Source organism: Erinaceus europaeus, chromosome 5 (assembly GCF_950295315.1).
Source record: "Erinaceus europaeus chromosome 5, mEriEur2.1, whole genome shotgun sequence".
NCBI classification, from domain to species: Eukaryota; Metazoa; Chordata; class Mammalia; order Eulipotyphla; family Erinaceidae; genus Erinaceus; species Erinaceus europaeus.
Genome location: NC_080166.1, coordinates 117,125,881 through 117,379,263, shown reverse-complemented (window position 1 = coordinate 117,379,263; position 253,383 = coordinate 117,125,881). Strand labels below are relative to the sequence as shown.

General features: G+C 42.0%; 1 protein-coding gene across 1 annotated transcript; it reads left to right on the top strand.

Annotated features, from left to right (window-relative positions):
• The first annotated feature begins 9,978 nt into the window (after positions 1-9,978).
• Positions 9,979-145,707, top strand: B3GLCT (beta 3-glucosyltransferase). Its single transcript, XM_060191657.1, has 16 exons — positions 9,979-10,143; positions 30,776-30,825; positions 41,882-41,921; positions 52,615-52,724; positions 75,332-75,408; positions 82,370-82,481; positions 88,876-89,012; positions 95,626-95,689; positions 100,104-100,223; positions 103,190-103,259; positions 113,533-113,646; positions 115,871-115,970; positions 124,258-124,346; positions 124,435-124,510; positions 133,266-133,410; positions 143,698-145,707. Exons 1-16 carry the CDS (start codon positions 10,071-10,073, stop codon positions 143,863-143,865), a joined length of 1,545 nt encoding a protein of 514 aa, XP_060047640.1. The 5' UTR covers positions 9,979-10,070; the 3' UTR covers positions 143,866-145,707.
• The last annotated feature ends 107,676 nt before the right edge of the window (positions 145,708-253,383 follow it).

Sequence of the window (253,383 nt, the reverse complement as noted above, 5' to 3'; positions counted from 1 at the left end):
CTTGAAGTCAAGTGGATGTGTTTGTACTATCTTACCTTAGTTAAATCATCACACCCTCTGGCTTTTAAGATTCTGCTTTTGAGGGCCAGGAGGTGGCGCACCTGGCTAAGTGCACATATTACAGTGCACCAGAACCAGCTCCAAGCCCCTGGTCCCCACCTGCAAGGGGAAAGCTTCACGAGTGGTGAAGCAGGGCTTTAGGTGTCTCTCTTCCTATCTCCCCTTCCTTCTCAATTTTTCTCTGTCCTATCAAACAATAAATTAAAAAAAATTTTTTTTGTGGGGCCCTAGTCAGGGAGTCCTGAGATTCCCAAACAGACATGATGGGCCTAGATCTCAAATAGATCCCTCTTTCCATTGTTACTGGTCATCTCTATCAGGAACAACACAATAGATCCCTTTGTGGGCACCCATAGGACCTTGCCATCAAAGTGGATCAACAACGATAGAGAATGTTCCATCCTCTGAAGGGAAGCTGGACAAAGTATTCTATGTTCCAGCTGAGGAAGACGGGTCCTGAAATTGGGGCAGCTTGGAACATTCCTACTCATGACCACAGAATATGAGCTCAGATCCACAGGGATGCAGAGGTCACATAGGCTCCTAAACTGAATATGAGCCCCAGATTAAATCAAATCCATGGGGTTTACAGTCAACAGTATTTATACACCTTTCCCATATTTGGGAGCTACTCTCTTCTCAGATCCAGATTTCTGGTCCTTTTTCCAGCCATGACATCATCTCCCCATACAATAACTTGGATCTTCCTGCATATCAGATGTTGTCAGGCTCAGGAAAAAAAAAAAAGAAAACTAGTATAATCATGGGCTCTTTGGACTATAACTAAAATAGGACAACTAACTATATATAAAACTGAGATCCCCCAACTCTTCATCTGCACTATTCCAGCCTTTAGGTTACTGATTAGTCAACAATTTGTTTGGCTCTATATGTTAACTCTTTTTTCAGCCACCAAGTTCCAGATGCTAGCATGATGCCCACTGGACTTCCCTGGGCAGATCCCACCAATGTGTGTGGGAGCCCCACTTCCCCAGAACCCCACCCCACTAGGGAAAGAGAGAGACAGGCTGGGAGTATGGATCGACCTGCCAATGCCCATGTTCATCGGAGAGGCAATTACAGAAGCCAGACCTTCCACCTTCTGCACCCCATAATGACTCGGGTCCATACTCCCAGAGGGATAAAGAACAGGAAAGCTATCAAGGGAGGAGATGGGATACGGAGTTCTGGTGGTGGGAATAGTATGGAGTTGTATCCCTCTTATCCTGTGTTTTTTGCCTCCAAGGTTATTGCCGGGTCTTGTGCCTGCACCAAGAAATCCGCTGCTCCTGGAGACCATTTTTTCGCCTTTTGTTGCCCTTATTGTTTTTGTCTTTTTTTTTTTTAATCATTGTTGTGGCTATTATTATTGTTGTTGTTGTTACTGTCGTTGGATAGGACAGAGAGAAGTCGAGAGAGGAGGAAAAGACAGAGAGGGGGAGAGAAAGATAGATACCTGCAGACCTGCTTCACTGCCTGTGAAGCGACTCCCCTGCAGGTGGGGAACTGGGGTCTTGAACCGGGATCCTTAGGCAGGTCCTTGTGCTTTGCGCCACGTGCGCTTAACCCGCTGCGCTACAGCCCGACTCCCAGTGTTTCCTTTTTATAAACAAAAGTTAAAAAATAAATAAATAGAATTTTTAAAGTTTTTTTTTTTTTTAATTCTACTGTTATGTTTCTGTTTTGTACTTGCCATCTACTTTTGGAGGGAGCAGAAAGAAGGGACGCCAAATCTTGAGTGAAGGTGAAAAATAAGATCAGAAGAGATAACACACTGCAGAACTTGGACTGGAGTTGGTGTCCTGCACCAAAGTAAAAGACTCTGGGGTGAGGGGTGGGGGGGACGGAGGGTTCAGGTCCCGGAACATGATGGCAGAGGAGGACCTAGTGGGGATTGTATTGTTATGTGGAAAACTGGGAAATGTTATACTTGTACAAACTATTGTATTTACTGTTGACTGTAAAACATTAATTCCCCAATAAAGAAATTAGAAAAAAAAAAAAAGAATATCAGCTTTTTCTACAGGTGACAGTGGGGGAGGACTGAGACAGTCAGGGAGGAATCAACGGCCTCCTGAATATTCTCATACTTCTTCCAAGAAGAAAGCCTACAGCCAGTCTTAACTCTCCATTTTCTTCAAGAGAGAAAACAAGCAGCGAGGGGCTGGGAGTGTGAGTCCCCCATGTTGTCCTTTTGTTTCAGGTTTTAGGATATTAACTGTTCCTTTGCAAAAGACTTCCCATTAGCATCTCAAGTCACCCAGTGCCTCTTTGGGGAGCCAGATTCAGAAGCAGTGCCAGAACTCACCCGTACCTACTTCTTTCCTCTATTCCTGGTTATAGTTACAAATGACTGCAGCTCACCCCACCCAGCAGTGAAGCCACAGTGAGCACTGTATCCCTGTTGCTGGAAGCCCTTGACCGCTGAGCTAGCCTCTGCAGCGTCTCCTCCCTGGCAATGGTTCTTGTGGAGGCGAACTGAGATGGCAGGCAGCCTGGAGCTCCCTGACAATGGAGAGCAGCAGCCCGGGAGGGGCTGGCCCAGCAGTGAGTGGACTTGGCACAGCTGAGAACGCCTTTGTAGTTGTAAGCCACCACCGATTTCAGCTTGTTTGTTACCATAGTGTAATTTTGCCCGTGTAACCAATACTTACTATTTTAAATCCCTGATGATTAGTGGTCTAACTAGGTGACCGAGAGTCAGAGTGGGGGTTTCGCGCGTGCGCGTGTGCGTGTGTGTAAATCTGGGACCTCAAACACAACAAACCTAGCACAGGAGGATAAGAGAGGATTTTTGAGTCCTATTGACTGGCACTGTACCGGTTCCTGCAGTTTCTAAGTTTTGTGAAGTGCCAGGCAGTGGTGCATCTGGTAGATTGAACATATTATGATGCTCAAAGACACTAGTTCAAGCCTCTGGACCCCACTTGTATGGGGAAGCTTCACTGCAAAGGCAGAGCAATACTCTTTCATTTTCCCTTTACCTTTCAATCTTTCTCTGTTCAAACTAAATAAAATGAAATACATTCTTAAAAGTTTTATGTCCCAAGTGGGCAATTTTTAAATGTTTTGGTTTCAGGATCCCTTTACATATTTTTATTGTGGTTGGTGTCACCTAGACTTCACTGCTGTGAGTTGACTTTTTCAAAGAGAAAAAGGGAGACAGAGACAGAAAGAGAGACATAAAAAGACACCACAGCATTGAAGATTCCCCAGTGTGGTGGGGTCTGGATTCAAACCTGGCCATACATATGACAAAGATGGTCTAAGTGAGCTATCTTGTGAGTTCTTCTTTACATACTTTTTTTTCCCTCTTAAATATAGAGACAGAGAGGTGGAAAGAAGGGGAATAAGACGGTATCATTGAAGCTTTCTTCATGGAGATTGGGGCTGGGCTCAAACCTGAATTGGGAACATGGCAAAGCAGCATACTCTTTCGCCCAGAGGATGTGAAGTCTTAAAGGGTTTGAGATTCTCAGTCTCCCACTAAGTGCTTGTTTTCTTGGTGGGGTCCTTCTGACTGAATTGTGTCTCTACTGCTATGACATAAAGGGGGTGGTGTCACATGGCAGAACAGCACACTATCCTAGTGAGCTATTGCACCAGCCCTCCCCTTTCACCCTTCAAAAGTATTGCAGATCCCAGAGAAACTCTGTGTATGTGGATTATATCTTTGAATATTTGCACTAAACAAAACCGAAAACATTTAATATATCTATCTGCTTAAAATAATAAGTTCATTTCATGTGTAAAGACTGAGCTGAGCAGTGTACTAGTAATATTAAGTAAGTCACTGGGGGCTGTTACTAATAACTGGTCGTTTCTTTTTAAAAAAAATATTTATTTATTCTCTTTTGTTGCCCTTGTTTTATTGTTGTAGTTATTATTGTTGTCGTTGTTGGATAGGACAGAGAGAAATGGAGAGAGGAGGGGAAGACAGAGAGGGGGAGAGAAAGACAGACACCTGCAGACCTGCTTCACCACTTGTGAAGCGACTCCCCTGCAGGTGGGGAGCTGGGGGCTTGAACCGGGATCCTTAGCTGGTCCTTGAGCTTTGCGCCACGTGCGCTTAACCTGCTGTGACTGACTTCCAACTGGTTGTTTCTTTTACAGAAGTTGCTTTCAGGTATAGGACCATGACTAACAAGCTCAATAAAATGAGTAAAGATCTTCAATGTATATATGTGTACACACACACACACACACACACACACACACACACACCCCAGAGCACTGCCCAACTGTGGCTTATGTTGGTACTAGGGATTGAATCTGGGATTGGGGGCCAGGTGGTGGCGCAACTAGTTGAGCGCACATGTTACAGTGTACAAGGACCCAGGTTCAAGCCCTTGGCCCCCACCTGCAAGGGGAAAGCTTCACAAGTGGTGAAGCAGTGCTGCAGGTGTCCCTCTGTCTCTCTCCCTCTCTATCACCCCCTTCCCTCTCAATTTCTGACTGTCTCTATCAGGCAAATAAAGATTTAAAAAAAATTAAAAAAAAAAGAACCTGGGATTTCAGAGCCTCAGACATAAGAGTGTTTTGCATAACCATTATGCTATCTTCCCGGCACTATATACTGCATTTTATGAGTAATAGCTACATTTCCCCGAAGGAAAACCATAATGAAAATTTACATCTTATAAGTTTACATTTGTGTGTGTGTGTGTGTGTGTGTGTGTGTGTGTGTTTGTATAGGGCTTAAGGAAAGAGGGGGATAGTTCTTATATTTGCTTACTTGTTTAATCTATCGGACATTGTTTTGGATGAAGTAAGTGAAGTATGTCCAGCCTTACACAGACACCTAGTTGAAAAATAGACAGGGTGTTTTAATAACCTTTCCATATAGGAGTGGATATTCTTTGGAGCTACACTAAAACTCAAGACAATTATGGGTTTTCCAAAGGTTATTTGCAATGAAAAAAAAAATTATCTAAAGGTTAGTTGCAATGTGAGATCTGAAGACTTAACAATGAACTTTTGTAGTGTAACATAAAATCCACTGGTCTTTTTTTTAATATTTATTTTATTTATTTATTCCCTTTTGTTGCCCTTGTTTTATTGTTGTAGTTATTATTGTTGTTGTTGGACAGAGAGAAATGGAGAGAGGAGGGGAAGACAGAGAGGAAGAGAGAAAGATAAGACACCTGCAGACCTGCTTCACCGCCTGTGAAGCGACTCCCCTGCAGGTGGGGATCCGGGGTTCGAACCGGGATCCTTATGCCGGTCCTTGTGCTTTGCGCCACCTGCGCTTAACCCGCTGCGCTACAGCCCAACTCCCTCCACTGGTCTTCTATATATATCAAACGGATTTTCTTTTTCCTTTTGGTCGTTGCTTCGGCTTCCTTGTTCCGAGAGTGATGGAGGCAGCACTGAAGCTTTCCATAGGGAGGTGTATCAGGGGCTTGAACCTGGGTAATATGCGTGGACACTTTCTTAGGTGAAATATCATGCTGACGTGACTATTGGTTTGTTCTTCTCTGCGTTTTTTGTTTTTGTTTTTTTAATCGTAGCACAGTTCATCTCTGGTTTATGGTGGTGCTGGGAATTGAACCCAAGAACTAAGAGCCTCAGGTATGAAAGTCCTCTCCATAACCATTATGCTGTCTCCCCAGCCCCCATTGGTTTCTTTTTACAATTTTTTTACTTATTGGATAGACAAATCAAGAGAAGTGGAGGGACAGAGGGGGGAGGGAAGGAGAGCTACCTGTAGAACTTGTGAAGCTTCCCCTCAACAGGTGGGGACCTAGGGTTAAACCTGAGTCCTTGTGCTAAATTATAACATGTCCGCCCTATCAGGCATATCATTCCCAACCCCACCCCCCACTGTTGATTGCTAATTGAAAAGACACTGTGTTCAACATTGTCCTGGAATGGCCTCGGATTTAGTTTCCACATCTTACATACTGGCCAAACTGAGCTTTTCACCTGTCTGCACACTCCAGTGTCCCTGCTAGCCTGTCACTGCTTGCCCGGCACTGGGATGCCCTTCTCCATCTGCTGACAGTGTGTGGGTTCCTACATGGGGCCCCAGCTCAACTGCTCCATGTGTGAGGCCTTCTCTGCTCCATCAGGTGGGGTTTCCATCTCCCTGCACTAATGCCACATTGTGCTCTGCTGCTTTGCAGGGTACTTGCCATTGGCTCCAGGATCAGTGGTATTGACCTCTGTCTTCTAAAAGGGCCTGTGATCTCCCTAGGAAAATGCATTTCTCTTTCCAACTTCCGCGGGCTACAGGAGGGGCCATGCCTAAAGCTACTCTGTGACATGTTCATGGTTAGATAAATGAGAAAGGGCTTTAGGCATTTTGCTGAGCATCTTGGTCAGGGCCCTACACCTGAAGGCAGCTGTTGTAAAAGGAAGTTATGAATAACAGCCCCTCCCCACCATGGCTCATTTATTATGATTATTTTTACCAGAGCACTGATCAGTTCAGTCCTTTTTGCATAAGCATTATACTATCTGTCCTTCTGAACAAATGATTCTTAAGGTCCTGCCAGATGTTTTGTGTGTGTGCAAGGTGTCCCCATAGACATGGGTTAGTGTTGTCTCCAAGGTCGTACAATTACTTACAGATATTTGTCTCTCTAACTTGACTGTGAGTCCCTGGGCCCAGTGCCATGTTTTCTGCTTCTGTGTATCTGTTCCTGAGCCTACAGCACATTAGCTAGAAGGTTTCCACTAGCAGTTAAGTCCAGCCTTTTGGTTCAAAGTATAGTTATTAAAAGATCAGAAACCATCTGTTTAGAACTTGTTTACTAGATTATTTAGCTATCCATGGTTGAACGCATGTCATGTTCACTTTTAATATTGAGAAACTGAAACATTTACCAGTCTGTTATAATCATGTTGGAATAGTTCTTCCCTGCTGTCTCCCATTACCAACCCCCCCCCAAAAAAAAAAAAAAAGAAAAGGTGACTCTTTGTTTCCCCTATTCCCAAAGCAAGTGCCATACTTCTTGAGATTAGATGGGGGTGGCAGCTGAATTAACTTAAGCAACCCCCAAGAAGACAGCTAAGTCCTTTTCTTTATTCACAGCACAAACACAATATTTATGAGACTGTTTTGCTATGAAGAGTCATTGGTGTTCCAGGTGGCACGAGACACTGAGACAAATAACCCTTTACCCTGTATCTATTAATGTCCTCACGTGCGTATTTTGTTCCAGGAAACTCTTGACTGGTGAGAGAGAGAGAGAGAGAGAGAGAGAGAGAGAGGAAACTCCCAGCAAGTCCATTTATCATTTGACTAGAGTAAGTGAAAGGTAATCCTTTTTAAAATGTGAGTTATAGAGTTTTGTAACGTGCCATTCATCTAAGTCGACAGGGAAGAGAGAAAGCCAGGGCAAGTTCATTACTTCACCCGCGTGCGCTCTCTTGTCTTCCCCCACCTAGTCTCAGCACACAGTAATATTCTTACAAGATGAAAAAAATTGATTAAGCACCTAGAGTTGTTTGTCACCAGATGTGGAATTGGTATTTGAGAGCACGCACATGTAAACCAGTGGCTTAATCATCAGATTGCTGTGCCCATTTGAACACACCCTTTTTTAGTGCTTAATATCAAGTATAAGTGAGGGATGTTTCCTTGCAAGAGAGCTCCAGAAATCTGAAACCCTTTAAGAACTCTCAACTAGGCAGATAAGTTGCAGAAGGATAAAAGAGATCAATGCAGTCAACCATCATTTTGAATAACCTCACTAAAAAAAAAAAAAATTCTTATCTTTCCCTTCTCCCCTAACAGCCAAGTCAAATGACTCTATACTAACTCAAGATGGATAACACAACATATTCAGCTTCCAGTTTAATATATATATTAAATATATATAATATATATTATATATATATATAATACACTAGGGCACTAAGCTTTGGTGAGGGGGGGACCTGGGGTTTTGGAGCCTCAGGCATGAAAGTCTTTTGTATAACCATTATGCTTTCTTCCAATTTAAAAACAGATAAACAGAGAAAACCCTTTTGAAAATATTTACAGCAGCTGTTGCACAGACAATGACAATACTGTTCTAGCACATCCATGGCAAAAGCCACTATGGCACTCAGTTCAAGCCAACACGTATTTTAGCACCTGCTTCTCTAGTCTCCCCCTCAGATGGATTCCCAGGACCCGGCACTGGTCTTCATTTAACATCTAGCAAGCAGCTGAACGGAAGAGAGAAGTATAAGCATATTCTTAGGCAGAAAACAAGCATCCAAAAATATGATGAGATGTGGATAGAAATATGTACAATAGGGGATCGGGCTGTAGCGCATCGGGTTAAGCACACATGGCACAAAGCACAAGGACTGGAGTAAGGATCCCGGTTCGAGCCCTGGTTCCCCACCTGTAGGGGGGTCGTTTCACAAGTGGTGAAGCAGGTCCGCAGGTGTCTTTCTCTCCCCCTCTGTCTTCCCTTCCTATCTTGATTTCTCTCTGTCCTATCCAGTAACAACGACAACAAAATGGAAAAAATAGCCTCCAGGAGCAGTGGATTCGTCCTTGCAATAACCCTGGAGACAAAATAAATAAATAAATAAATAAATAAATAAATAAATAAATAAATAAAAGAAATAAGTTCAAGACTCATAGTCTGATGTCAGGGCAGTGATGAGTACTGGGCCCCACTTACTCTGTTCGTAGAAGACAGAAATAAGTCAAGGCTTGGGGGCTACACGGAAAGTATAGACCCACTGTGGGGGTTTCTAACAGAAGTTTTTTTTTGCCCCCAGGGTTATTGCTGGGGCTCGGTGCCTGCACCACGAATCCACTGGTCCTAGAGGCCATTTTCCCCCCTTTTGTTGCCCTTGTTGTTCCATCATTGTTGTTGTCGTTGTTGGATAGGACAGAGAGAAATGGAGAGAGGTGGGGAAGACAGAAAGGGGGAGAGAAAGATAGACATCTGCAGACCTGCTTCACTGCCTGTGAAGCGACTCCCCTGCAGGTGGGGAGCCGGGGGCTCCAACTAGGATCCTTGCTGGTCCTTGAGCTTTGTGCCACGTGCGCTTAACCCGCTGAGCTACCACCCGACTCACAGTAGCTCTTATAATTATGTTTTTCTCTTCATTTTATACAGGTCCTAAGAAGTCCAGCCCTCTGCCGGGGCTGCCACTCTCCCTGCTAAGGATGACATTCCCATAGTGAGCAATGATGATCCTCCAGCACCCCGAAGTCATGCCACTCCCCTATTCCAATTTAATTAATTTTTATCAGCTATTTTGAAGGAAAGGACACCCTCCCCTTTCCATTATGGCCAACACTTAAACTTACATTGATAGAAAATTACATCTACACAAACTTCTGTTAAAAGCCAAATGCCAGGCGAAGCTATTAGCCAAATTCCATTATGAAAGAGGAACTTAAGTAAATTAGTTGAACTGATTAAAAACACCTTCATCACAGCAGAACCTAGGTGCCAGCAACGTTAGGAGCTGAATTATGGATTTCCCCCCCCCTCTCTGTACAGCAGATGGTTCATTAGCAGAAGAGAAGTGATTCCCCTTCTTTTTCTCTGCCCAGCCTCCCTCCTCCTCCAGTTCACCGGTTCCGTTTTGTTTTGGGGGCACAGAAGAGATTTACTGCTGGGAACACAGGAAAATGGGAGGTGACTGAATCGGGAGGGAGGGCAAGAAGGGAGACTAATGAGACTAGACGGTAGTTTAAGAGGAAGGGAAAAAGGAGTGAAGACTAGCGACCGGAGGGAGGGCAGGTCAGACGCCTGAAAAAGGGGCGCAGTCCTAGCCCAGGAGCCAGGCTCAGCGAACCCCAACCCTGACCACGGTCCCAGCCGGCACTGGAAGCGGTTGCAGGGGCGCTCCCGCCGTTGGCCGCCAGAGGGCGCGTCGGGCGCGGCGGGGGGAGGAGAGGAGCCGGCGGACAGAGTCGGCCGCGGCGGCTCGGGCGGCAGCAGCAGCAGTAGCAGTAGCAGCAGCAGCAGCAGCAGCAGCGCAGCTCCGCTCCGCTCCGCGCTCGTCTCCCGTCCCAGCGCCCAGGCAGGGCGCGCAGTCCCGCCGCCGCGATGCAGCCGTTCCCCCGCCGCGGCCGCCGCCTCGCGCTGCCCGCCCTGCTCCCGCTCCTCACCGGATCCCTGGGTAAGTGAGCGGCCGGCCGGGGCGCGCCCGGGGGAGGCGCCCGTTCTCGAGTCCGCGCCGGGCGGCCCAGCCCTGCCCCGCGGGCCCCGCGTCCCACCGGCCAGTCCCCGCCGCGCCCGTCCCCGCACCCCGGCCGCAGTGCCCTCTCGCGGCGCCCGAGCGGGACCCCGGCTCCCCGGGACCTCGGGACGGCCCGCGCCCGGCGCTCCTGGGGCTGCCTGGGTTCCCGCCGCCCGGCCGGCCGGCCGGGGTCGCGACTTCCCGCCTCCTCCGGCCGGGCGACGCGCCCGCCCCCACAGGAAGCGCCGCGGATCGTGCAACTGCGAGAAACTTTGCGAGCGGCGAAGCCGCGGCGGGTCCGCCCCCTGCCCGCCCTCGGCCGCCGCCTGCCGCAGGCGGAGCCCGGCTAGGGGACCCGGGGGGGGCTCGGCGACCCGCAGACACGCCCGGCCCCGGCTGCTTAACCTGGGGGACCCGCGGCCCGGCCCGCCCCGGCCCCGTGGGCGCCCGCATAGCCTGGGGGAGCCCCTCGCCCTCGCCCCCGGGGAGCAGTGGTGGCGCTGGGAAGCTTTCTCCAATCTTGAGTTTTACAAGGGATAGTTTGGGAGTATTTCTGGAAACAAAGCTTTTGGGGTCTGCTGCTGCCATAATGCAACATCCTCCCCCCCTCCAATGTCTTCTCTCTCTTATCAAAAAAGTGATGTACCAAAAGTTTCCTTTTTAATTTTTTTTTCATGCCCTAATTGACTTTCATGAGGTTTGTGAAAGTTTGAGAGCTTAAGTGAATTCCCCCCCCCCCTTCCAACGTTCTTTATTGTCTTCTAATCCAGACTTTGGTCTGCAGCTTGTTAAGAGGCTGTGATCTTCAGAAATGGCACAGTGGAGCAATTTAGGAGCAAGACAGCATTTTTGCACACTGCGACATTGCTCTTTAGGGCCTGGCCTGTTAGAACCTTTACAGGTTTTTTTTTTTCTCTCTCTCTTTTAAAATTTGAATTTTACCTTACTTGCATAGCCTGGCATTTTCATAGGTGCTCCGTTGTGCGCAAATCGAGTGAGATTAATTGGTAATTAATTATTCACACACATGATTAAGTAAGCAACAATGTAATGAAAAACGTTCAGGTACCTTGGACAGAGAAGGCTATAATTAATGGTGGAGATATACTGGACTTGGCAGAGTTGTGGTTTAGTGGAAGAGTGCATTCCTGGGGGGGACCTTACTGTGGGGTGTGCTGGAAGGAGGGGAGTTTGATTAGGTGACTTCTGGCTACATCCACTGGTTTGCTGCCTAGAAGATTTGCAACCAACAAAATGGGGTGGGTGGTAACAGAAATTGGCATTCTATATATAGCACCGCTATGTTATAATGCTATACAGGGGCTATAATATAGCATATAATATATTCTGTCTAGGGGCTGACATGTGCATTTGTATTGCTCTGTGTATCTATTTTTTATTGCACTTAAGGGAGTATCTGCGGTGTCCAAACTTGATGATACATTAGAGGACGTTCGGAATGAACTAAAATGTCAACACATTTTTAGAGATGTCTATTAGATGGCAAAGCTGTCAGATAAGCACAATAAATAAGACAGAAAACCTATTAAGAGGTCCCTGTGAGACATTTGGCTTTCATGGGTTGGTACTGATAGAAAGCTATATTCTCCCGGGTTGAAAGTCAATCAGAGTTCATTTTATTGAGCTCAGCTTTGATGCTGGGGGGGAGAGGGAAAGGGGCACTAAGATATAAAAGGACATGGCGCAGGGTCTGTGCGCCTTGGAGTCAGGGTTCTTGGACTCTTGCTGGGACAGAATATGGTGACAGCTCTGAGACACATGAGCAATCCTGATATCTCAACAAGACCATAACTACCTCTTTCTTTCTGTCTTCCTTCCTCCATTCCTTCCTTCCTTTCTTTTTTTTTAAATATTTATTTTATTTATTTATTTTCTTTTGTTGCCCTTGTTGTTTTATTGTTGTAGTTATTATTGTTGTTGTCGTTGTTGGATAGGACAGAGAGAAATGGAGAGAGGAGGGGAAGACAGAGAGGAGGAGAGAAAGATAGACACCTGCAGACCTGCTTCACTGCCTGTGAAGTGACTCCCCTGCAGGTGGGGAGCCGGGGTTCGAACCGGGATCCTTATGCCGGTCCTTGTGCTTTGCGCCACCTGCGCTTAACCCGCTGCGCTACAGCCCAACTCCCTCTTTCTTTCTTTCTTTCTTTCTTTCTTTCTTTCTTTCTTTCTTTCTTTCTTAGATTTTATTTATTTGTTAATGAGAAAGATAGGGGCAGAGAAAGAACCAGACATCACTCTGGTACATGTGCTGCTGGGGACTGAACTCAGGACCTTGTGCTTGGGAGTCCAATGCTTTAGCCACCTCCCGGACCACTCATAACTATTTCTATATAAAGATTGGCTTGACTGTATATAACAGTTTCCTCATGATGAAAGCATGCTCATTTGAGATTTTATTGAAAACTCAATACAGTTGATTTCTTTTAAGCCTGTATGATGATATGGACAAAATTCATGGCACCTTTTATTCCATAGTCCACTGCAAGTTCTTTAGCTGAGAGGTTTTCAAGCCTATAAGAGGGTCAGCCACTATGTGATTTCTAGTGGTTTTGAATCTCAGTTTTCTTATATGAAAGGAAAGGCATAGATCAGATAGAAATATTAGAAACCAGAGGCCAGGTAGTGGCACAGCTGGTAAAGCACACAAGCTACTATGCGCAAGGACTCAGGTTCAGGCCTCCTTGAACTGCAGAAGGATGCTTCGTGAGCGATGGAGTCACTCATAATTTATTTATTAACAAGAGGGATAGGAGGAGGAGAGAGAGAAAAACCAGGCGTCAATCACTGGTACATGTGCTGCTGGGGATTGAACTCAGCACCTCATGCTTGAAAGTCCAATGCTTTATCCATTATGCCACCTCCAAGACCACCTCTATCATAATTAATAATAATAATCAAAATATCTGCTAGACTGTAAGCTTTTGCTTCCAGTTTTCACATCTTGGTTTTGTTCTACCAGATACTTCTGCCTTTTAAAGAACTCTTGGTCCCTTTGTTCCCCAACTAGCACAATTTTTAGATAATTCAGAGTGTTATGGACTAGATTAAAAAATACTATTAGTATTTTAGATACAGAATGGTAAAGAGTGGGAGAGTGTGGGGCTAGGGAGACAGCATAATGGTTATGCAATAAGACTTCCGTGCATGGGGGGAGGACAAGTCGTGGTACACCTGTACACACCACCTGCAGGGGAAAAGCTTCACAAGTGGCGAAGCAGGGCTGCACGTGTCTCTCTGTTTCTCTCCTCTACCCCCCCTCCTCTCAATTTCTTTCTGTCTCTATCTAAAACTAAATAAAGGATTAAACAATAAGAAAAAAAAAAGGCTTTCATACATGAAGCTCTGAGGTCCCAGGTTCAAACCCCAGTACCACCATAAGCCAGAGCTAAGCAGTGCTCTGGTCTCTATCTCTCTTCCATTAAAATAAATAATAAATTAAAATTAAAAAGAGCATGTGCATTCGAGAGAGGAGAGAGAATGTGTATGAAAGAGACCACAGCACCAAAGCTTCCTTCAGTGTGTTGGAAACTGAGCTTGGAGGGCAGGTGGTGGTGCACCTGGTGGAGTGCACATGTTACAATGCACAAGGATCTAGGTTTGAGCCCCCGGTCCCTACATGCAAGGGGAAAGCTTTGCGAGTGGTAAAGCAGTGCTGCATATGTCTCTCTGTCTCTCCTTCTCTATCATCCCCTTCTCTCTCGATATCTGGCTGCTTCTATCCAATAAGCAAAATAAAGATAATAAAAAAAATTAAAAAGAAACTGGGCGCAAGGCTTGGTGGCACACATGGCAAAATAATGCACTATCCAAGTGAGCTGTTTTGTCAGTCCTGCGGACTGGATCACGCCCTCTCCCTTCCCATTTCCCCTCCCATTTATGTGTTGAAACCGTAACCCATTGAAGTCACTGTGTTTGCAGAGAGGGCCTTAGGAAGTAGTTAGGTGAAATGAGGGGAGAAGAGTGGAGCCTTGGTCCAGTGCAAGAACAGGAGACAGCAAGGACACACATGATGAGAGGGAAGGTCAGGTGACCACATGGGGAGAAGACAGCCTCTCAGGCCAAGGGCAGAAAGAGGCCACAGCAGACACCCATCTTGCTGCTGCACTGATCTTGGACTTCCAGGCTGCAGCACTGTGGGGATTGAATGGTGAAACATGTTTGATGAGCCTAGTTTAAGGCTTCTGGTGAGGCAGGCCCAGCTGACTAGTAATACAGGTGGGCTGGGGAATGTCACCGTGTTCCAGGAGAGAACATTTTTTGCTGCTCTCACACGTGGAGGTCTTCAGTGAGGTATGCAGTAAAGCTATTTATTTATTTGTTTATTTATTTTATCATTCTGTGACTTCATTTTATTCAAGGAAATTATCAATTATAAATATTTTTCCCATATGTATATTATTGGGGGAGTTAATGGTTTACAGTCAACAATAAAATACCGTAATAAAAACCAAAATACAGTAGTTTGTACATGTATAAGGTTTCTCAGTTTTACAGTGCTATAAAGCTTTTTAAAGGTGGAACACTCTTCTCCTCCACTGCATTGTGAGCCCCAACGCCACCAGTAGCGTGAATTGAGCAGTGCTTTTGCTCAGAAATTGAAAAGAAAGAAGAGTGATGAATATGGGATGATCTTACTCTCAGGCAGAAGTTGAAAAATAAGATCAGAAGAGAAAACACAAGTAGAACCTGAACTGGAATTGACGTATTGCACCAAAGTAAAAGACTCTGGGATGGGTGGGGGGAGAATACAGGTCCAAAAAGGATGACAGAGGACCTCGTGGGGGTTATATTATTATATGGAAAACTGGGAAATGGTATGCATGTACAAACTATTGGATTTACTGTCGAATGTAAAACATTAATTTCCCAATAAAGAAATTAAAAAAAAAAAAGAAAAGAAAAGAAAGAAGAGTATCATTGAAAACCCCATAACTTCTCGGAACAAAGGGATCACTTCTGGGCCATCTGTAACCATTCTGTATCTTGTGTCTTCGCTGCATTATGTGTAGTCCTCTTCGACTTGCATAGATTCTTCCTTATAATCAGTCAGTCCATTGGAGTCTGAATTCCATCTTTCCCAGTTTAAAGGGAATGTTATAATGAGTGTCAAGGATTCGTCAGACCTAGTAGTGATTGAAAGTGTCTGTTTTCATGCCTTTGTCATCACTGGGGCTTCATGCTCTGTGTTGGTTTTTTTTTTTTTTTTTGGTAGAGGGTAAGAGATAAAGAGAGACCATAGCACTGAAGCTTCCCTTAGTGTGATGGGCTGGGCTCAAACCTGGGTGCATGCATGACAAAGTGGGTATACAAGTCAAGGGAACTAGCTTACCTGTCCAAGGATCTCTCTTGATACTATATTTCAAAACCCTGTTCTCTTAAGCAACACCCAAGGGAATCTGACAGTGTAGGTGCCAGTTTGAATCCCTAGGACATTTACAAATGGGACGTAAAGGCAAAACTATACTCAAAACTTCATTCACTTATTAAAAAAAAAATGGTGACTGAGGATCTACTGTGTTGAGCATAGGGGCTATGCATAGGGCCTCCAGCTACCTTTGTAGAGCTTGTCATCACAGAGCCTGGGTGACATTCAATGCTAACCACACCAGGCAGGAATCACAGCTGTCTTTGTTTAGTGCTGTGGGGAAAGGAGAAAGCCTGCTGAGAGATAATGTAAACTCAGCCTGGCCCAGGGCTGTGGTTCTCAACAAGGCCACCTTGTGCCCTCCCTCCAACCCTCCAAGTTGTTGATGCCCAGAGCACTTTTGGTTGTCTGGATGACCCAGCAGGGCCTGCTGGGTGTGCTACGGGATCTCCAGTCAGATGCTTCTGAACATCCTACAGATGGACAGGACAGCCCACCCCTGGAAAGACACTGAAGCCCCAGACTGAGAGGCCTCAGTGCAGGGGCTCCAGGAAGGCTGCCCAGTGGCAGGGCCATGGTAGCTCAGAACCAAGGGGGAGGCTGACAGCACAGGATGGAGGAAAGAGCTTGGCGCGGGAGGAATCTGGTGGAGAAGGGCCAATGCTGGGCCTTGCAGCCCTTGGTTAATCATTTAGACTTTGTCCTCAGAGGCTTAGGGAACTGTCTTAGGAGAGTGATGTGATTTGACTTCTGGTGTTTTATTTTTTTAAAAACTTTCTTCTTTAACATTTTATTTTAAAAAATTTTGTATTTATTTATTGGATGGACAGAAATGGACAAGGGGGAGATAGAGAGGGAGAGAGGCAGAGAGACACCTGCAGCCCTACTTCATCATTTGCAAAGCTTCTCCCTTGCAGGTGGGGACCGGGGGCTTGAACCTAGATCCTTGCGCATTGTAGCATATGCACTCAACCAGGTATGCCCTCACTCAGCCCCTCAAATTTTATTTGTTTACTATTAGATAGAGACAGATAGAAATTGAGAGGGGAGGAGGAAGTAAAGAGGGAAAGAGACAGAGACAGCGACAACCCTGCTTCACTTCTTGTGAGCTTTCCCCCTTCTTCTTCTAGCGTTTGCCCTTCTTCCGTAGCCAGTCAACAGTGTCAGGTTGAGCCTGATGTAAAGTTTCGAGACCTCCTTTGAATCTGGAGAGGTGGCAGTCGTTGACTATGTGGGTCATAGTCTGTCTGTAGCCGCAGGGGCAGTTCGGGTTGTCTCTGGCTCCCCAGCGATGGAACATAGCGGCGCACCGTCCATGGCCTGTTCAATAGCGATTGAGGAGGGCCCAATCATAACGTGCTAGGTCAAAGCCGGGTTGACGCTTGCAGGGGTCTGTGATGAGGCGTTTGTTCCTTCCCGTGGTGCATCTCGTGAGTACCCATTCATTGGGGAAACTGACGATCCTTCCTAGCCGACTGAATCCATATGGATCCCAGTCACTTTCAAAGCCAGCTTTCCCCCTGAAGGTGGGGATCAGGGACTTGAACCCAGATCCTTGCACACTATAACGTGTGCTTAACCAGGTACGCCACTGCTGCCCTCCCTTTAAATATCTGTACTTTTACGAGAGAGGGAGAGAGTGTGAGACAATAGAACACCTCTGGGCTCTGTCACATGACTGCCAGGGACAGAACCTGGACCTTCAAGTAGGCAAGTCCTGTGTTTTGCCATGCTGAGCGGTTTCCTGGGGCCTGACTGGTTTTAAGAAGCTCACACTAGTTGTCCCGTGGAACAGAGACTGGAGGGGACAGTTGTGGCTGTGAGGGGCCTGAGAAGAGGCTGCTGGAGTGAACTAGAGATTATCAGTCAAGGGGCTCTGAGACAGTGATTGATTGGGTCACTGGGCCGAGGGACAGCATGAACTCGAGTGACTTCTTTCTGTCCTGAGCAGTGGGCAGAGTGGGCTGTTTGCTTATGTTGCCTTGATGAAAAAGGAACCAGGGAGTCGGGCTGTAGCACAGCGGGTTAAGCGCAGGTGGCGCAAAGCACAAGGACTGGCATAAGGATCCCGGTTCGAGCCCCGGCTCCCCACCTGCAGGGGAATCGCTTCACAGGCGGTGAAGCAAGTCTGCAGGTGTCTGTCTTTCTCTCCTCCTCTCTGTCTTCCCCTCCTCTCTCCATTTCTCTCTGTCCGATCCAACAATGACAACAATAATAACTACAACAATAAAAACAACAAGGGCAACAAAGGGAATAAATAAATAAAATAAATATTAAAAAATAAATAAATAAATAAATAAAAAGAAAAAGGAACTAGACTAAAAGAATGTTTTTATACTAGTTAAACACATACGCTGTAAATTGATCTATCATTTTTACTACTTTAAGTGTATACTTGTATACTTGTTTGGCATTAAGTACTCAGACATATTTTAAAATCTGTGTATAGGGGCCGGGCGGTGATGCATTGGGTTAAGTGCACATAGTACAAAGGGCAAGGACCGGCGCAAGGATCTGGTTTGAGCCCCTGACACTCCACCTGCGGGGAGGGGTTGCATCACAGGTGTGAAGCAGGTCTGTAGGTATCTTTCTCCCTCTCTGTCTCCCCCTCCTTTCTCAGTTTCTCTCTGTCTTATATAATAATAATAATCTGGGGGCTGGGTGGTGGCACACCCTTTAAGTGCACACACTATATTGCGCAAAGACCTGAGTTCAAGACCCTGGTCCCCACCTGTAGGGGGAAGGCTTCACGAGTGGTGAAGCAGAGCTGCAGGCGTCTCTCTGTGTCTCTCCCTCTCTGCCTCCCCCTTACTCTTCATTTCTGGCTGTCTCTATCCCATAAATAAAGATAATTTTAAAAATAAAAATATTATTAAAAAATCTGGGTGTAGTTTTAGGAGAGGCAAAGCTGTGTAGTTTTGAGTTAGGTGCATGTAAGATACTGAAGTGCCCTGCAATTGAACATTTAGACCTTTGGTTTGAAGCAGGGAGAACAGGTCAACTAGAACAAGATCTGGGGGCCAATTTGAGCAGTTTGTTTTTTAAGGAGAGTGCCAGGAGCTCGCTCACCTGGTCGAGTGCACACTTAGCATGTGTGAAGACTCAGGTTTGAGCCCATGGCCACCATATGGGAGCATCCACCCAGGGAAAGCTTCATAAGCAGTAGAGCTATGCTGTGGTCCCTCTCCTCTGAAACTGCCTTATCTGTCCAAGAAGAAAAAGGAGGAGGAAGAAGGGGAGAAACAGGAGAACGAGGCAGCTTTGACTGATAAAAGAACTTCATATAAGTTTTTACTTAAAATGTATCAAAACCGTGGTGAACATTGGAAAGAAATAGCTTTTATCTGTAATGTCAAACTGAAGGTTTAGGAAAAAAAAAAGTGAACGAAAAGTGATATATCAAGTAGGATCTGAATATATCTTAAGTATGGTAGCCCCATTTTCTCCTAGGAATATGACTTTTTTCACTGCGATGTCACATCTTCTCTTCCTCTTCCTCCCTCTCTTCTTCTTTCTCCTCCTATTCTTTCTCTTCCTTCTTCTTCTTACCACTGATCACTTATGGTTTATAGTGGTTCTGGGGACTGAACTTCTGGGACCTTGGCATGAAGCTCTTTTGTATAACCACCATTCCATCTCCCCGGCCCTTATTTTCATCTCTAAGAGGCTCTTTTCCCAAAAATATGTATCACTCTGGTCCATGTGCTGCTGGAGATCAAACTCAGGACCTCATGCTAGAGGGTCCAGCACTCGCCTACCACAGAGGTGCTTTCTTCTTTGATCTGCAGGAGTGATACATTTTAGTTTCTATCTTTCGCTCCGCTCCAGTAAGATTCTCCGGCTCTTTGCACCCACTCTGGGTTTATCTCCCCCAGTCCGGAGGGTGGGGGTGCGGGAGTCTGCTCTATAGTCTGAGGCGTGAATGCAGGAAGGTAGCTGGTCAGCCTGAGCCTGCTGCAGAGCTGGTTCCCTGCACTTCCCTAGACTGCTAACCCAGCTGCACACCTCTGTTACGATTTTTCCCTTTCTATTTTACTTGATAGGACAGAAAGAAATTGAGAAGGGAGGGGGAGATAGGGAGAGAAAGAAAGACACGTGCAGACCTGCTTCACCTGCAGGTAGGGGAGTGGGGACTCAAAGCCAGGTCCTTGCATATGGTAATATGTGTGCTTAACCAGGTGTGCCACCACCTGGCCCCCAGGTATCCTCCTTTAGCTCTAGCTTGTGAGATATTCTCTCTGTCCTGGACCCTAAGAGCTGGCTGTGGCCATGGGAACGGAACTGTCACTCCTCTACTTGACTGACATGAGGTTCTCATCTTCCTCACCTATTAGCACATTGCATGGGCCACAACGCACACAGTTGCTCTTTGGCTTTCTGTTGAACAAATGAAAATACAAGTGAATAATGAGCAGAGAGATAGCTCATTACACTAGAGAACAGGACTTGCATACTGCTGGGCCCAGGTTCCACCCCTGAGTACCACTATATGCCGGAGCTTGGCAGTGGCCTGATTTCTCTCATAAAAAAGAAAAGATTTATTTATTTATTGCCACTAGGATTATTGCTGGGGCTTGGTGCTGGCACTATGAATCCACTGCTCCCGGTGGCCATTTTTTTCCTTTTTTTATTTTTCTTTCTGTTTTCATTTGATAGCACAAATAGAAATTGAAAGGGAAGGAGGAGGTAGAGAAGGAGAAAGAAAGAAAGACACCTGCAGCACAGCTTCACTTCTTGTGAAGTGTCCCCTCCCTGAATGTGGGGAGTGGGGCTTGAACCTTGGTCCTTGTACATGGTAACATGTGCCCTCAACTGGGTGGACCACTGCCTGGCTCTGAGAAACTTTTAAAAACAAAACCTAAGTGACAGTAACTGCTCATACACCCTGCACCCAGCCCCCTGCTCTGGCTGCCATCCAGCTGGTCAGCCTCAGCGCTGCCTGGCTGGACTCCCGTGTCTGTGTTGGCCATGAGGGTTGGTGCCCCGTGGTGGACAGAGCTGCTCTCCAGCATGTCCCCAGCTGCAGGGACAGTGGCTTTTTCAGAGGAGGACAGAGAAAGGCAGCCCCCTTCTCTGGACCCTGGGCATGTCTCTCTGTTCCTTCTTTGGTCCATGGCTTATCTTCAAAGTAGGTTATTGGCATCAAGTAAGCTGGCTATGGGTTCTGCTTCCTGGAGCTTCAGGCTCCCCTCCAAAGCATCTGGATTTAAACCTGGACAGCTCCTGGGAGCTGAAAAAGTGGGGTGAGCTGGGCTGGCTGAAACTAACTAACTTTCTTTTCTTTTCTTGTAAGTAGGTCACTGACAAGAAGCCTTGGCACAGTTCTTGTGTGAGACCCCAAACTGCCAGCTTCCAGAGTGTGTGCTGTGAGCTCTGTCTAGGGGTAGATGTCTGAATCCCGCCCCACTCCTGGCCTGTGGGGGGATTACCCAGCCACTTGGACACTGCCCTGACAGCAATGACAAAATGTGCCCAGCAGGGTTCGTGCACTTGGTCCTCTAGCTGTCAGTGCTGAGCTCTGAGAATGCTGTGCGCTGTCTCAGTTAATCCTGGCAGCTCCCAGACCTGGCCATACTGAGTCTCCTCATAGCTTTTTGAAATTTATTTTTATTACTTTTTAAGATGTCTTATTTCTTTTCCTTTCCTACTTTGCTTTCTTTTCCTCCCTCCCTCCTTTCTCTGTCCCTCTCTCTCTTTTAAATTATCTTTGTTTATTGGATAGAGACAGCCAGAAATCAAGAGGGTGATAGAGAGGGAGAGAGACAGAGAGACACCTGCAGCACTACTTCACCACTCGCAAAGCTTTCCTCCTGCAGGTGGGGACTGGGGGCTTGAACCTGGGTCCTTGAGCGTTGTAATACGCGCTCAGCCAGGTGCGCCACCACCTGCCCCTTCTCCCTCTCTTTCTTTCCTATATATATTTAAATATCTATCTATCTATCTATCTATCTATTTATTTATTTATTTATTCCCTTTTGTTGCCCTTGTTGTTTTATTGTTGTTATTGATGTCGTCGTTGTTGGGTAGAACAGAGAGAAATGGAGAGAGGAGTGGAAGACAGAGAGGGGGAGAGAAAGACAGACACCTGCAGACCTGCTTCACCGCCTGTGAAGCGACTCCCCTGCAGGTGGGGAGCTGGAGGCTTGAACCGATCCTTATACCAGTCCTTGCACTTTGCTCCATGTGTGCTTAACCTGCTGAGCTACCTACTACCTGACTCCCTATCTTTCTTTTTTCTTCCTTTCTTTCTTTCATTCTTTCTTTCTTTCTTTCTTTCTTTCTTTCTTTCTTTCTTTCTTTCTCTCTTTCTTCTTGACAGGACAGAGATTAATTAAGGGGCGAGCTAGAGAAAGATAGATAGCTGTACACCTGTTTCACTACTGTGAAGCTTCCCCCCTGCAGATGGGGAGTTGGAGGCTTGAATCTGGGTCCTTGTGCATGGTAACTTGTGTTCAGCTGGCTGTGCCAATATCCAGCCCCCTTTTGCTTTATTTTTCTTATATTTGATCCCCCCCCCCCCCATTACCAGAACACTACATAGCTCTGGCTTATGGTGGTGCAGGGAATTGATTGAGCCTGGGACCTTGGAGCCTCAGGCATGAGTCAGTTTGCATAACCATGATGCTATCTTCCCACCCTTTTCTTATATTTGATAGGGCAGAGAGAAATTGAGAGGGGAGGAGAGAGGGAAATAGAGGTAGAGAGGGAGATACTTATGGCCCTGCTTAACTGCTCGTGAAGCTTCCCCCACAGCAAGTGGGGGCTGGATGCTTAATGTGTGTGCTCAACTAAGTGCACCACCAGCTGGCTCCCTCCCTCATAGCTTTTGGCTTTAGATACTTAGGGTACATAATTTGATTTCTTTATTTTGATCTCTCTATCTTTCTTTCTTAAACTAAGGCAGCATCCTTTAAAATATACTTATTTTATTTGATGGGACAGAGAGAAATTGAGAGGGGAGGAGGATTAGAGAGGAAGAAAGAGAGGCACCTGCAGACCTGCCTCACAGCTCCTGAAGCACAGCCGGTTCCTTGTGCATGGGCACATGTGCGCTCAACCTGATGTACCACCACTGCGCCGTGAGATTTGGTTTCTGTGACAGCCGTCACTGGGAGAGTTTAGGAGGCCAAACTAGGGGACAGAAACAAACAGGAGAGTTAGGAGGCAGCACCAACTTTCCTTGGGGGGTGGGGGGAAGCATTGCACTTTCCAAGGAATGAGAGGTGTTGATTAGTGTTGCTTAAATGTTTGGCTATTAATTCTCCAGTTTTCTTGCTCTCCAGGGGCTTACACTGGCCTATAAATCTCGGTCCCCAAATCACCGTAAAATCAGGATCTATCTCTCAGGTTAGGCGTGCTAACGTTGACTTGAATTATTTCAAGTTATCAGGAGAAAGGGAGAAGGTCTTATTTCTATCGCCTGCCCTGATTTGCACTTTAAATATAGTTCCCTGTAGCATTCACAGGAATTCATGGTGAAAATAGAAAATGGGGGGAAATTACATTTAAACAGCAGTTTGGCATAGCAGAGTGGGATTTACCTAGGCGTCTTTCTCCAGCTGCACATTTAGGCCAAGCTTTCAAGAGTATTTTTTTTTCCCCTACTGAGTCTGGAAATTAGTCTGAAACCCAGTAGAAAACACTAAGCCTCAGGTGGCCTCTCCCTCTGATCCGAGAGGCCTCTGCTTTTCCTCTGGGAGCAGCTCAGGCAGCGTTATACTCCCACTGTGTGCTCTTGTTTAAAGTGTTGAAAATGACAGGCAATTTTTTTTAACGTCACTGGCTTACCCCCCCCCCCCCATGCATCATTTAACTTCTGTAAACTGTAAGAGCTGGGATTTTGTTGGTGGGAATTTCATAAATGGCTCTTTAATTGGATTTATTGACAGCAGAACATATTCTTTTGCATTCAGATGCATGTGGTTGTTTGATGATTTCTTTGGATGAAGGAAATGGAAAGCTGAAGCCAAATGACTTGTCTATTTATATTCACCTAATGGGGATTATGCTGCCATGTGATTTGCTCTTAGGACTGAAATGTAACTCTGATGCATTTCTTTTGTTATTGCTGTAAATATGACATAACTTTTTTTTTCTGCTATGAAAAAGGGTTTCTTAGTTTCAGAGCAGAGTGAAAAGAAGAAATGACATTTAATGAAAGATATTTTAACTATTGGTCTCTGTGTTCTTAGAAGTAAAATCTAGTTTACTCTTTGTGGGCTAATCTCTGTCCCGAATGAAGGCATGGTGTCTTGATTATGGCAGCAGGACTTACGGAGTTTACTTATTTCATTCTGTATAATTCCTACTTTATATGGTGCCAGAGACTGAACCCAGGGCCCAGTGCATGGGCTCTGCCATTAATTTGCCTTCTCCTGCCCATTTTCTGCTTCACAGTTGAGAGAGAGGGAGGGAGGGAGAGAGAGAGAGAGAGAGAGAGGGAGGAAGGAGGGAGAGAAAGTACACAGAGCACTGCTCTATCATTCCCAGTGTCCCACCTGTCTTTTGTCTTTGTTGCTATTGCTTGGTGCTGGGGATCAAACCCAGGTCCTCACCTACCTTACATAATGACAGAGAATATGCTCTCCACTTACTGACCCACCTCTTTGGCTATGTAATTCTCCTTCAGACAGTAATGTCAAATAATAGGTGCTTATTTATGAAAAGATGTGAATTTGTAATTTTCAGAACAACTACTGAATGCACACACCTGTTCATGTCAAGTACTGTTGGGCCTTAAAGTCAGGCTCCCCCTGCCCCATGCTCCATTGCTGACACTATGGTCTATTTACATAATCATTATTTTGCCTGAAAGATCCCCACCCCACCACTTATCCCCTCAGGGTATTGCTATTTCCCGCCAGTTAAAAACCGCTGCAACAGTTGCTAAGGACGCTTCCACCTTCCCAGCATGCCTTTTGCCTCTCTCCAACCCCCTTTCTTAGCCATTTCCATTTCCGACTTGCCACTCTGGGTTTTTATCTCATAAAACCCACTTCTGTTCCTGGTTTTGCCCGCTTTTCTCTCCCGTGTCCTGACCTGGAGAAGAGCTGGTGTGCAGAGTGGGAGGCGGCCATTGTGGTTTGGTGCCACGTGGCTTAACCTGCTGTGCTCACACCCGACTCTGGGGCTCCTGCATCAACATGCCACCATGAGTTCCTGGATCCTCCTGCCCACAGTGCTAGCCTGGCAAAATATATTCTGTTGGGTTGGTGGAAGTCATGACACATTTTTGCATAGAACAACATAAAAATATATGTCATGACTTTTCTGATAACCCAGTATTTATTTATTTGATAGAGATAAATTGAGAGGGATGGGGAAGATAGAAAGGAGAAGCAGACAGAGAGAGAGAGTTATAGCACTGCTTCACTGCTCATGAAACTTCTGCCCTGCAGATGGAGATGGGGGCTTGAACCCAGATCCATATTCACTGTAACATGTGTGCTCTACCAAGTGTGGCACTGCCTGGTCCCTAAGTACATTCTAGATAACCAGGATCCTCTTGTAGTGTTAGACCTTGCAATGTCATACTCTCCTCCCTGCCCCCCCCCCCCCATAGCCAGCTGACTTTGTTAAAAAAAAACAACACTATTCATAAGGTGATGATCACTGAATGTGTTAAACTGAGGCTTTTATTTTTTTTTTTTGATAGAGGAACAATTTTAATCCAGAGAGCTCTGAGTGTTCACATTTGAGACTGGGAACTGACAGGGTCAGGAAGATGAAGTTTTGAATCAAAGGCCTTCTATTAGAGGGACCAGTTTGTTTATCCTGCAGTTTACCAGAAGGCTCTGGATTCCAGATTCTTAGCTGGATGATTCTCCCTGTATGCTGCTTACTGATTGTTCTATTTTTCACATCTCAAGGGCTTTAAATGCACATTTATTTACCAGCCTGCTGGTAAATCAAAGGAAAGCAAAATACTAAGTACACAGTGGCACAATCTACATGCTGTTTTGGGTTAAGCCTCTCCTTTCTCCTTAGAGTTGAATGAATGATTTGAGTTTTGTGTTGACCTTGCTTTATGTGTGTGCCTGTATGCAAAAGTGAGAAATGAGACCAAACTCTAATGGAAGTAAATTAGTGTGTGTGTATGTGGGGGCGAGAGGGCCTAAATTTCTTTATCTTCCTGGGTTGGCACTGCCTGATTTAAGGAGCAAATAGCATTTACATGCTGTGATCTTTGGGGCATCCTGAAGACTCATTTATGAGTTGATTGATTCATTCATTCATTGGAGAAGTATTTACTGAGCTTGTGTGCTGACTATGTTCTAGGTGCCAGGGCAAATGGTAAATGCACATTCCTGTTCTCACGTAGCTTATAATAAACTCATAAAATAAGAGAGGCAACAAACAAATGAATATATGTTGTACCAGTGGTGGAAGTGCTCTGGAGAGAAATAGAACCTAGTGAAGGGAGTTCAGAGGGGCACGAGTGGAAAATTTACAGTTTTCTATAAGACGGCCTCAGAGAGGCCTTATATAATAGCCGCCATTATCTAAATTCCACATGTAGAGGTGCGTTTGGCTTATATTTCAATTTCACCTTGCCTCTTCAAATGTCATCCTGGAGATGGGAATGATTAAGCCGTGTTAGTCATTTGCTTCTTGGTGTGCCTGAGCTTTAGATGTTCTCCTTTGAGCAAATGTTAATGGAGAGGGGATTTGAGGCAATAGCTGTCTGGGGGCGGGGCTGGGGGTAGGACTGGGGTGGCATAACAGTTCACAGGCTTAAGGAAAGTTCAGATTCACTTACTAGGTTAGGGAGGGGTCCCCCCTGCTGCCTAGGGAGCTCTTCCATTGACATACCTTCACCGCCCCACAGAGCCCTTGTCCAACCTTGTAGTTGCTAACTGCTCCGTGCCATTGCCCATTTGCTCCTGGGAATGCTAATCGGAGAAAGTGGGCCACCCCAACTCTTCATCTGCACTACTCCAGCCTTTAGGTTTATGACTAGTCAACAACTTGTTTGGCTTTATATGTTAACTCTCTTTTCAGCCACTAGGTTCCATGACACCAACCAGACTTCCCTGGACAGACAACCCCACCAATGTGTCCTGGAGCTCCGATTCCCCAGAACCCTGCCCCACTAGGGAAAGAGAGAGGCAGGCTGGGAGTATGGATCGACCTGTCAATGCCCATGTTCAGTGGGGAAGCAATTACAGAAGCCAGACCTTCCACCTTCTGCATCACCATGATGACCCAGGGTCTGTACTCCCAAAGGGTTAAAGAATAGGAAAGCTATCAGGGGAGGGGATGGGATGCAGAATTCTGGTGTTGGGAATTGTGTGGAGTTGTACCCCTCTTTCCTATGTTTTTTTCAGTGTTTTTATTTATTTATTTATTTATTTATTTATATTTATTTAAAAAAGGAGACACTGACAGAACCATAGGATAAGTGAAAAGCAGGCAAGAGAGCAAGGGGGCGGAAGAATAAGGGCTTTATAGGGCAAAAACCGGGAGTGACGAGCCGGGACAGGATTGGTTGGGAAAGGCACTCTGAGAATGTCCCAACTCTCACGGGAACTGGCAATAGCCTGAGGGGACAACATGGCTGAACAGGCGCTCAGAGAATGTCCCAACTCTCACAGGAACTGGCAATAGCCTGAGGGGACAACATGGCAGATGTGACTGCATCTGCACAATTTCCCAGTGTATATATAATTTTTAATTACCCTTATTTATTGGATAGAGACAGCCAGAAATCAAGGGGGGGAGATAGAGAGGGAGAAACACAGAGAGACACCTGAAGACCTGTCTTACCACTCCCAAAGCTTTCTCTCTGCAGGGGGGACCTGGGTTGGAACCCTGGGTCTCTGTGTGTTGTAACACGTGCACTCAACCAGGTGTGTCACCACCTGGCCCCAATGTATATTTGTTTAATGTGGCACTGGAGAATGAACCCATGGCCTTGCACTTGTGCATTTCATTTGAGTGGCCTCCCCTAGCCCAGTTTTTTGTAATCAAAGGAATTATTTATTTTTTATAAAAGAGATATTGAGAATGAGAGAGGAGAGAAACACCATATTACTGCTCAGTTCTGGCATAATTTGGTACTGGGGGATTAGACCCTTTGGGAAATTTAGGCTTGCAAAGCCTGTGCATGATTGGCTGAGTTATCACCCCAACTTCTGGCCCAGTTTTTATTCTTTATTTCTTAGAGGGGGAGGAGAGACACCATAGCACCATTCCATCATCCATGGAGCTCCCCACACTGCTTCTATGTTGTACAGGGCTTGAACTCAGGTCCCCCCACAGCAGGGTGTGCACTCTACTGTTCCTATTGTTACTATTATTTAAAGATTTTATTTATTTATTCATGAAGAATGATAGGCAGAGAGAGAGAGAGAGAGAGAGAGGGAAAGAGAGAGAGAGGGAAATAAAGAACCAGATAGCACTTTGAGACATATGCTGCTGGGGATTGAACTCCAGACCCCATGCTTGAGAGTCCAGTACTTTATCCACTGTGCCACCTCCTGAACCATGGTTCCTATTATTATCATGACATACTTTTATAATTTTTTTGCATTTAAAAAAATTTATTTATTCCCATTTGTTGCCCTTGTTACTTTATTAAATGATTGTTGTAGTTATTATTGTTATTGATGTCATTGTTGTTGGATAGGACAGGGAGAAATGGAGAGAGGAGGGGAAGACAGAAAGGCAGAGAGAAAGATAGACACCTGCAGACCTGCTTCATCCTCTGTGAAGCGACTCCCCTGCAGGTGGGGAGCCGGGGGCTCCAACTGGGATCCTTACGCCAGTCCTTGCACTTTGCGCCACCTGCACTTAACCCGCTGCGCTACCGCCCGTCTCCCTTCATGACATATTTTAAAAGCTTTGTTAATGAGAGAGAGAGAGAAAGGAATCAGATCATCACTGACACACATGACACTGTATATCATATTCAGGACTTTTGAGCCCAATGCTTTGTACTCTGTGCCACCTCCTGAGCTGTGCCTATTATTATTATTTAATTTCTTTATTGGGGGATTAATGGTTTATAGTCAACAGTAAACTACAATAATTTGTACAGTCTTAACATTTCTCAGTTTTCCATATAACAATTCAACTCTCACTGGATTCTCTTCTGCCATCATGTTTCAGGATCTGAACCCAACCCCCCCACCCCCAGCCTAGAGTCTTTGACTTTGGTGCAAAACACCAACTCCAGTCCATGTTCTGCTTAGTGTTTCCCCTTCTGATCTTGTTTTTCAGCTTCTGTCTGTGAGTGAGGTCATCCCATATTCATTCTTCTCTTTCTGACTTATCTCATTAACATGATTCCTTTAAGCTCCATCCAAGATGAGGTGAAGAAGGTGAATTCATCATTTTTAATAGTTGGGTAGTATTCCATTGTGTATATATTCTACAGCTTTCTCAGCCACTCATCTGTTGTTGGACCCCTGGGTTGCTTCCAGGTTTTGGCTATTACAAATTGTGCTGCTATGAACATAGGTATACACATATATTTTTTGGATAGGTATGATTGGTTCCTTAGGATATATCCCCAGGAGAGGAATTTCAGGGTCATAGGGTGGGTCCACTTCTGGCCTTCTGAGAGTTCTTCAGACTGCTTTCCATAGCGGTTGGACTAATTTACATTCCCACCAGCATTGCAGGAGGGTTCATTTGTCCCCACAACTTCTCCATTGTTTGTTGCTGCTACCTTTTCTGATGTATGACATTCTCACCGGAGTGAAGTGGTATCTCATTATTGTCTTTATTCTCTGACAATCAATGATTGGAGCATTTTTTCATGTTTGTTGGCCTTTTGGATCTCTTCTTAATTTTAAATTATATTTATTTTTTATTTACTGGATAGAGACAGCCAGAAATCAAGAGGGAAGGGGGTGACAGAGGAGAGACAGAGAGACACCTGCAACACTTCGTCAACTCTTGCAAAGCATTCCCCCTGCAGGTGGGGACTGGGGGCTTGAACCTGGGTCCTTGTGCACTGTAACGTGTGCTCAACCAGGTGCGCCACCACCCGGCCCAGGATCTCTTCTATGGTGAATATTCTGTTCATATCTTCTTCTCATTTCTAAACAGTTTTTTAATCTTTTATTTATTTATTATTGGATAAAGACAGAGAGAAATTGAGAGCAGAGGGGGAGATAGAGAGGGAAAGAGATAGAGAGACACCTACAGCCCTGCTTTACCACTTGTGAAGCTTTCCCCCTGCAGGTGGGGACCAGGGGCTTGAACTAGGGTCCTTGTGCACTGTAATGTGTGCGCTTAACCAGGTGCCCCACCACCTGGCCGCTCTCCCCATTTTTGGATGGGGTAATTTGTTTTCTTATTGCTAAGTTTGGTGAGCTCTTTATATATTTTGATTTTTAGCCACTTGTCTGATGTATGGCATGTAAAGATCTTCTCCCATTCTGTGAGGGGTCTCTTTCTTTGGGTGGTGGTTTCTTTTGCTGTGCAGAAGCCTTTTAATTTGATGTAGTTCCATTTGTCTGTTTTTCTTTTAGTCTTCTTTGTAATTGGATTCATATCACTGAAGATGCCTTTAAAACTGTGCCTACTGTTTTTTAAAGGTGTCACCTAGATACGTCCATATGGGCTGTGACTCAAAAGCATGGACACCTTCTACACTGGGGATGGCTTCACTTCCCCAAGCTCTCTTGACCTTGTTGCTTTAGTAAGTTTCAGTAAGTCTCTCTGCCCGCAGCTCCTAGTGTCTGCAGGATGCTGCTAACCCTCAACCCCGGAGGCTGCAGGCCTGCTCCAGATTTAGCTCTTGCTCACCAGGCTCTGGCAGGGGTTGTGCCAGCTGGAGTGTGTACCTTTGCTCTTTGCATCTGCAGGAATTTCCCTTTGCTTAAGAAAGCAGCCTGGCTGGGGTTTCTAAGTAGTTGTGTTCTGAATGCATCAGTCTTGTGCTTTATTTCAACAGACACCAATTGGGTGCACAGATTTGCTTTCTTTGATGCTTTTTTTTTTCTTTCTCTAGTTAGGTAAAGTAAGCATGTTGGCTTCACATTGCTGGGTAATTTTAGGTCTGGAGGGGAAGTCAGCTTGCAGTACTAGTTTGCAGCAATGCAGTGCAGCTGCTGAAAACCCAGCAAAATCAGTCTAAAGTGTCTTCTTTCATTTTTAAAGCAAAACTGTTGTTATGTGAGAATGAACCTTAATTGCTAGTCTTAATGTAAAAATGTTTCCTTTTTTCTTTTACAGCTTTTGCTCTTGTTTCGGAAGATATAAAGAAAGAGGTCAAGCAATCTAAGGTACTAATTTTAATTTTAATGATCAAACCTACTGATATATTTTTTTTAACGGGTACAGTAATGATTTCATCTTTGAGTAGTTATCAGATGTATATCAACCTGCAGATAAGTTGACTTTATAGGAAAATTTTCTTAATAGTTAAAGCAGATCCATAAGGCTTTACATTTTCATTTTAAGAAAGCAGATGTTTGCATGAGGAAGCAGGTGCTATAAAAGTCTTGCCGGAGCTACCATAGTTTCCCCCAGTCTTATCAGACCTTAACCTTGGGCTTCTTTCCCCAGCCTGTTGGAACAGGATTATGCTGTCTCTGAGGACACAGCAGCCTTGTACCGCTCAACCCTGAAGGCGGTGCCACATGAGAAGGCATTCTGGCCACAAGTCAGGAGATCCTGGGGTCAGGAGAACTAGAACCTGAGTGCTCAGGACTCAGAAAGAGGGGTTAGAAATTATCTAGCTCTCAGACACGCTTTTCTCATCATTTGGTTTAGCAGCTGAGAAAGAGAAACAATGTTGAAAAAATATGAGCTGCTTTTGTCATGTTAATTAGGGCTCAGTGGGCATTTTTTTTTACCCTGAAATAGGTATATGTAGACTTGAAAATAGAATATTTCCTTCAGCAGTAGAGTATGATCTGTTCTGATTATATTTTTTGATTGTAACATAAGGGGAATGATAATACTTCCTTGTGCATTTAAGATCCTTTATGGTTCACAAAGCATTTAAAGACATTTATTTGAATTTGATCTTCCCAGCGACCCTGCAATTGCTAGGCAATACAGATATTCCCATGTGCAGCAGGAAACCACCAGCCCAGAGTGCTCATACTGTGACTTTACATTACAAGCCCATGCGTTACACTGTATCACTGTGTGTCAATAACAAGGTGTATTTAAATGAAGTTTAAGTGCTGCCTCAGGGTTATTAGAAGGAATTAAACTCTTGTATAATGAATTTAGAAATTAGAGCATGTAGTTCCAAATATAGATTTTTATGTGTTGTTGTTGTTACTGGGGCTTCACCACTCCAGGCCAGCTTGTTCAGGTAGAGAGAAAGAGACAGAGAAACAGGAGGTGGGGGGAGACACTATAGCACTGAGGTTTCCTCTAGTGCAGTTGAGGCTGGACCATACTTAGGACAAAGTTTTTTCTCTCTGGCTGAGCTATCTTGCTGCCCTCCTCCCATATAGATTTTAACTAATCTGTTCAAGTGAAAGGCTGTATATATTGTTTGCCTTAAAAACATCCATAAATGTACATATAAACAGAGATAAGTGATTACTTTATCTTAGTGCCTTTTTTTCTGCAGGGGTATGAAAGTCCTCAAAAATGTCAACAATTTGGGCTGGGTGGTAGTGCAGAGCATTAAGCGCACATAGCACAAAGTGCAAGGACCAGGCATAAGGATCTTGGTTCGAGCCCTTGGCTCCCCACCTTCAGGGGGAGGTTGATTCACAAGTGGTGAAGCAGGTCTGCAGGTGTCTATGTTTCTCTCTGCCTCTCTGTCTTCCCCTCCTCTCTCCATTTCTCTCTGTCTTATCCAACAACAATGACAGTAATAACAACAATAATAATAACAACAACAATGATAACAAGGGCAACAGAAAGGAAGAAACAGCCTCCAGGAGCAGTGGATTCATAGTGCAGGCACCGAGCCCCAGCGATAACCCTGGAGGCAAAAAAAAAAAAAAAAAGAAAAGTCATCAATCAGAGCTGGGCAGTGACCTACCTGGTAGAGCAAGCACTTTATTTACCATGCACGAGATCCTGAGTTCAAGCTCTAGTACCACATGGGAGCTCTGCGAATGATGGGACAGTGCTGTGGTGCGTCTCTCTCTCTCTCTCTCTCTCTCTCTCTCTCTCTCTCTCTCTCCTTTCTCTGAAGTACAATATATGAAAAAAGTTGGCTCAGAAGCAATAGAATCATACGTGGATGAGGCCCCAGCGTCCCAACAGAAGAAATTTCTTTCTTTCTTTCTTTCTTTCTTTCTTTCTTTCTTTCTTTCTTTCTTTCTTTCTTTCTTTCTGTATTTATTTCCTTTTGTTGCCCTTGTTTTATTGTTGGAGTTATTGTTGTTGTTATTGATGGAGTTATTGTTGTTGTTATTGATGTCATCGTTGTTGGATAGGACAGAGAGAAATGGAGAGAGGAGGGGAAAACAAAGAGGGGGAGAGAAAGATAGACACCTGCAGACCTGCTTCACCACCTGTGAAGCGACTCCCCTGCAGGTGGGGAGCCGGGGCCTTGAACCGGGACCCTTACACGGGTCCTTGTGATTTGCACCATGTGTGCTGAACTCCCTGTACTACCGCCTGACTCCCTCTTTTTTTTTTTTTTAAACTATCACAGTGTTTATTGGTAGACACAAGTATATAAAATCAGGGCATAAACATGACTTGATAAATTAAGTAGACTTAATTTCAATACTATACTAAGAAGGATCAATTCAAATTCTCACCATTTGTTTCACAACCACAAAAACTACATCAAGGGTATTAACGATCTCTCAAAAGTGATCATTTCTGTGCAAGTAAACTATGTTTCTTTTAAAAAGACTTGTGCACTTGCCTAGGCTATAGGATATTAAAATCTAACACACAAAGCCCATTATTAGAGGTAGAAATACAGACAATACACTGTTATGGCAACAACCATCAGTTGCAGATTGATTGATTCTATGTGTGCTTAGGTAGCCAACAAAACCTCCGATCCCATAAGGAGAGGAAGGGATCAAATGTCCACTGTGTACCACACCAGAGAACTGGGAAGTGGAAAAGCATCAATTTGGGGGACAGTTGGTGGTGCACCTAGGTGAGCGCATATATTACAGAGCACAAAGACTCTGGTTCAAGTCCCCAACCCCCACTTGCAAGGGGGCAACTTCATGAGTGATGAAGCAGGGCTGCAGGTGTCTCTCTGTCTCTTTCCCTCTTCATCTCCCCTTTCCTCTCAGTTAGTCTATCTCTCTCCAAAATAAATAAATAATAATAAATAACATCCATTTGTACAAGGTCACCCAAAATCTATAGATGAATCTAGAGGTAGGTGCTAAGGCTCTCGGGGGAAGCCATGTTAATAACCCGCCGCACTACAGCCCGACTCCCTGGGATTTTGCCATCAGTTGCTCACCCTTTGTACAGCTGATAAAAACCTGCCAGGAAATCTCTCTGTAGAACGTGGGCCAGCCCCAGACAGCACTGAGGTTCTTCCCCAATGTCCAGACTTGCTTTTTTGGTATGGAATGGCCTCACACCCAATCCTCATTGTTACCCACATTTCAGTGTGCTGCCTGTGGCCTGACCTCTGACTCTGGGCTCCTCCCTCAGGTTCCTGGCCCCAGGACTGGCCTGGATTGTGCTGGACCCAATCACTCTGAGGAGCCTGTCCACACGACTCATGCTCCCATGTATCTGTTTTCAGCTGCACTTTTATTAGGCCTCCCATGCTGTGGTGGTGTATGACACTGTGTCCTGTGTGATGTGGGGTCAGTTTGGACACTGGGGCCAACCCTCCAAGGTTTACTTCCCTTTTCTGATCCTCACTAGCTGTGGGATTTACTGAACTTTGAACTTCCTCATCGCCATGAGGTGAGATTCCAGCCCCTTAGGAGAATGCCAAGCTTTATTTAAGTGTTCCTCCTATATGATAGCTAGAATTGTCTCGTTTAGCTTTCCAGGAGAAACTTGTGCCAATCAGAGTCAAAAGAGGAGCCACAGACCTTTCTGCTTTTACTAGTTAAATGTCATGTGACTGACTGTATATGCAGTAGGTAATGATGACAATCCAGTATAGAAGCTAGCAGGTTACTTTCAGAGTAGGGCCAGAGGGGAAATTCCCCCCTACCTTTCTGGGTTCATCCTGGGCTGGTTGCACAGTCAAATTAACACCAGATAGTTTGGCAGGAGAAAGCCAAATAGAATTGCTTGCCTGTGGAGAATTCACATAGCTGTGGACGCTAATGTCAGTGATGTGGAAGGAGGGCCTGCACATACACATTGAGAGAAAGAATTCAGTAGGGGTCCGGGGCTCAAGGAGGGGTCAAGGGAAGGTGACACCCCCCCCCAGGATGAAGACCAGATGCTCTGTGACAAGATGCTTGTCCTGCCATATAGACAGCTTTCTCCACAGAACGACAGACACAGGCATGCTTACTCTTTTCTTTTTGTTGATTTAACACTGGTATCTAACAGAACAGATTTTAGGAGTATGGCACATGCATGTACAACTCACTGTATCCACAGACAAAGTTCCTGTGCCATCACACCTGTTGAAATTCTCTCCCTTTCTCCCTCTCCCTATCCAGTTTCCTCAGATAATAACCATAGTATTCATGGAGTCTCAGAATAAATTAGGCTATTTTTTGTTTTAATATTTTATTATTTCTCAGTGAAAGAGAGAGAGAGAGAGAGAACAGAGCACTGCTCTGGCTTATGGTGGTGCTGGGGGTTGAACCTGGGACCTTAGAGCCTCAGGTATAAAAGTCTTTTTGGTCTGCGGCCAAACCACCCTGAACACGCCCAATCTCGTATGAAAGTCTTTCTGTGTAACCATTATACTATCTCGCCACCTCTGGCTATTCTTTTTTACAAGTTTGTTCTTAGTTATCTGTATACTACATATGAGTGAAACCATTCAGTAGTTATCTTAATCTTTTCCCTGCTTGGGCAAATTTTTTCAGACAGAGGCAGAAACAGAAATAAGGAACTAATCTATGTATGTATGCGTGTATGTATGTATGTATGTATCTATCTATCTATCTGGAAGTAAGGGAGGGAAGGAGGGAGGGTGACACAAGAGCACTGGAGTTCCCAGCAGTGCTATGCTGTGGAGGCTATAACTTGAACTGTGGTCATTCACATGACAAAGCAGGCACTCTCCCAGGTGAGCTATCTTGCTAACCCCCCATAGATGTTTTCCATTTCTTTACTTCAGAAATGTTATTTCTGATAAAATCTCTAATTTGGGTCACACCCCCAGATTTTATTCATCTAAGTAGTTAAAGGAGTGTTAAAAATTTCACTTGACCCTGCCAGGGCTAGGGAGATAGCATATTGGTTATGCAAAAAGCCTTTTGTTCCTGAGACACGAAAGGTTTCAGGTTCAACTCCTAGCACCATAAGCCAGAGCTGAGCAGTACTCTGGTAAAAATAAATAAATAAATAAATAAATACTTTAATTCCTATGCTACAATGACATAACTTAAGAAGGCCTGCTTTGGACGTTGGGATGGGACATGGTGTGTATTGAAGGTAGGAGACTTGCCTTCATCAGTATTATATTATTTAACTATATTCTTAGAGAAACTGTGTGGGTAGATATTTGATTTAAAATCTCTTTCCAAGAGAGAGGCAGGCTGGGAGTATGGATCGACCTGTCAACGCCCATGTTCAGCAGGGAAGCAATTACAGAAGCCAGACCTTCCACCTTCTGCATCCCACAATGACCTTGGGTCCATACTCCCAGAAGGTTAAAGAATAGGAAAGCTCACAGGGGAGGGGATGGGATACGGAGATCTGGTGGTGGGAATTGTGTGGAGTTGCACCCCTATTATCCTATGGTTTTGTCAATGATTCCTTTTTATAACTAAAAAAAAAAAAAAAACTCTTTCCAAAGCCTTTATATCAAATTATTTTGAGGATATGTTCCTTTAATAAGGAATTAAAAAAAACTATACATTAAATATATTTAAATCTGTTATGCATTTAAAAAGTAGAGCTTGTACCAAAGGGGATTTGGACTTGTCTTTTTCTGGCTTGGAGAGTAGTGGTCTGTGAGGAAGATGTGTCAGGAATAAGTTCATTTCTTATCTGGAGAGAAATTCAGTTGACTTAATAAAACCTTGACAGTGAGCACATTTGATTGATATTGATAGCCAGCATCAGAAGCATGCAGCCGCAGAGATAATAAAACAAACCACATGTTTCTTTCTTCTCAGGAAGAACTAAACCTTTTCACGAGGGAAGCTGGAGTCAGAATTTAAACTGTTCTGTCAATTTGTTCATGTATCTAATTTGCTTTTTCAAAGGGAAATCACTCCAGGCCTTTTTGGTTCTGTTTTAATTTCACCCAATTCAACCATTCCTTGGATATTTTATTTTTAAAGCTTACAAATCAAGCATTTGAAAGGGCTAATCACGTTGTGTCAGGCGGTTTAGCCAGAGTGCAGTACCTACTAACAAATAGAAAGATGTGCAATTTTGGCTGTTTTTCTTTGGTGTCACAGATCCTTGGTGGGAAGTCCAGCGTTATTCCAACTTGTTATAATTACTCATTCTGAGGCCAGAGAGAAAGCTCACTGTCCTGCCATGTATGTGGCCCAGCTCCGAGCCCTGGTGCCCCATGTTTAATGCTGCTGCACTGGCGAAGGTGCTAGTGTAGTGGTGTCCCTCTTCTTTCTCTCTTTAAATTTTTTTTTCTTTCTTTAAATTTTTAAAATTATCTTTATTTATTTGATAGAGACAGCTGGAAACAGAGAGGAAGGGGGATTTGCAGAGGAAGAGAGACAGAGACACCTCCAACACTGCTTTACCATACATGAAGTTTTCCTCCTGCAGGTGGGGGCTGGGCGCTTGAACCTGGTTCCTTTCCCATTGTAACATGTGCGGTTAACTAGATGTGCCACCACCTGGCCACTCTCCTCTTTCTGTCTCTGTCTCTCCTCCAATCTCTCTGTCAATGAAAAAGCAGTTCAGAACAGTCCTAGCTCTGTCAACACACACACATACACAATAATAAAATAAAGGGAGCCAGGTGGTGGTGCACCTGGTTGTACCTGTTCAATGTGCAAGGACCCAATTCAAGCCCCTAGTCCCCGTCTGCAGGGAGACAGCCTCACAGGCAGTGTAGCAGTGCTGCAGGTGTCATCTTCTCTCCCTTTCTGTTTCTCACTTGCTTCTCAATTTCTCTCATCTATATTCAATAAATAAAGTACTTTAAAAAATAAAATGAAATAGCTATGAAAGCACAGTCCAAGATGTTTATTGTTTTTGCCTTGTGGAGGATGATTATTACTTTTACCTTTTATTTCATTTATTTATTGGATGGAGACGGTAATTGAGATGGAAGAGGGAGATAGGGGTGGAGGGAGAGAGGGAGTGAGAGAGAGAGAGGGTGAAAGGGAGATATACAGTAACCTATGGCGCTGCTTCACTGCATGTGAATCCACACAGCTGCAGGTGGAGACCAGGGGTTTGAGCCCATGTGCTTACACTTTGTAACGTGCACTCTACTGGGCACATCACCTCCTAGCCTATAGCTTGCTTTTAAGTATGTTCACCTACTGGCGCATGATTTTTTTTTTTTTTTTGCTTCCAGGGTTATTGCTGCAGCTTGGTGCCTGCACTATGAATCCACTGCTGCTGGAGGCCATTTTTTTCCAGTTTTGTTTCTCTTGTTATTATTGTTATTGTTGTCACTGCTGCCATTGTTGCTGGATAAGACAGAGAGAAATGGAGGGAAATGGAGAGAGGAGGGGAAGACAGAGGAGGAGAGAAAAGTAGGACTGCTTTACCGCTTGTAAAGCAACCGCCCTGCAGGTGGGGAGCCAGGGGCTCAGACTGGGGTCCTTATACTGGTCCTTGCACTCGTGCCATGTGCGCTTAACCTGCTGTGCTACTACCTGGCCCCCAAGACCTGACTTTTAGTCCTGTTTCTGTGACTAGGGGGACCGTTAGGCACTGAGCAACTCCTGTATCTTTTATCTGCCTCCTGCAAAAGGGAAATATTGGATTGGATCATTTCTAATACTGTGCATTTTCCCCTGTCTTTCAATTGTGGTAAAACACATAGAACATGAAATTTCCCACTTTAACAATAATTAAGCGCACATTTTACAGCCTGAAATTCATCTGGATTGTTGTGCAGCGTATCACTGAAACGCTCTTCATCTTGAAAAAATGAGCCTGGCCCCTAAACAAGTTCCATTTCCCCTTCTGGAGGCCCCTGTTGCAGTCATCACCCTACTCCCTGTCTCTGTGAATCTGAATTCTAGCTACCTCACTCTCATGTCATATAGTCTGTGTCTTTTGTCTTTTTTTTTTTTTTTCCCCTTCCTAAAGCACTGCTCAAGTCTGGCTTATGGTGGTGCTGGGGACTGAACTTGGGATCTTTGGTGCCTTAGGCATGAAAGTCTTTTTGCATAACCATTATGCTATCCCTCCAGCCCTAGTCTGTCTTTTTTTGTGACTGGTTTAGTTCACACAGCATAATGTCCTCAAGGTTCACCCATGTTATAGCATGTATTAGAATTCCCTTCTTTTAAAGACTGATAGACATTTTAAGAAGCTTTTTAATTTAATCAGAGTTTCTTTTGTCATCAGGATTATCACTGGGCCTCAGTGTCTGCATAAATCCACTGCTCCTGGTGGCTTTTCTTTTCTCTTTTAAGAGGGTGAGAGAGACAGTGAGAGCAGGAAACAAGAGAGACAACTGCAGCACTACTCTACTGCTTGTGAAGTCCCTCTTCTCCAGAAGTGGGGGCCAGTAGCTTGAGCCTGGGTCCCTACACAGTCGTGTGTGTGCTCTACTGGGTGCACACCCACCAGGCCGCTGAATGACATTTCGTCGTGCAGACGAACTACATTTTCCCTGTGCGTCCCAATGCTCTTTCTGGGCCTGAAGCTTCTCATTTCTTCTGCTCCCGACCTGAGACACAAAGCCGTGGCTGCCTCTGGGTCTGAGGTCAGTGCTTTCCCCTGGGAGCAGACTGTTCTGCAACCAAGAGTGGCATTTCTTGATCTCTCCTTCTCTAAATTAATTAATTAAATCTCTATATATATTTGGCCTCCAGGGTTATTGCTGGGGCTCAGTGCCTGCATCACAAATCCACTGCTCCTGGAGGCCTTTTTTTTTTTTTTTTTTTTCCCCCATCGTTGTTGTTATTGTTGTTGCCGCCACTGTTGTCACTGTTGGACAGGACAGAGAGAAATGGAGAGAGAAGGGGAAGACAGAGAGGGCGAGATACTTGCAGACCTACTTCACTGCTTTTGAATCAACTACCCTGCAGGTGGGGAGCTGGGGGCTTGAACCAGGATCCTTGAGCCAGTGCTTGTGCTTCACACTAAGTGCATTTAACTGGGTGTGCTACTGCCCAGCCCCCAAATTATTATTTTTTTATTGCCACTAATGTTATCACTGGGGCTTGGTTCTGGCACTATGAATCCACTGCTCCTGGTGACCATTCCTTCCCCCACTTTTTTTTTTATTTCTTTTTTTGATAGGACAGAGAGATATTCAGAGGGGGTGGAGAGAGAGAGAGAGAGAGAGAGCGCCACCTACGATACTTCATTCACTGATTGTTAAGCTTCTCCCCTGCAGATGGGGAATGGGAGCTTGAACCTGGGTCTTAGAGCATGGTAACGTGTGTTTAACTAGATGCCACCAGCTGTCTCACTTGATTTATTTTCTCAAAGATGTATTTATTCGTGTGTGTGTGTGTGTGTGTGTGTGTGTGTGTGTGTGTGTGTGTGTGTGTGTGAAAGAGGGAGAGGGAGAGGGAGAGGGAGAGGGAGAGGGAGAGAGAGAAAGACTGACTCCAAAGCACCTTTCAGCCTTGGCATACAGTGGTGTCAGGGATTGAATTTGGGGCCTCAGGCATGCAAGTCCTGTGCTCTTACACTGAACTTTTTCCCTAGCTCAGGGGTGGCATGTGGAGCAAGGAAGATGCAGCTGACATGCAGTGACAATGGCTTTCATTCAGCACATTTGAAATGGGTTGAGCGTTCTCATCTTTTTTTTTTTTTTTTTTTTTTTTAGTGGGTTCTTTCCCAAAGTGTATGTTTTACCAGGATTAAAAGAAGTGCCACTTGGCTTTGAAGTACAACAGATCAGCACATAACTGTGGGGTTCTTCTCAGCACAGTGGTATTTCTGCTCTAGAGAGGAGGAGGATTTCAAGAATTGTATTTGAATTAGAGTCTGTCCTTTCTTAGGCCCTCCCTCCTGTCTATCTAAGCATCCATTCCTCTGCTCCTCTTCTAGGCACATCTCTCTGTGCCTGGCCTTTTAAGCTCTCCCTGATTTTGTGAAAGGCTCAGAACCGCATTTGCTGCTGTCCAGTTGTCTAAATTCCAGCCCATGGACTGTTAGAAGCTGAAGAGGGTAATTAGAGAGAAAAACTCCTTCCTTATCTGCCAGAGAAGACAATGCAAATGGCAGGTTTGGATGCTGACACTTTGCACTTGTGAGAGCTCCTCCGAGGGTTCACCCCAGGCTCAGGAGCAGGCATCTCAGTGCCCAGGTTTCTGTGGCGGCAGCTCGGCAGTGCTGCCTCTTCCACACATTAGAATCCTCCTGGGCCAAAGGCGACCGACTGCTGGGCCCATTAGACCCTCAGCAGGAGAGGTCATGAGGTGACATTCTTAATGGCAGATCGTCTGGACCCAGGATGACAACACAGTAATTAGTGAACTCATCTACCAGTATTGATATCTTTGATGTCGGCCATGCTTCACAAAGTGTGTATGGTTCACAAATGACCCCCCAACCAAGAACACCATGAACCAATTAAATATTAGCTCCATGTTGTGCAGAAGGGAGGAACCGTAATCCATCTAAGTGATGTGCCCAGGATCACTTGGAAGGGGACAGTTTCTAAGGAAGCTTCTTTTATGGTCTCTGATACAAAGAGATATCTTTGCTGCCTTCTTCCCCCCCCCCCCCCCACATACACATTTTGGTCTATTTCAGTAGGGAAGCATCTTTCTTTCTCTCTCTCTAAGACCTCTTTTCTTATTTACTTATATGAAAGAGAGACAGAGAGAAAGATAGATAGGTAGATAGATAGATAGACAGACAGACAGACAGTCAGGCCAGAGCACTGATCAACTCTGGCTTATAGTGGTGCTGAGAATTGATCCTGGGCCTCAGAACCAGGCATGAAAGTCTTCTGTAGAACCACTATGCTGTCTCCTCAGCCCAGGGAAGCATTTCTAAGCTCTCCTTTCTAGCATCTCCTCACGCCACCCCCCCAATGTTAATGTGTTCTATACATATTTATATGGTATTTTGTTGACTTTATAATGTGATAAGACTTATTTTTTCCTTTTGTTTAAAATGCAGAATTTGGAGAAAAGTGAAATATCAAGGAAAAATGACATAGGTAAGTCACAATTAAAAATTTTTTTTTTTAGGCCTAGGAATATATCTCTTGGTATATTTCTTGTCAGTTAAATGCCAGTGTAGTGAATCATTCTTTCAGATTTCAGTGATGGAATAAATATTGTCATGCAAATATTCTATCTTTGGTCCAGCCCAGTAATTATCCTCATAATCATGAAAGGAAAATGCTTTTCAGAATGACATATTAGCATGAGATAGGTACTGAAGTAACAGCTAGTACTTGGACTTGGTAATTTCCTCAGCCATTACTTACCGAGTTTCCAGTAAGAGCAGATATTGTGTAAGAGGGACACTGCAGGGGCCACAGAGGCAAATGAGACATGTTTTCTGTTACTAAAGGGGTGAATTTAGTGGGAACACAAGATGAGCTTTGGCCTTTGCATACGACCTCTTCTCCCTGGAGCCAGGCTTTTGATCTGTTGATACCCTGGACACCATGTGCTCTTTAGGGAAGCTGTCTGTCCTCATCTGTCAAACTCATCCTGAAATCTTGGGTGTGGAAGTGACTACTTGCAGACGTGCTGCACTATTATCATACTCACATGCATTCTGATTCTCACTTTTTACAAAAATTAAGTTAAACATTAGGTAGAGACAGAGAGCAATTGAGAGGGAAGGGCAGATAGAAAGGGAGAAAGAGAGACACTTGGAGCACTGCTTAACCACTCATGAAGCCTTTCCCTTGAAGGTGGGGACCAGGGGCTTGAACCCAGGTCTTTGCAGTTGGTAGCATGTTTGTTCTTCTAGGTGCGACACTGCCTGGCACCCACACTCACTTTAAATTTTTAAAATTTTATTTATACTTTGGATAGAAACAGAGAAGGGAGAGATAGAGAGGGAGAAAGAAAGATATCTGTAGCACTGCTTCACTGTTAGTGAAACTTTCCTCCTATGTATGGGGACTGGGGGCTTGAACATAGGGTCTCTACATTATATGCGCTCAACCAGCTGTGCCATAGCCTAGCCCCATGTTACTCTTTTTATACTCTGTGGAAAACACATCCTAGCTTGTCAGTGGAAGGGTAGTGTGGTCCCTCTGAGAAGGCTGTGAACTTTAGCCCTATCAGTCATTCTTGGGTAGACCATGAAGGTCTTAAACTGAAGGTCTTGAACTGGACAGGGAAAGGCTACTTTCCTTTTAGACCTTCCCTTTCTGGATTCTGAGGCACTTAGTCCAGCTAAGGTCCCTTTGGGTGAGATGAAGAGGTGGGTCAGTACTGAGGTGGGCGGCTATAACACTCAGGGGAACATAGCATCATGGGTTGGGGTCTGCAAGCTTAGAGGACAGCTGTATTTAAGAAGTTACACAAACTCAGTGCTTTCCCCTCATTATACTAAAACATGCTTTATGGTTCAGCCCCTCCTTGCCACATGAAGACGTTTCTCTCTGCTGTCTATCCTAGTGGGTTTGAGCATTGGTGCTGCAATGTTAATGCAAGTTGGAGAGTTTCTTTGTAGTAAATCACTACTACATGAATCTTAGTTGGGAATGTGAGCTTGAAAGCACCGAGGAAAAAATTTACCTTGGGTAGGGAAAAATCTACATCCTTGCAATTGCAATTGGTACATCTAGTGATGATTAACTTGGTGTCAGTTCATCTGGAAAAGACTCAAGGGACTTAGTTCCCAGAGTCTTAATATGAATCTGTAGGACTGGGGGCTACTAAACAGCTGCCCAGCAAAATAAGCACATAGATCATGATCGCACCATACTCAGGGCTGGGTCCCATGACAGGCTAGCCCTGATCACAAGATTTCACTAGAGACAACTTTCTCACCACCTAAAGCAGGGCGTATATTTATATGTGCATATTTACCCCTTAGCCTTAACTCATAAAGCTGCTTGTTAATCTGATTTCATCAGAAACACAGCACAAAAGACCATTAGCACAGTGAAATCCACATTTCTAGCTAGTTTCTAATCAGGAAAGCTTACTAGAGTGCTTGGCTGCCACGTGGTAAGTGTTCAGCAGTGGAAGAAATAGAGAGCTTTTGATTTTTTTTTTTCCTCCTCCTTCAAAGAAGCATTTTCTTTCTTTCTTTTTTTTCTCTAAAGGGACTCAGTCACCTTCTTTCAACATTCTCTGCAGCTTACTGTCAACATTAGAGCTGCCTTGGTCCTTTCTGTATATCCTTGTCTAATTTCTTTTTCTTCCCTTCCTAGTCTGTCAGACTCATCATTATTGTCAGCCACTTAGTAGTTCACATTTCTTGAACATTCTTGGAGGAGAGACATTTACCAGTCTGTCTTGAGTCACTGTGCGGTGTTTGCTGAAGGCAAATGGCAGTGTTAGGAAGTGTGAACACAAAGCTAAAGACATAGTGGAATTGTCTTATTTAACTTCATTCATTAACTGAGAAGTGGGAGCTTAAGAGTTGAATCGTTAGGTGGCATAAACAGAGAAGACAGTTTCCAAGATAAGCCCTGGGATCTGAATCCAGCCAGAAGAGGATTCAGTCAGTGAGGGCTGAGGATGGATGTCTGAAAATATTTCTTTGTGCTGCAATAAAGAACTGCAGGAAGAACTGTTGTATGACGGCACTAACCTGGTTCTTCTCTTGAACAGGGTAGGGCTGTAGGGGGTGTACTGATTTTCTGTCATTCATTATTATCAGGGATATAGGAGATGGTAGACCTTTTCTCTTTCACCTCATTACTGGTAACACCCTCCATGCATCGTGTTCTTTAGCCAGACCTGTTCATATTTTTTAGGGTCCTCAGTTCCATTCAGTGCCCCAGATCTTCACTGTTCTCCCTGTTGGGAAAATGTTTCCACCCTTTCTCTAAGAGTCTCCAGTATACTCATTTCTTTCTCTGAATAGGAACCACTCTTGGGGTGTTCTGATGACCTGTGAGCTCCTTCCTCAGTTTGAAAGCTATTGATTTCAAGTCTAGCCTCTTAGTATGGCCTCTGAATCCTTGACAATCTGATCTGGTTGACTCAACCTCCCTCTCTTAACATCAACACTGACTGTTAACTTTCATCCATTTCTCAGAAGTGCCTGACAGCTCTCTGGCTGCCCTGTCTGGGAAGCGGGCAAGATAAGGCAGGCTATGGGCTCTGTGATATCCCTGCTGCTTTCTCTGTCACTGATCTTCTCCCTTCCAGCCCCAGCCTACAGAAAATGGCTGCTTCTTTTTTTTTTTAAATTTATTTCTTTATTGGGGAATTAATGCTTTACATTCAACAGTAAATACAATAGTTTGTACATGCATAACATTCCCCAGATTCCCATTTAACAATACAACCCCCACTATGTCATTCATCATTTTTCATGGACCTGTATTCTCCCCACCCACCCACCCACCCCAGAGTCTTTTACTTTGGTGTAATACTCCAATTCCATTTCAGGTTCTACTTCTGTTTTCTTTTCTAATCTTGTTTTTCAACTTCGGCCTGAGAGTGAGATCATCCCATATTCATCCTTCAGTTTCTGACTTATTTCACTCAACATGATTTTTTCAAGGTCCATCCAAGATCGGCTGAAAACGGTGAAGTCACCATTTTTTACAGCTGAGTAGTATTCCATTGTGTATATATACCACAACTTGCTCAGCCACTCATCTGTTGTTGGACACCTGGGTTGCTTCCAAGTTTTGGCTATTACAAATTGTGCTGCCAAGAACATAAGTGTACACAGATCTTTTTGGATGGATGTGTTGGGTTCCTTAGGATATATCCCCAGGAGGGGAATTGCAGGGTCATAGGGTAGGTCCATTTCTAGCCTTCTGAGAGTTCTCCAGACTGTTCTCCACAGAGGTTGGACCAATTGACATTCCCACCAGCAGTGCAGGAGGGTTCCTTTGACCCCACACCCTCTCCAGCATTTGCTGCTGTTACCTTTTCTGATGTGTGACATTCTCACAGGAGTGAAGTGATATCTCATTGTTGTCTTGATTTGCATTTCTCTGACAATCAGAGACTTGGAGCATTTTTTCATGTGTTTCTCGGCCTTTTGGATCTCTTCTGTGGTGAATATTCTGTCCAAGTCCTCCCCCCATTTTTGGATGGGGTTATTTGTTGTCTTGTTGTTGAGTCTGACAAGCTCTTTATATATGTTGGTTATTAAACTCTTACCTGATGTATGGCATGTAAAGATCTTCTCCCATTCTGTGAGGGGTGTCTTGGTTTGGGTAGTGGTTTCTTTTGCTGTGAAGAAGCTTTTTAATTTGATGTAGTCCCATAGGTTTATACTTGCCTTAGTCTTCCTTGTAATTGGATTCGTTTCATTGAAGATGTCTTTAAAATTTATGCGGAAAAAAGTTCTGCCAATATTTTCCTCTAAGTATCTGATAGTTTCTGGTCTAACATCCAAGTCCTTGATCCACTTGGAATTGACTTTTGTATTTGGTGAAATACAGTGATTCAGTTTCATTCTTCTGCATGTTTCAACCCATTGTTTCCAACACCATTTGTTGAAGAGACTCTGCTTTCCCCATGTAATAGTCTGGGCCCCTTTGTCAAAGATTAGATGTCCATACGTGTGGGGCCTCATTTCTGGGCTCTCAATTCTATTCCACTGGTCAGTGTGTCTGTTCATGTTCCAGTACCAAGCAGTTTTGATGACAATGGCCCTATAATACAGTTTGAGATCTGGGAGTGTGATGCCTCCGGTTCTGTTCTTTTTCCTCAAGATTGTTTTGGCAATTCTAGGTCTTTTCTGGTTCCAGATAAACATTTGTAGCATTTGTTCTATTCTCCTAAAAAATGTGCTTGAGATCTTGATGGGGATAGAAATGACTGCTTCTTTAAGGAAATGCAGGAAATCTCTTTCCAGAGGCTACCCTTACATGTGTCCCACTCTTGGGTGCTTCCTAGCTCCCTGTGCTCAGCTCTGGCTTGGTTTACAGTGGCTTGTCAGTCATCGGAACTTAGTTAGGTACTGGGTCTGCACTCATTCATCTTTGTATTCTAGATCCTAGCACACAAGAGATGCTGATATTTGCTGAAATGAAAGAATGCCTAGCATGTGTGAGGAAGCATACAGAAGAGAGAAAGAGGTGGTGATTTCTTGGAAGCTGTGCTCAAAAACAAACAAGCAAATAAAAACCACCAAATACAGTTCACAACATACAACTCAATTTCATGAAAAGGGAAAAGATTTACTATCCCTCCCGCCCCCCTTACAAAACCTCTTCCCTGCATGGGAGAACGATTATGTTTACTAGAACATACTAGAACAGTGGGAGCTTTGCTGACCTGGTAGAAGAAGTGGCAGGAATTGGTTACTGAAATGAGTGCATGATTAACCCTTTGATAGATGGATATAGTCTTTAAACATTTTTTATGAGCTATTTTGATCATACAAAAGCTACCAAGAGTAGTATACTGAACATCTATCTATATGTCTACCATCTATTTTAAGAAATAAAGCATCATTAACTGAAGCTTTTAAACTGCTATCTTGATTTGGTATTTATCATTGTTAGGTAATGTATATTTTCACATAATATATGTATACACACACACATTTGTGATTACATTTTTGCAAACTGATTATTTAAATAGTTGTTTCTTTGCAGCTTACTTTCTCCCAGCGCTCTATCTACAGGATTCATTTAGAACAGCCTTTTGGATTTGTGCATGTAATATCAGCAAATTTATGTTGCTATGTACAATTCCAATTTGTATACCTTATTAGTGGGTATTTGGGTTGCTTCCAAGTTTTTCCTTTCACACAATTTTTCGGTGAACACTCTTATTATATATTCTTATACACACATGTGAGAGTCTCTCTAGGATGACTAATAGTGGGATTCTAGGGCCATTGGGAATGGGCATTTTCAACTTTATTAAATTTTGCAAAAATTATTCCCTCAAGTTTATTTATCCTGTTCTAAATAAGACAAGTCTTTATAATTCCTCTTTTGCTGTGTCAGGTATGTTAATGTTTCAGAGGCAGTGAGTTGATGATTATATTTCACTTGTGTTATAAGATGCCCATTTAAGTCTTATCCATGTAGCTCACCTGGTAGTGTGCATTCCTTGGCCCAGGGATGCCCCAGCACCACATTAGGGGGCCACATGGAGGTATATCCCCTGGTGCTCCTTCCTGTTTCTATGTTTTCCTCTATCTGAAACAAAATGAATGAAAACAGAAAGTCAGTCCAAGAGCAGCAAAGTCATGCCCTGGTGCCACCAATAAAGGACCAGGTATGTGAAATGTTCATGTTAGTATAAACTGTTAGAGAAAAGGAATCAGATCATACTCAGAATTTGCTTTTAGAATTTTTATTGAGTTTTAACTAAAGAGCTATTGAGTTATTTTTAGGATCTAGATGGCTCTCTGTAGAGCTATTTGTTATATGAATATTTGAGTGCATGGACAAATAAATGGAATCAAGAACCAAATGTGAGCACTACATAATAGGGTAGAATTAAAACCAAATTAGTGACTTCTGGAGGTGTGGCCATGGAATAGTGGCTGCCACATGTAATTCTTCTTGATCAACTAGTTAATGAAAAATTACCAGAAAAACCCATCAACATCCCACCAGGATTTCTATAGAAACTTCATTAAGCTCTAGGTGGATATAAGCATGTGTGGTCAGTGGATAGAAAAGGGGTAAAGGGGACATTCTAAGTTCTTAAGAAGCCATTAACAGGTGTAGCTGGTGCCATCTTAGTAGCTATACAGTGAAGCACATAGTTGGAGGCAAGAAGGTGGGACATTTTGGGTACTTAATCTGTGAATTCAGAGGCAAAAGGATATTGAACTAGAACTCACCAGTGTTTAAGGAAAAAAACCTGACCAAAAACTAAAGCCCTGTGGCCAATTCAGGTCCCCACAGCTGCTTAGGAAAATAATTTCCATCCAGTTTTTGGAGGTGTGGCCAGGGATTAGCAGCTCTGGCACTTCTTTCCCCTGATCAGCTAGAGCAAAGCAACAAGGAAAAAAACAGTCACCTGAAAACTTGCCAATTTACAACTCTGAGTGTTTAAAGAAACTTACTTAGCCACAAGTGGCATAGGCAAGTGTGGTCAGTGTATGGAAATGTGGTGAGAGAGATTCTCAGGACTTAAGAAGCTGTGCTTAGTGGCAGCTGGTACCATTTTGGTAGTTATACTACAGAGCATATTGTTGGAGGAAGAAAGGTAGGGACTTCTGGGGTCTTAAACTTTGAACTCAGAAGCATCAGGGTATGGACTCCCATAAGATTCACCAGGATTTAAGGGGAAAAACTGGCTAGAACTTAATCTGTGTAGGCTACTCAGACCCTGGCACCCAACCAGGTAGATAAATTTTTTCTTGTTCTTTGAGCAATCAGGAGAAAGCAATTCTTCCATGCTGTTACCCCCTCTCCTTCCCCCAGAGACCAGAAACACAGCAGTGAGACCCTGTATTGGCATCACAGTAATTGAAATGGCCTGGCAACATGTGTTAGAATCTCCCCTCCCTCACCACAATATTGAAAAGGGGTAAATCCTACACTGTAACCACAACACTACCTGCTGGTACAATAATAGAAGCTACATTCAATGGGGAAGCATAAAAATATTATTACAACACAAATAGCAGTGTCAGAAACTATAAATGACCGGACAGACACAAACTTGGAAAACAAGAGATAAGAGTTCGGTATGGAAGCAATTCAAAAGATTAAACATACAGATACAAATTCAAGAACTCAGATCATTTCCCCAAGAGTTCAAAATAACAGAAAGAAAAAATTCTAAACAGAGTTACAGTGTGTGAAGGACACTTTGAATACAGTCAGGATTAGATAGCAGACCTAGAAGTAGACTAAGTCAGGTTGCTAGAAGATACAGCCACCACAATTGGTGAATTTAAAGCTGTTGGAGAGGAAAAGTTTAGGGAAAATGAAGCACTTCTTGGTGAAATAGCAGATTCATCAGAAAGTCAAATGTGAGAGTTACTGGGGTCCCTGAGGAAGAAGAGAAGAACAGATTATATATTCAAAGAAATCAAAGTAGAAAATTTTCACACCTGAGAAATGCTCAAAACATAGAAATTCAGGAAGCTGAATGAAAGTTCAGGTTCCCAAGTCCAAAATGGCAAATACCAAGACACACCATAGGAAAACTATCTTAAAGCAAGGACAAGGAGAAAATATTGCTGTTGCTAGGGAAAGGAAGAAACTGACATACAGAATAGAACCATCAAGCTCTTATCAGATTTTTCATAATAGATCCTAGAGGCAAGGAGGGAGTGCAATGACATTAAAAGCACTAAAAGATAAGAATTGTCAGCCACAAATACTCTGTCCTACTAAGTTATCCATCAATTATGCGAGAATGGCTTACATCAATGATGGCTTACATCAAAATAGGTAATGACAGCTGTTGGCGAGGTTGTGGAAAGAAAGGGACTCTGCTACACTACTGATGGGAATGCAAACTGGTGCATACCCTTTGGAAGACTGTATGGAGAGTCCTTAAACAAATAAAAATGGAATTACTTTTTAAATTTTTATTTATTTTATTTATTTTTTAAAATTTTATTTATTTTCCCTTTTGTTGCCCTTGTTGTTTTTATTGTTGTTGTAGTTATTATTGTTGTTGTCATTGTTAGACAGGACAGAGAGAAATGGGGAGAGGAGGGGGAGACAGAGAAAGATGTGAAGCGACTCCCCTGCAGGTGGGGAGCTGGGGGCTCGAACCAGGATCCTTACGCCGGTCCTTGTGCTTTGTGCCACGTGCGCTTAACCCAGTGTACTACCACCCAACTCCCGGAATTACCTTTTGATCTTGCAATACTATTCTTAGGCAAAGGACATGCAAACGTTAAGTAGAAAGGACACATGCACTGCTATGTTCATAACCGTATTATTCACAATAGGTAGAGTGGAAGCAACCAGAATGCCCATTGGCAGATAACTGGCTAAAGAAATTATGAGATATATACTCCCTTGAGACAAAATGGATGGAATTGGAGGTGATTATACTTAACGAAATAAGAGATGAAAGACAACTACTAGATGGTTTCACTCATGTTCTAGAGAACTGACATACATGAACTTGAAAAAGGAACAGATACAAATAAACTGTAAGACTGTGAGAACTATGGTGCTTATCTTTGGGATGGTGGGGACACGGAACTTTGGTGGTGGGTGTGGTATAACACTATACACTGTGATCTCACAATCTTGTAACCCACTAATAATCACAAAAAATGGAAAATAACCGAATTAGTGTCCCTAGTAGAGGTTTTAGTGGAAAAGTCTCACTGTGGAGACATTCCCCGCATGTACTTGCTATATGCTTGGCTAGAGGTAGTTCATGTCACATCTGCTCTTCTGACGATACCCTATCTGGTGGAGGAGTGCTGGTAATGACTGTTTCTATTTACACACACACATGCACACGCACACGCACACAACCTGGGGATGCCTAATGTGTTTCTTCAGCATGGGGGTCTGGCCATCCAGCTTTGTTTGCAAGACCTTTGATTGTCTTCTTTGGTCAGGTGGGCCTGATCCACTAGTCAGGTTTCCTACCTGCTAGCCTTGTACAAACTGGTTACCTGGGTGCCCACTCCAATAGCCAGGCAAATGCCATCTATGTTGTTGTTGGGCTTTTATGCAATACTTCTTGCAAAATCCCTGCTTCTCTGTCAATAAGACTTCATTCTGGTTTACTGGCTTGTGAGGCAGGCTAGGGGTTACCGAGCTACTTATATACAGGATCTGTGAACTCATAAGACATATGCAATCCTGTTGACAATCACTATAAAGGACCATCCAGTATGTTCTCCTTCTCCTCCTTCTATTCTGCTCCTCCCCCTCCCCATCCCCACTCTTCTTTTCCTTTTTTTACCAGAGCTTTGCTCAGTCCTGGCTTATAGAGTTGCTGGGGATTGAACCTGGGACTTCAGAGCCTCAGGCATGAAAGTCTGTTGTGTAAATCACTCTGCTATTTCCCAGATGCTATTCAGAACATTTTTGAGGTGGTGCATTTATTGTCTAGGGCTGCTAAAACAAAGTAACACAAATTATATGAATCAAATAATAGATATTTGCCTTATATTTCTGAAAGTTGAAGTCTAACTAAGATTGTGGCATGTGTAGGGCTGACTTCTGGGACCCCTCTTTGGCTTGAAGGTGACCATCTTCTCCCTGTGTCTGTATATCATCTTTCTTCTGGGTTCATATCACCTCTTTCTCTCAGGACATCAGTCATTAAATTAGGTCCCATATTAATGACCTCAGTTTAATTCTGTGACCTCTATAAAGATCCAGTTCTAAATATGGCCCCACTCTGAACTACTCTGGGTTAGGATATCTGCATAGGGACTTGGGGAAACACAGGCCATTCTACTCATGTGAGAATTTGTTTTAAGTTACTTGCACACTTTGGATTTTCAGCCTCAAGGGGGAGATCAGCATTCTCAACACTTTCATATTTGTGCACCTTGGCAGTCAGCTCCTTATGACAGATGCTGGAGCAGAAGCATATTTTGTAACCATGCTCAGACTAGCACAGCGAACTTACTGACTTGCTAACTTCTAGGAAGACTGTTAAGGAGATCCATTAGGAAAGAGAGATGTTATCACTGGAATTGTACATACATTGGTTGTTGTTGTTGTTTTTTTTCCCCCTAAGAGTTTATTGCGTAAAGGCTTGCCTTGTAGTTTTGTTTTTAAGTTAATTTCACTTGCTGTTAAAATTAAATACCTGAATGCTTTTTTATAATTTATTTTTCTGTTCTAGATCTAAAAGGAATTGTATTTGTCATCCAGAGTCAAAGTAATTCTTTTCATGCAAAGAGAGCAGAACAATTAAAAAAGAGCATCTTAGAGCAATCTGCACAGCTCACACAGGTATGTTGCAGTGAAGTCAGATACCTGCTCATCTGGCTCTTGATGGACTTATGTTTTCCAAAGCATCTGTACTGTAGAGAACACCTTAAGAGAGAATAGCTCTTCCTGCTCATTTTCTTTTTTTTAGGTTTTTATTAGTGACTTAATAATGATTACCAAGATTGTAAAATAACAGAGGTATAATTTCGTACAGTTCCTACCACCAGAGTTTTGTGTGCCATCCCTTATTGGAAGCTTCCCTATTCTTTTTATTTTATTTTATTTTATTTATAAAAAGGAAACACTGACAAAACCATAGGATAAGAGCGGTACAACTCCACACAGTTTCCACCACCAGACCTCCATATCCCATCCCCTCCCCTGATAGCCCTCCCATTTTTGAACCCTCTGGGAGTATGGACCCAAGGTCACTGTGAGATGCAGAAGGTGGAAGATCTGGCCCCTGCAGTTGCTTCCCTGCTGAACATGGGCATTGTCAGGTCGATCCATACTCCCAGCCTGCCTCTCTCTTTCCCTAGTGGGGCAGGGCTCTGGGGAATTGGAGCTCCAGGACACAATGGTGGTGTTGTCTGTCCAGGGAAGTCTGGTTGGCATTATGCTAGCATCTGGAATCTGGTGGCTGAAAAGAGAGCCAACATATAAAGCCAAACAAGTTGTTGACTAATTATGAACCCAAACGCTGGAGTAGTGCAGATGAAGAATTGGGGGGGGGGGTGTGTCTCCGTTTTGTAGATAGCTAGTAGGCATATTTTAGTTATTTTCCAAAGGGCCTGTGGCTATACTAGTTTTCTTTTCTTTTTTTCCCATGCCTGACATCTGATATTCAGGTGGATCCAAGCTATTGTCTGGGGAGATGATGTCATGGCTGGAAAAAGGACCAGGAAACTCGATCAGGGAAGAGAGTAGCTCCTAAATATGGGAAAGGTATATAAAATTATTGACTATAAACCCCATCGGTTTGATGTGATCTGGGGCCCATATTCAGCTTAGGAGCCTATGTGACCTCTGCATCCCTGTAGATCTGAGCTCACATTCTGTGGTCATGAGTAAGAATGTTCTAAGCTGCCCCAGTATTGGGACCCATCTTCTTCAGGTATAGCACGGAGTATGTTGTCCAGCCTCCCTTCGGAGGGTGGAACAGTCTCTACTATTGTTGATCCAAGTTGAGGGCAATGGCTTCCCTATTCTTTATCCCTCTGGGAGTATGGACCTAGGGTCATTATGGGGTGCAGAAGGTGGAAGGTCTGGCTTCTGTAATTGCTTCTCCACTGAACATGGGCATTGGCAGGTCAATCCCTACTCCCAGCCTGTCTCTCTCTTTCCCTCGTGGGGTGGGGTTCTGGGGAAACGGGGCTCCAGGACACATTAGTGAGGGCATCTGCCCAGGGAAGTCAGAGTGGTATCATAGTAACATCTGTAACTTGGTAGATGAACCTGTTCATTTTCTTATTAATTATTTAAAATGCTCTAATTGATTATTCATTTATTTATTAAATAGAGACAGGGAGGCTGATAAAGAATAAAACAGACCACAACCTTGAAGCTTCCTTCAGTGCGGTTGGGCTGGTCTCAAACCTGGGTTAAGCACATAGCAAAGCATCACAATATCCAAGTGAGCTATTTTGTCTGCCCCTTGTTAATTCCTTCCTTCCTTCCTTCCTTCCTTCCTTCCTTCCTGAGAAAGATAGGAGGAGAGAGAAAGAATCAGACATCACTCTGGTACATGTGCTGCCAGGGATTGAACTCATAACCTCCTGCTTGAGAGTCCAATGCTTTATCCACCGTGCCACTTCCTGGACCACCCCTTTGTTAATTCTTGATGCTCAAAGCATCATATTTCCTTTCTTTCTCTTTTAAAAAAGATTTTTAAATTTTATTTTAATGAGGTAGAGAGGGAGAGAGAGAGATGCCAGAACACTGCTCAGCTCTGGCTTATGGTGTGGTTGGGGATTGAACCAGGGATCTTGGAATCACAGGCATGACAGTCTGTTGCATAACTACTATGCTATCCCCAGCCTTGTGTAAAGCATACTATTTTAAATTATTGTAATTTTTAATTTATGAGAACTGTATAATTGTATAGGATTCTCTCTCTTTTTCCATAAAGTATGACAAAAGAAAGTGGAAGCAATCACTTTCTAAAGTCTGGGTTTGAAATAGAAGGTATAATTAATGCTGAAATATTTGGCCATATCTTCTAAGGCATTTTTACATGTTGAAATTAACATTTTCATTTACCTTAGTGGGGTGCTTCCTCTCTGCCTCCCTTAATCTGTTTTTGAAATGTGTTTCATTAATTGAACATGTGACTTGATTTGTAATGTGATAGCCTACAGAGATCATGGAAAGACCCATACATACAGGTACATTTTAATGTTTAAAATAGTTGTGGATAGAATCTAATGTTGTCTTGAATAATGCTAGAGATTTGGGTCAAGGAAAAAGATCTACCTTCATAGGCTTAGGCCTGTAGCCAAAACCTTCCCCTCCCCTCCAATTTCCCTGTGCTCTCTTGTGCTACATTGCTGTGGCCTTCAGGACAGAAGTGCTGGCCTGTAGATAAATGCCATCTTTTGATCTTTGCAGTGAAAGCTCTTTGGCAGAAGGCAAAGAGCCTTGATGGACTGCTTTCCTATTGTTGGTGCATTCTGCTAAAGAAAGCATTGAAAAAATAAGTAGCCTTAACACTATTTAGGGCTGAGACCCTGCTGAGAATAAGGCTTATTGTGTTTAATCTTCACATACTTACATATAATATTCACCTGACCACCCCAGACTCTTGCCAGGGCAGATTCCTTGGTAGCCCCATGTAGAGTACCTGAGTTCTCTAAAGGAAAGGGAAAAATTGCATTCAGTAGCCAGATTGTATCTTTTAAATACCATTTTTAAATTATTTTTTGTTGTTTGGTGATTGGAGATAAGAGCAGCTTGATGTCTTAATTTTTTTTTCTTTGTATGGAAACTCAACTTACTTACTTACTTATTTACTTATATATTTTGAATAAAGACAGAGAGAAAGAGAGAGCATGAGAGAGGCCCATAGCACTGAAGCTGGGTTCACACCTGGCTGCACATGGCAAAGCAGCACACTATCCAAGTGAGCTATTTCACTGGCCCAGGAACTCCACTTTTAGAGATTTTCTTCTACTAGACCTTTCCTGAGTTCCTCAGAGAGGCAGACAGGCAGCAACCTTGCTTGGAGGGGCTTGTGCCATTTGCTGGGTAGGGTAGGGAATTTAGCTCAACTGGGCCTTGATGATTACCCCAAGTGGTATAATCAGTGATGATGCCACAGCAGGTATATGTGACTTAAACACACGTGGATTAGGATGTGCTTCCCTCTGTGGGCACCTGTGACTTTGCTCACAGAAAGACTTTCTGGGGGCCCAGTCGTGACACGTCTGCTTGAGTGCGTATGTTACAATGCATAAGGATCCGGGTTCAAGCGCCCCATCCCCACCTGCAGAAGGAAAGCTTTGCAAGTGGCGAAGCAGGGCTGCAGGTGTCTCTCTGTCTCGCTCTCTCTCCCTCCCCCTTCCCTCTTGATTTCTGACTGTCTGTATCCAATAAATAAATAATAAAAAAGTAAAAAAAAAAGACATTGTCATGTAGAGGTTCACTAACATGCTTTTGATGTGTATCTTGCCCATTTAATTCACACCAGTGTTCTTTGCCATTAATGTGAAGAATTCATTTTTTGCCAACCAAAGCCAGTTGATAGTGCATACCTCCAAATTTCTTTTACTTGTCCACTGATTTTGTGTGTATGTACAGATGTGTAGCTGTCACTGTTTTGTTTGTAATCTGTTGGACAGAGACAGAGACATTGAGAAGGAAGTGGGAGGTAGAGGTGGAGAGAGAGGGAGATAATACGTGCAGCACTTATTCACAACTCGTGAAGCTTTACCCTGCAGACGGGGAAGCCGGCTGCGCCCAACCAGCTTTGTCGTCACTCTGTCCTGTTATCACTGCTTCTTTACTTGCATTTCCTCTTTTACTTTTCTTCTCCTGGGGCAGGAGGATGCTGCCGGTTCTCGGTGTATAGTGGGGATAAGGCATGTGGTTACCACTTGGTAGGAAGCCATATAAGTGATAGATTATTCCTCTCTTTAGGGAAAATGAGACTTGGGAGGGTGCCTAGGGCTGGGACCACCTGCTTCTTAGGAAGAGCCAGACTCTGAAGCGGGTAGGAACTAGGGCAAGCTCACTGAGTGCTTAGCCCTGGCTTTAGGCTCTGAGGGAGGGTGGTTATAGATTCCACTTTACTGAGTTGGGCAGTAAGAGCTCAGAATGGAGACAGTGTGCTGGTGGGGGAGAGGGACTCTTCACTGTGCCTTTAGGATGGGAGGCAAGATGGCAGGTAGAGAAGTGCAGATCAAGCAGAGCAGTGGAGACCACCAGTGCTCGTGGCTTTTTGCTAAGACAGTTGTTGAAAGCTTGTTAACTGAAGTTCCTGGCCCTGGGCCCCAGCTCCATTCCCCACCACTCATTGCCTTGCACTTCTTTGCTGGTCACATCAAGCTCCTTAGGGTTCTGAGGCTTGCCTTGCTATGATAGTCATGCCTCTGTGGTCAGGCACCCACTGTCCCTATCTTCTTCTTTTTTCTGGATATTTTGAAAATATCCAATTATTCATTTATTTTAACTGGGGGGAGGAGAGAAAGACAGAACCAAGCACTAGTCTGGCATATGCAGTGTGGGGGATCAAACTCAGGATCCTGTACATGCAAGTCCTGTACTCCGCCATGAGCCACCTCCCCAGCCGTGGACCACCACCACCACCACCATCATTCATCACCATCATCTTCTTTATGGTTATTTTTTCATTTTTAAAATTAACCAACTTTAATATTGCCTTATTATGAGCTATCAGGGCTATAGCTGTACACTGTCTTCACTACCAGAGTACTGAGTCCCCTCCCTGCTTTGGAAACTGTAGCAGTCCCCCAGTGTCACAGATAGGGGCTGACTATCATTGCTGTAACTGTCCACCGGGCTATATATTCTTACCCATGTTTCTCTATGGACCCTTATCTGACCTGCTGCATGCAGCCTTCCCGTGTGATTTCTTGACCCAGGATGGTTAGTCACTTACTCTGGTTCTACTTCTGGGTCTTGTGCAACCTTGTATCACAGACTTTTTTTTTTTTTTTTGTATTGTTACATGTTGCATGTCTGTTATGAATTCTGAGAACAGAATATATCTTGGAAATTTCAGATTTTTTTTTTTAAACTAAGCATTTGTGCTGAACCTGAATTCTTGGTGATTGTTAACAGCACTATTCATGGACTTTGTTATCTTATTTCCCTTGCTCTCTTCTATTGTACCAGACATTTCTTTGTATTCATCTTATAGTATGGCCACCTTTGATGTCTTACTAACACACACACACACCCATATTTGAAGACTAATACTTTTCTTCTCTTTTTGTTTTTCCTCTGTCGCCCCTCCAGCATATTGGGTATGCAATGATAGCATTGAATTGCTTCTGAGAGACATTGAACACATTAAAATTTTCTTTAAATAAACTATTGTGCCTGTTTTAAAATTGGTTATTAATTCTTAAGTTGATGCTATCAGTCTCTCTCATGTTAAACAGAACGGTTATTTTATTTCTCTCATTGGAGCCACAGAATTTTGGAGGAAGAGTAGAAGAACCATCTGGGTACGATTTGCTGTTAGAAAACTATACTTTTACAGTTAATTGAGTCTTTGAGAGAGAATGTGGAAAATAATCAGGAAGTACATTTAAGTGCTCTCGTGCAGACAGTCTAAGGGTGAGTTAAGGGAGCGGAAGCTTATGTTGCCATCACAAATGGTTCAGGAGTGTGTGGACTGGGCTATAGTGCTCTGTCTCTGTGTCAGTATTTTGCCTCAGACTATTGTGTCCTCTTCTGCATGGTTGAATCATAGTGTTTTTTGTTTTGTTTGTTTGTTTGTTTGTATCTAACCTAACTCACTTAGCTTAATGTCTTCAAGGATAACCCATGTCATCATATGTGAGGCATGTCCTCCTGATATAAGACTGAATGTTACTATTTTAATTTTGACCAACTCTCTCCCATGTCTGTGTTGGTACCTTCAGTCCATTATGGATGATCTTTTTTCCCCACAGGCACTATATTTTGGGGGTACTCCTTTATATTCCACTGTGACTCTCTTGTAGTGCCCTTTGCTCTGTATGGCCTCTGTCCTGCCTTTGAGATCTTCTCTGTCTCCCATGTCACTGCATGTTATGTCAAGCACACACTCAGAATGAGAAACTGTCTTTCATTGATGCATTGTTCTCAGCTTTTATAACTTTGAGAGGAAATTCATTTATTTAAATTTCCCAGTCCCATGGAAGTCTCTGCTTATGTTGACTATGTTTTCACTTAGTGAACCCATCTAGTAATTGGCTTAGCTTGCCACTAGGTGGCAATATTGCTTTTACATATAAAGACAGGTAATTAGGCATTATCATTAAACAAAACCCTCTCCCCAGGCATTTAATTTTTGTAATGATAAGTGGAACTAGAACCAGAACAATAAGGAAACCTCCCTCTCATTATCAGATAGTCTATTTTTCTTATTTTGAAATTCTCAATGAGAATAGAAGAAGCCAGTTTAGAGTATTAAAGTGGTTACAACATTTTAGCGTTTGCATTTAATTTTCTTACAAAGTTGAGAAAGTACTCTTATGACTTAGATGATCTCATTTTTGGATTAACAAGTCTTGTAGTTGAAATGGTCAGAAAGATTCCTAGAGTTTGCAACTATACTTGATTTTTTTTTTGCCTCCAGGGTTATTGCTGGGTCTCAGTGCCTGCACTACGAATCCACTGCTCCTGGAGGCTATTTTTTTCCCTTTTGTTGCCCTTGTTGTTTATTGTTGCTGTTGTTATTATTTATTGTTAGCATTATTGTTGTTATTTCTGTCATCGTTATTGGACAGGACAGAAAGAAATTGAGAAAGGACAGGAAGACTGGGAGGGGGAGAGAAAGTAGACACCTGTAGACCTGCTTCACCGCTGGTGAAGCAACCCCCCTGCAGGTGGGGAGCCGGGGGCTCAAACCGGGATCCTTACACCGGTCCTCTCACTTCACACCATGTGCGCTTAACCTGCTGCGCCACCGCCCGGTGCCCTATTTTTTTTTCTTTATAGATTTTTTATGTCACCTCTGTGATTAAAGGTAGAGATAGTTTCAAGAGTAGTATTTTAGAGAGTCGGAGATTGTTGGTAGCTAACATCAGGAAAGTATATAAAAAGTGGAACAATGATGAGCTAGCCTGGCTGGGAACTACATGGAAATAGGTAAGTGGGATGGCTGGGGAGATAACATAATGGTATGCAATGTAACTTTCATGCTTGAGGCTCTGTGCCGGGCTAGCTTCACAGGCGGGAGACAGACGACCAGAGACTCATGGCTGAGCTGTACGCAATATCTCTTTATTCATGCAGAATGCAGCACAATCTAAGCCATCTCAATTAACTGTAATCACAATCCTGTCCATATATATATATACTCGCCAAGTAGGATGTAAACAGGATGTGACATAGAGAGGGTGGAGTGAAAAGAGATTGGTGAAAATCAGGGTGTGACAAGGAGAGGGGGCGGAGCAAAAAGACATCGTGGACCAGTGGGGATTAAACCAATGCCCTGCAGGCAGGGCGGTGCTTAGTGGTTCACTTCTAGAAGCAAGTATGACTCCATAGTCTAGACTAAGTTCAAACTTGCGTTAAAATATAACTAAAGCAAATGAACTGACAAACCCCGAAACTAACTCATTGGCCCCATGTAAACTGTGGTGGTGGCTGGAGGGAAAAGAGAAGAGAGTTGGAGACATGGGTAGAAAGGACACTGGGGCCGCAGTGGTAAGGCCAGTGAGTCTTGGAGGTGGAAGGCCACAACCCTGTAGTTATGTAGGATTGCAAACCAGTGATAAACCAATAAAAGAAAGCAATTGACTTGTTTCTGAGAAAGAACAACTGAATTGAGGCCGGGAAAGGGAAAATCCCAGGCAGAAGCTGTCGGGGTATCTGTCCTCTGTACTGTGGCAGAGGGTATGGTCAGTTCTGAAACTGGAATCTGATTATGTCTTGCCAATGGTGTGCTCAGTCCGTACAAGGGAGAGGATGTCTGGGGCTTCCTGGGTGCCACCTGAAGCTCTCAGGTTATGGTTTGTATTTTTACTGTTGGTTTGTCCATTGTGAGCATTCAGGAAAGTTGCTTGGTGGAGGAGGAATAAACAGTAAGCTTCCTCATTTGAATATTTATCTGATAGCCCCAAAATATCTATTCCTCCCACACGACCAGATGTCTAGAACTGCTGCTTATTTATTCATTACTCCTGTCAGGTTGCACTTAACTGCAAAAATCTGCCAGAAATTAAGGTACAAAAATTTAATGGTCTCTGTGATGAAGCATCTTCTTTGAACTCTTTTCTGGGCTTCTGCAAGTCATTGCCTGAGCCTGTTTTGCCTCAAGGTGCTAAAATGCACTCTTAGTAAAAACGCAAACATTTTTCATCCTTGTAATGTGCATATAAAAACAGGAACTTGCACTAGCTTTCTGTCGGAACTTTAGTACTGTTCTCAGAATAGTTATTTGAACAGAAAGCTATTTTTCTTATTTTGAGAGTAATTTGGGCCATTGTAAGTTGCCGTTCTGGATATCCAGTGTTGAAGTTGTTTCTTTCTAAATCATTGTATTGGGACTTGCAGTACAGTTGGTGACACATGGGCACTATTGGTATTTCTTATCTCACCACTCGCACCCTGTCATTATGCACCAGCTCCCCAGCAACTTCTCTGTTCTGTCCTCCCCCCAAATCCTTTCCTTTGGTGCAATATACCACTCCTAGTCCAAGTTTCACCTTGTGTTTTCCCTTTCTGTCCTTGTTTCTTAAGTTTCACTTTTTTTTTTTTTGCCTCCAGGGGTTATTGCTGGGGTGAATCCACTGCTCCTGGAGGTTATTTTCCCCATTTTGTTGCCCTTATTATAGTTGTCATGGTTATTGTTGTTGGCTAGGACAGAGAAATCAAGACAGGAGGGGAAGACAGAGAGAGGGAAAGATAGACACCTGCAGACCTGCTTCACCGTTTGTGAAGTGATTCCCCTACAGGTGGGGCACTAGGGGTTCGAACCGGGATCCTTATGCCAGCCGTTGCACTCTGCGCCATATGCGCTTAACCCGCTGTGCCCAGCCCCCTTAAGTTTCACTTATAAGTGAGATCATCTGTTATTTTCTTGTTTCCGTTTGGTTTACCTCACTTAACACAGTTCCTTGGAGATCCATCCAAGATGAAGCAAAGGAGATGACTTCATCATTTTTAACAGCTAAGTAGTATCCCACTATGTTCATCTACTGCAACTTTCTTAGCCACTCACCTGTTGCTGGATTACTTCCAAGTGTTTTTCGAGTCTTATACAGTTTATAGTAACTTTGAAGGTCATAACTGTTTCTTCTACTTAACAGAGCCATCCAATCTCACCATTCTGGAATGTGATGGAGCAAAGGGCTAGAAAGAAATCAGAAAAGATAATTCTAGTCTTTTGAGTAATGATAAGGAAATTAGTAACTTTTTCATCATATAAGTGACTACACATCATGTCGCAAATTAAAAATCCAGGGGCTGGTGGTGGCGCACCTGGTTGAGTGTACATGTTACAATGTACAAGGACCCAGGTTCGAGTCCCTGGTCCCCACCTGCAGGGGGAATGCTTTGCAAGTGGTGGAGTGGTGCTACAGGTGTATCCCTCTTTATCATTCCCTTCCCTTTTGATTTCTGGTTGTCTCCATCCAATAAATAAATAAAGATAATTAAAAAATTTAAAAAACAAATTAAAAATCCAAGATAAATATAATACATAGCCAAAAATATTAGTGGGGTATGTATATTACATTAATTGTTTTTGCATATAAATGAACAATTCAAGACAATCATGGGCCCATTGAGAGAGATGATGTGTATTTGGACTGATAAAATATCTTTAAATTAAAATAGAATTCTTAAAATTTTTATTACCAGAGTACTGCTCAGCTCTGACTTATGGTGGTGCTTGGGATTGAACCTGGGACTTCAGAGCCTCGGGCATGAAAGTCATATTGCATGACCATTATGCTATCTTCCTGGTTATGTGTATTTTTTTAATAGTTAAGTCTATTTAAATATTTTATATATTTTTTATTTTATTTTATTTATTATTGAATAGAGACAGAGAGAAATGGAGAGGGCAGTGGTAGGTAGAGAGGGAGAGAGACACGTGCAGCCCTGCTTCACCACTCATGAAGCTTCCCCCTACAGGTGGGGGCCAGGGGCTTGAACCTGGGTCTTTGCACACTGTAATGTGTGCATTTAACCAGTTGCACCACTGTCTGGTTGGTTATGTGTATTTGAAGATGTTGAGGAAGTAGAAGAAAATATATAAAAAGCATGAGTTAACATAGTACTAATTGCGTTTGTGAAGCCTGAGAGAATAAAAAAATGAAGACTTTAGTCTCATAGGGTGGGAAACACAGAAAACCAGCTGGAGGAAAAGGCGGAAAATCAGTTTAGAACCTGTTTCTGGAAGGTGAACTTAGGACTTGTCAAGGAGAGCTAGGTTTCTCTCAGTCTGAGGTAAGTGCATACTCCACTAATGCTGTATGTATCTTCTTAACTGAACAGATATCTACTTTTAGTAAAAAGAAGATTTACTGTCGGGGTGGCAGGTAGAAACTGGAGTTTGTGAAGGCACAGTTTTGGGGATGAGTTAACCATGTCTTGGCAATAGAACAATCATTTAAATTTTTTAAAATTAGTATTTAATAATGATCAACAAGACCATAGAAGAAGAGAGATATAATTCCCACCACCAGAGTTCCATATCCCATCCCTTCCATTGTAAGCTTTTCTGTTTATTTTGCCTCCAGGAGTATGAACCCAGTGTCATTATGGGGTGCAGAAGGTGGAAGGTCTGGCTTCTGTAATTGCTTCTCCGCTAGTCATGGGTGTTGGCAGGTCGAGAATGTTTGAATGGTGACATGAGGAGATGGGGTTGGCACCTGGAGAGATGTGGAGTTTTTATTTTAATTTTTTCCCCTTGTTTTATTGTTGTTGTTGTTGGGTAGGACAGAGAGAAATGGAGAGAGGAGGGGAAGACAGAGACAGGGAGAGAAAGATAGACACCTGCAGACCTGCTTCAGCACCTGTGAAGCAAACCCCCTGCAGGTGGGGAGCCGGGGCTCGAACCGGGATCCTTATGCCAGCCCTTAAGATGTAGAGTTTTTAAAGGTAAATCTTTTAAGATACAAAGATACAGATTTTGAAAAAGTGCTGTTTTCCCTCTTGCACTGCACATGTTAATGTGAAGTTATAAAGACTGAGAGTTAAAAGAGGGGCACAACCCAACAGCCCTGTGAAGGTGAGGCTGAGAGAAGCCCCTAAGGAACATTTGTGTGGTGATGATTTCCTAGAAATTCAGACCCTCCAGCCTATTTTGCTTTAAATGCTGCTATGTACGTAGCATCTGTGTGTCAAGTATGACTTAGCTTTTGTTTCTTGAACCGAAAAATTTCCGTTTTTGGTGAGTGTGTGCATGAAAATTATTTCATTTTGTTTGTTACCTGACAGGAGAGCACCCAGTCTTTGGTGAACACTGTGTATCTCGTATGTATGTTGTGATGGAGAGGCCATCTTCTGAGAGTACTTTTCCCTCCTGGGATTTGGGGTTCAGTTACCAAAGGACCCCAGACTGAGATCATAGGGACTGTCGCTTCAGAAGTGCAGTAAGTATTCACACCTGCCTGGAATTATAGAAGCCATTGCTTTTCTCCAAAGGAATTTCAGAGTACGATTAGGCTGGAAACAATAAAGGATCTGAGATTAAAAAAAAAAAAAAAATCAGTGCTGCAGCAGGTTAAGTGCACATGGCTCAAAGTACAATGACCGGCGGAAGGATCCCGGTTCGAGCCCCTGGCTCCCCACCTGCAGGGGGTCACTTCACGGGCAGTGAAGCAGGTCAGCAAGTGTCTATCTCTGTCACCTCTCTCTGTCTTCCCCTCCTGTCTCGATCTCTCTCTTTCCTATGTGGCAGCAATAACAATAATAGTAACAACAACACGGGCAACAAGGGCAACAAAAATGGGAAAAAATGGCCTCCAGGAGCAGTGGATTCATAGTGTAGGCACCGACCCCCAGTGATAACCCTGGAGGCAAAAAAAAAAAAAAATCAATGCTTGTGCTTGAGTTGGTGACAGTGAAAGAGGGATTTGGGTACTATTTTGAAAGCTTTGAAGTGAGAATGTGAGCCTGAACACAGGGAAAGTGCTGTGTTTGGTTGTGGAGTTGCCTTGAATGGGTATCAGGAGAGTAAAAACTGTAGGAGTGAGTCCTGGGAGGAAGGGAAGACAGAGTTTACAGTGAAGGTAGGATCTGAAATATGGAGAGAAATAGGAATACATGAAGAGCCTTTTAAAAAAGTTTTTACTTTATTTTATTTATTTTTCTATTTTCTATGAACTTTATTTATTGGATAGAGACAGCCAGAAACTGAGAGGATACAGGGAGATAGAGAGGGAGAGATAAAGAGAGATACCTGCAGACCTGCTCCACCACTCGCAAAGCTTCCCCCTGTGACTGGGGGCTTGAACCTGGGTCCTTGCACACTATAACATGTGTGCTCCACCAGGTGTGCCACCACCTGGCCCCGAGAACCCAGTTTTAAGACAAACTGCACACAAAGAAAAACAAATTCAGAAGTGGGATATGCTTATAAGGATGATGATGATGATTTGGCGGTGGTAGGGAAGATGGTGCAATTTTAAGTTATTATGCTGGATTACATATTCTGCTTTAGAACAAATGATACCAGACTAGCTCTTAAGTATTCCCCACCTACTCTTCTTATTCCCCAAACCAGGCAGCTGTGAAGAGAACAGACAATTCTCAGTTTATTGCCTTTTTATTTTTTTTTCTGGTAAGAACTTTATTAAAAAACCTGGCAGAATCTCAAGCTTACAAATGACTGATTCTTTTTGCTTGTTCTCAAAAAATTTTGGAAACTTAAGAAGCATTAGTCAGACCTTGGCTGTTAGTTACAAAACTCCTCCTGTCCATCAGATAAGCCAGGGAAGCAGAGAAAAGCCTCTCACAGAAGTTGAAGAGAGACGCCTTGATTTCCTGTGTTTAGCAGTTTTCCTTGGCGAGGAGGCTGCATGAAGTGTTTTTTTTCAAAGGTCATTTTTTGAGAGTCCTGTCACTGTCACTAAACTTCTGTTTAGGAGAGAGCAATTAGATTCTTAATTCTTTCTAAAAAGTTCTTTTTTTTTCTTCTAGTAACTGATGGGTAGTTGTTAAATCATCACATAAAATCATCTTTTCGACTGGAGACTTGATTATGCTGGTGTTAAATAAGAGCCTATTATCTTATTCATTTAGTAAATCTTTTTTTTTTTCACTTATTAAGCAATTTCTTATTTATTTATTTATTTATTTATTTATTTTTATTTAAGAAAGGATTAATTAACAAAACCATAAGGTAGGAAGGGTACAACTCCACACAATTCCCACCACCCAATCTCCATAACCCACCCCCTCCCATGATAGCTTTCCCATTCTCTAGCCCTCTGGGAGCATGGACCCAGGGTCGTTGAGGGTTGCAGAAGGTAGAAGGTCTGGCTTCTGTAATTGCTTCCCCACTGAACATGGGCGTTGACTGGTCGGTCCACACTCCCAGTCTGCCTCTCTCTTTCCCTAGTAGGGTGGGTCTCTGGGGAAGCTAAGCTCCAGGACACATTGGTGGGGTCTTCAATCCAGAGAAGCCTGGCCAGCATCCTGGTGGCATCTGGAACCTGGTGACTGAAAAGAGAGTTAACATACGAGGCCAAACAAATTGTTGAGCAATCATGGATCCAAAGCTTGGAATAGTGGAGAGGAAGTGTTAGGGAGGTACTCACTGCAAACTCTAGTGTACTTCTGCTTCCAGGCATATATTTTGCAGTAATTTATAGATATGTGTGAACATAAGCTCTCTCTCACAGAAAGTGGTGTATATCTAGGTTATGGGACTTTGTTAGAAAGTGAACCACCTGAGATGAAATTAGAGTGTACTATAAAAGGAAAGGTGTCACCCGAGTAATGAAGCTGAAGGGTTGTCATTCCACACGTGAAGTCTCTGGACACAGTCTGAAGTGAAGCATGCTGAGGTGGCAATCGTTGTGTTGGTTACGTTGTGATCGGCGGCTGCAATATTATTTGGTATGGATTGGGAGAGGCATACGGGAAAGTGGGCCCTATCCAAGGGTTCCAGGACTGGGGGAAGTAGGGGCTCTATAGTGGAGATGTGAGGTTCCTGCTGTCTTAGGGTTCAAAAAGACAATCGATAGTTAATGTTATCATCACATTATTTGTTAATTGGGTTAACTTTGAAAAGTCCCTTTGTTAGGGTTTGCTGTACAGTACCCAATATCTTGTATATCTGTATAGCTGTATATCTTGTATATCTTGTATATTGTATAGCTGTGCTATTGGATGCTTCTGATCTACTTGGTCTAGGCTTTTGAGAGAGTCTGCATATCAAATACACAGCCTATATATTAAAAAGATTCAGTTTGTCTTTTGAAAAACTTTGAGACATACAATTGATTTTCCCCCTCTCATATTAATTAACTAGTGATTTATATGTCTACATTTTGCTAGGAGTGTACATAAACACCATTCCCACCACCCAAAGACTGTGACCCATCCCTCCCACCCACTCCCACCCCCCACTGTCCCAGGAAGCTGCATGTCTACCCCTCACCACAGGGTTTTTACTTTGGTGCCCTACTTACAATTTGATCAGGTCCTGCTTTTAGTTTCCCTTTCAGATCTTCTTACTCAATTTCTGTTGATGAGTGGGATCATTCCATATTCATCTTCATCTTTCTGACTTAGCTCACTTAACATAATTCCTTCTAGCCCTGTCCAAGATGGGTCAGAGAAGGTGGGTTCATTGTTCTTGATAGCTGCATAGTATTCCATTGTGTATATATACCACAACTTCCTCAGCCACTCATCTGTTGTTGGGCACCTGGGTTGCTTCCAGGTTTTAGCTATTATGAATTGTGCTGCTATGAACATAGGAGTACACACCTCTTTTTGGTTGGGTGTTATGGAGTCCTTGGGGTATAACCCCAGGAGAGGAATTACTGGATCATATGGAAGGTCCATGTCTAGCCTTGTGAGAGTTTTCCAGACTGCTCTCCACAGAGGCTGTACCAATTTACATTCCCACCAGCAATGTAAAAGGGTTCCTCTGTCCCCACATCCTCTCCAGCATTTGTTGCTGCTGTCCTTTTTGATATATGCCATTCTTACAGGAGTGAGGTGGTATCTTAGTGTTGTCTTAATTTGCATTTCTCTGACTATCAGTGACATAGAGCAGTTTTTCATATATTTGTTTGCCTTTTGGATCTCCACTAAGGTGAATGTTTTGTTCATATCCTCTGCCCATTTTTGGATTGGGTCATTTGCTTTTTTGGTGCTAAGTTTGCTGAGCTCTTTATATATTTTGGTGATTAGTTTCTTGTCTGATGTCTGGCATGTGAAGATCTTCTCCCATTCTGTGAGGGGTCTCTCTGTTTGTTTAATAGTTTCTTTGGATGTGCAGAAGCTTTTCAATTTGATGTAGTCCCATTGGTTTGTTTCTGCTTTAGTCTTCCTTGCAATTGGGTTTGATTCATCAAAGATGTCCTTGAGGTGTAGGTGGGAAAGTGTTTTACCAATGTTTTCCTCTAAGTATTTGATTGTTTCTTGTCTGACATCTAGGTCTTTGATCCATTTGGAGTTGATTTTTGTTTCTGGTCAGATAAAGTGGTTCAATTTCATTCTTCTGCATGTTTCAACCCAGTTTTCCCAGCACCATTTATTGAAGAGATCCTCCTTTTTCCATTTAATCCTTTGGGCCCCCTTATCAAAGATTAGATGCCCATAGGTGTTGGGATTCATTTAGTAAATCTTTATCTTATGGTTAATTTATCGTGCAAGAGGCTGGATAAGATATCCCAGGGCAGGGGGATAGAACATTGAGACCAAGCCCACCTCCTCAGAGCCTTCCTCAGGAATGAATGTAGAAAACTTTGCCATGAGCATTTGGCTCTTTGCATTTGAAAACTCTCCTGACCCATTAGATTAGAAGAGATGGGGTCAGGTGGTGGCATACCTGGTTAAGCATTCACATGACCATACAGTGCACAAGGACCCATGTCATGTCCCTGGTCCCCACCTGCAGGGGGAAAGCTTCATAGGTGGTGAAGCAGGGCTGCAGGTGTCTCTGTCTCTCTCCTTCACCCCTCTCAACTTCTCTCTGTTTCTATTCAATAATAATAATGATGATGAAGGAATGGAAGAGACCAGATTATGAAACCTCAGAGCTCAGGGGTCAGCAGCCTGGGAGGGCTAGTGGTCAATTGACTGTTGCCACTCAGGGTTCTGACTCCAGAGCAAGAGACTCAAGGAAGCCATCACTGTATCACTCCTGGTGGTCAGAATGAAAGCAGGAGAGTGAGGGGAGATAGTTTAATGTTTATGCAAAGAGACTGTCATACCTGAGGCTCCAAAGTCCCAGGTTCAATCCCCCACACCACCATAAGCCAGAGCTGAGCAGTGCTCCAATTTAAAAAAAAGTCAGAGTGACAGTAGGCACCAGCTTAAGTGCCATCCTGTGCAAATGTGCAGAGGAGGTGAGGGTTATATGCGGCAGCACCCACACGACCCATAATACCCAGGAGGTGCTGTTGTGGATGGTGTCCACTCTTCAGAAGACTCACTGAAGTGGGGAGAAACCTACTCCACATGGTGCTGTGAGACCATAGACAAGGAGGCAGCCAACCCTGCTGGCAACATCTCTTTTTAATATGGGTTTTATTTGATTTATTGAATAGAGACAGAGTAATCGGGAGGGGGTGGGGTGGAGAGGTAGGGAGAGAGAAAAGGAGATACCTGTAGCACTTCTTCCCCATCCATGAAGCTTCCTTCTGCACTAGGGCCTGGCAGCTTGAACCAGGGTCCTCATACATTGTAACATAAACACTTTATGAGGTGTGGCACCTCCCTCTACTGTCTCTTTGTGAAAACTGGTGGTTATCAGAGGAGGTGGGGAGGCAAAGGATTTTGGTGGTGACAGTGGAACTGTACCCTTGAAATCTTATAATCTTGTGAGCCACTGTTAATTCACCAGTTACAAAAGAAGAATGTAGCAGAGTCACATAGAGGTGAAGCAGCATGCTCAGGTCGCATAGCTCAGAAGAAATGGAGCAAGGATTTGGCTCCAGAAAGCAAATCTTTAAATGCTAAACTTTACTGCCTTTTGTGAATTAATGGACAATTAGTTACAAGAGATTTATACCAGCTATTAAAATGTACTTAAAAATATACTTAGTAATGCCTTTTCAAAGTAGTTTCAGTATATACACATTTTTAAAAATAAATAATAGTGTTTTTCTTTTGTTAGTAAAGGACAGTTAATGATTAAGACAAATATTTGGTAAAATATTTCTTTTTAAAATATACTCAGATTTTTTGGGAAGATATGTTATTATAACATCACATTTAATCTATGGGTCCATAAATGAATACTGGACTTTTAAAGTCTAATACATCTGTCTGATATGTGTTCCAAATAGCATATTATGTGTCTCTGTTATTACCTCATAAGATATACCTACTTCTTATGGAAGAAATGATAACAATAAGCAGATGGTAATGTTCATCCTGATTTATTTGACTCAGTTCAGTGTCTCAATACTATATCATAGTTGGAGATTGGAAGTACAGTTGAACTGGAGTCAGTCTTAAATGAGAGTTTAGACCCTTTTCCTAGGGGCTGTTCAGTGGCACACCTGTTCAGTGCACACATTACTATGTGTGAGGACTGGGTTTGACTTTAGGAATAGTAAAGTAAGTTTGCAGGTGTCTTTCTCTCTTCCTCTCTAACCCCCTCTCAATTTCTTTCTGTCCTATCAAATAAAAATAAATAATTCTCTGTTTCTCTCCCGCACTATTTCCCCTTCCCCTCACAATTTCTCTGTCTCTATTCAAAATAAATAAAGATTAAATAAATAAATAAAGGAAAAATGGCTGCTGGGAGCAGTGGATTCATCACACAGGCACCAAGCCCCAGCGATAACAGTGGTGGCAATTAATATACGTACTGAACAAAAATACCTTATCTCTTGTTTCCTAATTGACAGGTTGGTCTGAGTAATGAGAGTGAACTAGACCATAAATTCATATGTCACTAAACTTATATTTTAAATTAAGGTATGGACAAGTTACAAATATTAGGAAACAGTCTCTTGATACCGGAAAAAGCCAATAGCATGAAGTGTAATTGGTTGAACTCTTTCCAGAGAGGCAGGAAAGTTAAAGTGGTTCAGAACCAAATTTGCCTAATAATTGTTTATATGATACTTAAAATATTAATCTGTTTTAATCTATGTTCAAGTGTGTGCTCCTTCATCCATACTATTAACATTTCTAGCTATGAAATTTTTATAGCTTTCCTCCTATATCAAAAGCAATGTGCTTGCCTCGTTCATAGAGCATTTTTAGAATGTTCAGCTGGGGAATAAAATCCCTTTCCCAAAGGAAGATGACGAATATATAAGAAGCAGGTAATGGGAGCCTCACTTCCCCAGAGTCCCACCCCACTAGGGAAAGAGAGAGGCAGGCTGGGAGTATGGATTGACCTCTTGACGCCCATGTTCCATGGGGAAGCAGTTACAGAAGCCAGACCTTCCACCTTCTGCATCCCACAATGACCTTGGGTCCATACTCCCAGAGGGTTAAAGAATAGGAAAGCTGTCAGGGGAGGGGATGGGATGCGGAGTTCTGTTGGTGGGAATTGTGTGGAGCTGTACCCCTCTTATCCTATGGCTTAGTCAATGTTTCCTTTTTATAAATAAACAGTAATAAAAAAAAGAAGCAGGTAATACATTAGAGTGGTGGTTTTGAATATTTTTATTCACAGTAATTATCAGTGATTTTTGTTTTCCTTAGTTTTTAAAGATTTATTTAATTTTGTATGAGGTAGAGAGTGTTTTATATGAAAGTGAGAGAAAGCCAGTGTACCACTCCAGTATGTGTGGTACTGAGGACAGAACTGGAAGCCTCATACAGGCAAGTCCTGCTCTCTACCAGTTGAGATGTTTTCCTGGCTGCTGTTAGGGATTTTAAATGTGAATACAGGGCAGGATAGATAGCATAATGGCTATGTAAAAAACTTATGTTTGAGACTTTGAGGCTCCAAGTTCATTCCCCCACACTACCATTAACCAGAGCTGAGCAGTGCACTGGCTAAAAAAAACAAAACAAAACATATATATATATATATATATATATATATATATATATATCTTGACCTTGTTAAAAATCTGTGTTCTAGGGTTGAAGAGATAGTATAACGGTTATACAGAGACTTTCATGCCTGAAGCTCTGAGGTCCCAGGTTCAGTCCCCAGCACTACCATGAGTCAGAGCTGAGAAGTGTCCTGGTTTTGATTGCCCCACCTCTAATTAAAAAATAAAATGAACTATTAAAAAATAAGAATCTATGTTCTAGGGAAGTGCTGGCTTAAAGTACAATAGGCTTTCTGACCTTAAAGTGCTTATTAGAACACTGTTAGATGCTATGAAGAAAATAACTTTAGTCTTTGGTTTAATGAGAGAAATATAGTTGACGTAAGAAATTTAAATTACTGTGACATTTGGACTACATGAAACTGAAAAGCTTCTACATATTAAAAGCAAGCTACACAAGATAACCAGGCAACCCAGCACGTGGGAGAAGATATCTGCCCATCACATATCTGATAAGTAACTGATAACAAATATCTATACAGAATTGGTACAGATCTACAAAAGAAGTAAACTAACCCAATAAAGAAGTGGATCAAGGAATTAAAGAAGAGATACACATGGCCCACAGACACATGAAGAAATGCTCCACTTCACTTATCATTAAATTATATTAAATGCAATGAAAACCACATGTGTGAGAATGGCCTACACCAACAAAACAGGAAATGGCAGGTGTTAGAGAAGTTGTGGAGAAAAAGGGACTCTGTTACACTGCTGGTGGGAATGCAAACTGGTGCAGCCTCTTTGGAAACTGTATGAAGAGTCCTTAAATAAAAATGGAAGGACTGTACGATCCAGCAATACCATTCTTAGGCATTTATCCAAAGGACACACAAACACTAGTTCAAAGGAACATATGCACCTGTATGTTCATAACTGCATTATTCACAGTGGCCAAAGGATGGAAGCAGCCTAAATGCCCATCCACAGGTAACTGGCTAATGAAGTGATGGGATATATATTTCATGGGATACTACTCAGGAAAGATGGTAATGTATCCTTTGAGACAAAATGGATGGAACTGGATTTGACTATACTTTGTGAAATAAGATGAAAGAGAACTACCAGATAGTTTCACTCATGTGGAATCTAGAGAACTGATACACATCTACTTGCAAATAACAGCAATAAATACATACACACTCTGCAAGCAAACTGTTTCTTTCTTTTTTTTTTTTAATTATTTATTTTTGAGAGAGAAGCAGAGAGAGAGACACACACACGCACAGAGAAACACCAGAGCACTGCTCAGCTCTGGTTTATGTGGTGTGAGGGATTAAACCTGGGATTTAGAAGCCTCAGGCATGAGAGTCTGTTTGCATAACCATTATGCTGTCTCCCCCACCCAAGCAAACTGTTTCTAAGATTTGTGAAAATCATGGTGTTTCTTTTTAGGACATGGGAAGGTTTGGACATGGGATTTTGGTGGTGGATGTTGTATGTAACTATACATTGTAAATTTAAAATACTGTAACCCACTATTAATCACAAATAAAAATAAAAGAATACTGTGATTAAACACACACAAAGACTATACTTCTTTGAAAGCAAAATCCTTGAATTGCATCCATTTCCCCTCAAAAATAAATAAATAAAATTAAACTACATTTTAGCTGCATCAGATGGCTTCAAAAATGGATAGTAAAAATTTTGTCATCTTGACAAAGTATTTTCATTTTTTCTGGTTCCTGTCTGGTCTCTGTTCACATATCAGTTTGTTTTACAGTTGGAGCTATGTACATTTTTCCATCGAACATAAAAATAATTCTACTGTTATAAAATTTTCATTCTGATTTCTGTGGCTTTATAATACTTCATTTACTACCTTTTTATAGAACATATGTGAGTCTTTGCTATCTTAGCAGTCTCCTATAATTTAACATTTTATATAAATATTCATTTCACAATTTCTTCACTCATGATATCGGTTCTCATATAATCTTATGAATATAAGTACCTATATTCATATGTAAATTTTAAAAAGGCAATGAAAATTACTGTATACATGAGAAGCAACAATAGAAAATCTGTGAATTTTACTAGGTAACTGCTAGTTAAGTTTTTAAATTTGCTTTTTCTGATGCTGGTCCTTGCACTTTGCACTACGTGTGCTTAACCCACTGTGCTACCGCCCGACCCCCAAGTTTGCTTTTTCTGATATGCTACATTGTTAGTCTGAGTTAGCCTTTGAGTGCTGTTTTTACATTTAATGGGGGGTAAAATAAATACTACATGAAAAAATAAATGAAACTTATTAGGTGTTAAATTACATTCTTTTCTTTTTTATTTTTTTAATATTTTATTTTCTTTTGTTGCCTTTGCTTTTTTTATTGTAGTTATTATTATTGTTATTGATGTCATCATTGTTGGATAGGACAGAGAGAAATGGAGAGAGGAGGGGAAGACAGAGAAGGGGAGAGAAAGACACCTGCAGACTTGCTTCACCACCTGTGAAGCGACTCCCCTGTAGGTGGGCTGCGGGGGGTGGGGGGGCTCGAACCGGGATCCTTATGCCAGCCTTTGTGCTTAGCGCCACGTGCACTTAATCCGCTGCACTACCACCTGACTCCCTAGTTTGGAATTATTAAATTATTTTGTTTAGGGTAGTTGCTAAGAGATAGTTCATATAAAGCACAAAACACACTGAAGTTTGTTATGGGGTGGGAGTGCTGAAACCTATTAGATACTTGACTTTTGGCTTTTAATACCTTACAATATACTGAGTAGATATTCCCTTTTATGTCTATGAATTTTAAAATGATATCATTATTCTGTTGCCATTGTTGTTTGAACACCTATGGATTATGTTTCTAGTAATTAGTCCCTTATTCTTCATTATCATGGTATTTAAGTGTTTTTCAGGCACTTAAAAATAGTTTTTACTCTTCCCACATGAAGTAAAGCGGATATTGTATGCTCTTGTTTACTATCCCAGGTGTTTTATTTCTTGTGTGCTCCCTACAAAAACTGGTTTTATGCCTCTGAGTTATCTCTGATTTCATCACAAACTTCAGCTCAGGCACTATTTGGTGCCAGAGTGGTGGAGAGCTTGTGCAGATTTAACTAAAATCCTTATTTCCAGCAGCATCTGAAAAGAGGGAATTAAGTGGCATGAGAAATAAAATGTAGAGTCTTTAAAAAAATCTGAATTTTAAAATTGAGTCTTTTAAAATGCAGTGATCATATTTTATTTTTACTTATTTCTGTTGTATGATAACTTTTTTTTTTTTTTTTTTTTTTTAGGAACTCCCCAGTGTCCTTCTTCTTCATCAGCTGGCAAAGCAGGAGGGTGCCTGGACCATCCTTCCAATATTACCACAGTACGTGCAACTTTACATGTGTAAATGACAGTATCTGACCATTTGTAGACTCCATTTGTTTGTTTGTTCTTTGTTTTAAGAGAGCGTGATTTTCCTTGAAGTCAGTAAGTGAAATAAATCTGAACTCTACATTCTATGATTGCTTAGTAAAATTTCCTCAGGGTTCTTAATTAGGAACAGCCTTTCATGAATGGAAAACATAAAATATATTTCATTCATTCAGTCACTCATTATTATTATTATTATTTTTTTTTTTCGTGAAACTGAGACCTCACACATTTGTGATCTTACCACTCCTGGAGCTCCCCCCCGTGCTCCCCTGTGGTGCTACAGCTCAAACCTGGGTGAGTTGTCTCTCCAGCCCTTTGCTCTTAAGGATAAAATGTTGGGGTCAGGAATTGAGTCAGTGAACTAGAGCACAGACATGCCTTTTCCATGCCTCTGGTCCTGGGTCCTACCCCCAGCACCACAAGGAAACACCATAGCTAGCACCAAGGAGAGCAGTACTCTGATGTCTCACTTTCTCCTTTCCTCCCCCTCCCTACCAAATACAGAGTAAAAATTGGGCTGGGAGGTTGCTCACTAGTATCAGGTGTACGAAAGCCCCTGGGTTCTTTCTCTGGCACTACATAAAGATAACACGCTGATATACTTTATATTTGTAATTAGAAGTTTTGTCTTCTGAACTGATTTCATTACAGAAAGAAGTAACTTTGAGAACTTTTAACTGTTGTGGGCTGGGAATTGGCACAGTGGATCAGCACTGGGTGCTGAAGCATGAGGTTTTGGGTTCAGTCCACAGCGTCACATGTGCTGGAGTGATGCTCTGGTTCTCAGTCTTTCTCTCTCATAAACAAATTCCAGGGGTTTTTGTATCTGGTTCTCAGAGGAATTTGTTTTTCTCTTTTTTTTTTTTAAATAATTTATTTCTTTATTGGGGAATTAATGTTTTACATTCAACAGTAAATACAATAGTTTATACATGCATAACATTCCCCAGATTCCCATTCAACAATACAACCCCCACTATGTCATTCATCATCTTTCATGGACCTGTATTCTCCCCACCCACCCACCCACCCTAGAGTCTTTTACTTTGGTGCAATACTCCAATTCCATTTCAGGTTCAACTTGTGTTTTCTTTTCTAATCTTGTTTTTCAACTTCGGCCTGAGAGTGAGATCATCCCATATTCATCCTAACCCATATTCATCCTTCTGTTTCTGACTTATTTCACTCAATATGATTTTTTCAAGGTCCATCCAAGATCGGCTGAAAATGGTGAAGTCACCATTTTTTACAGCTGAGTAGTATTCCATTGTGTATATATACTTGCTCAGCCACTCACCTCTTGTTGGACACCTGGCTTGCTTCCAGGTTTTGGCTATTACAAATTGTGCTGCCAAGAACATATGTGTACACAGATCTTTTTGGATGGATGTGTTGGGTTCCTTAGGATATATCCCCAGGAGGGGAATTGCAGGGTCATAGTGTAGGTCCGTTTCTAGCCTTCGGAGAGTTCTCCAGACTGTTCTCCACAGAGGTTGGACCAATTTACATTCCCACCAGCAGTGCAGGAGGGTTCCTTTGACCCCACACCCTCTCCAGCATTTGCTGCTGTTACCTTTTCTGATGTATGACATTCTCACAGGAGTGAAGTGATATCTCATTGTTGTCTTGATTTGCATTTCTCTGACAATCAGAGACTTGGAGCATTTTTTCATGTGTTTCTTGGCCTTTTGGATCTTTTCTGTGGTGAATATTCTGTCCAAGTCCTCCCCCCATTTTTGGATGGGGTTATTTGTTGTCTTGTTGAGTCTGGCAAGCTCTTTATATATATTGGTTATTAAACTCTTACCTGATGTATGGCATGTAAAGATCTTCTCCCATTCTGTGAGGGGTGTCTTGGTTTGGGTAGTGGTTTCTTTTGCTGTGAAGAAGCTTTTTAATTTGATGTAGTCCCATAGGTTTATACTTGCCTTAGTCTTCCTTGTAATTGGATTCGTTTCATTGAAGATGTCTTTAAAATTTATGCGGAAAAAAGTTCTGCCAATATTTTCCTCTAAGTATCTGATAGTTTCTGGTCTAACATCCAAGTCCTTGATCCACTTGGAATTGACTTTTGTATTTGGTGAAATACAGTGATTCAGTTTCATTCTTCTGCATGTTTCAACCCATTGTTTCCAACACCATTTGTTGAAGAGACTCTGCTTTCCCCATGTAATAGTCTGGGCCCCTTTGTCAAAGATTAGATGTCCATACGTGTGGGGCCTCATTTCTGGGCTCTCAATTCTATTCCACTGGTCAGTGTGTCTGTTCATGTTCCAGTACCAAGCAGTTTTGATGACAATGGCCCTATAATACAGTTTGAGATCTGGGAGTGTGATGCCTCCGGTTCTGTTCTTTTTTCTCAAGATTGTTTTGGCAATTCTAGGTCTTTTCTGGTTCCAGATAAACATTTGTAGCATTTGTTCTATTCTCCTAAAAAATGTGCTTGTGATCTTGATGGGGATAGCATTAAATTTGTAGATGGCTCTGGGTAATATATTCAGTTTGATGATGTTAATTCTTCCAGCCCATGAACATGGAATATCTTTCTACTTCTTTGTGTCTTTTTCAATTTCTTTGAGTAGTGACTCATAATTTTCAGTATACAAGTCTTTCACTTCTTTGGTTAGGTTTACTCCTAGATATTTTATTGTTTTTGTTGCTATAGAAAAAGGAACTGATTTCTGGATTTCAGTTTCTTCTAACTTAGTGTTTGCATAGAGGAATGCCACTGACTTTTGAATGTTAATTTTATAGCCTGACACATTACTGTATTGCCTGATGATTTCCAAAAGCTTCTTGCTGGATTCCTTAGGTTTTTCCATGTATACTATCATGTCATCTGCAAATAAGGAGAGTTTGACTTCTTCTCTTCCAATCTGTATGCCTTTAATTCCTTGCTCCTGCCTGATTGCTATGGCAAGAACTTCCAACACTATGTTGAATAGTAATGGTGATAGTGGGCAGCCCTGTCTAGTACCTGATCTGAGTGGAAATGCTTCCAGTTTTTCACCATAGAGTATGATGTTGGCTGTAGGTTTGCTATATATAGACTCCACTATCTTCATGAATTTTCCATCTATTCCCATTTTTTGTAGTGTTTTGATCATAAAGGGATGTTGTATTTTGTCAAAGGCTTTCTCTGCATCTATTGATATGACCATGTGGTTTTTGGTCTTGCTTTTTGTTGATGTGGTGGATCACATTGATTGATTTACGTATATTAAACCAACCTTGCATGCCTGGGATAAACCCCACTTGGTCATGATGAACAATCTTTTTGATATACTGCTGTATCAGGTTGGCTAGAATTTTGTTCAGTATTTTAGCATTTATGTTAATCAGAGATATTGGTCTGTAGTTTTCTTTTTTGGTTGTGTCCCTGTCTGCTTTTGGTATCAGGGTGATGTTGGCTTCATAGAAGCTGGCAGGGAGTATTTCAGTGTCTTCAGTCTTCTGGAAGACTTTTAAAAGTAGAGGTATTAGTTCTTCTTTGAAAGTTTTGTAGAATTCATTTTTAAAATGAATTTAAAAATGAAAAACCATCTGGTCCAGGACTTTTATTTTTGGGAAGAATTTTGATAACTGTTTCAATTTCATTAGCTGTGATGGACCTGTTCATGTTATCTACTTCCTCTTTACTTAGTTTTGGAAGTTGGTAGGTATCTAGGAAATCATTCATTTCTTCCAGGTTCTCTAGCTTGGTGGCATATAGTTGTTCATAGAAGCCTCGCATGATATGTTGAATTTCTGCAGTGTCTGTTGTGATATCTCCTCTTTCATTTACTATCCGATTTATTTGGGTCTTCTCCCTTTTTTGTTTTGTGAGTCTGGCTAAAGGTTTGTTGATTTTGTTTACTCTTTCGAAGAACCAACATTTACTTTCATTGATCTTTTGTATGGTTTTCCTATTCTCAATGTTATTTATTTCTGCCCTAACTTTAGTGATTTATGTCCTTCTGGTTGCTTTAGGATTCCTTTGTTGTTCTTCTTCTAGGTCTTTATGATGTGCAATCAGGCTGTTTATTTGTGCCTTTTCTTGTTTCCTAATGTGTGCTTGTATAGCTATGAACTTCCCTCTTAGGACTGCTTTAGCTGTGTCCCAAATATTTTGATAGCTTGTGTCTTCATTTTCATTGAACTCTCGAAACATTTTGATTTCTTCCTTGATTTCCTCTTTGACCCAGAAGTTGTTAAGAAGTGTACTGTTGAGCTTCCACATTTTGGGACTATTACTAATCTTTTGTTGATAAGTGTTAGTTTAATTCCACTGTGATCTGAGAAGATGCTTGGGATGATTTCAGTGCTCTTGAATTGGCTGATGCTGTCTTTGTGGCCTAACATATGGTCTATCCTTGAGAATGATCCATGTGGATTTGAGTAAAATGTGTATCCCAGTTTCTTGGGATGAATGACTCTGAAAATGTCCAATAGTTCTAGTTTATCTATCTCTTCATTTATCTCCCTTATGGCTTTACTGATTTTCTTCCTGGATAATCTGTCAAGTTGAGATAGTGGGGTGTTGAAGTCCCTACTATGATTGTGTTACTGTTAATATATTGCTGTAGCTCTTTCAGTAGAAGTTTGATGTATTTAGATGGCTTCTCATTGGGTGCATAGATATTAATAATTGTTAAGTCCTCTTGATTGACTGATCCTCTGAGCATTAAGTAATGTCCATTCCTATCTTTTTTAATCTTACCTATTTTAAAGTCTATCATGTCAGATATGAGAATAGCTGTTCCTGCCGTTTTTTGTGGGCCATTGGCTTGAATGATAGTTTTCCATCCTTTCACTTAAAGTCTGTGTTTGTCTTGTTGTGTTAGGTGAGTTTCCTGTAGACAACATATTGTTGGGTTGTGTTTTCTGATCCATCTTCCTACTCTGTGTCTTTTAATAGGTGAATTCAGGCCATTGACATTTATTGATATCAAAGATTGAAGATATTTTAACGCCATTCTTGTAGAGTTTTAGAGTGTTTTGATATATGTCCTATTTGTGGTGGTCTGGTTGTTTATAGGAGACCTTTCAGAACTTCTTTCAGGGCAGGCTTGGTGATGGTTGCTTCCTTAAACTGTTGCTTGTCTGAGAAGGTTTTGATGCTTCCATCTAGTCTGAATGACAGTCTAGCAGGATATAGTATTCTTGGCTGAAAGCCTTTCTCATTGAGCACTCGATAGATATCTTGCCATTCTCTTCTGGCCTGTAGTGTTTGTATGGAGAAGTCTGCTGCTAATCTTATGGGTTTTCCTTTGTAGGTGACTCTTTGTTTTTCTCTTGCAGCCTTGAGGATCCTTTCTTTATCCTTATTCCTTTCCATTCTAAGTATGACATGTCTTGGTGTCTTTAGGTCTGGGTTAATTCTGTTTGGGACCCTCTGGGCTTCTTGAATCTTTATGTCTTTGGTGTTGTCTAGACTAGAGAAATTTTCAGCTATTATGGCCTGGAGAATGCTTTCTTCCTCTCCTTCTCTTTCTTCCTCTGGTAAGCCAATAATGCGTATATTGTTTCTTTTGAAGTCATCCCATAGGACTCTGTTGTTGTTTTCAGCATCTCTTAATCTCTTTTGAGATCTCTTACTTCTTTTTTAGTTGTCTCTAATTCATCCTCAAGCTTGCTAATTCTGTCTTCAGCCTCATAGATTCTATTCTCTCTGTCCTCTACTGCTTTCTGGAGTTCATCTATTTTGTTGCCCTGCTCTGATACTGTTTTAGCTTGTTCAGCTAGTTGCCTTCTTAGCTCAGTGATTTCAGCTTTCAGCTCTCTAATAACCATGAGATAATTAGAATTTTCTTCCATATTCTCATTTGTTGTTCCTGCATTTCTGATTACAATTTTTTCAAATTCTTTACTCACTCCTGTTATTATTTCCTTAGCTAATGTTTGGATGTTGAACTCGTTGTTTTGTGCTTCACCCTCTGGAGGACTTTTAGCTGGACTCTTGTCCTGGTTCGAGTCTCCAATATTTTTTCTTGTTGTTTTAACCATTTTATATATTATGTTATGAGTTCCCTTTATCAGTACTTTTCAAATTATTGATCACTATTGCCTGGATTGACTTGTGTCTAAGTAATTTAATTAAAGGGTTTACTGTGGTGGAAGTTAACAGTTTTTTCAATCCCTGAGTTGGAGCTCAGTAGTGTAAAAGCCTCTTTTTTTTTCTTCCCTGTAGGCTATGGGAGCCTGAGGGCTTTTAAACTATCAATAGGCTTCTTAGCTTAATCACTGACTCCTGACCAAGAGATAAAGCAGGGTGTGGCAGAGATAATCCAGTGGTTATGCAAAGAGACTTTCACAGCCCCTCAGCTATGCCACCAAGTTATAGGTCTTCTCCTGAGTTTCCCGGTTAGATCTCTGTCCCCTGGTGTCCCTCCCTGTTGCTGCTCCAGATTCTGAGGGTAGTAGCAATGGAGACTCAGAGTTGCACTTGGTGACTCTGGGGAGTCCTTTCCTCCCTTCAGCTGTCCCCTTGTTGTGGAGCAGACTGGAGGTGGTGTCTCCACTGATAAACTGTTGAACTGTTAGCAGTCACTTAATCTCTCCTTAGGCCCCTCTCTCCTCTCTGTCACCAGCCACGCGTGTTTGTACTCACGGGTGATTTACTGGGTTCCTGTGGTCATTCTAGTCCTGTCTTGTTGCGGTCCGGGTGGTCTCCTTTGGTATTCCTAGTTGATCCGGGAGAGGAGAGGAGAGGAGAGGAGAGAAAGCGATCTGCTGCTCATAGCTCCGCCTCCGGAAGTCGAATCCAGCAATGTTTTTCATAGGAGGTGAAACTAAACATTGAAAAAAAATTGTAGTGGAAAAATCTAGATTTTCATATTATGTGCCATTTATTTATGACTTAACAGTTTTATTTAGACCTTAATATAAACTTTACGGAAGTGATTACTATAACCTATTTTCCTTTTTGTTAGTTTTTCTGCAACCTATAGCAGAAATTCATCATGGATTTTCTTCTGTGAAGAAGAAACAAGAATACAAATTCCAGAACTCTTAGAAACACTCAGAAGATACTCTCCATCGAAGGTGAATACATTTGAATGTGAGCATTTCTCTTTAAGGCTAAATGCTTTAAGCATTTTGTTTTAATTTTCGTTAAGAGGTTGTTCAGTCTAGCAAACAATAATTGTTCAGTTTAAAAAAATTTAAAATTAAAAAGACCGAAATACTAACTATTTAGGAGTAATGTTAAATCACCTTGAAGTATGTAACTTTTTTAAGGGATAGAACTTATAGTAAGCCTTTATTACTTGTTTTTTTTTTTTTTTTATTGCCACCAGGGTTATTGCTGGGGCTTGGTTTCTACATTATGAGTCCACTGCTCTAAAAACTATTTTCCTTTTTTGTTTCTTTTCTTATTAGGACAGAAAGAAAATGAGAAGGGAGGAGACGATACAGAGAGAAAGAGATAGCTGTAGGCCTACTTTACCACTCCGAAGTGTTCCTCTGACAAGGGCTTGACCCTGGGTCCTTCCTTGTGCATACTAACATGTGAGCTCTACTGGGTGTGTGTACCATCCCCGGAGCCCCAGTAGGCCTTTTTTTTTTTTTTTTTTTTTTTTAGAAAAGTAAATTGATTTAGTATATCTTGGCAGTTTCAAAAGAGTTGAGAAACTGTATCTCAGAGTTAAGAAATACGTTTCAAGGGGCCAGGTGGCGGCGCACCTGGTTAAACACATGCGCTACAGTGTATGGCGACCTAGGTTCAAGCCCTTGGTCCCCACCTGCAGGGGCAGAGCGTCACGAGCAGGTATCTCTCTGTCTCTCCCCTCAATCTTCCCTCTCAATTTCTCTTGGTCTCTATCTAATAATAAATATGTATATAAAAATATGTATTTTAAAAAATGTTTCAATTACTTATTAGGTGAGAATGATTTGAGTAGAGGGGACAAGTTTGAGGAAATTTGGAGTGAAAAAGGAGTCTTCTTGCATTAGAAGTTCATTGCTCTTTTCACATTTTCAAATGTTATTTTATGTAAATAAGATGTAGTAATTCCATCCTTCTTAATTTTGGTTTTTGAAGTCCTTGTCCTTGTCCTGCTTGGCTTGCAATTGCAACTCTTTGTCCTGCTGTGTTTGCAGCCATAGCTGTAACAGTCTTTTACTCTGTAAATACTCAGGTCTCTTAGCCACTTACCTTCAAAAATTCAAATTTGTGTGTTAATAAAGTCTTTTGTGGTGACAAGCCAATATAATTTGTATGAAAAGTATAGTTTGGGAGAAGTTTCACAAGTGGTAAAGCAGGTCTGCAGGTATCTTTCTTTTTCCCTCTCTGTCCCTCCCTCCTCTCAGTTTCTCTGTGTCCTATCAAATAAAATAGAAATAAAGAAATAATTTAGTTTGTTTCTGGTTGTGCCTTGAAAAGATAGCTTCCTTATTTTAGTTATCTTTTATTTTATAGGACAGAGAGAAATTGAGAGGGAAGGGGAGGTAGAAAGACTGAGAGACAGAGAGACACTTTTAGACCTGCTTCTCATTGAAACTTTCCCTACCCCCCACAGGTGGGGTCTGGGGGTTTGAACTTGGGTCTTTATACTTAGTAATATGTTCACCAAAGCCCATCCCCAAAGAGATAGCTTCCTGTAGCTATTTATTCTACAATGTTGAATAAATAAACAAAACCTCACCCTTTGGTTTAAATGGGATTGTTATCTGTGGCCACTGGGCTCCTTGTTCACTGTTTCTGAAACCAACTCCAGGGCTATATCAGGTTTAATAGGGACATGAGGAAGGAAGAGGAGCTTCTTACCACATACTCAGTCTGGTGATGAAGTTGCAAAAACTTGTACAACAGTGCATTAGATTGGCTTTTCAAACACTGAAGCCAATTGTTCCTGTAATAAATTTGTTTTTGTCGATACTCTCTAAATGCTAGAGGGCCTTATTATGTTTTCTCATCATGCTTTTGCTTTCTGGGAAGGCACAGATTTAATTGAATAAGATTGTCAGGGTAAAAATAAAATTTCTTCAAAAGAGAGAAGCACATAAATATGTCTCATCCTGTCTTTTCAGATGATGCTAACCAGCTCCTATGTACTTTTTTGGGGCCATGTTTTATGTAAAACATTTGTTAGACTTTTATAGTTCCTTTTGACTTAAGAGAAACTCCCAAATCTTTTTTTTTTAATTTAAAAAAATTTTTTTTAGGATGTAGGAGTTCTAATATTTTCCTAATGGTCATTTTACTTGGGAATTATTTTCCCTATTATTCATGGTTTCAGTGCCATACAGAGGATAGTGACTCACTGTGCTTTTTTTTTTTAATGAAAACTAGAATGATAGGTTGAAACGCTCAAAGCAAGCTCACGAGAAGCAACAAAGAACAAAGCTGAAATGATGTTTCCTACCTTCTTTTCCAGACTCTCCCATGTGAAGCAAACTCTCAGATGCCTTATTTCTTTTGAAATTAGCACTAGGCAATGAGATTACATAATATCGAAGTTAGCTAAAACCAGCCCTATGCTTAGCCCCTTCTTTCATTTAAAATTAAAAAAAATATATATATAAAGTAAACCTGGCCTTGATGTTGACACAGACTATGTTAAGATAATAAATGTGTAACTAATGTGTTAATGTATCTGTTATTTTCTTTGATTCTGACATTTTTTTCTCCTTGAGTATCTTTATGTTATTCATACTAATGCTAATTTTATGCTGTTGTACAGTATTTTATTTTGAGTCCAATGCCCAACACTGCATACGCCAGAGTGATGCTCTGGGGCTCTCTCTCTGTCTCTGTCTGTCTTCCACCAATAAAAAAAAAAAAATCTCAAAACCAAAACAAACAAACAATTAAAAACCCAGCACACTGGGACCTTATTTGGGTCCTGAGATTCCCAAACAGACATGATGGGCCTAGACCTTGACTAAATCCCTCTCTCCATTGTTACCGGTCATCTCTATCAGGAACACGCAATAGACCCCTTTGTGGGCCTCCATAGGACTTTGCTCTCAACTTGGATCAACAACAGTAGAGAATGTTCTATTCTCTGAAGGGAGGCTGGACAACATACTCCATGATACACCTGAGGAAGATGGGTACTGATACTGGGGCAGCTTGGAACATTCCTACTCATGACCACAGAATGTGAGCTCAGTTCTGCAGGGATGCAGAGGTCACATAGGCTCCTAAGCTGAATATGGGCCCCAGATCACATCAAATCAGTGGGGTTTACTGTCAACAATATTTATATACCTTTCTCATATTTGGGAGCTACTGTCTTCCCTGATCCAGCTTCCTGGTCCTTTTTCCAGCCATGACATCATCTCCCTAGATAATAGCTTGGATTTACCTACATATTAGATGTCAGGCTAAGGAAAAAAAAGAAACTAGTATAGTCATGGGCTCTTTGGATTTTAACTAAAATAGGACTACTAACTATCTACAAAACAGAGATTCCCCTAACTCTTCATCTGCACTATTCCAACCTTTAAGTTCATGATTAGTCAACAGTTTGTTTGGCTTTATATGTTAACTCTCTTTTCAGCCACCAGGTTCCAGATGCTAGCATGATGCCAACCAGACTTCCCTGGACAGACAAACCCACCAATGTGTCCTGGAGCTTGGATTCCTCAGAACCCCACCCCACTAGGGAAAGAGAGAGGCAGGCTGGTGGGAGTATGGATCGACCTCTCAACGCTCATGTTCCGCGGGAAGCAATTACAGAAGGCAGGCCTTCTACCTTCTGCACCCAATAATGACCCTGGGTCCATACTCCCAGAGGGTTAAAGAATAGGAAAGTTATCAAGGGAGGGATTGGGATAAGGAGTTCTGGTGTTGGGAATTGTGTGGAGTTGTACCGCTCTTTTTTTTTTAATTTTATTTTTTTATTTAAGAAAGGATTAATTAACAAAACCATAGGGTAGGAGGGGTACAATTCCACACAATTCCCACCACCCAATCTCCATTTTCCATCCCCTCCCCTGATAGCTTTCCCATTCTCTATCCCTCTGGGAGCATGGACCCAGGGTCATTGTGGGTTGCAGAAGGTAGAAGGTCTGGCTTCTGTAATTGCTTCCCCGCTGAACATGGGTGTTGACTGGTCGGTCCATACTCTCAGTCTGCCTCTCTCTTTCCCTAGTAGGGTGGGTCTTTGGGGAAGCAGAGCTCCAGGACACATTGGTGGGGTCCTCAGTCCAGGGAAGCCTGGCCGGCATCCCGATGACATCTGGAACCAGGTGACTGAAAAGAGAGTTAACATACGAAGCCAAACAAATTGTTGAGCAATCATGGATCCAAAGCTTGGAATAGTGGAGAGGAAGTGTTAGGGGAGCACTCACTGCAAACTCTAGTGCACTTCTGCTTTCAGGCATATATTTTGCAGTAGTTTACGGATACGTGTGAAGATATGCTCTCTCTCACAGAAACTGGTGTATATCTAGGTTTTGGGACTTTGTTAGAAAGTTAACCACCTGAGATGAAATTAGAGTATACTATGAAAGGAAAGGTCTCACCCGAGTAATGAAGTTGAAGGGTTGTCATTCCACACGTGAAGTCTCTGGACACAGTCTGAGGTAAAGCATGTTGAGGTGGCAATCGTTGCGTTGGTTAGGTTGTGATCGGCAGATGCAATATTATTTTATATGGATTGGGAGACGCATACGGGAAAGTGGGCCCTATCCAATGGTTCCAGGACTGGGGGAAGTAGAGGCTCCATAGTGGAGATGTGAGGTTCCTGCTGTCTTAGGGTTCCAAAAGACAATTGATAGTTAATGTTATCATCACATTATTTGGTAATTGGGTTAACCTTGAAAAGTCCCTTTGTTAGGGTTTGCTGTACAGTACCCAGTATCTTATATATAGCTGTGCTATTGGATGCTTCTGATCTACTTGGTCTAGGCTTTTGAGAGAGTCTGCATATCAAATACACAGCTTATATATTGAAAAGATTCAGTTTGTGTTTTGAAAAACTTCGAGACATACAATTAATTTTCCCCCTCTCGTATTAATTAACTAGTGATTTATATGACTACATTTTACTAGGAGTGTACATAAACACCATTCCCACCACCCAAAGACTGTGACCCATCCCTCCCACCCACTCCCACCCCCCACTGTCCCAGGAAGCTGCATGTCTACTCCTCACCACAGGGTATTTACTTTGGTGTCCTACTTACAATTTGGTCAGGTCCTGCTTTTAGTTTCCCTTTCAGATCTTCTTCCTCAACTTCTGTTGATGAGTGGGATCATCCCATACTCATCTTTATCTTTCTGACTTAGCTCACTTAACATAATTCCTTCTAGCCCTGTCCAAGATGGGTCAGCGAAGGTGGGTTCATTGTTCTTGATAGCTGCATAGTATGGAGTTGTACCGCTCTTATCCTATGGTTTTGTCAGTGTTTCCTTTTTATAAATAAAATAAAAAATAATTTAGAAAACCCCAGCACAGTGGACAAATAGGAATCTTAACTTCAACATGTTGAACATAAAATTCTTTATGCCCCTTCTTAAGCTCTTCCATCTTTAATTTCCTGTATCTCAGAGATGGCATCATTGCCTATCTAATTGCTTGGTATAGGAAGCCTAGAACTTATGACGGCTTTTTCTCCCCCTGGCCTTTGATTCTGTGTCAGCATATCTGGTGGAATCTACCTCGAAATTATCTTTCTCATCCATCTTTTTTCCAATTTTAATACAATCACTCTGGCCCAGTGTGCTTTCTCCTCTTGTCTTGATCATTATTAGAGCCCGCTAGCTTCACTCCTGGTTTCTTCTCTTGCCATCCTAAATAACCAGTCTCTCTGTAATACAAATCATCGCTCACACCAGTGCCAAACTCTCAGTGGATACCGTCTCCATCTCTGGTGTTCTGACTAGGCTTGTGCCCAGCTGACTTTCAGCTATTTACTCTCAGTTCAGATTCCATTTCTTGCAAGGGCACTGCGCCAGCTACTCTGCTTTATTTTCACCACAGCACACTACATTCAGTGCGTGACCTGCCTGCATGCTCAGCTTTCCTCTCTGCTTGATCATACGATCAGTGCTCCTACAAAGGGTAGAGTGAACGTTAAATGCTAGCAATAATCACTGTTAATTGAATGGATAAATAAGGGATTAAAACAGGTGCTAATTTGGGAAGGAATTTATTAACAATTCTTTTTCTAGCTACCTCAGTGGGACACAACAGAACAGCTTTCTTTGCTTTAAGAGTATCTTGATGTGGAATACCCTATAAAATAACTGCTTTTATCTACTTGTGGATAATGCCCAACATTTTCTTCATTATGATCTTGAATTACAATATCAATATAAAGACTTGTGCTGATTATTAATTACACTTGTTAATTTTTTTTTGAGAGTGTGCAATCTATGTTAATTCTCTACCATCCTGAACATTTAATTAACTAAAACAAATAATAGGACTTGATGTTACATGAAATATTTTTTACTTCAGTGACATTTTATATCTTTATTTTACAGGAATGGTTTCTAGGGAAAGCGTTACATGACAAAGAATCTACGATCATTCACCATTATGCCTTCTCTGAAGACCCAACAGCTTTTAAATATCCAGACTTTGCTGCCGGCTGGGCTCTTAGTATCCCACTTGTAAACAAGTAAGTCCTTATTAGAATCTGCACATGTGTGCCCTGTACTGTGACTGATGGATCTCAAATGAGTTTTCCAGCCAGAGGCTGTGTGTGATATAGTAGAAAATTCCAGAGAAGGAGCCATGTGTCTGGGGGCATCTTGCTTCTGTTTGGTCATTTATCAGTTTTCTCATACTAAAGGCTCAAGACTTTTGTACTTTGTCTTAACTTGCAAGATACAGTGCATAATAAGTTGTGAGACTAAGGGGAGAATGCATAAGGGCTGTGAGAGTGGGATGACCAGAAAGTGTCACTGTTGTTACTAAGCTTAAGTTAACTATAGATATGACTTTGGGTGTCTGTGATCAGATGAATCAGTAACATCCCTGAGGTTGGGAGTTGATATCTAAGTATGTGCTTGGATCTCCTAGGCCAGACAGGAGGGACAGTTGTTGCAAATAATCACATCTAGCTATTTTGTATGTAAAAACAATAATGCTGTGGCCCAAGAGATGGCACAGCTATAGAGCTCTGGACTTACAAGCATGAGGTCCTGAAGTTGACCCCCTTACACCACATATACCAGAGTGCTGCTCTGGCCTCTTTCTCTCTCTTCCTTTCCCAATCTACCCATCTTTTAGGAAATAAAGTAAAATAAATATTTAAAAAATAATGTTTTATTTAGATATATGAAGTGAAGGTAACTAAGTTGCAGTTCAGGAGAAATATGCTAAGTTGATAAAGCCTTTATGTCTTCCAAGATAAAAGCATTTCTAGTCTTACATAAAGTATTCTGCTTGTAGAGTTTGGAATCTTGAAAAATATTATGGCCCATTATAGATAGATACATAAGCAGACACCTTGTCATTTTCGGCTCATTAAGACTTCTTACTATTCACATTTGAAAGTCCTTTATGATGTAAAACTCTTATTCCCAATGCAGAATCCAAAAATTACAATAGCAAAAGCTCCATTGCTGTCTGCTAGCCTCCCTTGCTCTAGGAAAAAGCGATGGGAGGTAGGGACCATTAGGTAGATGCACTAAGGAAAATTCTTTTTGGTAACTCAAGTTATGTAGGGAAGGAGAAACTGTGTGTGTGTGGGGGGAGGGGGGTCCTTTTGGCCTGAGAGGTCCTGACAGAGGAGGGTCATCTGGGGACTGGCGGTGAGTTGGTGGCTTCCTGTTGTGGCAGCTTTCTTGTGGTGGCAGTCGCGGCACCTTGGCCACCCATTGCTTTGTTACTTTTTTTTTTTTCCATTTTGTTTCCCTTGTTGTTGTCATTATTATTATTATTGCCACTGTTGTTGTTGTATAGAACAGAGAGAAATCAAAAGAGGAGGGGAGACAGAGTGGGGGAGAGAAAGACACCTGCAGTCCTGTTTCGCTTGTGAAGCGACCCCCCTGCAGGTGGGGAGCCGGGGACTCGAACTGGGATTCTTTTTTTAATTTTTATTTATAAAAAGGACACACTGACAAAAAACCATAGGATAAGAGGGGTACAACTCCACACAATTCCCACCACCAGAACTCCGCATCGAACCAGGATTCTTAAGCCGGTCCTTGAGCTTTGCGCCATGTGAGCTTAACCTGCTGCACTACCACCCAACCCCCTCTTTGTTAATTTTTAAAAGCACTTTATCTTTTTCTCTTTTGCCATTATTAATTTTTTTAAAAACTGAGATAATGTTGGCTTAGAGAGCAGCTTTCTTCGATTGGTGTGTAACCCCAGCATACCCACCACCAAGGTGTTAGTACCTTACCCCTCCCCCCCCACCACCACCTGTTTGACCTGCTACCCCTCTGGTGACATCAGTTCTGCATCAGAATCTCTGAGTTGGGCTTGGATTGTCTTTGATCATCCATTTCTGTGCTTCAAATATAGAGACTTGTTGGAATCATAGCCTCTCTTTCTTCAGACTTTCATTAATTATGCCATTGTATGTCTATAAGTGTATGCCATGTCTTCATTGGCATGAGTGGATTCGCCTATCTTCAGCTGAGAATCCTAAGCTGGTGCTGGGATTGCTGGATCAGGATGCACCAAGCATGTGTCTCAGGCAACTGTGTGCCCTCTGCATTATCCATGGAAGAGCTGGAGAGGTGAAGAGTCACCAGCCATTTCCTTCTCACGCTAGACTTCTTTTTCTGGCTCTGCCCACCATAGGGCAGAGGGAATATGTTCTATCCCAGTTGCCCAGGGTCATGTTTATTCTTCCATTCACTTGGGTTCACTGCAATTTAAAACCTGGGAGCTCCCAGAATGCTCTATTCCAACAGTGTCCAACAACCTTGTATTTGAGGCCATCTACCTTTATTTTAGCTCAGACTCATCAGAAGCTGTGTGTGGCCCTTCTGTAATTCCTCATTTTCTTTTTCCTTGTCATCATAGCATGGGATTATCTGGGGTGACTTCTTTGTGACAGAAACCCTGTGTGACTGTGGTGTCTCTGACTTGGCACTTAGAAGCACTCCTAAGTCTGTTTCTCTCCCTTTTCCCAGAGAAACAACCAAGTCCCATGAGGAACAATATAGTTACAACCTCTTCTCTGATATATACTGATACAGACGGACAACACTTTCTCCTCCTCCTCCTCCTCCTCTCCCTCCTCCTTGCTACTACAGTTATTTCTGGAAATCTGATCCTGCATGATCTATCCTCTTCCAGTGGAATTTTTTTTTTCTGAGATGGAGGATAAGAGGCAGAGAGGGGAAGAGAGAGAAAGAGACACTACAGCACCACCCCTCTGTTGAAGCTTCCCCCTTTGCTCCCATGTGTGATCAGAGGCGTGAACCCCGGTTTTGGCACATGGTAAAGTGTATGTTCTACCTGGTAAGTTACCTAGAAACTCCCACGGCTAAGGGGGAATCCAGAGGACTCTGGAAGTTCCAAGACAGTGGGCCAAGGAAAACAGCCATTTCTCTGCAGCCAGGGTAACCTGCTTTTGCAGCTTCCTCCAGCTCCTCTAATCCAGTAGACATCTATAACTCCTGGGAGGGAGGACGGAGAGTTTCACCTCCCTTTTTCCTATCATAGTGTTCCCATCTAGCAAATACCTTCTTGGAAACCTCTCGATGCTAAATTCAATTTAGCCTTCCTTTATTGGTTTAGGTACAAGAAGTAACTGTTCTTGCTTCCTTTTTTCACTTTCTCTTCCAACCAGGTGTTTGGAAGTGATCTGTCTTAAACACATCTGTGACTCACCATGTCTTACAAAACAGTCTCTCACAGCTCTGGTGTTCTTCCATTAATGGTGTTGTTTGGTGTTCTTCCATTACTTGCTTCCATTCATGGTGTTCTTCCATTAATGAATATACACAGTTTTGATAATGTTGCGGCAGACAGCACTACCCAGGTTACTTAGGACAAACAGTGAGATTGAGAGACATTTGGGAGAATGCACTCATGGTAGTGGGTTCAGGATAGGTTCACACCTAGCAATGCCTGAACCCTGGTTGGGGCTAGAAGCAGGCTTTTATCTGTGGTTAGCAGGCAAGGGGGCTGCACATGGGGCATCATGCAAGCAGTTTCACAGAAGCTGTACTTTGATGGTGGGTTGGAAACTTTTACCTTTCTGAGTTACTTTCGTTTTTCCCTGCCTGATCTTGTATTGAGACAGCAGCTAAGCTCGATAGAATTGTTTGGGGCTATGGATTCTGTTTTCTTCCTCGTTGTTCCTAGGTGCAGAGCAGCTTCTTTGGGCTCTGCCTGATGCTCATAATTTAAGACTTCATGCTCTACATGTGCCTAACTGCCAGGGCTTTGTGGACTGTGCTTAGGTCTTGATTAGCCAAGCTAGTATCTTGTTAGTGGGAGACTGTAATATAAATTATCTAGCAGCCTGTCGAGGTTATCCCATATGCCTGTGAGTCTCCTGAATGTTTATAAGGTTGTTGAAAACTGCTATTGACAAGTATTCATTACTCCCCTTCTGGTCAAGCTTAGTAACTTTTCTACAGAGAAATCGGTCTTGTGTCACTCTAATTGGGTGTAGGGCACTCTGCACTGGCTAAGGGGACTGGAGTCAAGACACTGAGATTTTATAAAAGCTGAGAAAAGTTCCCGGCACTTCTACCATAACTTCAGCATGACTGAGGAATGAAGCACCAGTTAGCTTTTGTGTTCAGTGGCTTGTTTCCAGAGCAGTGACTAGTGATTAACACACTGTAGAAGATTTGACATTAGGAGGCTGGGCAGTGGTGCACTGGTTGAGCACACACATTGCCATTAGCAAGGACCTGGGTTTGAGTCCCTGCTTCCTACCTGCGGGGGGGGGGGGGGGATGCTTCACGAGCAGAGAAACAGATCTATAGGGGGTCTATTTTTCTCTCTCCCTCTCTATATCTCCCTCCCCTCTCAATTTCTCTCTGTCCTATCCAATAAAAAATAGAAAGGAAAAAAAGTGGCCACCAGGAGTGGTGGATTCATAGGGCCTGGAACGGGCCCCAGTGATAACCCTGGTGGTCAAAAAAAAAAAAGGCTTAACATTAGTTGATATCTGTAGTCATCTTCCTGCATTTTCTTCTTTTCTCAGAGAAGTAGAGCATTTGTTTAGAGTAACATTTCAGAGATATGCCTGTGAAGAAAGGACATGTGAAGCATGACCATCTAACAGCAGATGTCGTATGCCCATTGGAGTCTCAGCACAACTGTGGGCCCCTCAGCTCTGGCAGTGTACCCAGACATGACTTCTTCTGTTTTTGGAGTCTGAATGTGACTGATTCATGTTTTTATGGCATTTGGCATGTGATGACCTTCCAAAATTGCCTTGATCAAGCTAGTTTATAAAACCGACTCTGAGAAGAACTCAAACTGGACAAGATTCCAGTATCAGGGCAGGTATTTTTTCTTCTTTAATATTTGTCAGGAATGCATTTGAGGGCATAGTCTCTTGGTGGATCCTCACAGATAAGAGGGCAGATACTGAGCAGGAAGGTGATAAGGCTTCTTTTGGAGCTGCCTGTCACCAAGCTATGCTACTAGCAGCCAGGAGACAAGTGCTTTGTAACTAAACATAAATGACAGCCTCTGTCCTCCTTCTTTATCTTGCCTCTAATTAGAAGTAATTTAAAAAAACAACTGTGACTCAATTAAGCTAAGAACTGAATTTTTTGAAACTATTATTACTTTCCTTTTTTTTTTTATTTTTGCCTCCAGGGTTACTGCTGGGGCTTGGTGTCTGCACCACGAATCCACTGCTCCTGGAGACCATTTTTTCCCCTTTTGTTGCCCTTGTTGTTTTATCTTTGTTGTGGTTATTATTATTGTTGTTGCTGTTGCTGTCATTGGATAGAACAGAGAGAAATGGAGAGAGGAGGGGAAGACAGAGAAGGGGAGAGAAAGATAGACACCTGCAGACTTGCTTCACCGCCTGTGAAGCGACTCCCCTGCTTGTGGGGAACCGGGGGCTTGAACCAGAATCCTTACACTGGTCCTTGAGCTTTGCGCCATGTGTGCTTAACCCGCTGCACTACTGCCTAACCCACTACTTTCCCTTTAAAAAAAATGCTTTTTTTCTAGTTAAAATATATAGCAGTAGTTTTGTAACTGAAGATTCATGTACTTGAGAGATGGAGAGAACAAGAACCAGAGCATCTCTGGCTCTTGATTCTGGGGATCATACTCAGGATCCCATGCTTGAGAGTCCAGTGCTTTATCCACTGTGCCATTTCCCAGGGTGTAGTAGTTTTATAATTGAAACTGATGTCTTTAGGTTTGTAACAAATATAGAACTGTCTGGCGTGTTGGTAGTCTCGGTAAATATATAATTCTTCTTCCCTCAACTTGGAATCAAGGACTGCAATGTCCTAATCCATTCAGGCTGCTCACTGAGAGCTTATTTTCTTCAAACAAGATAGGTGGTACCAGTAACACAAAGGCCACACAGAGGGCTGACATGATTAAATGTAATGTGTGATTAAACTGAAGGGGCCATGCTTCCACTCTTAGAGCAAAGAAAGTCCCTTTTTATCCTGGTGATTATCATTTATTCTAGAAAAGCATCATATGGGAGGTGCCCTTGAATTTTGTTTTGGGGACAAGCGTGTCAAGTAAAGTAGGGTAGGAACATTCTAGAACAGTGATCAGAAGTGTGCTCTGGAGGTAGAAACGAGAGAGCTTGGGACCTCAAAGCTGGGCTGGGCTGGGCTATGTGGTATTCAGCATTGAAGGGAGCCACTGAAGAAAATGACTTAAAATCAAACTCTTATTCTTCTCTAAAGCACATACTTAATTCCTCTACAGATTCTACTTCATTAGGCTATTAAACAAAGGTAGTTTCTTTTTTCCCCCCAATGGCTTGTTTTCTTTCTGCTGTTATTTACCGTAAAGACAGCGAGGAGTCAACAAAACTCCAGGACTTTTTTTTTTTAAAGAAATGTTATTATGTTGTATTTTATATTCTTTGTCAGTTATTGAAATCATGTATGCTACATTTACAGCAAACTTTTTTTTTAATTCATTTTATTCATTTCCTGGTCAGAAAGTAATTACAATTTTATAGTTATATTAAACTCTTATTTTTGTTTTGGAATTTTATCTGTTTAAAACATTAAGACTTCTTAAATATTTATTACTGCTATCTGGTTATAAAGAAAAAAAATTACCTTCAAATTCTCTCTCTCTCTCTCTCTCTTTTCTAGGCTTACCAAGAGGCTAAAGAGTGAATCCTTGAAATCTGACTTTACAATAGATTTAAAACATGAGGTATGCCACATGATCAAGAATTCATGTTTTCTGATGTAAAAGAGGTTCTTTAATTTTCTTGTATTGTTTTATTGACTTGGTATGGAAATAAAATTTTATGAATTGCTAGGGGGATTGCTTCACACGACACCTACCACCAATAAAAAAATTTCTTCCTTTATTTCATAAGCGAGAGACCAGAGCACTGCTTTGGCACAGGCGGTGCTGGGACTGAACCCTGGGCGCCTCTCATCCATGTCCCATGCTTTGTGTTGAGCCACTCACTTTCTGCTGTGTTTCGTCCCCCCAGGGCTAGCCCTTGCCCTCCATCTAAAATCCATCGTCTCCTTACTAGAGTACTTCCCCAACACCTCAGTGTATTAGTTCCTTATCTCTTTTCCTTCCCTTCCTACCTTCCTTCCTTCCCTCCTCCCCTCCCCCTCCTTCCTTTTTTAAAAAATATTTATTTCCTTTTGTTGCCCTTGTTGTTTTATTGTTGTTGTTGGATAGGACAGAGAGAAATGGAGAGAGGAGGGGAAGACAGAGAGGGGGAGAGAAAGATAGACACCTGCAGACCTGCTTTACCACCTGTGAAGGGACTCCTCTGCAGGTGGGGAGGTGGGGGCTCAAACCGGGATCCTTATGCTGGTCCTTGCACTTTGCTTTACGTGCACTTAATCCGCTACACTACCACCTGACTCCCTACTTCCTTCTTTTTAAAAAATGTTTCTTATTTATTTTATTTTAATGAAAGAGCTAGAGAGAGGCCAGAGTACTGCTCAGCTCTGGCTTATGGTGGTGTTAGGGATTGAACCTGGGACCTCAGAGCCTCAGGCATGAAAGTCTTTTGCAGAACCATTATCCCATCTCCCTTGCTCAAGTATTTTTCTCTTAAGTTTAATTTTAGCCTTGTAGGTGGAGAAAGAACAGTGGAGATGATATCTTGTGAGTCTTTGTTTTTAAGTTATACAAAAAAGTCATGAAAAGCACTTCTAGTCTTACTTGGTGCATTGGTTGTACGTGTGTCTTCGTCATGTCTCTTGCCTTCTGGAGCAGGACTGAGTCCAGACACCAGCACTCTGCACAGAGTGGACATCTGTGACCAATTACTCTGTGTGGAAGGTGGCGGGTGCCCCATTGTGAGCCATTCTGGAGGCTCAGGAAGGTCTCTGCATTATACTGATGGCCACACCAGATTGCCTCCAGCACCCCAGCCCTTCCCTCTGCAGAAACCTGTCTGCATGCTGGCTCTGTGGGGTCAGTTCTGACACGTAACTCCGCCTAGCAGTACTGGCAACCTGCCAAACAACACTTGGGGACATGCAAGTCTTGAACTTCTGAGTTACTTAAAAATGCTGAGGTAGGGTGGGAGTATGTAGCATAATGATTATGCAAACAGACTCTTACACCTGAGGCTCCAAAGTCCCAGGTTCAGTCCCCTGCACCATCATAAGCCAGAGCTGATCAGTGCTCTGGGAAATAAATAAATAAATAAATAAATAAATAAATAAATAAATAAATAAATAAATAAATAAGTAAATAAATAAAATGGTGAGGTAGCTTCTTTGAGCAGAAACATGCTTACATAAAATCATTTTCCTCCCACACACAATCAACCTCTCTCTCTCTCTTCCCCCCTCACTCTACTGGAAAACTAGGACCACATATTTTCAATGAACAATTATCTCTGATGTAGATACTCAGGTTGGGAATCTATTAAACGTTGCATCTACACAATAGTATGCTTCTAATATATGGGAAAGAAATGAAAATTGATCATGAAGCTGTCTATGTGCAGAGAGAGAAAACATTACCAGCTGCCCTGAAGCTACTTGGATGTGGCCCCCATGTCCTTTTCCTCCAAGGAATGCCATTTCCTTCAGTTCTCTTACTTTTGTTCATATTTTACAGCATGTGCCTGTATCTCTGAATAAAATAGTTTAGTTTTGCATCCTTTGGATTTAATATAAAGCAAATTGCACTGTGATTATTGTTCTGATCTGAAACTCATCCATACTGCTGTGTACTGCTCTAGTGAACTTGTTTTCACTTTCTCTCTTGATGTCTGTTCCACTGGGTCCATTTTCCTGGTGTAGGCATTTAGGTTGCTTCGGGAGTTTTCCCTTGCTTTGTTGCGGCTTGTCATACTGATCATCTGTATAACTTTCTCTGGGGCAGACATTTTTTCCCAAAAAATATTTTAATTTTTTTATTTAAGATAAAGACAGAGAAATTGAGATAGAGAAAGAGAGTTACCTGCAGCACTGCTTCACCACGTGTCCCCCTGAATCTGGGCCTTGGCACATGGGAAATAAGTGCCGGTGATTTAAAACTTCTTTGTGGTCCACTTCAGAAAAGTATGTTTTTCTTTATGACTCAGGATATCTGTGTGTTCTGTTACTGTGTTAGTTATTGATTTCCAGCAGTATTCAGTGGTCTTTATAGGAGTGATTTAAAGTATTTTTAGGCTTACTTTGTCATCTTCATATCATAAATAGAAATTACAATGTATATTCTCATTCAAAGCATATAATAGTCTTTTTGTAGCTTAGATTAAAGAAGAAACACATTTACCCAAACAGATATTTTGCTTGGATGGATGAATGGAATGTATTCTATCAGAACACTGCTCAGCTTTTACTTACGGTGTTGATGGGGATTGAACCTTTGAGCTTCAGGTGGCAAAGACTTCTGCATAAAAATTATGCTATCTCCTAGTTCTATCCTGAGTAGATTTTATGCTTTTTAGATACTGTATTCCATCTGTCCCTTCTTCCTACCATTTTTGTCTTGCCTGCTTGATCTGACATTTACTAATATTTCATATTAGTTAAATATTAATGAACAAATTATACTAGATTTGCCAGTGTCTCCCTGTGGAACTGCCAGCTTTGGGGTTTTGAACTCTGAGGCTATGTTAACTGAATGCTTAGGAGTTTAGAACACTTACACCTTCTAAGTGAATTTATCTTTATCTCTAATAATGTTCTCTGCTTTTATGTTTATTTTATTGATATGAATTCTTCTATGCTAGCTTTCTTCTGGTGTTGCTTCATCATTCTTCATCTTTTTCTCTCAACCCATTTTTGCCTTCACCTTTAGATGTGTCGCCACTTGTGAAGCAGTGCTGCAGGTGTCTTTCTGTCTCTCTGTCTCTCTCCCTCTGTCTCCCTCTCCCCACTTAATTTTTCTCTGTCCTGTTAAATTTAAAAAAATAGAAATTTTTTATTATCTTTATTTATTGGATAGAGTCAGACAGAAATTGAAAGGGAAGGGGAAGGTAGGGAGGAAGACAAAGAGACACTTGCAGCACTGCTTCACCACTTGCAAAGCTTTCCCCTTGCAGGTATGCACCAGGGGCTCAAATCTGGGCCCTTGCACTTTGTAACATGTGCGTCCAATAAGGTGCACCACCACCCAGCCCCTCAGATTACTTCTTATTGTTCTGTATTCTACAGTTTGACTAGGAGCCGTCTGCTGAAGATTTGTTGGGCCTTACTAAAAAGTATCACTTTGTACAATATTTTTGGAAATTCTCAAAAGAAATTCTATTTCTTTTTCTTTTCTTTCTTTCTTTTTTTTTTTTTAATTGTTGCTGGGGCTTCACCATCCTGATCCAACTTTTTTTCAGATAGAGATACAGAGACAGAAGGAGAAAGGGAAAGACATATGGAAGCTTCCCCATATGTGATAGGGCCTAGGCTCAAACCTGGTTTATGCATTTAGCAAAGCAGACACGCTATCCATGAAATAGATTGACCTAGGGGTCAGGTGGTGATGCATCTGGCTGAGTGCACATTACCAAGTGCAAGGACCCAAGTTCTATTCCCTGATCCCCACCTGTGTTATGAGCAGTGAAGAATGCTGTAGATGTGTTTGTCTTCTCCTCTCTATCTCCTTTCAAATAAAGAGAAAGAAAGAGAATGGAAGGAAGGAATGAGAGAAGGAAAGGAGAAGAGGTAAAATGGTCACCCGGAGGGGTGGAAATGTTATACAGGTAAAGCAATTGTTTTTGCTGACAATAAAAGAAAAAATAGAGAAAAAATGGAAGAAAGAGAGAAAAAGATTAATCTGAAAATTTGAAATGTTTTCAGCAAGTCAGTTACTCTGAGTGTGTAATTGCTATACTACAGGACGCCAGAATCATGGTTTATTTTACCATCTCTTTCTATGATAATTTAGCATCCTTGAAACAGCTTATAACAAAGTTAGTATTTTTGATGGTCAGAATACAGATTTTTGGTTTGAAAAAATTAGCTTGATCCACACAGAAACTACTGTTTGTTAAGTAAAACAGTCTCATTGACTGTTGCCACCGTGATATGCCAGAGTGTGAACTCTCTGGAAGTGTGATACGCTTTCCCTTAAGACCCTTTGTGTGTCTGCGTGACCGAGTGGTTCCTTCCTTCACTGCCAGTCTCCTGTCCTGTGACAGATTGCCCTCTACATTTGGGACAAAGGTGATGGCCCTCCCCTTACTCCGGTGCCTGAACTTTGTACAGATGGTGTGGACTCCGGCTGTGCTACCACGTTCCGCTCTTCCTTGCCTCTCTGTGTAAGTAGTAGAAGAAATGTGCCTTGGACATCAAAGGGAAATATGTATGTGTACTTTATGCACAAAAACTAAAGGAAGAAAGAAAGAAAAAGCGGGGCAGGGAGTCAGTCAGAGCCACAGCTTCTCCCAGTAACAACCCTGTCAGGTAAGTTCTGAGGCTGTCCTGAAAAGAGGTCCTGGGCAGGCCCTGTCCCAGGTAATTCACTCAGCAGGGAAGAGGTGAGAATTGCCGCTGGCGCACTCTCCCCCAGAGCCCTCATGCAGTGCAGGCAAACCTCCCCCTCCGCACACTTCACTTCGCAGATTCTGCTTGCTTGCTTCTACACATCGAAGGCAAGCTGTTTTGCTATGTACTTGACTCAGATTTGATCCTGGCCCTTGCTACTGTCACACTGAAGGGAGCTTTGGTGCTGTGGTCTCTTCTCTCTCTCTGTATATAGCTAAACAAACAGTTGGAGGTTGGTGGCATCAAGTGGTCTCTGTACTTCTGTGTCACAATTAAGGAATATGATTTTTTTTTTAATATCAAGTAATTGTATCCTTGACAGACCACTATGTATACTACATATATAATCATAATTTATATATAATATAGTCTTAATTTAATATAATATAATCATATAATCATAATTTTCTTTTCTTCTCCTCCTCTTCCTTCTTTTTTTAAACAAGAACTCTGCTTATCTCTGGTTTATGGTAATGCGGGGGATTGGACCTGGGATTTTGGAGCCTCAAACAGGAGAGTCTCTTTGCATAACGACTATGCTATCTACCCTCACCCTAATCATAATTTTTTACCTTTGCACTGGGAAGCCAAAACTAGTTGTGTGACTTGCTTTATCGTGACATTCTCTTTATTGCAGTGGTTTGCGACCAGTGCACCATTTGTTTGAGGCCTTTCCGTGCTGCCTGCCATAGCTTTTGAGGGTCAGCTTGTCTGCAGTTGTTTCCTGATGATCTACCTTGTGGCTTACTGAAAGTTTTACTCTACTTTCTGGAAAGTCAATCTCAGACATTCCTCACTATACTTGAGGCTTCTTCCTTAAGCCCTTTCCTGCTCAGCTTGACCCGTGCTTTGCTCTCACCTGTAACTGTCCATCACTCTTGGTGTCAATGTACTTGATATAGCAAATCCTTGGCTAGTTCCCAGGATGAGCCAGAAGACCCCTGAAATTTGCCAGGTTGTTAGCAGTTCTTCCATGAAAGAAAAATGCATTTACCAGCATACATACCATTACCAGCATACATACATACATTAGTCACATAGAAGTCTGTGTGCTGCATTTTGAGAGGTGAATACACACACACACACACACCCCTCAACGGGAGAGAAATGGTAATGTTTATACATTTTTTTGAAGGGGAAAATCCACCTTTCTAGAAATCATTGCTCATTCTCTTTCTCTCTCTAAAACTACTTTAGTGGGGGAAATGTTGATTTATAAGGCTTTACTTGTCACGTGTATAATTTCTTATCTCATGATAGGTGTTAGCACACCATAGCCTCCACCAGCTTGTTATCTTCCTCCATCACAGCTCAGTGAGTCAGCAACTCCTCTCAGTCCCCTTCTCCGTTCCCCTTTTAGAGTCTTTGCATCTGATGCAAAAGACCAGAGGTAGTCTGAGCTTTACCTGTATTTTTCTCTTTGTTTCTTAAATTCTACCGATGAGTGAGATCATCTGGTGTTTGTCCTTATTCTGGCTTGTTTCACTTAACAGGATTCCTTCAAGTTTCATCCAAGTTATCCTTGCTTTTTCTTTAATGTTCTTTTTTAAAAAAAATTAATTAATTTTAAAAAGGAGACATTAACAAAACCATAGGATAGGAGGGGTACAACTCCACACAGTTCCAGTCACCAGATCTCTATATCCCATCCCCTCCCCTGATAGCTTTCCCATTCTCTATCCCTCTGGGAGTATGGAACCAGGGTCATTGTGGGTTGCAGAAGGTGGAAGGTCTGGCTTCTGTAATTGCTTCCCCACTGAACATGGACGTTGACAGGTCGATTCATACTCCCAGTCTGCCTCTCTCTTTCCCTAGTAGGGTGGGGCTCTGGGGAAGCAGAGCTCCAGGACACATTGGTGGGGTTGTCTGTCCAGGGAAGTCTGGTCAGCATCATCTTTAATGTTCTTTTAAGGAATCTGAGAGTCAACTGCCTAGTAACTTTAGTGACACAACAAAGCTGTGGCTAGACATCTCTGAAAACTATCCCTATATGACATAGGAATCACAGCTGGATATTACTACTACTAGTCTAAGACAAGTGATAATAAGCTCTGGATTCCCAACCCCAATTCATCCCCTTAGGGGCATGTGCCCACTCAAAGTGGGTGATCAGAATGGGTGGTCTGAATGGTGAAATCTGAGTGAGCAGATTGAACTGGAGCCAGCTCAGAGCAGCTGGACACCCAGGTATTTGATGTAATCCTGCCTTTGGCAGAAGACAGAACACTGCAGCAGCTCAGTCTTGGGTGGACAAGAAGGGGGCCATAAAAATATTTTAAAGTCCAAATTAAGTCCAGATCCACAAAGCAGTCACCTCTTATTTTGCACTAAAGCATTCCCTTTTCCTTTTGACAAAATCTTCACTGGCTAAAAAAGGAAAGGTAAATCACATTTATTTGGTATCTATGATGTGCTTAATAAATAGTAGTAATAAAAACAGCTTGACTGGCGGTGGGTGTTCCTGTATTCGCAGTGAGCACACTGCAGTCCAGAGAACTGATGAGTCGGTCTGGGTGACACGTAGTGTAGAAAGTACAGAGTTGGGGTTCAGGCCCAGGTCTGGCTGACGTCAGAAGCTGAACTACAAGTCCCTTTCCCCCTTTACAACTTAATCCTGGAAATAGGCTTGTTATCCTGACACTTGTGCATCTGAACTCTAGGACATGTGAAAGCTAATGTGGGTATGACGTTAAGACAGCACTGACTCAGATACACATATTTTTTTTTTCATGTCTTTTAGGGAAATCCAGTGAAGAAGGAAGATATTTTTGTTGCAGTAAAAACCTGCAAGAGATTTCATGGTGAAAGAAGTATGTTTTGGGTTATTTATTTTTTATTGAACTCTTATTGCAGACTACCTTTTATAAATATGCAAACTAGACATCAACACAAGAAAGGGGACAATGCCACATCTGTTGAAGGGAAGCTACTGCATACTCAGTATTCCTCACCCTGCCACTTCAGTCCCAGAGATCAATTAGAAAAGACAATTTTGTGTTGAAACATGAATGGTCAGAGCCCTTCTGAATGGTGTTTCAAACAGTCTTTTAAATTGGAACTAGAAAAGCTCAGCTGTGGCCATTTTAGAGACATTATATGACTAAGAATCTACTTTGCAGAACAATGTGCTATTGTGCCCATGCACAGCCTCTGAATGGTCTGATTAACACTGGGGTGGGAGGACTGCAAGTCCCTGAAGACTGTGCCTTCCTCCAACACTGATTTCACATGTACACTTTGGCACTTCCAAATAAAGATGTGTACTTGCTCAAGAGTTAATGCACTGGAGAAAAGGAAGAAAGGTGCCTGAAAGCAGTGGTCCCTGAAGGGAATCCAAAGCACACAAATATGTGTTTCTAGTCATGTTTTTTTGGCACCACTGCAGGCTTCTGCTAACTTATGGTAATAATAATGTAAACACAGGGCAAAGCCTAAATGTAAATAGGCATAGTTTCTATCTTTTTACCTTATTTCAAACAGCACTGTTCTGAAATGGAAAATCCTTTGCACTTTTTAATTTTAACACATCTTCTTCTTCTTATTATTTTTTCCTCTGAAAGTCTGTTACGTTCACCTAAGATATGAAAGATAAAGCAGAGATTTCTAAACCAGCTGTCATTTCATGGGACTGGAGCTGGGGGACAGTGTCTTAGAAATGATGTGATAATATGATACCTATAAATAATATTTTAAAGGGAAATAAGTCTCATGAATGAAAGAATATTAGCAGTTTGTAGTCATAGGATATCTAAAACATTAGCATCAATTAAAATCTTACTATAGAAAAAGTATACTTTCAATATGCTAATGTTAACTATAAGCTTTCATAGTTACTTAACTAGTCATATTAAGTTCTGCTTTTTTAAGTTACCTTAAATACATACATTTACTATCAAGTTGTTCAAAAATATTAATCAGTAAAAATAAAATTTTCCCTTTTCACAAATTTAATATCCTTTCACTTTTTTCATGAGTTGGTGGGAATCTTTGACAAATATCTCTTATAAAAAAAGAGTAAAAAGAAATGAACTATGCTGCTTTGCTTTTATTTATTTTATATAAATAAAAAGGCTGATTGACTTGATCTTGAAGCTATACTCAGTAGTAACTGTTTTAAGAAGGCGGTGAGGTTGGTGTTGGCATTTTCTCTTCTGAAATCTCTCTTTATCTTCCTTTAAAAAAAAATAATCTCTGGGACCTCACTGCCACAGACTGACTTTTTTTTTTAGAGAGAGAGAGATGGAGAATGAGACAGACACTGAGACCACAGCACTGGAGCTTCCTTTGGTGCGGTGGGGCTGAGCTCAAGCCTGGGTCACATATAAGGCAAAGCAGCACAATGTCCAGGTGAGCTATTTTGTCCATCCTTCTTCCTTCCCTCTTCTCCCTTCCTTCCTTGTTTTCTTGAGGTTTATTTTACAAAAGAGAGAGGAAGACTGGAGCATTGCTCTTGCAAATGTAGAATCAGGGATTGAACCCTGGGCCTCAGGCATGCAAATCCTGTGCTCTACCACTGAGCCATGTCTCTAGCCACTTGAAATTCATTTTTCAGGTGACAGTATAATTAAGGCCCATTCCTGTTGCATTTTTTTACATTCTACTGAAGTGGAGAAGTTTGCTAGTTTTAATTTATTGCATGTGAATGATACAGTTTATTGCTTGCTTACTTTGCATGAGGTAGAGATACTTACTTCAGATACCTATCAAATGCTTTTACATTTGAATATTTAGTCAAAAGTCTTATAAATGGCAACTTCTTAAAAACTTACTAGGAGCATTAAAAGCAAACCTGAAGTCAGGTACATTGATTTGTTTCTGTTCATTTGGACCTTGGGTCACTGAAACTTGAAACTCCATAACTACTATGAGGCTTTCTTAGTTGGGTTTCTGTGGCAGCCATCTTTAAATGTGGGCATGTTTGTTTGAAAAGATAGTGTAAGGCAGCAGGATATTAGGGGCTTTGACATCCCTTCTGCTTGATGGAAATGAAGGGGCACTGCATTTCCTTTTGGAAGTCTAGTGTAGCCACCAGTTATCCTCCCAAATTACCCAGTAATAATATTCCAGTGACTTCACCACAGTTATTGCTTCTAACCAACCTTTTTTTCTCCCCATTTTTGGTGTGTATTTCACATTCAGTCATAAAATTTCTAGCTGATAATTCCTCATGGTATAATAATTATTATAATTCACTGATATGCTAGAGTAATCTGGGTATCAGTTGAAACAGAACTGCCCCCCCCAAATTGTCAAGTAGGGGAGCAGTTTGTGAAATTTCTAGCTCCAACCCCCCCCTCCCCAGTTCTACCTTTTCACAGCATAGCTATCCGTTACTTTGCTTGTATTTTTGCTTTTCTTTTCCTTGGCTCTAGTATAGACCCAACACTTGATAAATAGCATTTGATATTCATGTTACTGCCCTGCTTTGCTCAAGGCCAGTTTCAGCTTGACTAGAAGCTTTGAACGTTGGCTTCCTTTATTTCTGTAGCAATGGGAATAGCAAGGTATTGCAGTCCACAGATGATCTAAAACACACATTGAGTTGGGAATTTAGCTGCCAGTCCTGTCTAAACAAATTACTACTACAGTCAAGCAGAAAACACAGACTGAATTTTTTTTCCCCCTTCTTTTCTTTTTCCTCTGCACTCGATGGTAGAAATACTTGAAGTTGCAAAGGTGAAATGAAAACAACAGGGAAAATAAAAACATAAACAAGGCTGTATTTATTTCTCTTTGGAAAGTTGAGTCAGTTCGATTGCATGACTTCTCTGCTATTGGGTTATCCCTTGTGGGGGTGCTGTTCCCAGCACTGAGCAGAAGAGGTCACAGTTGTGGCCCCCACTCCTGGCACTTAGGATGTTGGCCACTTACAGGGTGAGGGCAATAGAAGGAACATTCTACTGTAAGATTCTTGTCAAGACCAGGGAAAATATACATTGAATTCAGTTTTTTTCCTCTCAGGAAAGAATAATTCAGCCAAGTTTCAACATTTTAAGAAATTCTTTAACATATTATACTTTATTTTTACCTAACAAACCAACATTAACCAACATTTATATAACTGTTCATGTCTAGATTCTGATTTAAGTGAAATACAGCATTCTGAGGACACAACAAAAATACATTCTATCTTTTGTCGTAAGAAAGTAATATGTGGGAGTTAGGTGGGAGTGCAACAGGTTAAGCGCACGTGGTGCAAAGCACGATCTGTGTAAGGATCCCAGTTCGAGCCTCCGGCTTCCCACCTGCAGGGGGGTCACTTCAAAACGGTGAAGCAGGTCTGCAGGTGTCTGTCTTTCTCTCCCCCCTCTCTGTCTTCCCCTCCTCTCTACATTTCTGTCCTTTCCAACAACGATGACATCAATAACAACAACAATAATAACTACAACAGTAAAACAACAGGGCAACAAAAGGGAATAAATAAATACATATTTAAAAAAAGATAGTAATATGTGTCCTTCAGCCCTGCTTTTCCAGATCTCTGCCCCACTAGGGAAAGAGGGAGACAGGCTGGAAATATGGATAGATCTATCAACACCCATGTTCAGCAGGGAAGCAATTACAGAAACCTGATCTTCCACCCTCTATACCCCACAATGATCCTGGGTCCATGCTCCCAGAGGGATAAAGAATAGGAAAGCTGCCAATGGAGGAGATGCGATGCAGAACTCTGGTGGTGGGAATTGTATGGAATTGTACCCCCTCCTAACCAAGGGACTTGTCAATTAGTATTAAATAAATAAACAAATAAATAAATAAATAAATAATATCTGTTGATAGCATCCAACAGCATGAGTCCCGAGGTACAAGTGTTTAATAGGGTTCCAAAGAAACTTGGGGGAAATACGATATAGTGCAATTAACTGGATGTAGCATGTAAAGTTACATTTAAGGGAAGAAAAGACCTCCAGACTTTTACTGTCTAGCTCCCTCACTTCCTCTCATTGTGCGACATGAACTATCAGGAAATGCTAAGCATTTTCCCTGCCTCACTTTGCCATGTGTCAAGCTCCCCATGCAGCTGCAGGCTTTGTGTGTTAAGTGGTAGGTTGTGCTGTGCTCTTCCTGGCAGCCTCCTTCGAGTTACAGAGGCTAATTGCCTATTTGCTCAGCCTTTAGTGCCTTGGCACAGCTTTGCTAGCTTCCCTCAATAAATGTCTCATCCATTTCAGATTAAAACCAAAACAAGGGGCCTGGTGATGACACACCCAGTAAAACTCACATATTGCCCCGTTCTTGAGAGTTTGTTTGGAGGTTCTAGCAGGGGAGCACAACTACTCATATACTCTTTACCAGCTCTATTTGGGGAAGGTCGTCCTCTTCGACTGAGCGTACAGCTTTGGGAGCCATGCATGTGGAGCTGTGAGGAAGGGGGCAGCCACCTAACCAGCCAGATCAGCCGAATCAACCCTGGCAGTCAGTGGGGTGACAGATGTCGCACAGCCAGATCACCCTTAAATTGGCAAGCACCTAGGTTCAAGCCCACTCTCCACCTGCAGGGCGGGTGCTTCACAAGCAGTGAAGCAGTGCTGCAGGTATTTTTTCTTTTCCTCTCTCCCCTCCATCTCTCCTTTCCTCTCAATTTCTCTATCTACAAAAGAGAGACTGAGAGAGAGAGACAGACAGACGGGGTGGGGGGGCGGGGGGGCGGGGCACAGAGGCCACCAGGATTGGTGAATTCATTATGCAGGCACTGAGCTCTAATGATAATAACCCTGGTGGCAATTAAACAAAAAAGGACAAAAAGCCCCATCTGATACCTTACTACGGCGATCTTGTCCAGAAGAGAAAAATCTGGATAGATGTGTCAAGAAGAGTGTGTGTTAGGAATGTGTCCTTTTTTGTTGGTATGCATGAGACCCCTTCTGTTTCATTTGGTTTAAATCCCCCCTGCTTAACACTATTCTATTTACATAACCACTTCATTCTATTTACATAACCACTGTTAACAAGTTCCACCCTCCCTCCAGGGCATTTGTGGTTCAGTGATAGGATTCTCGCCTAATCTGCCCCCTCCTTGTCACACTCTGATTTTCGCCAGTCACTTTTCTCTCCACCCTCTCTATGTCACATCCTGTTTCCACCCTACTTGGCAAGTATATATAAAGACAGCATTGTGAGTTTTATGGTACTGTACTTTGAGTTTAGCTTAGCTCCGCTTAGATTGTGCTGCGTCCTGCATGAATAAAGAGATACTGCGTACAACCCAGCCATGAGTCCCTGGTCATCTGTTACCCATCCGTGAAGCCAGCCCGGCGAAAACAACATAACCCATCGAAAACAACACTTTTTTTTTTTTTGCGCCTCCAGGGTTATTACTGGGGCTTGGTGCTTGCACTACGAATCCACTGCTCCTGGAGGCCACCTTTCTTCTTTTGTTGCCCTTGTTGTTCATCGTTGTTGTGGTTATTATTGTTGTTGCCGTTATTGTTGTAGTTGTTGGATAGGACAGAGAGAAATGGAGAGAAGGGGGGAGAGAAAGATAGACACCTGCAGACCTGCTTCACCACCTGTGAAGCAACTCCCCTGCAGGTGCGGAACCGGGGGCTTGAACTGGGATCCCCACGGCGGTCCTTGCACTTTGCGCCATGTGCGCTTAACCTGCTGTGCTACCGCCCGGCCCTCAGGAGTGTGCCCTTTCATTAGCGAGGCTTCCCAGTATTGCAGAACCATCTGCTTATTTAAAGCCCAAGGCTTAGATGAAAACATATGGGACTCGGGAGTCAGGCGGTGGCGCTGTAGGTTAAGTGCACAGCGCAAGGCACCGGCATAAGGATCCCAGTTTGAGCCCCCAGCTCCCCACCTGCAGGGAAGTTGCTTCACAAGTGGTGAAGCAGGTCTGCAGGTGTCTTTCTCTCTCCCCTCTGTCTTCCCCTCCTCTCTCCATTTCTCTCTGTCATATCCAACAACAACGATGTCAATAACCACAACAATGTTAAACAACAAGGGCAACAAAAGGGAAAATAAATAAATTAAAAATAAAACAAAACATGTGGGACTCAAGACCACATACTGTGTCAAATCAACTGATCAGCTTAATTGCTAAAGAGAAGGGTGTCACCATGTTCCCTTTCCCTAGATAGGGCACAGCTGGAGAGGTTCTGGTTTCACTTAGGGTCAGTTGGACCAGCCAGGAGGGATGATTCCCAGTCTTAGACTCACTACAGCCTGGACATAAGGAATAGGTCAACACAGTCCTAGTATATGTGTGTGTGTTTCCATTTCCTGAGCAGAGAGGAGCATATAGGATATTGTTTAGGGTGGTTGACTTATAGGCTGAGCCAAAGGACCAGTGGCCCATCAGAAATAGCAAGGTTCCTTGAAACCAGAATATTCACATTTGATTGCCAGGTAGATTTTGAACAATGTCCAGGTGTCAAGTTCATTTTCATTTGTAATTGGAGTTTTGCAAGTAAGTTCAGCAGTGGTAGAAATATGTGTTCTGTGCCTCGGGGAGTCTGTAAAGTCACGTGGAATAATTATGCCATCTGTGCAGGGCTTTTTTTTTTTAATAGTACAATTTTACTTTACCCCATTTCTTTTTTTAAAAATATTTATTTATTTCCCCTTTTGTTGCCCTTGTTGTTTTATTGTTGTAGTTATTATTGTTATTGATGTCATTGTTGTTGGATAGGACAGACAGAAATGGAGAGGGGAAGACAGAGAGGGGGAGAGAAAGAGAGACACCTGCAGACCTGCTTCACCGCCTGTGAAGCGACTCCCTTGCAAGTGGGGAGCCTTAAACCGGTCCTTGCACTTTGCGCCACGTGCGCTTAACCCACTGCGCTACCGCCCGACTCTCTTTTGCCCCATTTCTTAAGTTACCTTGTGGCAAACTCTCTTGAAAGAAGGCATTCACTACTGTTTTAATATGAGGTGGAAAATATGCTTTTCTTTCATTTGTCACTCAGGTTCCATGGCTGCAAGATTTCATCTTTTGCAGTGGGTTTTGTTTCATTCAGTTAGTTAGAGGGTGAGACACACACACACACACACACACACACACACACACACACACACACACACACAGAGATAGACAGGAAGGAGGAGAGACACTACAGCACTGATCTACCACTCAAGATGCTTGCCTGTGTGGTGGCCTGGAGCTTGACTGTAGGTCCTCATGCATGGTAAAGCAATCATTCTACTTAGTGACCTGTTTCCTGGCCCTCAATTTTCTCCTTTTAATTAATTTTTAAAAGGATTTATTTATTTTCATGAGAAATACACAGAAAGAAAGAGATTGAGGCCTGAGCACTGCTCAGCTCTGGCTGTGGTGATGGTGCTGGGGCCTTTGAGACTTCAGGCCTGCAAATTCTGTGCTCTTAACACACTGCACTAGCTCCTGATCTGAAAATGAATTTTTCTTTATTGGATATGAGTTATCAGGATATATAACTATACTGAAATATTTCTCTGAGTTTACTACTTTTAGGAATACAGTGCCTTAATACAATATTAACTAGTTTAACAAATGACAAGATGAATTCCACTTAGATTTCAAAAGAAATTAGAATGCTAATGAAAGACAGAGATCAATATTTTTAATGTTTAATTCTGAATCAATCTTGGTTGAAAATGATGCCTTACTCTGTAGCTACAGAGGACACCCTAGGGTGGGGGAGATAGGCAAAAGGCCTTCATGCCTCAGGCTCTGAAGTCCCAGGTTCAATCCTTAGCACCATCATAAGCCAGAGCGGAGCAGTGCTCTGATAGAAAATAAATAAATGGGGGCCAGGCGGTGCACATTACACATTACAATGCACAAGGACCTGGGTTTGAACCCCTGGTCCCCCCCTGCAGGAGGAAAGCTTTTCAAGTGGTGAAGTAGTGCTGCAGGTGTCTTTCTGTCTCTCCCCCTCTCTATCACCCTCTTGATTTTTGGCTGTCTCTATCCAATAAATAATGATAATTAAAAAATAAATAAATACAAATTAAAACGTTCTTTCTTTTCCTTTTTTTTTTTTTTTTTAAGAAGGAGACAGACTTTAAATTCTTTAAACCTGGTAGATGTAATAAGTGCACAGGAGTAGTACTAATGAACGGACAGATGAGGTAAACTCTTGAGTGCTTTTAACATCATAGAATCATGACCTAAGTGTAAATATGGGGAAGTGCTTTTCCATCTCAAAATAATTAGTAATGGTGATACCAGTCTTCTGCCAAAGGATGAACTAATTACTGCTGGGAATAAATAAAACAGTACTTTAAACTACTTCCCAAAAAATAGCCCTAGATTCTGTGTTGGAGCTCCTTAAAGTCCAGTGCTCATTCAATGACTTACTGAGCACCTCCAGTATTCCAGACACTGGGCTAGGTTTTGAAGAACAAACTGAAACTGATAGCAAGTAGGAAAAGCAAGAGCTAGCTCATACTCAATTTAAATCTCACTTAAATCAGCAATTTGAGAGGAAGCACCCATGTTGTTTGATCAAGCTGTTGGAGCAGACAGGAGCTGTGGAAGGCTAGAGGCTGTGTGCACAGTCTACAGGACCAGGTACTGCGAACTGAGGACAATTCTCGACCTTTCTTCCCAGCTTTTCCCTGCTTTATGCAGTGGAGGACATTTTACCCCAAAGTGTGATCAGTTCACAGCTGCAGGGAGCCCTTTCTGGGATAAGTTTTCCTGCTTATTATGTGCAAAGCAAAACAGCCACTGCAATGCCCAGATAAGATGGTGCTGGAATTCAGCAGAATAGTTGAGTAATTCTCCCCACCCCTCAGGCAACATTATCTGCTACTTAATGCATGTTTGCCCATTTTTGTCATGGAGAACGGTTATAGAAACTTATATTTTAGATTGCAAAATAGCATTTAGTGGGCTAAAATAGGTAATTTAGAGACTCATAGAGCAGATGTCTAGAATTTAAGTTTTTTTTTTCTTTCATTTAAAACTGGTGAATAATGAGCTAGAGAAAGTTGAATTTCTGTGTTTTTTGTTCAAGAAATACATCTGAGATAACTTGCATAAGCTAGACATTTTAAGTTGGCACTGCATTGGCGAGTTTTATAATTATATATTATTATAAATATATTTTTATTTGGGTTGGGGAAAACAGAAAAGATAAATTATCTAATAAAATATCTGTATGCTGACCCACAAATTTGATACATCAGTTAGACTATTTAAATTAACATAAGATCTTGGTATGTTAATTTTTTCAAAATCAAAACATCAGTAGAAACACATTCTCCTCCTCAAAGTGTAGGAAGTAACTAAAAAAGAAGAGAATGCAGGTTGCAACCAAAAAGAGAAGAAAATAATTACTCAACCAGTTGGCAAAGTGAATTAATGCTGAGTAAGTGATTAGGCAGGATTCTCTAAAGTGTAGAGAAAGATCTACTTTTGAGCTCCTCATCTTAAAATACAGACAACCAGGAAAGCTTCCTGCTGTTTGCTTCACCTTACTAAAACAATTTATCTCTTACTGATAAAGAATTTTGAAATCTGCAGTGGTTCTCAATTTGATTTTTTCCACATTTGTCAAAAGTGGAACAAAACACTATCTGCCATTTTATGCAGTGACTTGCAGTGATAGGTTACACCCTCAGTAGGTTAAGTGCTGTTGTTAGACTCATTAGGAAGGGTCCTGTGTAGTCTGGAAAGCCCCCCCTGCCAACCTCTCCACTGTAAGGGTGTCTTGCATCTGAGTCAGAACTACAAAGAACATTCTAGTTTTTAGAAATAATCCTATTCCCTACTTCCCTTAAAAAAAAAAAAAAAAGAATTCTAGAAACCCAGTTGGGAATTCAAAGTGAAACAGCTTTTTGGGGAAAGAGAATAATGCATTAAAATTAAACAGAACAAGGTAATCAGAACAGAAAACGTACCATTATATGGAAGTGAAGTGTGCTTATCACCAGCACTGAGAGCATATTAGCAATTCCTGAAGAAGAGGGTTGTGTTCACAGACATCCACAAACCACCAGGTATTTCTCAGGCAAGGGAAGCAAGCTCAGAGTCCCAAGACACTTGAAGAATAACAAGCTTCTCTCCATCTACAGGGTTTATGCTGCCTTTTTGAAATTCTAAGCCTCTCTCATAACTGCCAGTAATTGTCACCTTTCTCATTTTTTTTCCAGTACCCATTGTGAAGCGGACTTGGGAGGGCCAGGCCAGTCTCATTGAATACTATAGTGATTATGCAGACAGTTCCATTCCTACCATAGATTTGGAAATTCCTAATACAGACAGAGGTGAGTCCTGCATTGTTATCGCTTCTCTTATTAAACATTTCCAGTCTGGGGCTGGCAAAATAGCTCACTTGGGTAGTGTGCTGCTTTGCCATGTGTGTGACCTGAATTTGAGCCTGGCCTCCCTGTCATTAAAGGAAGCGTCTGTTCTGTGGTTTCTTTCACTCTCTATCTTAAAAAGCAAACCAACAAACAAAAAAGACCAAGATTCCATTCTATAGAAGTCTAGACAAGTAGGATTAAAAGTGATTTTTGCCTCATGGAAATTGTAGTTTTCCTCTGTCCCAAAAGCTATACCTGAAATACAGTAGTAGGGAAGTCCACTGACTAGTGCCCAGGGCAGTCACAGAACTCTCTACTTCTCTCTTTTGTACAAAGGGAAAAGCTTGGGGGGACAGGCGGTGGTACACTTGGTTGAACACACATGTTACAATGCTCAAGGACCCAATTTCACGTTCCTGGTCCCCCACTGGCAAGGGGAAAGCTTCAGGAGTGAGTGATGAAGCAGGGCTGCAGGTGTCTCAATGTCTCTCTCCCTCTTTCTCACCCCTTCTCTCTCAATTTCTGGCTGTCTCTATCCAATAAATAAATAAAGATAATAAAAAAATAAAAAAGAGGGAGAGACACCTGCAGCACTGCTTACCACTTGTGAAGCCTCCTCCTGCAGGTGGGGACTGTAGGCTTGAACCAGGATCCTGTACATGATAACATTTGTCTCCAACCAGGTGTGTCACAGCCTGGCCCCTCTTTTCTTTTTATTTTAAGGGAACACGATTTGCCATTGACTGTTATGCTTTAGCTTTGCCTTTGAAAGTCTGATTTCTCAAATTACTATTTATTTAACAGTAATATAAAAATATATTAATTCTGAGAGGATTAAAATATTAATTATGAAAGAGGAGGAAGTATTGTTCAGCTTTGGCATAAGATGGTGCTGGGGATTAAACTCTGGGTCTCTGGGGTCTTAGGCATACAAGTTGATGTGCTAGAAAGTTGATCTCTGTGTCTCATCTTGGTTTATTTTTATGTGAATTTATTATCGTACATATATATTGCTTTTTTCCCCAAAAGAAATATGAGACAGTTTGACAGTTGCATTCTACGATAGTTAAAAACACATAACGATAATGTATTTAAAGAAAATGAAGGCCTCCACCTTCTGCATTCCACAATGACCCTGGGTCCACACTCCCAAAGGGTGAAAGAATAGGAAAGCTATCAGGGGAGGGGGGAGGACACAGAGATCTGGTGGTGGGAATTGTGTGGATTTGTACCCTTCTTATCCTATGGTTTTGTCAATGTTTCCTTTTTATAAAAAAAATAAATAAAATTTTTTTAAAAAGAAAATGAAGGCCAAATTTAGTGGCTTACTATTGATTAATGGCCATAGATATTATTGTATCACTAAATGGTTTGCTGAAATGAGGGGCTCATGTTTCTGTTTATCCACTTGGATTCTTTTCCCAAGCATTTATTTGTAAACCTTAAACTGTCATTTTCCACTAAAGCACAGTCATTTGTCTGTTGGCATCTGAAATGCTGTGACCTGCCTTATTCAACAGTGTGTCTTCAGTGAACTTCCCAGAATCCCTCAAGGCATTTTGTGTATGAGAAATGTAGTGGCAGGGGTTCTCATGCATGATGGTGGGAAAGGACATGTTGGGAGTGAGAGTATTTTGCAAACACCTATTACAGGGAGATGAGAAATTGTACCTGTGTGTCAACAACTGTATGTAATCCATTAACCTTGCAGTAAAGTAAACAAATAAAAGTAGTGGCGAATATTTACTAATGACACATAAAGGAATGAAGGTCTAATCTGCCACTTGTCAAGCTTTGCTTCTCTGTGCCTATTACACTTGGAATTTGAATATTTCTTTCAGAAATAAAAAAAGATGCCATATCTTCTCTAGTTTCTACAAGACTTGCAACTCTTCCTCTCCATCTCTGCTTCAAATTAGCTATCTGCCCTGTATTATTCTTCTGACTTCTAGGCCTCCACTTCCTCATATATGAAATGAATGGCTTATTATTCACGATCTCTAAAATTCTGACTGTTTCACTATGCCTGTGAAGCTACAAATGTCTAAAACATTCTCAAATTATTAAGATGCATGCCAGCATTTAGGAATTTCTTTTCAGCACATTAAACTAAAGAAATTATTTTCAAGTGAATTATGTAAAATAAAGGAAAAATGCATTGTGTGTTTTTTGTTGCCTTTCTTAGGTCACTGTGGAAAGACATTTGCCATCTTGGAAAGATTTTTGAATCGCAGTCATGACAAAATAGCCTGGTTAGTCATTGTGGATGATGATACCTTAATAAGGTAAGTGTTCTCCTTATCTTGGGTGCTTTTAAATTCTACACATGTGCACATATTCAAAAGCTATGGTGAGCACCTGGGGAGGTGGCACAATGGGTAGAACATAGGACTTGCGTGAGAGGTATGAGTTTGGTCCCTGATGCTAAACATTGCCAGAGGGGTGCTCTGATCTCTCTCTCTCTGAAAGCATATATATATATATATATATGGAAAACAAACAACAACAAAACAAACCACCACAGCTATGGTGAATACTTCTAGTTAAGATGGGAATGATTTATCGTATCTTCTGAAACCATCACAGAAAAAGCAGAATAAGAACTGTTAAGATATTAAAGATATTGGGCAGCAAAGAGCAATGAATTATGAGACACAGGAAGCAGATGAGCCCAGTGACTGCCCCAGTTAATTGAGCTGAGAGTTTCAAAGTCATTGTGGGTGGGTAGAGGGCGGAGATCCAGGGGAGCCCGGCTGACTTTGGAGCTGAAGAGATGAAGGTGAGAATCTGGGGTGACCAGAGCCATTAGAGATCACAGAGCCCTGGAGGGGAGGGAGCTGCATAGACTGCAGAGGAACTCGGAAGAATTTCCCCTCAGGTGTTCATTAGAGCACTGATAATGCTTATGTATGTGGCAATTACTGGAGACTGATAGGAAAAGCCAACTAAGATGTTAGAGACACTCTCCTAGGGCTGAGTATAGAGCCTGTTCCACCAGCCAGACTAGATAGCCTCAGTTAGTATTTGGCAGAGTACTGTCTATCAAATATATAGAAGGGCCTTACTGTAATAGATGAAAATAGCTAAATCTAGACAGACTAATCATGGCTCCAATCTTAAAAGGAAGACCCCCAAAGGTCCAACTGTTTCCAAGTAACAAGGTGATATCTGAAAACAAAGCAGTTTAAGATGCATAGAAATACCAAAATATCCAGCACACAGCAAGGCAAAATTCGCAAACCCCGGCATGGAAAGTGGAGGATGATGAGAAAAATCAGTTGACTAGAGTTATTCCAAACTGATACAGTGTTAGAATCAGCAAGCTTATTAATTTTATTCAGTTGTCACTAGTAGTTATTTTAACTCTATTCTGAATATTCAAAAAAGAGACATGGAGTAAGACTGAAATAGGACTTCTAGCATTGCAAACCAAATTCTAGATGGAATTGGCAGCATGGAAGTACTGCAGAGAAGAGTATCTGAACTTGAAGATACTGCAGTAGTAACTGTCCAGATAAAACTGAAATATCTGAGGATTTTTTAAAAAAATATTTATTCCCTCTTGTTGCCCTTGTTGTTTTTTTCATTTTTGTTGTTATTTTTCCCCCCTTTTGTTGCCCTTGTTGTTGTAGCTCGTTGTAGTTATTATTATTGCCATTGTTGATGTTGTTCATTGTTGGATAGGACAGAGAGAAATGGAGAGAGGAGGGGAAGACAGAGAGGGGGGAGAGAAAGATAGACACCTGCAGACCAGCTTCACCACCTGTTAAGCGACTCCCCTGCAGGTGGGGAGCCGGGGGCTCAAACTGGGATCCTTACGCCAGTCCTTGCTTTGCGCCATGTGCGCTTAACCCGCTGCACTACCATCCGGCTCCCTCACTATAATTTTTATAAATTAAAAAAGAACTCTTCTGTGGGGAAAGAAGGAGAAGAAGGAGAGGGAGGAGGAGAAGGAGGAAGGGGAGAAGGAAGAGAAGAAGTAGAAGGAGGAAGAGGAGAAGAAGAGGAAGAAGGATTTTGGATATACACCAATAAGAACTCAAAAATGGGGAGTCGGGCTGTAGCGCAGCGGGTTAAGCGCAGGTGGCGCAAAGCACAAGGACCGGCATAAGGATCCCGGTTCGAACCCCAGCTCCCCACCTGCAGGGGAGTCGCTTCACAGGCGGTGAAGCAGGTCTGCAGGTGTCTATCTTTCTCTCCTCCTCTCTGTCTTCCCCTCCTCTCTCCATTTCTCTCTGTCCTATCCAACAACAACAACAATAAAACAACAAGGGCAACAAAAGGGAATAAATAAATAAAATAAATATTAAAAAAAAAGAACTCAAAAATGGATATTTGATGCTAGAACTACAGACTTGAAAGAATCCCTAGCCATTAAATATTTATTTATTCCCTCTTGTTTCCCTTGTTTTTTCATTTTTGTTGTTATTTCCCCCCCTTTTGTTGCCCTTGTTGTTGTAGCTCGTTGTAGTTGTTATTATTGCCATTGTTGATGTTGTTCATTGTTGGATAGGACAGAGCGAAATGGAGAGAGGAGGGGAAGACAGAGAGGGGGAGAGAAAGATAGACACCTGCAGACCTGCTTCACCGCCTGTGAAGCGACTCCCCTGCAGATAGGGAGCTGGGGGCTCGAACCGGGATCCTTAAGCCGGTCCTTGCCACGTGCGCAGATAGTATAATGATTTTGTAAAAGACTTCCTTGCCAGAGATACCAGAGTTCCCAAGTTCAGTCCCCCAGACCACCATAAGCCAGAGCTGAGTAGTGCTCTGGTAAAAAGAAGGGGGAAGGGAGTCAGGCGGTAGTGCAGCGGGTTAAGCGCATGTGGCACAAAGCGCAAGGCCCGGCATAAGGATCCCGGTTTGAGGCCCTGGCTCCCCACCTGCAGTGGAGTCGCTTCACAAGCGGCGAAGCAGGTCTGCAGGTGTTTATCTTCCTCTTCCCCTCTCTGTCTTCTCTCTCCATTTCTCTCTGTCCTATCCAACAATGACAGCAACAATAAAACAAGGGCAACAAAAGGGAATAAATAAATAAATATTAAAAAAGGGGGAAGGAAATGAAAGGAATGTCTTTACATATTTTTTCAAATTTTTTGAAAACTATAAGTTCCACCAATCCAAGAAGCCCAGTGAATCCTAAGCTTACTGTGAGCAACCAAGCAGAGCAAACCTTCCCTAAGAATGATTCCTTCCTCGGCAACGGCTTGTATAACCTTTATTGCATCTGTACGTCATCACCTGTGCCATCAGCCTTCTGTCAAGCCACTCCATCTGAAGGTTTTCACCAGAATGAAGGTGTTCAGTTTTTCTGTCCACTAGCAAAAATATCCGACTGCTCTACGATGTCTCAAATGTGTTTTTCAGTTTGAACTATGTCACCTTTTCAAGACTGATAATTCTCCTTTGTCACATATTCTCCTGTGTCTCAATGAACTCGACTGCTCTTAAATTACGAAGCTGAGCAACTGCAAGGTTTAGGAGCAGCTCCTGCCCCGTTTCTGTGAATGGCATGGAAAGCAACAGCCACGTCTTTAAGTTGTCACCAGAAAACATGGAGCTTTTACTCCAAGTCAAACAAGGCCAGCAATCATTGTGGCACGAAAAAATGCTGTGCGTGGTGCTGGGAGGGGAAGGAAAAGGGTGGAGGAGCTGAGTGAGAAGAGGAAGCAGTTCAGAAAAGTCATGTGGGACATGAGCTGGCTTCTAAGGCAACCCCCCAAGCCTATGCTTTCTTTCTTTTTTTTTTTTTTCTTTCTTTTAAAATTTTTATTTATAAAATGGTAACACCGACAAGACCATAGGATAAGAGGGGTGCAGTTCCACATAACTCCGTATCCCATCCCCTCCCCTGATAGCTTTCCTATTCTTTATCATTCTGGGAGCATGGACCCAGGGTCATTATGGGATGCAGAAGGTGGAAGGTCTGGCTTCTGTAATTGCTTCCCTGCTGAATATGGGCGTTGACAGGTTGATCCATACTCCCAGCCTGCCTCTCTCTTTCCCTAGTCAGCCTATTCTTTCTATAAGAGAGACACACATAAACATAGCGAAATAAAGGCTGGATAGAGATTTACCAAGGTGGGCAGAGGGTAGATAGCATAATGGTTATGCAAAGAGACTCTCATGCCTGAGGCTCTAAAGTTCCAGGTTCAGTCCCCTGCATCACCATAAGCCAGTGAGCAGTGCTCTGTGTTTTTTTTTTTTTAAAAGAGATTTACCAAAGCAATAGGAATGGTAAAAATAAAAAAACTGAGTTCTCAACTCAGAAAACTGGAAAGTTCATAAAATCTATTTAAAAAAAAAGCACAGGAAGGAGAATAATAAAGATGGATGCAGAAATGAAATAAAGAACTAAAAATCCAAGGATAGGAAGGAGGTACAGTCTCTGTGTAGACAGCTGCTTTCAGTTACTTTTGCTCAGTACCTAGCAGTGGAGTGGCTGGGGGACATCGTCAGTGTGTGACTTTAGAAACTTTAGTGTTAAAGCTCCTGAAATTGCAACTTTTTCCTCTTAGGAAACACACAATGGTGTATTTAGGGGCAAGGAGCAAAATGTATGCAGTTTATTCTCAAATATTTCAGAAAAGAGACCAGTAGTAGTATTTTTATATATACACACAGAGAAATATCAGTAGTGTGGTCCGGGAGGTGGCGCAGTGGATAAAGCATTGGATTTTCAACCATGAGGTCCTGAGTTTGATCCCCTGCAGCACATGTACCAGAGTGATGTCTGGTTCTTTCTCTCCTTCTGTCTTTCTCATGAATCAATAAATAAATTCTTTAAAAAAAAGACATATCAGTAGTGTATGTACATACCCATCATCTACCCATCTATTTAGAGAAAAAAAGGCCAAGGGAACGATAAATGACAAGATAAACGGAATGAGAGCTAAGGACTGGTGAATCTTGGGTATATGGGCGATTTTTGTACCACTGTCACAACTTTTCTATAATCTTGAAATTATTTTCAATTAAAAGGTTAAAAAATGAGTGGTTTTTAAAAAGTGTTATACTGTTAAATATCTGTATATAACATGAAGATGTATTAATATACTTTTGATAGCACTTTAAAGTATTGCTATACTGTTTTGGTTTAATTGTTTTTTCATTTCTATTTCTCAGTATTTCTGGAAGCATAACAGATTGTGAAATGAAGTTCTTTCCTGGATCAGCAGCCAATCCCCAGGGATAGAAGTGAAGATGGCTGCCTTGGCTCTAGCCTCCAGATCTAGCAAATAGACAGTATATGAGATTATCAGATATGCTGTCTGTGATCCTGCAGCTTTAAAATTCTATTGTAGATAAAGAAACACCAGTGTAAGGGAAAAGAAAGAAAGAAAGAAAGAAAGAAAGAAAGAAAGAAAGAAAGAAAGGAAGAAAGAAAGAAAGAAAGAAGGCAAACCCAAGGGAAATGTTAAATCCCAGTTACTCTAATGTGAGAAGTTGAAGGTAGAGTTGATAATTTTCCAATATGCAGGAGGAAGAGAAATATGTTTCATTTTTTTGCAGGTCAACAAGTGGACATAAATCTGCCCCAGAGGTCTTTCAGTTTTTATAGAGCCTTTTACCCTCTAACAGCTGTGATTTCCTTCGAGATCTTTGAGAAGATATGCTCCAACACTGGATGGAGTTTTTTTTTTTTTTTACCTAATATCGACATACTTGCCTTTCCCTGCGGAGTTGCTTATTAGACAGTTTCCTAAAGGCTTGTCCCCAGCTAGCACCTTAGAATGCTTAACTTGTGTGTCTGAAACAGGATAATTTCCAGAGATTACAGTTTCTGGCCACTCAAACTATCCAGGTTGACACTGTCTTTGCTTTTCATTCGGACAGATCAGTGAACTGATAGACTCGAAATTTCAGCAGCCCATTTAAAAGAGCTTTTTTTCATATGTTAAATGTGTTTTCTTACCTTCAGCTTTGACTTAATTAGCTGGAGTATTTTTTGCAAGAGGCATGAGTATGGATGGGAAAAATGACCTTTTCATGTACTTTTCATGGTGATTTTTCTTCCTTAGAACCCTATCACTCCTCACAAAAGAAGAATAATGAGATTTTAGAACGTTAGTTCTTGATAGCTAATATTTCTCTGTGAGAAAAGCATTGATAATTAACAAATTAGAGATGCTTAGTATTGTATTGCCCTCATGGAGATGTATGTTACTCATGAGGAATCCTTTTTATCTGATTTTTTAGAAAGCCCATTAAAATGTGGATGCCTTTTACTATTCATGGAGAAAGGTTCCTCTAGGAACACTGACTGATGTTAGAGTAGCTAGGTTTAGATAGTGTGCTAGTTATAAATATCTCAATTAGAAGAAATAATAGAAGGACTTTTAAAATATATATTTGTAAGTTCATGAAAAAAAGATTTAGGGAGTTGGGTGGTAGCGCAGCAGGTTAAGCGCACATGGTGCAAAGCGCAAGGGCTGGCGTAAGGAGCCCTCAGCTCCCCACCTGCAGGAGGTCGCTTCACAAGCAGTGAAGCAGGTCTGCAGGTATCTTTCTCTTCCTCGTTGTCTTCCCCACCTCTCTCCATTTCTATCTGTCCTATCCAAGAACAACAACAGCTATGACAACAATAACAACTACAGCAAGCACAACAACAAGGGCAACAAAATGGGAAAAATAGCCTCCAGGAGCAGTGGATTCATTGTGCAGGCACTGAGCCCCAGCAATAACCCTGGAGGCAAAAAAAAAAAAGAAAAATAAGTTTACTGGAGCTGGGAACTAGATCATCTGGTAGAGTGCATACTTTACCATACTCAAAAACTTGGGTTCAAGCTCCTGAACACCATATGGGAGCATCTGCAAGGAGGAAGCTTCATGAGTGGTAGAGCAGCGCTATGGTGTCTCTGCTTCTCTCTGTCTCTTAGCTGCTAGTTTAAAAAAAAGTCATGGGTGGAGGTAGATAGCATAATGGTTATGTAAAGAGTCTCTCATGCCTGAGGCTTCAAAGTCCAAGGTTTAATCCACTGTACCACCATGAACCAGAGCTGAAAAATGCTCTGGTTAAAAAGAAAAAAAACAAAAACAAAAAACTTGGCTGGGAACATTGGAATTGTGTAGATGTGGGCCCAGTGATAATCCTGGTAGAATATATATATATATCATGGAGGGAGGTGGTGGCAGACAGAGAGAACTCTGGCATGTGATCACAGGGATCAATCCCAGGGCCTCATGCAGGCCAGTCCTGCATTCTATCACTGAACCACTTTCCTGGCCCGAGTTCTTCAAACAGAAAACTAGCCTATTGTAACATCTACCTTTGTCTCCACTTTTCTTTTTCTTTTAATTTTCTTTATTTATTGATTGGATAGAGACAGTCAGAAATCGAGAGGGAAGGGAGGGGTAGAGAGGGAGAGAGACAGAGAGACACCTGCAGCACTCTTCACCACTTGTGAAGCTTTCCCCATGCAGGTGGGGACTGGGGGCTCGAACCCAGGTCCTTGCACATTGTAACATGTGCGCTCAACCAGGTGCGCCACCACCCGGCCCCTGTCTCCACTTTTCATAGTTATTTTTAGTTTTTACTTTCCCATGGAATCTTTTTCTTATCCTTACAGCAGCAGTAGTTACATTTTTCTGACTAGCTCATTGATATTTTCAGTGCCCTTTGTTTACTCTCACTGTTGATACAGAACCAAGACATATAGGGGCCAGAAGGTATACACACATAGGCCTAAAGAGACCACAGGCCAGAGTGGCCTTCCTTGCGGGAAATAAAGGTACAGCCACACCTCAGGGTTAAGAGGGGCTCCCCGACATCCTCACTGTCCAAGGTCTTTTTCCATTCACCAGCCATTTGCTAACAAGGATCTTCTCTCTGCTGCACATGCTCGTCTTTTCTAGGCTCCCAGAAATTTCAAAACACACTAAGTATATCTTAAAACATGTGCAGATTAGTTCTTCCTCTGTGTGTGTGTGTGTGGGGGGGGCAGACTGGCAGGTGCGGGCAGAGTGCCCAGTGACTTCCCCTCCCCTTGCCTCAGCTTCCCACCTTGCCCACAAACTGGGTGACCATGTCTGATAGGTTTATTAAAACTGGGGTAACTCCTTGTTCTTCCATTTCTCTCCTGTTTCCAGTAATGCATATCAGTTGTGGGTTTTCTTTTTTTATCACTTTACTGGGGTCGTGGTTAATGATTCATAGTACAATTGTTTACACACGGGTACAGTTTCTCATCTTCATAGGACATGTCTGCAGAAGACTTTCTCCCCCAATTCAGGTCCTTTGATTCTTATTTTTTTCTTTTAAAGACTTATGTGTGAGAGACAGAGTGAGTGCAGGATCCAGACCGTCACTCTGGCGTATGTAGTGTTGGGGTCAAACCCTGGGGCTTACGCAGACAAGTTCTGCCCTCTGCTGTGCCACCTCTCTAGCTGCCCCATTCTTCTTTTGGTCTGTCTTTCTACAAACCATCACTGCTGTGAATCACATTTCTAAATGGTTTCAGTATAATATTGCAGAATACAAGCACTGGGATAGAGGAGCAATAACACATTTGTTCTGCAAACACACTGGGATGAAATAACATAATCACTGCATAATTATGTTCCTTCCCGGAATCCTAGCATCTCCAGGCTGCGGCACTTGCTCAGCTGTTACGACGCCAGTGAGCCGGTGTTCCTGGGAGAGCGCTACGGCTACGGCCTGGGCACAGGTGGCTACAGCTACATCACCGGAGGAGGAGGGTAAGTATGGGTGTGGTTTTCTGCAAGTCCTCTGAAGTTGGCCTCTGTTTCCTTGAGGCGGGCGTGGGCCTATACTGTTGGGATATACACTGTTATTGAAGCGCTCTGTAAGTGGTAGCTGTTCGTATAACAGGTGAGTGAACATTAAGTTAGGTTAGTACAAACAGGACCCACTGTAAAGACTGTTCTGCCTTGGGGCCAGGTGGTCCTCAATAGAACACATATATTACCATGCACAAGGACCTGGGTTCAAGTCTGGTCCTCACCTGTAGGGGGGAAGCTTCAGGAGTGGAGCAGAGCTGCAGGTCTCTCTCTCTCTCTCTCTCCTTCCTTTATTCCTTCCTCCCTCCCTCCCTCTCTCTCTCTCTCTCTCTCACTCTTTCTCTCTCTCGTTCTTTCACCTCCAGGGTTATCACTGGGGCTCGGTGCCTGCATCATGAATCCATTTCCTGGAGGCCATTTCTTCCATTTTGTTGACCTTGTTATTATTGTTGAATAGGGCAGAGAGAAATCAAGAGAGATGGGGAAGACAGAGAGGAGGAGAGAAAGATGGACACCTACAGACCTGCTTCACCACTGGTGAAACGATCCCCTGAAGATGGGGAACCAGGGCTCAAACTGGGATCCTTAAGCCAGTCCTTGGGCTTCGCACCCGCTGCATTACTGCCGGCCCCTCTTCTCTGTTTTCTCTTCCCCATCACCCTCTATTAAAAAATGCCTACCAGGAATAATGGAGTTGTGCAGGCACTGGACCCCAGCAGTAACCACAGTGACAAATTATATATACCCTGCCTTTTCAAAAATTATTCATCTATTTATTATTGGATAGAGACAAAAATTGAGAGGGCAGAGGGAGATAGAGAACGAGAAAGACAGAGAGATACCTGCAACTTTACTTCAACACTCGTGAAGCTTTCCCTCTGTAGGTGGGGACCGGGGGCTTGAACCTGGGTCTTTGTGCATTGTACTGTGTATATCTAACAGGTATGCCACTGCCTGGCCCCTTATCCTGCCTTTTGAAGAGACTAAAATAAAAATGCACATCAAGGTACTTGGTAGAAATGTCCTTAGAGTTAACGATTGCTTCTAAACAGTAGTCAATTTGTTTTGATTGCGTGTTTAAATAAGTAATAATAATAAAAGGATTAGATACAGATTTTTAACTTCAGAGAAATAAGTCATTCTACCAGGTACTTAAAAAATCAGATTTGGGGGAAAGAGTGAGATGAGGTTTAGACTTAAGCAATTAAGCAATATTTGTGTGGGTTTTAAATGACAGTTAAAATCAATTTTTTTAATAAGCCATTTTCCTAATCTCTATGAAGAAAGATTTGATTTATTTGGGTGAGTCAATTGAGCAGTTAGTCTCTTCTATGAGTTCTATCATCCTTGCTATTGAGGTCTTGAGGGAGACTCTTATCTGCTTATGTGCTATAGTGCATAAAGCACTAGGCTTGCTGGTGCCCACTGTGTGTAGTCACTGGATTATTAACGTCTGAATGGCCAGAACTGCATATTCATATATATATATATATACACATATATATATGTATATATATGTGTATATATATATATATATATATATTTAAGGGGACTTAATGGGCTATAGTCAACAATAAAATACAGTAACAAAAAACAAAAATCAGTAGTTTGTACATGTATAACATGTCTCAGTTTCCCACAAAACAATTCAACCCTCTCTAGGTCCTCTGACATCATATTTCAGGACGTGAACCCTCCCCCTTACCCAGAGTCCTTTACTTTGGTGCAGTACACCAAACCTAGCCCAAGTTCTGCTGTGTGTTTTCTTGTTTTTCAACTTCTTTTTTCAGAACCACATATTCTTACTTTGCAGTTTGGGGCAGTTCTTATTGTGGGTTCTCAGCATTTGTATTCCAAGTGATCTGGTTTGGTTTGGCCAATTTAGGGGTGAATGTCACACAGTGATTGAGGTGCCACTTCCCTAGGGCTAACAGCCTGAGCAGGAGGGCTTCTAGTTGCTGAGTTGTGGCCTGCACCTGCTCACAGAAACAGGAGATGGGGGACTATGTGAGCCTTTGAGAAGCCACTAGAATGTGAAGCCAAGGATCACCTTTCTCTTCCTTAACAAAGCTCCAGGCTATCTGCAGCTGCTGGGAATGCATTCAGTTTCCTGGGAGAGGCACGTGGAGCTAAGTGAGGACTAGGGCATGATCCCCAGTGAACCTCAGCACTCACTATTTCCCTGTTTTTGTTTTTGTTTTTTTTGGTAGAGGGCTTTATGTATTTTGTTAACACAACGGTTACAAATAGTGACATTTTGTGTGCTTTATGCATGGAAATCATTTTGCTATCTTTCTTGACTGTTGGTGTTAGCTGTCATTCTTGAGACTGGCACTTGAGTCCTTTTTTGAAACCACACATACCTCATCTAACTAGCATTGGCTTTCATCGCTTCCACTGGTCACTCATTCACTCCACAGGCCTAGAGTGTGCTAGACACTGGCGAGTACTGGGAATGCAGTGAATGCAATGAAGGCCCTACATGGGTTTTCCTGTATGTTACCATGGGACTGGAAGTGTTTGGTCTCCTTTTATAAGCTCACATTGCTGTTAGGATAAAGTCCAAATTCCTCATCATGGCTTACCAGGCCTCATGTGACCTCTGCAGATAAGATCTTATCTTTCTGCTCTCATTCTTCTACACCTGCATCTTTGAGAATCCATACTGAACTTACTCCGTTTCCTCAGAGGCATTGTCTGTCCCCTTCTCCCCGACCCCACCCCCCAAGATGTGGCAGCATTATGGCTACATAGCCCTGTTTCCTCACTCCCACTTCCTGCCTGTTTCCTGACTTATCTTCTTCTTTTTAAAAACAAGAATTTATTAACATGAGAGAGAGAAAGAGAGAGAGAAAACAACCAGAGCATCACTCTAGAACATGTGGTGTCAGGGGTCCAACTCAGGACCTCATGCTTGAGCGCCCAGTGAGTTAGCCATTGTGCCGCATCCAAGCTGCCCAGTCATCTTTCTTTTTACTTATTCTTAGACTTGTTTAGTCTACCTCAGCCTTTCGGATCTGAATCTGATGTACTTTCATAGCATGTTATGCAAGCCATTATCATTTAATTGCCTATTTATTTTTCTGTTTTCCACCATAATGAATTATTTGAAGGCAGCACCTGTATGATATTATTACTTTGTATCTTATTTTTCATTATGTCCTTCCTTCCTAGTCTGGGGACTTATTTTTTACAGGGTTCAGTGAATAAATGAATAAAAAAATGCATGAGCACTGGGCACGGTATACCAGATATTGGCCAATGAGATACTCTGTTGTTTTTTTAAATACATATATAATATTTTACACATTTGTAAAAGAACAGTGATTAGAATACATAAAATCTTAACAGTGATGTGTAGAAGGTTTTACACTTAATATATATATATATATATATATATATATATATAATTTTATTTATAAAAAGGAAACAATGACAAAACCATAGGATAAGAGCGGTACAAATCCACACAATTCCCACCACCAGAACTCCGTATCCCCTGATAGCTTTCCTATTCTTTAACCCTTTGGCAGTATGGGTCCAAGGTCATTGTGGGAGGCAGAAGGTGGAAGGTCTGGCTTCTATAATTGCTTCCCCGCTGAACATGGGCATTGACAGGATGATCCATACTCCCAGCCTGCCTCTCTCTTTTCCTACTGGGGCGGGGTTCTGGGGAATTGGAGCTCCAGGACTCATTGGTGGGGTTGTCTTTCCAGGGAAGTCTGGGAGGCATTATGCTAGCATCTGGAACCTGGTGGCTGAAAAGAGAGTTAACATAATGGCGTCGGGCAGTGGTGCAGCGGCTTAAGTGCACATGGCGCAAAGTGCAAGCACCGGAGTGAGGATACCAGTTCAAGCCCCCAGCTCCCCTACTGCAGGGGAGTCGCTTCAAAAGCAGTGAAGCAGGTCTACAGATGTCTGTCTTTCTCTCCTCCTCTCTGTCTTCCCCTCCTCTCTCCATTTCTCTCTGTCCTATCCAACAACGACAGTATCAATAACAACAATAATAACTACAACAATAAAAACAAGGGCAACAAAAAGGAAATAAATAAAGAGAGTTAACGTATAAAGCCAAACAAATTCTTGACTAATCATGAACCTAAAGGCTGGAATAGTGCAGATGAAGAGTGGGGGGGGGGGTCCTCTGTTTTGTAGATAGCTAGTATTATTTTAGTTATATTCCAAAGGGCCTGTGGCTCTGTGGCTATACTAGTATTTTTCCCCCTGAGCCTAAAATCTGATATACAAATGGATCCAAGTTATTGTTTGGGGAGATGATGTCATGGCTGGAAAAAGGACCAGAAAGCTGGATCAGGGAAGAGAGTAGCTCCCGAATATGGGAAAGGTGTATTGATACTGTTGACTGTAAACCCCATCGATTTGATATGATCTGGGGCCCATATTCAGCTTAGAAGCCTCTGTGACCTCTGCATCCCTGTAGATCTGAGTTTACATTCTGTGGTCATGAGTAGGAACGTTCCAAGATGCCCCAGGTGTAGCATAGAGTATGCTGTCCTCAGGTGTAGCATAGAGTATAGCATCTTCCTCAGGTGTAGCATAGAGTATAGCATCTTCCTCAGGTGTAGCATAGAGTATAGCATCTTCCTCAGGTGTAGCATAGAGTATAGCATCTTCCTTAGGTGTAGCATAGAGTATAGCATCTTCCTCAGGTGTAGCATAGAGTATAGCATCTTCCTCAGGTTTAGCATAGAGTATGCTGTCCTCAGGTGTAGCATAGAGTATAGCATCTTCCTCAGGTGTAGCACAGATTCCTTGTTGTCCAGCTTCCTTTTGGAGGATGGAACATTCTCTACCACTGTTGGTCCAAGTTGAGGGCAAGGTCCTAAGGGAAAAGGGGTCTATTTATAACAAGTAGGTATATTTTTTAAAAGGGGTCTATTTTGTTGTTCCTGATAGGGATGACCAGTAACAATGGAGACAGGTTTTTATTTGAGGTCTAGGCCCATCCTGTCTGTTTGGGAATCTCAGGACTCCCTGAATAGGGCCCCAGCTGATGGGATGGCCTGATAGTGACTAAAGAGTCATCATTAAAGTATGCCAGTCTCTTGCCCTTATCCAGCTTTTGCAGTCCTTGCTTTGGTAAGGTTAGCTTTAGAGTGAGTGAGGGAAGTGTAATAGGAAGTAGGTGAGGAGGGTATCTAAGTCTAAGTAGACACTATTTCATTATGAACTTCATACTGACTCATTGCAGACTACTGTGTAATTTTGCTTTCAGGTATATATTTTGCCCTAATTTATGGATACATGTGAACTTATGCTTTATCTCACAAGACTTGGTCTATATCTAGGTTTTGGGACTTTGTTTGGAAGTGAACCACCTGGAATAGAATTAGAAAATCCTATGAAAGAAAAGGTCTCACCCGAGTAATGAGGCTGAAGGGTTGACATTCCACCCCTCACCCCGTGAAGCTGAACATCCACCCTCACCCTCAACCCAGGGTTTTTACTTTGGTGCCCTAGATACTCTGTTTTTAATAGCACTTTTAAAAAGATGCAGAAACATTCTTCTTTCTGTTTATATTAAGTCACTTTGGGAAGGAATCATGATTTATAAGACAGTTGTTGTCACATATGTCTCATATCAATGTCTGATAACAGCTTCAGACTTAATGTTGTGTAGTTTCACTACAACAGACTTCTGATCTTCTAGCTTCAGAACATTTTTTTTTTCTAAACAGCCTTTCAGCCTCCACTAGTGGCTTATAAAACCAGTTGATATGTTGTAGCCATCATTGTAGATAACACAATTGTAGACTGGGATAGAGTAAAATAGAAATACAGTGAACTATAAGTAGAAAGGGTAGTTACTAGTAGGTGCTATTTTTGTCTTGATTGTATGCACACACACAACCAGTATAAATGGCTCCCATGTGAAATGTGGTCCTTGTTTCCTTACCATGGTTTATAGTCAAGTAAATTTTTTAAAATTTTGCCTTCAACCATCATCTCTCAGCTATGCCAGAGATTCATGGGCAGTAATCTGGATTGCTTGGAAATTCAGACCTTTGCATTTCTAGAATTCAAGTGTCTGCCTTCTACTTTCTTGCTCTTTCTGCAAAGGTTTGGGTGTTTGCTGACAATTAGTTTAATAACTTCTTTATTGAAAATGTTGTGCTTATTCACATAATTGAGTGGGAAGCAGTGATCAAGGCATCATTAGTTACTTAGTCTGTCCGGGAAGAGGCTGCAGGCAGTGTTGCTCAGACAGGCAGATGTAGCTTGTGGGACTGATGGAAGAGATGAGCCCCGGGCAAGTTGCTAATGTTCCTTCTTGCCTGTCAGCATTTCTGGTTAGCAGGTGGACCCTGGGGCAAGCCCCTACCTCCCATTTCAGTTTCTCTCTTAAAATCTGCAAATGTTCTAGAAAATAGCACTACTAATCTGGTAGCCTTTCAATGTCTTTTTTATGTTTAAAGTTGGTGGGCACAACACATATGCTAAGGCCTAACTAGCAGTTTTCACCTTTGGAGGCAAGGTTGTTTTGAAAGAAACCGTCAGCACACTGATAAACAGACACTACTAAGGCCCCACATGCTCTCCTGCTGTACGTGAATAATTAGTGGAAGATAGTTTCTGTGAGTAGGCAATTCCTAATAACAATTTCACACTTAAATTTGATTTTACTGAAAAGATGAGGCCCAAAACTCCAATTAAAGGCCTTCTTTCTCTTTTTATCAGTCTACTAAAAGATGCTGGCAAAAAAAAAGAACATTTTTTTTTATTTGAATAGGGTTAGAGTAAACAAGATAAGAGCTCTAATGGGAATGTAATTGGTGGACTTATGAAATCTTTTCTCACATGGCATCATATGGACATTTTCAGGGTGATGTGTGTTTTCAGTGACACAGCGCTTCCTGTGTAGACCCTTTCCCTGGCTTTGGTTAGTGGAGCAGGAATCTGATCCAACCACATAGGGGCGAGGCCCCAAAGTCACTGCTGGACTAGACTTGCCAAGAGAAAGGCAGTTTATGTTGTTTTCCTTTTTGCCATGATTCATGGGAGCTTCTTCTTCCTCCTCCTTCTCCTCCTCCTTCTTCGTTGTTGGTACAGTAGCCTATCCTTGTGTCATCTTACAGTGTCTTAAATGAAGAACTGCTGCTTCTCTCCCCCCCCCCAGGTCTGTCTCTGCAGGTCTCTCTCTCTCCCCTTTCCATGTTGATTTCTTTCTTTTTTTTAATTAAATTTTTAAAATTTATTGCAAAGAGCCAGAAATCGAGAGGGTAGGAGGAGAGAGAGAGAGACAGAGAGAGAGAGACAGAGAGAGAGAGAGAAATAAAAGAGAAAACAAGGAAAAAATCTAAAAACAAAGACACACACACACACACAGACACTTGCAGCACTGCTTCACCACTCGCAAAGCTTTCTCCCTGCAGGTGGGGACCAGGGAACCTGGATCCTTGTGGATTGTAATATGTGAACTCAACCAGGTGCACCACCACCTGGCCCCCCTCTTGATTTTTTTCATTTTTCTATCCAATAAAAGAGAAAGGGAGGAAGGAAGGAAGGGAGGGAGGGAGGGAGGGAGGGAGGGAGGGGGAGGGAGGGAAGGAGGGAGGGGGAGGGAGGGAAGGAGGAAGGGGCAGTCAGTCAGAAGAAGCAACATCACAGCACCAAAGCTTCTCCCTAGTGTTCCATATTCTTGTATGGTATACCAGGAACTCGAATCAGGATCACCTGCGTTGTCACAGTGAACTCTCACCAGCTCATCTTTTCCTCTTGTGTCTGGCTACATCTCTTTGTGTCTTTGGACCTCTTTGCAGGGAGCATGTATCTGCAGTGGTGCATACCCAGTGCTTGGTCACTAGTATGAGTTACACTCTACCAAACTGAGCCCTGCTGAGTATGGAATCAGTACCTTTGAATGAAGATCGTATCAAAGTTCTTCATTCATTTCCCCAACATAGAACTAACTCATCCTCAGGAGGAAGATCTCTTAAAGGTAGCGCCATTCACTTGCTTGGTGCATCCAACTTGTATTGCATGCTTGCTGCATGTGAGGGACTGTATTTGACTGTGGGAATATATGGATACATTCCCAATGGTTTTGCCTTCAAAAACATCTTCTGATTTCCACTAGGAAGTACCCAATATGCCGGTCCAGGTAGCATCACAGTATGAAAAGGCAAATCTATCTCTTCCTCTTCTCTGCTTTATTCTTTCTCTTTTTACCCCCACCCCCGCCAAGGAAATTACTATAGAATAGAATCACTTGAGTGGATTTTTCATTGCAATTTGATCTGATCATCGTCAGCCCCTATACTATGTCTGACTGAGGTATGGAGGATTTTTGAGCCCCTCTACCTGCAGAGAATGTCAACAGATATTGTTATGGTATCACCTAGAGTTTTGAAACCACAGAGTTACTCCAATATTCCAGTGACATATTTGAAAAAGGACACTGCGCAGAACATGATGGCAGAGGAGAAACTAGAGGGGGTTAAAATTTTAGGTGGAAAATTGAGAAATGTTACACATATACAAACTACTGTATTTTATGGTTGACTGTAAACCACTAATCCTCCTAGTAAAGAAAAAAATAAAATAAAGAAACGAAAAAGGATGCTTCACAATATTAGCTTTCAAGAAATGTCAGACATATAGAGCAGTCAGGATTGCCTACTAGGTAGACAGATACCTCTTGGAAGTGAGTTTGCTGTCATAGAAAGTGCAGAAGCAGCTCCCCTAGAATGACTGGTTAACACAAAGTTCTCCTGGTGTCAGCATCTTTTGTCTTATTGTAAATATGGCCTCAGAACTGTTATTTCTTCAGAGTAGTAGCCTGGTGGGGCTGTTCTGACCCCTCTCTTTTCTCCAATTTAATCCAGGATGGTCTTCAGCAGAAAAGCCATCAGAAGACTCCTTGCCAGTAAGTGTCGCTGCTACAGCAATGATGCCCCTGATGATATGGTCCTGGGAATGTGCTTCAGTGGGCTTGGGATTCCTGTGACACACAGCCCTCTCTTCCACCAGGTGAGAAAGCCCTCTTATTTGTGCCTCAGAGGGAGAGGTGGGGCTTTGTTTCTCCTAAGGATCCTACCCTTATTCTGGAAATAATCCTTAAAGAATTATTTTTGTATTATGTAAGAGAGCTGAGCAGTGTTCTGGTTAGAAAGAAAATAAGATGAAGAGGGAGAGAGTGGGAGAGAGAGAGAGAACACAAAAGAGGAGGGAGGAGAGAGAGAGATAACCAGAGCACTGTTCAGTTTTGGCGTAAGATAGTGCCTGGAATCAAACCTTTGAACTTTGGTACCTCAGGGATGTAAATTGGTGTTCAGACTGGTTGAGCTACTACCCTGGTCCTGGAAACAACCCCCCCACCCAGATAGAAAGAGACATTGTGTGTTGTGTGTTGTGTGTGTGTGTGTGTGTGTGTGAGAGAGAGAGAGAGAGAGAGAGAGAGATTGTGGAGGTAGGGAGCACAGAGGCACCACAGCATCAGAGCTTTCCTTGGTGTTGTGGGGGCTGAGCTTGAACCTGTATCAAACACCTGAGAGATCAGTCGCCTTCCCAGATGAGCCGTTTGGCCAACCCAGAAACAACCTGAAGAATTATGTGGGCAGAGCCAGCAAAATAGCTCACCTGGATCGTGCACCTGTTTTGCCATGCATGTGACCCAGGTTCAAGTTTGGTCCCCAGGATGCTGGAAAAAGTTTTGATGCTAGACAGACTTTCCATCTCTCTGCTTCTATCTAAAAAAAAGTCTGCCAGGAGCAAGAAAGCCTCAGTAACAACAAAAAAACAAAAAGAATGATATAGACAGACTCAGAAGACCTCCTGAACAGCCCTTCCTTACCCAGCGTGGAACTGTACCATGTACAGCATGAAGGTAGAGGGCAGAAACATCTAGAAACAAACCGTGGTGCCTGACCAGCATCCTTCTAAGTAGCCCCCTCTTCAATTAAGAAATTGTTGACATTTAAAAATTCTCAGATGTTATATAGAAAGAAACAGGACTGAGCTCATATTACCTTCCCAGTGGCTGCTGACTATATGAAGTTCTACACTATCCTCTGATTTCACACTGTCTGTTGGCTGCTTTTTATTGGGCTGTGTGCCCATTGGTTGCTTTTAAGCTGAGTTGCTAAACTTTCTTAAATTTAAGTAAGTTTATTTCTGGAGGTTATAGAAAAGAAACACTGGGATGAGGTCCAAAGTGGGTGTTTGATGCTAATAATTTCACCATACTGAAGTTTGGGGTTAGAAAAGGAAATCCTTTTTTAGTAGTTAGAAAAAAAAAATCAGGTCAGTGAATGTTCTTCTAGCCTAAGAATAATAGCAGAAATATTTGCACTAAAATAGCCATAGCCCACATCTATTGAATACCTGCCTTCAAGAAATTGGAGCTTTTTGAAGTGTATGAATACGTGTATATTTTAAGGGATCCTCCCTTACATTCCTTTACATTGAAGACGCTCTCTGTGCTTTATTTAGTAGACAGTGGCAAATTACATATCATAGCAATATATAATAGAAAATTAAGTACAATAGAAACTATGCTGTGTGGGATATAACTTTAACAAGGCGAAGAAAGTATTTACATTATCAAGAAAGGCAGAATCCATTTATGCATTCTTGAAGACAAAAAAAAAGGATAAAAATAGACCTTGAATAATAATAATGTCTGAGAGATTGGTACCAGTTCTAATAATTATCCATTTATTAAAATCTCAATAGTTCTTGGCCATTTTAATCCTAGGTGCTATGTCATGATGAAAAAGCAAATTATTATCTCTTAAACAAACTCTCTGTCTCTAATAATGTTTCACTCAGAGCAAAGGAAAGGTAATTAAAACTGTTGGTAGATAAGGAAAATAATCTATCACTGTTAATGTGACAAGTCTAAGATTCCTGTCACAACCTTTTTCACTTATAGAGGAGTATGTTAGTAAATAAAATGAGAGAAAAGAAGGAAAATATTATTTAAGCAAAAATTCTTTGAAGATATTTTATTTTGTAAATTTTTCAATATTTTATTATGGAAAAAATTTAGACATACATTAAATTTGAAGAGTTCTATGGTGGGAGTCGGGCGGTAGTGCAGTGGGTTAGGTGCATGTGGTGCGAAGTGCAAGGACAGAGGTAAGGATCCCAGTTCGAGCCTCCGGCACCCCTGCTGTAAGAGAGTCACTTCACAGGTGGTGAAGCAGGTCTGCAGGTGTCTATCTTTCTCTCCCCCTCTTTGTCTTCCCTTCCTCTCTCAATTTCTCTCTGTCCTATCCAACAATGACGACATCAATGACAACAACAATAACTACAACAGTAAAAATAAGGGCAACAAAAGGGAATGAATAAATAAATATTAAAAGTTCTATGGTATGTTTTCAATTTTCTACACTTTAAAATTCTTGACTTCTTTTTTTTTTCTAATATTTACTTATTCCCTTTTGTTGCCCTTGTTGTAGTTATTTTTGTTGTTGTTGTTGTTACTGATGTCATCATTGTTGGATAGGACAGAGAGAAATGGAAAGAGGAGGGGAAGACAGAGAAGGGGAGAGAAAGATAGACACCTGTAGACCTGCTTCACCACCTGTGAAGCAAATCCCCTGCAGGTGGGGATCCAGGGGCTCGAACCGGGATCCTTATGCTGGTCCTTGTGCTTTGCACCACCTGCGCTTAACCTGTGCATTACTGCCCAGCTCCCAAAATTCTTGACTTCTGTAATTTACATACATGTTAAATATTTCCCCAAATCATAAAGTATGCTTAAAATCTATCCTTCCCAAAGACACTGCTGTACTTTCTAGTTCTTAAACTTATTCTAGAAGAGTATGCTGGGATTTGACCATTACTTTCCACTTGTAATGTTTGAACATTGATCCAAACAGTACATGTGTTCATATAGAGGAAAAGATGTAAGACAAAAGGGGTAAAATCTAAAATTCCGTTGGTGGCAACTTAGAAGCAGTCTCAGATACAAAATTACTTACACTATCATCCTCTTCAGTAAGGGAAAGTCACTGTTAAATCACAAGTTTAAAGGGGAGCTTCAGGGAAACGAAATAGCTCTTAAACAGTGTGCTGCTTTGCTTTATGTACCAGCCAGTCCAGCTGAGCCCCCACTGCACTGAAAGGAAGCTTCCATGCTGTGGAGTCTTTCCCTCTCTGCCTCTGTCCTTCTACCTAAATAAAAAAGGGAGGGGCTTTTGAAAGCACATTTCCACTGCAGCCTCATAAAGTTGAGGTCCCAGCTAAGTTGTGTCCAAACTCCTAGTCTGTGAAATCTTTGTGATAATGTTTTGTTTTGTTCCCCCCTCCCGTGGTTAACTATATAATATTGTTCAACAATAAAAATAAATGAACTAGGGGAGTCAGGCGGTGGCACATCGGATTAAGTGCATATAGCATAAAGCATAAAGACCTGCCCAAGGATCCCGGTTCGAGTCTCCAGCTCCCCACCAGCAGGGGGGTCGCTTCACCGGTTAAGCACAGGTAGTATGAAGCACAAGGACCCGCACAAGGATCCTAGTGCAAGCCCCCAGCTTCCCATCTGCAGTGAGGGAGGATCACTTTATAAGCAGTGAAGCAAGTCTGCAGGTGTCTTCCTCCCTTTCCATCCCCCCTTCTACTTCTGTCCTACCCCCCAAAAGAAAATCGAAAAACTGGGGGCCTGGTGGTAGTGCAGCAGGTTAAGCGCACATGGTACAAAGTGCAAGGGCAGGATTAAGGATCCTGGTTGGAGCCCCTGGCTCCCCACCTGCAGGGGAGTCACTTCACAAGTGGTGAAGCAGGTCTGCAGGTGTCTGTCTTTCTCTCCCCTCTCTGTCTTCCCTTCCTCTCTCAACTTCTGTCATATCCAACAACAACAGCAATAACAATAATAACAACAATGATAACAAGGGAAACGAAAGGGAAAAAATGGCCTTCAGGAGCAATGGATTTATAGTGCTGGCACTGAACCTCAGCAATAACCCTGGAGGCAAAAAAAAAAAAAGGAGAAAGTGGCTACAGGAGCAGTGGTTTCATAGTGCAGGCACTGAGTCCCAGTGATAGCCCTGAGGGGGGGAAATCAAGTAGGGATGGAGGCAGTGCTCCTGGTAGAGCACAGGGACTCGTCCAGTGCCATCTCCCAGCGCCTACCTGCTGCCAGGAAACATTGCAAACGGTGAAGTAGTGCTGCAGCTTGCTTGCTTTCTTCCTCCCTCTCTCTCTATCCCCACCCACTCTTTCTCTCTGTCAAATACGTAAATAAAATAATAGAAAGGGAGGAAAGAAAGCAGGGGCAGTGTAGGCACTGAACCCCAGCAGTCGCAGTGGACACACACACACATGAAAGAACTGCAGATATAGGAACACTGCTAAGTGAATAAAGCCTGGCATAAAGCATTCTTATGATTCTACAGAGAAACATTTAGAAAAGGCAGCACTATAGAGGTAAAGCAGAGCCTGCCAGTCAGGGCGGAGATTGACTTCATAAGTGCACACAGCAGAGTTTGGGGAGGGTGACTGGAGTGCTTTCAGACTGCAGGTGTGGTTGCCTAGCTCTGGAAATTTACTCAAATTGAAATACCGTTACTGAGTGTGAATTGTTTGGTCTATAAATTGCACCTCAGTGCCAATGTAAAATGCATATATCTATGGAAATACAGTTTTTGGAATATAAATTACATTTTTATGTTTATTTTAAACATGCCTATAGAGTACTGGAACTGACTTTTAAAGAAATTTATATAATCAGAGAAAATAAAAGACTTGGAGATATTCTCCCTGGAAGCTCATACATTTGTTCAGAATATGCTATTTTTCTTGTCCCTTTTGTTGGCATAACATTGCATTATAGTATTATATATGTCTCAGGTGTGCATCATTAAAAATCAGGGTGTGTGTGTGTGTTTGGTCCTGGTGCATGATGGTGGGAAAGGACCCAAGTTGGGAGTGAGAGTGTTTAACAGACACTTACCACATGGAGATGGGAACTTTTACCCATCTGTCAACCAACTGCACTGTAATCCATTAACCCTGCTGACAGAGTGAAAAACCATAGCTGTCACCACCTATACATCCTGTGTAACCCTCACCCTAAAGGCCCCATTCTGTCCTTCACTACACAGTTGCCCCGTCACCTGATTTACCTACTTGCCTGCTCTTCTCCTTTGATCATTACCAATAGGTAGTATAGTCTGTGTATTTTTTTTTTGTTGTTTTCTTTGGTTCATCTGTTTTTTTTTCTTCTATATACTACATATGTGTACAATTACATGGTGTTTGTCTTTCTTTTTTAAAATTTTTAATTATATATTTATTTGTTGGATAGAAACAGAAAAATTGAGAGGGGATGGGGAGGTAGAGAGGGAAAGAGACAGAGAGACACCTGCAGCCCTACTTTACCACTTGTGAAGCTTTCTGCCTACAGGTGGGGACCAGGGGCTTGAACCTGGGTCCTTGTGTATTATAATGTGTGCACTTAACTAGGTGTGCCACTACCTGGCCCCTTGTTTGTCTTTCTTCATCTGACTTTTTTTTTTTTCCATCTTTCTTTTTGGCAGAGCTAGGGTTTTATGCATACATGATTTCACTACTCCCCAGGCCATTTTTTTTTTCCTTTTCATTCAGGTATAGACAGGGAGAGAGAGTGGGAGAGAGGGAGCAGGAGAGAGAGATGCTACAGCACCAGCTTCCCCAGAGCTTCCCCTGATGAAGATTTGGCTTCTCTGTAAGGTTTCAGTCTGAATTCAGACCACGGGCATTAGCTACTAGGTGGTGGTTGTATTTGAAGAAGCAGGGCTCAGTTGACCATTAGGCCATCAGCTGCTGCTTATATTGCCTACAGCTGCCAGCTGCTGCAAATTACTTTCTCAATGCCTGCCTTAGTTTGGGGAAGCAGACCAAACTGGTCTAGCAACCTCTCTGCTACTGTGGTGTGACCCACACCAGTCCAGCAGACTCTCACCCCCAAGGTCATGGGCCATCTCACACTCAGCACAGTACGCAGCCTTGACTGCTGTTGCTGAGGAAAATGGTGCCGCTTGTTGCTGGACTTCTCATCCTCCAGGTGCCTGGCTCCAGTCCTGTGTCCCCTCTCACCCCGTCCACACACACCAGCACCCACCCGAGGTCTCAGTGTCTGTGGCTGTCCCAGCTGCAATCTAGTGAGGTTTGTGGGTTTTAGTTGTCACTACTTGTTTTTTTGTGGGGAGAGTCTTTGCTGCTCACTATTAGTCCATAGCCACATCATCTGGAAGTCCTCAAAGCTTTTTTAGTTTTATATTGTCCTGTTTGGTTTTTTTCTTCTTTCTTTTGATATTGAGGTCAAGTCCCTAAACCCATCTCTAAGGGTTACACTGAAGAGCATGCCACCTATGTTTTCTTCTCTGTGTTTTATGGTTTCAGGTCTTAACATCCACTGCTGAATTCATTTTGAATGAATGCATTTGAATGAATTCATTTTGAATTCATTGTGTATGGTATTAGTGGTGTAATCATATTCTTTTGTATGTAATGTCACTTGCTGAATCAAAGAAAATTTTCTTGCTGTGTTGTAAGCGCTCGACTCCTTTGTTGCTAATGACTTGTCCATATATGTGTTGCTTTATTTTTGGGATCTCAGATCTGTTTCATTGATCTATGTGTCTATTCTTATTCTAAACCAATGCTGTTTTCATTTTCATCACTTTGTAATTTAGTTTGAAGTTGAGGAACACAATTACTCTTTTTATTCTCTTTATTCTCAAGGTTGATTTTGCTATTCAAGGTCCTTTGTGCTTCTAAGTACATTTCATAGTATTTAGCTCTATTTCTACAAAGAATGCCATTTGGACTTTGAGAAGGATTGCACTCACTTGATATGCTGTTTTAGGTAATATAGCCACTTCAACAATATTAATTATCCCAGTCCATGAGCACTATATGTTTTCACCTTTGTGTCTTGTTTTTATAGCATCTTATAGTTCAGAAATACAAATTTACTCTGCATGTTTTAAGCTGTTCTGTGTTTTATTTTTTTAGGGAGCCCTATGGTATCTAATGTATAACGTAAGAATAGCTAATGTTCAGGGAGTTGGGTGGTAGCACAGGGATTAAGCGCATGTGGCACAAAGCGCAAGGATCGGTGGAAGGATCCTGGTTCAAACCCCCGGCTCCCCACCTGCAGGGGAGTCACTTCACAGGTGGTGAAGCAGGTCTGCAAGTGTCTTATCTTTCTCTCCCCCTCTGTCTTCCCCTCCTCTCTCCATTACTCTCTGTCCTATCCAACAACGACAACATCAATAATAACTACAACAATAAAACAACAAGGGCAACAAAAGGAAATAAAGAAAAAAGAAAAAAAATCCGAAAGGAAAAAAAAGTAAAACAAATTATATATATATATATAAAAAAAGAATAGCTAATGTTCTGTGTTTTAATCAGTACAGATAAGGTAGTTTTCATTTTTATTTTTTTTAAATTTTATTTATTTATGAGAAAAATAGGAAGAGAGAGAAAGGACCAGCCATCACTCTGGCACAAGTGCTGCTGGGGATTGAACTCAGGACCTCATGCTTGAGAGTCCAAAGCTTTACCACTGCGCCACCTCCCGGACCACAAGGTAGTTTTCATTTTTGTCCAATTTGTGTCCTCTCATGTGGGTTTAAGTAATCTCCTGTTTCCTGTACACAACTTTCCACTTCAGTCCACAGCTGGTCTCAGTCTTGTTTCCTCTCCTGATCTCATCTGTTTCGGATTTCCTCTTGGCATTCTCCAGCTCAGAGACTGGATTGCTGTAGGGCATACGGACTTCTGGGTGGTACATGTGTCTCTGGATTTATTTTTCACTTTTAATTTTGCCTCACTCTTTTCCGTGACCTCATTTATCAGAAACGATTAGCACAGTCCAGTGCTTAACCAACCATCTCTTCAAGTGCGTACATGCCTCCTTCAAACTAGTATTCACTTCGGAAATCAGTTAATAGAAAGAAAGATGTGTCCATGTTTCTTCCTTTCCTGTTAAAAGCATTTGTTTCTCCCTCAGTTCACTTTTTTTTTAATGTGAAAAAATAATCAAATATCATTTCCACTGCTTTTATTTCCATCCTCTGGGACCACTGTTGGATTGTCTGAGAACTGAATTGAGAGTCTGCCTTTCCAGGGGTTTCTTCCCTGCCAGGAAATTCTCAGAGGGTCTTACCAATAAGCATCATGTCACAGAGGAATTCTCCCAGCTCCTATTCAAACCTTTCCTAACTCGATTAGACTTTATTGCAGTATAAGTATTTTAAAATCTACCTCTCTGCCTTTCTAATTTCTCTTCTTGGATTTTAAATCTGTGAGTGCCTAAAACTTTTAAAGTGGGGTAAAATAACCATTATAAAAGTTCTCCCCAACATTGTTTTTTTTTAAGTTCTTTTTTAAAAAACTTTTAAAAACATGTCAGAGAGATTTATTTATTTATTTATTTATTCCCTTTTGTTGCCCTTGGTTTTTTTATTGTTGTCATTGTTGGATAGGACAGAAAGAAATGGAAAGAGAAGAGGAAGACAGAGAGGGGAGAGAAAGACAGACACCTGCAGACTTGCTTCTCCTCCCCTGCAGGTGGGGAGCCGGGGGCTTGAACCGGGATCCTTATACCAGTCCTCGCGCTTTGTGCCACCTGAGCTTAACCCGCTGCACTACCACCCGACTCCCTAAAATTCTTTTTATTACCTTTATTTGTTGGATAGCGACAGTCAGGAGTCGAGGAAGGAGGGGGAGATAGAGAGGGTAAGAGACAGAGAGAGACACCTGCAGCAGTGCTTTCCCCCTGCAGGTGGGGACCAGGAGTTCGAACCGGGTCCTGACGCATTGTAACATGTGCACTCAACCAGGTTTGCCACCACCTGGTCCCCCCAAATTGTTTTTGAAGTCATCTTCTGGGTACCAGAGTTTGAACACTTCTGTGAATAGCATGTTTTTGCCCTGTTGGATACAGCATCCCAGATGGTTAAGGCTCTGTTTGTGGCAGAGCCCACAGCAGAGGGGATTAAGGGCAGGCTGGGGCATCTGGACAGGACCCCTGACTCTTATTTGTCTGTCCGTATCCTCATTCCAACCATTACCAGTCATTTTGCTCCCAGAAAGGCACAACTTCTCTGAGTTCTGGTCCCCACATCTGTAAGCTGGGGATGAGTCATAATGCGCTGATCATTTTGCAAGGTTGTCTCAGAGACCAAATGGGATAAAATTGATTAAGGCATTCTAGAAACCATTGTGGATAATTAAAATACTCTTATTAAAAGTTTAAGCAGAATGTTGTCAACTAGGGGAAAAAGTGTTTTCTAAATGTATCCTATCTAGTGTTACTAAAGTCAGGACTATTTTATTGTTAACCCAGCAAGTTGCAGTCTGGCACAAATGAGCTGTATAAACTTACGAACATGATAAGCATTAGGAAAGGGTAGATGCTTTGCTTAAAGCAAACAAAGTAGTGTCTGGTTTCCATTTCCTTCCATTACTTAATTTTTTTTCATATTTTTATTTATTAGATACAGAAATAAATTGAGAGGGGAAAGGGAGATAGAGAGGGAGTGAGACAGACACCTGCAGCCCTGCTTTACCACTTGTGAAGCTTTCCCCCTGCAGGTGGGGACCAGGGGCTTGAACCTGGGCCCTTGTGCACTATAATGTGTGCGCTTAACTGGTGCGCCGCCATCTGGCCCCCATTGGTTACTTATTGAAGCTTGTCATTTTCAGCTGTTACCTAATTCTGCTGAGGTTTCATTTTTGAGGAGCTAGAGAATTTTGAAGTGATACACAAACTCCGTGAGTTCTCTTACAGACTGTTGGGGTTACTTGGAATCTCCCCTGACACTTACGGAGTCAGGCCAGACATTTAGGCAGGAAGAGTACAAGCAATATCTCGGAGCAGTAGACAGACAGCACCCCACAAACTCCCTGCCCCAGGTGCCTCCCCTATTCCTGGCCCATATGTATTTCTTCAGAAGGGCCTGGCAAATAACACATTTTCTGCTACCTGCAGAAGTCATGACAGTAACTTAAATGACTTCCTAAGGATGCCCTTTTATACTCACTGCCAAGGCTGAGGACCTCATAGAGGAATGGCCATGGACAACAGAAACAAAAAGAGGTGCATCTGGAGCAATACATCTGAGATATTCAAGTAAAAGGAGACTGGAAAAAAAAAAGTTAAAGAGCTCAGAGTTAAAGAAAAAGCAGAAATTTTTTCCTTCTTGCTTTTAGATTCCCATAACCAATATCACGTTTCAGGAAAAACATTCGCCTTGTAAACTTAAATGCCATTTTGAAGCAGAATTGCTACTGATGGATTACTCTCTGTCCTTCCTACAGGCTCGGCCCGTGGATTATCCTAAGGACTACCTCTCTCATCAAGTTCCCATCTCGTTCCACAAACACTGGAACATTGATCCAGTCAAGGTCTACTTCACCTGGTTGGCACCCAGTGAGGAAGACAGTGCCAGGCCAGAGACACACAGGAGCTCTAAAGAAGAGTTATAAAGCATGGCGGGCACAGTTTGGGTAGAAGGCAGAAGCTGAGACAGGCACGTCCTGCTGTGCTGTGACCATATGCGTGGGCCATGGGCCTAACACAGGCTTTCCTGACCTGGGAGAGAAATGACACATACAGTATTTTTCTGGGGTGGGGGTATGTGATGGGAATAATGGGAAACATTTTTTTTCTGGGAAAAAAAATCACTTGCTTTTGCATCATGAAGCTGTTACAATACACAATGAGGAGAGCGAGAGAGAGAGAGAGAGAGTGTGTGTGTTAAACTGTGGTACAGAAACTTTGATTGTCACAGGAAAATAAATGGTTCTAGAAGCCTCCTATTTGTTTTCATCATTATAATGAAAGTGGCCATTGGGCACAAGACTGGAGAGATGCTACCGTCTGTCATTATGTTGAAGAGGGGAAGTCTGTTGATGTAGATATTATAATATATGAGCTTTTAAACCATACTATTGATGACAATAGCTCCTGGAAATTCAGAAGGAATAGTGCTGTATTAGAGGTCACTTATAATACAGCATTAAGTCTGGGTATGAAATCCTCTGTGGTTTATAATCAGGGCTGTTCTGTTTTACCAGCTTTTCTGTTTGTGCCTCGTAAAACCAGGAATAAGAAGTCTACTGCTAGAACTACTTTCTGTTTCTCTAGAGGTTCATCTGTGCTCTATTTCTACCAGACGCCCTGTTTTTATAACCAACCTATAGCACGAGAGTGCACCGAATCCTGCTGAAAAGCATGTTCTCAATATTTAAAAACAGTGCTGTCATGTTTTATCAAGTCAGTGAGTGCCACGGAAGCCTCTGAAAGTGTGTCCACTTAGTTTGTTCCTGATGCTTTGCTCTTACCTGTCTTGAGTCACCTAGTGACTCTCTTGACTCGGTCCATCCTCCTGCTGTGGATTATGAAACCCTAGTGGAAGAGCAGTATGGTCAGCTGGCCACTTTCCTGGCTCTTAGAAAATTGGATATAAACAGTATTTTGAAACAGCTCTAGTTTTTCAAATCATTTCCTTTAATGTATAGTAATTTAACATGCTCAGTGTTCGTTTTTTTTTAAAAAAAGAAAGTACTCTGTATTTTAGTGTCTAATTATATAATTTAGTTTTCTAATGTCTCTTGCATAAAATTTTATTTTAATATCTTACACTGATTTGAACATAGTGAAATGCTTTCTTTTCAAAAAAATAAAAATTTCCATTCATTAACTCTGTATTGTTTTTGTAGCTAAGCACAGGGTTTTAAAAAATATACTACCACAAGTACCCATTTGTATGCTTTTTAACATTACATTTTTGCTCTAGCTCAGATTTTACTCATATTCAAAATTATGCAGTAGTATTTATCGTCCCCCCCCCCCAAACTAGTAGATACCAGAACTGGTACATTTTCAGTGACAACTGAATGCACTAGATTCCTTTTTTGAAATAGTGGGTTTTGTGGCCAACCAGTTCATGTCTCGGATGACCAACTGGGCGAGAGCTCTTTGGGGATTTATAGTGTTGGTCACATCAGCACTGCTGACCTGCTGGGACTGTCATTGCTGACTTAGTGTCATCTGTAATAATACTCCTGGGGGCCTGGTTGCTTGGCCCAAGGGAGAAGTGTCATCACTTCTTCCTTTTCCTGCCTAACACTCAGCACACTTGGAAACAATACCTTCACTTGGCAGTGCTGAACTGGTCCAGGTGTGAAAACCTACATCACTTCTGTTATAAGCAGTGCCTTCCACTAATGCCAGAGCACTTCCTCTGGTGCCTTCAATGTGCTGTCAGTGATGTTTACTCCTTGAGACTGTGTAAACCTAACCACAAATAAAAGTTCTTTACCTAAGCTTCCGATTCCTCAGATGCATTCATTAGTCCAGCCTCGAGTGGAGTGGAAGAGGAACGTGGGAAAAAGAATTAATAAACTCAGAGAAAAGTTCTTTGGGTTAGTGCAGTGGACCTTCTTGCCAGGGGCCCTCAGAGGTCCCAGGTTTGATCTTTGACAGATGCCTCTTGATGAAGAAAGTTGTTTTATCAAAGGACAGTGTGAGGGAGGAGGGTGAGCTATTCAACAATCTACCGCGGGTGTATTTGTTCAGCCTATAGGGGGTGCTGTTGGCTTATGTTTTCAAGCATTGTAGCACCAAGTAAACTACAAATGTGCTTTCTCACCACTTACAGAAAGTGGAGGAGGACATAGGGTGGGGGTGAGAGTGCTTTGCAGAAAACTGAGTAATTTCACACATGAATCAACAACTATTTATTGTAAAACATTAATGCCAGTAAAATTATGGAATTAAATATACGTACATATTTATTGTGAAAGGTTTGATTCACATTTACTTTCTTTTTAAAAAATATTTATTTATTCCCTTTTGTTGCCCTTGTTTTTTTATTGTTGTAGTTATTATTATTGTTGTTGTTGTTGAATAGGACAGAGAGAAATGGAGAGAGGGGGGAAGACAGAGAGGGGGAGAGAAAGACAGACACCTGCAGACCTGCTTCACCACCTGTGAAGCTATTCCCCTGCAGGTGGGGAGCCGGGGGCTCGAACCGGGATCCTTATGCTGGTCCTTGCGCTTTGCGCCACGTGCGCTTAACCCGCTGTGCTGCCACCCGACTCCCTCACATTTACTTTCAAGGCACTTTAAAGAGTAAAGGGACCAGCAATATAGCTCACTTGGGCAATGCCAGTTTTTTCATGCATGCAACCCAAGTTCAAGCCCAACCCCTACCACTCTGGAGGAAGCTCTGGTGCTGTGCCTGACTCCCAGAAAGATAATTTCTAATAATTATGATTAGTGACATAAAGACACTAATAATGGGTGTTGGGCGGTACTGCATTGGGTTAAGCGTACATGGCGTGAAGTGCAAGGACCAGCATAAGGATCCCGGTTCGAGCCCCCATCTGCAGGGGGGTTGCTTCACAAGTGCTGAAGTGGGTCTGCAGGTGTCTGTCTTTCTCTCCCCATCTGTCTCCCCTCCTTCCTCAATTTCTCTCTGTCCTGTCCAACAACAATGACAGCAATGATAACAATAATGATGACAACAAGAGTAGCAACAAGGGCAACAAAATGGGGGGGGGAGGTCTCCAGGAGCAGTGGATTCGTAGTGCAGGCACCTAGCCCCAATAACCCTGGAGGCAAAAAAAAAAAAAAAAAAACACTAGTAACTAGGGTACTGTGATAGAACCAGTTGAGGTTGGGTTAGTGATGACTGGATAAAGTTATCAGAGAGCTGCTTAAAGATGTGGTTTGTGTGAAGAACCAGTGAACAGAAGGATTCAGAAATGAAGGCAGGTCCAGTGTGGTTCTCTGAGATAAGAAAACATGCATATGTTTCTCTAATTTATTGATTATCATTGTTGATAATAAGATCTCAAAATGTTGTGAAATGAAAAGCTGATAATAAAATTTGAGACTCGGTGTAGATGTAAGTTTGGATCTCAGCATTTTAAAGGTTTTGAAAGTCATAAAGCTTAACAAGATCTTGTAAGGAGATGTCCAGACAGAAGAAATCGGAGTTTGTACGAGCAGAACAGTGAGATGGGTGGAAAGTCAGGAAAACTGGCTAGAGAAGCAGACTGAGTATGTTCTATGTTGCTAAAAGGTTCATTAAGAGAGGGCAGAGAAATGAAAATTGAGTAACCTGAAAGTGACAAGACCCACTTCTAGTGAGTAAGGCAGAGCAGAATTTGAGATGCAGAGAACAAGTATAAATGGCTTTTTGGGGGTGGAGCTGGGAAGGGCATCCTCTATAGTTAATTCTTTTTATGAGTTACTTGAAAGACAAAGATAATGTGAGAAAGAACATGGGCCTTGGAGAGTTTGTATTGTGAGGAAGATTCTAGGGACCATGATGAAAATGATCTAGACAGATGATGGGACAGTCACTTTGGCAGTCTTCTTGGTGAAACTGGAAGGAATCAACTCAGAGGATCAAAACACTTTGGTTGGACAATTCACTATCAAGTAGGCAACAGTACAGGTGTAGAGAAAAGATCTCCTGTCTGGGAGATGGTGCGGTGGATAAAGCAGTGGACTTTCAAGCATGAGGTCCTGAATTCAGTCCCTGGCAGCACATGGACCAGAGTAATGTCTGGTTCTTTCTCTCTCCCTTCTATCTTTCTCATGAATAAATAAATAAAATCTTTTTAAAAATATTTCTGATTTGGTGACATGAAGATGGAGGTGTTTGCACCTTCTACTAAGTCTAAAACAACAATGTTACCCAATGAGGGTGTTTTTACACAAACGTGTTCTTATGGAAAGCCATGGAAGGAGCAATAACAGCAATGACAAGCACCCAAAGGATGTTCACTATGCTTGGCACTATTTTAAGTGTTTCTTGTTATTTAATTGGAAATGAATGCTGCTTGCCCTGATTTGCATTGGGGAGTAACTGAGGCCCAGCAGGCCTGAGTGCCGTAAACCTGGCAGCTTAAATTAAACTGACTTTATTCGCTTGCTGTTCGGTAGTCAGTATCACGGGGCTAACATCAAGGTCTTAGGAAGGCAAGGCTCCTTCTAGAGGCTCGAGAGGAAAATCGATTTTTTTGCCTGTCCCAGGCCTGGGATACCCTTTGGATCCCTTGGACTGTGGTCACATTCATAAGTCTCTGCTTCTGTGAGCACACTGATTGTTTTTCTGTCCATGTGTCAAATACCCTTTACATTGGTCAGAAAAATACATTTAGGGTTCTCCTAGATAGTTTGGGAAAGTCTCCTTTTCTTTACATCTTTTGCTTAATCACATCTGTGAAAAATTTTTTTCCTTATCAGGTAACATTCAAAGGTCCCAGGGCTCTCTCTCTCTCTTTTTTTTTTTGGGGGGGGCAAGTGGGGAGGGAAAGAGAAGTTCAAAAGCAAGGAGCATTATTAATCAGTCCGCTAGTTTGCTTCTCTGGATGAGCCATTTCCAGACATTAGGAAACAAAGGGTGACCTAGGAGGACACGCCCACACTCTCATCCACTCACTCATGCATACATTCATTCATTTGATAAGTATATTTTGAGCAATCGCATTGTGCTAGACAGCATGCAAAATACTGGGTCCTCAGTGGTGCTACCTAGATAATCCGGCCACTGTTTCTGTCTCTTTTTCTCTTCTTTAGGCAGAGAAGAAAATAATCCAGAGACCTGCCTTGCAGATCTTGGCTTTGTATTCCTGTCTACTTGGTGTTTTCAGACATTCCTACATCCTGAGCTTCTTTATACCACATTGCCTTCCTGCTTTATTCCTCCTTTAGGTTTCTGCTGATTCCACAATTGGAACTGGAATTATCTGGCTCCTTTATATGGGGGTAGAAGGAGCCCTGGATTAAAAAGTTTCAATGCTGATAATTTTCAGTGATGCATTCAGTGTCTCAGGCTTCAAAGTGAAGGAATTTGAATTATGATATGCTACTCCTCTCTAAATGCAGGAACATCTAAACACTCTTACAGAACATCTTATTGCTATATAGTCCCTGTAAGTGCACTTATTAATAGCATATCTAGGGGCCAAGTGGTGGTGCACCTGGTTAAGCACACACATTACAGTGCACAAGGACCTGTATTTAAGCCCCTGGTCCCCACCTGCAGGTGGCGGGGACAAGGCTGCATGTGCTTCTCTATTTCTTTCCCTCTCTACCTCCCTCTCCCCTCTCAATTTTTGTCTCTATCCAATAATAAATAAAGATTTAAAATTTTTAAAAGCATACTTACTAGTAAGCCTTTAATTTTAAGATTTCAACATTCTTTAATTACGATGAATTATCTACTCCATCAATCTGAAAAGCTTGTCATATTGAATTTGCAAAAGTATCATACTGACTTAATTAATTCTGAAATATATTTGACTTTCATTCATGAGTTCAGAATTGTAAAAAAAATTAATTTCATTATAAGGTAATTTTTATGAATGCAAAAGTTCTTAAATTTCAGTTTTCCTTGTGTTCTGTAGATGCAATGATGAGATAAAGCAGACAATATACATATATTTTTAACTAGAGCACTCACTGCACAGCTGTGGTGCTGAGGATTGAAACTGGGATTTCAGAGCCTTATGCATGAAAGACTTTTGCATTATGCTTTCTCCCCCACCCTTGCCAGGCTATCGTCTCAGGCGGGAGACCAGGAACTCGTGGTGGCGTGGTAATACAATTCTTTATTCAGGTGGGTGCCCCAGAGTCCGGAGTGAGTGCAACAGGTTAAGCCAAGTGGCGCCAAACCGCAATGGCCACCAGACCTTCTCCAGGTCGGCATGCGGGAGAGGAAAGAGAGTGAAACCAGGAACAGAAATGGGTTTTATGGGATAAAACTGTAAGTGGCAAGTCGGAAGGGAGATGGGTAGGAAAGGGGGTGGAGAAAAGAAAAAGACACACTGGGAACTTCCTTAGCTACCGTTGCTATGGTTTTAGGAGGCAGGGCGGGTCTCAAGGCAGAAAGAAGATAGATCAGGCAAAACAATGACTATGTAAATAGGCCATAGTGTCAGCAATGGAGGATGGAGCAGGGGGACTGCCCAACATACCCTCACCTGTATGTTCACACCATCATTTATCTAAAGAATTCTCCAGCACACTGGATTAAGGGTACATAGCACGAAGCACAAGGACTTGTGCAAGGATTCCGGTTTGAGCCTCCAGCTCCCCACTTTGCAGGGGGTCGCTTCACAAGTGGTGAAACAGGTCTGCAAGTGTGCAAGTCTCTCTCTCTCTCTCTCTCTCTCTCTCTCTCTCGCTCACCTTCCCCTCCTCTCTCAATTTCTCCCTGTCCTACCCAGCAACAGCAACAATGAAAAAAAAAGATGGCCAACAGGAGCCATAGTGGATTCGTAGTGCAGGCTCTGAATCCCAGCAATAACCTTGGAGGGAAAAAAAAAAAAAAGAAAAAGAAAGAAAAGGACACCCTGTGATACACATCTCAACAACTAAATCATGGTTTGTGTTGAAGAGTGTAAGATACCTCCTTCCTCCCTTCCTTGTTTTCTTCCTGATTTTATTTCTTTGTTTGTGAGAGAGATGGGAGGAGAGAAAGTGAACCGGAGCATTACTGCCAGGAATCAAACTGGAGACCTCAAGCTTGAGGGCCCAATGCTCTATCAACAATGCTACCTCTAGATCACTTGAGATGATTTCTTCAGGCTAAATTCTTACGTGTGGAGCATTTCATGTATATCAATAACCCCCTGCAATGTACCAAACTACACAGTTGCACCTCCCACTGAGCATTTCATTTTCCTAACATCATTAGCTTTGGGGAGAGTCTTTTATTTACTTATTTATTTATTTAGCATGCTTCATTTTCACTTTGATCAATCCCATTTATTAGTCTATTACACTGGAGGAATTCCGGATTGAAGGACCATTGCTTAGTTACTCTTGTGTCTCTTACAGAGCCCCTCTTAGAGCTCTGGCTTGACAAGTCTCTGCTGAATAGTATGGACCTTTAGGTCAGCCAGGGAAGGTCAACACAGGACTGAACACACCAGTCCTTCTGCTTGGAGAGTGCTTGCCCCACTCTGTGCTTGAACTTTCTCACTGATGCAGTTTCTTCCCACACATTCCTGCGCTGCATGCTCTAAAGTCTTTGACGTCCAGTTCCAAAGGTCTTGTGATTCAACAGTGTTTAGAAAAAGATAATGTATGTTTATCAGTGCTTTCTCTGCCAAATCAATTCCACATATATTTACGTGTACACCTTGAGTCCAAGTGACTTTGTCTTAGAACCAGCTTTAGCGTATATGTACACTTGCCCTGTTGTCACATAGAAGATATAAACCAGCATATCAGAGACCCACTGACATCTCTGAGCAGCTCATCAACATGACTGTTTACACACATTTATCACCACCTGGTGTTCTTACCCTTTATCATGGATGGCAGAACAGCCTGAACAACTTGGAGAAATGTTGGGCGGCAATTTGAGCTTAGGACTGCTTGACAATGGACTTGGAAACAACCCCTTTTATCTTGTTAATGCTTCTTACCATTTTCAGGTAATAGACTCTTTTACATTGACACTTAAAATTAGTAAGTTCAACACTTACTAATTTAGTTTTTTTTTCACAGTAGTTCTTTAGGAACAAAAGATAAGAGGAAATAACCTTATGGATGAAGTCATAGCTAAATTTAAATAAAGTTCCAGCAATTTCTGAAGTCTTTGCAAAAAGTTGAGCTCTTTGCAGCTTTTAAAAGGGATTGCATTCAGGTCGATGAATCCTATTGCATTTCCCCTAGAGAGTGAAAAATGGAGTATGATTTTGAAGTGTTCTGCAAAGCATCTGTTAATATCGCTTTGCTTTTATACCATATGACACTAATGTCTTTACTATAAAACATTTCCCTGGAGGAGACCTGAGGTTCCAAAGAGGAAAAGAATGTGATTGTTTTCAAATGATCCTTTGTGAAGCTCTATTCCTTGCATTCAAGGGAGCAGAGGACCAAGTCCATCTCTGTAGAAGCGGACAAGCTTAGGTGGGCAATGTGATGTCAAAATTCTGACCAAGAAAGTCTACTGAGTTGTAGGACGGTGTGATTCTTAATAGTGGAATTCAAAGAGGCAAATACAGATCAGAAAGACATTATAACGACTCAGAGCAATTGTTTTTCTTCTACATGCCATTTCTGCATCAGATTGAGGAGCTGGAATCTATTTGTAGATTAGCTATCAAGCTCCAGCAAAAATTACTACAGTTGTGGTCCCCTAAGGATATACCTAAAATAGACTTCCTAGCTTCTGCCCACCCTAAAATCCCTATTCTGATCTGCTCTATTCCTTTCAGGTTCCTGTTCATTAAACATTTTGTCCTGCTTTACATCTTACTGCATTTCAGCCACCAAGCTGCAGATACTACTATGATTTTACTCTGCACTCCTTAGGGGGCATATGACCTCACCAACTTGTCCTGGAACCTTTCCTCTCTAGAGCCCTATCCCACTAGGGAAAGATAAAATAGGCTGGGGGTATGGATTGATCTGCCAATACCTATGTCCAGCGGAAAAGCAATTACAAGAACCTGACCTTTCACCTTCTGCACCCCATAAAGAACTGTGGTCCATCCATGAACTGTGAGCTTCCATTGACAGGGACTCAGAGGTTATACAGGCTCCTGTAGTAAATGTGAATACATATGGGCCCTAGGTCAGATCGATAGGGTTAGTGGTATTTATACACTTTCCTCATATTTGGGAGCTACTTTCTGCTCTAGTCCAGCTTTCTAGTCCTATCCTCAACTCTTATCACCATCTTCCCAGACAATACTTTTAGTCCACCTACATGTTAGCTATTGGGCTCAGGTAAAAATTACTATAGTCATGGGCCCTTTGGTACATACCTAAAATAGATTTACTAGATTCTTCCCACACGAAGACCATTAATTTCATATGTTCTATTCCTACTTTTGAGTTTCTGTTTATTAAACTATTTGTCCTGCCTTAATATCTTACTGCCTTTCAGCCATCAAGCTGCAGATGCTACCATGACACCATCCTGACTTCCCTGGGAACATGATGTCACCAGTGTGTCCTGGAATCTCACCTCTCCAGAGCCCTACCCCACTAGGGAAAGATAGAAACAAGCTGGAGGTATGAATCAACCTACCAATGCCCATGTCCAGCAGAGAAGCAATCACAGAAGACAAAGCTTCCACTTCCTGTTCCCCATGGGTCCATACTCCCAGAGGGATAAAGAATAGGGACACTTCCCATGGAGGGCATTGGACACAGAACTCTGGTGGTAGGAATTGTATGGAATCATACCCCTGTTACATTACAATCTTGTCAATCATTATTAAATCACTAATAGAAAATTAAAAAAAAATTTTGGATCCAAACTCCCAGAGGGATAAATGTTAGAGGAAGATGACCAGAGGGCTCTGAATTCCAATTCCATCAGGACCTAGAGAGAGAAGAGGAAAAAAAAAAAAAAGAATCTGTTGGGCCAACTAGGATTATCAAAGAATATCACCTGGGACCACAAGACAAGATTAGAACCACTTTGGGAACCCACCAAATCACCGGTGAGTGCAAACACATGTGGCTCATGGACAGAGAGGAGCCTAAGGAGAGATTCCTGGGCCAAAGCCTTTATCTACTGTGTGGCTGGTAACAGTTGGGCAGTTTGCCAGCTGAGGTGCCACCTCCAGTTTGTTTTACCAACAAAAAGACTGCTGAGGGGAGGAGACTCACCTAAGGCTCACCAAATGCAGCTGTCAGTCTCCATTGATACTGGCCCTCAGAGGCTGAAGCAGGATCATTATCATCAAAATTGCTTGGTACTGGAACATGAATAGACACACTGACCAGTGGAATAGAATTGAGAACCCAGAAGTAAGCCCCCACACCTATGGACATATAATCTTCGACAAAGGTACCCAGACTATTAAATGGGGAAAAAAAGAGTCTTTTCAACAAATGGTGTTGGAAAAACTGGGTTGAAACGTGCAGAATAATGAAACGGAACCACTATATTTCACCAAACACAAAAGTAAATTCCAAGTGGATCAAGGGCTTAGATGTTAGACCAGAAACTATCAAATACAAATACTTAGAGGGAAATATTGGCAGAACTCTTTCCATTTAAATTTTAAAGACATCTTCAGTGAAACGAATCCAATTATAAAGAAGACTAAGGCAAGAATAAACCAATGGGAACACATCAAATTAAAAAGCTTTTGCAGAGCAAAAGAAACCAATATCCAAACAAAAATACTCATCACAGAATGGGAGAATATCTTTACATGCCATACATCAAACAACAGGCTACTAACCAAAATATATAAAGAGCTCATCAAACTCAACAACAAAAACAAAAAAACCGACCCAATCCAAAAGTGGGAAGAGGACATGGACAGAATATTCAACACAAAAGAAATCCAAAAGGCCGAGAAACACATGAAAAAATGCTCCAAGTCTTTGTCAGAGAAATGCAAATAAAGACAACAATGAGATACCACTTCACTCCTGTGAGAATACCATACAACAGAAAAGGTAGCAGCAACAAATGCTGGAGAGGTTGTGGGGTCAAAGGAACCCTCCTGCACTGCTGGTGGGAATGTAAATTAGTCCAACCCCTGGGGAGAGCAGTCTGGAGAACTCTCAGAAGGCTAGAAATGGACCTATCCTTCTCCTGGGGATATATCCTAAGGAACTCAACACACCCATCCAAAAAGATTTGTGTTACACATATGTTCATAGCAACACAATTTGGAATAGCCAAAACCTGGAAGCAACCCAGGTGTCCCACAACAGATGAGTGACTGATCAAGTTGTGGTATATATACACAATGGAATACTACTTAGCTATTAATTTATAATTCTTACTGCACCTTACAGGTCAGACAGCATTATGGGCTGGCTGAACCTAGTGTTGGAGGCTTAGGACTGAGAGATGTGCACTTAACTCTCACAGATTCAAGATTGGAATACGAGAACTCTATAAGCCTCAGACGAAAATTCTAAGTACCTAGTAGCTGGCAGTGAACCCTACACAGCTGCTTGTCTTTCTGCTCTGATAATTTTACCCCCAGTATATCACACTTGGTGAATTTCAACTTCAGTCTTACTGTAACTGATTTCAACTTTTTTTTTCTTCTAACATAGCTAGATCAAATTTTGCAGTCTACACCTAAATTTTTAGCTACTCTCTTGGATATGTAGTTAGAAGAACTTGACTTCTGAGGGAGCCTGTGCACATACACCCACTCACTCAGTTCCAGGTATGGCTGCACTGTGGGATGCAGCTGGCACTAATGTGTGGCCAAGGACAGAACTGGTCTTCTAGTTTGTCATCTATGACTATGCTGAATTTCAATAAAAAAATAAAAAAGAAGAAACTGACTTCTGTCCTATGAAATATTACTTATATTCACATTTTATGTTATTTTTTTCCCAAAGGAAAATGAGGAGAAAATAATCACAATACATGTATCTGGCAAGTGACATATTCAGCATATATGACAACACCTACAAACCAATGATCTTCTTCTTCTAGCGTTTGCCCTTCTTCCGTAGCCAGTCAACAGCGTCAGGTTGAGCCTGATGTAAAGTTTCGAGACCTCCTTTGAATCTGGAGAGGTGGCAGTCGTTGACTATGTGGGTCATAGTCTGTCTGGAGCCGCAGGGGCAGTTCGGGTCGTCTCTGGCTCCCCAGCGATGGAACATAGTGGCGTACCGGCCATGGCCTGTTCGATATCGATTGAGGAGGGCCCAATCATAACGTGCTAGGTCAAAGCCGGGTTGACGCTTGCAGGGGTCTGTGATGAGGTGTTTGTTCTTTACCTCAGCTGACTGCCAACTCTGTTTCCAAGAGACTGGAACAGAGAAGTTCAGTGTAGGCATAGGGGACCAGATTGGGTGACGAGACATCAAGCGTTGGACAGGGTGGGCGAAGATATCCGCGTAAAACCAATGATAAGAAGACAGGACTCTTTTTTTTTTTTTCAGTCACAGGGTTCAAGATGCTAACATGATGCCAACCAGACAGACTTCCCTGGGCAGACGAACCCACCAATGTGTCCAGGAGCCCCACTTCCCCAGAACCCTGCCCCACTAAGGAAAGAAAGAGGCAGGCTGGGAGTATGGATTGACCTGCCAATGCCCATCTTCATTGGGGAAGCAATTACAGAAGCCAGACCTTCCACCTTCTGCATCCCACAATAACCCTGGGTCCATACTCCCAGAGGGATAAAGAATAGGAAAGCTATCAGGGGAGAGGATCGGATACAGAGTTCTGGTGGTGGGAACTGTGTGGAGTTGTAACCCTCTTTTTTTTTAAACATTATTTTTTCTTTTTTTTATTGTAGTTATTATTGTTGTTGTTATTGATGCCATTATTGTTGGACAGGACAGAGAGAAATGGAGAGGGGAGGGGAAGACAGAGAGGGGAAGAGAAAGACACCAGCAGACCTGCTTCACTGCCTGTGAAGCAACTCCCCTACAGGTGGGGAGCTGGGGCCTCGAACCAGGATCCTTATGCTGGTCCTTGTACTTTTGCGCCATGTGCGCTTAACCCGCTGCGCTACCGCCCGACTTCCCTGCACCCCTCTTATGCTATGGTTTTTGTCAGTGTTTCCTTTTTATAAATAAAAATTTTTAAAAAGACAGGACAAAGCTTTGAAAAGACATTTGACAGAGGATGCAGATGATTAGCCAACACCCACACACATACACACACACACACACACACCTCAAAGATGCTTGACATAATTAGCAAGCAGTGTTAAATTCTCTAGTCTGCAAACACTCTGGGATGTTATTCTCTTTGCAAGCTAACAAGTTAGCCTGTCACATTTTCATGGATGCTGGCAGCAAAACATGAGGTATCTGGATCAGAAACTATTAATAATTTATTACTTTTGGCAAGAGGAGCAGTCAGACTAATAGCTTGTCTGTTCATTGAGCCTCATCCCTCTCAAGACCATGTGGGGAAAATCAAAGGGTTCCTGCATATGGGGGCAGTGGTGGAAAGAACCAGCCTTTTTCCTTCGGGGTTACTGCTAGGGTTTGGTGCTGGCACTGCGAATCCACTGCTCCTGGCAGTTATCCTTTTTTCTTTTTTCCCCTCACTTCATTGGTTAGGAAAGAGAGAAAACAAGAGAACAGGGGAAAACAGTGAGGGGAAGAGAAAGATAGATACCTGAAGACCTGCTTCACCACTTAGGAAGCGACTCCCCTACATGTAGGGAGCCGGGGGCTCTAACCAGGATTTTTGCTCAGGTCTGTTTCGTATTATGTGTGCTTGACCCAGTGCGCCACTGCCCAGCTCCCAAGAATATAGTATTTAGGAAACTTCTGGTGGTCTTAAACAGGGACCACTGGCCAGTCTGTTCAATTGCTCCTCAGAGAGAGATTGTAAGCAAGTCTGCCCTAGGAAGAGGAAGTCAACATCTCTGTCTTCACTATTCTGAGATAGCAATAGAGTGTGTGTGAGGAATATAACTAAGTGTGCTCTGAAAGAAACTGGTATCTTTATCTTTCTTGGGCTCTTTGCTTCGACAAAGAATTCTTGCACAGAGCTGAAAGCAAATTAACTCTTCATGCCTAGACATTTAGAAACCTAAGAGTTGGGGGTTGGTTGGTGGTGCACCTGTTAGAATGCGCATGTCACCATGTACAAGGTTTAAGCCCCCACCCCCAACTTCATGGGGGAAGCTTCACATTCCATTTCTCTCCTGACCACCTGACCTAGAAATTAGGGTCTGTTTAGTACCAATGCCAACTAATTTCTTAAAAGTCTAATTAGGGGGTCGGGCGGTGGCGCAGTGGGTTAAGCGCATGTGGAGCAAAGCGCAGGGACCGGCGTAAGGATCCCGGTTCGAGCCCCCGGCTCCCCACCTGCAGGGGAGTCGCTTCAGTGAAGCAGGTGTGCAGGTGTCTATCTTTCTCTCCCCTTCTCTGTCTTCCCCTCCTCTCTCCATTTCTCTCTGTCCTATCCAACAACGAATTGCTTCAACAAGGGCAATAATAATAACCACAACGAAGCTACAACAAGGGCAACAAAAGGGGGGAAAAATGGCCTCCAGGAGCGGTGGATTCATGGTGCAGGCACCGAGCCCAGCAATAACCCTGGAGGAGGAAAAAAAAAAAGTCTAATTATTCCCTTTCCTAAATTGACATTTACCTTAAGATCTTTTAGGGACGACTGACAGAAAGCAACTGTAAATTTGGGGCAGTTTAATGGGTTACATGCCCTCTACCCCTTCACACAAACTTCCAGGTATGAAGACTAGGGCTCCTTAGGGGATTGCAAGTATTTTGGCAACTCAACTCAGAGGCTGTTTATAGACTCTGACTGTTTAGAGACTAGAATTCGTCAGAAGACTTTGGTAGGCCATTCATCTATTCTTTGGTAGGCCATTCATCTATTCTTTTTCTAGAGATACTGAGATGAACCAGCCAATGCCATAGATCTCTGCCAGCTGAGCTATTTTCTTTTTTTCTTTTTATTTTTTTATAATTTTTATTTATAAAAAGGAAACACTGACAAAAACCATAGGATAAGAGGGGTACAACTCCACAGAGTTCCCACCACCAGAACTCTGTATCCTATTCTCTCCCCTGAGAGTCCCTCCTCTGGGAGTATGGACCCAGGGTCATTATGGGATGCAGAAGATGGAAGGTCTGGCTTCTGTAATTGCTTACCCAATGAAGATGGGCGTTGGCATACTCCCAGCCTGTCTCTCTCTTTCCCTGGTGGGATGGGGCTCTAGTAAAGTGAGGCTCCAGGACACATCAGTGGGGTTGTCTGCCCAGGAAAGTCTGGTTGGCATCATGTTAGCATCTTGAACCTGGTGGCTGAAAGAAGAGTTAATATATAAAGACAAACAAATTGTTGACTAATCATGAACCTAAAGGCTGGATTAATGCAGATGAAGATAGTTAGTAGGCATATTTTAGGTATATTCCAAAGGGCCCATGACTATACTAGTGGTTTTATTATTTTTGTTTGTTTGTTTTTTTTGAGCCTGACATTTGATTTGCAGGTGGACCCAAGTTATTGTCTGGTGAGATGATGTCATGGCTGGAAAAAGGACTAGAAACCTGGATCAGGGAAGAGAGTAGCTCCCAAATATGGGAAAGGTGTATAAATATTGTTGACTGTAAATCTCAACTATTTGATCTGATCTGGGGCCCATATCCAGCTTAGGAGTCTATGTGACCTCTGAATCCCTGTAGATCTGAGCTCACATTCTGTGGTCATGAGTAGGAACGTTCCACGCTGCCCCAATTTCAGGACCCATCTTCCTCAGGTGGAAGATAGAGTATGTTGTCTAGCTTCCCTTCGGAGGATGGAACATTCTCTACCATAGTTGATCCACGTTGAGGGCAAGGTCCTACGGGGGCCCACGGAGGGGTCTATTGTGTTGTTTCTGATAGAGATGACCAGTGACAATTGAGAGTGGGATTTATTAGAGGTCTAGGCTCATCTTGTCTGTTTGGGAATCTCAGGACGCCCTGACTAGGTCCTCCAGCTGGGCTATTTTCATCACTGTTTTGCTTCTCTTGCCCATAGCTATAACCATGCCCACACTGCCTTTAGTAATGAAGTGCTACCTCTTGGACCCCACTATCCTGGGATACCATAATCAACATGGCATTTAGAGGTGTTGGTTCAGAGAGCAGTTCCCACCATCATTTCAGACCCACAGAGGAAAGCAACCACAGAACTCTTCTGTGATGCTGGAGACCTCCCCCTGCCCACCGCCCCACACATACATGGCCCCTGACAAATCATAGTAAGAATAGTCTTCTCTGGACCCTTCTAAGCTGGGGGAGAAAAATTTATACAATAAACTCACTTTCACATTCCAGTACTCTTATGTACTTTCCTGTTTTATATGGTACAATATGCAATTCTAGCATATGGCCTCTGTTGGTTCATATTTCAGTCAATCAGCCAAATGGAGCTCCCCTCCTCCTCCTCCTCCTCCTCCTCCTCCTCCTCCTCCTCCTCCTCCTCCTCCTCCTTCTTCTCTTCCTTCTCCTCCTCTTCCTCCTTCTCCTCCTTCTCCTCCTCCTTCTTTTTCCTGGGGGAGTTAATGGTTTACAGTTTACAATAAAATACAGTAGTTGGTGCATTATAACATTTCTCAGTTTCCATATAACCCTCTAGCCCCCCACCTAGGTCCTCCTCCACCATCCCATTGCAGGACCTGAATACCATAATCCCTTACTTTGGTGCAATACACCAAGTCCAGTCCAAGTTCTCCTTTGTGTTTCTTAGCCCCTCAAGCTAAAATAATGTTTCCCTCCCTCCTTATCTCCTTTTCTCTTTCTCCTTAATAAATGTATAAAGATTTTTAAAAATAATGTGAGTACTTTTTGCCAAGAAATCTGATAGAATTATTTATAAATAACTCTTGAGAATTCTGAGCATAAGCTTACAGAGCAAAAGTAGTGACTTAAAACTTTGGATTAATGTTAGGGAGATAGCATAGTGATTATGCAAAAAAGACTTTCATGTCTGGGGTTCTAAGGTCTCCAGCACCACCATGAATCAGAACTGAGCACTGCTCTGGTTCAAAGAAAAAAAAAGAAAGAAGGAAGGAAACTTCTGATTGTTGGTCTGGGAGAGAGCTCACCCAGTAGAGCTTGTACATCAAGAGTCATTGGCTTTGAACTCTGGTAATACACGTGAGCACCAGGGTTGGCATCATGGACAGTACCGAGGGAGTTCCACAGATGGTGAATCAAAGGTATGTGTGTTTTCCCCCTCACTCTCTACATTAAAAAGGAGGAGGAGGAGGTGAGACAGGGAAGGATCTGGAACAGGAGGTCACTAGCATAGCATCCCACATGCGTGAGACTCTGAGCTCATTCTTAACTATCCCGTTAAAAGGAAAGAACAAACCAAATCCAAAACCAAACCCTTATGACTGTTAAGAGCTCATTTCTGACATAAATTATGCTGAGGTCTTGTATGATACAGCAAATACTAACAAGGGGATTTTTAAAGTTAACCCAACTGCCAAATAATTCGGTTATAGCAATAACAATCTATTGCCTTCTTAAACACTTAGACACCAGGAACCTTCCCCTTTCTCTATAAAGCTCATGCATCTCCCAGGCCCAGAACCTCTAGGGTGGGGCTAACTTGCCTGCATGCTTCTCTCAATTTATACCAACTGATCCTGCATCTGCTCATCCCAACCTAAGCAATGCAACCAGTACCACCTCAGCATGTTTCACTTTAGACTGCATCCAGGGATGTCAGGTGTGCAATGTGAAACCACTAGCTTCATTACACTGGTGAGACCTTTCCTAGCTCATAGGACTCATTAATTCCATTTTGGGTGGCACACTTCTTAACAAAACCTCAAAATGTAGATATAGACCAGGGCCTATGAGATAGGGCATATGTACATGTATCCATAAGATAGGGGAAATATATACTTTAAAGCAAAAGTGCACAGTAGTTTGCAGTGAGTCAATAAATACAACAAGCAAGTAGAAAGACCTAAAAAGAAAACTTTAAGTACCTAATAAAATAGTTTCTACTTAGACCTAGATACCCTCCTCACCTACATCCTATTGCATGTCCCCCAATCACTCCAAAGGTAACTGTCAGACAAAGTAAGAACTACCAAAAATGAATAAGGGCAAGAGACTGGCATATTTTAATGACTCTTTAGTCACTACCAGGCCACCCCATCACCTGGGAACCTAGTCAGGGAGTCCTGGGATTCCCACACAGACATGATGGGCCTAGACCTCTAACAGATCCCTCTCACCACTGTCACTGGTCATCTCCATAAGGGACAACATAATGGACCCCTCTGTGGGCCCCTATTGGACCTGGCCCTCAATGTGAATCAACAATGATAAGGGATCTTCCATTCTCTGAAGGGAGGTTGGACAACATACTCTACCTACTACCTGAGGTAGATGGGTCCCAAAATTAGTGCAGCCTGGAAAGTTCCTAGCTGTGACCACAGAATACGAGCTCAGACCTACAGGGATGCAGAGGTTACATAGGCTTCTGTGCTGAATATAGGCCCCGATCAAATCAATAAGGTTTACAGTTAACAATATTTATATACTTTCCCCATATTTGGGAGCTACTCTCTCTTCCCTGATCCAGCTTTCTGGTCCTTTTTCCAACTATGACACCATCTCCCCAGACAATAACCTAGGTCCACCAGCATATTAGCTGTCAGGCTCAGCCAAAAACTAGTAAAGTCATGGGCCTCTTGGAATGCATCTGTAATAGGCCTACTAGCTTTTTTTCCAAAACAGAGACCCCCACATCCTCATCTGCAATATTCTTGCCTTTAGGTTCCTGATTATTAAACAATTTGTTCTTTATATATTAACGCTTTTTCAGACACCAAGTTGCAGATGATACCATGACACCAACCTGACTTCCTCAAGCAGACGACCTCATCAATGTACCCTGGATCCCCACTTCTCCAGATCCCTACCCCACTAGGGAAAGAGAGAGACAGGCTGGGAGTATGGATCAACCTGCCAATGCCCATGTTCAGCAGGGAAGCAATTACAGAAGCCAGACCTCCCACCTTCTGCATCCCATATTGATCCTGGGTCCATACTCCCAGTGGGATAAAAAATAGGGAAGCTATCAAGGGAGGGGATGGGATATAGATTTCTGGGGGTGAGAATTGTGTAGAAATGTACCCCTTTTATCCTATAGACTTGTCAATATTTCTTTCCTTCCTTCCTCCCTTCCTTCCTTCTTTCCTTCCTTCTTTCCTTCCTCCCTCCCTCCCTTCCATTCCTTCCTCCCTCCCTCCTTTTCTTTTTTTTATTTCTTTTTTTATTTCTGATTCTTTTTGTTTTTGTTTTTACCTCCAGAGTTATTGCTGGGGCTTGGTGCCTACAAGTACAAATCCACTGCTCCTGGAGGCTGTTTTTTCCCAATTTATTGCCCTTGTTGTTATTGTTGCCACTGATGTTGTTGGATAGGACAGAGAGAAATCAAGAGAGGAGGGGAGACAGATTAGGGGAGAGAAAGATACCTGCAGACCTGCTTCTCTGCTTGTGAAGTGACTCCCCTACAGTTGGGGAGCTAGGGTTTGAACTGGGGTCCTTATGCTTCGTGCCATGTGCACTTAACCTGCTGTGCTACCTCCTGACTCCCAAGTCTTGTCAATATTTCCACTTTATAAATAAAAATTAAAAACAACAACAACAATATAAGCTAATGACTTGAGCAAATGTAAAAAAAAAAGCTCACTTCTGTATTTCTAAAAACGAATGAGGGGCAGGGTGGTGGCACATCTGGTTGAATGCACATGTAACAATATACAAGCATCTGGGTCAAGCCCTCCGTCCCCACCTGCAGGGAAGAGTGGAAGCTTTGCCAGTGGTGAAGCAAGGCTGCAGCTCTTTTTTTTTTTTTTTTTAATTTTTTATTTAAGAAAGGATTAATGAACAAAAACATAAGGTAGAAGGGGTACAACTCCACACAATTCCCACCACCCAATCCCCATAACCCACCCCCTCCCCTGATAGCTTTCCCATTCTCTAGACCTCTGGGAGCATGGACCCAGGGTCGTTGAGGGTTGCAGAAGGTAGAAGGTCTGGCTTCTGTAATTGCTTCCCCGCTGAACATGGGCGTTGACTGGTCGGTCCATACTCCCAGTCTGCCTCTCTCTTTCCCTAGTAAGGTGGGTCTCTGGGGAAGCTGAGCTCCAGGACACATTGGTGGGGTCTTCAATCCAGGGAAGCCTGGCCAGCATCCTGGTGGCATCTGGAACCTGGTGATTGAAAAGAGAGTTAACATACGAAGCCAAACAATTTGTTGAGCAATCATGGATCCCAAGCTTGGAATAGTGGAGAGGAAGTGTTAGGGAGATACTCACTGCAAACTCTAGTGTACTACTGCTTTCAGGTATATATTTTGCAGTAGTTTATGGATACATGTGCACATAAGCTCTCTCTCACAGAAACTGGTGTATATCTAGGTTATGGGACTTTGTTAGAAAGTGAACTACCTGAGATGAAATTAGAGTGTACTATAAAAGGAAAGGTGTCACCCGAGTAATGAAGCTGAAGGGTTGTCATTCCACACGTGAAGTCTCTGGACACAGTCTGAGGTGAAGCATGTTGAGGTGGCAATCGTTGCGTTGGTTAGGTTGTGATCGGCGGATGCAATATTATTTGGTTTGGATTGGGAGATGCATACGGGAAAGTGGGCCCTATCCAAGGGTTCCAGGATTGGGGAAAGTAGGGGCTCTATAGTGGAGATGTGAGGTTCCTGCTGTCTTAGGGTTCAAAAAGACAATCGATAGTTAATGTTATCATCACATTATTTGTTAATTGGGTTAACTTTGAAAAGTCCTTTTGTTATGGTTTGCTGTACAGTATCCAGTTTCTTGTATATAGCTGTGCTATTGGATGCTTCTAATCTACTTGGTCTAGGCTTTTGAGAGAGTCCCCGTATCAAATACACAGCCTATATATTAAAAGGATTCAGTTTGTGTTTTGAAAAACTTTGAGACATACAATTGATTTTCCCCCTCTCATATTAATTAACTACTGATTTATATGTCTACATTTTGCTAGGAGTGTACATAAACACCATTCCCTCCACCAAAGGACTGTGACCCATCCCTTCCACCCACTCCCACCCCCCACTGGCCCAGGAAGCTACATGTCTACCCCTCACCACTGGGTTTTTACTTTGGTGCCCTACGTACAATTTGATCAGGTCCTGCTTTTAGTTTCCCTTTCAGATCTTCTTAATCAACTTCTGTTGATGAGTGGGATCATCCCATACTCATCTTTATCTTTCTGACTTAGTTCACTTAACATAATTCCTTCTAGCTCTGTCCAAGATGGGTCAGAGAAGGTGGGTTCATTGTTCTTGATAGCTGCATAGTATTCCATTGTGTATATATACCACAGCTTTCTCAGCCACTCATCTGTTGTTGGGCACCTGGGTTGCTTCCAGGTTTTAGCTATTATGAATTTTGCTGCTATGAACATAGGAGTACACACCTCTTTTTGGTTGGGTGTTATGGAGTCCTTGGGGTATAACCCCAGGAGAAGAATTACTGGATCATATGGAAGGTCCATGTCTATCCTTGTGAGAGTTTTCCAGACTGCTCTCCACAGAGGCTGTACCAATTTACATTCCCACCAGCAATGTAAAAGGGTTCCTCTGTCCCCACATCCTCTCCAGAATTTGTTGCTGCTGTCCTTTTTGATGTATGCCATTCTTACAGGAGTGAGGTGGTATCTTAGTGTTGTCTTAATTTGCATTTCTCTGACAATCAGTGACCTAGAGCAGTTTTTCATATGTTTGTTAGCCTTTTGGATCTCCACTAAGGTGAATGTTTTGTTCATATCCTCTGCCCATTTTTGGATGGGGTCATTTGCTTTTTTGGTGCTAAGTTTGCTGAGCTCTTTATATATTTTGGTGATTAGTTTCTTGTCTGATGTCTGGCATGTGAAGATCTTCTCCCATTCTGTGAGGGGTCTCTCTGTTTGTTTAATAGTTTCTTTGGATGTGCAGAAGCTTTTCAATTTGATGTAGTCCCATTGGTTTGTTTCTGCTTTAGTCTTTCTTGCAATTGGGTTTGATTCATCAAAGATGTCCTTGAGGTGTAGGTGGGAAAGTGTTTTTTTCCAATGTTTTCCTCTAAGTATTTGATTGTTTCTGGTCTGACATCTAGGTCTTTGATCCATTTGGAGTTGATTTTTGTTTCTGGTGAGATAAAGTGGTTCAATTTCATTCTTCTGCATGTTTCAATCCAGTTTTCCCAGCACCATTTATTGAAGAGAGCCTCCTTTTTCCATTTAATCCTTTGGGCCCCCTTATCAAAGATTAGATGCCCATAGGTGTTGGGATTTATTTCTGGGCTTTCAATTCTGTTCCCCTGGTCTGTGTGCCTATTTTTGTTCCAGTACCATGCTGTTTTGATGATGATGGCTTTATAATATAGTTTAAGGTCTGGGAGTGTGATGCCTCCATTTCTGTTTCTTTTCCTCAAGATGGTTTTGGTAATTCTAGGTGTTTTCAGGTTCCAGATAAATGATTGTAGTGTTTGTTCTATTCTCTTAAAGAAGCTTGGTGGAACTTTGATGGGTATTGAATTAAATTTGTATATGGCTCTGGGGAGAATATTCATTTTGATGATATTCATTCTTCCAATCCATGAGCATGGGATATCTTTCCATTTCTTGGTATCAGTTTCTATTTCCTTGAGTAGCGACTCATAGTTTTCAGCATACAAGTCTTTCACTTCTTTGGTCAACTTTATTCCTAGGTATTTGATTGATTTTGCTGAAACAGTAAATGGGAGTGATTTCTGGATGTCTTCTTCTTCAGATTTAGTGTTTGCATAAAGAAATGCCACTGATTTTTGTACATTGATTTTGTAGCCTGATACCTTGCTATATTGCCTAATAACTTCCAGTAATTTTCTACTGGATTCTTTAGGTCTTTCTATGTATACTATCATATCATCTGCAAATAGTGAGAGCTTGAATTCTTCCCTTCCAATCTGTATTCCTTTGATTTCTTTCTCTTGCCTGATTGCTATGGCAAGAACTTCCAATACTATGTTGAAGAGTAACGGTGACAGTGGACAGCCCTGTCTAGTCCCCGATCTGAGGGGGAATGCTTTCAGCTTCTGTCCATTGAGTATGATGTTGGCTGTAGGTTTGCTATATATAGACTCCACTATCTTGAGGAATTTCCCATCTATTCCCATTTTTTGTAGAGTTTTGAGCATGAATGTGTGTTGGATTTTGTCAAAGGCTTTCTCTGCATCTATTGAGATAATCATGTGGTTTTTGGCTTTGCTTTTATTGATGTGGTGAATGACATTGATTGACTTATGGATGTTGAACCAGCCTTGCATTCCTGGGATGAATCCCACTTGGTCATGATGAACAATCTTTTTGATGTGTTGCTGTATCCGGTTGGCCAAGATCTTGTTTAATATTTTGGCATCTATGTTCATCAGAGATATTGGTCTGTAGTTTTCCTTTTTTGTTCTGTCCCTATCAGCTTTTGGTATCAGAGTGATGTTGGCTTCATAAAAGGTGGAAGGGAGTATTCCTGTTTCTTCAATCTTATGGAATAGCTTAAGAAGTATGGGTATTAACTGTTTCCTGAAAGTTTTGTAGAATTCGTTTGTGAAGCCATCTAGTCCAGGACTTTTGTTGTTGGGGAGATTCTTAATAACGGTTTCAATTTCTTTGTCTGTGATTGGTGCGGCTACAGCTCTTTCTATCTTCCCTTCCCATCTTTCCAACTTGAGTTCTCTTTGCCTCTATCTAATAAATAAATAAAAATATTTAAAAAATGAATTATGATCACTACTAAGTCATTAGTATTTGGATTCAACTGGCTAGATCTGAGTGATCGCATAGTTTTAAATTTCCTACAAAATACTCTATTTTATGACTGTGAACTGTCAAAGTGTAACTCATAAAGTGGTTAAAAACATAATTATGCAAAGTAATGAATATTTTTACTAACCTATTAAAGAAAAAAAAAAACCAGAATGAGACACAGCTGTTTTTAATAGCATATGAAGGCTTTTGTGACAACAGGAATGAGATTTGAGGTAGTTATACTAAGTGAAATAAGCCAGGAAGTGAAAGAAAATTACCAGATGGTTTCATTCTTAAATGGAATATACATAACTAAAGCAAACAAACTAACACAATGTGGAAAAGTGAGTGTTAGACAATGACCCTTTTGGTCAATATCATACTAGCTGGGGCCCTAGTTAGGAAATCCTTGGATTCCCACACACATATGATGGGCCTAGATCTCTAAAGGGCCCCTCTCTGCACCGCCACTGGTCACTTCCATAAGGAATGACATCTTGTGGGCACTCCCAAGACCCTGTACTCACTATAAAGCAACAATAGTAGGGATAGCCCCAGTCTCTGAAGGGAGGCTAGGGGTATCCTGCCTTGCCACTCGAGAAAGACTGGTCCTGAAATGAGTGCAGCCTGCAATGTTCCCACTTGTGACCATGAGCTGTGAGCTCAGACCAATAGGGACTCAGAGGTTACACAGGCTCTGGTGATATATATATATGCCCTGGATCAAGTGCATGGAGGTAAATAATTTTAGCCACAGAATTTTTTTCCCCAAGAATGAGAGCTACTCTCTGCCCTAATCCAACTTTCTAGCCCCTTTTCCCTACTCTGACACCATTCTCTCAGACAATATTCTCATGCAATTTTAAGTTAGCTACCAAACTCAAGCAAAACTACCGTAGTAGTGTGCCCCCAAGAACATGCCTAAAATGGATCTTCTAGCTTTCTTCTGCTCTAAGATCCCTAATCTCATCTGCTCTAATCCTACTTTTTGGTTCCTGTTCATTAACAATTTTTAACCATTTTGTCTCAACTTAGGTTATGCTACCTTCCAGATACCAAGTTACAGATGTTACCATGACTCTACCCCGACTTCTCTGGGCAGAAGACCTAACCAATATTTCCTGGACCCTTGTAATCTCCAGAGCTCTGGTCCATTAGGGGAAGATAGAAACAGGTTGGGAATATGGATCAACCTGTCAACGCCCATGTTCAGTGGGGAAGCAATTATAGAAGCCAGAACTCCTACCTTCTGCTCCCCCAAAACAACCTTGATCAATATTCCCAGTGGGGGAGAAGAGATAGAATCAAGATTAGAGGGCTCTCAACTCCAGCTCCATTAGCATCCAGAGAGAGAGAAGGAAAAGGAGAGGGACACATGGAAGTAGTTATGTTGTCATTAGTGTCTTAGAGGGGAAGAGAGGACTGAATCAGAACAAAAAGGGGACAATTATGAGTAAATGTGGACAGATAGTTGTAGAGATGATGGTTGGCCCAGGATCTACAACCTTAGGGGAACTGTGGTGGATTGCAGTGGGGAAAGTGAAGACTCAGAATTCTGGCAGTGGGAATGGTGTGGATTTAACCCATGTTGACATGTAATTCCAAAATATAGAGAATGATAATAATATAAATACAAAAAAAAGTTGGCGTATTGCACCAAAGTAAAAGACTCTGGGGTGGGTGGGTGGGGAGAATACAGATCCAAGAAAGATGACAGAGGACCTAGTGGGGGTTGTATTGTTATATGGAAAATTGGGAAATGTTATGCATGTACAAACTATTGTATTTACTGTTGAATTTAAAACACTAATTCACCAATAAAGAAAGAAAAAAAGAAAAAAAATCATGTTAAGTGAAATAAGTCAGAAACAGAAGGATGAATATGGGATGATCTCACACTCAGGCTGAAGTTAAAAAACAAGATCAGAAGAGAAAACACAAGTAGAACCTGAACTGGAATTGGCGTATTGCACCAAAGTAAAAGACTCTGGAGTGGGTGGGTGTGGAGAGAATACAGGTCCAAAAAGGATGACAGAGGACCCAGTGGGGGTTGTATTATTATATGGAAAACTAGGAAATGTTATGCATGTACAAAACTACTGTATTTACTGTCAAATGTAAAACATTAATTTCCTAATAAAGAATTTTTTTATATAAAAAATACAAAAAAAGTGACTTAGAGAGGAATCTGGAAGAGATGGTGATTATCATATTACCACAGCAGAGGGGCAGGGTAGAGGTAAGGACAGAGAGGGTAAGTCTTGACAGTGTGATGACACTTAAACTTTGGTGGTGGCCACAGTCAAGCATTAGGGTGCAAAGTTAAACTTCTGAGCCAGGTTTTGGTGCACCTGGTTAAGTGCATATATTATAGTAGGCAAGGACTCAAGTTCAAGCCCCTGGTCTTCCCCTGCAGGGGGAAAGCTTCATGAATGGTTAAGTAGGATTTCAGGTGTCTCTCTCACTCTCTCCCTTCCTATCTCCCCCTCTCAATTTCTCTCTGTTTCTAACCAAAAATAAATAAATAAATAATATTAAAATTTAAAAAAAGGAAAAGAAAGTTGAACTCTCAGAATCTACATAGTATTGGCAAATCAATGCTTTAGTAAAAAAGTTAACAATATTCTTTTAAAAATAAAATGAGAAACCAGGATTTAATTTAGTAACAAAGGGAACAAAATGTGGAAATAAGATTACTAAATTAAAAACAAAACTAATTAAGGTGCAATAAAAACATAATCTTTGTTGTTGTTTCGCTACCAAGGTTATCTCTGGGGTTTGGTGCCCACAAAACTACATTTTGCAGCCATTTTTTTTTTTGGTCAGAGGGTAAGAGGAAGAAATAAGATTGAAGGGGAGATAACTGCAGCACTGCCCCACTGCTTGTGGAGTTTTCCCCTACAAGTGGAGAGCAGGGACTTAAACCAGGGTCCTCACACATGGCAACATGTTTGCTTTTATTAGGTGAGTGGCCACCTTGCCCCTAAAACCATAACTCTATTTTTATTTGCTTATTTATTTATATATTTATTTTATTTTATTGGTGATTTAATAAATGATTGACAAGATCATGGGATAAGAAGGGTACAATTCCACACAATTCCCACCACCAGAGTTATGTATTCATCCTCTCCATTGAACAGTTCTCTATTCTTTATCCCTCTGGGAATATGGACCAAAGATCTTTATGGGGTACAGAAGGTGGGAGTTCTGGCTTCTGTAATTGCTTCTCTGCTGGAGGTGGGCATTGGCAGGTCGATCCATACTCCCAGCCTGAGCCTGTTTCTATCTTTCCCTAGTCGGGGAGGAATCTAGGAAGGGGAGGGGGGTTTGAGGACATATTGGTGAGGTCATCTGCTCAAGGAAGTTGGGTTGGTATCAATGGTAGCATCTGCAACTTGGTGGCTGAAAAGCATTACTATATAAAGCAGAACAATTTGTTTAATAATCAGGAAGCTAAAGGTAAGAATATAGCAGGTAAAATTTGGGATCTTCATGTTGGAAGAAGCTAGGAAGTTTATTTTAGGTATATTCCAAGGGGCCCTTGACTTTACTGATTTTTGCCTGAGCCTGACAGCTAACATGCATAGTGGGCTAAAAGTATTGTCTGAGAAGATGGTGTCAGAGTTGGTAATAGGACTAGAAAGCTGTATCAGGGTATAGAGAAGCTCCCACATATGGGAAAAGTATGTAAATACCATTAACTATAAACCCCATCAATCTGGACTAGAGCCCATGTCTATTCATATTTAGGACAGGAGCCTGTGTAACCTCTGCATTCCTGGTAGTCTGAGCTTGCATTTCATGGTCAGAACTAGGAACACTGATTTCAGGACAGGTCTTCCTCTGAGTGGGGCAGCCTCCCTTCAGAGAGGGGGGCAGTTTCTACCATTGTTGTTCTACATTGAAGGCAAGATTCTGTAGAGGCCCACAAGAAGGCTTATGATATTGTTCCTGATGGAGATAACCAGTGATGGTGGAGAGAGGGATCTACTAGAGGTCAAGATGCATCATATCTATGTGGGGATCACAGGATTCCCTGACTAGAGCCCCGGATGATGGGTGGTGTGGCAGTGATCAAAAAGGCCATCATTGAAGTGTGTCTGATCTAGGACACAGAAAGTCAATACACTTTGTAATTTTTCTACAGGCTAATCACAGTACATAACTGTAAAGCAACTAAGTCCAAATAAGTACAAAGCTACATCATATTTCTATTTGCTGAGTCAAATTATATATAAACTGGTTTATAAGACAATACTCTTAGCAAAACTTTGAAATACCACAGAATGACCTCTAGCTTATTTTTGAGTTTTGGATAATTCTACTCAGTAAACTTATGATGAAACAGTTTCTTTTTTTAAAATTTTTTAAAATATCTATTTATTTTTCCCTTTTGTTGCCCTTGTTTTTTACTGTTGTAGTTATTATTGTTATTGATGCTGTCATTGTTAGATAGGACAGAGAGAAATGGAAAGAGAAGGGGAGAGAAAGATAGACACAGGTGGGGAGCCTGGGGCTCGAACTGGGATCCTTAAGCCGACCCTTGTGCTTCATGCCATGAGCACTTAACCTGCTGTGCTACCGCCCGACTCCTGATGAAACCATTTCAATGTTAACTTATAATGATATGAAAAACACAATTTTCTAAAATTATTTTAAGGACTACATGAATAATAGTGACATAATTGAAGCTTAACATATATATATATATATATATGTAATTTTTCATTATCTTCTAATGGATTAATAGACTATTTTGCACAGATCCTTGTGTATTTCCTAAGAATAAGAGCATAAATAATCAGAGTACTAAAGCCACACCCAGAAAATTTAGTACAGTGGTCCGGGAGGTAGCACAGTGGTAAAGCTTATATATATATTTAAATGTCCTCTCAGGTATTGAAAATGTCTGAATTGATTTGGCTTTACAATTTTTATGAAGATTCAATAATTACTTTATGATAATGACTAAATGTAAGAAAGTATTTTTATTGGAAATAAATACACCTGTTAATATGAAATTAGTGGGGATTTTCATATGCTTTTTATTATTCACAGATGAGCACTATTAGCATTTTTACTGATGTATGCATGTTTATTAGTAGATAAGAATGGGAAGAAAATTATATCAGTGTCATTTAATTTTCGGAAGTTCTCTTGAGTTACACGCCAAAAATAACTGTCTCATTCAAAATAAAGTTAGTGATCTACTTGCTAATGGCTCCACTTACATTGAAAATGGATTCCAGAAGAATTTAAAGACGGGTGCTGTCTTTGTTGATCTCACAGCAGCCTATGACACGGTCTGGCATCGTGGTCTCCTAGTCAAGATCTCAAGATGCCTGCCTCCATGGGTGGCCAACACTATATCGTTTCTTCTCCAAAACAGAAGATTCCGGGTGCATCTGGGTGACAAGTCTAGTAGATGGAGACTTGTCTCAAGTGGCCTCCCCCAGGGCTCTGTTCTGGCTCCTGTGCTATTTAATATTTACATCAATGACCTCCCAGAAACTTCTTCAAGGAAGTTCATCTACGCCGATGACATCTGCTGTGCAACTCAGGCATCCAAGTTCGACATCCTCGAGGAAACACTCACGAAAGACATGTCTCTGATATCTGATTACTGTAAAAAATGGCGACTAATCCCTAGCACTGCAAAAACGGTATCATCTGTTTTCCATCTACACCATGCCTCGGCCTCGTGTGAACTTAATGTGCAGCTTGACGATACGAGAATCCAGCATGAAGCCCAGCCAGTCTACCTTGGCGTTACTCTCGATCGCACTCTGTCATTTCACGAACATCTCATAAAAACTGCAGCAAAGGTGGGCGCGAGGAATAACATCATTGCAAGACTGGCCAGCTCCTCATGGGGCGCGAGCGCTTTCACACTATGATCATCATCTCTGGCATTATGCTATTCCACTGCAGAATACTGTGCCCCAGTATGGTTCCGTAGCCCCCATGTCCACTTGGTCGATTCCAAATTATATTCCTCCATGAGGATAATTTCTGGAACTATCCGTTCCACCCCGGTTCCATGGCTGCCAGTTCTTAGCAACATCGCCCTGCCAGATATTTGTCGGGATGTGGCATCATCTAACTTCATTTCCCACGTCTACGTTCTACCGGACCTGCCAATATACGCGGATATCTTCGCCCACCCTGTCCAACACTTGATGTCTCGTCATCCAATCTGGTCCCCTATGCCTACACTGAACTTCTCTGTTCCAGTCTCTTGGAAACAGAGTTGGCAGTCAGCTGAGGTAAAGAACAAACACCTCATCACAGACCCCTGCAAGCGTCAACCCGGCTTTGACCTAGCACGTTATGATTGGGCCCTCCTCAATCGATATCGAGCAGGCCATGGCCGGTGCGCCGCTATGTTCCATCACTGGGGAGCCAGAGACGACCCGAACTGCCCCTGCGGCTCCAGACAGACTATGACCCACATAGTCAACGACTGCCACCTCTCCAGATTCAAAGGAGGTCTCGAAACTTTACATCAGGCTCAACCTGACACTGTTGACTGGCTACGGAAGAAGGGCAAACGCTAGAAGAAGAAGAATGGCTCCACTTTGTCATTTTTCAAGTTTGTTCACAACAAAGAACTGAAAAACTAAGATTTCTGCTTATTTTTATTTTATTTACTTTTTATATTGCCTCCAGGATTGACACTGGGGCTCAGTGCCTATGCAAAGAATCCATTGCTTCGTGCAGCCATCCCCCTACTACTTTTCCCCCTTTACTCGGTAGAATTGAGAGAAATTTATAGAGGGGACAGGGAGATGGAGAGGGAAAGAGAGAGAGAGAGAGAGAGAGAGAGAGACACCTACAGTACTTGTTCACAGCTTGTGAAGCGTCCCACCCCCAGGCCTGGGTGCACCAATACCCAGCCCCCTCTGCTCAATCATCTCCATAGTTGATGTCAAGAATATGGATGAAGCCCAAAGTCTTACCTATCCAGAACAGTAGGTCATAATGAGATTAGGGGTGGGATAGTGACAATCCTTTCTTTTATGGGTTAAAAAAAGGTGTTTCTTCTTTCTCTTCATTTCTTCCCTCCCTCCCACTTACCTACCTTCTTTCCTTCCTTCCAAGATTATGAAAGGGGAGAGATGGTGAAGGAGAACTTGTACCTGAAACACACAGTTTGGGGCACCTACACAATTGCAGATCTGGATGATGAGTGTGTTAAACATCATAACTGTTTACATAGAGAATTTAGGGGTGCAGGTGGTGATGCACCTGGTTGAGAGCACATGTTACAATACCAAAGGGCCCAGGTTCAAGCCCCAGGTCCCCACCTACAGGGGAAAGCTCTTCCACAGGTGTCTCCCCGTTTCTCTCCCTTTCTACCACTCCCTTCCCTCTCCATTTCTGGCTATCTCTATCCAATAAATAAAGATAATTAAAAAAATTATATAAAAAGTGAGGATTTAGCTCATGATTTTGTGAAGTTGCAAACTGGGTTCTTCTACTTACCAAAGTCTACCTTTTAATGGTGTTTAAATGATATTCTAGTACAGGTTTCCTGAATCTAGCCTATGTGCTATGAAATGAACCCAAACATATCTGCCAATATAATTGCAAAGAGAATTCATAAAACAAAGCCAATGCCACTTAAAAAAGTAAATTTTTGGCTATTTCTTAGGTGAAAGCATTTTAAGAAAGATGAAAAATATCTCCATATCATCAAAAATTAATGATGATGTTTTATCCTGTCAGATTAATGCAGAAAGTCACATCAACTCATTTGCTGGGAATTAAGATGCAGAAATAACCTACTATGTCCCCAGAGACCAGGGGAAAAGGAGGCATCCAGGGAAAGTTAGCTGAGCACATCAGTGTTTAAATAGCTTAATCAGAGATGTCATCACTTGTTGGATAAGCTGCTCAAACAACACAAAAGCCTTCCTTTTGTCTTCTTCCCAAAAACTTTCAAAGAATCTATTCTGAAATTTTAGCAAGTAATCAGTTTATAACCTCCATTTCAAAACAAGAAAGGAAGGAAGAGAAAGAAAGGAAAAGAAACAAAAACAGGCTTTTCTGTTATCTTGAAACAGCCAACTCCCAGATTATTTCATTCTCTAACGTCACTTAGAGAAGTCAAGACTAATTTAATTAATATGAAAGAAGCAAACACGGGGCTGGGTGGTGGCACACCTGGTTAAGGGCACATGTATATTCAAGGACCCAGGTTCAAGCCCCTACTCCCTACCTTCAGGGTGTGTGTGTTTGTTCAGGGGATGGGGGGAGATTCACTTGTGGTGAAACAAGTACTGCAGGTCTGTCTACCAACATACATACCTATATATGTCTCCCTCCTCTCTCAATTTTTATCTGTTCTGTCAAATAAAGAAGAAAAAAAGTGGCTGCCAGGAGCAGAGGATTCATCGTGCAGGCACTGAACCCCCAGCAATAAGTCTGGTGGCAATTAAAAAAAAAAAAGAAAAGAGGGGGCTGGGTGGTAGCGCAGTGGGTTAAGCGCACATGGTGTGAAGCGCAAGGACCGGCTTAAGAATTGTGGTTTGAGCCCCTGGCTCCCCACCTGCAGTGGGGTCGCTTCGCGGGTGGTGAAGCAGGTCTGCAGGTGTCTCTCTTTCTCTCTCCCTCTGTCTTCTCCCCCCAACCTGTCGATTTCTCTATGTCCTATCCAACAACAATAGAAATGGCAAAAATAATTATAACAACAAGGGCACAAAATGGCATTGGATTTGTAGTGCAGGCACCAAGCCCTAGCAATAACCCTGGAGGCAAAAAAAAAGGAAACAAACATAAATGAAAAAATGATGTACAGAGCCTCCTACATTCATCCTATGCTAGCTTGTAGACTACTTCAAATTAATGAGGTGATATATATTGAATCACAGAATTTCAGACACTACAATTTATCTGCCCACTAGTTTAATGAAGGTTTTATTTTAATGCAAGATGAGTAGTAGGTTTCCCCAGGGAAGAGGTCAATCATGTACAGCAACCTCCACCTGGGAGGACCAGAGGTCAAGGAACTCTCATTCACTTCTCTTACTGTGATTCCCTGGTAGTCACAACAGTCCAGGCGAGAGAGAAATGAGGTTCTCGACACCCTGCTGCTTCTGATGGGAGACAGAGAGCAGAGGACCTTGAGTTCTTTGTGGCAGAGGTGAGGCAGATCTATGAGTGGGAGCCCACAGCGGACACCCCCATTCATACCTACCACTGATGGGTGAGCAAGGGAGGACCCACAGCTTTAACTTTTCAAATCTCTGTGTGTTTGGGGTACAAAAGGGGTGTGCGGGATGGGGTTGTTCTCATAATCCTTGTCCTTCTCCACTTTCAGGTGAGACTCAGTAAAGGAAATGCTACAGTATATCCAACTTTCCATTCCCCTCACTTAACAAGTGGGTGATGGCTTACCAAGGAAGAGTGGCTAGGAAAGTCATCACCCAAACCATTTACACCAAAATTTGTTTATAAATGGTTTGGAAATTCACAGGTAATGAGACAGTTCAGAGAGGTAGAGTAAGAGGTGGTGTGTAAAGAGCAAAAGTAGTGACCACATTAGGATCTTAGTGCCATGGATACCTTTATTTATTTATTTATTTTTATATGATAATTGTATTTTTTTCTTTTTTATTTAAGAAAGGATTAATTAACAAAACCATAAGGTAGGAGGGGTACAACTCCACACAATTCCCACCACCCAATCTCCATATCCCACCCCCTCCCATGATAGCTTTCCCATTCTCTATCCCTTTGGGAGCATGGACTCAGGGTCACTGTGGGTTGCAGAAGGTAGAAGGTCTGGCTTCTGTAATTGCTTCCCCGCTGAACATGGGTGTTGACTGGTCTGTCCATAGTCCCAGTCTGCTTCTCTCTTTCCCTAGTAGGGTAGGTCTCTGGGGAAGCGGAGCTCCAGGACACATTGGTGGGGTCTTCAATCCAGGGAAGCCTGGCCGGCATCCTGATGACATCTGGAACCTGATGACTGAAAAGAGAGTTAACATACGAAGCCAAACAAATTGTTGAGCAATCAGGGAACCAAAGCTTGGAATAGTGGAGAGGAAGTGTTAGGGGGATACTCACTGCAAACTCTAGTGTACTTCTGCTTTCAGGTATATATATATTTTGCAGTAGTTTACGGATACGTGTGAAGATATGCTCTCTCTCACAGAAACTGGTGTATGTCTAGGTTTTGGGACGTTGTTAGAAAGTGAACCACCTGAAATGGAATTAGAGTATACTATGAAAGGAAAGGTCTCACCCGAGTAATGAAGCTGAAGGGTTGCCATTCCACACGTGAAATCTCTGGACACAGTCTGAAGTGAAGCATGTTGAGGTGGCCATCATTGCATTGGTTAGGTTGTGATCGGCAGATGCAGTATTATTTGATATGGATTGGGAGAGGCATACGGGAAAATGGGCCCTATCCAAGGGTTCCAGGACTGGCGGAAGTAGAGGCTCTATAGTGGAGATGTGAGGTTCCTGCTGTCTTAGGGTTCCAAAAGACAATCGATAGTTAATGTTATCATCACATTAATTGGTAATTGGGTTAACTTTGAAAAGTCCTTTTGTTATGGTTTGCTGTACAGTATCCAGTATCTTGTATATAGCTGTGCTATTGGTTGCTTCTGATCTACTTGGTCTAGCCTTTTGAGAGAGTCTGCATATCAAATACACAGCCTATATATTAAAAAGATTCAGTTTGTGTTTTGAAAAACTTCAAGACATATAATTAATTTTCCCCCTCTTATATTAATTAACTACTGATTTATATGACTACATTTTACTAGGAGTGTACATAAACACCATTCCCACCACCAAAAGACTGTGACCCATCCCTTCCACCCACTCCCACCCCCCACTGGCCCAGGAAGCTGCATGTCTACCCCTCACCACAGGGTTTTTACTTCGGTGCCCTACTTACAATTTGGTCAGGTTCTGCTTTTAGTTTCCCTTTCAGATCTTCTTCCTCAACTTCTGTTGATGAGTGGAATCATCCCATACTCATCTTTATCTTTCTGACTTAGCTCACTTAACATAATTCCTTCTAGCCCTGTCCAAGATGGGTCAGAGAGGGTGGGTTCACTGTTCTTGATAGCTGCATAGAATTCCATTGTGTATATATACCATAGCTTTCTCAGCCACTCATCTGTTGTTGGGCACCTGGGTTGCTTCCAGGTTTTAGCTATTATGAATTTTGCTGCTATGAACATAGGAGTACACACCTTTTTTGGTTGGGTGTTATGGAGTCCTTGGGGTATAACCCCAGGAGAGGAATTACTGGATCATATGGAAGGTCCATGTCTAGCCTTCTGAGAGTTTTCCAGACTGCTCTCCACAGAGGCTGTACCAATTTACATTCCCACCAGCAATGTAAAAGGGTTCCTCTGTCCCCACATCCTCTCCAGCATTTGTTGCTGCTGTCCTTTTTGATGTATGCCATTCTTACAGGAGTGAAGTGGTATCTTAGTGTTGTCTTAATTTGCATTTCTCTGACAATCAGTGACCTAGAGCAGTTTTTCATATGTTTGTTAGCCTTTTGGATCTCCACTAAGGTGAATGTTTTGTTCATATCCTCTGCCCATTTTTGGATGGGGTCATTTGCTTTTTTGGTGCTAAGTTTGCTGAGCTCTTTATATATTTTGCTGATTAGTTTCTTGTCTGATGTATGGCATGTGAAGATCTCCCATTCTGTGAGGGGTCTCTTTGTTTGTTTAATAGTTTCTTTGGATGTGCAGAAGCTTTTCAATTTGATGTAGTCCCATTGGTTTGTTTCTGCTTTAGTCTTCCTTGCAATTGGGTTTGATTCATCAAAGATGTCCTTGAGGTGTAGGTGGGAAAGTGTTTTACCAATGTTTTCCTCTAAGTATTTGATTGTTTCTGGTCTGACATCTAGGTCTTTGATCCATTTGGAGTTGATTTTTGTTTCTGGTGAGATAAAGTGGTTCAATTTCATTCTTCTGCATGTTACAACCCAGTTTTCCCAGCACCATTTATTGAAGAGAGCCTCCTTTTTCCATTTAATCCTTTGGGCCCCCTTATCAAAGATTAGATGTCCATAGGTGTGGGGATTTACTTCTGGGCTTTCAATTCTGTTCCCCTGGTCTGTGAGCCTATTTTTGTTCCAGTACCATGCTCTTTTGATGGTGATGGCTTTATAATATAGTTTAAGGTCTGGGAGTGTGATGCCTCCATTTCTGTTTCTTTTCCTCAAGATGGTTTTGGCAATTCTAGGTGTTTTCAGGTTCCAGATAAATGATTGTAGTGTTTGTTCTATTCTCTTAAAGAAGCTTGGTGGAACTTTGATGGGTATTGCATTAAATTTGTATATGGCTCTGGGGAGAATATTCATTTTGATGATATTTATTCTTCCAATCCATGAGCATGGGATATCTTTCCATTTCTTGGTATCAGTTTCTATTTCCTTGAGTAGCGTCTCATAGTTTTCAGCATACAAGTCTTTCACTTCTTTGGTCAACTTTATTCCTAGGTATTTGACTGATTTTGCTGAAACAGTAAATGGGAGTGATTTCTGGATGTCTTCTTCTTCAGATTTAGTGTTTGCATAAAGAAATGCCACTGATTTTTGTACATTGATTTTGTAGGCTGATTCCTTGCTATATTGCCTAATAACTTCCAGTAGTTTTCTGCTGGATTCTTTAGGTCTTTCTATGTATACTATCATATCATCTGCAAATAGTGAGAGCTTGACTTCTTCCCTTCCAATCTGTATTCCTTTGATTTCTTTCTCTTATTTATTTATTTATCTTTTTTTTTTTTTTTTTTTTTTACCAGCGCATTTGCTCAGCTCTGGCTTATGGTGGTGTGGGGGATTGAACCTGGGACTTAACAGAGTCTCAAGCATGACAGTCTGTTTGCATAACCATTGTGCTATCAGCCCCTGCCCAGATACCTTTATTTAATCAACATCTTTTTTTTTTTTTTTTTGCCTCCAGAGTTATTGCTAGGGCTTGGTGCCTACACTACAAATCCACTGCTCCTGGAGGCTATTTTTTCTATTTTGTTGTCTTTGCTATTGTTGTTAGATAGGACAGAGAGAAATCAAGAGAGGAGAAGACAGAAAGGGAGAACGAAAGATAAGACACCCACAGACATGTTTCACCAATTGCAAAGTGACCTCTCTGCAGGTGGGGACCTGGGGTGCTTGATCCAGGATCCTCGAGCCTGTCCTTGTGCTTTGTACCATGTGTGCTTAACCAACTGCACTACCGCCTGCCCCTCAATCAACATCTTCAGTGTAAAGCTTACAGTCTTATTTTATTTTATTTAAGAGAGACAGAAAGAAAAGAAGTAAGGAGAGAAAGTGGATATAGAGAGGGAGAGTGCAGTCCACTCTGGGTTCCCTGCCCCCCTGGCCACAAGGGATGAGGGTCAGAGCGGCTCTCCAGGGAGTCCCAGGGTAACTCTGTGTGTCAGGGGTGATGTGTTGAAAGGTGGGCAACCCGTTTATTGAAAAGAAAGGTGGGCAGATACATCCCTAACTCGGGGGGTGGGGGTGGGGGAAGGTTGAGGTAACCATTAACCCAAACACAGAGCCATATAATGCATAGTCACAGACTGTTTGATAACAAGTAAAAGATTACCATACAAGGTTTGGTCACAAGCTTTACAATGTACATTTTTTTCAGAGGTAGATTTCAGGCACTTTAGGGCAGAAAGGGAGGCAGCTGAGCAATCATGTTTGCTGGTGCTTTTAAGGTTAACCACACACAGTAACCCATGGCTTTTAATTAAAGAAGGAAGGGGCGAGGTGGCATGTGTAGAAAGGCACCCATGCCTGGGGGTCCAGCCATTATAAATTCTAGAGACCGGGGAACCTGCTCTTGTCTTGACCTGAAGGGAGAGTTGGGGGTCTGCTTGGACCTCATGGAAACAATGGTCTGGACTTTCTGGGACAATGGGCCCATTCTCCAACAGGAGAGGGACAGAGAGACACCTGCAGGACTGTTTCACTGCTCGTGATGCTTCTTCCCTGCAGGTGGGGACTGTGTGGCTTGAATGCAGGTCCGTGCACATGGTAATGTGTGCGCTCAACCAGGTGTGGCACTAACTGGTCCCCTCAATGAAAACTTTTTTCAACCCCCAATAACTGCAAGCATTTTCTCAATAACTTTGAAAAAATATATAGAGGTACCTAGCCGCCATCCCTGTAGAATATAAGATAATAGAGATGAGGTGAGATCTGAGCCACTATTGCAAAGTGGATTCTTTCTCTCTGTTTTATTATGTATTTATGTATTTATTTTAAGCAGAGCACTGTTCAGCCCTGGCGTATAGTGGTGTGGGGGATTGAACTTGGGACTTTGGGGCCTCAGGCATGAAAGTTTCTTTGCATAAACATTATGCTATCTACCCCCACACAAAGTGGAGTCTCTCTAGGATAGCAAAGACTGTCCTAGAAATAGTTGAAGTCCTTTTGGTATTTTCCCAGGTGTGAGTTGGATGGCAACTGTGTTCCCTGCTGTTCACTCTTGGAAAGTTATTGGATGGTTTCACTCATATGTGAAATAGAGAATTGAAATACATGAACTTGAAAAAAAAAAAGTAGTCACCCATCTCTAAGACCTTGGGAGAATTACGGTGGTTATACTTGGGAGGGGGGTGGAGATCAGACTTTGATGGTGGGAGTGGTGTGGAACTATACTCTTACTATCTTATCAATATAATCTAGTGAATCACATGAAAAAGAACATTGCATCCATAGCCTGACATAAATCTGGTGTCCAATTTTTTAAAATTCTTATTTATTTATTTAAATTACCTTTATTTATTGGATAGGGACATCTAGAAATCAAGAGGGAAAGGAATGATAGAAAGGGAGACAGAGAGACACCTGTAGCCCTGCTTCACCACTTGATAGGCTTTCCCCCTGCAGGTGGGGACCAGAGGCTTGAATCTGGGCCCTTGTGTATTGTAACATGTGAACTCAACCAAGTATGCCACTACCCGGCCCCTCCATTTTTTTTTTTCTTAACAGAGCACTGCTCAGCTCTCCAAAATTCCAAGAAGTAGCAACAGGTGTTCAGAAAGAAGTGACAGGGCCAGGTGATGCCGCAACTGGTTAAGTGCACACATTACAGTGTACAAGGACATGAGTTCAATCCTCTGGTCCCCACCTACAGGGGAAAGCTTCACAAGTGGTGAAGCAGGGCTACAGGTCTCTCTCTCTCTCTCTCTCTCTCTCTCTCTCTCTCTCTTTCCATCTCTATCTCCCCTTCTCTCTCAATTTCTCTCTATTTAATAGTAAATAAAAATATTTTTAAAAATGAACAAAATACATAAAAATAATGGAAGTGAAGGCAGGACCATAGGAAAAAATGGGCAAAATATCTATACCTATACTGACATAGACATATAGATATAGCTATAAAGTCAAGCCATATGTATGCCCTTGGAAGAACTATTGCAGTGTCCGTGGAGGGGGTTGGGACACAGAACTCTAGTGGTGGGAACAGTGTGGTGTCATATCCCTATTCTCTTATAATTTTGTAAATCACTATTAAATTACTTATAAAAAACCAAAAAGAAATGCACCAAAACATGTGTTTATGTATTTACTTTAGTAATTGCATAATATTCCACTCTTTGAGTATACTATTAATTTATTCAACCCAATCCGGTTAAACACTCTTCTCCTCCTCCTTCAATTGGTTTGGTTTTTGCCAGAAAGATATTTTTCTTGACTGTTCTATCTTGCTTTGTTCTTAACCCATGCATATCCTAAAATATTAGATAAGCCACCAACTTCTTTATTTTTATCTCTTTCCTACTTGTTTTATTGCTTTATTTATTTGGTGAGGCACTGGCAATATTACCTTATAACCTAATTTCTCACTTCATTCCTTTTACTCACATTCTTCTTAACATTTGATACTGTCAGTTTTTTTTTATTTAAGCTATCCTGATGAGTGCATAATACCTCTGTGAGGTTTAAATGTATGTGTCCATAAATATTAATGAGACTGAGCTCATTTATTGATAAAAATAGGATTGTTTTATGGCACCACATACTCCAAAATTCCAAGAAGTGGAGGAGAAAGAGCCTTCTTTTGAAGATACTTTTATTCTGTGCTGTTCTAAGAAGCAGTTATACAGAGATGGCGAGACAGCTAACTTAGTGCACTTAGTCATGTGTGTCACCCAGGTTCAAGCCTGACCTCTGCTACACTGAAAGAAGCTTCAGTGCTGTGATATCTTTCTCTCACTCTCTCTACCTCTGCTTCTGTCTGTATGTATGAAAAAAAGTTGGTCTGGACTGATGAAGCTCCAATAATGATAAAAATAAAAGAAAAATTAACAAGGTCTACAAAAATCCTAAAGCAAAAGTAAAACACTCCATGATTATGTCTTTAGAGATGTCTTTGGGGACTAGACTCCAATGGCAAGGGGAACAAAAGCAAGAATAAGTACACTGGATTACATCCAATGCAAACACATCTGCTTAGAGAAAGAAACTATCAATAAAACGAAAAGACAATGTACTGAATGGCAGAAAATATTCCATAATATACATCTGACAAAGGGCTAATAGCCAAGATACATAAGAACTCACAAAACAACAAACAACCTTGCAAAAAAAAATAGGGAGAAATGCTGAACAGACACTTAACCAAAGAAGGCATATATAGATCATCAACAGGTACATGGAAAAAATGCTTATGTCAATTATTATCATGGAAAATGAAATCTGAAACTACTTCCAGATGTGAGAATCATCCAAATCAAACAATAAGTGCTGGGGAAGCATAGTGAAAAAAAAAAAAACAGCCCTGTACAATGTTGTTGGGGATGTGAATCTGTCTAGTCCCCATGGAAAACAGTGGAGATGTTCTTCAAAATATTGAAAACAGATCTACCGTATGCCCCAGCAATCCCATTTCTAGGCATCTATCTGAAGTACACAAGAACACTGACCCAAAAATATCTATGCACACCTGTGTTTATTACAGAGCTATTTACAATAGCCAACAGCTGTTAACAACACAAGTGCCCAAGGTCAGATGAGTGGATAAAAAGCTGTGGTGTGTATACATAACGGAGTATTATTCTGCTATAAGAAAAGATGAATCTTGCCTTGTGATACATCTGGAATGGAACTGGAGGGGGTTGTGCTAAGAGAAATGAGTCAAGGAGAAAGGCAAAATATAGATGATCTCATTTATACATGGGCTAGAAAGAGACAAAGCAGTGCTGGGGTCATTCTCTCTTAGTTATCATTAGAGGCAAAGTACCTCCTTGATTTTTATATAACAGCTGTAAGAGTAAGTAGACAGTTGGAAAACATAACAACAGGTCAGGCATGAAGTGCACCTGGGAGAAGAAAATCTAAACTATTTATGGATGCATTTACACATGAAAACAAATGTATCTATTATGTTAAAGTACACAACACCATGCAAAGGCTCACGGAAATAACCCCACAGAAACCAATTATCATTTCACTTTCCCACGGTCACTGCGATTGGGAGAACCGGGAATAGGAACAACAACAAAATAAACTCTGAGTTGACAGATGGATCACCAACATCAAATATGTTTTCTCAGTGAAGGCAATGAAGTCTCTTATAAAATGATCTACACCACAAGTGCCTGCTCACACAGCTTCCACATGTCAAATAGGGTGTCAGTCAGCTGTACTCCAGCTAATGCAAGCACAGCAACCAGCCTTATTACTGCAGACGAGCAGCTGGATGGATGATGCTCTCTTCATTATTTCAGAGCATTTGATTTATATGCTTTCATCTTAAATAGGCCCTCGGAGGTAGTGACTTAAATCATTTTACTGACCTGAAGGCCAATGGAATGCCTTGCAAATCAAAACACACAGCCAGGAAGATCGCCATCTGCTGGAGTCACTGTCAGCAAACTTTCATGCTTGAGGTACAAGGGGGACTGGGTTCAATCTCTGGCACCACTATAAGCCAAAGCTGAGTGGTGCCATATATTTAAAAAAAAAAAACTCTCTATATCTCTCCCTCTCTTTCACTGTCACTGTGTGTGACAGAGAGAGCAAGAAATAAAGGAAGAAAGAGAGGAGGAGGAGGAGGAGAGAGAAAGATATATATACAGAGAGAGAGAGAGAGAGAGAGAGGGAGAGGAAGAGGGAGAGAGAGAGAGGTGGGGAACACATACCGATGAGAATCCATAATGTCATTTTGCCAGTTGGGAGAAAGGGACTCTTAATGTTCTTGTCTGGTCAAGGAAAAAAGCCATGGAATAAGTCTCTCTGAAGCTTTATTTTGGACCATGCAGTAGGAGAGGTGGTTTAAATTCCCTCTCCTCCAGAAAAGGGGGAGCAGGGCTGTTTATGCAAAACGATTCAGGGTGGGGAAACTGGGCTGTGTCTCTATAATGCTGGAGCAGGTGCATCTCCTGTGCCAAGAATCCACTACCAACTCCCTCCCATATTTGGTCAGGTTCTGCCTGGGTCAACAGATCTGAGTCCAACTAACACAATGGGATGGAAACTTTACCATTACAGTATCATTGTGATTAGGGCAGGTAACTTCTGAGCTCATGGTAGTCACCACTAAGCACTCTTGGAGGACCAGATTGGCATCTTTTCTTGCAATTAAACATGTAGCCAAGAATATTCAGTCATCTCCTGGCCTGGTTTATGAAGTCCTCTCCAAAGGAGCTACCCCACAACAACATGAAAATGAAAATTTAGATCCAGCATGACCATCCTAAAAGAGCCCAAGTAGGCGTTCAGTACTAAGTAAGTCACACTTCCCCTTGACAAGTACAGTCATTTTTTTTTTTCAAACACACACATACAGAGAGAAATGGGAATTTGGCTATTGCTATTTGAGGTGACAAATCCAGATGACAAAGTCCATGGATAAAACAACAGGTGTTAGAGAATTTCAATCTTTTTTTTTCTTTATAGTTATCTTTATTTATTTGATAGAGACAGCCAGAAAATGGAGAGGGAAGGGTGTTATATAGAGGGAGAGAGACACCTGCAGACCTGCTTTACCACTTGCAAAGCTTTCCCCCTGCAGGTGGGGACCAGGGGCTTGAATCTAGGTCCTTGTGCACTATAACACGTGCGCTCAACCAGGTACGCCACCATCCAACCCCAAAATTTCAGTCTTTAATGGTGTTGGTCAGGACTCTCTTGGTTTGGCTGAATTAACTAGTGAATTTGTAGACTATGTAGTGTGAAGGTGCATAAGACTAAATTTTAAAGAAATTATAATTTCACAGCTATGAGTAGTTATTGATTTGTGCCTAGGTATGAAGTGGTAAGTCACAATTTTGATTAGAGAGTAGGACAAGTAAAAACCAAAGGATTCATTTTAGAAACCCAGATAATGAGTTGATTTTCTTATGGAACCAGGGAATCATTTCAGGCGTATGAGAAGATGCGTTTGGGGAAAGTATAATCAGACCCAGTAAGCTCACCAGATTATGAATTTCCTGTTAATATCTGCTCGCGATTGATTAATTAGATTCGGTCATCCGGATTTTATTATGGATGAATAGCAAAACCTTTTACATACAGGAAAGTTAATTCTGGGGCAAATATCTTAAAAATAAGAAGATATTTTAATTCATATAGTTGTAACTAGGTCATTTTGACTTGTTAACAATGAGTTATTAAAAACTAGCTTATCTCCTAGTGAATTACTTTGGAGGAGAACCTTCCTGGCAATCTTCGATCAGGCAACACAGAGAGCAGAAGTTTATACTTCACCCCTCTTTGCTGAAGTAAACATTTGCTGTACTCACATCAGACAGGTTATTGAGTCTTTGGCTTGTTTGTCATGTTGACTCAGAAGCCAACAAACTCTTCCATCTGTAATAAGGAACTGAGTTAATTGAACCTTAGTCTAGAAATTCAAATCCTTTCAGAATTATCCTGCATTTTGAGGAAAGTAAGAAAAATTGCTGTCATTCTCTTCAGACTTGTTCGTAATATTGAAAGTTCAGGTTAAAAAAAAAAGATATTGGCATCTTTAGGGTTGTGCAATAGATTCCTGGTGAAGCCCAGAGAAAAACATCAGGCAGTGTGAAGACCAGAAGCAGAGAGGCTGAGAAAAATACTCAGAAGGCAAAAGAGAACAAATGAAACAGCAGGGGCTGGTAACGGTGGCTCCATTTGAGTGCACCTGTTGCCATGTGTAAGGACCCAGGGTCAAAACTCCCAGTCCTCTCCTAAAAGCTTAGACCAGGAAGAACAAAAGCAACTGGTGGTGTTCCTTTATAAGATACAGCTATAAGTACCTAGCATAAAAGGACATAAATACGTTGAAGTCTTGTATGCTACAGCAAATCCAAACAATGGGATTTTCAAAGTTAACCCAACTAACAAATAGTTTGGTTACAGCTACAACTATCTATTGCTTCCTTAAACCCTAAGACAGCAGGAACGGAACCTGTTCTCTATAGAGCCCATATTTCTCCCAGTCCTAAAACCTCTTGGTTAAGGTTCACTTTCCTGCATGCTTCTCCCAATTCATACCAACTGATACTGCATCTGCTGATCCCAACCTAAGCAATGCAACCAGTACCACCTCGGCATGCTTCCCTTTGGACTGCATCCAGAGATGTCAGGCATGGAATGTGAACCCACCAGCTTCATTACTCTGGTGAGATCTTTCCCTAGCTCATAGGACTCCTTAAATTCATTTCAGGTGGTACACTTCTTAACAAACCTCAAAACCTAGATATAGACCAGGGTCCATGAGATGGGGCATAAGTACATATATCCAGAAGTTGGGGGGAAACATAGACCTTAAAGCAAAAGTGCACAGTAGTTTGCAGTAGTCAATAAATGTAGCAAGCAAGCAGAAAAAAACCTAAAGAAACACCTTAAAGTACCTAATGAAATAGTTTCTACTTAGCCCTAGATACCCTCCTCACCTACCTCCTATTGCACGTCCCTCAACCACTCCAAAGCTAACCTTGTCAGACAAAGTAAGGACTACAAAAGTTGAATAAGGACAAAAGACCGGCATATTTTAATGATGACTCTTTAGTCACTACCAGGCCACCCCATCACCTGGGGCCTTAGTCAGGAAGTCCTGGGATTCCCACACAGACATGATGGGCCTAGACCTCTAAAAGATGCCTCTCTCTACTGTCACTGGTCATCTCTATCAGGAACAACATAATGGAGCTTCTGTGGGCCCCATCAGACCTGGCCTTCAATGTGAATCAACAATGATAAGGAATGTTCCATTCTCCGAAGGGAGGTTGGATAGCACACTCTGCCTATCAGTTGAGGGTGATGGGTCCTAAAGTTGGCACAGCCTGGAGTGTTCCTAGCTGTAACCACGGAATGTGAGCTCAGACCTACAGGGATGCAGAGGTTATATATGCCCCTGTGCTGACTATGGGCCCCAGATCTGATCAATGGGGTTTACAGTCAACAATATTTATATACTTTTCCCATATCTGGTAGCTACTCTCTTCCATGATCCAGCTTTCTGATTCTTTTTCCAACCTGCACATTAGATGTCAGGCACAGGCAAAATCTAGTTGGGTCATGGGACCCCTAGAATATACCTAAAATAGACCTACCAGCTTTTTCCAAAATGGAGACCCCAAATCTCATATGCAATATTCTTGCCTTTAGGTTCAGGATTAGTCAATAATTTGTTCTACTTTACATCTTAACTCTTTTTCAGCCACCAGGTTCCAGATGCTATCATGATGTCAACCAGACTTCCCATGGCAGATGACCCCACCATTTGTCCTGGAGCCCCACCTCCCCGGAACCCCGCCCCACTAGGGAAAGAGAGATACTGGCTGGGAGTATGAATCGACCTGTCAATGTTCATGTTCAACAGGGAAGCAATTACAGAAGCCAGACCTTCCACCTTCTGCACCCCATAATAACCCTGGGTCCATACTCCCGGACCGTTATAGAATAGAAAAGCTATCAGGGGAGGGGATGGGATATGGAGTTCCAGTGGTAGGAACTGTACCCCTCTTACCATATGGTTTTGTCAGTGTTTCCATTTTATAAATAAAAACTTAAAATAAATAAATAAATAAATAAATTTAAAAAAAGAGTCCCCCCCCCCGCAAAAAATATCTCTGGGGGTCGGGCAGTAGCGCAGTGGGTTAAGTGCACGTGGTGTAAAGTACAAGGACTGGCACAAGGACCAGCGTAAGGATTCTGGTTCAAGCCCCCGGCTCCCCACCTTCAGGGGAATCGCTTCACAGGCGGTGAAGCAGGTCTGAAGGTGTCTATCTTTCTCTCCTCTTCTGTCTTCCCCTCCTCTCTCCATTTCTTTCTGTCCTATCCGAAAATCAATGACATCAATAGCAACGATAATAATAACCACAACAACAATAAAAACAACCAGGGTAACAAAAGGGAAAAAATGGCCTCCATGAGCAGTGGATTTGTGGTGCAGGCACTGAGCCCCAGCAATAACCCTGGAGGCAAAAAACAAAAGAAAACAAAAAAAACCTCCCAGTTCCCAGTTGGAGGGGGGAAGCTTCATAAGTGGTGAAGCAGTGCTGCAGGTGTCTCTCTTTCTTGCTCCCTCTCTACATTCCCCACCCCTCTTAATTCTCTTTGACCTATTAAGTAAGAGAAAAAGGGGATAAATGGCCACTGCATGTGGTGGATTCACTGTGGAAGCATAGAACCCCAATGATAACCCTGATGGTAATAAAAATAAAATTAATTAATTAATAGGAGGCACTGAATTTTGAAAAGAGATACTGGTAAATTATTGATAGAATAAACATTTAAAAAATATGACCCGTATAGGCTCTCCTTCAAATTTAGTAACGTAGGAAGGCCTGGTAGGTAGTTATGAGATTTGAATTTCAACACTGTAGCATTCCCAGCCACAGAAAGTGCAGTCTGAGAAAATATTACTTACAAAGTTCATGTTGAGAGACAGGCAAGCTACCGACAAGAGACTAGCCCATTTGCACAAGGCCAGCAAAGCCATGAAGCATGAATTCCTAAATCTTCTCTTGTACTGTCATGGTTGGCTTTTTTAGTGCTGGCTGAGGGGCTCCAACAAACTCAGCTCATGACCAACCAGTATCTATCCACACCTGTCCACGTGAGGAAGAAACCTTCAGTTTCCTTCTGGGGTTTTAGTGTGACATGGGAATAGATTCGGCGTTCTAGCTCCTGATGGGAGAGAAGACTCTGAATCTGATTTGACCCTTTCTGGCTAACTTTTCCCAAAGGTTTAGCCAGTCCTTGGGTCAGTCCCTCTGAGTGCTTTTTAACACAGGAACTGGGAAGGACTTAAGCCTTGTATGGGCTGAGAGACACCCCACATTTATGTTCTTTCTCTCTCTCTCCTCTACCCACATAGCTAGTTTGAATCATTTGTATGTGCCAAACTACTGTTCTTGACACTGAAGACTACCTCATGCTTTCAGCAAACAGCATTTAAATGTTTCAGCTCTAACCAGGAGTAGCTGGTTATCATGGGCAAGTTGGAGCTGAAAGTTGGATCACTGATGGACTCTGTATGCAAAGGCTTTGGGGCGTGAGAAACACTGAGAGAAGTCCAGTTAAGGTATGGAATGACCTTCGAAGAACTGTCTAGCTGCTTGTTCTGTTGTATCTGCCTTATAAAAGGAAAGGTGCAAGTCAGGCCTAAACAGCCTCCTTTCAAATTCAATTGTTAAGATCTGGGTTAGAGTAATGCTTACAGAGCACCATGTAAGACAGCAGGACCTGTGTCAAGGCCAAAGGGCTTAGCATTAACATTAGGTCTAGAGATTCAATTTCATTTCCTGAGCATTAAAAACACAATATTAAATGTTTAGAATTGCTGTTTTTCCTTACCTTAGAGTAAGGGCTGGTCTACTCATCAGAATTTCCTCTTCTGGCAATCTGCCCACCATCAATTCTTTTCTACTCTGACTCCTATAATCTCTTAACCAGATGTGGTTTCTGACAAGATGTATTGCAGAATCTATGGACCCATGTGGATTAGTGATTTATGACTGAAAACGGAGAATAATGGACAGCAGAGGTACATAGCATTTTTGTCTGTTTTCCAGTGCAGGTGGAGATTCTTTGTCCTGTGCCCTGTGTAAGGTAAGTGATATGAAATCAATCTCTCTGCATTATCCCGGTGGCACAGTTGTATGTGACCCAGTGAAAGAGTCTGTTAGCTAGTGGAAGGAACCTGCTCTCCAGGTTGTGCTCCTGTGACCGGGTCACTGTATGGACTTCAATACTGACTCCGTAAACATGGGGGTCAGAGCTCCATAAGGGCTGTGATCAGTCCCATAGATGAGGTAAAGAATGCTCCAAAGAGAGAAAATAAAGTGCGGAATCTATGTAGGTCAGGCTGTCGGCTCACAAGAGCAGGTATAGAGAGCATGGCTGGCCTCAGCAGATGTCAGTTGTCAGAGATGGACTTTCTGCATGGAAGACACTTTAAAGCACAAGGTCTCAAGGCATGAGGTGAATGGCAGGAATCTGACTTCCTGATTGAATCACTATACTGCCTCTTTCTATGTCTGCCTCATTATATCTAAGACTAGAAAGGCACTCATTCACTCTTTCCAACTGTCATGTGTTTGTTTTCTTTTTTTAATTATTATTTTATTAGTGATTTATTTATTTTTTATAGTGATTGTTTTTAAAAAAATTTTTTTTATTATCTTTATTTATTGGATAGAGACAGCCAGAAATCAAGAGGGTGATAGAAAGGGAGAGAGACAGAGAGATACCTGCAGCACTACTTCACCACTAGCAAAGCTTTCCTCCTGCAGGTGGGGACCGGGGGCTTGAACCTGGGTCCTTGCACATTGTAATACATGCACTCAACCAGGTGCACCACCACCCGGCCCCCCTTATTAATGATTTATAATGACTGACAAGATTGTAGGAGAAGAGGGATAAAATTTCTCTCTCTCTTTCTTTTTTGCCTCCAGGGCTATTATTGGGGCTCAGTGCCTGCACTATGAACCCACTGCTTCTGGAGGCTATTTTTTCCCTTTTGTTGCCCTTGTTGTTTATTGTTGTTGTTGTTGGATAGGACAGAGAGAAATTGAGAGAGGAGGGGAAGACAGAGGGGGAAGAGCAAGATAGAAACCTGTAAACCTGCTTCACTGCTTGTGAAGCAGCCCCCCTGCAGGTGGGGAGCCGGGGGCTCTGACCTGGATTCTTACACTGGTCCTTGCGCTTTGGGCCATGTGGACTTAACCGGCTGCACTACCGCCCGGCCCCATGTGTTTATTTTCTTATGTTCCTGAGAAATGGGAAAACTCACATGAGGAGGAAGTAAAGACAGCCTTCAAACAAAAGCCAATGATGAACTGAGACTCACAGAACCTCAAAATACCAAGCACTACCAAAAGGCATGAGCTTTGGAGCAAATCCTTCCTTGTGTGAGGTGAGATGAGACAGGAGCCCTAACTAATGTCTTTATATCAGCTTTGTCAGGTACTTTCAGTTGAAGAATTCAATTAAAGATACACTTGACAAGAGATTAAGCATTTCATTATCAGAGAAACAGCTCAATAACAAATGCATGTTGTATTGTGACTAGATTTGTGGTAATACTGCTACGGTACAAATAATAATATGAACATAGCCTGGGTAGCTCCTGAAAAATATTATAAACACAACCCAAAGAAAAAAAATGTCTAAAATACTAAAGCATTTCAGCCAAGTTCATGTGGCCAGTCTTACTAAGTACACACATTGTTGGTATGCATGAGACCCTTTCTGTTTCATTTGGTTTAAATCCCCCCTGCTTAACACTATTCTATTTACATAACCACTTCATTCTATTTACTGTTAACAAGTTCCACCCTCCCTCCAGGGCATTTGTAGTTCAGTGATAGGATTCTTGCCTAATCTGCCCCCTCCTTGTCACACTCTGATTTTTACCAGTCACTTTTCTCTCCACCCTCTCTATGTCACATCCTGTTTCCACCCTACTTGGCAAGTATATATAATGACAGCATTGTGAGTTTTACTGTACTTTGAGTTTAACTTAGCTCGTCTTAGATTGTGCTGCGTCCTGCATGAATAAAGAGATACTGCCTACAACCCAGCCATGAGTCCTGGGTTGTCTGTTACCCGCCCGTGAAGTCAGCCTGGCAAAAACAACCTAACCCGTCGAAAACAACATATGGCGCCTACAATGTGGGACCGGACCTATGCAACTCCCAGATAAGTGAAGACTTTGCCTACCTATGCACTATGGTCTTCTCTTCTACTTACGAAGAGGTTTGCCAAAGCATCTACTGTTTCATTATGAGACAGTTAGTCTGTCTCTGGAACATTTTACTCTGGGCCACACTTCGGTTCCCTGACCGGGAACTTTGGTTTATTATGACCGGGATCATAGAGCTTGGGAGATGCACTGAGATTTCTCCTTGGACTTTCTGGATTCCCTCTCCCATGTTTCCTGAGGAAAAGGACTACATTTTGCTCCGGGCCACAGTTTGGTTCTTTATGACCGTGATCGTAGACCTTGGGATATGCATGGGGATTTCCCCTGGGACTTTCTGGACTTCTTCTCGAATGTTTCCCATGGAGAAGGACTACTCTAATTTGAAGAACATTCTCGAGTACCCTGGCAGTTGCCAAGTATGGAGACACGTGGTTAGTTCTACTCTCCTGATTGGATTCTTTCTTCAATGGGAAGACGCTTTTAAAAATGGGTGCCTAAAGCAATCCAGCAGGAACAGTCAGAAACACCCTAAATGGAATTTCGAGGAGCTTTTTGGACTAGGTCGCCCTCCGGAGATTCTTAATCCTACATGGTGAGATCTTGATAATCTGGTTCAAGTTGCGTTTCATAAGAGAATGATTTGAATGACTGAATTTTTGTTTGACATTGACTTAAAAAAAAATGCTGGACGCAGCCATGATTTCTAGAGACATCCAGAAACAATCCAAAAAATTGTTTTTTCCCTCCTTTGATTTCTCTTTTACATCTTGACATGAATCTGAAACATTTAATCCTGAAAACTGTATGAGTTATGGGTGGGGCAGATAGTGCAATGATTATGTTAATTATTCTCATGCCTGAGGCTTTTAACCGTGGTTCTTCTGTTTACCTTTCCACATTTTATTGAGTTTAAACTGTTTAAACAACCTTAAAATCATACTAGAAAGGACTTCCAATTATAATGGAGTAATCAATTATAGTAAACTTCTAATCTGCTACAAGTTTTGTTCAACAAGTAAGTGAATTTCAAGTCTTCACATGAAAAGCATCTACTCAAATGGAATTCCCGGAAATCCATTTGGATCCCTGTTCTCTGACATCGCCCCCAGAAGCCAATGATGTGACCTGGCATGACCTGAAGAAACAGATTCACAGACTCGAATGCTCACTCTCTACAGAAAAGCAGAATTCTGGTGGCCGACATTCCCCATCAAGACAGACGTGCAGCGTTTCATCCTCTGGCATTTTCTTCTGTGGTCAGCTACTTTGGACTGACACCTCCATTGGACTTACTGGTACATGCTGCTGTGTTTCTCAAAGACTAACTTTAGCCAATTGCCTTGAAACTTTATAGACCATGTACCCTCGCCTGCAGGCTCTGTCCCAGAGGCAGAAAGCTCCCCCTCCTTATTAGGTTATGCCCACAGAGGCATGAAGCGCCCCAAGAGGCAAGAGATGCCCACAGAGGCAGGAAACGCCCTTTGAGGCAAGAGATGCCCCCAGAGGCATGAAGCATTCCCAGAGGCAAGAAATGCCCTTTCGCCTGCTAGGCCTTGCCCTTTGAGGCAAGAAAAGCTCCCCTTAGCATCACACTGGTTATTGCTGCTCGCCTATTTTGTTTTCCATGTCTTATGCCAGTTATTTTGAAAACACCTGTACGATATACATTTCTGTTCATCCGACAATGGCCATTAGTTAAAAAGAAAGGGGGAATTGTTGGTATGCATGAGACCCTTTCTGTTTCATTTGGTTTAAATCCCCCCTGCTTAACACTATTCTATTTACATAACCACTTCATTCTATTTACTGTTAACAAGTTCCACCCTCCCTCCAGGGCATTTGTAGTTCAGTGATAGGATTCTCGCCTAATCTGCCCCCTCCTTGTCACACTCTGATTTTTACCAGTCACTTTTCTCTCCACCCTCTCTATGTCACATCCTGTTTCCACCCTACTTGGCAAGTATATATAAAGACAGCATTGTGAGTTTTACTGTACTTTGAGTTTAACTTAGCTCGTCTTAGATTGTGCTGCGTCCTGCATGAATAAAGAGATACTGCCTACAACCCAGCCATGAGTCCCGGGTTGTCTGTTACCCGCCCGTGAAGCCAGCCTGGCGAAAACAACCTAACCCGTCGAAAACAACAACACATAATCAATTATAGGCACTAACTAAAACCACTCTGAAATATACTATACAACTAAATGACTAAAACTATAATGCCTGGGTAACTCTGAGTATGGACAAGGATAAGAAGCAATTTCAGAACTTGAAGGAGTAATGCTAAGTGAGATAAGCCAGAAAGAGAAGAATGAATATGGAATGACCTCACTCATGGACAGAGGCTGAGAAAGAAGAACAGAAATGGTAAACACAAAGCAGAACTTGAACTGAGTGTATTGCACCAAAAGTAACGGATGGGGCAGGGGGTGGGGGGTGGATTTCAGGCTCTGGTGCATTTTGGTGGACAGAACTTAGGCTTGGGGAGAGAGTATTTTGCAGAAAACATAAATTTTACATATGTACCAACAACTATATCTACTGTAAACCATTAATTCACTTAATAAAAAATTTTTAAATGTCTTTTAAAGGATTGTCTAGAGTTGTAAATGAAGAGCCACTTTGAAAAACCATTCAGCAATTTCTGTCAAAGCAAAAAAAAATATCTATTGCACAGTTCAGCAAACTACAGCCTGAGGCCCAATCCAGCCCACTACCTGCTACTGAAAATACATTTTTTTCAGGAACTCTAATTTGTTTATGCATTTTCAATGGAGAAGATGGTAAGTTATGATTGAATGGATGGCTTGAAAAACAAAGTACTTATTTCTGGCTTGCTACAAAGATAGTTTGCTAATGGCTGTTCTACATGCCTAGCAACTCATTCCCTTACGGGCAATGTTCCACAAAGTGAAATGTGGAAGAGAACTCAGGCATTTTATCCCGACCAAGGAGAGTGTGGAAATATCCATGAAATGGAGTACTTGGCAGCAGTTAAAGTGACACAATATGAGTGAGCCTCACAAATAATATACTGGACAAAAGGAGGCATACTCAAAACGTTCTGTTATAAGAAATTAAAGAGCCAGGAAAAAATAGTTGGTAGAGGTTAGAAAAATGGAAACTTTCGGTGATAGGCTATGGACAGCAGCTGCCAAAGGGAAAGTGCCATGTGTCAAATATGCTCGATATCTTGACAGCTATAAAGTATACGTCAATGTTGCACATTTTAGGGTTTTTGTTGTTATTTTCTTTGTTTTTTTTCCTCCAGGGTTATTGCTGGGGGCTTGGTGCCTGCACTATGAATCCACTGCTCCTGGAGGCCATTTGTTTTTTCATTTTGTTGCCCTTGTTGTCTATCATTGTTGTTGTTATTATTGCTGTTGTTGTTGGATAGGACAGAGAGAAATGGAGAAAAAAAGGGGAAGATAGAGAGGGGGAGAGCAAGATAGACACCTGCAGACCTGCTTCACCATTTGTGAAGTGACTTCCCCCCCTGCAAGTAGGGAGCGGGGTGGGGGGGGAAGGGCTCAAACCCGGATTCTCATGCTGGCCCTTGTGCTTTACACAATGTATACTTAACCCGGTGTGCTACCGCCTGGCTCCTGAACATCTACTTTTTGACAAGGGTGCTCAAGACAGTAAATGGAGAACTGAGAGTCTCTTCACCAAATGGTGTTGAGAAAAATGGGTTGAAATGTGTAACTGATAGACTTCACTTTACCACATACAAAAGTAAACTCCAAATGAATCAAAGATTTGGTGACAGACCAGAAACCACAATTGTTTAGAGGAAAACACCGACAGAACTCTTTTCAATCTAAGTTTTTTTTTAAAAAATTATTTATTTTTCCCTTTTGTTGCCCTTGTTGTCTTTTTAAAATTTTTTATATTTATTTATTTATTTATTCCTTTTTGTTGCCCTTGTTGTTTTCCTTGTTGTCTTTTTATTGTTGTTGTAGTTATTATTATTGTTGTTATTGATGTCATTGTTGGATAGGGCAGAGAGAAATGGAGAGAGGAGGGGAAGACAGAGAGAGGGAGAGAAAGACAAACACCTGAAGACCTGCTTCACCACCTGTGAAGCGACTCCCCTGCAGGTGGGAACCCGGGGGCTCAAACCAGGATCCTTTTGCTGGTTCTTGCGTTTTGCGCCACGTGCACTTAACCCGCTGCACTACCACCCAACTCCCTCAATCTAAGTTTTAAAGGAGTCTTGGATGATTCAAAGTCCAGGTGCAAGAAAAACAAAAACGAACAATGGGACTGAAAAGTGTGATGTATGGAAGGAACAACACCAAAATAAAGAGTCTCCTTATCAGATAGGAGAAGACTTTTATATGCCACATATCAGACAAAAAAAACAATAACCAAAATCTATGAAGAGCCACCAAACTCAGCAGCAGCAGCAACAACAAATGATTCTGTCCAAAAAGTGAGGAAAGAAAACGGACAGAGTATTCACTAAAGAAAAAGATCCAAAGGGTCAACATGCATATGAAAAAAATGCTCAAAGTCACTGATTCTCAGAGAAATGAAAATAAAGACAATGAGACACCACTTTACTCCTACGAGAATATCATACATCTGAAAGGATAGTAACAACAAACGTTGGAGAAGTTGCGGGGGGGGGGAGAGGGACCCCCCCTGCAACAGCACCAGTCTCTTTTCCTTTGTTTTCTTGTACTCTTTTTCTTCTATTTTGTTCAAATGATGTCAAACATACTGAAACTTTTCAAGAGCAAAGTGGCCTCAGGCCTTTTTTGCCTGAGTGCACAAAACACTCCACATTCCATCATATTCAGAGTATGGCCCTGTTTTTTCAAGCTTCCATGGAATCAGGTTGTGCTTTGCTCTTAGAAAGTGTTTCCCATATTAGTGAGCTACTCTCTTCCCTGATCCAGCTTTCTGGTCCTTTTTCCAGCCATGACATCATCTCCCCAGACAATAACTAGGATCCACCTGCATATCAGATTGCAGGCTCAGGGAAAAAGAAAACAACTAGTATAGCCACAGGTCCTTTGGAATATAACTAAAATATGCCTGCTAGATATCTACAGAATGGAGACCCCCCCCCCAAGTCTTCATCTGCACTACTTCAGCCTTAAGTTTCATGATTAGTCAACAATTTGTTTGGCTTTGTATGTTAACTCTCTTTTTAGCCACCAGGTTCCAGATGTTAACATGATGCCAACCATACTTCCCTGGATAGACAAACCCACCAATGTGTCCTGGAGCTCTGATGTCCCAGAACCCTACCCCACTAGGGAAAGAGAGAGGCAGGCTGGGAGTATGGGTCAACCTGTTAAGGTCCATGTTCAGCGGGGAAGCAATTACAGAAGCCAGACCTTCCACCTTCTGCATCCCACAATGACCTCGGGTCCATACTCTCAGAGGGCTAAAGAATAGGAAAGCTAAGTAGGGCACCAAAGTAAAAACCCAGTGGTGAGGGGGTAGACATGTAGTTTCCTGGGCCAGTGGGGGGTGGGAGTGGGCGGGAGGGATGGGTCACAGTCCTTTGGTGGTGGGAATGGTGTTTATGTACACTCCTAGCAAAATGTAGACATATAAATCAGTAGTTAATTAATATGAGATGGGAAAATCAATTGTATGTCTCAAAGTTTCTCAAAAGACAAACTGAATCTTTTTAATATATAGGCTATGTATTTGATATGCGGACTCTCTCAAAAGCCTAGACCAAGTAGATTAGAAGCTTCCAATAGCACAGCTATATACAAGATACTGGATACTGTACAGCAAACCATAACAAAAGGACTTTTCAAAATTAACCCAATTAACAAATAATGTGATGATAACATTAACTATTGATTGTCTTTTTGAACCCTAAGACAGCAGGAACCTCATATCTCCACTATAGAGCCCCTACTTCCCCTAGTCCTGGAACCCTTGGATAGGGCCCACTTTCCCGTATGCATCTCCCAATCCAAACCAAATAATATTGCATCCGCCGATCACAACCTAACCAATGCAACAATTGCCACCTCAACATGCTTCACCTCAGACTGTGTCCAGAGACTTCACGTGTGGAATGACAACCCTTCAGCTTCATTACTCGGGTGAGACCTTTCCTTTTATAGTACACTCTAATTTCATCTCAGGTGGTTCACTTTCTAACAAAGTCCCATAACCTAGATATACACCAGTTTCTGTGAGAGAGAGCTTATGTGCACACGTATCCATAAACTACTGCAAAATATATACCTGAAAGCAGAAGTACACTAGAGTTTGCAGTGAGTACCTCCCTAACACTTCCTCTCCACTATTCCAAGCTTGGGATCCATGATTGCTCAACAAATTGTTTGGCTTCGTATGTTAACTCTCTTTTCAATCACCAGGTTCCAGATGCCACCAGGATGCTGGCCAGGCTTCCCTGTATTGAAGACCCCACCAATATGTCCTGGAGCTCAGCTTCCCCAGAGACACACCTTAGTAGGGAAAGAGAGAGGCAGACTGGGAGTATGGACTGACCAGTCAACGCCCATGTTCAGCGGGGAAGCAATTACAGAAGCCAGACCTTCTACCTTCTGCAACCCACAATGACCCTGGGTCCATGCTCCCAGAGGGCTAGAGAATGGGAAAGCTATCATGGGAGGGGGTGGGTTATGGAGATTGGGTGGTGGGAATTGTGTGGAGTTGTACCCCTCCTACCTTATGTTTTTGTTCATTAATCCTTTCTTAAATAAAAAATTAAAAAAAAAAGAATAGGAAAGCTATTGGGGGATGGGATAGATATGGAGGTCTGGTGGTGGGAATTGTGTGCGTTTGTACTCCTCTTATCCTAGGGTTTTGTCAATGTTTCCTTTTAATAAATAAATAAATAAAATATTTCAGTAGTAGAGGAATTATACCTCTAATGTTGGTCCCAACAAGCAAAACCAAAAAACAAATTTGTTTTCCTGCAAATTCCTTCTTTTTACTATATATTCTTAGACGTACTTATTACAAATGAGAATTCATACACTGCCACTGACCAACCCTCTGAGAATCAGGAAATCAAAATACTGACAAATTACCACTCAGCCCAAAGTCCTTGTCGAGTTTTACCAACCCTCCAACCAAAGTCTTACTTTTCTCTGTCCTTCAGTGTTTTATGTAGGATTATGTGTGCTTAATGGTCATGTCATATCAGCTTCCTTCAGTCCAGAAGGACCGTCTTTTTTTTTTTTAAAGTACATTTAAAAAAATTTTTTTAAATCTTTATTTGTTGGATAGAGACAGTCAGAAATTGAGAGGGAAGGGGGTGATAGGGAGAGAAACAGAGATGCCTGCAGCACTGCTTCACCACTTCTGAAACTTTCCCCCTGCAGGAAAGGGACCAGGGGCTCGAACCTGGGTCCTTGCACATTGTAACATGTGCAGTCCACCAGGTGCACCACCACCTGGCCCCAAAAGGACAGTCTTTTCCTGTCCTCATCTCTATGTAAATTTTACAGAATCCAGGCGGACTATAGCATTATTGCTATGGGATGTTTCATGCCTTTGTCTGACCAAACTTGTGCACATACTTTTTTAAAATTTTAAGTAGCGACAATTTGTTGAATAAAATGTGTTAGGCCCTGTGTAAGCTATTCATGTTTATTATTTCACTTTGTCTTTTTTATTAGTAACTTAATAATGATTAATAAGATTGTAAGATAAAAGGAGTATGATACCACACAGTTTCCACAACCAGAGTTCCATGTCCCATCCCTGTTGTAAATTACCTTAAAATGGAGGTTTGGGGGTTGTTTGCAGCACGTAGAAGGATTCACTGCGGAAGCTGGGAACTGGTTTAATCAATAAACCTAATAAAAACCGTGGTTTATTAGGGTGAAACAGGTAAAAGGCCACATAAGCAATTATCATCAAGGGTTAAGCGTACGCTAGGTCTATAAAGTTTGAATATGGCTATCAAAGTCTAGTCCCATAAGATAAACAATTATAAGCTCTGGTAAAGGTTGCTCACACTGTAGAGGGGTCTAAAAGTTTAGTGGCTAGCAGAGTCACACGTGTTCAGTTCCCAGGAGAAGCAGCCATGGCGGATACCTGACCAGAAGAAGCTTCTGACCAGGAGAAGAAGCAGCAGCAGCCAAAGAGGGATCAGGTGCTCCAAGTCCCTTGCTTTTATACATCCCCTTCTCTGGAGCACCTCCTTAGGGTGAGGTCATTTGTATGCTAATAGTCCCAAACTCCTGCTGGGGTCACCACACATCCCTCCATTGGAAGCTTAACTATTCTTTTTTTTTTTTTTTAATTTTTTTAAAATGTATTTAAAAAAGGAGACATTAACAAAACCATAGGATAAGAGGGGTACAACTACATACAATTCCTACAACAGATCTCTGTATCCCATCCCCTCCCCTGACAGTTTTCCTATACTTTAACCCTCTGGGAGTATGGACCCAAGGTCATTGTGGGATGCAGAAGGTAGAAGGTCTGGCTTCTGTAATTGCTTCCCCACTGAACATGGGCATTGACAGGTTGATCCATACTCCTAGCCTGCCTCTCTCTTTCCCTAGTAGGATGGGGCTCTGGGATTGCGGAGCTCCAGGACACATTGGTGGGTTTGTCTGTCCAGGGAAGTCTGGTTGGCATCATGCTAACATCTGGAACCTGGTGGCTGAAAAGAGAGTTAAAAAATAAAGCCAAAAACAAACAAACAAACAAAAAACTGTTGAACAATCATGGACCTAAAGGCTGGAATAGTGCAGATGAAGTGTTGGGGAGGGGTTCTCCATTTTGTAGATAGCCAGTAGGCATATTTTAGTTATATTTCAAAGGGCTTGTAGCTATACTAGTTTTTTTTTTTCTCTCTGAGCCTGAAATCTGATATGCTGGTGGATCCAAATTATTGTCTGGGGAGGTAATGTCATGGCTGGAAAAGGACCAGAAAGTTGGATCAGGGAAGAGAGTAGCTCCCAAATATGGGGGAGGGGTATAAATATTGTTGACTGTAAATCCCATTGATTTGATTTGGTCTGGGGCCCATATTCAGCTTAGGAGCTTTGTGACCTCTGCATCCCTGGAGATCTGAGCTCACATTCTGTGGTCATGAGTAGAACATTTCAAGCTGCCCCAATATCGACCCATCTTCCTCAGGTGTAGCATAGAGTATGTCGTCCATCCTCCCTTTGGAGGATGGAACATTTTCTACCGTTGTTGATCCAAGTTGAGGGCAAGGTCCTATGGGGGGCCCACAAAGGGATCTTTTTTGTTGTTCCTGATAGAGATGACTGGTAACAATGGAGAGAGGGATTTATTTGAGGTCTAGGCCCATCATGTCTGTTTGGGAATCTCAGGACTCCCCAAATAGGGCCCCAGCTGATGGGGTGGCCTGATAGTGACTAAAGAGTCATCATTAAAGTATGCCAGTCTCTTGCTCTTATTCAGCTTTTCTTTATCCTTCTCTGGGAGTATGGACCAAAGTTCTTTATGGGGTGTAGAAAGTGAAAGGTCTGGCTTCTGTAATCAATTCTCCCCTGGACATGGGTCTTGGCAGATTAACCCATACCCCTAGCCTCTTTCTTTCTTTATTTTTCTTCCTTAATTTCTTTCTTTCTTTCTCTCTTTCTTTCTTTCTTTCTTTCTTTCTTTCTTTCTTTCTTTCTCCCTCTCTCTCTCTTTCTCTCTCTCTCTCTTTCTTTCTTTCTTTTTTAAAGATTTTATTTATTTATGAGAAAGATAGGAGAGAGAGAGAAAGAACCACACATCACTCTGGTACATGTGCTGCCAGGGATTGAACTCAGGACCTCATGCTTGAGAGTCTAGAGCCTTAGCCACTGCGCCACCTCTTGGACCATCCCTAGCCTTTTTCTATCTTTCCCTAGTGTGGTAGGACTCTGGAGACATGAGGTTCCAGGACATACTGGTAAGGTTGTCTGCCTGGGGAGGTTAAGATGGCATCATAGTAGCATCTGAAGCTTGGTGGTTGAAAAGTGGTTAAGATATAAAGCAAATTATTCAATAGGCAGGAACGCAATGGTAGGAATAGAGCAAATGAGACTAGGGGTCTTCATGTGGGAGGAAGCTAGGAAGTCTATTTAAGGTAAGTTCCATGTTGTTTGCCACATGTTCTGGATCAAAATAGCACAGAAATGATGTTGGGCTTTTTTTTTTTTTAAGTACATTCCATCAGTGGGCACATGAGGTTGACTGAGGCTTAGTAGTGATCAGCTGGGCATGTTGGTGTCTATAAGCCTTCTCCACACAAAGCTGTGATTTTGCCTTGCATATTCGGCCACTGTTTCATGGAGAACTATCCTGAAATTACCTATTTCCTCAAACCCCTATCCACCAACTCTAGCAATGATAGATAATCTAGTACCAACCACTATCTTTGTTACTGTGGACCCCAGATTCCACAAATTAGTAGAGGTCCCAAGGCTCTCAATCAGTACAGAAATCACTACTAGAGATGACTATAAAACTCACCATCTCACTTCCATCAGGAACATCACCATCAGCCCTTCTGAGGCCCCCTCCAGACCTTGCCTTCACTATAAAGCAGCAACGGTAGGGACTGCTCCACTTTCTGAAGGGAGGCTGGAACAGCTTACTTTGCCTCTTGAGGAAAAACTGGTCCTGAAATGAGTACAGCCTAGAATGTTTCCAGCTGTGACCAAAGACTGTGAGCTCAGACTGACATGGACTTAGATGCTATATAGGCTTCTGTGCTAAATATGAATATACATGTGCTCTAAGTCAGATCTATGTGGTAAACAATTAATTGTATTTATATATTTTATTCAAGTATGGGAGCTCTTTCTGCCTTAATCCAGCTTTCTAGTTATATTCTCAACTCTGACAAAAATTTGTCCACTTCCATGTTAGCTATCAAGCTCAAGCATAAATTACTAAAGTCATGGTCCCTAGGAACACATCTGAAATATACTTCCGAGCCTTTTTCTACCCTAACATCTCTATTATCATCTGCTCTATTCCTACTTTTGGTTACTGTTCATTGATCATTTTGTCCTGTTTTACATCTTACTGCCTAGCCCCCATATCACTTTTCTTATAATTCTCAGACACTCAAAAGTAAACTGGATTTAAACTGGAAAGGGCATAAGGGTGTCATCCCTTGGACCCTTTCCAACAAGAGTACATGGGCCCAGGGCATTTGCCATCAGTGCATGAAAGTAGTATTAATGTTTTAAGCGTTATCTTGATGTAAATATTGTTTCAAGTAGCACAGAAGAGAAAGGGACCACTGGAAGAGAAAGGGGCCTAGAGATGATGTTCACAGAAGCACAGAACTCTTTCATGCTACAGGGAAGCTAAGAGAGTTCTGTCAAACTCTTTTATCTTTCTGCTTGAGTGAAAAATATTACAAACATTTGTCTTCAGGCCACTGTCTGCTTTTCAACAGTCTCAGAGGCTTCTGCTTGCTCTTAGCAAATGTCTCAATAGGAGAGGAATCATTTGAAGTCCCAAAATGATCTCTGGTCCCTTTTAGGGTTGGCAAAGGGAGTAGGGCAGGTTCACAGATTGAAGCACTTGATAGAGTTCTCAGTCTCCTAGGCTACTAGTTGTGCAGCCACAGAACAGAGACTGCTTAGTAGACGTGTAGTCCTACAGAGACGAGTAGGTTGCGTTGTTTAACCTACACAGTGCTATAAAAATTGGAGTTCGTTGCCAACATCTAAAAATAAGGAGGTTTAGCATATTTTATGATTTTCTAGCTTCTCTTGAAACAGTGGTGGGTGGATCTGAGGAGCTGTTTCCGTTTATCAGAGAAGATCCCCTGACTAATGCTACCTGCAGAGGCTCTTGCAGGGATCTAAGTATGTGGGGAATAAATATACACTGAGAGAACAGATAGCTGTTCCATCCTCTTATATGCTAGGGAGAGAACGCAGACCTTCAGGGTTGAGTGGTGGTGCACCAGGTAGAGCACATATATTACTATGCACAAGGACCCAGGTACTAGGATCCAGTTCCTGCCTTAACGGGGAAGCTTCACAAGCTGTGAAGCAGTGCTGCAGATGTATCCCTTTTGCTCTCCTCTCTATCTCCCTTTCCATCTCAATTTCTCTCTACATGAGAGTAGAAAAGGATACCAGGGAGTGGTGGGTGGATTTACCGTGCAGGTACTGAACCCCAGTGATAACCTGGGTGGCAATAAAAAAAAAAAACAAGAAAAAACACCCAGAGCTTTATGCATGCAAGGGAGGTGCTCTGCTACTGAGGCACCACCTGGTTCCAACAGGTGACCTTTACTATGAAGCACAGTTGGACTTGATGCTGAGAAATTTTGAGTCATGTTTTCAGAAGCCTATCATGAAACCTGAGTTTCTTTTTTCTTTGTTCTTGTCATTTTTTTAAAAGGATGGTAATTATGCTATAAATTCTATACCTAAAATTGTTAAAACAATAAATTTTATATAAATTTACATAACAGTAAATTTTAACAATACATTTTTTAAAGAGGAGTGTGTGTTAGCATGCTAGACTGACTGAAAAAATAATGGGCATCAGCTTCCACATGGGGTCAACCATCTTTGCCCAAATGGCCCACATGTTTCTCTGGTGCATGCCTTTTTTCATTTCCCTAATTAAAAGTTTAAAATATTGGGAGCAAAACCCCTGTGAGGAATACTTAGAGGTTGGGATGAGTTTGGGGGAGGGGGAGAAAGCCTTTAACAATAGAATAACCAGTGTGAGTCTTATAAATACAAAAAAAAAGTCTACTTAGCCCTAGATACCCTCCTCACCTACCTTCTATTGCATGTCCCCCAATCACTCCAAAGCTAACCTTGTCAGACAAAGTAAGTACCACAAAAGATGAATAAGGGCAAGAGACTAGCATACTTTAATGATGACTCTCTAGTTAATACCAGGCCACCCCATCACCTGGGGCCCTAGTCAGGGAGTCCTGAGATTCCCACAAAGACACGATGGGTCTAGATCTCTAACAGATCCCTCTTGCCACTGTCACTGATCATCTCCATCAGGAACAACATAATGGACCCCTCTGTAGGCCCTTATAGGACCTTGCCTTCAATGTGGATCAACAATGACAGGGAATGTTCCATTCTCCAAAGGGAGGTTGGCCAATATACTCTACCTATCACTTGAGGATGATGAGTCCTGAAATTAGTGCAGCCTGGAATGTTCCTGCTCATGACCACAGAATGTGAGCTCAGACCTACAGGGATATAGAGGTTACAAAGGCTCCTGTGCTGACTATGGGCCCCAGATCAGATCAATGGGGTTTACAGCTAACAATCCTTATATACTTTCCCCATATTTGGGAGCTATTTTCTTCCCTGATCCAGCTTTCTGGTCCTTTTTCTATCTATGAAACCATCTTCCCGGGCAATAACTTAGGTCACCTGCATGTTAGATGTTAAGCTCAGGCAAAAACTAGGTCATGGGGCCCTTGGAATGTACCTATAATAGACCTATAGCTTTTTCCAAAATGGAGACCCCAAATCTTCATCTGCAATATTCTTGCCTTTAGGTTCATGACTAGTCAACAATTTGTTCTGCAATGGAGTGGGAGGGGTTACTGCTGGACTGCATTTGGGGCACAGAACTTTGGTGGTGGAGTGGTATAGAATTATACTATTATCTTATAATCTTGTAAATGACTTTTGAATCACTAACAATTAAATAAAAGAATACCAGACTTGCAAGCATGAATCCCTGAGTTCAATCCCCCACTAGCAGATTAACATGAGCCAAGAGTCTAGGATGCCATCTGTTTTCACATATAGTTGCAGCCTTCCTGCTGAGCTCTGCCTCCTCCTAGAGAAGTGCCATTAACTCAGGGGAGTTCTCTGTTCTGTTAGACCTGAGATTCCTGTCCCTTCATCTGGGAGAAATCCCACTGTGTGATTTTTCTCTGTTATCTTCACTACAGAGCAGCTAATCATCTTTTATGAAACTTTAATAAAAGTTTAATAAAAGCAAGAAAGGGCCTTTTACGTTTGTTGGTATGCTTCTAAATTCTGCTTCTAAGACCCCTTCTGTTGCATTGCTTGACGTTGTAGTCTATTTACATCATCATTGTTGTAGTCTATTTACATCATGTAGTCTATTTACATCATCATTGTTGTAGTCTATTTACATCATGTAGTCTATTTACATCATGTAGTCTATTTACATCATGTAGTCTATTTACATCATCATTGTTGTAGTCTATTTACATCATGTAGTCTATTTACATCATGTAGTCTATTTACATCATGTAGTCTATTTACATCATCATTGTTGTAGTCTATTTACATCATGTAGTCTATTTACATCATGTAGTCTATTTACATCATGTAGTCTATTTACATCATCATTGTTGTAGTCTATTTACATCATGTAGTCTATTTACATCATGTAGTCTATTTACATCATGTAGTCTATTTACATCATCATTGTTGTAGTCTATTTACATCATCATTGTTGCAGTCTATTTACATCATGTAGTCTATTTACATCATCATTGTTGTAGTCTATTTACATCATGTAGTCTATTTACATCATGTAGTCTATTTACATCATCATTGTTGTAGTCTATTTACATCATGTAGTCTATTTACATCATGTAGTCTGTTTACATCATCATTGTTTTCACTGGCTTAATCCCCACTGGTTCACTTACTATTTTTCTTCTCCCCACCCCCTATCCTACATACTTCCTCTTCCTGACACTTCCGCCTCAGGAGATATAAAAGACAGGGCTTTCTAATGAAGAGAGATTAGAAGAGATTAGATTGTTGAACTGCATCCCCGCTCGTCAATAAAGATTGAACTGCGTTCCCAGCTCAGCCATGAGTCCCTGGTCATCTCTCTACCGCCTGTGAAGCCAGCCCAGCCCAGCATATGGCACCCCGAACAGGGACTGGCATACGTTTTGTTTTCAACCCTATAGAAAGTTACAGTAAGAGAAACCAATAAATGTGTTCAACCAGGTGTGCCACTGCACTTCCTAACCTCATATCTGTATTTTTTATCTATAAAATTATATCATTTTCTCTTTTTTAAAAAATGTTTTATTATTGGATAGAGACAGAGAAATTGAGAGGGATGGGAGAGAGGGGTAGAGGGAGAGAAGGAGAGAAGGAGGGGGGGGAGAGAGAGAGACATTTGCAACCCTGCTTCACCACCTGCGAAGCTTTCCCCCTGCAGGTGGGGGCCAGGGTCTTGAACCTGGGTCCTTGTGCATTGTGATATGTGCACTTAACCAGATGCACCACCTCCTGGCTTCCTCTACACCATTTTCTTCATACTGAATCTTTTCAACTTTTTTTTTTTTGTGTGTGATTTATAGTGGTTTATAAGACTAAGATTACAGAGTATAGTTCCACACCACACACACCACCAAATTTCTGTGCCCCCACCTCTATATTCTCTTTACTAGTAGAGTCTAAAGTTCTCTGAGTGGAACGTTTTATAGTGGATAACAAGTGATAGTTCTCCTATACCAGGAGTGATATGTTGGCCACTCCATGTAGTAAAACAATGCATTTGCATCTTCTGGGAGCCAGAAAAAACAAGGACAGGACTGATATTCAACTTTGAAAGTCAAAAGAGTTTATTCTGTGTTCTTGTGCAATTGTAAGACAAGCCCGTGTGCAGGAGAAATGCACAGTGGGAGTCATAATCAAGACATATGTTTGACATCAGGACTAGACAGATGCTCTAGAGGTAGCCTGTGGGCTGGAGGGTCTGGGGGCCAGAATTCCATATTTTCCAGTTTCTGTATTTTCTGAGTGCCCTCCTGAAGGTGGTGGGCAGAGGAGTGCACATGCTTGTAGATCAGGGGGTCCTTGGTCACTCCAGAAGAATTCTAAGAGGACAGAGTATCTGCTCACTGAGGAAAGAAACAAGCACAAACATGAGATGATGATGATGACAATGATGATGACTATGACCTTGCATCTTTCTATTTAGGAAAAGGGCCATGGTTGATTGGAGCAGCGCTTTGTGCTGAGCCCCAACAGCAGCATTCTTGATGGACATAAGGATCTCAGAGCTCTGTTCCTTGGGGGTCTCTCTGTACTTGGTACACAAAGTCTTTGTGGATCAGTGGAGTGGGTGATTGGAAAACTGCATTGAGGGGGCCGGGCGGTGGTGCATCCAGTCAAGTGCACACAGTACTAAGAGCAGGGACCCAAACAAGAATCCGGTTTGAGACCCCACTCCTCACTTGGTGGCACTTCATGAGCGGTGAAGCAGGTCTACAGGTGTCTACTTTCTTCTTTATCTCCTCCTTCTCTCTCAATTTCTGTCTTATCTGATAAAGTGGGGCAGGGGGAGATAGCTCTCAGGGGCAGTGGATTCACAGTGCTCACCCTGAAGGGGAAAAAAAAAAAAGGAAAGCTGCATTGGAAGCCTGGAGGAGGTTGTAGGAGACTGAAGACTGACTGATGGAGACAAAGTTGAAACTGACAGAAACATCACCATCACCAGCCTATCCTAATACAAATTGGGTGAAATCTTAACACAAAAGAAACTATTTGAGTCTGTGAACACTTACTGTGCACGTTATATTCTGGAAACTTCTACATGAACTTCCTTCTGATAAACCCAAGTCATAACTTAGTACAAAGAACTCTATAGGAGAAAGGACAAAGCATAGGTTGTTTCTGGAATCTCAGCAAAGAGGGACATCTGGGCAATGATTTGGCTAGAACTGCTAGCACGGAAAGAGATGGGACTAAAGAAACTATTTTCCAAATAAATGGTGTCAGAATTTAGAAGGCTCTTGAAGTTATGAGCCCACTAGCTTGATAAAGGGACTTGAGAGTTTGATATAATGGGTGTAGTAACAGCTTTGCCTGCAATTTATGGAGGGGATCTCATATTGGTGAGCTACTTTGTTAAATTCAGCTGTTCTCAAGGATACTCACCTCCAAACTCTAGGAGAGTTATAAAAAGCACATCAGGTTATAGACTCTTACCAGGGAAAATTCTGTGCAGATGCTGTGTGTAAGGATGACTTAGCTCGGTAGTCACAAGAACTAGGCCACTGACTCAGTGAGAATGTGGTCTTTCAGACAAAAAAAGATGTCTTGACCCTTACAGAACCTGGCCCTCAATGTTGGTCAACAATGGTAGGGACTGCCCCATTCTCTGAAGGGAGGCTGGATCAAAATCTACCACTCAAGGAAGATGGGTCTGGCAATGGGTGCAGCCTAGAATGCTCCCAGCTGTGATCACAGAATTCGAGCTCTGACCTATAGGGATACAGATGTTACACAGGATCCTGTACAAAATATAGGCCCCAGATCAAATTAATGGGATTTACACTTAACAATATTTATATACCTTCCCCATATTTGAGAGCTACTCTCTTCCCTGATCCAGCTTTCTAGTCCTTTTTTCAAATCTGACAACATCTCCCCAGAGAATACCTTTGGTCTACTTGCATGTTAGCTGTAAGGAGCAGGCAAAAATTAGTATAAGTCATGGGTCCCTTGGATATAGCTAAAATAAACCTACAGGCTTTTTTCAAAATGGAAACCCAAATCTCATCTGTTATATTCTTGCCTTCGGTTCCTGAATATTAAACAATTTGTTCTTTGTATCTAAATGCTTTTTCAGATGCCAAGTTGCAGATGCTACCATGATGCCAACCTGAATTCCCAGAGCAGACAACCTCACCAATGTACCCTGGACCCCCACTACTCCAGAATGCTGCCCCACTAGGAAAAATAGAAACAGACTGGGAGTATGGAGTATGCCAATGCCCATGATCAGAGGAGAATTAATTACAGAAGCCAGACCTTCTATCTTCTGCACCCCCATAATGACCCTGGGCCCATGCTCCCAGTGAAACAAAGAATAGGAAAGTTTTCAAAGGAGGGGATGGGATACAGGACTGTGGTGGTGGGAAGTGTGTGGAACTATAATCCTCTTGTCCTATGGTCTTGTCAATATTTTATTTTATAAACAAACAAACAAAAAAGATGTTTTGAGACAGACAGAAGGTTGCTCCTGCCAGAAGGGAGGAAGAAATCAAATAATGGAGGTCTTGGAGGTTGTATACTAGTTGTCATTAATATGGTTTTGTGGATTGAAATAGCCAGAAAATCATGGCTTACCTCTTTTATCACCAAAAATGTAGTAAAAATACAAAGATTTCCTCCAAGTTTAGTTTCACTTATATTAGTATTCCCTGGTTTTCCTGGGAAAACATGACAAGCCTGTCCATTCAGTAGGTTTGCAACTTAAAGCTGAGTACTTGATCCTCTGTCCATGCTCCCAGAGGGATAAAGAATAGGAAAACTCTCAAGGGCGGGGATGGGATACGGAGTTCTGGTGGTGGGAAGTGTGTGGAATTGCACCACTCTTACCCTATGGTCTTGTCAATATTTCTGTTTTATAAATTTAAAAAAAAAAAGGAGAGAGAGAACCTTCAACCCTTAAATTGTTCCTTTTCTTCACAGCTTTTATCTGACAAGACATGAAAACTGCTGTTGATATTTATCACTCAATTTTCCCACTAGAAGATTAGCTTTATGAGGATCTGTCTTGTTCACTGATATAGCCTTAACACCTGGAATAGGGTATGAATGATATGGACCTTCAATAAATACTTGTTGAATGGAAAAAAAAAATGGCTGGAGTGACCTCAGGTACAAACTACCAGGAAAAAGAATTCATTAATCCCAAGGAAGTGGTGAGTCAGCCAAATGCACCATCACTAGCTCCTGTAATTAACAGGCAGTTAGTCTTCTCTCAGCAGGTTGAATCTGTTTGCAGGTCGACTCAGAGAATGCATTAGTTAACAGAGAAAATGTATGGCAAGTAGAACAAAGCCAGTTTGCCAGATGCTTAAATGTGGTGCAAGCACCCTAAATATCAGTGGGGAGTAGTTTCCTGGAAGCAGGGATTCATGCTGAGAACCCAGACCAGAATCTCAGAGGTCCTTTGAAGAGAGTGCAATTGAAGTTGGCAGCTTTTCAGCAAGTGCTGTTCTGTGTGGGAAGAAATCCTAGTGAAGAGTGAGATGATAGTTATGCTGTTGAACAGGGTACACTGTTGGCTCCCATTTTACAGAAGACAATCTGAACCTCTATCTCCAATTTTTTCCCTTAGTGAGAATTGAGCATTTGTGCAGAAAAACATGGTGATGCCAACTAGATATGGAAGCCTCTCACAGACCTTGTAGAAGGAAGCCCATGTGGAAATCTCTTCCCTTGTTGCAGATGATGCAGACAACACATATGTCTGTTCAGCTGATAGTCTTTATGCTCTGCTCTTCTATCTGCATCACCTTTAACGTTTAACATTGAATACACAGTAAAACCACATGAACTTCAAACCAGTACTCACACCAACTAATGTCATCTTAATTTCTTTCTTTCTTTTTTCTTTTTTTTTGAGAGAGAGGACTAGAGCATCACTCTGAATTGTGCAATGCCAAGAACTGGTCTTGGAACCTAATGCTTTTAAGTCCATGGCTCTAGTCACTGCACTACTTCCCAGGTTGCTAATGTTTTCTTAAATCTCAGACTGGGAGTTGAAAGTAGATTCTGCCTTTCTAAATTATGCCTGATAAACTGCCTCAAGATCAGTATAATGAAATTGACTTTTCAAATTGTTTTCAAGCCCAGGAATGTGTACACACACACACACACACACACACACACACACACACACACACGGAAGAGAAGCAGTGGGGCTCCCCCAAACATGGCTAAAATTGATTAGTTTGCTTGCTGTCAGGGTTTTTGTTAGAGTTTTGTACTTGCATGATTTCACAACTCCTGGTAAACTTTTTTTGGTAGATAGAAGGTGATAGACAGAGATAGGGACAGGGGAGACACCACAGCACCATTCAACCACTCAGGAAGCCTACCCCTTGCATGATGCTCTGATGTGGTAGCTGGGGCTCAAATTAAAGTGGTAAAGTGTGCACTTTTTTTTTTTACATTTTTTTTAATTGGGGAATTAATGTTTTACATTCAATAGTAAGTACAATAGTTTGTACACGCATAACATTCTCCAGTTTCCCATATAACAATACAACCCCCACTAGGTCCTCTGAATCCTTCCTAGACCTGTATTCTCCCCACCCACCCACCCCAGAGTCTTTTACTTTGGTGTGATATGCCAATTACAATTCAGGTTCTACTTCTGTTTTCTTTTCTGATCTTGTTTTTCAACTTCTGCCTGAGAGTGAGATCATGCCATATTCATCCTTCTGTTTCTGACTTATTTCACTCAACATGATTTTTTCAAGGTCCATCCAAGATCAGCTGAAAACAGTGAAGTCACCATTTTTTATAGCTGAGTAGTATTCCATTGTGTCTATAGACCACAACTTGCTCAGCCACTCATCTGTTGTTGGACACCTGGGTTGCTTCCAGGTTTTGGCTATTACAAATTGTGCTGCCAAGAACGTATGTGTACACAGACCTTTTTGGATGGATGTGTTGGGTTCCTTAGGATATATCCCCAGGAGAGGAATTGCAGGGTCGTAGGGTAGGTCCATTTCTAGCCTTCTGAGAGTTCTCCAGACTGTTCTCCACAGAGGTTGGACCAATTTACATTCCCACCAGTAGTGTAAGAGGGTTCCTTTGATCCCACACCCTCTCCAGCATTTGCTGCTGTTACCTTTTCTGGTGTATGACATTCTCACAGGAGTGAAGTGGTATCTCACTGTTGTCTTTATTTGCATTTCTCTGACAATCAGAGACTTGGAGTATTTTTTCATGTTTCTTGGCTTTTTGGATCTCTTCTGTGGTGAATATTCTGTCCATGTCCTCCCCCATTTTTGGATGGGGTTATTTGTTGTCTTGTTGTTGAGTCTGGCAAGCTCTTTATATATTTTGGTTATTAAACTCTTGTCTGATGTATGGCTTGTAAAGATCTCCCATTCTGTGAGGGGTCTCTTGGTTTGGGTAGGGGTTTCTTTTGCTGTGAAGAAGCTTTTTAATTTGACGTAGTCCCATAGGTTTATACTTGCCTTAGTCTTTTTTGAAATTGGATTTGTTTCATTGAAGATGTCTTTAAAATTTATGCGGAAAAGAGTTCTATCAATATTTTCCTCTAAGTATCTGATAGTTTGTGGTCTAACATCCAAGTCCTTGATCCATTTGGAATTTACTTTTGTATTTGGTGAAATACAGTGGTTCAGTTTCATTCTTCTGCATGTTTCAACCCATTTTTTCCAACACCATTTGTTGAAGAGACTCTGCTTTCACCATTTAATAGTCTGGGCCCTTTTGTCAAAGATTAGATGTCCATAGGTGTGGGGGCTCACTTCTGGGCTCTCAATTCTATTCCACTGGTCAGTGTGTCTATTCATGTTCCAGTACCAAGCAGTTTTGATGACAATGGCCCTATAATACAATTTGAGATCTGGAAGTGTGATTCCTCCAGTTCTGTTCTTTTTTCTCAAGATTGTTTTGGCAATTCTAGGTCTTTTCTGGTTCCAGATAAACATTTGTAGCATTTGTTCTATTCTCCTAAAAAATGTACTTGGGATCTTGATGGGGATAGCATTAAATTTGTAGATGGCTCTGGGTAGTATATTCATTTTGATGATGTTAATTCTTCCAACCCATGAACATGGAATATCTGTCCACTTCTTTGTGTCTTTTTCAATTTCTTTTAGTGACTAATAATTTTCAGTATACAAGTCTTTCACTTCTTTGGTTAGGTTTACTCCTAGATACTTTATTGTTTTAGTTGCTATACTAAAAGGAATTGATTTCTGGATTTCAATTTCTTCTAACTCAGTGTTTGCATAGAGGAGTGCCACTGAATTTTGAATGTTAATTTTGTAGCCTGACACCTTACTGTATAGACTGATGATTTCCAAAAGCTTCTTGCTGGATTCCTTAGGTTTTTCTAGGTATAGTATCATGTCATCTGCAAACAGGGAGAATCTGATTTCTTCTCCAATCTGTATCCCTTTAATTCCTTGCTCCTATCTGATTGCTATGGAAAGAACTTCCAACACTATGTTGAATAGTAATGGTGATAGTGGGCAGCCCTGTCTAGTACCTGATCTGAGTGGAAATGCTTCCAGTTTTTCACCATTGAGTATGATGTTGGCTGTAGGTTTGCTATATATAGACTCCACTATCTTCAGGAATTTTCCATCTATTCCCATTTTTTGTAGTGTTTTGATCATAAAAGGATGTTGTATTTTGTCAAAGGCTTTCTCTGCATCTATTGATATGACCATGTGGTTTTTGGTCTTGCTTTTGTTGATGTGGTGGATCATCTTGATTGATTTACGTATATTAAACCAACCTTGCATGCCTGGGATAAACCCCACTTGGTCATGATGAACAATCTTTTGAATATACTGCTGTATCCGGTTAGCTAGAATTTTGTTCAGTATTTTAACATCTATGTTCATCAGAGATATTGGTCTGTAGTTTTCTTTCTTGGTTGTGTCCCTGTCTGCTTTTGGTATCAGAGTGATGTTGGCTTCATAGAAGCTGCAAGGGAGTATTCCAGTGTCTTCAATCTTCTGGAAGACTTTTAAAAGTAGAGGTATTAGTTCTTCTTTGAAGGTTTTGTAGAATTCATTTGTAAAACCATCTGGTCCAGGACTTTTCTTTTGGGGAAGAATTTTGATAACTGATTCAATTTCATTAGCTGTGATGGGCCTGTTCATGTTATGTACTTCCTCTTTACTTAGTTTTGGAAGTTGGTAGGTATCTAGGAAATCGTCCATTTCTTCCATGTTCATTAGCTTGGTGGCATATAGTTGTTCATAGAAGCCTCGCATGATATGTTGAATTTCTGCGGTGTCTGTTGTGATATCTCTTCTTTCATTTAGTATCCAATTTATTTGGGTCTTCTTTTTTTGTTTTGTGAGTCTGGCTAAAGGTTTGTCAGTTTTGTTCACTCTTTTGAAGAACCAACATTTACTTTCGTTGATCTTTTGTATAGTTTTCTTATTCTCAATGTTATTTATTTCTGCCCTAACTTCAGTGATTTCTGTCCTTCTGGTTGCTTTAGGGTTCCTTTGTTCTTCTTCTTCTAGGTCTTTAAGATGTGCAATCAAGTTGTTTATTTGTGCTTTTTCTTGTTTCCTAATGTGTGCTTGTATAGCTATGAACTTCCTTCTCGGTAGTGCCTTAGTTGTGTCCCAGATATTTTGATAGCTTGTGTCTTCATTTTCATTGAAGTCTCGAAACATTTTGATTTCTTCCTTGATTTCCTCTTTGACCCAGAGGTTGTTAAGAAGTGCACTGTTGAGCTTCCACATTTTGGGACTATTACTAATCTTTTGTTGATTGTTAAGTGTTAGTTTAATTCCACTGTGATCTGAGAAGATGCTTGGCATGATTTCAGTGCTCTTGAATTTGCTGATGCTGTCTTTGTGGCCTAACATATGGTCTATCCTTGAGAATGACCCATGTGGATTTGAGTAAAATGTGTATTCCAGTTTCTTGGGATGAGTGACTCTGAAAATGTCCAACAGTTCTAGTTTATCTATCTCTTCATTTAGCTCCCTTATGTCTTTATTGACTCTCTGCCTGGATGATCTGTCAAGTTGAGAGAGTGGGGTGTTGAAGTCCCCGACTATAACTGTGGTGCTGTTAATATATTGCTGTAGCTCTTTCAGTAGATGTTTGATGTATTTAGATGGCTTCTCATTGGGTGCATAGATGTTAATAATTGTTAAGTCCTCTTGATTGACTGATCCTCTGAGCATTAAGTAGTGTCCATTCCTATCTTTTTTAATCTTATCTATTTTAAAGTCTACCGTGTCAGATATGAGAATAGCGGTTCCTGCCCTTTTTTGTGGGCCATTGGCTTGTATGATAGTTTTCCATCCTTTCACTTTAATTCTGTGTTTGTCTTATTGAGTTAGGTGGGTTTCCTGTAGACAGCATATTGTTGGGTTGTGTTTTCTGATCCATCTTCCAACTCTGTGTCTTTTAATAGGTGAATTCAGGCCATTGACATTTATGGATACCAAAGATTGAAGATATTTTAACACCATTCTTGTAGAGTTTTAGAGTGTTCTGATATATGTCCTATTTATGATGATCTGACTGTTTATAGACCTTTCAGAACTTCTTCAGGGCAGGCTTGGTGATTGTTGATTCCTTCAACTGTTGCTTGTCTGAGAAGGTTTTGATGCCTCCATCTAGTCTGAATGACAGTCTAGCAGGATATAGTATTCTTGGTTGAAAGCCTTTCTCATTGAGCACTCCATAGATACCTTGCCATTCTCTTCTGGCCTGTAGTGTCTGTGTGGAAGAAGTCTGCTGCTAATCTTATAGGTTTTCCTCTGTAGGTGACTCTTTGTTTTTCTCTTTCAGCCTTCAGGATCCTTTCTTTATCCTTATTCCTTTCCATTCTAAATATGATTTGTCTTGGTGTCTTTGGGTCTGGGTTAATTCTGTTTGGGACCCTCTGGGCTTCGTGAATCTTTATGTCTTTGATGTTGTCTAGACTAGAGACGTTTTCAGCTATTATGGCTTGAAGAATGCTTTCTTCCTCTCTCTCTCTTTCTTCCTCTGGTAAGCCAACAATGCGTATATTGTTTCTTTAGAAGTCCTCCCATAGTTCTCTCTTGTTGTTTTCAGCATCTCTTAATCTCTTTTTGAGATCTTTTACTTCTTTTTTAGTTGTCTCTATTTTGTCCTTGATCTTGCTAATTCTGTCTTCAGCCTCATTGATTCTATTCTCTTTTCCCTCTACTGTTTTCTGGAGTTCATCTATTTTGTTGCCCTGTTCTGATACTGTTTTAGCTTGTTCAACTAGTTGCATTCTTAGCTCAGCTATTTCAGCTTTCAGCTCTCTAGTAACCTTGAGATAGTGTTTTCTTCCAGAGTCTCATTCGTTGTTCCTGTATTTCTGATGTCAATTCTTTCAAACTCTTTACTCACTCCTGTTATTATCTCCTTAGCTAATGTTTGGATGTTGAACTCGTTATTTTGTGCTTCACCCTTTGGGTGGTTTTTAGCTGTAGTATTGTCCTGGTTCGTTTCTCCAGTATTTCTTCTTGTTCGTTTACCCATTTTATATATTATGTTATGGGTTCCCTCTCTCTGTACTTTTCAAATTACTGATGACTATTTCCTGGATTGACTTGTGTCTATGTAAGTTAATTAAAGGGTTCACAGTGGTGGAAGTTAACAGTTGTTTCTATAGTATTTTAATCCCTGAGTTGGCGCTCAGTAATTTAAAAGCCTCTTTTTTTTTTTCTTCTCTGTAGGTTATGGGAGCCTGAGGCTTCTAAACTATAAGTAGGCTTCTTAGCTTAATCACTGGCTCCTGACCAAGAGATAAGGCAGGGTGTGGCAGAGATAACCCAGTGGTTATGCAAAGAGTCTTTCACAGCCCCACAGCTATGCCACTGAAGTATAGGTCTTCTCCTGAGTTTTCTGGTTAGATCTCTGTCCCCCGGTGTCCCTCCCTGCTGCAGCTCTAGATTCTGAGGGCAGTAGCAATGGAGACTCAGACTTGCACTTGGTGAATCTCTGGGGAGTCCTCTCCTCCCTTCAGCTGTCCCCTTGTTGGTGGAACAGACTGGAGGTGGTGTCTCTACTGATAAACCGCTGGACTGTTACCAGCCACTTAGTCTCTCCCTAGGCTCCTTTCTGTCACCAGCCAAGTGTGTTTGCACTCACTGGTGATTTGGTGGGTTCCTGTAGTCATTCTAGTCCTTTCTTGTTTTGGTCCCAGGTGGTCTCCTTTGGTATTCCAGGAGAGGAGAAGAGAAAAACAGATCTGCTGCTGCTCGTAGCCCCGCCTCCGGAAGTCTCAAAGTGTGCATTCTTACCAGGTGAGCTCTCTCCAAACCCCTAGAATTATCTAATAGTTGTATTATGGTAACCTTGGTTTATAATACTATAAGTGTTTTAGAAGTATAACTTTTTTTTCTCCATTTCTGTTTTAAAATAATTTTATTAGTAACTTAATATTGATTTACAAAATCATAATAGGGGTATAATTCCACACTGTTCCCAACACCAGAGTTCTATTCCCTCAATTAAAGACTACAGTAGTTCTCCCAGGGTTGCTGAAATGAGTTGACTGTTATTTATATAGAACTATCTGTCTATATATGTATACACTTGCCCATTTTTTAAGGTCCTTCCTTCTCTTCCTAAGTCATACCTACACCTGTTATACGTCCAAATGTCCTTCTTTTCCTTAGAAGTACAATTTTATATCTCCTCAAAATGTGTTGCTCCCAACCCCCATGAAAGCACCTTTCAGAATTGTCTCATTTTTTCTCTTTGTCATTTTAACTATTGTGTGCCTTACCTAGGTTGCATGTCCCTCCATCCTGCCTACATTCTGGGCTTTTCCCTCTGATGCTAGCTCCTCTGAGCTCCACATCTACACTGGTTTTCCCATGTATGTTGTTGTTTTTGTGTTTGTGGAAGGAGGAGAAAACAGTAAATAGGAATGGCTAGTCCACCACCTTCTAGGCCAGAACAGCATCCTAAAATTGTTTTTTAAAGCAAACTACCTGATGCCAGCTTTATATACTCTATAGGAATTGCTGAGCAAGCCACTAAACACAAAGGTCTGTATGATGAAAGGGAGAAATGAAGGTCCCCAAACAAGGCCTACAAATTTTTGGTAAAAAGAATGGGAAATTAAGTGAGATAAGCCCAGATGAGAAGGGTGCACACGGGATGATCTCATTCATAGGCAGAGCCAAAGAAACAATGACAGAAAGTGAAAACACAAAGTAAAACTTGGACTGGTTTGGTATATTGCACCAAAGCAAAGGACTGGGAAAGGAGGGCAGAGAGAGGGCTGTGGGAGCTTTGGAGTTTTGGTGCATGATGGTGGAAAAGAACCTAAGTTGGGTATGAAAGTGAGAATGTTTTGCAGACAATTACCAAAAGGAAATGAGAATTTGTACCCATGTCAACAACTTTAATGGAATCCAGTAACCCCCAATAAAATTATTAAAAAAAAAGATTCTATTAAAACACAATTTGTTTTAGGAATCTATACAGCATATTCTCTATAAGAAAATGGATACTTTAACATTCTTTTTTGTACTCTTCTGGCATCTATTTTTATGAAGATTTTTTTCCTTCATTGTTGTGTTGCTTTATGAATTGTTTCATTTAGTGTAACTTCTGCAGCATGAGTTAGATGTCACCTTTTTGTGTTAATGTGTGGAGAGAGAGAGAGATGCTTTAAAGTAGCTTTAATGAACAGATGCATATTTTCTTTTGAAATTTTGGAGCATAATTTTGTTTGGTGTGTCCTTGTTACTATTAATATGCAGAAATTAGTCCAGTTCTCATAAATATTAAGGATATTAATTTATTTTGAAAGTGTAGGTACAGTCATTAAAGAAATTACAAGAGGCCAGAACTGCAAGACAAACTTCTACTAGCAAGGTATTCTATATATTTGTTAATTGGGATCTAAAATTTGTTGGTTTTTTCTTATTTTCTTTTTCTTTTTTTAATTTTGCCTCCAGGGTTATTGCTGGGGCTTAGTGCCTGCACCATGAATCCACTGCTCCTGGAGGCCATTTTTTCCCCTTTGTTGCCCTTGTTGTTGTAGCCTTGTGTATTGGGAAATTATGCAGATGCAGTCACATCTGCCATGTTGTCTCCTCAGGCTACTGCTAGTTCCCGCGAGAGTTGGGACATTCTCAGAGTGCCTGTTCCACCATGTTGTGCCCTCAGGGCATTGTCTGGATCTCTGTGATATCTGGAGAGCTTTGGTCACTCTTCCCCCCTCTCATTCTCACGAGAGTTATCATCCTATCCTGGAGTGCTATGGTTACTCCTCCCCCTTCACATTCTTGTGAAAGCTACTCCTATAAAAACCCTTCATTTTTTGAAGCTCTCTCTCTTGCCAGTGCTTCACTCTGGTGTTCAGATGTAGAAAAGGTTACTGCGTGAGGCAGCCATTTTCGCTACCTCCACGTGGCCCAACCTGCTTCTCTAGCACCCAACTCTGAGGTGCCAGTGCAAATAAAGATTTGTGTTTTCTCTTTGCTCTGGACCTCCTCTCTCTCATCTCCACGGCCCGCGCTCAACAACATCTGGCTCAACAACATCTGGCGCTCAACGTGTCCTGCACTCACGCCCAGCCTGAGGTCCAGAAAGGCCACCCAGACACAGGTAAGTGGCATCTGCCCGCCTCTGTGGCCCTGCGTTTCCCTCCACCATGGGAATTTTTTCGTTTTATGAGGAGGTGTCCCAGTTATTATCTCCTTCTGCCCTGGGACAGATTCGCGCTCTCACAGACGGTTTAATTTTTGCTACCCCTTGGATTTTTATAACTGTGGTTGCCACTTACAAGATATGTACAACGTGGTCTGCCATGAGGATAAGTGACCTTGAGGCTGAGATACGAGAGTTAAAGCACATGTGCTTAAAACTCAGATGCCCTCAGCGATCCCCCAACATCCAGCTAGCAAAAGCCTTAACTACATTAAATCTCTTTAATATTTACAATAACTTGGACTTACCTCCTACTATTCTTCACTGGCAAACATCATCTACTCTCCCATCTATTAAGGTCAAATGGAGAGACCCACTCGATAAAATTTGGAAAGGGCCTGACCCTCTATTGACCATGGGAAGAGGTTTTGCATGCATTTTCCCTTATAATTACTCTAAACCTGTCTGGGTTCCTGCCCACCATGTCCGACAATACCCTCATGATGGCACTGTTATCCCTGAAGAACAAGAAATACAAGAGGACTAGATGCAGGATACATCCCAGGATCCATAATATGACATGGCAGAACCTACAAAAGTTGGCTCACAGAGCCCTCTCTCCTACCTCTTCCCTGAATGTCTTATATTATGACTGGCCAGTTGTGTTTTGTGAGTGAGTGTGTTGAATGACCAAAAATTTTTGTATGACCCATCTGCTCAGAGTACTCTAAATGTTAAAACCATTGTCACTAACATGCGTTAACTCTGTAAGTAACCTGAGTCTGCTTATAGTCCAAAGTCAATTATAGTAAACCTCTACAAGTTTTATTTTTTTTCACAAGTAAGTGATTACAGCTATCAAGGCTTCATATGAGAAATCATCTGTTCATATGGTAAGGTATTAAACTGTAAGAAGTTCCTCCATATCCAACCTATGTGAATTAACAACATTCACATATTCTTGTAAACTTAACTGGGGTATCTTGTCTTGCCACCATAAGCCATGCCTTTGTCAGCCAACAATTTAAAGATGTTTCCCTTTATAATATCACCCATGCCACAGATATTCTTTACTACCCCCAAAGACAAATGGCTGTTCCCCTAGACATCACATACACTGACTGCTTCCCTTGGACTTAAGATATGATCCTACCTCTTCATACCAATAGATACATTCCCCCTTCCTTACCTGTCTACCCTTAGTTGTAGGACCCTAGTTTGTTTGACCCTAGTTTGTTTTACTTCTTCTGCTCACAATAGGTCCTATAATTTTTTTAAACATTCTAATTAATTTATTAATGAGAAAGAGAGGAGGAGAAAGAAAGAACCAGATATCTTTCTGGTACACATGCAGCCAGGGATCAAACTTGGGATCTCACACTTGAGAGTCTAATGCCTTATCCACTGCAACACCTCCCAGACCACGGTCCTATAATTCTTAACAAGCTCATGGCCTTTTTGCGGCAATAGATTGATGCCATAAAGATGCAACCTATACGAACTCACTATCATAGGCTGGACATGGCAGAATATTGAGTTGCTGTAGAGGATTTGCCCCCCTCCATCAGAACGTCCACCATGTAGAGGGCTGGCTAGCCAATGATGGATAAGAGAAAACTAGTGCTATCCAGTCAACCTAAGACAGGGAACCTGGTACTACTGGGCAAAAATGACCAGGTGTTCCAATGACGGGTAAGAAGGAAGGCTGATCCCCAACCTAAGACAGGCACAGTCCACCCTGCCACAAAACAAAGTCCGCCAAACATCAAAACATGACATAAGACAGGGGGACATGTGGGGAGCCACATGTGCCCTCAAGGTTGCTCTTGGCATGGCCATAGAGTTTATGTTAAAAGATAGTTCCTGGGAATCGGGCGGTGGCACAGCAGGTTTAGCGCAGGTGGTGCTAAGTGCAAGAACTGGATTGAGGATCCCATTTTGAGCCCCCGGCTCCTCACCTGCAGGGGAATCACTTCACGGGCGGTGAAGCAGGTCTACAGGTGTCTTTCTCTCCCCCTGTCTTCCCCTCCTCTCTCCATTTCTCTCTGTTCTATCCAACGACCACAATATTAGTAATAACAATAATATAATTACATACAATAAAACAACTATGACAACAAAAGACAAAAAAAAAAAAGAGATAAGATAGCTCCCTCTTCCTTACACCTTAGAGTCTTTGTTAAAAGATAAGTTCTTTTTCCCCATGAATCACCCAGGACCTTCCAGATAACGGCTGACTACCATGACAAATAATATAAAATATAATCATAAATGAATAGGAAAATAAATGACCCTGGGTAGTTCACAGACTTTAAACACTGTTGCCCTGGGCATTAGATAAAAGGAAAGGGGGAGATGCTGGGAAATTATGCCGATGCAGTCACATCTGCCATGTTGTCTCCTCAGGCTACTGGTAGTTCCTGCGAGAGTTGGGACATTCTTGGAGTGCCTGTTCTGCCATGTTGTGCCCTCAGGGCATTGTCTAGATCCCTGCAATATCTGGAGAGCTTTGGTCACTCCTCCCCCCTCCCATTCTCATGAGAGTTATCATCCTACCCTGGAGTGCTATGGTTACTCCTCCCCCTTCACATTCTCGTGAAAGCTACTCCTATAAAAACCCTTCATTTTCCACAGCTCTCTCTCTTGCCAGCACTTCACTCCAGTGTTCAGATGCAGGAAAGGTTACTGCATGAGGCAGCCATTTTCGCTACCTCCACGTGGCCCAACCTGCTTCTCTAGCACCCAACTCTGAGGTGCCAGCGCAAATAAAGATTTGTGTTTTCTCTTTGCTCTGGACCTCCTCTCTCTCATCTCCACGGCCTGTGTTCAACAACATCTGGCTCAACAACACTTGTGGTTATTGTTGTTGATGTTGTTCATTGTTGGATAGGACAGAGAAATGGAGAGAGGAGGAGAAGACAGAGAAGGGGAGAGAAAGATAAGACACTTGCAGATCTGTGTCACTGCCTATGAAGTGACTCCCCTGAAGGTGGGGAGCCAGGGGCTTGAACCAGGAAGCTTACGCTGGTCCTTGTGCTTTGCGCCACATGCGCTTAACCTGTTGCACTCCTGCCCAACCCCTCTTCTTTTTTTTAATAGTGACAAGAACTGTGCAATACTAAGGAAGCTCTGGAAGATACTGGTGATTTAAATTCTAAATGGAAATTTGATGTTTTGTGTGTTATAAATTCCAATCAACTTTACCAATTGTTCCAGGAATATGAGTGCTATCTGGATTCAAGGTCCAAGTTTATGTTAAGGCTCAAGCACTCTGGATTCACTACACAGAGGTGGCACTGCGTCAAGTCATCAGCATGAGGCTCTTGGAGGCCCATGCCTACTTCTTACAAAGACCTAGAGTTTACTTTTCAATATTATAATTTATATATTGAACACATATCTGAATAATTTGAGTCTTTTTAAAAGTATCCTGGGATGGGGAGATACCATAATGGTTATGCAAAATCCCGAGGCTCCAAAAAAAAAGTTCCAGGTTCAATTCCCAGCACCACCAAAAGCCAGAGCTGAGCAGTGCTCTGCTAGCTCTGTATCGTTCTGTTTCTTTCATTAAAAATATATATTTTTTAAAAAGTATCTCAAATTTGTCTTGGGGCCATGGTTTAATGGGATCTCTCTCTCCCTCTCCCAATTTCTCTCTCTCTCTCTCTCTGTGTAGTTAAAGGCTGTATGCCTGCGTGCTCTTAGGATGCCTTTTCTCATCAGACAGACAGGGAGAAAGATGCCACAACATCAGAGCTTCCTTTGGTGCTACAGATTCTCCCATGTGATGCCAGGGCTTAAGTCTGGACTGAGCACATGGCAGGGCATATTCCCAATCTGGTGAGCTCTCTCTCCAGCACTATTATATTATCTTGATAAATATTTCATTTCATTCTTTATTTTAAAGATCTATTCACTAATGCTAGAGAGTGTGTGTGGGGGGAGTATTAAACCAGACCATCACTCTGGCACATGTGATGCTTGGATTCAAATTTGACACCTTATGTTTGAGAGTGTGACACTTTGTCTACTACCCAAACTTCTGAGTAATGACACTGGTAACGTAAAAAAATTATTTTATAAATATTTTATTTTAAATACAGACAGAAAGAAATTGAGAGGGAAGGAAAGAGAGAGAGATCTGTATGCCAGGCTAGCTTCACCAGAGAGAGAGGAGGAACTCGTGGTGGCGTAGTAATACAATTCTTTATTGATGTGGATGTCCCAGAGTCGGATATGAGCACAGCAGGTTTAGGTCACGTGGAGCTAGCAAAATGGCTGCCTCCCACTATGCACGCCTGCCCTTCTCCAGGTGGGGACACAGAAGAGAAAAAAGCAAGACCAGAACAGCAGTGGGCTTTATAGGGTAAAAACTGGAAGTGGCAAGTCGAAACACCTAGGAAAGGGGGTGGATAGAGGCAAAAGGCATATTGGGAAGGTGGAAGTGTCCTTAGCAACTGCTGTGATGGTTTTAACTAAATTAGCAATACCCTGAGGGCATAAGAGGTAGGGATCTTTCAGGCAAAACAATGATTATATAAATGGACCATAGTGTCAGCAATAAAGCATGGAGCAGAGCAGCGGGGGACTGGCTTTAAGGCCCGATACCTGTAGACCTGCTTCACCATTCATGAAGCTTCCCCCCTACAGGTGGAGACCAGGGGCTTGAACCAGGATCCTTGTGCATGGGAACATGTGCACTCAACCAAGTGCACCACCACCTGGCCCTTATTGATTGATAGATTATGAGAAAGAAGGAGAGGAAAGAGAACCAGAGCATCACTCTGGCACATGCATTACCAGGTATCAAACCCAGGACCTCCTATTTGAGAGTTCAACACTCTATCCACTGCACCACAGCAGTCCCCAGCTAGACATATATTTTAGTATCTAGGTATCTTTTGTCATGTTTAGAATAATGGTTCCCTTTATTTAAAGAATTAAAAATTAGGACCAAGGAGACAACATAGTGGTTATTCAAAAAGACTCTCATGTCTGAGGTTCTAAGATCCCAGGCTCAATCCCCAGCACCACCAATATTCAATACTCTGATTAAACAAAACAAAACAAAAAAGAGGGAGTCAGGCAGTAGCACAGTGGTTAACTGCACAAGGTGCAAAGTACAAGGACTGGCGTAAGGATCCTGGTTCGAGTCTCAGGCTCCCCACCTGCAAGGGAGTTGCTTCACAGGCGGTGAAGCAGGTGTAAAAAAAAAAACCACAAACAAAAAAAAAAAATACTTTAGAGAGAGAGAGAGAGAGAGAGAGAGAGAGACTACACTAGAACACTGTTCAGCTCTGGTTAATGATAGTGCTGGGGCTTGAGCAGAGTCTAGGCATACAAGTGTGGAGTGCTATTACTGTGCATATCCCTGAATCGAAAGCTCCTCCTATCTTCAAGCCCTATTCCAGATCTGACATCAGTTAAGGATTTCTAGTACTTTTTCATTTTGGCAAAGAACCTTTACTCTGATGGGATTCGATGCAAGGGTATGAAAAGTATTCAACTTCCCCACCTGTAGGGGGGACGCTTTACAAGTAGTGAAGCAGGTCTGCAGGTGTCTATTCTTTCTTCCTCTCTACCTCCCTCTCATCTCTCAATTTCTCTCTGTCCTATCCAATAAAATGAAAAGATATGGCCTCCAGGAGCAATGCATTCATAGTACAGAAACCAAGCTCCAGAATAACCTTGGAGGGGGGAAAAAAGAAAAAAAAAGTATTCAAATAAAATCTAATTAAGTCTTTAGAATTTCTTTTAATTCACTGAAACTGCACGGAGTAAAGGAACTAGCTGAATGAAAAGGTAATGAAACCATCTTGATATTGAGCTATCTACTAAACTGACCTGGTTTCCTTAATGAGTCCATGCCACAAAGAAAATGGAGACAACTGTTGTCAGTTTGAAGACACTTAAAACACAACAAAAACAACATGAGAGCGTTACTTAAATCCTATCTGTCTGTTTTTTTTTTCTTTCGGGAGGGATAAGCTCATCCTGGAAATGTATTCATGATTAAACTATTAGCATAATTTTCCTAAAATTTAAAAAAATTTATTTAGGATAGATAAAGAAACTGAGGGGAGGAGAGGGAGGGGAGAGGGCAGAGACACTTACAGAACTCGCTCATGACGTTTTCATCCTGCAGTCAGGAACCAAGGGATAGAACCTGGGTCTTTGTGCGCAGCTGGACTGTGTGTGCTTAACAGATGCACCACTACCCAGTCCCTGGTTTTTGTGTTTATTTAGCTAAATATGTTTGGATATATGGCACAAGTATCTACCATTAAATAATGTCTGTTTATCTTAACTGATTTGGTGACAATAAAAGTGAAATACATTTTATAAATAGATATAATTTTTATAATATATACATGAAACAGACTTGGCAAGCATTATCAATTCTTTAAATTTATTTTCTTTTTATTTGATAGAAAGAAACAGAGAGGAAAGGGAGATAGAATCTTGCAGCTCTGCTTCACTGTTCATGAAGCTTTCCGCCTGTATGTGGGGTCAGGGGAGCTTGGACCTGAGTTCTGAGCTTGGTAACATGCACTCAACTGGATGCAACATCATCTGGCCCCTACATTATCAATTGTTATTTGCTGAATCTAGGTGGAGGATTTTACAGTTCTTTTACACAGACACATCGTGGTTTTTTTTTAAATGACCTTTATTTATTTGATAGACAGTCATAAATTGAGAGGGAAGGAGGAGACAGGAAGAGAAACAGATGCCTGCAGCATTGCTTCACCACTTGCAAAGCTTTCCCCCCGCAGATGGGATCTGGGGACTTGAACCCAGGACTTTACGCACTATAATATGTGTGATACCACCATCTCGGGACACATATATTTTTTGCCCCCAGGGTTATTGCTGGGGCTTAGTCCCTGCACTATGAACCCTCTGCTCCTGGAGGCCATCTTCTTTCCCCCCACTGTTGTTGTTGTTGGACAGGACAGAGAGAAATCGAGAGAGGAGGGGAAGACGGATGGGGGACAGAAAGACAGACAACAGACACTGGCAGACCTGCTTCACTGCTTGTGAGCAAACCCCCTGCAGGTGGGGAGCCGGGGCGGGGTTGAACTGGGATCCTTGTGCAGGTCCTTGTGCTTTGCACTATGTGTGCTTAACCCACTGCACCAATGCCCAGCCCCCAACATACAATTTTTATAGAAGTTCATATTATGGTAGTTATTGTTGAGCGGATAGAAGTACAGGACTTTGGTGGTGGGTGCGGTGTGGAGTTCCACTGTGATCTTAGAACCTTGCAAACCACTATTAATCAATCACAAATAAAAAATGGCTTGGAAAAAATAAGATATATATATATATATTTGACAAAAGGATAGAGATCCCTGCCTTTGTACTCAGGAAACTTCTTGCTCCTAAGAGTTTTGCTTGTTTGTGAAAATGTTTTACAAGATTGCTGGCATCTGAGGGTATAATTTCACACGTCTCCAAAATGGGTTAGCACACCTAATCCCACCACCAAACTGCCAGTATCCCTCCAACAGGGCACTGGATCTGCTACTCTCCACCCCAGTTAACTTCTTCCCCCACTTCACCTTGTCATTAGTAACCTCAGATCTGCAGAGAGGAGGGGGTTATTTATTTCTCACTCTGTCTGTTCCCTTGTTTATTTTTGTCATTGCCAGGTGTCACTGATCCACACTGACTTTTTCAGAGAGGAAGACAGAGACAGAGGGAGAGAGGGAGAGACACAACAGCACCAAATCTTCCTCCAGAGTGGTGGGGAGCCAGGAACCCTGGGGTTCAAGCCTGGGTGGAGTGAGTGCATGGCCAAGCAGGTCCCCTCCCAGGTGAGCTATTTGCTGGTTCCCATGTTTTACTCCTTAGCCCCCACATGTGAATCGGGTACTTGTTTTCTTCCTGTGACTTGTTTCACTTAGGATGACCCCCCTCCAGTTCTCCACCTATGTCCATCGCAAAAGGCACCTTGCTTTTTGCCTCCAGGGTTACCACTGGGGCTCGGTGCCCACACTATGAATCCACTGCTCCTGGAGGATATTTTTCCCATTTTGTTGCTCATAGTTATTATTATTGTTATCATAGTTGTTGGATAGGACAGAAAGAAATGGAGAGAGGAGGGGAAGTCAGAGAGGGGGAGGGAAAGAGACACCTGCAGACCTGCTTCACCGCCTGTGAAGCGACTCCCCTGCAGGTGGGGAGCCGGGGGCTTGAACCAGGATCCTTACTCCAGGCCTCTTGCTTCGCATCATGTGTGCTTAACCTGCTGCACCACCGCCCAGCTCCCAGCACAAGGCAACTTTATCCTCCTTTACAACTGAGCAGTACTCCACAGTGCACATGCAGCTCACTCATGCCATGACTGGCACCCCTGCAACCAAATGCCAATGTTTCTCCCTAAGTTTCCTACCCAGAATCTGGTACCACCATATCCACAGCTTCTCTGGAAGAAGAGTGTCTCCCTCAACCTCTCTTCTGTCCATTTCAGTATTTTCATTTAACAAGCACTGATTTCCCCACTGCCCAAAGTCTGGTCTCTTCTAAATAGGCCCAACATGTGCCCTGCTCCTTGGCTACGATCCCAAGGCACCTCAGCAACAGCCTTCTTATTGTCTTGCTTCCTTTGTGATCAGCTTCCCTGGGACTCCCCATTGCTTAGAGGATAAAGTCCAAGCCCTTAGCATGATGTCATGCCTTGTGGCTAGTGCCCTTGTCTTGCTCCCACAATGTGGGCTTCTAGGCATGTCACCTTCTCTGTGACATTCTTTGACACCTCATGGACACCCTGAGATTCTCAAGTATAGGAGGCCTCCTTCCCCAGGCCAGTTCCTGAGCCTTATAACTGTCCTGCTGGGCTGCAAGTCCCCCATAACAGTGTATGTATACACAGAGAGCTGTTCGTCATGGCATTTGCTCATCTGTGTGAGGTGTTAGATGTTGACGATGGGACTCTAAGTACCTGAGTTCACATCCCATGTGCTCCCTGCTCAATCCGTGTGTGTCTTCAGGCAAGTTAGGGAACCTTTCCGTGCCTGGAGTCAGGATAGCAATATTCATAGAACCTACTAGCTCACAGAGTGCTGAGGTTGTGTGGCTGAAGTAAGTCTGAATGTGTCAAGTTGAAAAGAGGGCCTGGCACATTATAAGCACTCAAGGAGTGCTAACCAATAATATTATCTGAATAGTTTTCCTATGTTCTCACTAGATAGTGAGCTCTTTGAAAACTGTGTTAAATGTTCCATTATCACATTTAATCCTACTCAGTGCCAATTACCCTTCCTCCTTTTCTCATTTCTCTTTTTCTCCCCACCCCAACCCCTCCTTTCTCTCCTGGGCCCTTTGGAATTCACTGTAACATACATAAGTTGTGAAGACAACACTGGGATGGATTGTCTTCATATCCATAACACATGCACCCCTGACTGCCACTGAGCACTCACACACTGTCAGTCCTATGTTACAGATGAGGAAACGGAGGCGCAGAAAGGTTAAGTGGTCTGTCTACATGCATGAATTCAGTTCAAAGGAAGTTCCTGGATCAGAGTTCATTATAACGTATTCAAAAGCTGGGGAAACCAATACCAACCTCTGATGATGGATTGCTTTCATGTCCATAGCACAAAGCACCTTGACTGCCAGTTAGTCCTCACTAACCAAGTGTTTGTGAAATGAACAAAAGATGAATGTCAGTCAATCAAGCAAGAGAAATGGGAGCAAGTATGTGGGGGAAGGCAGAACAAATGTTTGTTGCCTGGACACTGGCATAATGTGATTTGAACACCCGTGTGAGAGTGTTTGAAAAGCAAGCCTTGAAAAATAAAAGTCGGCCTGTGTTTTGTTGAGAATTACATTAAACTGAACACTCTCGAGTCAAAACCATTTTGTTGCCTTGTGGTGAATAATGAGCAGTTTTGACGCTCATATTCTACAATCTCTGAAAGATTTCTCACTTTTAGGATTATGACTACATAAATTCCCTCATGAATTTAGCTCTTCTGAGAAGGATTTAAAATGATCATTTGCTAGGCATTCTCATTAATTTTATAGAAGCATGTCTTCTTACTTGGCCAGAATTCTCCCAATTTGAAATTCATTTTCCTTGATGGTACTGTGGGGGCAGACCAGTTTCCATATGGGTAGTGGGGAAGAGCAATGCCACTTCACCAGAGAAGAGCTCTCCTTGTCCTTTCTGAAGCAGTCCTCATCCTGGTCATGTTATCCTGTGTTATCACTGTAACAGTATTTGACATTATCTTACGTTAGAGCAGAGCTTGGCATCTCGTGCTTACTACTAGTATGTCTGTTGCATGTGCCTAATAAATACTTGCTGAATGGGTGAAATAGGGAGGCAAGCAGCATGGAAACAAGAAAACACAGCAAGAGGGGTCAAAGTCAGAAAGAGTCCAGATGTGCCTTCACCATACTGCACTCACTGTGCCCAGAGCACCTTCCTTTGTTGCTTTCTTTTCTATCTTAATAAAAAATGAAATCACCCTCTAGTCTATTGCATTATTGCTTCTGTTATCTGCCGGGCTGCAGGCTTTGAGAGTTGGGAGTGCCTGCTCACTCTTCCATTCATTTCATTCACTCCTTGCGTTCACTCAGAAATGAGGTACTGAGTCTGATAGGAGGTGAGATAATGTCCTGGGAATGCAGGTCTCTGCGTAGCTAACAAAGTGAGAGAGGCCAGATATTGTAAAACTCCAATGACTTCAAAATGCTATTTGTGGCTACATGTGCAGCAGCAAAGAAGTATTCCCCTCATTTGATTTCTACAAAGTCTATGGAAGGGGGTCGGCAGTAACGCAGTGGGTTAAATTCACACAGTACAAAGTCTTAGGACCCATACAAGGATCCTGGTTTGAGCCCCCAGCTCCCCACCTGCAGGGGGGGGGGTCACTTCACAAGCGGTGAAGCAGATGTGCAGGTGTCTATCTTTCTTTCCCTCTCTCTATCTTCTCCTTCCCTTTCAATTTCCCTCTGTCTTGTCCAATAAAAAGAAAAAAAAATGGCTGCCAGGAGCAGTGGGTTCATAGTGCTGGTACCCAGAGACAACCCTGGAGGCAAAAAAAAAAAAAAACCAAAAAACAAAACTCTGTAAACCCCATCGATTTGATGGGATCTGGGGCCCATAATTAGCTTAGGAGCCTATGTGACCTCTGTATCCCTTTAGATCTGAGCTCACATTCTGTGGTCATGAGTAGGAATATTCTAAGCTGCCCCAGTATCGACCCATCTTCCTCAGGTTTATCATAGAGTATGTTGTCCATCCTCCCTTTGGAGGATGGAACATTCTCTACCATTGTTGATCCAAGTTGACGGCAAGATGTGACCAGACTTCCCTGGACAGACAACCCTACCAATGTGCCTTGGAGCTCCACTTCCCCAGAGCCCTTCCCCACTGGGAAAAGAGAGAGACAGGCTGGGAGTATGGATCAACCTGTCAATGCTCATGTTCAGTGGGGAAGCAATTACAGAAGCCAGACTTTCAACCTTCTGCATCCCATAATGATCTTGGGTCCATACTCCCAGAGGGTTAAGGAATAGGAAAGCTATCAGGGGAGGGGATGGGATACAGAGGTCTGGTGGAGGAGACTGTGTGGAGTTGTACGCCTCTTATCTTATGGTTTTGTCAATATTTCCTTTATACAAGTAAAAAAAAAAGTCTATGGAAGCTATTAGCATTGGAACAATCTGTTACCCATAAGCACCTCAGCTCCCTGGAAAAGCCTACTATACTCAGTCTGCTCATAGGGTCAAGAGGATTAAACTTTTTATTTAGCCACTTTAACTATATATGACATTGATTGGGCTTTTTCTTTTTTTAAATAAGGCTAGCAGTTTATACTCCTTTACACTGGGATGCATTGGATCGACCTTCTTGTGGTGCATCCCGTGAGTACCCATTCATTGGGGAAACTGACGATCCTTCCTAGCCGACTGAATCCACATGGATCCCAGTCACTTTCAAAGCCAGCAACAAGCAGCTCCTGACAGCTTTCAACCTGACGCTGTTGACTGGCTACGGAAGAAGGGCAAACGCTAGAAGAAGAAGACTGCTAGTAATTTATATGCTTCAAACTAGAATACACATAACAGGCATACTTCAAGTGTGACAATATACTTGACATTTTCATTATTTTCAGTAACATTTACACATGATTTTTGTTTTAAAGTACTGCCTTTTAATTTACACAACTCTGCCATGCTGTACCCAGTTAAGCACACATACCATGTGCAAACACCTGGCTTCAAACCCTTGCTCCCCTCCTGCAGGTGGGACACTTCATGAGCAGTGAAGAAGGTCTGCAGGTATCTATCTCGCTCTCTCCCTATCTCTTCCTCCTCTCTCTATTTCTGTTCTGTTAAATAAAATAGAAAAACACTGGTGGTAGTATGTGTGTGTGGGGGTGTATATTACATATGTATATATACATAAACATACATAAGTTATCTGCCATGTACATAAAATACAGAAAAAATACTTTGCCCAAGACAGTAAAGGTATAAAGTAATTTTCTCACACTTAATAACCAGACCCAAGAACATCAGGCACTCATTTCAAACGTGCTATTCACACACTTAGAACATTATTTCTTAAAATGTCTATCAGAATAACCATGCCATTGAGACCGCTAATTCAAAGAAACATATGCAGCCCTATGTTCATAGATGCATTATTCACAACAGCCAAAGAGTAGAAGCAACCTAAAGGCCCATCAACAGATAACTAGATGAAAAAGTTATGGGATAAATACTCTATGGAATACTACTCTGCACTTGAAAAAGATGCTAATGTATCCATTGGGACAAAAATGTAGAACTTGGGCATTTACCCAAAGCACACAAAAACACTAATTCAAAGGGACATATGCACCCCTATGCTCATAGCCACATTATTCACAACAGCCAAAGAGTGGAAGCAGCCTAAATACCCACCAACAGGTGACTGGGTGAAGAGATAATAGGATATATACTTCAAGTAATACTACTCTGCAATTGAAAAAAAGATATTGTGTCCTTTGGGATAAAATGGATGGAACTGGAGGTAATTATATTGAGAGAAGTAAGAAGATGAAAGACAACTGCTGGATAGTCTCATTCATATGTGGAATATACAAAACTGATAGACATAAAATGGAAAAACAAACCAAATTGTCTAAGACTTTAAAAATTTTAAAAAAATATTTACTGGATAGAGACAGCCAGAAATTGAGAGGGAGGGGGTGGTAGGAAGGGAGAGATCCAGAGAGAGACACCTGCAGATCTGCTTCACCACTCACAAAGCTTTCCCCTTGCAGGTGGGGACCAGAGGCTTGAACCCAGATCCTTGAGCACTGTAACATGTGTGCTCAACCAGGCGCGCCACCACCCAGCCCCTGTCTCTAAGACTTTGTGAGAATTTTGGTGGTTATTGTTGGGTGCGTAGGACATAGGAACTTTGGTGGACGGTATGGTGTGGAATGACCCACCCCCATAACCTTACAGTTTTGTAAGACATTACTAAATAATGTTCAAAAAATTCTGTCATTTCTGAAGCTCTTTAAAAATGACCCCCTCCCCATTTAGCCATTACTTCCTCTCTATGTCCTCCATATAACCGTCTATCATCTTTATTTCCAGGGCAGCCATCTTTTCCCTTCATAATCTCTCATTCTGCCACACCCTCCTCTCTTCCTTCCTTCCCTTTTCCTTTCCCATCATTATTCTCCATTTCTCTCCACCTTCCAAGCCAGCACCACCTTTTTTTCCTATTGAGCTGGCCCTGTCTCCTCTGTCACTCTCAAACACCATTCATTCATTCCTTCGCATTTCCTTAAGTAGTGAATCCCTGTAAGTCAGTTTCTTCCCATCAGGGATGCTTTCTACTAGCTCTTTGTAATGGTGCATGGAATCTTCTGGTTAGCACTATTAACGTATCTAGTGATCATCAGAAAGTACACATGGATTAATCAACACAGTAGTTGTCTTCAGAGTTTAGGATGATAAACTACATTTAAAAAAAAAAATTGCTCTAGTCTGAAGGACTATTACTAACATATATATCGCCCCCCCCAACCAGGATTATCACTGGGTTCAGTACCTGCATGACAAATCCACTGCTCCCTGTGACCATTTTTCTTATTTATTTCTTTGATAGTGCAGATAGAAATTGAGGGGGGGGAAGAGACACAGAGATGGGGAGAGAGAGACACCTGCAGACCTGCTTCACTGCTCATGAAGTTCTGCGCACCCCCCACAGGTTAGGAATGAATGTGTGTGTGTGTGGGGGGGGGGAGTTCAAACTCAGCTCCTGAAGCATTGGGCAATGAGTGCACTTGACCAGGTCCACCACTGCCCAGATTTCTGTACTGTCATACTTACTGACTTCTGAAAATGTTAACCATCATCATCATCATCAAAAAAATTCATTGGTTTCTCTCACTATTTCACCTGTTATAGATTTGACTAAATTTTTTTTTTCTTCAACTTTTCCAAATAGCATTTCTGGACTTTCCAGATATGACTCTTTACCTTTGACTGCATGTGCTTTAGCATGACAGCAATGTCAGTAACAAGCAATTTTGGCAGACATAAAGCATTATAGCTCCCTGGAAGACTCTGTTGCACTCCGTTATTCTCATCAAATAAAGACATTTTTTGAAAAAGTGTTTTCTCTTTCTCAACATTTATATGAGTTAAAAATGTGCTCATAAAAAACAAGAGGTTCTAAAAATCATCTCCTAAAAATGTCTTGAGTACTTTAAGATAGGAGATCAGAATATGGTTTTCCTTTTTCTCTTCAAAAACCACTTAGCTTGAGTGCAGCGCTTTCTGCATCAACTCTTCCAGTTAAAATGACCTTTATTACACTGTAGCTTTCCTGGGGAAAGTAAGTGTGCACTTTCACATTCAGAAGCTTGCCCCCAGATAATGGCCCTTTACACACCAACACCCCTGCCTGGAGTGTCTAGCATGACCCTTCATCAGTCCAGCACCAGGCTCTGTCATGAGAGTGTCCCTCAGTGGGGACATTTTTTTTTCATGAAAAAGGGGTATGGTATGAATGCCTGGAGAAGGGAGTTCCATTACCCAAAGAGGGAATTTGTATAAACATACCCCTAAATCTCTACACCTTCATCACTGTACATAACTACCAGTAGAATTCAAATTGGTTTGAGGTTGCTGCACATACTTTTTGTAGGCAGTACCCCTGTGGCAATTGTAAGATGGATTTATCCCAATCTATCTGTGGCCTGAGTTTGAGTAAAAAAAAAAAATTCAGAGAAGTTAACGAGTGTTAGATTCCCATAATATGGATATACGGAGGAATTATCAAGTGGTTCATGTAAATATTTCCCAGTAAAGGACATAAAGTATAAAGGAACATAAAGCAGCTGGCAAACACTAATCAGAACTTGTACTTTTGCAGGCTAAGAGAATGAAAAATTACATTAATTTATTTCAAATGCAGGCATCCTAAAACTTATCCTTTCTAAAAGTGCAAGTAAATTTCTTCTTAAAAAATGATATCAGGTATGGTCTGGGAGGCGGCGCAGCAGATAAGGCACTGGATTCTGAACCATGAGGTCCCGAGTTCAATCCCCAGCAGCACATGTACCAAAGTGATGTCTGGTTCGTTTTCTCTCTGCCCATCTTTCTCATGAATAAATAAACACATTTAAAAAAATGACATCAGGGCTGGTGATGACTCACCCAGGAAAGCACAGCTGTTACCATGCACAAGGACCCAAGTACATGTCCCAGGTCTCCATCTGCAGCAGGGTAGTTTTGTGAGCAGTAGAGAAGGACTGTAGATCTCCCTACCTCCCTATCTCTGTCTCTCACCCTCTATATATATATAAAAAAAATAGCTGCCAGGAATGGTGGAGTCATATAGGTATCAAGCCCCAGTGATAAGCCTTGTGGGAAAAAAAAGCACATCAATCTCATGTCTCCACAAAGAGATGATTTTATAGTCCTTTTTATTCCTAGTATCATCTGGGTGCCCCATATTTCTTTTTTAAAAAACAAAACCTTGTTATTCCATTGGGACTGGATGTGGAGGGATTATTATTAATCCTACCACAGTTCCTCACTGCTTACTGGATAAAGTCCAGGCTCCTTCTCCAGACAGGTGGCCTTTCACTGTCTGTCCCTGCACACTGTTCAGGCCCTGTGATACACCACGTGACCTAGATCTTGGGTTGTCCTGATGAATCACCTTGCCTTCCAGGATTTAAGTGTTTTTTCCTGTTGGACTGACATTCCCTGCTTTCTCTCCTTCTCCCACCTTACCTATTCTTCACTATTCAACTTAAAAGAGATTCCTCAGGAAAATTTCTGTAACTTCCAGCGTTAGCTTACCCACCTTTTCCATTATAATGAGATATCTGTACATCATTGTCTTTTGTTGGCTGTCTATATCACGAGGCTGCAAGTCCCTTGGTAAGGGCTCATTTTTAACTTTTTACATCCAAGTACATGGAATAGTGGACAACTACTAGATGTTATTAACAGGAGAGGCATCCCAGGTTTAATGTCTCTTGAGAGTACAAAAAGAAGAAGCCAGAAAAAGGCAAACTTGTGGGAAAAGGTGAGTACAATCTTGGTTGAGAAAGAATTTCTACTCTTATGTGTCAAACCATAGCATAGTCAGGAGATTAAGAGGAGTCTGGTGTATTGCACCAAAGTAAAAGACTCTGGGGTGGGTGGGCACAGGTCCAAAAAGGATGACAGAGGACCTAGCTGGGGTTGTATCGTTATATGGAAAACTGGGGAATGTTATGCATGTACAAACTATTGTATTTACTGTCAAATGTAAAACATTAATTCCCCAATAAAGAAATTAAGAAAAAAAAAGAGGAGTCACAACACTGGGACAAAAGTAAGAGCTGGTAGGCAAAAGAGTATCTCAGAAGTATGGATCGACCTGTCAATGCCCATGATCAGCAGGGAAGCAATTACAGAAGCCAGATCTTCACCTTCTGCACCCCCTAATGGGTCCATACTCCCAGAGGGATAAAGAATAGGAAAGCTATCAAGGAAGGGGATGGGATACAGAGTTCTGATGGTGGGAATTGTGTGGAGTTGTACCCCTCTTATCCTACGGTTTTGCCAATATTTCCTTTTTATAAATGAATAAATAAATAAATAAATAGTATCCCAGAATGCACTGGCCATACATTCAATACTATGCTTGGTGGTAGGGGTGGGGGTGAAGTGATCAGGAAAGCATGGAACTAAACTTTCAGTCTAGGGGTCTTTATTCTCTGTATCTGAGCAGGGCAGAAGAAGACCTGCTCCAAGGATGGAAGTCTTAATTAAGAGACTTCTCTAAACACATGATCTCTGGAGCACAGTTGCATGGAGAGTTTGATGAGGAACCCTTCATGTTTCCATTTGTGACTGAAAAGCAGATCAACACTGCATACTTCAAGTGGTCCACATGGTGGGATTAAAAAAACAAAGCCTGAAGGGAATATATCTTCAAGAAACCAAAATGAGGATAGCACTGAGTGCTGTCTAACTCCTCCCAAAGAGACGACTGGCCATAGAAACTGCTTGAAAACCATTCAAAGCATGACTCTACCCTATTTAGGATTGGCACTATAAGGAAAGGTCACTATATAACCCTGGCATCACTCTCAGGGCACTAAGAAAGTAATAAGATTGGGCATATTTCTACAGGAGGACTGTAGCTGCTGTAGTTCAGGGGGACAGGGGAAGTAGCAAAAAGAAGCAACGGAACTGGGTTCAGCTCAGAAGGTTGAAGTCCTCCCCCCACCCACTACCACCTCCCAAGTTCTTGCCATTCTACAATCAATAGCAGGTTGATTCATTTGTTCTTAGTTAAATCAGGGGAGTAATGGGAAAATAATAAAAAATTCTATCTTGGATGTGAATTCAGTAAGACGGTTTTCAACAACTCGAGCTGACCTAGAATCATACAACCAAACAAAAGAAGAGATGGTTGTTGCCAGCTTACTAGGATCCTACTGGAGATTCTGACCCTCCTGCTCATTCTCTCTTGAAATCCTCTTTCCCTTTCTCTGATCTCTCTCTCCGTGTGTGTGTGTGTGTGTGTGTGTGTGTGTGTGTGTGTGTGTGTGTGTGTATAATCTTCCCAACTGTATTCCACCCTACATCTCTGCCCTGGACCCGTTTTCTCCTGCCATTCTATGCTTGTCTGTGGGACAATTACTAACATAACATCAGCTCAGGCACCATCTGTAGGTTGATGACTCACAGGTTATTTGCCCTGTCCTAGATCTACTTGATGAATTCCTGGCTAGCAGAAATAGCGACCCAAATGTTTCAAGGTGCCTAAATTCAGCATTTTATTCTCTCTTACACCCATTCTTCTGTCCCATCAGTCTCTGGAAAAACACTCCACAGTACACCCAACTCTGCAGAGGAACTGGTTACTGGTTACCACAAGTCATTTAACTTCCTGTGCATTCTCCTCCATTAAGAAATGAACTGCAAGTTTTCTTGTGTTTATCTCCAAAGTCTCTCTGAAATCAATCCTTTTTCTTTCTTTTTCTTTATGGGGGCGTTAATGGTTTACAGTCAACAGTAAAACACAGTAGTTTGTAATTGTGTAATATTTCTCAGTTTTCCACATAACAATTCAACCTCCTCTGGGTCCCCCTCTGCCTGGAATCAGTCCTTTCTAAACCTTATTCCTACTATGTTCTGCATGTGTAAAATTCAATTTTCCTTTCTAGTTTCAGTATTATCCTTTCTGTTCAATAATCACTGCTACCTTTGTAAATTTTATAATATGGCATTTAGGAATTGTGCTCCCATTCTTAAATATCTTGCAGGCCATCCCCTTGCATAAGGACTCCTGCACATAACACTGCCTGCTGCTTTCCACTTCACTTTCTCCTGGGGTCCTTGGGGTACTACTACTTTACTTCCTTTGTTGTGCAATGCAAAGTCTGTATCGGAGAATCATGAATTTGTGAGCAAACATGACATTATTTGAAAACACTGAACTCAACTTTGCTCTTGAGAACAGGTCCTTCATATGTTTGCATATTCAGTCTAGCCCAAGGATTTTTTTTTTTTTTAATCTTAGCTATGTGCCAGTATTTTCTGAATCACTGTCAAGTCCAAAGGTTGTTATGGATGGGTAAATGCTGTTTTCTGGGTTGTGTTTTTTCTTTACTTCTATTGCTATTACTTCTACTTGCTATTCTTTTTGGAGGTGACTTATGTGTCTGAGTGGAAGAGAATGCTAAAGTATTTCTAGACTCAGGTAGGGGTGTTTGGTGCATGTTGGCATAGCTCTTCCCTGCAGTATCTGGTGAGTCACTCAGTGATCTGAGCATCTGGTCTCTGATGCTGGGACCCACCAGACTATGGCTTTCCTACCACCAGCTGATAACCAGAGTTCTTGTTATTGCTCACTGCAATTTCCTCTTTCAGACTGGCAATCCTTCTAGGTGACTCTTCTGCTCAGAATTCTCCAATATCCTTGAGGGTCTAGGTAATACCAGACCTTTTTATTTATTTTTTATTTTTTAAATTTTATGCTCTATGGCCAAGAGTAGCACTGTGAACTTCCTCAACTTGCCATTGTCTTTAAGCCCAAGACATCTCTACCCTCATAAAGCTCTAGGTTTTGAAACTCAAAAGGCAGAAGAACATAAAGTGTTTGGGGGAGACTCCAAGCACTGCACCCTGGGAGACAGACTGAGCCAGTGTCACTAGCACCCTGGTTTGTTGCTTTCAGTTGTTCATACTCAGGTGTTCTGTGAGGACTGTGTTTGAAAAACATAGGCAAAATGCTGTTTTGAGGAGAATGTAATTTTTGTGAAATTATCTTTATTTATTGGATAGACAGCCAGAAATTGAGAAGGAAGGGGTGTTACAGAGGGAGAGAGACAGCACAGCTTCACTACTTGCAAAGCTTTCCCCCTGCAGGTGGAGACGGGGGCTCGAACCCAGGTCCTTGCACATTGTAACATGTGCACTCAACCAGGCGCACCACCACCCGGCCCTGAGAATGTAATTTCTACTCTTCCATCCTATTTCTTCTGTCTGAATCATTTGGTGTTACTGCATTTGAGCTAATTGGTCCTTTACTTCTTTTATCCTGTTTCCAAAGTTTTCTCTAGAACTTTTGACTTCATCACCTCATGAATCTTTGCTAGTTTTGATTTGAAAGTTTTGATTTCTACCTTTGTTCATTGATTTTATTTCTTTTTTATCAGTGACTTAATAGTGCTTTATAATGTTATAAGATGACAGGGAGTATAGTTCTACACCACACCTGACTCTTAAGTTCTGTGTGATTTTATTTCTGAGATTAATTTACTTTTCTAAACTTTGTTATATCTGGAAATGGGGGATACATGGAGGACTCCAAGTGGTGTGATGGCACAAGCAATTCAGGTGGGTGAATTGAGCTGTGTAACCATACATAGCTGTAGATGTGCCCACCATACCCCTACATAAAGCAGAGAGAGAGGAGGAGGAGGAAAGAAAAACAGTTCAAAGACCCAAACATAATAATTAAACCTAAAACCTTTGGAAGAAAATATAGAAAAATAGCTTTGTGAAAATGTATTTTTTGAAATGATCTTTTTTTAATGTAACACCCAAAGCAGATACAACCAAAGAAGATAACCTTCAAAATTAGAAACTTTACTACATCAAAATACACTATTAATATAGTTTTTTTTTTTTTTTTGCCTCCAGGGTTATTGCTGGGGCTTGGTGCCTGACTACAAATCCACTACTCCTGGATGCCATCTTTTTCCATTGCTGTTGTTGATGATGATGATGCCACTGTTGTTGGACAGGACAGAGAGAAATTGACAGAGGATGGGGAAGACAGAGAGCGGAAAAGACACCTGAAGACCTGCTTCACTACTTGTGAAGCAACCCTGCAGCTGGTGGGGAGCTGGAGGCTTGAACTGGGATCAGTTCTTGTGCTTTGCGCCAGTCCTTGTGCTTTGTGCCATGTGTGTTTAACCCAGAGTGTCACCACCCGGCCCTCTAGTTTTTGTCACTGTTAGTATAATTTTAAGAAGCAGCTCATGGAATAGTGGAAAAATTTTGAAAATCATCTCATAGTGGAATAATATTAAGAATAAACAATGAACATCTATAAGCCGACAACAAAAACAACCTGATTTTTAAAAGGAAGGACAGAAAACAAACACTTAAAGGATTTCAACACTCCTATAACAAAGGTAAAGCAAATTAAAATCAAAACAAAATTCCGTTTCATTGTTATTAGGATTATTAGTACTTTTTATTATTGGTGGTAGGATTTTACTGCGCTGGTTGACTTTTTCAAATAGAAAGACAGAGACACAGGAGGACAAAGGGAAAGATCACATAGCACCAAAGCTTCCCCCAGTGCAGTGGAGGCTGGGATCAAATCTGAGTCACAGGCCCATGCAAAGGAGTAGTATATCTACGTGAGCTAGTTTCCTGGCCCAAGATTGCTGTTGCTTTTTTAGCAATAGAAAATAACAAGTGTGGACAAGGATACCGAAAAACTGGAAGCCATTTTCTTTGCTAGTAGGTATGTACAATGGTACAGTCACTGTGGAAAATATAGTTTCTCTAGATAAACAAAAAATGCATAAACACAGAAATTCTCCTCCAGGGTATATGCCTATATAAGCAATGAAAGAAAACATTCATAGTCATGTGTGTTGCCATGCTCACAGCAGCATTACTTACTATGAACAAACAACAAATATATGGTGAAACAAAATGCAGTCAACACACACAATGGAGTATTTAAAAAAGTATCAGGGCTGAATGGTGGCACACCAGGTTGAGTGCACCTGTTACAGTGCACAAGGACCCAGGTTCAAGGCCCCAACCTGTGGGGAGAAAACTTGACAAGCAGTGAAGTAATGCTGCAGGTCTCTTTTCCCCCTCTATTCTTTGTCTTAATTTCTGTCTCTATCCAATAAATAAATAAATAAATAAATAAATAAATAAATAGGCTGGTAGTAGCACACTCAATTAATGCACACATTATCATGTGCGAGAACCTGGGTTCTAGTCCCCACTTTCCACCTTCACGAGGAAGCTTCACAAGCAGTGAAACAGCGGTGCTGGTGTCTCTTTCTCTCCCTAACTCCATTCTCTATCTCCCCTCTCTTCTCTCAATTTCTATCTGTCCTATAAAAACAAACAAACAAATAAAGAAAGAAAGGAAAAGTGGTCTCCAGGAGTGGTGGATTTGCTGTGCAGGCACCAGAGTTCCAGCATTAGCCCTGGTGACAATTAAAAAAATGTGTTTATGAGGGCTGGGTGGTGGTGTATCTGGCTAAGTGCACACATTACGTGTTTATGAGGGCCGGGTGGTGGTGTATCTGGCTAAGTGCACACATTACCAGGCACAAGAACTCAGGTTTAAGCCCCCACTCCCCACCTGTAGGGGGAGGTTTCACGAGTGGAGAAGCAGGTCTGCAGGTGTCTTTCTCTCTCCCTCTCAATTTCTCTGTCTTTTCTAATAAAATAGAAAGGCAAAAGAAGGGGGGAAAAAAGGAAGGTAGGAAGAGAGAAAAAAAAATGGCAGCCTGGAGCAGTGGATTTGTAATGCCACCACTGAGACCCAACAATAAGCCTGGTGGCAACCACCACCAAAAAAGAAATATATTATTCCTGACTTAACACTGGCTTACACAAACTGTAAGATTTCACGGGCATAACATCACACCCATATACATACGTATATACCCACCACCCAATGTTCTTGTGCCCCCACCTCCTTTTCCTTTGGTAACCACCAACATTTCTTACTAACTTCAAAGTCTAGGAGGCTTTTTCCAAGTTAGCTTGCTTTAGTCATCTCCATTCCACACATGAGTGAAACCATGCCATAGTTGTGTTTGACCTCCTTATGTAGTTCACTTAACTGAATTACCTTCAGTTCCATCCATTTTAGCTCAAGTAATACAATATCCTTTTAAATTGCAAAGTAGTACCCCTATAATAAAATCTTATTCATTCTTCAAAAGCCATAAAATTCTGAAACACAAATGAAAATTGTATCTCTTTGTAGGCTAGCTTTCCTGAGTTCTCTTGCATCACTAAGTTTAATAAAGTAATTTGGAACTCTCTTACTGAGAGGTCGAACCTTCCATGTCCTTGAGGCTGAATTCTCTTCTTGTGATGTCATAGTCCCTTGACATTTCAGGTAACCACTGTGCTTTCTGGTCTGCTTATTTTGCTGAATTTGCCCATATTTTAATTTTTAATTTTTATGCACTTCTAGTTATCAACTTTGAGAGTTGAACTACTTTTGCTTTTCCAACAGGAGGCACTTCATTTACTTAAGATTTTGTTTTATTCAGTATCTTGGCCTTACCAGCTTCTGGCATAGGAATTGAGACTGCATATTTATAGTCACCCTGACTGAAAAGGGGGGACAAGGAGCCTGGGAGATGCCACTAACACTGAGCGGGGGGTGAAAGCCTGGTTCATATGTGTGGCAGCATCCATATCCCTCCTCTCTGGGGACCCTGAGCTGCGAATGGCAGTCTGTCTGCTGTCAGTGCACAGCACAAGTCAGGACTGGTAACAGTACAATGTTACTGTCGTCCTCCTGTGAGGAGCCTCTCAGCTCCATACATGGGCTTCATCCAAGTCATGGGCAGGCACCTCCACCTTGTTTGTGTTCTCCCTCACCTAGGCTCCAGGCTGGTTGGCTGCCCTGCTGTCTGTGTTCAGCTCTGGACCACAAACAACCTCTGGGCATCTCTCTCCTGACCAATGAAGTGTGAGTTGACTCTTGTGTCCCCTTTATTGCTGTCTGTGCCATTTCTAAGGTGCAGGGGCACCTGAGGCTCACCCCAAGCGGAAAGATTCTCTCAGTGTCTCGACCTATTCACCTTGAGAGCAAAGCAAAGAAGCCTCTTCTGTGACCATTTTGGTCCCGGATGTCTGGACAGACATTTCCTACTTTTGACCTCTCATGCTCAGTTAGATTACTGAACCTGTATTATGGAGCCTGCACGGCATCTAAGAAAACCAGGGTACAATAAAAAGGAATAATAATAATAGAAAAAACCTTGTTTTCTTTTTTCCTTTTCTTATTTAGTACTGAGAATCCTCTGACTTGCAACTCTGGATGAAGTGAGCATATTATTGGAACCTGAGCTCATGTGGCATGAGGTGGCCAGGGAAGAAGCTTGCTGTCTTCTCAGTTTACTTGGAAAAGACCCATATGAAGATCATGTGCTTTTATGAGAAGGAAATCGAATCATCCCTCTCTAGAAGAGAAGATAACGTCTTCTCCAAAAGCCCCTGTGACTGCTTATGTTTACAAACATGCATGGCAGAGCTACAGACAAAGCGCTGGTGAGAGAAGAACTCCAGTGGGAGGAAAACCAGAGTTTGGAGAACAAGATGGAGCTCTCTGGATGACACTCCTCCTTCTCCTTCTACTGCTCCTATAGCTCGTGCAGCTGACACTGGCTTAGCATGTACTGAGTGCTTCCTCTCTGCCAGACACCTTCCAGGACTCTCCCGCAAATCAACCCACTTCATCTTCACAGCAGCTCAATGAGGTGGGAATTAGTACAGCCTTCATTCTTCTCAGATAAGGAAAATGAGGTGCAGAGATGATAGACAGAGCTCAGAGCTAGGACAGAGCCCAGGCAGGTGGACCTGCTGCTGTTCCTGGTCTGAGTTTGAAACCCCAGTGGAGCCCTTCCTTCCTGGACAGCCTCCTTAGCTACAAAGACCTCAACCCTGGAGCTCATTCTAGAGGGGCAGCACTCAGCTTACACCTAGAGACTAGGTTCTTCTTCAGACGTTGTGCTAGAATGTCCCTATGGGCAGAGGAGAAAGAATCTATGCCATTCCTCCATCCCTGGTCTCAAACCTAGTCTTCCCAATCTCACTCGATGGCCACCTCAAAGTGGCTCCAAAGCAGTGATTTTGTGCCATTTCTTAACATGGGGGAAGCTCTATAATCCATGGCAAAGTATCAGTGTCTATTTGTGGAATCCAGTCATCCTGACAGAAGGCGGTAAATAGGGTCAGGTTACTAGGCTAGACATGGATCTAGCAAACCAGCTCTGCTTCTGTGAGACGTAAAGGAGCAGCCTGGGCAAGTAGGCTAGAGCGAATAACCCCCCATGTGGCCTCAGAGAGAGGCCAGGGCTTCTAGGGCCTTCACATAGACTCTTGCAGGGACACAGCACTTGGATTTCCCTCTAGTCCAGCCCTGCAGACCAGGAACTTGTGTGGAGCACTCTGTGCACATCCATGACTTTCCGTGCTAAACCAGGCCTGGCATATGTGGTCAGAGCAGCACACTCTAGCTGGGCAGACGACCTTACCAACGTATCCTGGAACCCCACCTCCCCAGAGCCCTACCCCACTAGGGAAAGATAGAAACAGGCTGGGGGTATGGGTCAACCTGCCAGTGCCAATGTCCAAAGGAGAAGCAATTACAAAAGCCAGACCTCCCACCTTCTACACTCCATAATGAACCTGGGCCCATAATTCCAGAGGGATAAAGAATACGGAAGCTTACAATGGAGGGGGTGGGATACAGAACTCTGCTGGTGGGAACTGTATCCCTCTTATCCCTCAATCTTGTCATTTATTATTAAAACACTAATAATAAAAGAAACCTCCAGTGGTTTGAATTCTAGAGCTGTGAACTTGAACAAGGTCAAGTAACACAGGTGTCTCACAGAATCAGGCTGTAGGATTACACCTGCAATTTTCCCAGCAGTTCAACTGCTTTCTGAAGGACAATGTACACATTTCATCTAGTGATTTGTGATTCCATCAACTTATTTATTGGACAGAGACATATATAGAGAGAAATCAATAGGGAGAGAGAAAGAGACATCTGTAGCACTACTTCAACACTCATGAAGCTTTCCCTCTGTGGGTTAGGACCAGGGCTTGAACCCTGGGTCCTACATATGATAATGTGGGTTATGTGTACTCCACCAGGTATGCTAGTGTTCAGTCACCCCACTTTTTAGTATTTATATCCGGACTTACGCATGCCTCTTTTGGAGGGAAGTTTGGCAGCGAAATTACAATGCTAGGGGTTGGGAGAGTTAGGAGCATAGAGATTTTGGGAGCAGAATGCGATGCTATGACTATTTCTACAACACTCATGAACTTGGCCTTAGCACAGACCCCTCGAAGTTTCCCACATTCCTTACTCAAGACCTAGACTGCAACTCACATCGATCTGTCCTTGCCTATGCAGAAGGTGCCATCAGTTTGGATAAAGACACTGATATGTGAAGTCCTGGCTGCAGGTTGGGAGAAGTTGCATACAGCCAGCTACAGCCAGGGCATTGTCCAGGGTTCTGCTCCTTAGGGGAAAGGGACTATGTGAGACAGTTTGAGGGGTTGATTGGTGCATTTCTTACAACAGAGGTCAACTGGGGGCTACAGAGCTGGCCAACAGTACACCCAGAGCAACTGCTCGGAGTTCTTTAAATCCTTCCAGCTGCAATGTTAACTTTCATTTTCCTGAATGACCCAACTGAAACTTTAAGTCCAATCATGGTCTCAGCAATGAGGAAAGTTACATTTTAAGAGGCATTGGCTTCCCAGCCTTTTCTTTGATGACTATGGTTAAGGCTACCTGTTTGGATTATCATCTCCTAAAGTGATTTTGAACTCCCTCCAGGGCCAGTATGACAATGTAACCTTCCTTCAGTGGCCATGCCAGCAGCAGGCTAGCCTGGGTACAGGGGTGGGGGTGGGGTCCACCAGCAGTGCACAGAGTGGCAGACTTTGGGTGTGCCAGGGGACAACCTCATACCCAGACATGGCCCTGCTTCTCACAGGTCATGTGACTGGGAGGGCTGCTTCACTTTACTCAGGTGCTGCTCTCTGTCTACAGAAGGGGCACAGGAATGTGGTGCCTATGGGTTGTCTTCAGACATGTGGCTTAATGCAAATCTAGTGCAGGATCAAATAACTTTTCCCCTTTATTTCTACTGTCCACAGTCCTATAGTTAATAAGATGCAAGGACGTGGTTTGCTCTTGTGTTCTATAATTTTTTGTTTTGACTTTTTAAAAATATAGTGAAACAAAGCTTACAAAGTGCATACTTCTGTGCTACTTAATGTTTGCAAACTCCATCTGATCCCACTTACGGATCTTATAAATTTACTATTGATATTTGCAAGCCTTGCTGAGGTCAAGGCAAGGATACTGAGGGTATGTTAAGAGCCTCAGGCAGGCCCCCTCTCCTTTGTTCTCCCTCGACTGAAGGAAACCCTTTCTTCCAGGGTTCAGATTGCCCTTCCCAGAACTTTCTCTCCAACAGAGCTGAGGGAAGTGTCTTTGAACATGCTACCTGCTATGGCTGTGTGGAATTTTCTGTGCAGCACAATCAAGCTCTGGAGGATTCTAAAGGACCCACCAGAGGAACTGACCTGTTTTTCCACTCCCGTTCCCACAGAGAAGACTGGGCAGCTCCTCCTTGCAGTTCATTTCTAGGATGAAGGCACAACTACCCACAGTGTAATGAGCAGACCTAGGTAGGTCTTGGTCCAGTTCTTTATTTCTGAATCTTGCCCATCTAGACTCCTTTTTCTCCTTCTGTCTCCAGGTTCTTTGCTGGGGCCCTGGCACCAAGTTTGTCAAGAGCAAAGGGCAAGTTATTTCTGAGCAGAATGCTTGAATGTTAGACACTATATTCAGGAGAGATTTTATTTTATATCAATTCTTGACAGTTTGCTTTTCACTTCCATTCCTTAGTGTATCATTAATTCTTGCATTTAGTATCAGCTTTTTTTTTTTTTTAGCTTTGGTCTTATGCACCAAGAACAACAGTTTTTATCTAGAATAAACTTGTCCAGTTTGAAAAAAAAAAGTCTTCATTCTTTCATTCTGTAATAGTAAGTTCCTCTTAGAGCAGGGCAAGGTCAGCCATTTGCTTGCTCGGTCTTCCAGGTGGGATGGGGGCAATAGGTCATCTGTTAAGGCCACCTCAGTCTTCCAGTCACCCCCTGCCACTCCACCCAGAGCAAACAACCAGCCATCACTTGAGTATAAACTTATTATGCTCAACTGCAAGAGCTCTTGGGCAACTGAGGTCCTGAGTAAACAGTAGATGGCAATAGCCTTGGCTAGACAAATCTGGACATGAGAAATCCTTTAGGAAAAAAGCCTCAAAAACTAAATATCACCCCCCATACACACACACACACACACACACACACACACACACACACACACACACACACTTTTTACAACCCGTTTAAGCAGTCTTTTAAGAAAAGCTTTGTAAGGTGACATTAACAATCTGGGCATAAAGATGGCTAGAAGATAGGGATCAAGACTTATTATTGCAGAGAAGTGACCACTCAGAGGAGTCCTAGAGGTCCAGTGTCAATATTTCAACTCCCATTCAACCCAAATTCCTGCCCACACCTAGTAATCCCTCATCTCAGCTGTATTTTTTTTTCAAAAATAAAATATTTTGAAAGAGTGCAGCCTTGAAATATAGTTAAGTGATCATTAAAAGTGTACCATATTAAGGGCTGGCCATATTAGGCTATGCTTTATTGTCATGAAGACATCTGGCACCTAAGAATTTAAACCATCCAGATATTATCAACAGTCAAGAAAACAGAAAAAAACTTGACATTTTCTATGTGTTCCAGAATTTAAGAATTAAAATGAAAAGTTTATATGGGATAGATATTGTGTCCATATGCAAAATTAATTCCCTTTGGGACTATAAAAAGTAGTATGAGACTTTTCTCAAGCATCTGTGGACAATTAACAATTGGGGAGGTGAATTATATTTCTCTAGATTATAATTCTGTAAATTCATCAAATGAGAAAGTTCAGTGCCTCTTTGGTGAATTAAATACATTCTTAGCATTTATAGTTAATATCAAAACAAATCAAATACAGATAGATGGGGTGCAGTCACATCTAACCTCAGTGATGCACAATTAAGAGTCAATAAAAGATAGGACTCTACATATTTAAGAATTGCTTTAAACTTGAAATAAACCCATTCCATAATTTGTCAAACATTCAAACTGACTGGGTGGGTGGGGAGTGTAATCAAGGCAAAAGTATGACAGCAGTTTGAATTACATGTTGCCAACCTATAAAATTAGTATTTGTAGCGTGCAACAAATTATAGAGCTAAATCTTCTTCACACTATCCAGTGCACTCATTCTTATACATGTCTGTGCAAACTTCTGTATGTGAAATCAAGTATAAATTAAAGGAGTACATTGAATAGAAGCCAGAGGAGGAGGAAACAAAATGCCAAAGACAAGGAGACAACAGAGCACACATAAGTATGGTATTTTCAATATAACTGGAACACAGAGATGTGTAGTGGTGGTGGGTGGCTGTAGGTGGGAAATAAAATTAGGACAAGCTGGGGCTGGATCCAGCAGGGTGGTAAGCCAAGACAAGGAATTTGGACTTCATCCTAAGAGCAATGGAGGTCCTTTGAATGATTTTGAGAGGAGATATGATCAGATTTGCATTTTAGAGAGATACTTGGGCCTCACCTGTGGCAACAGAGAGCATAGAGATAAGGAGAGCATTTAGGGAGCAACAGGTAAAAATGATGTGTGCCATTGTCCAATTTCCACATTTCTGGAACTCATACACCAATCAGCTGAAAATAATAAACTAGAAGTTCTCCTGATAATCTTACCCAGTGAAGCTTGACTTCAGTGCTAAAAAACTTGGCCATGAACTATTCTTACAATACTAAGAACAGGAGTTTAAGGTGATTAGCATGTTCAGAACCACTTAAAACATTCCATTTTAAGTATGTTAGGAATAACAAAAACTGATGTATTTTGATATTTCTGGGAAACATGAACTAACCCAGAGCCAGGAGCCTTCACAATCCCCAGATCCTGATGAGTGGTTGAACTCTCCTTACTCATGCTTTAGAAAAATTTGTAAACTTCAGCACAATGAAATAGGGCTTTTCTTTTTCTATCTTGGAAGATAAAGAAGGTCATCCTTGTACAGTGCTAATGACTTTATAGAGGCTTGGGATTGAGAATTTTCTTCAGTCAAAAGTACAGTACTGAAGTCTTTTATTTTCTTCCCTCATTTAAGGAATGCTTACAGTATACACTGACAGTTTGTGTTCTGACATACACTATTACACATTACCCATGTTAGCAATTATTATGTGTTCTGACATACATTATTACACGTTACCCACGTTGGCAATTATTTATAAAATGTTGTAGGATTAGCTGGTAAGAATGGTCTTACATGCTATCAGTAGCTCTCCTGATACTTTTAAAACCATCCTGCTTTAAGTTCTTCAGTTACCCATAATACATCTTTCTCATTTGTTATTCCTGAGGGAAACCACTAGAAAGAAAACTCAGTTGGATTTCTTTGGAGAAGGCAGATACACGAACACTGAGAAGACATTCAGGAAAATTGATTGTATTGCGCTATCTACATTACAGGTTTTTCTAAATCAAACTCGATTTTCAACTTATAGTATCTATGGAAAATAAAATTAAGAAGATTGATTTTAACTCCTGACCTCATTCTCTATAGAGCTCCAGGCTACTCAGTTTTTTCCTCTCATAACCTTTTAGTTTAAACTCAACAGGATGAATCCAGGCATTTGGAAAGCACGGTTCAGAAGATCCCAGCACTCCATGGCTAATGCCTGAGAAACAGGCTTCAATTGCTTCCCACCTCTGCACTAAACAAGATGGCAGTGAGCTCTGCAGGCCTGGAAGAGTACTCAGCCACAGGGCAGATGAGGCAAGTGTAGAAAGAAGGCGCAAGGTTGACACATCTTCAAAGGGGTTGGTCAACATACTTTGTTAGTATCTGAATTCAACATTAAAGAATTGCTATAGTTATTTGTATCATGTCAGAAATATGGGGTAAAGGGATGCCAGAAACTTCCCAAGACCCTTAACCTTTCAACAGCTGGAAGGATGAGGTAGCTCTACCAGTAAAATAACAAAGACATTGTCTAGAAGAGATTGAGTGGAGCAGGCTTTCAGGAGTACGGAGTATAAGAAGGCAGATACTTTTCAAGGAACAAAAGAGGCTTCAGGGCTGGCAAGGTAATGCTGAAGAAATTATGCTGGCAGCATGCTTTATAGGAAGAGGAGAGAAAAAAAAAAAAACACACAGACACTAACAGAGGCATGGCAGATTTAGCAAGTTCAATTCTCTCTGAAGAAGCCAGAGCAATTAGAGTAGGAGAAAGTGACAGGAATTTGCATGGGAAAGAAAAGCTTGGGCCACACTGTGAAGACTTGTGAATTAAATGCCAAGGAGTTTGCTTTAACTTGGTGACAATGAGGCCATTATCTGAGGCTTTGATGGGGGGAGAATGTTATTTGCTTCATAAAATATTCATTTTTAGTGGAAAATGCCTTTAAATGGAAAACAAAATATTCAAGAGAAACAAAGATGACAAAATGAGGCTGCTCTTGCCTCAATCTTGAAGGTCAGTTTTCCAGCCTGTGAGGCTTCTGCTTGACACTGTCAACCTCCTCTGGGATGTGACAGTAAAGTAAACAGAGCATTGTCCTTCTCAGGACAGAAGTAATAGAACCTTGGGAT

What these genes read in the sequence shown, in the direction of transcription:
- B3GLCT (XM_060191657.1), top strand. Translation starts at nt 10,071, where the DNA reads ATGCAGCCGTTCCCCCGCCGCGGCCGCCGCCTCGCGCTGCCCGCCCTG. An exon ending in ATCAAGGAAAAATGACATAG is followed by an intron (nt 41,922 to 52,614) that starts GTAAGTCACAAT and finishes TTTCTGTTCTAG; the next exon opens with ATCTAAAAGGAATTGTATTT. An exon ending in GGTAGCTGTTCGTATAACAG is followed by an intron (nt 124,511 to 133,265) that starts GTGAGTGAACAT and finishes AATTTAATCCAG; the next exon opens with GATGGTCTTCAGCAGAAAAG.